The sequence below is a fragment of the Oncorhynchus mykiss genome, chromosome 12 (genome assembly GCF_057628025.1).
Source record: "Oncorhynchus mykiss isolate SJ-2025 chromosome 12, ASM5762802v1, whole genome shotgun sequence".
In the NCBI taxonomy this organism is placed as follows: Eukaryota; Metazoa; Chordata; class Actinopteri; order Salmoniformes; family Salmonidae; genus Oncorhynchus; species Oncorhynchus mykiss.
This window is the reverse complement of record NC_143033.1, coordinates 54,655,901-54,927,692: the sequence shown is the minus strand read 5'-3', so window position 1 is coordinate 54,927,692 and position 271,792 is coordinate 54,655,901. Positions and strand designations below refer to the sequence as shown.

The window sequence follows — 271,792 nt, the reverse complement described above, 5'->3', positions numbered from 1 at the left end:
TGTATAAATAACTGAAATATCACATTTACAGTGATTCGGAAAGTATTCAGACCCTTTCACTTTTTCCACATTTTGTTACATTACAGCCGTATTCTAAAATTTAATTTTTTAAAATTCTTCCCTCATCAATCTACACACAATACCCCATAATGAAAAAGCAAAAACAGGTTTTTAGAAATGTTTGCAAGAGGTCGAAGGAATAGTCCATAGAACTCAGAGACAGGATTGTGGCGAGCCATAGATCTGGGGAAGGGTACCAAAAAAGGTCCCCAAGAACACAGTGGCCTCCATCATTTTGAAATGGAAGAAGTTTGGAACCACCAAGACTCTTCCTAGAACTGGCCTCCCGGCCAAACTGAGAAATTGGGGGAGAAGGGCCTTGGTCAGGGAGGTGACCAAGAACCCTATGGTCACTGAGCTTTTTTAATCATAGCCCAAAAGTGGTTTATTAAATTCTTCCAACTTTTCATGACTTTGTCAATCAACTTGCTCTTAATAAATCAGAATAATTGTGTTGTGTTTCTGTATCGATATGGACTTCAGTTCTTTAATCCATGGTAATGTTGGAAGATTAGTGTACATAGATACATGTACAATTATAACAGGGAGAATAGGGTGTCAATTGCCTGCACTAACCATGGAACTGTGTGATGACACAGCCCAGTATGGCACCATGTGTCGTGTTTAAACGGCTTGGTCTGCGCTCCACTCCATAACAATTTAATTAGCCTACATGTCTTTTTTTATATTATCAACTGTTGCTAATGATCCTCGGCAACAACCACATGGTCGTGGCGGTGTTAAAGAGGAAGCAAATTAAGCTAAAGGAAACAATGGAATTAAATGGAATGATCATGTAGGCTATACCAACTGAAAGTAACTAACAGTAAATTGGCATTTGAATCGGTGTTGTTATTAGGCCCACTGACAGTCGATACTGACAGTGGTTAATATTTAACAAGTTAGAAATAGGATACAGAGAATGTCGGGTAGCCTATAATTAAGACATTAAGAGAGTGCCCATCCCAAGGCCGTTGATATGTTAATATGCTTCAGTTTGCTGCCATATGTCTGGTTTCACATCTGTCTCCAGGGATTATAAGGTTAAATATATCTAAAGCAAATGTCATTTATATTTACAATTCCCTCATCCAAATGGATTATTCATTTACGTAGCTCGTATCAATAGCTTTCATCAAGTTGTAAATTACAGTGCATGGAGAATGGTGTTATTTATATCTGAAAAAATGTAGTAAATGCTTTTTCCACTTGGAACCGATAGGTTCTCTAGACCAGGGTTTCCCAAACTCGGTCCTGGGGCCCCACCCTGGGTCCACATTTTGGTGTTTGCCCTAGCACCACACAGCTGGTTCAAATAACCAACTCGTCATCAAGCTTTGATTATTTGAATCAGCTGTGTAGTGCTAGGGCATAAACCAAAATGTCGACCCAGGGTGGGGCCCCAGGACCGAGTTTAGGAAACTCTGCGCTAGACCTTCTTCATAGTTTCCTCCCGCGTAAAGGCGGTGGTATTAAGTCAAGGTCAGAATACAACCTATTTGTAGACACACCTCCATCACACTTTCATTTAATTGCTTAAGTTTAAGGTCAGAATAGGCATAGAGAGAAAAGTGTAGAAAAAGGGAATTACGTTCCATTTATGTGCTCTTAACTCGGGCCAAAATTGGGCCCTAAGTGCAACTTGTTAAGATATTTTGTTTGCTATACAAAAAAAATGTAAGTGACTTTGAGGATTTGGCCATGCTTGCTGAATCATTCTGCCATAGGTACTACCAATCCCATTGTGTCACTAGCAGCGACTGTGGGGTATGCTGACTGTGGGGTAAGTAAATAAAGAAAACTAAGCCATATGTTTGGTCATTGTTTCTCAGGATCAATGGATGAAACACTTTTTGTCAATAAAATTACTTATATTTGAAATTTTGGTGTACTGCCCCTTTAAATTGCAGTCATTTTAACCACATAAATATGGCAGAGTTCATATTTACTTCAAAATTCTAAAAACGAAATAATAATACAATGAAATTATGGTAAATCAGCTTTTTAGTACTAATGTGGACTGCACAGTCGTGGCCAAAAGTTTTGACAAAAATACATTTTCACAAAGTCTGTTGTCTCAGTTTGTATGATGGCAATTTGCATATACTCCAGAATGTTATGAAGAGTGATCAGATGAATTGCAATTAATTGCAAAGTCCCTCTTTGCCATACAAATGAACTGAATCCCCAAAAAACATTTCCACTGCATTTCAGCCCTGCCACAAAAGGACCAGCTGACATCATGTCAGTGATTCTCTCATTAACACAGGTGTGAGTGTTGACGAGGACAAGGCTGAAGATCACTCTGTCATGCTGATTTAGTTCGAATAACAGACTGGAAAATTCAAAAGGAGGGTGGTGCTTGGAATCATTGTTCTTCCTCTGTCAATCATGGTTACCTGCAAGGAAACACATGCCGTCATCATTGCTTTGCACAAAAAGGGCTTTACTAGCAAGGATATTGCTGCCAGTAAGATTGCACCTAAATCAACTGTTTATCGGATCATCAAGAACTTCAAGTAGAGCGGTTCAATTGTTGTGAAGAAGGCTTCAGGGCGCCCATGAAAGTCCAGCAAGCGCCAGGACTGTCTCCTAAAGTTGATTCAGCTGCGGGATAGGGGCACCAACAGTACAGAGCTTTCTCAGGAATGGCAGCAGGCAGGTGTGAGTGCATCTGCACGTACAGTGAGGCAAAGACTTTTAGAGGATGGCCTGGTGTCAGGAAGGGCAGCAAAGAAGCCACTTCTCTCCAGGAAAAACATCAGGGACAGACTTATATTTTGCAAAAGATACAGGGATTGGACTGCTGAGGACTGGGGTAAAGTAATTTTCTCTGATGAATCCCCTTTCCGATTGTTTGGGGCATCCGGAAAAAAGCTTGTCCGGACAAGACAAGGTGAGCGCTACCATCAATCCTGTGTCATGCCAACAGTAAAGCATGTGGCATCTGTCAGGATGTGGCCCTGAAGTTAATTGACAGCATGCCAGGGCAGATTGCAGAGGTCTTGAAAAAGAAGGGTCAACACTGCAAATATTGACTCTTTGCATCAACTTCATGTAATTGTCAATAAAAGCCTTTGACACTTATGAAATGCTTGTAATTATACTTCAGTATTCCATAGTAACACCTGACAAAAATATCTAAAGACACTGAAGCAGCAAACTTTGTGGAAATTAATATTTGTGTCATTCTCAAAACTTTTGGCCACAAGTGTACTTTGGAGAAAAAAAGCTGCACATTATGTACATTAAAGGAAAAGTGTATATTTTCATTTGACAGAAAATGCAAATGAACTGTAATTGTGCTAAAATAATATTATGTACACGTCTAATTATATTTTGATAGGAATTAAGTTGATATTTTGCAATGATCATTGCTTTTTCCAATAGTTTCTTCTTGGGTCAGTTTGTAACCCATGCACAGAATGTCACGACTTCCACCGAAGTTGGCTCCCCTGCCTGTTCGGGCGGTGCTCGGCAGTTGTCGTCACCGGCCTACTAGCCGCCACCGATCCCTTTTTCGTTGTCTGTTTGTTTTGTCTTATTAGTTGCACCTGTCTATTTGTGTGCTTGACTGGTTTCCTTATTTATAGTACGTTTACCCGCCCTTGTTTCGTGCGGGATTACTCATATGTTACGTGTGTGTGTTTTTTTGGTGTTCGTGCTCTGGACCTGGTACCCTGTTGTGTTGTGTTGGTCCACATTTTCCGCGCCCTGTTTTGGTGGGCATTATTTTCTGTGCGATATTAAAAGTGCACGTCTTCCTGTGGAACTATATGCTCTCTGCGCCTGATTCTTCCTTCACGCACCAAGTTACCCGTGACAGAATCCTGCACCTGGAATGGAATCAGCAGGAGCAGCCGCACCTCCTCTCCCGTCGATGGAGGAGAGGGTCCTCCACCACACCAGCATTCTCCACCGTATCGGATCGGCCATGGATCTGATGATGGAGAGGATGGACCGATGGGAGAGGAGTGGCCTTCCCACCTCATCTCCAGCACCCCCTCCACCAGCACCTCCTACCCCTGCTACAGCATCTGGCTCCGGGGCTCTGCTTCTGGCGCTCCCTAGGGAGTATGATGGGACGGCGCCTGGGTGTCAGGGGTTCCTCCTCCAACTAGAACTATACCTGGCGACCGTCCGTCCTACTCCCTCCGGGGAGGAGAGAGTGAGCGTCCTCGTCTCCTATCTGACGGGATGAGCCCTGGAGTGGGCGAACGCAGTGTGGAATGGCCCAGACTCTGCGAGGGATCATTACCCTGAGTTCACCCGCCGATTCCGAGCAGTGTTCGATCACCCACCAGAGGGTCGTGCGGCGGGTGAACGGCTGTTCCACCTGCGACGGGAGACGAGGAGCGCGCAGGACTTTGCCCTGGAGTTCAGGACCTTGGCGCAGGAGCGGGGTGGAACGACGGGGCGTTGATAGGCAACTACCGCTGTAGCCTCAGGGAGGACATCCGCAGGGAGCTAATGTGTTGGGACACCACCCTCAGTTTGGATGAACTTATAGACATGTCCATTCGTCTTGACAACCTGCTGGCTGCCCGCGGGTGTCCGGAACAGACCCTGTTGTTTCCACCCCCCAGCCCTCCAGCTCCTATCCCAATGGAGTTAGGGGGGGCTGCATCGAGGGGGAACCGGAGGAGGAGTCTCCTCCTGCACCAGTTGTGGTCGGCGAGGACACACGGCCGACCGGTGCTGGAGGAGCTTGGGAAGGCAGGCGGAGCACTACTCGGTCACCCCAGGTGAGTCAGCACAAGACTCACCCAGAGCTTACTGTTGGTCATATCTTTGTGTTAACCTCTTTTCCTGGGTTTTCTCCCTCTCTACAGCATAAGGCGCTAGTTGATTCAGGCGCAGCTGGGAACTTCATGGATCGTGGGCTCGCGTTAAGGCTAGGGATTCCCCTGGTGTCGATAGACCTACCTTTCCCCGTGCACTCCTTAGATAGCCGACCATTAGGGTCAGGAGTGGTCAGGGAGGCCACGGTGCCACTGGACATGGTAACGCAGGGGGGTCATAAGGAGAGGATTAGTCTGTTCCTTATCGATTCACCTGCGTTTCCAGTGGTGTTGGGAATTCCCTGCCTAGCTCAGCACAACCCGGTGATTTCCTGGCGACAGAGGCTTCTTTGAGGGTGGTCAGAGGAGTGTTCAGGCAGGTGTATAGGAGTTGCCATGGTGCAACTACGGTGGAGAGTTCAGACCAGGTTTCCACCGTGCGCATTCCCTCTGAATATGCCGATTTGGCTATCGACCCAATTAACACCCCATCGTCGAGGGGACTGCGTGATAGACCTCCTTGAGAATGCTGCACTTCCTAGGAGTCACGTGTACCCATTGTCCCGGGAGGAGACAGTAGCTATGGAGACATATGTTGCTGAATCGCTGGGACAGGGGTACATTCGGCCCTTCGCATCACCCGTCTCCTCGAGCTTCTTTTTTGTGAAGAAGAACGAGGGAGGTCTGCATTGATTATCGAGGTCTAAATTCTATCACAGTGGGGTTTAGTTACCCACTACCTCTCATCGCTACGGCGGTGGAATCATTTCACGGGGCGCGCTTCTTCACAAAACTGGACCTGAGGAGTGGGTATAATCTGGTGCGTATCCGGGGAGGAGATGAGTGGAAAACCGCATTTAGTACTACATCTGGACCTGCTCGGGCAGGGAGTGGTAGTGTACATTGATGACATCTTGATCTATTCTGCCACACGCGCGGCGCACATGTCTCTGGTGCGTAAGGTACTTGGGCGACTGCTGGAGCATGAACCTGTATTGCAAGGCCGAGAAATGTGTGTTCTTCAAACAGGCCGTTTCCTTCCTGATGGAGTGTGACCGCGTTACAGCCGTGTGTAATTGGCCGACTCTGACCATGGTGAAAGAGGTGCAGCGGTTTTTAGGGTTTGCCAATTACTACCGGAGGTTTATCCAGGGTTTTGGTCAGGCCTCTGCGCCTGATTCTTCCCTCACGCACCAAGTTACCCGTGACACAGAATGTAAAATATGTTGGTAGTATGAGGGTTAAAGTGCATACAGAGCTAGTCGAACATGTGCATCACAGGGTCATATAAGCACATTCTACCTGGGAATACCTGAAACAGTTCAGACCAAAACGGAACAGATATCCAGAGATATACCATCAGTGGTGTAAAGTAGGTAAGTAAAAATACTTTAAAGTACTACTTAAGTCGTTTTTGGGGGTATTTGTACTTTACTTTACTATTTATATTTTTGACAACTTTTACTCCACTACTTTCCCAAAGAAAATAATGTACTTCCTACTCCACACATTTTACCTGACACCCAAAAGTACTTACATTTTAAATGCTAAGCAGGACAGGAAAATTGTCTAATTCACTCATTTAAAGAGAAAATCCCTGGTTATCCCTACAGCATCTGCATCTGATCTGTCAGACTCACTAAACACAAATGCTTTCTTTGTAAATTATGTCTGAGTGTTGGAGTGTGCCCCTGGCTATCCGTAAATTAAAAAAACGTCGTGCCGTCTGGTTTGCTTAATATAAGGAATTTGAAATGATTTATACTTTTACTTTTGACACTTAACTATATTTTTGCAGTTACATGTATTTTGATACTTAAGTATATTTAAAACCAAATACTTTTGAACTTTTACTCAAGAAGGACTTTACTGGTTGACTTTCACTTTTACTTGAGTCATTTTCTATTAAGGTACCTTTACTTTTACTCAAGTATGACAATTGGGTACTTTTTCCACCACTGTATACCATGCATATCACAGGGCTGAACTGTAGGTACAGATATACAGTACAGTAATACCTTACCTGTTCTTTGTTACTGCTGCCTCACAGGGAGGCAGTGTGTTTTGTCTCTGCAGAGAGTCAGTGACTGACAGGGTTATTATATCTACTGTTCTAATTAGCACTTCTTCTCTGAGCTCTCTGCTCCCCATATGCTCACAACGGGAAACCTCAGACACATCTTGAATGTCAAGATTCAGATTTCAGATCAAAACGCAACCAGGAGCTGGGAAAACACATGCAATTAGATATTCATAGGGCAGAGGCAACGTGAAACAGGAGAGATTTGTTGCACAAACATTGAACAATATCAGTAAACAGGATGATTGAATAACTCCAGGGACAATACAAGCAAGATACAGCACATTCCTTTACATGCCTTCAGAAAGTATTCACACCCCTTGACTTTATCCACATTTTGTTGTTACAGCCTGAATTTAAAATGGATTCCATTGAGTTTTTTTTGTCACTGGCCTACACACAATACCCCATAATGTCGAAAATGTTTACAAATTAATAGAAAATGAAAAGCTGAAATGTCTTGAGTAAATACATACTCAACCCTTTTGTTATGGCAAGCCTAAATAATTTCAGGAGAAAAAAATTTGCTTAACAAGTCACATTAAGTTGCATGGACTCACTGTGTGCAACAATAGTGTTTAACATGATTTTTGAATGAATACTTCCTCTCTCTACCCCACAGATATAATTATATGCAAGGTCTCTCAGTCTCTCAGTGGATTTCAAACACAGATTCAACCACAAAGAACAGGGAGGTTTTCTAATGCCTCGCAAAGAAGGGATCCTATTGGTAGATGGGTAAAAAATAAAACAAGCAGACATTGAATATCCCTTTGAGCATGGTGAAATTATGACACTTTGAATGGTACATCAATACACCAAGTCACTATAAAGATACAGGCGTCCTTCATAACTTGTTGACAGAGAGGAAGGAAACCGCTCAGGGATTTCACCGCCAATGGTGGCTTTAAAACAGTTACAGAGTTGAATGGCTGTGATAGGAGAAAACAGGATGGATAAACAACATTGTAGTTACTCCACAATACTAACCTAATTGACAGATTGACAAGAAGGAAGCCTGTACAACATAAAAAATATCCCAAAACTTGCATCCTGTTCGCAACAAGGCACTAAAGTAATACTGCAACAAATGTGGCAAAGCAATTCACTTCATGTCTTGATTACAAAGTGTTATAATTGAGGCAAATCCAATACAACACATTACTGAGTACCACTCTCCATATTTTCAAGCATATTGGCTGCATCATGTTATAGATATGCTTGTATTCGATAAGGACTGGGGGTTTTTTCAGGATACAAAATACATGGAATGGAGCTAAGCACAGGCAAACTCCTCAAGTAAAACCTGGTTCAGTCTGCTTTCCACCAAACACTGGGAGACGAATTCACCTTTCAGCAGGACAATAACCCAAAACACAGTTGGAGTTGCTGGGTGTTCCTGAGTGTCCAAGTGACAGTTTCTTGAAAATCGATGGCAAGACTTGAAAATGGTTATCTAGCAATGATCAACAACCAATTTGGCAGATCTTTAAGAATTTCAAAAGGAATAATGGCCAAATATTGTACAATCGAGGCGTCAAAACTCTTAGAGACTTACCCAGAACAACACAGCTGTAATAATTGCTAAAGGTGATTCTAACATGTATTGACTCAGGGGTGTGAATTCTTACGTGAATGAGATATTTTTGTATTTCATTTGTTAATGTTACACCCATATACACACATTACCCCATAATGACGAAGAAAAAACATGTTTTCAGCAATTTTCGTTAATTTATTAAGAGAGGGTTGATTGTTAATATTGAACCAATATTTACCTCAATCAAAGATTGAATGGGGATTTTCATAATTGAAAATAGCCTCAATTGTTAGGCTGTCCAGGTTGATCAAACCCAATAAACTCTGCACTAGTCAAGTCCCTGTTAGAGACGTGCCTTTTTGTCTTTGTGGACAGTCTTTACTATCTGTGAAGAGAGCAGGACAGGAGATAATAGAGGGCTATGCAGCCTTAGCACTGACTGACACCCTCGTGAATTACTGTTGACACGTGGAAATGAACAGCCATTTATTTTCTCACCGAAACAGCCATGTTTAAAACACCAATTTTAATACTGACGCTTTGATTGGTTGTTTTCAATGCTAGCCGATAGTACCCCCACCTTCCTCTCCCTCCTTCTCTCTTTTATTTGCTTTATCTTTAATTGAACAGACTTCATTTTCAAAGACACTCTTTCCTCATTTCCTCAGGATTTCTTGGTGAGTTTTTAGAGCGCATAGATCACCATTTCCAGATTTCAATATTTCAGGCTGAATATGAAAAGTGGGTGGAGTAATATCAACAGGGTGTATTGTCAGGCTGCTTGTTTGACAGAGTGGCTCCAGACTGAGATGCCAATGATTCAGGTACATTGGATGCTGCTCGATGCTGCTTGCTAGAGGAGTGTTGTGTAGGACTTACCCACTGTACGCCATCTGTGGGGTTTGTGTCCCAAACGGCACCCTATTCCCTATGTAGTGCACTACTTTTGACCAGTGGGAGCTGGTCAAAAGTAGTGCACTACACAGGGAATAGGGTGCCATTTGAGATGCAAACTGTGTGTCTACACCTTCATCTCCTCCACCTGCTGTCGTGCTGTCAGAGAAAGGCTGCAGCTCAGCTGGACACCCAGGCAGGGGGACACAAGCACCAGGGGAGACATTAAGTAAACAAGGTCAAAACAGAACACATACACATAACACGCACACACTCACACACACAAAAACACAGACATGCACACACACGCACAAACACACAAACACAGACATGCGCACCCCCCCCCCCCCCCCCCCCCCCCAGACACAGCTAATGTTTTATTAAGTTTTAACACTTTTAACAGTCCTGACCTCTGTGAGGCAGTTAAAGTTGAAGCCTCATTTGTTGAGCTGACAAATGTGTGTAAAGGTCACCAGGGATCTGTTCACCACAGAGGATTATATTCTGTTCTATTTAAGGACTGGTTTGTGACAAATAAATTCATTCCATCCACTGAAAAATAGAAAACAGGGAACAGGTCTCTGAAACTGTGAGAATTGGATTACCCATAGCCCTGCTGCCTGACTCTTGTTTTAGTCTTTTTAAAAATTGTATTATTACTATTTTCAAGTTTCAAATTTTGTCACATGCACAGGCTACAACAGGTGTAAAACAACACACAAGAAGTACGAGACAGGTTGAAGAAACAGGAGAGTGCAGGTATATACAGGTCAATGCCAGTACCTTATTCAATTTGAAAAGCTCAGCGGCGGCCGCTGACCGGCTGAATACCTGGGACGTGAGGTGGTTGGAGTGGTTGGAGTCAACAAAACATCATAACAGAAATATGATGCCAAGTTATCGAACTACCGGTAGTTTCTATGAAAAGATATATCAAGTGATCTGTGCATTTGAACAACAGCATAAAAACACCTATCTCACTTTTGCATTTCAAAAACCGAATGACAACTCCTGCACATGCTGCCACTGTTTTGAACAGATTACTATTTAAGAACGAGCATCCAGCTCAAGAAAGAACGAGTGCACCAGGGAGAATGCAACAAGCATGCACATGCAATAAGTGAAAACACATGATCTAACTGGGCATAGCTAGCTAACATAATGTCACAAAGCATGATGCCCTATTCAGTAAACGTTCATTCTGAAATAACTTCAAATGTATGACATTAGATATTAGCTTAGAAAGAGTTGAAATTGGCATGGGAGCTAACTAGCTAGCAAGTTAACAGCTAGCTATAGCTAACTAGCTGTTTATCAAAGGTAGAGAGCTAACTGATTAATATGACCAAAACATTTAACCAAGAATGTCTCAATGTTTCTCAGGATTACTGTAGCTGGCAAATTCATTTGGTCATGCTTTGGGATACACTCGGTTGTATGCTGTTTTAGTCCACACAACATGTTGCCCTTTCACCTACAATAGAACCTTGCAAACAACATCGGTGGGAAACAATCAAATTGGCCATGCTTTTTGCCTTACCAGATCCACAATAAAAAGGTTCTAGCCAGTATATCCCTCTGTCCTTTGACTCTTGTTGGATGTAGTCATCTGGTTTATCAGGCACCGTTTTCCATGACTGTTATGAATATTTATTTTCAAGTTAATTACTTTGCTTTTGGCGTTAGCTCAATCTGTACCTGATAGAGCACATATTGTCCCACGTGAGGAAGTAAGTATTTACCATATTTTATGAGCATTTAACACAACCATGAATTATATAATATATATAGAGATATTTTAAATACATACAATACCAGTCAAAAGTCTGGACACACCTGCTCATTCAAGGGTTTTTCTTTATTTTATTTTTTACTATTTTATACATTACAGAATAATAGGAAGACATCAACACTATGAAATAACACATATGGAATCATGTAGTAACCAAAAAAGTATTGAACAAAAAAAATCGAAATGTATTTTATTTTTGAGATTGAGATTCTTCCAAGTAGTCACCCTTTGCCTTGATGACAGCTTTGCACACTCTTGTCATTCTCTCAACCAGCTTCATGAGGCAGTCACATTGAATGCATTTCATTTAAAGTTCATTTGTGGAAATTCTTTCCTTCTTTCCAATCAGTTGTATTGCAGCTGCAAAAATCATCAAGCGCTATGATGAAACTGGCTCTCATGAAGACCGCCACAGGAATGGAAGACCCAGAGTTACAGTGCCTTGCGAAAGTATTCTGCCCCCTTGAACTTTGCGACCTTTTGCCACATTTCAGGCTTCAAACATAAAGATATAAAACTGTATTTTTTTGTGAAGAATCAACAACAAGTGGGACACAATCATGAAGTGGAACGACATTTATTGGATATTTCAAACTTTTTTAACAAATCAAAAACTGAAAAATTGGGCGTGCAAAATTATTCAGCCCCCTTAAGTTAATACTTTGTAGCGCCACCTTTTGCTGCGATTACAGCTGTAAGTCGCTTGGGGTATGTCTCTATCAGTTTTGCACATCGAGAGACTGAACATTTTTCCCATTCCTCCTTGCAAAACAGCTCGAGCTCAGTGAGGTTGGATGGAGAGCATTTGTGAACAGCAGTTTACAGTTCTTTCCACAGATTCTCGGTTGGATTCAGGTCTGGACTTTGACTTGGCCATTCTAACACCTGGATATGTTTATTTTTGTACCATTCCATTGTAGATTTTGCTATATTTGGCTCCATCCATCTTCCCATCAATTTTAACCATCTTCACTGTCTCTGCTGAAGAAAAGCAGGCCCAAACCATGATGCTGCCACCACCATGTTTGACAGTGGGGATGGTGTGTTCAGCTGTGTTGCTTTTACGCCAAACATAACATTTTGCATTGTTGCCAAAAAGTTCAATTTTGGTTTCATCTGACCAGAGCACCTTCTTCCACATGTTTGGTGTGTCTCCCAGGTGGCTTGTGGCAAACTTTAAACAACACTTTTTATGGATATCTTTAAGAAATGGCTTTCTTCTTGCCACTCTTCCATAAAGGCCAGATTTGTGCAATATACAACTGATTGTTGTCCTATGGACAGAGTCTCCCACCTCAGCTGTAGATCTCTGCAGTTCATCCAGAGTGATCATGGGCCTCTTGGCTGCATCTCTGATCAGTCTTCTCCTTGTATGAGCTGAAAGTTTAGAGGGACGGCCAGGTCTTGGTAGATTTGCAGTGGTCTGATACTCCTTCCATTTCAATATTATCGCTTGCACAGTGCTCCTTGGGATGTTTAAAGCTTGGGAAATCTTTTTGTATCCAAATCCGGCTTTAAACTTCTTCACAACAGTATCTCGGACCTGCCTGGTGTGTTCCTTGTTCTTCATGATGCTCTCTGCGCTTTTAACGGACCTCTGAGACTATCACAGTGCAGGTGCATTTATACGGAGACTTGATTACACACAGGTGGATTGTATTTATCATCATTAGTCATTTAGGTCAACATTGGATCATTCAGAGATCCTCACTGAACTTCTGGAGAGAGTTTGCTGCACTGAAAGTAAAGGGGCTGAATAATTTTGCACGCCCAATTTTTCAGTTTTTGATTTGTTAAAAAAGTTTGAAATATCCAATAAATGTCGTTCCACTTCATGATTGTGTCCCACTTGTTGTTGATTCTTCACAAAAAAATACAGTTTTATATATTTATGTTTGAAGCCTGAAATGTGGCAAAAGGTTGCAAAGTTCAAGGGGGCCGAATACTTTCGCAAGGCACTGTACCTCTTCTGCAGAGGATAAGTTCATTAGAAATTGCAGCCCAAATAAATGCTTCACAGAGTTCAAGTAACAGACACGTTTCAACGTCAACTGTTCAGAGGAGACTGCTTGAAATCATGCCTTCATGGTTGAAATGCTGCAAAGAAACCACTACTTTAGGACACCAATAAGAGGAAGATACTTGCTTGGGCCAAGAAAAACAAGTAATGGACATTAGACTGGTGGAATCTGTCCTTTGGTCCAAATTTGAGATTTTTTGTTCCAACCGCCATGTCTTTGTGAGATGCATAATAGGTGAACGGATGATCTCTGCATGTGTGGTTCCCATCGTGAATCATGGAGGAGGAGGTGTGATGGTGTGGGGGTGATTTGCTGGTGACAATGTTGGTGATGTATTTAGAATTCAAGGAACACTTAAACAGCATGGCTAACACAGCATGCTGCAGCGATACGCCATCCCATCTGGTTTGCACTTAGTGGGAATATAATTTGTTTTTCTACAAGACAATGACCCAACACACCTCCAGGCTGTGTAAAGGCTATTTGACCAAGAAGGAGAGTGATGGAGTTCTGCATCAGATGACCTGGCCTCCACAATCACCTGACCTCAACCCAATTGAGATGGTTTGAGATGAGTTGGAACGCAGAGTGAAGAAAAAGCAGCCAACAAGTGCTCAGTATATGTGGGAACTCCTTCAAGACTGTTGGAAAAGCATTCCAGGTGAAGCTGGTTGAGAGTGTGCAAAGCTGTCAAAGGGTGGCTACTTTGAAGAATCTAAAATAAATGTTTATATATAAAAAAAGTGTTTGGTTACATGTAGTAACCAAACACTTTTTTGGTTACTACATGATTTAATGTGTTATTTCTTAGTTTTGATGTCTTCACTTTTATTCTACAATGTAGAAAATAGTAAAAATATTGAATGAGTAGGTGTGTCCAAACTTTTGACTGGTACTGTAGGTGTTAATTCAGGACTTTTGATTGGGGAAGCAGTGAACCTTCACTGTTGGGACAATGTCAGTGATGCATTTCCTCATTAAGCTGGTGACGAAGGTGGTTGCTCGTCGATGCTATTGCCAGAGTCCCTGAACAAATTCCAGTCAGGGCTAGCAAAACTGTCCTGGAGAATGTCACAGGTACTTCCTGTTTGAGCTTCTGTTCACCCCTAGTGGTGAAGGAGATGTGTTGATAGTAGTTGGGTATCACGTGCCTTAGTGATGCGAAACTAAAATCACCGGCAACAAGAAAATGTTTTTTTGTACCTTTATTTAACCAGGCAAGTCAGTTAAGAACAAATTCCCTCCTCTAGCACTGAGATGCAGTGCCTTAGAATGCTGCGCCACTTGGGAGCCCTTAAAAAGCAGCCTAGAGATGCATGGTTTCCTGCTTGTTTATAGCCTCATCCAGTTTGTTAAATCCCAGCTTGTTGTTGGTGTCCTGAGGTGGAATATATACAGCAGTTTTGATAACAGATGAAAAATCTCTCGGTAGGGTAGAAGGGTCCGCATTTGACCGTCAGATATTCCAAGGTAGGTGAACAATAGGTTGAGACTTCTACTGCACTACAGTCTGCACACCATTTGTTGTTGATGAAGAGACATATTCCTGCCCCTCTGGATTTCCCCGAATCCAATATCCTTCGAGTTGGATAGCCATGGGGGGTATCTTTTCCAAAAGCCTGTTTCAGAAAAACAGGGAACATTGCAGTTAAGAGAGTCCCATTGATAGCAAATCCGTGATCAGAGGTCCCCCATTTTATGATAAAGTGACTAACAGTTGCCCATAGAATGGAGGGAAGTGGGGCCAGTTTTCCCTTCGCCTTAGTCTCACCAGGATGCCCGCTAAAAATCCTTCCTCACATCGGCCTCAAGATCAATATCATCCAGTCCTCTGGGACAGCGGGGGCTTTCATGCATGGCTTGATGTTATTTTTGTTGAATAGTGCATTAAATGCATTGAGTTCGTCTGATAGAGAGGCATTGTTGGAAAGATCTCAGCTAGGTCTTCCCTTGTAATCTGTAATAGACTGTTGCTCGTTTATCTTATTCTCAAGTGACTAATAGAGTGGCCCATAGAATGGAGGGAAGTGGGGCTAGTTTTCCCTTCGCCTTAGTCTCACCAGGATGCCCGCTCTCCTGAAAATGACTGAAGATGTCTGCCTTACTCATGTCATCCTCGAGAGCAAGATCACCCAGTTCTCTGGGGTGGCGGGGGCTCTCGGGCGTGGCTCGGTGCTCCTGCCTCTTTTATGCTCCTGCCTCTTTTTCGCTGGCATTTCCTTTTGAGTAGCCCAACAATTGGGTCGGAGGTGCACAAAGAGCCCAGGGCAGATGAGTAGAAGTCGAAGTTGAAGCTGGAATTGAGGTTAGTAACTGCCGAACTGATGTTCAAAGGTTCTTGCCGATCGTAAGAAATGATAGCGGATACATTCTGTGCCAATGAAGTAAAGATAAACGGCAAAAGTACAGTATGCCGCCATCTTTTATACCATTTAATGGTGTTAGAGTAGGATATCGAACAAGAGAATGATAGTCTGTTTGTCATTGTGGACACAGAGTTTTCTGACCTGTGAGTCCTCCTTCAGTCTTCTGGTCTCTCTTAATGGAGACTTGGCTGGGTCCCCTGAGGAAGCCTAAGGGTTGTGTGTAATTTAGGTTTGGCCTAGTTTATTTTGAGACATTTAAAGCAGGCTTTGTACAGTTCTTCACTGGTGTGCTTTGGGGACCCACCTTCAGTTTGGTACATGCAATATTCAAAGCATGGAGAATCATTTAATTATTTAGAAAATGTGTCTGGCGAGGACATGTAAATCCCTGTCTCGACGGCTGAAACATACTGTACCAAGTGCAGAGCCTGAGTGCAACAGAAACCTGTAATTGTGATTCCATCCATTCCCTATAGTGTCTGCCTGCCGGCCTGCCTGCTTGTGTCTGCCTGCCAACACTTTTTGCTTCTGTCAGAAACTAAATCTAAATCACACACCTCGGTTCTAAATCACACACCTCATTATATAGGACCTTTCTTGTAATGTATTGTTAATTGGAAGCTAGTTTTATGCAAATTTTGGTTTTCAACAGAATTTAAAGGAGCAAATGTTTCAGTTAGCTATTTTCAGGTTGGTAACTAAGGCTTATGTAATTACCAGTAATAGTCTATATTCATAGTGGTAATTCATCATTTGATCATAATGGCTCATTCCCCAGCTTAATTCCATTTAGCGTATGTGCACATTCAGTTAAAACAACTTCAATGTATCTCATTGCAAACAGACAGTGTAGACAGACAGAGTAGACTAAGTGCTAACAGTGAAACTGGGTCATGGGATAATCCCCTGGTCATGTCAATCATATTAAATAACTCCAAGTATGCTGACACACTGACTGCAGCCACTGATGACACATACTGCAAAATACACTAAGTGTTGCCTTCTGAATAATGAGTATCCAACACAGGATAAATCATATACAATGCTATGCTAAACCAATAAAACTTTGCAGTGGATTAAGAAACTGCATTCTGATTAATTGTATTCTTATGACAGGACAGGCAGGCCATCACAGGATAGCCATAGAATTGATGGGTAATTCCAATGGTAACAGAGTGATGCTGAGACTCAGAGTTTTTACTTTAAAATGTACTGTATCTAAAACAAAACTTATTGAAAAGTTAAACTATACAACCCTATGCACAAGGACAACTTTTAACAATTTACAAAACACAATTTACATGAAGAAGAACAGTGCATATGCAAAGTTTGGTAACATAATGATGGTTTGTGCTGTTGGTGCCATAATTCTGTTACCAAACTTTGCATCTGCACTGGGCTCGTGTGGTGGAGGAGATCTTCGTGTGCTATACTCCGCCTTGTCTCAGGGTAGTAAGTTGGTGGTCTGTTGATATCCCTCTGGTGGTGTGGGGTCTGTGCTTTGGCATAGTGGGTAGGGTTATATCCTGCCTGATTTTCCCTGTCCGGGTGTATCGTTGGACAGGGCCAGTGTCCCTCGACCCCCCGTGTCTCAGTTCCCAGTATCTATGCTGCAATAGTCTATGTGCCGGGGGGCTAGGGCCAATCTGTCCTATGTGGTGTAATTCTCCTGTCTTAGCTGGTGTGCTGTGTGATCTTAAGTATGCTCCCTCTAATTCTCTCTCTCTCTCTCTGAGGACCTGAGCCCTTGGACAATGCCTTAGGCATACCTGTCCTGGCGACTCCTGTCTGTCCCCGTCTCCAGTCCACCTGGTGGTGCTGCTGATCCAGTTTCTGTTGTTCTGCCTGCGGCTATTGAACTGGACCTGCTACCTTATTCCCAGACCTGCTGTTTCGACCCCCCCCCCCTCTCTCTCACACACACACACACACACACACACACACACACACACACACACACACACACACACACACATACACACACACACACACACACACACACACACACACACATACACACACACACACAAACACACACACCTGCTGTCTCGACCTCTGAATGCTCAACTATGAAAAGCCAACTGACATTTAATCCTGAGGTGCTGACTTGTTGCACTCTCTATAACCACTGTGATTGTTATTAGACCCTGCTGGTCATCTATGATTGTTTGAACATCTTGAAGAACAATCTAGCCTTAATGGCCATGTACTCTTATAATCTCTATCAGCACAGCCAGAAGAGGAATGGCCTCCCCTCAGAGCCTGGTTCCTCTCTAGGTTTCTTCATAGGTTCCTGCCTTTCTAGGGAGCTTTTCCTAGCCACTGTGCTTCTCCATCTGCATTGCTTGCTCTTTGGGGTTTTAGGCAGGGTTTCTGTATAAGCACTTTGTGACATCTGCTGATGTAAAAAGGGCTTTATAAATAAATGTGACTGAAATTTGATTGATTCTTCAAGTAAATGTGTTTTTGTAAAATTTTCTGTGGAAATTGTTAAATGTCATCCTTTTGTCAAACATTTTGAAGTGAAACATCAGAGTCTGAGCATTTCTCTGCTACCATGGAATTGCCCTTATATCACCAAGTAACAGAGAGACTAAGCAAACAGTGAAAGTCAAGCTTGTCGTAATATTTCTGTCCCTTATCAGGGAATCTTCTTTCCAATTCCCCACACTAATGAAGCTTTAATTGGGCCCTCATTCACTGGCCTATCAGCCAGATCATGCCACTGCCTGGCTATTAAACCTCATCTGGAGAGGCAACATTAACCAGGCGAATAGCTTTGTCCTCCTGACTGGCTGAACCAATAAGAAACAGAGGCTATCTGTTATAACTATCTCACCAAAGCAGGGGATGTTTTACATTCTTAGTAGATGTTCTTATCCAGAGTGACTTACAGGAGCAATTAGGGTTAAGTGCCTTGCTCAAGGGCACGTTGACAGATTGTTCACCTCATCAGCTCAGGAATCTGAACCAGCAACCTTTCTATTACTGGCCCAACGCTCTTAGTAACTCCTAGGCTATCTGCCAGATGGCAATAATATAACTTTCTGGGAAGATTAAATGGGGAAAAAGGCTCCAGGTTTATTTGAATAGCAAGAAAACCCCTGAAAGAGAAGAAGTCCTCTGACAGCAAGTTCAACGTACTGTCTCATCTACTGACTGGTTCCTTTGAGCCTCTAGCCTAAAGGGGAGAAAAACACTACTAAAGAGTATAGGAAGTGGACTAATCTCCCAAAGGACACTGTTATATGTTATTGAGCAAAATATCCTGCATTACTTGAGTATCCATGTAAATGCATCATTTTTATGCTGCATAAGGTAAAGTAAAAAGCTGAACTGCATATGTAAACAGGATCTATGTTTGAGAGGTTGGTGCAATTCTACAGTATTGGCACTTTCTGAATGATCCAACATGTCAGATGAGTGACTGACTGAGCTGCTTTGCTCATGGACTGAGATAGTCAAGGACGGGTGACTCTCTCCCTGCTCACCATCAATGGTCCATCTGTTTCCCACACACTGCATGACTAGACTGCTTCATCAGCCACAGGACATATACTGACAGCCACAAATATGTAGGCTAGATAGAGATAGGTAGATAGGACACAGAAACACTCACATGCAGACACATAGACACGCGCACGCACACACACACACACACACACACACACACGGACACACACACACACACACACACACACACACACACACACACACACACACACACACACACACACACACACAGTGGGGACTGGGTTGTCTGGCGTTTCATCTTGAAGCTGCGATGACTGACAGTGCGTGAGGTGGACTGGTGCATCCTAGGGGAAAGTGGTCAGCAGATAATGTGCAGACACTGTTAACACGACACCAAATGCCCAGTCTCCTCCGAATGGGACCGTGGGACTAGACCACTGTAGCAGGAAGAAATCAATACCATAAGAATTGTCATTTTAAACTCATACAATGCAGAGATGCTAGTTGTGGGTCCCAAGTAGGGTTGCAAAGCTACCGGTAATTTACCAAAGTTACCGGAATCTTCTGTAATTTTGGTAATTAACAGGTAATCTATGGCACTGTATGGTAACTTTGGTAATTTATACTTGAATAAATTGCTTACTTGAATTAAATAATATAAAGTATACATCTTTTGTATATACAGCACGTGACCATATTGTCCATGTGTTTTAGTGGATATGCCATATGGTTCAAGAGAAAATAGCAGAATTAATGAAAAAAAAGGATCTAATCAACAATGGCATTATTTTCAATTAACTCTGCAACTCTTCCAGCTATTGACTTTTTTCACAACAGCCACCAACAAAGACATATTGACATAGTAAAATAAATGAGTGAGTGCCGGTCTCACCAGAACACCAGCCCATCTATGCCTGCAGTTTTGGTAGCCCATGAAACAAAGGAATAGGGTCCGGTGTGAACAAGGGAACAGCTGAGTCAGAGTTGGATTTGAAGTCGAGAGGTTAGTAACTGTCAATCTGATTTCAAAAAGTGGAGGTCATATGTGATAAAAGTATGAACTTTCTGTACAAATAAAATGGAATTAAAACAATTTTATTTTATTGGTCATATACACATATTTAGCAGATGTTATTGCGGGTGTAGCAAAATGCTTGTGTTCCTAGCTTCAACAGCACAGAAGAATCTAACAATACAAACAAAACTAAAAGTAAAATAATGAAATTGAGAAATAAGTATTTAGTCAGCCACCAATTGTGCAAGTTCTCCCACTTAAAAAGATGAGAGAGGCCTGCAATTTTCATTATAGGTACACTTCAACTATGACAGACAAAATGAGAAAAAAAATCCAGAAAATAACATTGTAGGATTTTTTATGAATTTATTTGCAAATTACCTCCATCCCAGTCTCAAATCTCTGGAAGACTGAAACAGGTTTCCCTCAAGAATTTCCCTGTACTTAGCACCATCGATCATTTCTTAAATTCTGACCAGTTTCCCAGTCCCTGCCGATGAAAAACATCCCCACAGCATGTGGGCCCATTCCGATTCCGATCCCCAGTGGATCTGGGCCGATTCTGACTGAGACTCGGCCGATGTCATGTGGCCCGAGTCTGGGCTGCCTTAGGCAGTATTACTTATGGCTAGAATGCGGGGATTGCGCTCGGGCCGATTCCGGTGTGAGTTATCTGGCCCAAATATATTACTTGGGGCTCGGGCTGATTGGGGCTACTCTCTGCCAGATAATTACACGGGCTGCTTTATATAATTACCATTTCATTATTTATTTATTTCCCCATATTTTCTCATTGTTTCTGTGATCACAAAATACAATTAATTATTATTACAATTATTTAAGAGTGCTGTTTAAGTAGTATTTTAATATTTTGATACTTTGTGCAAGGCAATTGATAAGCATTAAAAACTTTGTGGATGGAGCCTCCCGAGTGGCTCTGCGGTCGAAGACACTACATTGCAGTGCGAACTACGTTGCTACAGATGCTTGCTTGATACCTGTGCCGGCTGCGACCGGGAGACCAATGAGGCAACGCACAATTTACCCATTGTCATCCGAGTTAGGGGAGGGTTCGGCCGGCTGGGATGTCCTTGTCCCATCTCGCTGTAGCGACTACTGTGGCGGGCCAGGCCATGCACGCTGACACAGTCACTAGGTGTATGGTGTTTCCTCCGACACAATTTATTTGGGGGTGGATGGGTATAATTTGTATGCATAAAATATCATGCCCTTCTGGGGGGGTTCTGGTAAGATGCCGGCAAAGTCGACTGAATTCCAGGTAGACGGAAACGACCTGATGTACTTGGGCTGATTCTTGGCAGTCATTCATTTTGATTCCAGGCTGAGTCCGACACCTGATTCAATCAGTTCCGGCCACCTGGAAGAGGGCCGCTTCTCATTGCTAGCTGGTTAATGATGACAGAAGTGAGTGCTACAGGGCAATGGTCATTTAGTTCAGTTATCTTTGCGTTCTTGGGTACAGGACAAATGGTGGACATCTTGAAGCAAGTGGAGACAGCAAACGGGATAGGGAGAGTATGTCCGTAAACACTCCAGCCAGCTGTTCTGCCCATGCTCTGAGGATACGGCTAGGAATGCTGTCTAGACCAGCAGCCCTGCGAGGGTTAACACGCTTAAATGTCTTACTCACGTCAGCCACAGTGGCACTGTGTTATCCTCAAAGCAGGCGAAGATGTTGTTTAGCTTGTCCGGGTGCAAGACGTCGGTGTCCGCGATGTACAGGTTTTCCCTTTGTACTGATGTTTGCCTGTTTGATTGCCTTCTGGAGGGAATAACTACACTGTTTAAAAATGTTTTTATTTTGATTATTTATTTTTTGATGGGTAGATCAGCTTTACAGTGCAGTTAGATTGTAGATTCCATCAATGTCATTGTCTGCATCATTTCCAACCCCCCATACAGTTGAAGTGAAGTTTACATACACTTAGGTTGGAGTCATTAACACTCGTTTTTCAACCACTCCACAAATTTCTTGTTAACAAACTATAGTTTTGGCAAGTCGGTTAGGACATCTACTTTGTGCATGACACAAGTCATTTTTCCAACAAATGTTTACAGACAGATCATTTTTTATTTATAATTCACTGTATCACAATTCCAGTGGGTCAGAGGTTTACATACACTAAGTTGACAGAAAATTATGTCATGGCTTTAGAAGCTTCTGATAGGCTAATGGACATAATTTAAGTCAATTGGAGGTGTACCTGTGGATGGATTTCAAGGCCTACCTTCAAATTCAGTGCCTCTTTGCATGACATCATGAGAAAATGAAAATAAATCAGCCAAGATCTCAGAAAAAAAATTGTAGACCTCCAATTTTGGTTCATCCTTGGGAGCATATTCCAAACGCCTGAAGGTACCACGTTCTTCTGTACAAACAATAGTACGCAAGTATAAACACCATGGGACCACGCAGCCGTCACACCGCTCAGGAAGGAGACATGTTCTGTCTCCTAGAGATGAACGTACTTGGGTGCAAAAAGTGAAAATCAATCCCAGAACAGCAAAGGACCTTGTGAAGATGCTGGAGGAAACAGGTACAAAAGTATCTATATCCATAGTAAAACGAGTCCTATATCGACATAACCTGAAAGGCCGCTCAGCCAGGAAGAAGCCACTGCTCCAAAACCGCCATAAAAATAAACAGACTACAGCTTGCAACTGCACATGGGGACAAAGATCGTACTTTTTGGAGAAATGTCCTCTGATCTGATGAAACAAAAATAGAACTGTTTGGCCGTAATGAGGAAAAGGGGGGAGCTTGCAAGCGAAGAACACCATTCCAACCATGAAGCACGGGGGTGGCAGCATCATGTTGTGGGGGTGCTTTGCTGCAGGAGGGACAGGTGCACTTCACAAAATAGATGGCATCATGAGGAAAGAAAATTATGTGGATATATTGAAGCAACATCTCAAGACCAAGTTAAAACTTGGTCCCAAGCATACTTCCAAAGTTGTGGCAAAACGACTTAAGGACAACAAAGTCAAGGTATTGGAGTGGCCATCACAAAGCCCTGACCTCAATCCTATAGAAAATTTGTGGGCAGAACTGAAAAAGTGTGTGCAAGCAAGGAAGCCTACAAACCTGACTCAGTTACACCATCTCTGTCAGGAGGAATGGGCCAAAATTCACCAAACTTATTGTGGGAAGCTTGTGGAAGGCTACCCGAAACATTTGACCCAAGTTAAAACATTTAAAGGCAATGCTACCAAATACTAATTGTGTGTACGTACATTTCTGACCCACTGGGAATATGATGAAAGAAATAAAAGCTGAAATAAATCATTCTCTCTACTATTATTCTGACATTTCACATTCTTAAAATAAAGTGGTGATCCAAACTGACCTAAGACAGGGAATGTTTACTACGATTAAATGTCAGGAATTGTAAAAAAAAACACACAATTTTTTTTTTCATGTATTTGGCTGAAAGGTGTATGTAAACTTCTGACTTCAACTGTATATTTTTTGTAAATATATACAGTACCAGTCAAAAGTTTGGACACACTTACTCATTCAAGGGTTTTTCTTTATTTTTATTATTTTCTATATTGAAGAATAATAGTGAAGACATCAAAACTATGAAACACATATGGAATGATGTAGTAACCAAAAAGGTGTTAAACATATCAAAATATATTTTATATTTGAGATTCTTCAACGTAACCACCCCTTGCCTTGATGACAGCTTTGGCATTCTCTCTTGGCATTCTCTCAACCAGCTTCACCTGGAATGCTTTTCCAACAGTCTTGAAGGAGTTCCCACATATGCTGAGCTCTTGTTGGCTGCTTTTCCTTCACTCTGCAGTCCGACTCATTCCAAACCATCTCAGCTGGGTTGAGGTCGGGTGATTGTGAAGGCCAGGTCATCTGATGCAGCACTCCATCACTCTCCTTCTTGGTCAAATAGCCCTTACACAGCCTGGGGATGTGTGGGTCACTGTCTTGTTGAAAAACAAATGATAGTCCCACTAAGCCCAAACCAGATAGAATGAGTAGGTGTTCTAAAATGCTTGACCGGTAGTCTATTTGCCATATATTTTTCAACTCTGCTGTGATGTTTCACAAAAGTTCTGAACCTTTCTATTCTCATAGTTTCTACAGATTATAAATTAAAGATAACATTTGTTTGCCAAAGGTTTTCGCTTGTTATGTTACCTTACTACAGCTACACTTATGTGACCGTTTGAGAGTAAACTACCATGGCTGTCGTTTCTCTTATTAGTAATTTGTTTGGAATGACTTCCTTATCTGTGGAAGTCTTGTTATCTCATTCCTGTTTAGCACAGATACTACAGTAACTCCACTGCTGAGGTAAACAAGACCGAAAACAAACCGACTACTGTTTCACAAGACGTTGTTAAGTGCACAAGCTACCGAGTAGTCATCGCAGTATAACGCTGTTACAGCATACTGTACCATTAACTGACAAGGACAGCAGCTGCAGGCAGGACAAATTGCAGGGAGGCAGTGATAACAATCTGGATACTGCCAAGGTAATAAGCTGTATACTATACAGCGACGGCCAAGGTAGACAGAATCCCATGCACATAGACTTTCCAGAAATGAAAGTAGTAAAGGTGCAGCAATAAAATGACCAAATGTGCCATTTCAGATCAATTACACTTCAGAGAAAATAAATCTAAATGAATGCATTGTACAACAATCATGTTTTTATTTCTAAGGCTGCTGGGTTAAAGACATAACCTTAATATATTGTTTCATGTTGATGAAAAGCTCTGCTGCAAAAAGGCCATGTTCTATCCTCATTTTTGGCCTTGTACAGCAAAGCCTCTGTGGGCTCCTGTTCATTTTATTTCTCACTGCTCAGGTCAATTATGCCCAAAATGGAGCTTGTAAAAGAGCCAGCTGTCCTGCTCTTTGTCATTATAATTTTGAACCAAGACCATGAGATTTGCATGGACATTAGGTTGGGGATGAAGCCCTGTGTGCTGTGCTGTCAGTGCCAAGACATCCTGTGGCCCACTGACCAGGCTTCACCTCAGCAGCAGCAGCAGCAGCAGGAGGAGCCATCAGTACTGACGGATGACTGGCAAGAAGGCCTTGGAGAAAAATACTGCACAGTGCCATTACCAGCCTCTGTCAAGGTGTTGTATTAGGGGGCTGAGAATGGCAAGGTGATGTACAGCTCCAGAAAGGGCATCTCAGGAAAACGGCACCATTTGTCAAAACAATAACAGGACACCTACCCAGCAAATAGGTTTCTAACTGTACTTGTTTGTTTTAGAGTGGGATGAGGGGCAAGAAACTGTATGTGAAACACACCACTACTATTCTAGTGTGTTTCATATTCTAAAGGGAAGGGTTGTCGCTTTTGATCTTATAAAAGAGGACAGATTTAGCAGCTTGCATCTGCTATGGATCATTTGATGTTCCAGCTAGCGGGAGAATTGTGCTCTTGGGTCGGCTGAGTATGTTTATACATGAGTCACAGAATGTTCTATAGACTGTAAACTGTGGTAGCTTACAATATAAATGATTAATGCCTCCATTTTTTTCTATTGTATAACAACACATACAGAGAGTTGCCCATAAAAACAACAATTAAGGCATGACTTTGCCCCTAAGCTCCCCACTACACATAAACTTGTTTGTTTCCTGCATACATTTTCTTATAGCTATTCAAAATCCTCACTGTCATGTTTATCACCACTATAACTGTACAATAGTACAAGAGTTCCTGGTGTAGCATTTTTATCACACAGGGCCATAGGGAAAGGCTAGCCGTCAACTGCTTAAACAACCAAGATAAAAACGAATTCTGGAGTCAGCGAGATCAGAAAGCCCAGCGTGTCGGCAATGATGTCTGTTGAGATGAGATCAGGATTACCAAATCTCCTGTCTGACACTTCACACTTCTGTCTGTTGCTGTCCTGCTGGGTCCAGTCATGAATAGAATAGAATAGAATAGGACAGGGCAGACACAGACAGACAGACAGACAGGCAGGCAGGCAGACAGACAGGACAGGACAGGACAGAAGAGGACGCTTGTTAGGGCCATGTGTTCCTGTAGGGATTTGATGGCATCCACTAGGGGAGTTATTCCCTGGTGAATCCAGGCCCGAGGCCATTCTGCTCTCTGTAGCCTTCTCTCTCTCGCTAGCCCTCTCTATATCCCTCTCCAGAAGCCATGACCTGCCTTTCAAGGTCAATTTCAACCATATGCTACACAGACCCAGACTGCAACAGACAGACACACTGGGGACATATGTGCCAGACTGCACTGGAAGGTGACGAGATTGCTGAAGACATATGCACTAAGAATGTGATCCCTATAACAATGTTTTTGTAATGTCTATCTTAAAACAGGGTAATCGAGACAATCATGCGAGAGCTAAGGTATACTGTTCAGAAAGTATTCACACCCCTTGACTTTTTCCATAAAATGTGTTAAATTGAGATGTTTTGTCACTGGCCTGGAATTATGTTTTTGGAAATTCTTACAAATGAATAAAACATGAAACCTGAAATGTCGTGAATCAATAAGTATTCAAACCCTTTGCTATGGCAAGCCTAAATAAGTTCAGGGGTAAAAATGTAATGAACAAGTCAAACAATAAGTTGCATGGACTCCCTCTGTGTGTAATAATAGGGTTTAACATGATTTTTGAATGACTACCTCATCTTTGTACCCCACATCTACAATTATCTATAAGGTCCCTCAGTCGAGCAGTGCATTTCAAACAAAGATTCAAGCACAAAGACCAGGGAGGTTTTCCAATGCCTCACAAAGAAGGGCACCTATTGGTAGATGGGTAAAAAAAAGGTCAAGCATACATTGCATATCCCTTTGAGCATGGTGAAGTTATTAATTTCACTCACTTGCCAAAGAGGAAGGAAACTGCTAAGGGATTTCACCATGAGGCTAACGGTGACTTTAAAACAGCTACAGCGTTTAATGGCTGTGATAGGAGAAAAACTGATGATGGATCAACAACATTGTAGTTACTCCACGATACTAACCTAATTGACAGAATGAAATTGAAACACGTACAGAATATTATTTTCCCCAAAACAGGCATCCTGTTTGCAATAAGGTACTTTAGTAAAACTGCAAAGAACGTGGTAAAGAAGTTTAAAAAATCCACCTGTTCGTCACTCAAAGTAACATAATAAAAACATACAAAGCATTATGTTTGGGGAAAATCCAACACACATGGTGGTGGATGCATCATGTTATGTGTATAAATGTTATCGGCAAGGACTAGGGAGTTTTTTTTATGGTAAAAAGAAACGGAACAGAGCTAAGCACAGGTAAAATCAAATCACCGGTCAAACCCGGGCCGACGCTGGTCCAATTGTGCGCCGCCCTATGGGACTCCCAATCATGGCCGGTTGTGATACAGCCTGGAATCAAACCAGGGTGTCTGTAGTTGTCACGACTTCCACCGAAGTCGGTTCCTCTCCTTGTTCGGGCGGTGTTCGTCGGTCGTTGTCACCGGTCTTCTAGCCATCGTTGATCCACTTTTCATTTTCCATTTGTTTTGTCTTGGGTTCCTGCACACCTGGTTTTCATTTCCCTCATTAATTGTTGTGTATTTAACCCTCTGTTCCCCCCATGTCTTTGTGTGGAATTGTTTGTTGTAAGTGCTTGTGCACATGTTGACTGGTGTGCGACGGGTTATGTACCCATGTGTTGTTATTTTTATGTGGTTGGTTTTGCCATTAAACTGCTCCGGCTATTACCTAGTTCTGCTCTCCTGTGTCTGACTTCCATGCCACCAGTTACGCACCCCTTTACAGTAGTGACGCCTCAAGCACTGAGATGCAGTGCCTTAGACCGCTGTGCCAATTAGGAGCATTTGAACGTAAACATTTACATTTCTTTAATCAAAATGAATTTTTGGGTAGAAATGCATTCTGGAACATGTGAACTTTCATGTGCCTTAATAACAAGTGTGTATGCCATCTGTAATTACACATAAAATTGTTACATTACAAGCCTAGTTGGTTTAGCCATGGAAAAAGTCAAGAACCTTCCCGCTAGCCATGATTGGCTGAGATAATGGATGGGCTGGACATGCTGAGAGACGAGTTCGGATTTGTCTGCAACGTAGCATGCTTCTGTCTATAATATGAGCTGCTCAGTATGTGTCGATAATCCTTGCTACCACTAACAACAAAGATCAGTGGGAAAAAGTTCTGCAGGACTTCTTTCTGGAGGATGATCATGCCATGCTGACTCTCTTTAAGTCTGAAAATGAATGAGACTATGAGGAAATCCCTGATTTAGGTAAAAACATTTTCATTGTACCAGAAATTGTAGCAATCAACAGTGTTTTTGTCATGGAAGAGTTTTGAAATTAATGGAATGCCCAGTGGAAGCAGAGTATGATAGCTAAGGAGATGGAGAGAATTCTCCTGTTTGATTTCAAATGCGGAAGGAGATGAAAAGAGAACACAGAAAGCTGTTGTATAAAACACCTGTCTCCAGGTTTACATCATGGCATCCGTGATAGAGAGGGAGAGGGAGAGGGAGATCCATGCATACCGGTAAGAGTCTAGCTCTTAGTTAAAGTGTACTGTTAGCTGGCTGGCTTGCTTGCTAACATTATGTGTATGATCTGTGTAGTAATATTATTCGTATCTCAGAAAGCAATTTGTATTGCTAGTTATAGCCTAATTTTAGCTAGCTAGCTAACATTGAACCTAGTTTGTTAGCTTTAGCTGCCTGCAGATCCATACTACAGCATTTCATGCATGGTGACTAGCTATAACAATCCGTTTGTGCTGTATGGGTTGGGATTATGGTTACATGTTTAAGCAAAAGACTCCACTTTGCCAGAGGATTACATGACCCATTCAGTTAGCCAGGTGTGTCTGGGGGTGATTACAGACATCTATTGTATTTCATGAACATCTGTACATGTCTAGATAACAGTGACCCATCCACTTAGCTAGATGTGGCTGGGGGACAGTTATAGCATTTCTTTCACATGACCCATGAATTTAGACAAGTGTGTCTGGGTAACCATCGTCTAATAATTATAAAATATTTAAACAATATTTTGATCTGGACAGTTCCTATTTTTTGACATTTATACTATGCAAATATGCAAGTAACCACTGTAGTGTTTACACCTTCTGTATCCTGTGCATGTGAAACATGTATTTAGATTTGATTTGAAATAGTGTGTGTTTACCATAGACTGCACCAAAGTCAGATTAGGATATAGGCCAAGGTGTAGATAAAGTGTGTTTTTACCTGGAGTTTTTCCTTATTGCGGCGGCAGGGTAGCCTAGTGGTTAGAGTGTTGGACTAATAACCGGAAGGTTGCAAGTTCAAACCTCTGAGCTGACAAGGTGTCGTTCTGCCCCTGAACAGGCAGTTAACCCACTGTTCCTAGGCCGTCATTGAAAATAAGAATTTGTTCTTAACTGACTTGCTTAGTTAAATAATAAATAAATTATTGTGGGCTACTACTTGAAGTCTTTGGTTGTTTACTACACTACTTTACCCACTCTGTTTAGCACATGGCCTCACATCTGAATCCTTGAAGAGATGGGTGGGGCTAAGGATGTGAACAATGCTGAATGGGTATAGTACAAAGAAGAGCTCTCCCGTAGGTGTACCAAAACATTCAAGGGCCATTTTCTCAAAGTGGGGTTACAAGTTTATCAACTTACAAAGAATAATTACTTTCCAATTGTTCCTCAACTGTAGTGTAATATATAAACACTTTTTTTTGCTCTGAGTATCTACTTTTATCCAATGTAAAAAAAAAACACAATTTCAAATTATGCTACATAAGACCGCATTGAGGTGGTCAATCACCTTTCAGCAGGACAATAACTTAAAAAACAAGGCCAAATATATACTGGTGTTTCTACCAAGACGACATTGAACATTCCTGATTGGCCTAGTTACAGTTTTGACTTAAATCTTCTTGGAAATCTATAGCAAGACTTAAAAACTCTTCAGGTGTACCATATTACATATTGGATCGTTAAAAGACACAATGTTTACACTACCTTGTAGTTTACCAATACAATGCGTGGATGGTGAAGTAGACATCCTTGCTATTCATATACCAAAAAATAGAAATTAACTTACCACAACCAATTTCAATATAAAGTTTTTTTAAAAAGCTAAGATTCTGCAACCATTGACAGATAAGTACTTGTCTATTTATCGAAAAAAAATGCCATTTCTTACCAGTTCCCTTTTTCCACATTTTGTTACGTTACAGTGTTATTCTAAAATTATTAAATTAAAAGTGTTTCTCATCAATCTACACACAATACCCCAAAATGAAAAAGTGAAAACAGGTTTTTAGAAATGTTTGCAAATGTTTTAAAAATAAAAAACAGAAACACCTTATTTATTCAGACTTTGCTATGAGACTCAAAATTGAGCTCAGGTGCATCCTGTTTCCATTGAGATGTTTCCGCAACTTGATTGGAGTCCACCTGTGGTAAATTCAATTGATTGGACATGATTTGGAAAGGCACACACATGTCTATATAATGTCCCACGGTTGACAGTGCATGTCAGAGCAAAAACCAAGCCATGAGGTTGAAGGAATTGTCCGTAGAGCTCCGAGACATGATTGTGTGGAGGCACAAGGGGAAAAGGGGAAACCAAAAATTCTGCAGCATTGAAGGTCCCCAAGAACACAGTGGCCTCCATCATTCTTAAATAGAAGACGTTTGGAACCACCACGACTTCCTAGAGCTGGTTGCCCGGCCAAACTGAGCCATCGGGGGAGAAGGGCCTTGGTCAGGGAGGTGACCAAGAACCCGATGGTCACTCTGACAGAGCTCCAGAGTTCCTCAGTGGAGATGGGCGAACCTTTCAGAAGGACAACAATCTCTCCAGAACTCCACCAATCAGGCCTTTATGGTAGAGTGGCCACTCCTCAATAAAAGGCACATGACAGCCCGCTTGGAGTTTGCCAAAAGGCAGCCAGAGGACACTCAGACCATGAGAAACAATATTCTCTGGTCTGATGAAATCAAGATTGAACTCTTTGGCTTGAATGCCAAGCGTCACGTCTGGAGGAAACCAGGCACTGTTCATCACCTGGCCAATACCATCCCTACGGTGAAGGATGGTGGTGGCAGCATCTTGCTGTGGTGATGTTTGTCTGCGGGAGGGACTGGGAGACTTGTCAGGATCAAGGGAAAGATGAACAGAGCAAAGTACAGAGAGATCCTTGATGAAAACCTGTTCCAGAGCGCTTCAACTAAGTACAGAGGAAAGGGTCTGAATACTTACACTTACACTACCGTTCAGAAGTTTGGGATCACATAGAAATGTGCTTGTTTTTGAAAGAAAAACACATTTTCGTCCATTAAAATAACATCAAATTGATCAGAAATACAGTGTAGACATTGTTAATGTTGTAAATTACTATTGTAGCTGGAAACGGCTGATTTTTTATGGACTATCTACATAGGCGTACAGAGGCCCATTATCAGCAACCATCACTCCTGTGCTCCAATGGTACGTTGTGTTAGCTTATCCAAGTTTATAATTTTCAAAGGCAAATGGATAATTAGAAAACCCTTTTTCAAATATGTTAGTACAGCTGAAAACTGTTGTTCTGATTAAAAAAGCAATAAAACTGGCCTTCTTTAGACTAGTTGAGTATCTGGAGCATCAGCATTTGTGGGTTCGATTACAGGCTCAAAACGGCCTGAAACTCGTCAGCCTATTATTGTTCTGAGAAATGAAGGCTATTCCATGCGAGAAATTGCCAAGAAACTGAAGATCTCGTACAACGCTGTGTACTACTCCCTTCACAGAACAGCACAAACAGAATAGAAAGAGGAGTGGGAGGCCCCGGTGCACAACTGAGCAAGAGGACAAGCACATTAGAGTGTCTAGTTTGAGAAACAGATGCCTCACAAGTCCTCAACTGGCAGCTTCATTAAATAGTACCCTCAAAACACCAGTCTCAACGTCAACAGTGAAGAGGAAAGTCCGGGATGCTGGCCTTCTAGGCAGAGTTGCAAAGAAAAGACATCTCAGTCTGGCCAATAAAAATAAAAGATTAAGATGGTCTAAAGAACACATACACTGGAAAGAGGAACTCTGCCCAGAAGGCCAGCATCCCGGAGTCGCCTCTTCGCTGTTGACGTTGAGACTGGGGGTTTGCGGGTACTATTTAATGAAGCTGCCAAGGTCAGTCCGGATTGATTAACCTTCATGTCTTAATGTAATGATGGACTGTCATTTCTCTTTGCTTATTTGAGCTGTTCTTGCCATAATATGGACTTGTTCTTTTACCAAGTAGAGCAATCTTCTGTATACCACCCCTACCTTCTCGCAACACAAATGATTGGCTCAAACGCATTAAGAAGGAAAGAAATCCAACTAATTAACTTTTAACAAGGAGCTTTTAACAAGGAATTTTTGGTTTCCCACACCTGTTATTTGGCATGCATTCCAGGTGACTACCTCATAAAGCTGGTTGAGAGAATGCCAAGAGGGTGCAAAGCTATCATCAAGGCAAAGGGTGGCTACTTTGAAGAATCTCAAAATTAAAATATATTTTGATTTGTTGAACACATAGTTTTGATGTCTTCACTATTATTCTACAATGTAGAAAATAATACAAATAAAGAAAAACCCCGGAATGAGTAGGTGTGTCCAAACCTTTGACTGGTACCATATGTAAATGAGATATTTCTATATTTAGTTTTTAATAAATGTGCAAACATTTCTAAAAACATGTTTTCACTTGGGGTATTGCGTGTAGATGTGTGAGAAAAAAATGAATGTCATGAATTTTGAATTCAGGCTGTAACACAACAAAATATGGAATAAGTCAAGGGGTATGAATACTTTCTGAAGGCATTGTACATGCTGGTATAAAATATTAAAGCACCAAATTTCCATGATGTCACTAACACCTCCTATAAAGCCCTGCCATTTCACTACCGACTCATCAGTCCCAATACCCCACAATTAGGTTCATCGGATACCCATAAAAGCAACCTTGGTAATATGCTTATTATTTTGTTCACCCTGTAATGTCCATCTGTAAACCAACAAACTTCTGTGACTTAAAAAAAATGCATAGTGGCATGCCATTAACCTAAAGACTAGAGGCAAAACACTAGAAATGCCAAGGATGATTGAAAGATTCCAGGGGAGAAAAGTATTTCTCTATTGAATGCAGCCTCTGTATGGTCTGATTGTGAGGGCTTTTGGAGAACTGAATGGAGAACCGAATGCGCTATAAATCCTTTAATCTGGTTGTTTACTCGCTGACTGAAATTAATTCAGGTTAAGCTTTTGCATTTGAAGATTTCATATGTTTCATTGTCCTTTAAAGATAAATATGGCTGTTGCTAGACAACATTGTTCTGTAGCTAGGTCCTGAAAATTCAAATTCTGCTTTCCATTCTGCAAATTCTCACTACAAATGTTTTGTCTGGTGTACAGCTTCCAGCTAACATTTTAATTGGAAAAATAATATCTAAGCATGGATGTGATGTAAAAGGTGATTTTATATCAATATTTTTTTGCACGTTACATAAAAAGACATTCACCTCTATCACCGCCTCTGCAGGAAAATTACTATTGAGCTAGTTTGCAGCTTGAGGTACGTCAATATTCAAATGATTGGATCTTTTTGAATGTGGGAACCTTTCCATTTCTCATTCTCATCATACTGAATTGACCGACTAAGTGCTGAAATCACTGCATTCACTGTACAGTATTCCCTTTACAAGTTATTATAGTTTTGTGTTTTTAGATTAGTTTTTATTTCTATTAGTTTTAAGATTTATATTTGAAATTCAATTGAGATTCAATTAGCTTTCAGATCTGATTTATTTCTTATTTAGTTTAAGTATATGTACACTGCTCAAAAAAATAAAGGGAACACTAAAATAACTGAATTAATGAAATATTCTTATTAAATACTTTTTCTTTACATAGTTGAATGTGCTGACAACAAAATCACACGAAAAATTATCAATGGAAATCAAATTTATCAACCCACGGAGGTCTGGATTTGGAGTCACACTCAAAATTAAAGTGGAAAACCACACTACAGGCTGATCCAACTTTGATGCAATGTCCTTAAAACAAGTAAAAATGAGGCTCAGTAGTGTGTGTGGCCTCCACGTGCCTGTATGACCTCCCTACAATGCCTGGGCATGCTCCTGATGAGGTGGCGGATGGTCACCTGAGGGATCTCCTCCCAGACTTGGACTAAAGCATCCGCCAACTCCTGGACAGTCTGTGGTGCAACGTGGCGTTGGTGGATGGAGTGAGACATGATGTCCCAGATGTGCTCAATTGGATTCAGGTCTGGGGAACGGGCGGGCCAGTCCATAGCATCAATGTCTTCCTCTTGCAGGAACTGCTGACACACTCCAGCCACATGAGGTCTAGCATTGTCTTGCATTAGGAGGAACCCAGGGCCAACCGCACCAGCATATGGTCTAACAAGGGGTCTGAGGATCTCATCTCGGTACCTAATGGCAGTCAGGCTACCTCTGGCGAGCACATGGAGGGCTGTGCGGCCCCCCAAATAAATGCCACCCAACACCATGACTGACCCACCGCCAAACCGGTCATGCTGGAGGATGTTGCAGGCAGCAGAATTTGCTGATGCCAAACGTCCTACACGGTGTTGGGCTGTAAGCACAACCCCCACCTGTGGACGTCGGGCCCTCATACCACCCTCATGGAGTCTGTTCCTGACAGTTTGAGCAGACACATGCACATTTGTGGCCTGCTGAAGGTCATTTTGCAGGGCTCTGGCAGTGCTCCTCCTGCTCCTCCTTGCACAAAGGCGGAGGTAGCGGTCCTGCTGCTGGGTTGTTGCCCTCCTACGTCCTCCTCCACATCTCCTGATGTACTGGCCTGTCTCCTGGTAGCGCCTACATGCTCTGGACACTACGCTGACAGACACAGCAAACCTTCTTGCCACAGCTCGCATTGATGTGCCATCCTGGATGAGCTGCACTACCTGAGCCACTTGTGTGGATTGTAGACTCCGTCTCATGCTACCACTAGAGTGAAAGCACCGCCAGCATTCAAAAGTGACCAAAACATCAGCCAGGAAGCATAGGAACTGAGAAGTGGTCTGTGGTCACCACCTGCAGAACCACTCCTTTATTGGGGGTGTCTTGCTAATTGCCTATAATTACCACCTGTTGTCTATACCATTTGCACAACAGCATGTGAAATGTATTGTCAATCAGTGTTGCTTCCTAAGTGGACAGTTTGATTTCACAGAAGTGTGATTGACTTGGAGTTACATTGTGTTGTTTAAGTGTCCCCTTTATTTTTTTGAGCAGTGTATATATATATATATATACACACAGTGGGGCAAAAAAAGTATTTAGTCTGCCAACAATTGTGCAAGTTCTCCCACTTAAAAAGATGAGAGGCGTGTAATTTTCATCATAGGTACACTCCAACTATGACAGACAAAATGAGAAAAGAAATCCAGAAAATCACATTGTAGGTTTTTAATAAATTAATTAGCTAATTATGGTGGAAAATAAGTATTTGGTCAATAACAAAAGTTTATCTCAATACTTTGTTATATACCCTTTGTTGGCAATGACAGAGGTCAAACGTTTTCTGTAAGTCTTCACAATGTTTTCACACACTGTTGCTGGTATTTTGGCCCATTCCTCCATGCAGATCTCCTTTAGAGCAGTGATGGTTTGGGGCTGTTGCCGGGCAACACAGACTTTCAACTCCCTCCTGCCAGATCTTACAACACCTACAGTAGATAGGTATTTTACATATCAGTTGACTACGTCATGGTCGCATTCCACTGCTAAGACGTTGCATGCATCAACCAATGGTTTTGTGCCACGTCATCGACTGTGCAGTCACTGACACATAAAATACTTATCCAGGCGTCGTAAGATCTGACCTGCACAGTAGATTAAGTGGCACACAACCATTGGTTGATGCACGCAACACCTAAGCAGTGGAACGAGACCAATATCTGTGGTGCTGTCCTTGGCGTTGGAGGCCCTTGAGGGCCCGGAGTGAGGACAGATAAAAACTGAGTGACTTTAGAAGACGCTAATTCACCCCTTATGAATAGTGTTGATGATATTAGGCTAGAAGCGATAGGTGGATAGCAGTCGGGACTCCGTGACTCGCAGAGAAGAGGTGTTACTGTGAATAATTGATTTATTATATTGAGTTATATACAGCACATAGAGTGTACACAGAAAGTATTCCGACCCTGTGACTCTTTCCCCATTTTGTTAAGTTACAGCATTATTCTAAAATGGATTAAATCATTTCCCCCCTCATCAATGTACACACAATACCCCAGAATGACAAAGTAAAAACAGATTTGTAGACATTTTTGCATATTTTCTTAAACATGAAAAACTGAATTATAACATTTACATAAGTATTCAGACGCTTTATTCAGTACCTTGTTGAAGCACCTTTGGCAGCGATTACAGCCTCATGTCTTCTTGGGTATGACGCTACAAGATTGGCACACCTGTAATTGGGGAGTTTCTCCACTTCTTCTCCACAGATCCTCTCAAGCTCTGTTAGGTTAGATGGGGAGTATCGCTGTACAAGCTATTTTCTGGTCTCTCCAGAGATGTTCGATCGGGTTCAAGTCTGGGCTCTGCCTGGGCCACTCAAGGACATTTAGAATCTTGTCCCGAAGCCACTCCTGTGTTGTCTTGTCTGTGTGCTTAGGGTCATTGTTGGAAGGTGAACCTTTGCCCCAGTCTAAGGTCCTGAGCACTCTGGATCAGGTTTTCATCAAGGATCTCTCTGTACTTTGCTCCATTTATCTTTCCCTTGATCCTGACTAGTCTCCCAGTCCCTGCTGCTGAAAAACATCCTCACAGCATGATGCTGCCACCACCATGTTTCACCATAGGGATGGTGCCAGGTTTCCTCCAGACATGACACTTGGCATGCACTTGGCCAAAGAGTTCAATCTTGGTTCCATCAGACCAGAGAAATCTTGTTTCTTATGGTCTGAGAGTCCTTTAGGTGCCTTTAGGAAAACTCAAAGCGGGCAATCATGTGCCTTTTACAAAGGAGTGGCCTCCGTCTGGCCACTCTACCATAAAGGCCTGATTGGTAGAGTGCTGCAGAGATGGTTGTCCTTCTGGAAGGTTCTCCCATCTCCACAGAGGAACTCTGGAGCTCTGTCAGAGTGACCATCGGGTTCTTGGTCACTTCCCTGACCAAGGCCCTTCTCCCCTGATTGCTCAGTTTGGCCGTGCGGCCAACTCTAGGAAGCGGTTGGTGGTTCCAAACTTCTTCCATTTAAGAATGATGGAGGCCACTGTGTTCTTGAGGACCTTCAATGCTGCAGACATTTTTTGGTACCCTTCCCCAGATCTGTACCTCGACACAATCATGTCTCGGAGCTCTACGGACAATTCCTTCGACCTCATGGCTTGGTTTTTGCTCTGACAGGAGCAAAGAAACGGAGAGGTACAGTCTATAATCAGTGCAGAGTGAAACATCTCTATTAATTCAGTGTGGACATGTGTGTGCCTTCATGACCAATCAATTGAATTTACCACAGGTGGACTCCAATCAAGTTGTGGAAACATCTCAAGGATGATCAATGTAAACAGGATGCACCTGATCTCAATTTCGAGTCGCAAAGCAAAGGGTCTGAATAGTTATGTACAGTGCCGTGCGAAAGTATTCGGCCCCCTTGAACTTTGCGACCTTTTGCCACATTTCAGGCTTCAAACATAAAGATATAAAACTGTATTTTTTTGTGAAGAATCAACAACAAGTGGGACACAATCATGAAGTGGAACAACATTTATTGGATATTTCAAACTTTTTTAACAAATCAAAAACTGAAAAATTGGGCGTGCAAAATTATTCAGCCCCTTTACTTTCAGTGCAGCAAACTCTCTCCAGAAGTTCAGTGAGGATCTCTGAATGATCCAATGTTGACCTAAATGACTAATGATGATAAATACAATCCACCTGTGTGTAATCAAGTCTCCGTATAAATGCACCTGCACTGTGATAGTCTCAGAGGTCCGTTAAAAGCGCAGAGAGAATCATGAAGAACAAGGAACACACCAGGCAGGTCCGAGATACTGTTGTGAAGAAGTTTAAAGCCGGATTTGGATACAAAAAGATTTCCCAAGCTTTAAACATCCCAAGGAGCACTGTGCAAGCGATAATATTGAAATGGAAGGAGTATCAGACCACTGCAAATCTACCAAGACCTGGCCGTCCCTCTAAACTTTCAGCTCATACAAGGAGAAGACTGATCAGAGATGCAGCCAAGAGGCCCATGATCACTCTGGATGAACTGCAGAGATCTACAGCTGAGGTGGGAGACTCTGTCCATAGGACAACAATCAGTCGTATATTGCACAAATCTGGCCTTTATGGAAGAGTGGCAAGAAGAAAGCCATTTCTTAAAGATATCCATAAAAAGTGTTGTTTAAAGTTTGCCACAAGCCACCTGGGAGACACACCAAACATGTGGAAGAAGGTGCTCTGGTCAGATGAAACCAAAATTGAACTTTTTGGCAACAATGCAAAATGTTATGTTTGGCGTAAAAGCAACACAGCTGAACACACCATCCCCACTGTCAAACATGGTGGTGGCAGCATCATGGTTTGGGCCTGCTTTTCTTCAGCAGGGACAGGGAAGATGGTTAAAATTGATGGGAAGATGGATGGAGCCAAATACAGGACCATTCTGGAAGAAAACCTGATGGAGTCTGCAAAAGACCTGAGACTGGGACGGAGATTTGTCTTCCAACAAGACAATGATCCAAAACATAAAGCAAAATCTCCAATGGAATGGCTCAAAAATAAACATATCCAGGTGTTAGAATGGCCAAGTCAAAGTCCAGACCTGAAACTAATCGAGAATCTGTGGAAAGAACTGAAAACTGCTGTTCACAAATGATCTCCATCCAACCTCACTGAGCTCGAGCTGTTTTGCAAGGAGGAATGGGAAAAAATGTCAGTCTCTCGATGTGCAAAACTGATAGAGACATACCCCAAGCGACTTACAGCTGTATTCGCAGCAAAAGGTGGCGCTACAAAGTATTAACTTAAGGGGGCTGAATAATTTTGCACGCCCAATTTTTCAGTTTTTGATTTGTTAAGAAAAGTTTGAAATATCCAATAAATGTCGTTCCACTTCATGATTGTGTCCCACTTGTTGTTGATTCTTCACAAAAAAATACAGTTTTATATCTTTATGTTTGAAGCCTGAAATGTGGCAAAAGGTCGCAAAGTTCAAGGGGGCAGAATACTTTCGCAAGGCACTGTAAATAAGGTATTTCAGTTTTTTATTTTGAATAAATTTGCAAACATTTCTAAAACTCTTTTCACTTCATCATTATGGGGTATTTTGTGTAGATTGATGAGGAACACTTTTAATTTAATCATTTTTAGAATAACGCTGTAACGTAACAAAATGTGGAAAAAGGGAACTGGTCTGAATACTTTCCCGAATGCACTGTGTACTTGATGGATAGGTGAATTCCTTTGCAATGGTTTGTAACCTGTATGGTTTGGTTTTAAATGATGCTGCAACTTATAGCTAATACTCCCTGTGGAATATGTTGGAGATTGAAGATGCCTGAGGTTGGCCTTGCCATTTCTTACATCTGTGGTCACACTCTAGTTGCGTCTCAAATGGTACCCTATTCCTTAAATAGCGTAGTAACACACTATATAGGTGCCATTTGGGATGCACACTCTAACTCTCACTGCAGTGCCAGCTTCTATCTCACCACTGTCCAGTCGATAGCTGTTAAACACAACCTCAGTGTACTGCCGAGCCAATCCCTGTTTATTCAGCTCAATGCAAACACATCATACATTCATGAACAGAGATATAGACTGACTAACGGTAAGGCGTTAGAATTACTACCAGAGCCGTGGAAAGGCTGGAATTGACTGTAACTGTTAGTGTATCTATCTGTGGCCATCATACATTTTTTACTCGGCCGCAGGGCCGTTCAAGGAGACTTTGAATTATTCAAGTGGCAGTTAACTTTTCCCTCTCAGATCGCCTCAACTACCCCTGCTGCTATGGGTGGAGTTGGAGCTGTGAACAAATTAATAGTCAGCAACAACAACATATTAACCAACAGGAACTTGTACAGCTCAGCATGTTCCTAAATATTTATGACTGTAGTTTTCTCACCAGAATTGTCTCAGAACAAGCAGGTTCTGGCATTTGATTCAACTCCCCAATCTGGTGTGAATGTTTGAAGAGCAACACAGGGAGTGTCGGTTGATTGAAAAGCCAGTCAACCAAACTCTGGCCAGCTGTGTTTAGGTCGACTGTCCTGCTGTCCCAAGCCAAAGAAACGGAGAGGTACAGTCTATAATCAGTGCAGAGTGAAACATCTCTATTAATTCAGTGTGGACTTTGTGTGTTGTTAAGTGTTCAGAGGCTGCTTATGTCTCATGAAAATGTTGTGTAGAGTGTATGTAGCAGAACATTATTATATGATAGCATTTTACCAGTGTGGAAATTACCACTGATTTTTAAAGCCTGCCAGCAACAGAATCCATGTTGCTACACTAACATCTGACTCGAGACAAACTAACACTTGAAATGTGTCCCATTATGAACTGAAGTACATTGTGGGGAGACAAGCTTTTGTAAGGATCCAGCACAGACACTGTCATTTAGCTACTGGCCTTCACAGAAGCTAGCAGTGCGCATGCCCCGCCCACCTAAGGATCTGTCTTTTCAGCCGTCTAGACTGTGTTTGAGGGTTGCAAAATCCACTTTTCACTTAAATCTCGCTGGATTGATTGCTTTTATTTTACTCCTGCGACTATTTCATACTCTTGCTTGTGCTTGTCGTCTTTAACCGTTAACGTTACGACAGCGGAAACTTTGTAACGACCTGTCAAACACACTCCGGTAATGGCTTAAATGGGCTCAACAGAATACATTGTGTTTCCGTTGAATCTATAAGTACGCTAAAGCTTCGTTGGGGATTTAACGCACCGTCAACACTTACATCACAAGAAGGAGAAGAGAGATAACTGTTCATTTTTTTGTGGAATTGAAAAAAGTAATAATTTAATACAGTTGAAATGTTTACAAATGTAGATGCACTGAAATGAAAGCAACTTCCAAAAAGGACTGAGTTTGGTAAGCCATGTGGTAGACAGGGCAAGTGTCTGGTGTTGCAGCCCTGTTCCACCCCTTTATGTTAATTTATTCATACATGCAAATACACCTGGCATATTTTCACACATGTGCACTTATCATTTTCTTTATTTTAACACAAAAATATAAAACAATACGGGATACAATAAGAAAATGTATATATGAATGCATTCTAAGAAAAATAAAGTTACATTTTACAATAAATGTAATGCTTGAATTCCCACCCTTGAACTCCATTCATTATTTGTCTGTGCAAGTAAAATGTTTTATTATACCATTTTTAAAAGTTTGGAGTATCTCCATCCATTGTCCAACTGTTGCATTTATAATTGTTTTTAAAACCTTTCAACAATTTTGATGACAGTTGCTACAGAAAGACATCCCTGCCGAGGGGAAACAATCAAGGAAACAATCAAGACACAATCAAAGGGGCCAAGCATGAACGATTATCACTCATCGGAATGATGATTCATGATGTGTGATTCATAGTAAATCAAAGATGACTGTGATAGAGGAACATCATACTGGAACATCACTGGATCCTGAGTTATGTTTTTCCCAAAAAAGGTTTTCATCATCAAGCACTGGCAAAGGGGGATAATTGTTAATCGATACAAAGCTACAAGTCGAATGTAAGCATAGTGTATGGATTCTCTAAGGGAGGGACATGATCACACCCAGTGGAGATTTTTACATGCAAATCTAGGTGGGGCAAAACTATTTATTTTTTGGGGGGATGCACTACACAACACTAAATAGTATATTAATTGCACTATAACGGTGACAAACGGTACCCACAAACTGTGGGTGCCTACATAAAGCTGTCCTAACAGCAGAGCCAACAGCAGTCCCAACACCTTACCACGGCTATACCTGGCTATCAGCAGAGACTTGTCTGGCAGCGAAACAGTTCATTCAGCCTCATTTACTGCCTTTAAAAAAACATAGCTGATATGACTGACTTGCTTCAACAAATGTGGTTTCTACTGACAATTGAGATGTACAAATTATGGCATAAGGGGCCGACAAGCCGATAAGAGGAAATCCGTATTTTCGATTAAGGCATTAATGAGCGAGCTAGGACGGATTCAGTCAATATAACTATCTGTTATGTACAGCGACAGAATTCAGAACATGGGTTGTTCTTTCAAGTCAGAACCGTAGGATAAATAAAGTGGGCATATAAGCAGACAATGAAAGCTCATACAATATTCAATGATTACATTTCTCTAAAACAAGTTATAGGCGACATGTGCACCACCAAGTCAGAACAGTAGGTGAAATTAAGAGGGGAAAATAGACCAAATTATTAGATTGAGGCACATGGGCCACTAACAGCTTACTACACAACATACACTTAGTATTACTTTCTTAACTACAGTAAACATATCTCCCTGGCATATTATATAATTTATGCAGCAGAATACAGAACATTCTTGGACTCACCTTGTTGTGCTGTGCTCGCTTGAACACGAAGGTGGCGCGGCAGTCCATCGTGGGCAAATTTTGTCATCAAACTTTGTCATCAAAGTCTGGCATTCTCTGGATTTATGGTGCTTTCAAGACAACTGGGAACCCTGAAAAAAATCAAGGTTGAATCATGATGACGTCAGTGATCTTCAGGTCATAACTCTAGAAAGATGCCCAAGTTTCAAACTTACAATTCTGAGTTGGATAACCGTTCAAAACACATTTTGCCAGTCTAAGCTATTTTTTTTCCCGAGGTCCTAGTTGTCTTGAACTCACTGAAGTCAGATTTCCCAGTTCTGAGTTAAGAGTCTTTTTGAGCAGAAATCATGCTGGATTGACAGCATGGCCAATATTGAATGTTTATCATTTTAAGCATGTCAAAGAGACCCTTTAAACCAGAATTGGGACCACACACCCACTCCACTGAATATCAGGCTAGTGATTGCTTTGACATACTTGCAGTTAGCCACTGATTCCTTCCAAACCACTCATTGTTGAATTTTCGATTTCCAACTTGTTGTGTAATGTTTATGTCCAATGACCACTATACATTTTATCTATCATTTTTCTATTTATTATTTATCTTCATATGACAAGCGTTAAAAAGGATTTGCCAGCAGATTGTTGACTTGATTCGTGATGATGACTGCTAGCTAAGATTTTGAAAGTATGATGTTGACATGGACAGTCCAATCAAAGCCACTGTAGATATCATTTTATTTGTGGCCAATGACCTTGAGCCTTCTTGGATGGGCTCTTCTAATTTAATTATATTGCAACACCCAAGGGGCTTGAATTTTCAAGCTCTATCCTTAGATCTGGCAGTGACGTAGTGTCCCCTTGAGTGACAGAACACTGAGCCAATCACGGAGCAACTAGAGAACATTACCAACCCCTACGCTCCGTATTTTCTGCTGGCTGCTCCACCGCCACAGAAACACAGAGCTAGGCTGAAACATCTGCATTTGAACTGCCTTACTCAAGAAAGCAAAAAATAGTACATTTTTGTATGAAGGCTTTATTAACTCATTGATTATTATTATTATTTATTTTTTTACATTGTCTGCAAACTGATCTGTGACAACTATTTATGCAAAAAAATAACATGCAAAATAGGAAACCCCCCCACAAAAATGTGGGGCTCAAAACAAACAAGGGTGTCGACACTGATCACAACATTGTGACATCAAACCTGGAGCACAAAAAGAAGAACAGAATGGTATGAAGAGTGGGTAGAACAGTGCATGAACCAAATCAAATTAAATCAAATTGTATTGGTCCCATACACATGGTTAGCAGATGTTGCGAGTGTAGTGAAATGGAAATGCTTGTGCTTCTAGTGCTTGTGCTTTTTATCTAACAAGTAATCAAACAATTCCATAACAACTACCTAATACACACAAATATAAGTAAAGGAATGGAATAAGAATACATACATACATATAAATATATGGATGATTAAAGACAGAGTGGCATAGTCAAGATGCAATAGATGGCATAAAATACAATATATACATATGAGATGAGTAATGTAGGGTATATAAACATTATTAAAGTGACTAGTGATCCGTTTATAAAAGTGGCCGATGATTTCAAGTCTGTATGTAGGCAGCAGCCTCTCTGTGTTAGTGATGGCTGTTTAAAAGTCTGATGGCCTTGAGATAGAAGCTGTTTTTCAGTCTCTCTGCCCCAGCTTTGATGCACCTGTACTGACCTCACCTTCTGGATGGTAAGCGAGTGAACAGGCAGTGGCTCGGGTGGTTGTTGTTCTTGATGATATTTTTCACAAGCCACATTTCTTCAGCCTCCTGAGATTGAAGAGGCGCTGTTATGCCTTGTTCACCACACTGTCTGTGTGGGTGGACCATTTCAGTTTGCCGTGATGTATACGCCGAGGAACTTAAAACTTTCCAACTTCTCCACTGCTGTCCCTTTGATGTGGATAGGGGGTGCTCCCTCTGCTGTTTCCTGAAGTCCACGATCATCTCCTTTGTTTTGTTGACGTTGAGTGAGAAGTAGTTTTTCTGACACCACACTCCGAGTGCCCTCGCCTCCTCCCTGTAGCCTGTCTCGTCATTGTTGGTAATCAAGCCTACTACTGTTGTGTCGTCTGCAAACCTGATGATTGAGTTGGGGGCGTGCACGGCCACGCATTCATGGGTGAACAGGGAGTACAAGAGGGGACTGAGCACGCCCCAGTGTTGAGGATCAACGAAGTGGAGATATTTTTTCCAACCTTCACCACCTGGGGGCGGCCCACCAGGAAGTCCAGGTCCCAATTGCACAGGGCCTAAAGCTTAATTATGAGCTTGGGGGGGTATTCCTCTTGTCCAGATGGGATATGGCAGTGTGCAGTGTGATGGCGATTGCATTGTCTGAGGACCTATTGGGGCGGTAAGCAGAGGGTAGTGCGAATGGCCCAGTACATCATTGGGGCCAAGCTTCCTGCCATCTAGGACCTATATAATAGGCGGTGTCAGAGGAAAGCCCAGAAAATTGTCAGAGACTCCAGTCACCCAAGTTATAGACTGTTTTCTCTGCTACCGCACGGCAAGCGGTACCTGAGCGCCAAGTCTTGCACCAAAAGGCTCCTCAACAGCTTCTACTCCCAAGCCATTAGACTGCTGAACAATTCATAAAAATTGCCACCGGACAATTTACATTGACCTTCCCCATGTTATTGTGTAACTTGTTACTATTACTTTTTATTTTAGCCTACTTGGTAAATATTGTTTTCTTCTTAAACTGCACTGTTGGTTATGGGCTTGTAAGTGAGCATTCCACTGTAAAGTCTACACTTGTTGTATTCGACCCATGTGGCAAATAAGATTTGATTTGATTTAGTCATTTAGTTCAGTTACGTTTGCATTCTTGGGCACAGAAACAATGGTGGCCATCTTGAAGCATGTGGGGACAGCAAGACTGGGATAGGGAGAGATTGATATCGTCTGTAAACACACCAGCCAGCTGGTCTGCGCATGCTCTGTGGACGCGGCTAGGGATGCAGCCTTGCGAGTGTTAACCAGTACAGGTGCATCAAAGTACAGGTGCACCAAATAGGATGAAAATACATCAGTGTCTTGTCTATGAAATAGGTAAATGGATCACTCTGTATACACAGCAATGATTTTCTTTAGGTAACTGGGTTTACCAATGGCTCTAGCGGTGTACAGATGTAGAATCTTAATTTGATCACCCTGTTGCACCCTACAATGCATGACATGTAAAACCTGTAGTGTATTTCAAGTTTAAAAGAGCTTCTGAAGTTTGTAATTTCCACTTTGAAATTTCAGACTTGATTTTCCCTTAGTAAAAATGTATGAACCCCTAAAAAAAATCATGCTGTAGCACACTGGCTCAAATTAAGATCCTACATCTGTATGCATGCCCAAAGCAGTGGCATTGAATATTGGATGTAATTGATCATATCTAAGAGAACATGCTGCTTTGGAGGAGAGATGGCACTATAAAGTACAAAGTAAGATGTTTACTTATAATCCCTTATCTAAAGGTTGGATTTAGGTTCCACTCGCCTTCATGGCCCAAACAGACAAAATAAATGCCATTCACTATGAGTAAGGGTGATTAGTTCCTGTCATGTTTGGAGAAAGGCTTTTAAGAACTCTTTGTTCAAAGTAATTTCAGTGCATTTACTCTTTGTCATGACTCATTTGTATCAAACAGTGCTGGTAATGTGTCACTGCACAAGTACAAATTCAGGTCTCATACTGAAGGCATACGTCAGCATATTGAATTCTATTGAAAAAAAAGGTGCCATTTAGAACCGAAAAGGGTTCTTTGGCTGTCCCCATAGGAGAACCCTTTGAAGAACCATTTTTGGTTCCAGGTAGAATCCTTTGAGGGTTCTCCATGGAACCCAAAAAGGTTCTACCTAGAAACAAAAAGGGTTGTCCTATCTGGAAATCCGTGAAGAACCCTTTTGGAGCCCTTTTTCTAAGAGTGTATATTTGTTCATCTGTAGCTTCACATCAAAGATTCATGACTGGGAACAAGCCTAGCAGTTCCTGAATAAAAATGTGTGGGTTACTCCAGGGAGTGCACAGTCTGTATTTTTTTCAATAATGTTTTATTTTCAAATAAATTGTCCCAAAAAATTATATCACACCAAATACAAACATACTCATACATACAACAACTTACAGATGCTCACTAACAAGGAGTACATCTCCTCTTCCCAGACTCGCATCCCTAGTGCCTGCACTTTTGTTTGCCACATGGCCTGAAACTGCACCATTTTGTTTCTCTCTTGTAGCCACTCACTTTCAATATTTAAATCATGAATCATTAGATTTTTCCATTGTGTTAAGGATGCCGGATTGATTGATTTCATTTTTTGTAAATGTTTTTTCAAGATGAGTGATGAGAAGAGAATCGTCCAACCCATCGGGTATCTCACAACACCCCTATATGCCATGCCTTGAAATATGCAGACAGACTGATTAAAAAATACTTTTACATTGTAATACTTCTGACAGGCAACTTTTTAGCTCCGCCCACAATTTCAGGACTTCATACCATTCCCAGAAAGCATGGATTATTGAACAATTATTAGTTTCAGACTTAACACATGACTCTGCACGCTGTGCTGTAGAATTAGTTAATTTTGTCTCTTGTATAATACAGTGCCTTGTGAAAGTATTCGCCCCCCTTGAACTTTGCGACCTTTTGCCACATTTCAGGCTTCAAACATAAAGATATAAAACTGTATTTTTTTGTGAATAATCAACACCAAGTGGGACACAATCATGAAGTGGAACGACATTTATTGGATATTTCAAACTTTTTTAACAAATCAAAAACTGAAAAATTGGGCGTGCAAAATTATTCAGCCCCTTTACTTTCAGTGCAGCAAACTCTCTCCAGAAGTTCAGTGAGGATCTCTGAATGATCCCATGTTGACCTAAATGACTAATGATGATAAATACAATCCACCTGTGTGTAATCAAGTCTCCGTATAAATGCACCTGCACTGTGATAGTCTCAGAGGTCCGTTAAAAGCGCAGAGAGCATCATGAAGAACAAGGAACACACCAGGCAGGTCCGAGATACTGTTGTGAAGAAGTTTAAAGCCGGATTTGGATACAAAAAGATTTCCCAAGCTTTAAACATCACAAGGAGCACTGTGCAAGCGATAATATTGAAATGGAAGGAGTATCAGACCACTGCAAATCTACCAAGACCTGGCCGTCCCTCTAAACTTTCAGCTCATACAAGGACAATGATCCAAAACATAAAGCAAAATCTACAATGGAATGGTTCAAAAATAAACATATCCAGGTGTTAGAATGGCCAAGTCAAAGTCCAGACCTGAATCCAATCGAGAATCTGTGGAAAGAACTGAAAACTGCTGTTCACAAATGCTCTCCATCCAACCTCACTGAGCTCGAGCTGTTTTGCAAGGAGGAATGGGAAAAAATGTCAGTCTCCCGATGTGCAAAACTGATAGAGACATACCCCAAGCGACTTACAGCTGTAATCGCAGCAAAAGGTGGCGCTACAAAGTATTAACTTAAGGGGGCTGAATAATTTTGCATGCCCAATTTTTCAGTTTTTGATTTGTTAAAAAAGTTTGAAATATCCAATAAATGTCGTTCCACTTCATGATTGTGTCCCACTTGGTGTTGATTCTTCACAAAAAAATACAGTTTTATATCTTCATGTTTGAAGCCTGAAATGTGGCAAAAGGTTGCAAAGTTCAAGGGGGCCGAATACTTTCGCAAGGCACTGTACATTCTATACATTAGTTTATACTGGATTAAGCATACATTTTTGTTAAATGTCATTTTGTTTGTTATGCTCCAACTTTCCCTCCATTTTGTGCTAACATCAGTTATTTTTTAAGTCTTGGTTCTAAGTCTTTCTGACAATCCATTACCACAGCCTCCTGTTACCATGGCTCTTATTCCTCCGACGGAGAAGGAAGTGTCAACAGCCATTGTGGAGATGAAGGGAACCTCTCCTCACTGATACTCCCCCATCCAGAGGCTTAAATTGCAGCAGCCAGCCAGCCCAGCCAACCAGCCAGCCAGTCTTACAGCCTCCACATTAATAGATTATCTGTCTCATTCCTCTTTGATGTTTTATATGTTATTTAGCTCTCCGGGGAGCTTTGGAGCTTCTTCTGCTTCACAACCAAGATGGAGGAGTGACAGCTCAACTGAGATTTACCTAGCGAGAAGCAGAGATAGTACATGATTATAACTGGGCTGATTTTGAACGCTCTGCACTATATTACAGTTTTATATGTGTATTGATTTTACACCCAGTGTTTTTTGTCCTTTGACAGGTGGGTTACCAGAGGGAGTCAGAATCTTTGTTTTTTTTTTTTAAATAGGAGGAGTAAAGAGTTTGTTTTTTGCAGAGGCTTTCTAACCTACTCCCTCTGTGGCGGAGGAGTAGGTTAGATGCAACATAGGCTACAAACTAAAGCCCAGAGTTCTCTGTGGTCAGGTGACATGATCAGGATAAAGATGCCCTAGTTATGATGAAAACAGAAAGCAAAGAATTACAGCCAAAGGCCTCTATGTGGCACCCTACTGACATTACAGTTCATTAGCTGGCACTGATCTGTTGGATTATCCTGTCTCCCCTGCCTCCATGCCCATCTCTCTCGCAGCAAAACAAAGTTGAAGACTCATTTGCTGGTCAATTATGACTCATTCTCCGTTCTGCCAAGTATGTTTAAGCTCTCAGCACATCAGAGTCCCATACCATTTCATCTATTTTCCAATTAAGAGGAAGCTGAAGGCTTCTGCACACTGCATTGTGAATCATTAAATAAATGTCATTGACGGCTATCATCTCCTGGAGTGGAGTTAATGAAACAGTCGAGTGCAGAGGTGTTGCTACACTAAGAGGATCAGCGATGGTAAAGCCTTTAAATGAACCCTGCTGGAACAAACACCAGTGACAAAAAGTCCCAAATATGAAACACACTTATTAAATACTGGAGTTGATTCTTGCCTGTTTAGGCAATGCAGCTACATAGCCGTTTTAGATATGCTTACAGCACATACGTAGGTCTTGAAACGTAAGTGGAGTTGAAATGTAGACTGAGTTGACGAGCCACGTTAATGACAATACAAACAGTTCTTCAGCTTCTCTCCTTGACAGGAAAATTAAGAAATGACATTCAAATCCGGACTGCTTTTGAACATGTGTGTGATAGGTAATAAATAACAAGCCACTGTAATAAACCCAAAAGGGGCTGCTCTATTGTTTGAACAGGGGCTACTAACGAGTCCCTTTCAAACGCCCTCTCTCCTCTCTCCCTGAGGTTTATTATGCACCACAGAGGCCAGTGATCACAACCCTGTTGGACCCACAATTCATCTGTGATGGGATATGTCTTATCTTCATTTCCATGCAGCCATAACAGTCAGCCAAGGCCCAGTTAAACCAGTCCTCATCACTTTGTTCTCCCTCCAATACAAGCACTGGGATAGGGGTTTATTCAGACTAAGCCTGTGTACAAGCTGTTTGTTCCAATCTGTCTCTCAGTGACTGTTATGCTATATTTCCCATTCTGTGGGAGAAACCCTGATGCATTGTGCTTGGTTTATAATACTGCTGTAAGTAAGAGAAACGGTACCCTCCTTCACAAACGGCATATTCTTTATGCCTCATTAAACACAATGATTTTCATCACAATTACCTTGAATTATGTGTACTTAAACTTTTTCCATGCAGAGTCATTGTCTGAGCAATGTTTATTTTTACTAATCTTATTATTTTCATTTCGTCTGATTGAATCCTAATAAAAAAAACAAATTAGTTTGACATCTAGGTTATACATTTCCTATGAAAAAGAAATAAAACAAAACAGACAAAGACAATGAAAACAAGGTTGCTATGGAGACCTTCCTCAAAGCATTTAGCCTTTTCCAACATGTTCTAGCAGGCGCAGCCAGTCAGTGACTCTGTATAGTTGTCTAATATTTGTGGGGCATATTATTCTGTTTTAATGTTACTCTTGAATGATAAATATACTGTAGATTTGTTCAAAATACACTCAAAAGAAACTAAGACTTACTTTGAAGTCCGAAGTGTAGGAATACAGGTGAAATCAATCATTGACACAGACATGGTGGTGTAGCAGGAAGATCAGAATGCTGTGAACCAAGAGATTGTGATTTCAAATCCCAGGTGAGGACATGTTGAATAATAATTACTGTATAAAAACATTTACACAATGTAATCATGTGTGTTGAACATGATAGTTGAAACACAAACTATTTTGAGACATTGTTTACAGGGCATCTCATGGGGAAAAGTAAATCCACATGTGAAAGGTTATGTGAAAAAATATCATCCCATGTGAAGTGTTCCAAAAACCACATGATTTTACATGGCAAAGGTTATGTGATCCCATGTGAAATATCATCACATATGAAGTGTTTCAAAACCACATGGTTTCACATGTGAAATACAATTTTGCATGTGCAAAACATGTTGAAATTTCACATGCGAAGTCATGATTTTCCACATGTGAAATCATGTGGTTTTTCCATAAGGGCTACCTAGTGAGGTTGCCGCTAATGGTTTGGTGTGAATAATATGGTGTCTATCATGACCGTGAAAATGTGGGCCCATGATAGCCCAGTGCGGTTGAGCTTTGTGTAATGTAAACCATTCGAGGTGGGAAGCACAGAGTTCTTCAGTTGAACTCTTTTATCATAATTCAATTAGGTTTGTGTAAACAATGGGAAGCGGAGCATGGTAGCAAAACAAACCCAGCTAGGCGTGACGTCAAGGGCATTTGTGGTCTCTTTTTTGTTCTCGGTGGCAAAATGTCAAGTGTTCTCACTCTGCTCAACTTATTTTGGGTCACATATTTCCTTATTCATTCAAGTTAAACTATGTTTATGTTATGGTTAGAATTATGTTTTAATACATGATGCTATAAACTACGCTTACGACAGCTTCCTCTTTGTCCCCTTTTCAACATAAAAAAATGTAAGCATGTCGATCACAATGCTGAAATTCAGTGGCGCAAGTGCTACCAGAGGTGCAAGTGCTACCTGTTTCTCATCCGGCCAGCCAATACGTCTCCTATTGAATGTAATGCATTTCGAAAGGATCACACCCATATGATGATTTACAACAAGCATCATCACATCACACACGACTCGAGAGAGAGACAGAGAGACATAGGTAGATTTCGAACAATTTAAGTGTGTGCCACTGAAGGAGCGATGGAGTCTGGGCTGCTGCTCCCATCAGATGGACCAATGACCCCCATTTCCAAGGTGTCATCCACTATGTCACTTTAATTTTCCCACCTGACCCTCCCGCCTGCCTGTCATACCTAGATCCGGATGAATTTCCATCTCTCCAAAGACATACAGAGCCCAGTCACTCATTGTGTCGCAGTTATTCAAGGAAAAGGCATTGACGAGTTTCCACACCCTGACTAGAGCCATGCTCGAAGCCCACTTTAGTTAAACATAATACAGATTACTATTCATGTTTAATATGCTCATTTGGTATTCATTGGTTTAGATAGCGGTTAAGATTAGGGTTATGGTAAAGGTTAGGGTTAGGGTAAAGGTAGGGATTAAGATTAGAGTTAGGGTTTAGGGTAGGGACGTCCCAGGGAATTCCAGACAGCATTAAACATGCTTGAATCTGTTTAGAATAGTTTTTTTGAAATATGCATAGACTTTCCCTTAGGCTATGATAAAGTTAGCACTTGCACACCTCCATGCTAACAATGTTTAACATTCGGCAGATGAAGGATAGATCTACCTTGATAATTTCCAATTAGAATTCACTTGAAAGAATTTGGCCCGTGCGACAAATGGGAGCATATTAAGTACCTCGGTAATGTGTATGTATATCCATTCTGAAAACTGTTCTGATATTGATTAGATCATACACGGGTGTAGTCCTGCCGTACTGCGGGAGAGCAGAGCTCCCTCACTCATTTCAATTAGAGAATACACAGAGCTGGTAAAAATATTTATGTAAAATGTAGTCTGAGTAAAGTATTTAATTGCCACAAAAATGTAAAGAAGACAATAGAATGACAAACTAAATCATTGTTTAGGGTATAGCAGCCTATATAGATGTTGGATCTTAATTTGACCCATTTCAGCTCAGAATGACACTATTCCTGTATTATGAGGATTTGAATAGCTGAATAAATATTTTGAATCGCCGCAAAGGGGCAGCTACTGCACGTCTGGTGTGAATTCTTGTGTGGATTATAATACATTTGTAATGGGCATTTGTATTTTTTGTGAGGGAAAAGTCTTTTTTTAACAATTGTTTTATTATATGTTCAAGGCAACAATTAGCAGAATAAATTATTGTGAAACATTAAAGCCACACAATAGAGGCTTTCAAACCCCAACAAGGATGAATTCAAATGCTGGCATCAAACTGAAAATATAGCCCACGCATAGCAAATTAGCAATGGAATTGGAAATCTCATTTACAGTGTGTAAGGGCAATCCACACCAAAGACCAAACCATAAATATATATTGACAAATTATACATAGCCTAACTACAAAAATGTGGGTGAGCATTCACACTGGAGGAACGTTTGTTGTACTACAGCTACACCTGTCAATCAACTGATGGCCCAAATCATGTAATTAACTCAGCCAGGGAAACACAGTAGCCTATTATAGTTTTTCACACCTGTCGTCATTATGTGACAATGGATTGGCTAAAGGGTAGCCTACAGAATGCATTGGAATATAATCAAATAACAAGGGGCCTATTGCTACAATCGATGGCACTAGAGTATCGCCAGCTGATGTCTCAATAAACCGTTAATACCTGCTGAATTCCCCCGCACAGCTGATCTTAATTGCAACCATTATAGTTCACGTCATTACCGCTGCCTAAAAGATGATGTCGATGTCGGTGATCGGTTTGCAACCAGTTTTGCAAGCAGTGGCGGTCGGTGCCGTTTAAGATGAGGGAGGACAATATATTTTTTAATAGGCATGGCGCCTTATTTCTATTACAGCATATTGGTTGACTGTCATTCATATTCCATTCACCCAGCTCAATGTAACATTGATAAGTTTAGGCTACTACATGATACTCAAATTGTCCCTATACCCATCATGAGGTTGCTACAACCTAGCCCATGAATGAAACTTTACAATGTAGGTGCACAGGTCGAGATAATATTTAGTAATCAAGGTGACAGACAGAGAGTATCTAGGGAGTAATCATTAGTCCAAAAGTTGTAAACAAGAATATCTATTGGACAAATTCAGGTATGTTTATCCCCGTTTCGTTCTGTTTGCTTCCGTTGAAGAAAAGTTTTTCAACAGAATCGGCAGAATAAATACACCCCTAATCACATACAAACACTGCAAATCAATTTATAACATTTTGACATGCGTCTTTCATGATTATTTTGTTGTAATTCTGTCTATCACTGTTCAAATAAACCTACCATTACAATTATAGACTGATCATTTCTTTGTCAGTGGCCAAACGTACAAAATCAGCAGGGGATCAAATACTTTATTCCCTCACTGTATGTGCGCCCTGAGGTGCTAAGATTATGTCTGGACCCCTGCAAAGTCTGAATTTTGCTCACAAAGTATGGACTACCAATCGCTGTCCATGGTTCTGAAATTGTGACATCTACGTGGCTGCCTATCAATACTCCACGCGCTCTCTTGAAAGTTTGTGCTGTGTAAAACCAGTCTATTAATGCCAAATAATCAGTCCACCGTCAAAACAGTAGCTTTTAGGTATCACGTTTCAGGAGAAGACCCAGATGCAGACACCTGGAGGGAGGTGGAGACAAGCACAAAGACAAGTTGAAACAGATCAGGGTGTGACAGTACCCCTCCCTCTAGGGGCACCACCTGGCGTCCTACCTGGGTGCCTACCTGGTTGACCGGGGTGCCTGCATTGGAAATCATCGATGAGGGCTGGGTCCAGGATGTCCCTAGAGGGAACCCAGCACCTCTCCTCCGGGCCATAACCCTCCCAGTTAACCAGGTACTGGAATCCCCTGCCCCGTGGTCGAACTTCACCGTGTACGCCGGTTGGCCGTCAATGAGACGGGGGAGAGGGGTGGGCCTGGAAACAGGAGACAAAGGGCTGTGAGACATGGGTTTGATCCTAGATGCATAAAACGTGGGATGTACACGGAGGGTATGGGGCAACAGAAGACGAACAGCAGATCTTGCAGACAGCCATACCCTCTGCCCGAGACGATACCAGAGAACCGGGATCCGGCGACGGTCCGCTTGTCGTCAACACCTGGAGGTGGTCTTGAGACGATCCGACCGGGCTCTCTTCCAGGTATAACGACAGTGGCGGACAAACATCTGGGTCGAGGGTATGTCAACCTTTTCCTCTTTCTCCGGGAAGAGCGGGGGCTGAAACCCAGGGAACACTCAAAGGGCGAGAGACCCGTGGCAGGGTAAGGAAGGGTGTTGCGGGCATATTCGACCCACACTAGTTGCTGGCTCCAGGTGATGGGGTTGGCGGAGACCAGGCAGTGAAGAGTCATTCCCAGGTCTTGGTTGGTTCGCTCCGACTGGCCATTGAACTGGGCGTGGAACCCGGAGGACAGGCTGGCTGACGACCCAATGATCCTTCCAGATCCAGTACGAGAGACCATGTCCATGTCTACTGGGAATCCATGGATCCGGAAGACGTGCTGCACCATGCTGCACCATGAGCTGGGCCGTCTTTTTGGCAGAGGGTAGCTAGGGGAGAGAAATAAAGTGGGCAACTTTGGAAAACCGGTCCACTAATGTCAGGATGGCGGTATTGCCATCAGACCGGGGAGACTGCAACAAAGTCCAGGGATAGGCAGAGGTTGAAGGAGACCAGCCGGTGCTTGCCGGGGAGTCTTGTTCTGTGCACAGATTGTGCATGCAGCGTCGAACGCGTAGACCATGGCCACCAAAAGCATCGTCGCACAAAGGCCAGGGTCCGACAGGAGGCCGGGTGGCAGCCAAGCTTGGAGTGGGCCCACTCCAGAACCGAGGATCGGACAGCGTCAGGAACAAACATCCGGTTATTTGGGTCCCCCCCCCTGGGGTTCGACTGAGAACGCTGCGCCTCACGAACCTGCTTCCCTATTCCCCAGCTGAGTGTCGTCACCAGGCACGAGGTGGCAAGGATGGTCTCAGGTTCCGGGGCTGTAGCAGCGGGGCTATAGCGGCGTGACAGCACATCTTGGATGTTACATTCTTGGATCCTGGTCAGTATGAGAGGGAGAAGTTGAAACGGGTGTAAAGCAGGGTCCACCTAGCTTGCATGGAATTGAGACGCTTGGAGGTGCGGAGATATTCCAGGTTCTCTGTTCATCTGTCTACACAACGAACAGATGTTCTGACCACTCCAGCCAGGGCTTCCAACTCCATCTTCACCACAAGAAGTTCACGATTCCCCACATCGTAGTTCCTCTCCGTGTTGAGGCGATGGGAGAAGAAGTCACAGGGATGTAACTTGAGGTACAGGGCAGAACGCTGGGACAGCCCCAATCCGACATCCGAAGCATCGGCCTCCACCACGAACTGTTGGGATGGGTCAGGCTGAACCAAGATGGGAGCTGTGGTGACCGGAACGCCCAGTCAGAAGCAGGTGACCCCGTGAATGGAGGGGGGAGCCAGGCTGCTGTAACCCCGGATAAAGCGGCAATAAAAGTTGGCGAATCCGAGGAAAAGTTGCAGTTGCACTCTGGACATAGGCTGGGGCTAATCCTCTCACCTTCCCGGGATCCATCTGTACACTCCCTGCAGCGATGATGTAACCCAGGAAGGGGATGGTGGAGAGATGGAATTTGCACTTCTCTGCCTTCACAAAAAGCTGGTTCTCCAGGAGACGTTGGAGAACCTGTCTAACGTGGAGCATATGTTCTTGGGCGGAGCGGGAGAGAACAAGAATGTCGTTGAGGTAGACGAAGACAAACCGGTTCAACATACCATGGAGAACATCATTCACCAGAGCCTGGAACACAGCAGGGGCTTTGGTAAGGCCAAATGGCATGACCAGATGCTCGTGGTGACCTCTGGCCGTATTGAAGGCAGTCTACCACTCGTCCCCTTCCTGTATCCACACCAGGTTGTAGGCATTCCATAGTTCCAGCTTGGAGTACATGGTGGCCTCCTGAAGCAGCTCGAAGGCTGAGAAGATGAATGGTAGCAGGTAGCGGTTCTTCACCGTGATGTCGTTGAGGCCCCGGTAGTCGATGCACGGGAGCAGGGTTTTGTCCTTCTTCTGTACAAAGAAGAACCCTGCGCCGGCGAGGTACACAGAAGGACGGATGAACACTGCAGCTAGGGAGTCCTCAATGTAGCCTTGGTCTCCGGACTCGACAGAGAGTACAGAGAGTACCGGGCGGAGTGGTGCCTGGGAGAACACAGTCATAGGGTCGGTGCAGTGGAAGAAAAGTTGCTGCTTGCTGAACACCTGGTACTCCGTGGGAATGGTGGGGAGGTCCGGTGCAACTTCCAAGCCCTCAGGAAGACATCCCGGGGCAGGCCACGCTGACTTCAGGCAATGAGCTTGGCAGAACAAGTTCCAGCTTATGATGGCACCAGCAGACCAGTCAATAAGGGGATTGTGTCGCTGGAGCCAAGATAATCCCAATACCACTGGAACCTGAGAAGACTTAATAAGCAGGAATTTGATCGTCTCGCTGTGGTTCCCTGACACACGTAGGTTGATGGGGTTGGTATTGTGTGTGACCCGGCCTATAGAGCACCCATCCAGCGCTCTAATGTCCTTGGGAATGGAGAGGGGCTGAGTGGGGATGCCCAGCTCGGACGCCAGGGTAGCGTCCATAAAATAGAGTCGATGAGTACCCGGAGAGATTTCGACTGGTTCCCCTATAACAAGATGGCATGAAAAGGGGTGCGAGTAAGGGGAGAGGAAAAGTTATTCGTATGGCCTCACAAGAGTACTCGCTCCTACCGGTGAGCCTGGTCTTAGTGGACACAAAATGACCAGTAGTCCCGCCATACTGTCAACTCTTCGTGTGAAGCCTGTATAGCCATTTGGCTGGGGACGGCCTAGATCTGCCTAGCTGCATTGGCTCGGGAAGATGTCAATTGGCAGACTTCAGAGTCTCTCGGGGGAACTCGGGTAGCCTCGGGTTCTCTCGGCAATGGAGCCGTTGGGGACTTCCGTGATGTCTCGGAGTTGAGGTGGAAGCCTTGGGCGGACGAGTGAAATTGACCCTCCTCTAACCCTTTGCTGAACAGATTCATTGTATATTACCTCTGTGAACTGTGTACCTTGCAGAGAATATTTAGGGTGTTTAGAGTTTTTAGGGTCCCTGTGGAATGCTTTGGAGACCTTGTAAAGTTCATGCCCCGACACATTGAGGCTGTTCTGAGGGCAAAAAAGAGGAGGGGTGCAACTCAATATTAGGAAGTGTTCGGATTGTATTCTCAGTGTATATTACACATTGGAATTCAGACTCCACTCTGTTGGGGCTATCCGTCTCATCACTTATAGGCTTGCCAGTGTTCACAGAAGGGAGGTTGCTCTCATGAGCTTGGTTTTCTGACAAAGGAGGTAGAGGAGAAGGAGGGCCAGCACTCTCACTAGAGGAACTGTCACTATTCTCAAGGGGAGGAAGAAGAGGGGGAGCAAGGCCTCTTTCATTGCTGGGCTCTGTCGGGACTGGAAGGCTGCTAGTGCTAGCTGCTGCATAAGTAGGCCTACTAGCTTCCACCTGTGATGGTGTTGGATCAGATTACGTTTTGTTTGCGACATATTGCGCCATACTTGGTCTTGTCTTTTAAAAAAAAATCCATCTTGAACAACGCACTTGCTCTCCATCCGTGTCCATCCTGATTCACCTAACTTTTTAAAAACTTGATAGCCAATTAAGTGAGGAGGCCAAGGCGGGCTTCCTCCGGCGCTGCTGAGAAATAGGCTAATTAGATGCATGAACATGCATTGTCTGTCTGACTCACCTACTAGCTATGTAGATTGGACAACACAAACACCTCGCTTGCTACATTTGGAAATGAAAAAGAATGGTTACTGTCTAAATGATTCATTGTTTTAAAAAAAAATCTAATGTAGACATCGGTGTGAGATGACCGGCGCATTGGCTGCGGAATTGGAGGATGCATTTTACACGTAGGACTATTCTACATCTGTCAGCACAAACTTTGATTGAGAAATGATGACATCGGTTCTTTTTTTTATGCGCTCCCTCACATTAAAAAAACTGCGCCACACCACTAGTCGTACATCAGACGCTTCTCTGAAAATAACACTTTGATTGCACTATTTAATTGTGAATGGGGGGAAACATGGAGTCGTTTACTTACATGGCAATACTTAATTGTGTCCATTTGTGAAAGAGTAAGATCATTGATGCAATTGGCTAAGGGAAGAATAAATCCTTTCCAGCACGGGCGTAGAACAGAGAGCATTATTGATTTCTATTATAATCAAAGGAACCTGTGTAGGGAATAGAGAATGAAGCCAATAAAAGAAGGGGTTGCCAGATCCACTCTGCCTACAGCACCTGCCACATCTGTCACTTTCAAACAACAGCCATTCAATCAGGCACGAGGCACAGCACTGTGCATACATATAAGGCAGGGAGCTGAGCTAATGTCCAGATGAGAAACCCTCATCATGATTACATGGAGCTGCAATGATTATTAAAACATATATCTTTCATGCATGTGGTCTTGGCAGAGACTGCTGGAGTTTGGATGAGGCATGAGATGGATAGGCCTTGTGTGCCCAATACTGGGCATTGGGCACACTATGACACAGATCTACAGTACCCGGTTTACTTTTGATTCAACTAAGGAATTGGAGCAAATGTCATGCCTCTGAGCAATGAAACATCCATAAACTCATGATGTTTGATGGAATATTTCATAGGTATTTCCTGCACCGAATGCATAAACCACTTCTGAAGACCGCATCTGCTTCCAAATGTAACAGTGCCATCTATGGATGTGCAGAGGTAACATCATTGTTTCACTCCTGGCAACAGTTCCCTTTTTCTTTAGCTCTCCAGGGAGTGCCAAAAACACCAGAGGGATATGGCGTCAAATTTATCTCTAATGTCAAGCAAGATGAAACATCATTGAGCAAGCAATCATTGAGTCAAGAGCGCAGAGGATGGGTCCTGTGAGCAGAGGATGGGCCCTGTGAGCAGAGGATGGGTCCCGCAAGCACACAGGCAGCGGGGGAACGCAAATTAAACTTGAGTTGCAAGTGTGACTTTGAGGAGCAGGACATCATTGCTGCATGCAAAATATACATTTCAGAGCAGGGATCATGGTAAACACACACCTAGTCTATCTTTGTGTATGTTTGTTGCGCATGAGAGAGTGAGCGATGGGTCTGTATATGCAAGTGTGTGTTTGTAGTGTAGGACATACAGTGCATAAGGAAAGTATTCAGAACCCTTACCCTTTTCCTACTTTTGTTACGTTACAGCCTTATTCTAAAATTGATAAAATGATTTACCTCGTACCATCCCTATGGTGAAGCATCGTGGTGGCAGCATCATGCTGTGGGGATGTTCTTCAGCGGCAGGAACTGGGAGACTAGTCAGTATCAAGGGAAAGATGAACGGAGCAATGCACAGACAGATCGTTAATGAAAACCTGCTCCAAAGCACTCAGGACATCAGACTGGGGTGAAGGTTCACTTTCTAACAGGACAACAAGCCTAAGCACACAGCCAAGACAACGCAGGAGTGGCATCGGGATAAGTCTCTGAATGTCTTTGAGTGGCCCAGCCAGAGCCCGGACTTGAACCCGATCGAACATCTCTGGAGAAACCTGAAAATAGCTGTGCAGCGATACTCCCCATGCAACCTGACAGAGCTTGAGAGGATCTACAGAGAAGAATGGGAGAAACTCCCCAAATATAGGTGTGCCAAGCTTGTAGCGTCATACCCAAGGAGACTTGAGGCTGTAAACGCTAAAGGTGCTTCAACAAAGCACGGAGTAAAGGGTCTGAATACTTACGTAAAAGTGATATTTTTAAATATATATTTTTTAATAAATTTGCTAAAAAAATCTAAATACCTGTTTTTGATTTGTCGTTATGGGGAATTGTGTTTTGATTGATAGGGGGGAAAACGATTTCATCCATTTTAGAATAAGACTGTAATGTAACAAAATGTGGAAAATGTCCAGGGGTCTGAATACTTTCCGAATGCACTGTACGTTTTGTGTACATGTATATGAGTTTACTCTGAGACTATATACTCTCTGTATTACATGCCTTTGTTTTGTTTGCACACTTTTCTTGTGTGTGATTTCGTGCAGTGTTTTGTGATATCCCTCTCTCTTTCGTCTCCTCAGATATGTGGGGCTCCCTAGACCAGTGTTTCGAGGTAGGGATGGACTACACTGTTCGTCTGAGCTTGCCCCTCTACTCTGCACTCAGTGATATCCGGTCCCCATACACACTCATCGACTCATTTAGAACCCCCCGCCCACATTGTTAAACACCTAGACACAAGTGAGACTTTTGAGTAAATCATGCACTGATGTCACTTGCATAGAAATGTTAGGTCACCTGGGAGATAAAGGTATGGCACTGCACTCCCAACCGTAATGTATGAATGCTTAAACATCCTTAAACATACCTGTATGCTCATTTATGTGTTTCTTAAGTAAAGGTCTACGGAAGGTTTCTGATGGCTCAATAATAATGACAAGTGGCGTGGATTGCATACCTCTGCTCAGTCCCACATAGTGACATCTGCCATTCCATATTGAGGCAAACATGCAACAGCTCTGTGCCATTTTATCTTTCCTTGATTTTTTAAAAATTAACCAGGCAAGTTAGTTAAGAACAAATTCTTATTTACAATGACAGCCTACCAGGGAACAGTGGGTTTTTACTGCTTTTGTCAGGGGCAGAACAACAGACAAATTTCTACTTTGTCAGCTCAGGGTTTTGAGCCAGCAACTTTTCAGTTACCGTCCCAACACTCTAACCGCTAGGCTACCTGCCGTCCCAAAGTGATTCCTTGAATAGTTTTTCGGTGCCTCCAACTAAAACCCCATTGGAGGAGAGGACCCAAGGTTCTTCCCCTCAGACCTCCAATGGACTTTGAGAAGGATGGGAGTAGATAGGAAGTGAGAAGGAGCTTAGATTATTTGGGACAAAGCTCATGTCATTGTTTTAGGAATCTTATGTTGAATGATATATTTGTTATCTGTTTGCACAAATATCTTTGTTCGACTTGTGCTCTTTCCAGATGGCTCTGAAACTCCCATTCTGATTTGACTCATGCAACACTGCCTGTACTCAATAAAACTTCCAATGCCAAATTAAAATAATTTCACACTGTAATTTGATAGACAATGGTAGTTCCCAATCAGACAATTACTATAAAAGAAATATGTTTTCCTCAGTTAAATATTTGGTTAATGCATGGCCTCAGTGCTCCTTTGAATGCTGTGTATACCATGATGACATGTTAACCTGAGTTTAGCTGGTTAATCATATTAATTTCAGTTTAATTCTATTATTATGTACCGTTAATGTAGCAGGTTCTCCCCTTCGTGTCTCCATACAATTCATAATCCCCATACGCTGTGTGTGGGCGCTCAAACTTAATAAATACCCTAAACATTGGATCCTTCCATTATATCAATTCCTGCACGTTCTCTTAATTAGCCAACTAGTCCTTCCTTTCTTTCAATGTTATCATTGTTATGCCATTATAATGTGTGTACCCATTATTCCCATCCATGGAGTCATTATATTTAGCTTTATTAAATGATGTCCAGGACATAGTGTATGATGAATGAACTTGTTCACAGATCACTGCACCTGTACATAGCCCATCTGTAAATAGCCCATCCAACTACCTCATCCCCATACTGTTATTTATTTTGCTCCTTTGCACCCCATTATCTCTACTTGCACATTTATCTTCTGCACATCTATCACTCCAGTTTTTAATTGCTATATTGTAATTATTTTGCCACTATGGCCTATTTATTGTCTTACCTCCCTTATCCTACCTCATTTGCACACACTGTATATATACTTTTTCTATTGCAATATTGACTGTGTTTGTTTATTCCATGTGTAACTCTGAGTTGTTGTTTGTGTCGCACTGCTTTGCTTTATCTTGGCCAGGTCGCAGTTGTAAACGAGAACTTGTTCTCATCTAGCCTACCTGGTTAAATAAAGGTGAAATTATTATAATTTTTTTAAAATGCCCATACCTTGATACATCAGTGTTCTGGTTCCTTATAACAAGCAAACACATACCAGACACTTTGTGGCAAAGTGAAGAAAAACAATTAGTTAGTGGTGGACTCTGGTGCTACTTAGCTATAGCCGACTGTCTGCTTTTCGTTTTACAGATTAACGTTGCTGGCTAACAAGTAATTAGCTAGATAGCTAATTTAAGCAAGTAGATTCCACTCAACTCAAGTTATAGTACAACGATTTCATTTATTTCGCAATTACATTGCTTATGTATCAAGTTGAGGCTGGGTTTCCCAAGTCGTTCGGTACTTACTGTTCAAATCGGCTCTGAAGCGCATCTGTCTGACATCATGCGACCAAGAAGAATGAACCAATCACATGACAAAACACTGGACTGGCCTAGGGCAAGCATTTGTTAATTCGTCCATCACTCCAGTGAAAGTGACCAATTTAAGGTTTTTAGACACGCACCCGCCTCTAAGCCCACCAAACTGAAATCTATTCGGAAAAAAAAGAGAAATTGAAACTCTAAGGTGCCAAGACTTGAGAGAGAGAGAGCAACTTGAGAAATTGAGAGTGAAAATTTGACAAAGACGTGATTATTATTGGTGGAAAATGTGATGCTTTCACTTTAATTTTGTACATTGAACCATGTTTCGTTGCTTACGTTTTTTATTCAGACATTTTTATTTTTGATCTGCGGCAATGATGTTCTGCTCGTCCAAACTCACACTTGTAAGCTATCACATTTATGCACTCTCGACTGGTCTGTGAGTTCGCAGGACCCATACTCTGCGCTCATACTCTTGACTCAGGGTTTGTTTGCTCAATGATGTTTCATCTTGCTCAACAGTGGATTTTGGAGTCCGTTTGACGCGTCAAATAGTAGGGTGCCTCCTCTGTAGTAGTGAAAAGCCATTCCTCAAATTATTATTTGTCCATTATCTGTTTATACATTTTACACTGCTTTGAAGGAGCAAACACAGGTCGCGTGCATGCATACTCCCTCTCCGGCCTCTAGGTCATCAGGCTGCTGATTATATGTTACCATCGCCTCGCGCACCTGTGCCGCATGACTCTCACCTGGACTCCATCACATCCTTGATTATCTTCCCTATATCTGTCACTCCCCTTGGTTCTTTCTTCAGGTGTCAAGTTCTACCACTTAAAAATATGAGAGAGGCCTGTAATTTTCATCAAGGTACACTTCAACTATGACAGACAAAATGAGAAAAAAAATCCACAAAAATCACATTGTAGGATTTTTTAATGAATTTATTTGCAAATTATGGTGGAAAATAAGTATTTGGTCACCTACAAACAAGCAAAATTCTGGCTCTCACAGACTTGTAACTTCTTTAAGAGGCTCCTCTGTCCTCCACTCGTTAACTGTATTAATGGCACCTGTTTGAACTTATCAGTATAAAAGACACCTGTCCACAACCTCAAACAGTCACACTCCAAACTCCACTATGGCCAAGACCAAAGAGCTGTCAAAGGACACCAGAAACAAAATTGTAGACCTGCACCAGGCTGGGAAGACTGAATCTGCAATAGGTAAGCAGCTTGGTTTGAAGAAATCAACTGTGGGAGCAATTATTAGGAAATGGAAGACATACAAGACCACTGATAATCTCCCTCAATCTGGGGATCCACGCAAGATCTCACTCCGTGGGGTCAAAATGATCACAAGAACGGTGAGCAAAAATCCCAGAACCACACGGGGGGACCTAGTGAATGACCCGCAGAGAGCTGGGACCAAAGTAACAAAGCCTACCATCAGTAACACACTACGCCGCCAGGGACTCAAATCCTGAAGTGCCAGACATGTCCCCCTGCTTAAGCCAGTACATGTCCAGGCCCGTTTGAAGTTTGCTAGAGAGCATTTGGATGATCCAGAAGAAGATTGGGAGAATGTCATATGGTCAGATGAAACCAAAATATAACTTTTTGGTAAACTCAACTCGTCGTGTTTGGAGGACAAAGAATGCTGAGTTGCATCCAAAGAACACCATACCTACTGTGAAGCATGGGGGTGGAAACATCATGCTTTGCTGCTGTTTTTCTGCAAAGGGACCAGGACAACTGATCCGTGTAAAGGACAGAATGAATGGGGCCATGTATCGTGAGATTTTGAGTGAAATCCTCCTTCCATCAGCAAGGGCATTGAAGATGAAACGTGGCTGGGCAACAAAGGAGTGGCTTCGTAAGAAGCATTTCAAGGTCCTGGAGTGGCCTAGCCAGTCTCCAGATCTGTGTTTAAAAAAAAAAGTTTTTGGAATGCCTGACGGCTTGAAAGATGTTTTAAACACTACTGAACTCTCGTGTATTTTCTGCACTATGCAATGATATGGGCAGCGACCATGTAACGCTTTTACAACATACAGAAGTGCACTGGTTATCGAGGTGGCAGGGTATTGACACATTATTTTGAATTGAAAGACAAGCTTTAAGTTTTCTTTACTGACCATAATTTTCACTTGTCTGTACCTCTTGCATGATGACGAGTTTCTCACACGACTGGCCTATCTAGGTGATGTTTTTTTTCACTTGATTGATCTGAATCTAGGATTACAGGGACACGCCGCAACTATATTCAATGTGCGGGACAAAATTGGGGCTATGATTAAGAAGTTGGAGCTCTTCTCTGTCTGCGTTAACAAGGACAACACACAGGTCTTTCCATCATTGTATGATTTTTTTGTGTGCAAATGTACTCAAGCTGACGGACAATTTCAAATGTGACATAGCGAAGCACCTGAGTGAGTTGGGTGCGCAATAACGCAGGTACTTTCCCGAAACAGATGACACAAACAACTGGATTTGTTATCCCTTTCATGTGGAAAACGATTTAAGCCTGAGACTCTCTCCAATACAACCCAACATTGCAAAGTTATGTGCATCCTTTCAAGCACACCCTTCTCATTAACCTGTGGTGATTTATTCACAATTTTCGATGAACAAATAAGGTTTTATATATAAGATGGTTAAATAAAGAGCACAATTATTGATTATTATTATAATATTTGTGCCCTGGTCCTACAAATGCTCTTTGTCACTTCCCATGAGCCGGATTGTGACAGAAACTTACACTCATTCTTATGTTTAATACATGTATTGTATAGTGTGTGTGGCAGGCTTACAAGGATGATGAAAAACAACATTTGAGAATGCGCTGACTGACCCTGGTGCTAGAGGGGGTAAGCAGCTGGAGGTTGAATGTTTGAAGGGGTACGGGACTCTAAAAGGTTTTTGGAACCACTGCCCGAGACCCACTCAAATTCACATACCACCCCAACAGATCCACAGATGATGCAATCTCAATCGTACTCAACACTGCCCTTTCCCACCTGGACAAAAGGGACACTTATGTGAGAATGCTGTTCATTGACCACAACAGTAGACGGTTAAATTATATTTTTGGCAGTGAGACGAGGCTATTCAGGCGAGAAAACAAACTCAACCAAATGTATAGCCCCGTTGGAAAAAATAAATGGACTGTTTGAAAACCAGGTTCAATGTTAGCTAGCTAACATTAGGCTATAACTAGCAAAGCAAATGGCTTCGAGATATGAATAATATGATACACATAATGTTAGCTAGCGAGCCAGCCAGCAAACATTAGCTAGCTAGTGTCTTTCAAGATTAGAAACGTTTCATTTCTGAAAATATAGCTAGCTAGACTATCTTACCAACATACATCATGGATGGACACTTCTCCCTGTCACGGATGCCATGGTTGCCTTAATCCGGAGACAGGTCTTTTTCTCCATACTCTAATTCCACTGATTTCAAAACTCGGTCCTCCAGAAAGTGGAGAGCAACACTTATGCAGCTCTACCATGCAATATATTTTAAAGCCGCGTTAGACAGGATTACCTACACATACTGACCAGCTGAAATATAGACAGAAGTGTGCTATATGTAAGACCAATCTGAACTCATCTCTCGACATGTCCAGCCCACTCATTATCTCAGCCAATCATAGCTAGCGGGAAGGTTGCTCCCTTTTCCTGTGGCTAAACCAACTAGGCTCGTAATTTAACAATTATGTTTGTATTTACAGATGGCGTACAAGTTTGTTATTGAGGCACATGAAAGTTCACATGTTCCAGAAGGCATTTCTGTCCAAAAATGCATTTTGATTTAAAAAAAATATGTTCAAATGGCTCTCCTGTGAAGTAGTGGCCCGCGACATACGCCTAGTTTCCTGAAGCGAGTCACATTTGGCAACTTTAGTTGTGAATGGCACAAACCTTAAAATTTGATTTGGTTTCTAAGACATTCTATTTGTCACATGCAACCTTACAGTGAAATGCCTACTTACAAGCCCTTAACCAACAATGCAGTTTGAAGAAAAATACAGAAAAAAAAGAAATAAAAGTAACAAATAATTAAACAGCAGCAGTAAAATAACAATAGCGAGGCTATATACAGGGGGTACCGGTACAGAGTCAATGTGTGGGGGCACCAGTTAGTTGAGGAATTTGAGGTAATATGTACATGTAGGTAGAGTTATCAAAGTGACTATGCATAGATAATAACAGAGAGTAACAGCAGCGTAAAAGAGGTGGCCATAGAGTCAGCCACCATCCTTAGTAGCTTTCCATCTAAATTGTCGACGCCAGTCAATATTGATCGATAACAATTTATACAGTACCAGTCAAAAGTTTGGACACACCTACTCATTCCAGTGTTTTTATTTATTTTTACTATTTTCTACAATATAAACTAATAGTGAAGACATCAAAACTGCAATGTCTTCTCCCGCTCTACCTCTCTGGTGCTCGAGGGCTGTTCCTGTCCTGTTTCATGTCCGTTATTTATTTATGTTATTTATGTTCTTCTTGTACCTGTTTCCTGTTTCCAGCATCGATCTTCACAAAAACTATAAATTAACACATTGCCGTGTTGACAGCTTTGCACACTCTTGGTATTCTCTCAACCAGCTTCATTAGGTAGTCACCTGGAATGCATTTCAATTAACAGGTGTGCCTTGTTAAAAGTTAATTTGTGGAATTTCTTTCCTTAATGCATTTGAGCCAATCAGCTGTGTTGTGACAAGGAAGGCGTGGTATACAGAAGATAGCCCTATTTGGTAAAAGACCAAGTCCATATTATGGCAAGAACAGCTCAAATAAGCAAAGAGAAATGACAGTCCAGATAAGTTCATTAGAGTTACCAGTCTCGGAAATTACAGCCCAAATAAATGCTTCACAGAGTTCAAGTAACAGACAAATTTCAACATCAACTTTTTAGAGGAGACAGCATGAATAATGCCTTCATGGTCAAATTGCTGCAAAGAAACCACTACTACAGGACACCAATAACAAGAAGAGACTTTCTTGGGTCAAGAAACACAAGCACTGGACAGTAGACTGGTGGAAATCTGTCCTTTGGTCAGATGAGTCCGAATTTGAGATTTTTGTCTTTGTGAGATGCCGAGTAGGTGAACAGATGATCTCTGCATGTGTGGTTCCCACCGTGAAGCATGGAGGAGGAGGTGATGGTGTGGGGGTGCTTTGCTGGTGACATTGTTGGTGATTTATTTAGAATTCAAGGCACACTTAACCAGCATAGCTACCACAGCATTCTGCTGCGATATGCCATCCCATCTGATTTGCACTTAGTGGGACTATCATTTGTTCTTCAACAGGACAATGACCCAACACACTTCCAGGCTGTGTAAGGGCTAATTGACCAAGAAGGAGAGTGATGGAGTGCTCCATCAGATGACCTGGCCTCCACAATGACCCAACCTTAACTCATTTGAGATGGTTTGGGATGAGTTGGACCACAGAGTGAAGGAAATTGCAGCCAACAAGTGCTCAGCATATGTGGGAACTCCTTCAAGACTGTTGGAAAAGCATTCCAGGTGAAGCTGGTTGAGAGAATGACAAAAGTGTGCAAAGCTGTCATCAAGGCAAAGAGTGGCTACTTTGAAGAATCTCAAATATAAAATATATTTTGATTTGTTTAACACTTTTTTAGTTACTACGTGATTCCATGTGTGTTATTTCATAGTTGTGATGTCTTCACTATTATTCTACAACGTAGAAAATAGTAAAAATAAAGAAAAACCCTTGAATGAGTAGATGTGTGTCCAAACTTTTGACTGGTACTGTATATGTTTTTTTAATGCATGCATACGATGGCTCACTACATTGTTGGCATATCCTTCTTCCTAAGTTTGCCCACTTTGCCAATTAAGTAATCATTAAAATAATTGGCAACATCAAATGGTTTTGTGATGAATAAGCTATCTGATTCATTGAAAGATGGAGTTGAATTTGTCTTTCTGCCACATAATTTCACTTAAAGTTCTCAAGTTTTTTTATATCATTGACCTTGGATTCATAATACAGTTTCTTCTTTTTTGTTGTTGAGCTTAGTCACATCATTTCTCAATTTGCAGTGTCAGCCAGTCAGATGAGCAGCCAAACTTATTAGCCACTCATTTTGCCCCATCTCTTTCAACCATACAGTTTTTCAATTCCTCATCAATCCATGGAGCCTTAACAGTTATAACAGGCAGTTTATTAACAGCTGAATTTCTATCAATAATTGGAAGAAGCAATTCCATAAATTCATCCATTGCATGTGTTAATCACATCAGACAAAAAATATATTTTTAACGTCATCCACATAAAAGTCACAGCAAAATCTGTTTTTTGAACTTTGGTTCTCCTAAATATAGACACTATTATGATCACTGCATCCAATGGGTACGGATACAGTTTTAGAAGTTCTACAGTATTAGTAAAAATGTGATCAATACATGTGGAATATTTTGTTCCTGTTGTGTTTGTAAACACCCTGGTAGGTTGATTAATAACCTGAACCAGATTAATGGCACCGGTTACATTGAGACTCTTCCTCTTTAGCAGACAGCGTGATGAAAACCAGTCAATATTCAGATCCCCAATAAAGTACACCTCTCTGTTTACATCACATACACTGTCAAGCATTTCACAAACATTATTTAGATATTGACTGTTAGCACCCGGTGGCCTATAGCAACACCCCACAATAGTAGGCTTTAGATGAGGCAGGTGAACCTGCAACCACAGCACTTGAATAACACTTCGCATGATATCTTCTCTAAGCATTAAAGGGATATGGCTCTGAATGCATATACTGAACAAAATATAAACGCAACATGTAAAATGTTGGTCCCATGTTTCATAAGCTGAAATAAAAGATCCCAGAAATGTTCTATATGCACAAAAAGCGTATTTCTCAATGTTGTGCACACATTTGTTTACATCCCTGTTAGTGAGCGTTTCTCCTTTGCCAAGATAATCCATCCACCTGACAATTGTGGTATATCAAGAAGCTGATTAAACAGCAGGATCATTACATAGTGCCGGGGACAATTTAAGTACGCTCTAAAATGTGCAGTTTTGTCACACAACACAATGTCTCAAGTTTTGAAGGAGCGTGCAATTGGCATGCTGACTGCAGGAATGTCCACCAGAGCTGTTGCCAGAGAAATAAACGTTCATTTGTATACCATAAACTGCTTCCAATGCCGTTTTAGAGAATTTGGCAGTACGTCCAACCGACCTCACAACCCAGCCCACGACCTCCACATCTGGCTACTTCACCTGCGGGATCGTCTGAGACTAGCCACCCGGACAGCTGATGAAACTGAGGAGTATTTCTGTCTGTAATAAAGCCCTTTTGTGGGGAAAACTCATTCTGTTTGGCTGGGCCTGGCTCCCAAGTGGGTAGGCCTGGCTCCCAAGTGGGTGGGCCTATACCCTTCCAGTCCTACCCATGGCTGCGCCCTTGCCCAGTCGTGAAATCCATAGATTAGGGCCTAATTAATTCATTTCAACTCCTTATATGAACTGCAACTCAGTAAAATCGTTGAAATTGTTGCATGTTGAGTTATATTTTTTTCAGTATATAGAGCAACACCTCCCCCACAAGCATTTCTGTCTCTTCTATAGATTTCATATCCTTGTATTGCTACTGCTGTATAATCGGGCGCACAATTGTCCCAGCGTCGTCCGGGTTTGGCCGGTGTAGGCCGTCATTGTAAATAAGAATTTGCTCTTAACTGACTTACCTATTAAATAAAGGATAAATAAAAAATGAAAAAAAATAAGAATCAAAGGAATTATCTAAGTGGGTCTAATATACTGTATGAATGTTATCTGATGAAGTTATTGATTTAATGAAATGTATTTCTAAGGCTACACACACACAAAACATTAAGGACTCTTTCCATGACATAGACTGAGCAGGTAAATCCAGGTGAAAGCTATGATACTTTATTGATGTCCCTTGTTAAATCCACTTCAATCAGTGTAGATGAAGGAAAGGAGACAGGTTGAAGAAGGATTTTATGCCTTGAGACAATTGAGACATGGATTGTGTATGTGTGCCATTCAGATGGTGAATGGGTAAGGCAAAATATTTAAGAGCCTTTGAACGGGGTCTGGTAGTAGGTGCTGGGCATATCGGTTTGTCTCAAAACTGCAATGCTGCTGGGTTTTTCACACTCAACAGTTTCTCATGTGTATCAAAAATGGTTCCCCACCCAAAAGACATCCTTCCAACTTAACACAACTGTGGGTAGCATTGGAGTCTACATGGGCCGTCATCCCTGTGGAACGCTTGACACCTTGTAGAGTCCATTCCCCAACTAATTGAGTCTGTTCTGAGGGCCAAAGAGGGGAGTGCAACTCAATATTAAGGTGTTCCTAATGTTTGGTTTACTCAGTGTATATTATTTTGGGCTATGTTCAGCCCTTTCCTGGGTAGCTTCTCAGACATAGACAGGCTTCACAGTAGGTATGGTGTTCTTTGGATGCAACTCAGCATTCTTTGTCCTCCAAACACGACGAGTTGAGTTTTTACCAAAAAGTTATATTTTGGTTTCATCTGACCATATGACATTCTCCCAATCTTCTTCTGGATCATCCAAATGCTCTCTAGCAAACTTCAGACGGGCCTGAACATGTACTGGCTTAAGCAGGGGGACACATCTGGCACTGTTGGATTTGAGTCCCTGGCGACGTAGTGTGTTACTGATGGTAGGCTTTGTTACTTTGGTCCCAGCTCTCTGCAGGTCCCCCTGTGTGGTTCTGGGATTTTTGCTCACCGTTCTTGTGATCATTTTGACCCCACGGGGTGAGATCTTGCGTGGAGCCCCAGATCGAGGGAGATTATCAGTGGTCTTGTATGTCTTCCATTTCCTAATAATTGCTCCCACAGTTGATTTCTTCAAACCAAGCTGCTTACCTATTGCAGATTCAGTCTTCCCAGCCTGGTGCAGGTCTACAATTTTGTTTCTGGTGTCCTTTGGCAGCTCTTTGTTCTTGGCCATAGTGGAGTTTGGAGTGTGACTGTTTGAGGTTCTGGACAGGTGTCTTTTATACTGATAACAAGTTCAGACAGGTGCCATTAATACAGGTAACGAGTGGAGGACAGAGGAGCCTCTTAAAGAAGAAGTGACAGGTCTGTGAGAGCCAGAAATGTTGCTTGTTTGTAGGTGACCAAATACTTATTTTCCACCATAATACTTATTTTCCACCATAATTTGCAAATAAATTCATAAAAAATCCTACAATGTGATTTTCTGGATTTAAAAAAAAAGTAATTTTGTCTGTCATAGTTGAAGTGTACCTATGATGAAAATTACAGGCCTCTCTCATCTTTTTAAGTGGTAGAACTTGCACAATTGGTGGCTGACTAAATACTTTTTTGCCCCACTGTATGTACACATTTTTACTGACAAATAAAATAAATCAATGCAAATTGTGCAGCGGCCAATTGATGAATGGGAAGCGATATCTGTTACAAAACACCAAAAAGTTTAATGACATTTGGAGATTGTCAAGCCAAGCCTTCAATACTGGGTAAGCCTACAAGGCAGGGACGGATGTATTTTCTTTTTGTGGAGATTGACATAGTCTATTTATTGTGGTGTTGAACACACAAACCATGACATTGAAGAGCCCAAAGTTGGTATGCTTTGTTTACTGGTTGTGTGGTGCATTGGAACAGAACCCTACCTGATCATTGTCTGCAGCCGGCGCTGATCATAGTGTAGACCTAATAGAATAGGCAGGGAGAGTGAGCTCGTCCGTTGTGGACTGCGAACCTGTAGCCCTGCGTGGTATTGATATCCACGACTATAAACACAAGGTCGCTACAGTTATTCTTATTTCTGGTTGTAAACATTATTTTGAGCTAATTCAAGGGGAGGGTCATGTGAAAATATTTTTTTTTACGTTGGGGAGGGGGGTGCATTTTGATAGACATTTTAGAAAATTCAACATCTACTATGTCTGCACAGCTTCCCACGCGACCACCTCAGCAAGAATGCTGTGATATAAAATCAGCTTTCCCAAGTCAAAGAAGGGGGATATGCTGTGAAGCCTGTACAAACAGATCCAACCATAGTTATACATCTGCATTAATTGATCATTTCAGGCACACAAAAATTACAAATACAAACATTGAAAAGTTTCACAAAAAAGTGCACTACCAGTACTTCAAATACACATGAGTAGTTTGCTACATTTTTTATTTATTTTACTAGGCAAGTCAGTTAAGAACAAATTATTATTTTCAATGTATAGGAACAGTGAGCTAACTGCCTGTTCAGGGGCAGAACAACAGATTTGTACCTTGTCAGCTCGGGGGTTTGTACTTGCAACCTTCCAGTCACTAGTCCAATGCTCTAACCAGTAGGCTACCTTGCAGCCCCATGCATTTCCATCAACAAATTGAAAGCATCATTTCTTTAAATTTAACTAGGCAAGTCAGTTAAGAACAAATTCTTATTTACAATAACAGTCTACCAGGGAACAGGGGGTTAACTGCCTTGTTTAGGTGCAGAACGACAGATTTTTTACCTTACCAGCTCAGGGATTTAATCCAGCAACCTTTCGGTTATTGGCCCAACGCTCTAACCACTAGGCTACCTGCCGCCCCATATCTCAGAACACTAAATAAAAGGAAGATTAATTCACTACCCATTGAACACTCATTTCCCTTTTCAAAAACATTACAGGATATGTAGACAGGCTCCCGGATCTCCTGTTCAACAAGGTCACCCTTGATCCAGTGCCATATGTGGGGAAGCTGTGCAAGTTATCCATCCCAGGACCCCTTTCTGCACAGTGTGAGAGACCTGAAAATGAGAAGTTCATACAGATGCGTATCTTAATTTGTTCATCCTGTTGTTGCAGGAAATGCAAACTTGTAGTGTAGATTTTAAAAGGCTTCTAAAGTTTGTAATTTCCGCTTTAACATTTAAGACTTGATTTGCCCGAAATAAAAATATATTAACCCCAACAAAATGTTTCTCCATTAAATAGAATCAACAAAACAATGAACATTTCCTGTTTCTGCAGGATTATTATCCTGCTGTAGCAAACTGGCTCAAATTAAGTTCCTACATCTGTAGCTGGAGCTGGTCTCCCATTTCAATCTTAGGGGTGACTGAACCCATGTGGGAGACTGAAGTCTGCTTGATTGAAGCGGGGTACATGTGTCCCCCTCCTTTCCCACTCTCCTCCCCATCAATCTTTGTAATTGGTTGCATTTCCTAATGCCTAAGTAAATAACTTGTATGTCATATAATAACACATTTTGTAATTGTATTGTTTTTTTCCCAAGCATTCGGATTGGAGATGAGTGTTACAAATTGTACAAATCAATGTGTCCTGCACACTGTAGGGCGGCCCGGTGCCTATATTAGGCTTATGGCTCTAATTATTTTTCAATGTCAAATGATGTCTCACCAATATTTCTCACCTTTATTTCTCATGAGTGTTCATGTTGATCCAAATTTTGGCTACGCTGGCCTATTGTAAATTATCAAATAAATATCTGACCAATACATACAATTCTGAACATATGGTCATTTATAATGATAATGCAGAGGCACCAAAATATTGTCCAGTACACTTATTGCATGCAGTTTTCCCTTATGTCTAAGCTTCGAAGGTGACTTTACTAATTATTGTGAAGAACTGTATCAGTGTAACTGTATTCTGTAATAGAAATGCCCCAAAAAATTGAAACGCAATTATGTATTACTGCTGTTTGTCTGATATCCAACAGTCCATGATTAGCTCTGTTGACAATGAGAGCATTTTGCAGAGAAAATGGGTTGAGGCATACTATTTAGGCTTGGAATGACATGTGACCTATTGTTTATCTTGTCATCAATGACATGTGGCCCACTGTTCACCTTGTTACCTGGAAATGAACACAAGGGCTTTCAAAGAGCTGTCAGTAAAAGCGAGCTCATGAATATAAGCTCCCCGCCCCCTCAGCCTGTTCTTTCAGACTTCCTGATAGAGATGAGAGAAAAGGTCACATTTCGTAAATTCTGAGCATTTTAACAGTGAACAAATATTATGGGTGATGTTCTGGTTATTCAAAGGCAATTTTTAGTTGGTAAATAGTATGACTGAACCTTTAAGGCAGGTTGCCAATTTTAGAAGAATGCAATGGGTGAGGTAGGAGGTAATACAGGGTGGCTGGTGGGAGGAGTTATAGGAGGAAGGGCTCGTTGTAATGGCTGGAATGGAATAAATGGAACGATGTCAAACACATCAAACATATGGAAACCACATGTTTGACTCTGTTACTTTCATTAATTCCCAGCCAAAACAATGAGCCTGTCCTCCTATAGCTCCTCCCACCAGCCTCCTATGGTGCAGGTGTCCCGGTTAGAGGACAAGGATTAGGGAGAGACTTGCGGATCCATTTAGGGAGGTTTAGCTTCCATTTATTTTCTCCAATCAATGATCATCCATTTAAATTATTTTATTGCTTTTTGTGTGGTTGGATATTGGGACACACAGACAAAGGAAGTGAAAGGGATACATGCCGGAGAATTCTTCCAAGGCATGGATTGTTTGGCACTGAACTAAAGACAAAGGAACTCAGGTATTTCATGAGGGAACTGGTTGCAGGTGTGCTCACAGGGGCCTGCAGTTAAAAGGACAGTTCACCAAAAAGTGCAGTTAAAGGGACAGTTAACTAAAAAATATGAGAGCCTTTTCTATAGCCGCCTCCAAAAGCAGTCTCTGCTGATTTTGCGTTTACTCCTCAAAGCTCTCCAACAGGACTGGTTTGATCTGGGTTATCCTTGACATCAGGCAAGAGAATCAGATGGGCCACTGGTCTGAGATAGGTTTAGAAGTTGGCCCAGAAGTGGTCAGCCAGGATTTGGCTATGGCACCAGCGTCGTCAACCAACGAGACCAATGTCAGCATAGTTTGAGGCAGAGAGCTGTCATACCGCCCCATGAGAAGCAAATTGGGAATGTTTGGGTCCGGGTCAGATAGGATGGTGATGAAGGGGTACTGCCGCCCCATGGAGCACCATGGGTGGTGGTTCTGGAGGAAGGTGGTGTGCCTGAATGGCAATTGGAGGAAGGGGGCACGGTTTGCCATCAGTCAGAAACAACACTATGAGGATCTGATCCCCTTGACACTCCTGTGCTCTTGCGGTTTCACCTCAACTAGCACAGTGAGGTGTACCTCCTTGCAAGTGTTGCGAGGCTTGTTGAGGGTGCAGTCCTTCGGGGAGTATTTCTGCCCACACCTCCAGGAGCAGCCTTTAACTGGGATCCACGCCCTAAACTTTTCCCGTGAGAGCTACTTGAACTCAGGACTAGGAAGTGTTCTTCCCCTTCACAATAAGGACAACAGAATCTAAACTTGGGCATTTTCTGTTTCGATTGTTGCTGTTTACCATGAGGACAGATATAACTGGCTTGTTCGTGTTCACGTTCACTGGTCAGGAACATGTTGGTGGTGCCCAGGCGCCATGGTTCTTTCCAGTTAATCACTCTCTTGTCCTGGTAGAGAACAGAGGCTTTATGAGAGTCTTTTTTCCCTTGCTTTCCACTGCAACCAGTCAGACAGGTTCTGGAAGGCATAGGTTTGGCCTACTCTATCCACCAAGATACCACGAGTCAAGCAGTTGTCAATAAACACTTCACGGTATGCAGGTGGCAGTTTACCCAGCAACATGGCCAAATAAGAACCACACATGAGCTCAGCACCCTGTTAAACTTCCAATGTCCGCAGCATGCCTATCAAGGATGGAGAGCGTGGATTCTTGAAAGAGTGTATCATCTTCTACCCTCACATGTGACACATTGAGGATGATGCCAATTTCACTCTGCATAAGCTGGCGGGCTGTCCATACTTGGCAGATGGGGAATTGAAAGTTGAGGTGTATGGCCTGGTGTCGTACATGTACTGACTTTGCTGATTGCTACTTTATTGAAGAAAATGTACTTACTCTGACTGTGATATGTGGTTGTCCCACCTAGCTATCTTAAAATAAATGCACTAACTAAGTCCCTCTGGATAAGAGCATCTGCCAAATCAACGTTAAATGTAAGTGCCAGTTTCTGTGCACTTAGCAGTTTCACACAATCCAGGAGCACTTGAAACTGCTCTGAGAGGTGACTATGGTTACCTAGGAAGCTGTCTAGGGCCATCTTCAAGAGGATTAAATCATTTTCTTTCCCACTTTAAAAGTAAGGCAGCTTAGGTCTGGGTATAACATAAGCGAAGGCGCTAAGGAGCTCCATCATGTTGACCCCATTGTCTGGTTGTGTTAGCGCAAGTGAGAGAAAGGGGTCAGGGTGCTCCACCCCTGCCAGTTGCTGAGTTGAAGAATGATAGCATGGCTGTGCTGGCCAAACAGAGCCAGGACCAGACTGGGTACCCTGAGGTCCTTCTGGTAGGCGTGGCCCAGAAGGTTGAGGTGGGTTTGGAACCCAGCTAGACAGGGAAGGCGGTCACCAATCTGGACCCCACTGGTTATCATTGGAGGCAGAACCCTGCTTGGAAGCACCGGCTGAAGTGGGGCTTGAGTGTAGACCCCACTGATGGTCAGCGGAGGCTGAGGTTGGTTGGAAACATGGTTAGGCAGCAAAGGCTGAGGTTGGTTCGGAGTCTTGCTGGGAGGTGAAGTCATAGATGGGGGTTGGATCCCACTAGTCTGTGGACGAGGAGGAGGAGGATTCGAACAGATGTTGCCATTTGTGCTCTACGTGGGAGTCAGGCTCAACAGTTTGTTGTTATCGCTCTAACATCCTGTATTTCTTTACAGTAATAGCTTAGGCCGCCAGAGTTGCCATCTGCTTTACAGCAGAAATGCTGTCGTATTTTTCACAGTACTATTTTCCTTACTGTAAAACATTACAGCATCCCTGTAAATGAAACGCTGTAATATGTTTTTACAGTAAGGAAAATAGTACTGTAAAATATATTACAGCTTCTCTGCTATAAAGTAAATTACAGTATTAAGCTGGCAACTCCGATGCCAGTATAATGCTGTACATTTACAGGGAAAAGTTTTACAGTGTAGATAGATATATTAAGGGAGAGAAAGAAAGAGAAAAGGGGGGGGGGGGCTGAGATGACATGCTCCTATGCTCAGGCTGGGCTTTATTAGAGAAGGACCAGGCATCACAAGACAATGTGTAAACAGGAAACAGCACAGACAGAGCTGGGGATAAAAATAAACCGAAAGTCTCGTCATCGCTGCTGGGCTGGTAAACCCACTCACACCCTCTCAAACCAAGGTTGGGTAAGATTATCTTGTAAAACGAGTACTGTAGAATCAAGTGCAGTATAGGCTTGTGTATGTTTGGGTGGGGCTAGTATTGAGATGTATTTGTTTAGAGTTCTCGATCTCTTGAAATTGGCTTGTTGGGTCTTACAGGAGCATCATTTACTTTATGTTTCACAGGGCTGGATTAGGGAGGTATTCGTACAATACTATGGGAGAAAGAAAGCAAAAATACAAGAGGGAAGAAGATATGAAGGAATCTACTGGTTGGAAACCAGCAAACAAAATGGGCTGGTGTTTGATGGTATAGTGTAAAATTAAGGTAGATAGCTATTTGCTGCAGTGTCAGGCCTTACTATCTGCAATACTGCATCACATACAGTCATATTTTGGAAAGGTTCAACAATGTCAAAGATGCAATATATATAATACAATAACACAAGCACACACTCAAGTTCAGTTTCTTTTACACTTTTACATCAAAATGCACAAAACCGCCAACTAAAACATCACATGCCTCAAGATGAATGTGCAATGAAATATAATCCTGCTGTTTTTGTCCATTCCAGTATTATCACGTACAAGCAATGTGTAACTTTGGCTTGGAAAGAGATACATGTCCCCGGGCAGTGCTTGATGACTATGAGAAGCTTTTCACACACTGAACACCCCACACAGGTTTGATAAATGTGCCCTTTTATTGTTGAAGCCAGTAAAATGGAGACTTCCTGCAGCCCTGGGTGTGTTCAGTGACAGCGGGTAATGTGATATCATTTTCACTGCTCCAGCAGCAACGCTGAATGGGCTGTGGTGTGGGAGGGAGCAGCAAAAATAAAGAAGACTGGTCATTTCCTCTCATCCATCTCTCACAGCAACTGCCTCCCATAATCCTCCAACTACTGTCTGTTGGTCTCATTATCATATGTCATTTGTAAGTATGATAATCAATGGGTTATAGAAATGGGATAATCATCACCAGCATCATCATCAGATGGTGTGGGTGGTACTGTACCATTGTCACCGTTGTTATCTTGGTTAGCATACATTAGCATAAGCATAGAATATCCTAGAATGATCTTCCAGTATAGCAGTGCTTTAGGAAAGCTTGGAACCATGCCTGGCACAATGAAAGGGTGCCTGTAAGCAATACATTTTCATTGACCAATACTATGGAGGTTCACTGGTGGCCCAGAGTTGCTGACACAAAGCGGAACATTTTACATGGCTTATGAAAGTGTGACTAATGCCTAAGGGATAATCTCACAGTCTGTTTGGGTCTGCAAGTGACTTCGGAGCCCCTGAATGCGCTTCTCCAATGGAAAGGTGCTTTTCACTCTGATTTTGGGGGCGAGTTGAAGAGAGAATTGCAAAGCCCAACCATACCGTGATCACCATCGTGACTACTCACAGGAAATCAACCTCCCATACAAACAGAGCTGAACGTCCGTCTTCGGCCACTCATTCCATCACAGAGAGCAGGTCACAAATGTATTGCAACGCTGTATGGATACATTGTGTTGTCATATTGCCAGGATGGCATATTTTCTAACCCAGCTTGTTAGCGGATGATTCTTATCCACCCTACTCCTGTTATGTGCAACTCCACACTACTCCTTTCTACTTGAATTAAGGCTATTTTACACCTCTCAACCATGGACATTCAGTCACTTAGATGTTTCATTGCATAAAAGAGAGCTGCTAAGCAACTGAAAATACACCTTCAGGTCCACTCTGGCCTTTAATGTAGTCCTTTTATGCTTTTTGAATCAGGTTTCAGTTTTCTCCTCTGAGCAATTTGTGTTCTGCCGTGAGATACGGATGTTCTTTATGGAACTTGACATTTTAATTGTGCTGCCTTGTCTTGTCCCCTCTACTTCGCCTCTCTATTACCCCACCCTAACTTGACAAAACTTTCCATGCAATTGATTTCCTGTTTTACATTTCAGTTGATCTAAAGGCATAGATGTTGATTTGAACTTTTTTATGATTGAACTTCGCCAAGTAAATTGACTGAGAAGTTTTCCTTCACCGCAGCAATCTTGGGGGGGGATACGCTGCAATATGTGACATTGCTGTAAGGCCAGGGAGGACTGTCATCTCCAATGAGATGTGTTACTGAAAGTTCTGGTTCAGTTTCACAGAGCATGTTAATGGCGGAACCCAGAACCAAACCTTGTGTGCCAGTCTGTCAGGAGAGACTAGGAGCATGTGGATCAGTCCCAGTGAAGCACCTATATTCATGAGTGCAGATTGACAAACATGACAGCAGCCGTTCTCTCCTCTGGGTAGAGGAGCGTCCAATCACGCCTTCATTTCCAGCCCAAGCTCCAGTCACTGGGCTGCACATGCTGAAGCAGACACCCCGTTTCTTTCAAGAATAGACTGATGCTGGACACTAACGCAAGCCCCAAAAAATAATTTGGTGCAATGTCTATGTTGAGAACCCTGTTGAGATTGTATCTGTCACAACTGAGTAAACGATCAAATGAATAAGAAATAGTATCCTACCCTTTATTCATCTGCTCTATCTGTGCCCTAGTCAGGTAACGATCCCTCATCCAATGCAATCCCACAACTCAGCCAAGCAGCATTTGTCTCGCTGTTGCCATAGAGACAGAGACATAGAGGCATGCCATCTTCAGATTGAGTTCCTTTTTCTCTTGTTATTTCAGTGATTTCATGTTATTTGAATGATAGGCTTAAAAAATTGTAATGTTTGTTTCAGATGTCTATTGTCTATTAACTGCTTTCACCAGGGCAGTTGTTGTCTCGAAAATGTGAGTTACAGTGTCACTAGTCTGGATAAAACAAAAGATACGTGAATGCTGAGGTGTACACTCTGAGCTCCCACACTGTAAAAAAAATCCTTTTGTTTTTATGGCAGCCTGTATGTTACTGTAAAAAAAAGTACAATATGTTATTGTAAATTCCAAAGAAACTTTTGTTAAACAGCACATTCTTGTACTGTTAAATCAAATTATGTGCTGTTAAACCAAAGTTTTTTTAAACATTTACGGTAACATACTGTACCTTTTATTACAGTAACTTACAGGTAACTGGCAGCCATTAAGTTACTGTAAAAACACTTTTTATTTGTATTTTTACAGTGCACCTCTCCTCCATCCTCTAAGAGACGACATAACACACATGAAAAGCCTCCTCTTTGATGTTTGTGCTGAGCATTTTTTTCTTAATCTTCATAGCTGACTGGCCGTCTGCTGTTATCCAGCTCGAACCAGAGCGAGAGAGCAGTTATTAGAACCCTCTCACCGTGGAGTCGTTTAAGTGATAGTGATAACACACATAAAACATTGCATTTAAGCCCAGTAGGCAGTAGAGACCAGACTGAATCTACTGCCTCTTCTCTGGAGAGTAGAGTTATCAGGCTGTTCTGTTTCAACACAATCACAACAGCAGTTATTGTCAGGAGGGACTGAGCACCATGATTCCAATTTGATTTACTTAAATTCATTACTGGCAGGCTACTACTAACTACAGTGGTACTACTTTCATTGTCACCAACATGTATACAGTAGGCCCTTGTAAGGGGTCGTAAGGGTTGATTGCCGGGTATAATTAAGCAATAATGACCTTGGGGGTTTGTGGTATATGGCCAATGTACTGTACCACTGCTAAGGGCATAGCTGCTGGAAGTAGTTTGGGGGTGGGGGTGCTGCGTTCTTTTCCTCTAAAATGCTATTTGGAGAACAGCTAAAATGAACAAAAATGTCCCCCAGACATTACCACCGCAATATTAGGTTTATATTAGGTTTGAAGGTCTGTGGAATGGCATGTACAATGTACTACTCAACCTCATCATACATAGGCTACATTGACTCATGTGGCCTACCTGTGGAACAGTGTCATACAGTGCAACATAAAATAGATGCATAATTCAAGACCGACTTCAAATACCGACATCAATGTGAAAGTTACGTGAGCATAAAACAGCTGACTGCAAATGCAAACTATGCCAGATAAATCCTACACATGCATTGAAATAAAAGGCAAACATCAAATAAAATGACTTAGGCCTACAATTGACAAGGACGCATAAAGACAAACAAACTCAACCAAGGAATGATGAAACATCTACACATTCAGTACCACTGAATGGACAGCTCCTCTGTACATGTAGGCATAGCAGAGCTCCCTGGGGTGTGGCTGAATGGACAGCATCTCTGTCTAGTTGCCAGAAAGAATTTGGCTATTCAGTTTGTGGGCCCAGTTGAATAGTCTACAATGCTTATGTGAAAATCAGAACTGGCACGCAGATCTTTAGAAATTTTAGGATCAATTGTAAATTGTCACTCATATGAAAAAGGTTGCAGGCCCCCTGCTATGGGCTATATGAAGTCACCCTTGTGGAAAGACGCATACATTGTACTATGACAGTGTCTAATTTTTGTATTTGCCTGTCTGCATTATTCACCAGGGAAGGGAAACATTCTGCGAATATTGAAGCATCGTATCAACAAGATGTTTCGGAGAATATTGAAACATTATATCAATGAACAAGACTGCTCCGAGAATATTAATCTTGCAACATAGTAGAAAACAGCCCTATATCCACACTATAGCTAAATAACTTAGCAATATTGAATGACGTTTTGCCAGAAAGATTGATCTAGTATGATATCACATTTGAATTCAGGAAGATGGACAAGCAAGACTGATTGAGTGAGAGGTGGACATGCACTATACCAGAGGCTGGTAGACTACAAGTAGGGATGTAGGCAGAGGATGATGATGTAGGCCTACAGCAAGAAGTTTAAAAAGTTAGCCCAACTATGTAATCATTCATTATTTGCATGATCTCGTTTATCATTCAGTCACTGCATGATAATGCACATTTGTTATAGCCTACATTTGTAATTGTACATGAAGCCAAAAACAAGACATGTATTTTGGGGAACTGCTCTAAATATCAAGTTGTTTAAATTGTAAATTTTATTTCACCTTTATTTAACTTGTTCAGTTGTCTATTTTCATACCAATAGGCCTACATGAGATCAACATTGCACTAACCTACTTGGCAAATAAATATTCTATGGCTAAAGGCTGTTCTTTCGCAAGATGCAAGGCGGAGTGCCTGGATACAGCCATTAACCGTGGTATATTAGCCATATATCATAAACCCCTGAGGTGCCTTATCGCTGTCATAAACTGGCAATCGACATCATTTAAAAAAGTGAAAAGTATTTTTTTTTTGTCATAGCCGTGGTAAACAGTATGATTTTCCACGGCTTTCAGCCAATCAGCATTCAGGGCTCAAACCACCCAGTTTATAATTTCTGATCTAACACGGCTATCAGTCAATCAGCATCCAGGTACCAAATTACCCGGTTTATAAGAAGCAATATAATGCACATACAGATATGCATGTACAGTCGATTAGCTATTATACATGATAACTTTCAATCTGGGCACTGAGAAATACCTTTAGACTCATATTATAGTTTGATACAGATACCCCTGGAACACAGGTAATATATACAGTTGACGTTGGCCAGCAACTTACATACACTGAGTGTACAAAACATTAGGGACATCTTCTTAATATGGAGTTGCACCCCCTTTTGCCCTCAGAACAGCCTCAATATATTGGGGCAAGGTGTCAAAAGCATTCCACAGGGATGCTGGTCCATGTTGTCCTTTGTGTGGTGGACTGGCTTGAGTGGCTTGACTAGAATACAGTATATATTGATACACGCGGGAAATTGTTGAGCGTGAAAAACCCTGCAGCGTTGCAGTTCTTGACACACTCAAACCAGTGCGCCTGGCGCCTACTACTTTACCCCGTTCAAAGGCACTTAAATATTTGTCTTGCCCATTCACCCTCGGATTGTGTGTGCCATTCAATCTCAATTGTCTCAAGGCTTAAAAATCCTTCTTTAACCTGTCTCCTCCCCTTCATCTACACTGATTGAAAGTGATTTAACAGGTGACATCAATAAAGGACCATAACTTTCACCTTGATTCACCTGGTCAGTCTATGTCATGGAAAGAGCGGGTGTTCCTAATGTTTTGTACAATCAGTGTACATTACTTGAACCCAATGCTTTAGCCTACCATGCAGTGTACATTTTTTCTCTGTTAACAAGTCATTTGGCACAATGCTCTGTAGCTCCAACAGCTATTGATTGTTGCTTGATAAAATGTAGAGAAATATTACCCTTGCCCCCTTTATTTTGGCTGGTGGATAAATATTTGACAGTACCCTGGCCTGCTACCAAATCAAATTGTATTTGTCAGACATATTTAGCAGATGTAATTGCATGTGTAGTAAAATGCTTGTGTTCCTAGATTCAACAGCGCACTATATCTAAAATTTCACAACAGTACACAAAAATCTCAAAGCAAAATAATGGAATGAAGAAATATATAAATATTAGTACGAGCAATGTCGGACTGGCTTGACTAGAATACAGTATATAGAGTGCTTTCGGAAAGTATTCAGGCCCCTTGACTTTTTCCACATTTAGTTACGTTACATCTTTATTATAACATTTATTAAATATACACTACCGTTCAAAAGTTTGGGATAACTTTGAAATGTCCTCGTATTTTAAAGAAAAGTGAATTTTTTGTTCGTTAAAATAACATCAAACTGATCAGAAATACAGTGTAGACATTGTTAATGTTGTAAATGACTATTGTAGCTGGAAACGGCAGATTTTTTTATGGAATATCTACATAGGCATATAGAAGCCCATTATCAGCAACCATCATCACTCTTGTGTTCCAATGGCATGTTGTGTTAGCTAATCCAAGTCTATAATTTTCAAAGGCTAATTCATCATTAGAAAACCCTTTTGCAATTGTGTTAGCACAGCTGAAAACTGTTGTTCTGATTAAAGAAGCAATAAAACTGGCCTTCTTCAGACTAGAAAAGTATCTGTAGCATCAGCATTTGTGGGTTCGATTACAGGTTAAAAACGGCCAGAAACAAAGACCTTTCTTCTGAAACTCGTCAGCCTATTCTTGTTCTGAGAATTGAAGGTTATTCCATGCGAGAAATTGCCAAAGAAATTGAAGATCTCGTACAATGCTGTGTACCCCCCCCCCCCCCCCCCCGATTTAATCAATTTTAGAATAAGGCTGTAACTTAACAAAATGTGGAAAACTTTCCAAATGCACAGTACATATGAAATCAGTAAAACAGTATGTAAACATGATTAAAGTGGCCAGTGTTCCATTACTAAAGAAGACCAGTGATATTCCAAGTCTATGTACATAGGGCAGCAGCCTTTAAGGTGCAGGGTTGAGTGAGCGGGTGGTAGCCAGCTAGTGACAGTGACTAAGTTCAGGGCAGGGCACTGGGTGGAGGCTAGCTAGTGATGGCTATTTAACAGTCGAATGACCTTGAGATAGAAGCTGTCTCTGTCCCAGCTTTGAGGCACCTTTACTGACATCACCTTCTGGATGATAGCAGGGTGAACAGGCCGTCACTCAGGTAGGATGTCCTTGATGATCTTTTTGGCCTTCTTGTGACATCGGGTGCTGTAGGCCCCACCCCGGTCAGTAATTCAACCATGTTTACTACAAGTTAAGATAGCTGGCCGCTAGACTAACTTAACAATCTAAAAATGTTTTTGCTGACATGGACTAATCGAGTGACTGCTGATGCACAACCAAATGTAAAAAATTGCACCTTGTGTATTCTATTATTCTAACTCAGTAAGTTGAGACCCCGACCGAGTTCCAACCCAAAAATGTTGTTTGAAAAATATGTATTTTTGTCTAATTGGTCTGCGGGCCTGCAAAAGTGGGGCCTGGGGCCACGGGCCGCATGCGCCAGTTGCACAATCACTGATCTAGACCATTTGAAGTGCTACGTGAAGGCAGCACGTTGTGATGACTAGCATGGCACGGCTGTGCTAAATTCATTCAATGCTTTGAGAGTTGAATTAATCTTGGTTATTAATTCAGTCTGAATTCTCCCTAACAATTACAATTGTTCGATTGAAACGCAAATATGTCTTTATTGTTTAAGTGTGTTGCCAGACAAATCCCCTGTAAGCTATAAAAACAAAGAGTGAGTCGCACACTCAATATACAGGTATATAACCTCCCAGTAATTTATAGGGTAGGAAAAACACCAACGTTCCAGCGTCACTGTGCCTTCTTCAAAGTGTGCCAAACAAATCCCCAACACAATGTTTCTGCTTTTCAAATCACAGTTAGGAAAGTAGAGGGAAGGGGACATTACTGAGAGACTGATGATGCTCCTCATTGAGAGTGTTGAAGGCAGGTAGCTCAGTATATAATCCTAAAGCTGAGTTCCAGTTCTGCCTAGTTTTGTCAACCTATTTGGGAGGAGAGTCACTGTGTCCTTCTTTATAAGCTGTCTTCACTGAATAGCACTTCATACTTGGAGAGGCAATCAGCACAGCCACAAGGAAGAAGAAATCAATAGCGGTTGCATACTGATGTGTTTCTTCAAGAACGTGCTTTAAATGCTGCCCTCACTCTGAGAGCACAGTTAGCTGGTACAGAGACGCTGCCAGTGGAGGAGAGGGAATTGAAGTCAATGATTAATGACTGGGTCTCACGTTAGTGTGGTCACATTGGTGTGTGTGTGTGTGTGTGTGTGTGTGTGTGTGTGTGTGTGTGTGTGTGTGTGTGTGTGTGTGTGTGTGTGTGTGTGTGTGTGTGTGTGTGTGTGTGTGTGTGCGTTTGGGCGTGTGTGTGTGTGCTTGTGTCTCTGTCCGCAGTAATTACCATTAGAGGAAGCAATTCACCTGAGACGGCGAGGGAGTCAAACTAACTTGTGTACGTGTACTGTATGTGAAAAGCAAACTCAAGTCACAGTGGCACAGCAATGTGCAGCTCCTAGCACGTGGGGTTCCTGCAATACTTAGTTAAGTGGAGACTTAAAGCCAAGCCACTGGTCATGAAGGGAGACTAGGTCAATTTATAAGAAGGATCATGAGATCATTAGAGAGAGTCAGTCTCAAAGGGTGGGTCTGATAGAGTGAGGGCCATATTGGTCCCTGATCTGAATACTGAACGACCTTCTGCTGCCTGCCTTTCAGACATGTTAGGGGATGCAGTCATCACTGTAGACTGTGCTGTACAACAGTGTACACCCTGATACCTTAATGAGGGATTTTGAGAAATGCGCTAGAAACTAGAAGATTACTCTTTAGCAACAAACGCATAATTTGACTGGTATGATTTAGACTTGATGACTTGGTGGTGACTGACTGAGTGAATTATTGTTTCTATGGTATTATGGGCAGGAACTGACTGACACCTAGTGGTGCTGGAAAGGACAGCACAGAGAATAAAGGGTGTGTGTATCTGGAAGAGTCAGGGGTAGGGTTGCAAAGGCAGGGTATATTACTGGAAACTTTTCAACTTTACCAGTAAATTACCAGAATTTTGGTAACTTTCAAGGGTTGTATATAATTTATCAAAAGAAATCTACTTGCACTTTTGAGTACTTCAGATTATCACAGGTGTCTGTAATGAACGTATAGCCCTCTGTGTGACCTTCTAAACTATAAAAAAAAATAAAATCAAATAAGATGATTTTTAAATAACAATAGAACGACAAATCTGTAAAACATTATCCTAAATATAAACCATCAACTTAGTGAATACCATTGCTGTTTAATATGAGGGGTTCAGCATGAAATATCCTTTATATTTTTGTTTACACTTTTATTTTACTATGTCAATATATCTTTGTTGTAAATGTTGTGGCCAAACAGGTTGCAGTTGTGAAAAAAGTCAATAGTTAGAAGAGTTGCAGAGTTGCCATCGTTGATTAGATACATTTTTTGTTCATTAATTATGCTATTTTCTCTTGAACCATGTGGCCTATCCACTAGAAATGAATGGACAATATGGACACAGGTATTTAAAAAATGGATACTATGTATGAATTGTTTAAGTTATTCAAGTATAAATTACCAAAGTTACCATAGATTGACATAGATTACCTGTTAATTACCAAAATTATAGAAGATTCCGGTAACTTTGGTAAATTACCGGCAGCTTTGCAATCCTAGTCTAGGGTGAAAATGTATTTTACAAAAAATATGAATATTCTTAATGTATCTACAATATGTTTGTAATTTCATCACAGAAGCAATGCCAACATGCCAAGTTAGTTTGATACATGCCAACAAATGAAAAACATGTTGACAGAATTTGCCAGTAAGGGTTATATAGTAAGGGCTGGTTGTTGTTTTCGCATTCCCCTTGAGTTTCTGCCAAAAATTATCGGCCGTATGTGTTTTCATAATTCCATGCTTTGAATATTCCAACAAACATGGTTTCAGAACAGTCATCAAAACCACAGAAAGCAAACAGTGACTTTAAGACGCGGGCTGCATCACATCCGGACATGAATGGGAGTCCCATAGGGCGCCGCACAATTGGCCCAGCGCCGTTTGGCAGGGGTAGGCTGTCATTGTAAAATAAGAATTTGTTCTGAACTAATTAGCCTAGTTAAGTCAAGGTTAAATAAAAATAAAATGAGGTAGAACTAGGGAAATTCCTTTAATTGCAAATCAATGTTATGGTCAAATGAGGGCGCTATTGGCTATGATAAATTATGCTTTTGACTCATTTTAAATAAATATACATCAGTGGTTGGCAAACTGCTATAGATAATAGAAAATATTAATGACAAATAATTTCACATATGGATACTATTGATGTAGTATTTCCCAACATACTATAGGGCCAATAGCCGCCACAACATTTATCATGCCAAAAAAAAGTTGTATGTCTTAAGATGGAGGTTAGTGAGACCGACGTGACTCAGGGTCAGCATCAGCGATAGGGTTGTTCTGGGAATAATATTTTATCAGCAAGGACAATTTCCTGGAAGCTCCTCGGAGATCCTCTGCAGTCAAATGAGGACACAGCGGAGCCTTTTCACCACAACCTCTTCCTCTCGCCCTCTCTCTCTCTCTCTACATTCAAAGGTTTTCTCTGTTCCTGAAGAGCTGGGAAAGTGACTTTTAGTGACTGGCAAGACAGTGACAGACAGTGATTATGTACAGGCCATAGACAGTGATTATGTACAGGCCATAGACAGTGATTATGTATAGGCCATAGGCAGTGATTATGTACAGGCCATAGACAGTGATTATGTACAGGCCATACACAGTGATTATGTACAAGCCATAGACAGTGATTATGTACAGGCCATAGACAGTGATTATGTACAGGCCGTAGACAGTGATAATGTACAGGCTATAGACAGTGATTATGTAAAGGCCATAGACAGTGATTATGTACAGGCCATAGACAGTGATTATGTACAGGCTATAGACAGTGATTATGTACAGGCCATAGACAGTGATTATGTACAGGCCATAGACAGTGATTATGTACAGGCCATAGACAGTGATTATGTACAGGCCATAGACAGTGATTATGTACAGGCCATAGACAGTGATTATGTACAGGCCATAGACAGTGATTATGTACAGGCCATAGACAGTGATTATGTACAGGCCATAGACAGTGATTATGTACAGGCCATAGACAGTGATTATGTACAGGCCATAGACAGTGATTATGTACAGGCCATAGACAGTGATTATGTACAGGCCATAGACAGTGATTATGTACAGGCCATAGACAGTGATTATGTACAGGCCATAGACAGTGATTATGTACAGGCCATAGACAGTGATTATGTACAGGCCATAGACAGTGATTATATACAGGCCATAGACAGTGATTATATACAGGCCATAGACAGTGATAATGTACAGGCCATAGACAGTGATTATATACAGGCCATAGACAGTGATTATATACAGGCCATAGACAGTGATTATATACAGGCCATAGACAGTGATTATGTACAGGCTATAGACAGTGATTATATACAGGCCATAGACAGTGATTATGTACAGGCCATAGACAGTGCGTTTGGAAAGTATTCATACTTGTACTTTTTCCAAATGTTGTCATGTTACAGCCGTATTATAAAATTGATTAAATTGTTTTTTTTTCATCATCAATCTACACACATTACCCCATAATGACAAAGCAAAAACAGGTTTTTAGAAAGTTTTGCAAATGTATAACCCCCAAATGTATAACGCTACAATCTTGGCAGACCTGTATTTGGGGAGTTTTTCCCGATCTTCTCTGCAGATCCTCCCAAGCTCTGTCAGGTTGGATGGGGAGCGTCGCATCACAGCTATTTTCAGGTCTCTCCAGAGATGTTTGATCGGGTTCAAGTCTGCGCTCTGGCTGGGCCACTCAAGGACAATCTTAGACTTGTCCCAAAGCCACTCCTGTGTTGTCTAGGCTGTGTGCTTAGGGTCATTGTCCTGTTGGAAGGTGAACCTTCAACCCAGTCTGAAGTCCTGAGCGCTCTGGAGCAGCTTTTCATCAAAATCTCTCTGTACTTTGCTCCGTTCATCTTTCCCTTGATCTTGACTAGTCTCCCAGTCCCTGCCGCTGACAAACATCCCCACAGCATGACGCTGCCATCACCATGCACCACCGTAGGGATGGTGCCAGGTTTCCTACAGACATAACACTTCAGGCCAAATAGTTCAATCAAGTTTTCTCATGGTCTGAGAGTCTTTAGGTGCTTTTTGGCAAACTCCAAGCTCATTTTACTGATGAGTGGCTTCTGTCTTGCCTCTCTACAATAAAGGCCTGATTGGTGGAATGCTGCAGAGATGGTTGTCCTTCTGGAAGGTTCTCCGATCTCCACAGAGGAACTCTGGAGCTCTGTCAGAGTGACAATCGGGGTCTTGGTCACCTCCCTGACCAAGGACCTTCTCCCCCAATTGCTCAGTTTGGCCGGTCAGCCAGCTCTAGGAAGAGTCTTGGTGGTTCCAAACTTCTTCTATTTAAGAATGATGGAGGCCACTGTGTTCTTAGGGACCTTCAATGTTGACGTTTTTTGTTGTTGCTACCCTTCCCCAGATCTTTGCCTCGTCTCGGAGCTCTAAGGACAATTATTTCGTACTGATGGCTTGGTTTTAGCTCTGACATGCACTGTCAACTGTGGGAGCTTATATAGACGGGTTTGTGCCTTTCCAAATCATGTCCAATCAATTGGATTCCAATAAAGTTGTAGAAACACCTCAAGGATGATAAATGGATGATCAATGGAAACAGGATGCACCGATGCATCAATATCGAGTCTCATAGCAAAGGGTCTGAATACTTACTGTTTTCTATTTGTAATACATTTGTTACATTTTCTAAAAAAAAGTTTTGGCTTTGTCATCAAGGGGTATTGTGTGTAGATTAGTAAGGAAAATGTTTTATTTAATCCATTTTAGAATAACGCTGTAATGTAACAAAATTTCGAGAAAAAAAGTCAGAACGCGTCTGAATACTTCCCGAATTCACCCTATTATTATTAGATAGTCAGCTTTTATGTTTGGGGGCTTGAAGAAAAAAACAATGTCCTCCCATCCAGCCCTTGAGAGAACACTAATGGAAGAAATGAGAGGGTCAAGTGACAGCCACACAAAGGGACAAAACTGGTCTGTTTGAAACTGAGATGGTATAGTTATGACTAACCCATAATAATGGGATGCAGTTTGGATAATGTTCAGTCAATGAAACATTTCTGTTGGCACAGCATTTTGGCGCTTTTCAATTCATCTGTATTGATGATCTCTTTTTTTCAGGCTCCATCCCTCTGGAACTTGATACAGTCCTTTACTTGGATGCTTTTGGCCCCTCGGATAACATGTATGCTGATTGATAGGACGGTACCAATGAAATTAGGTAAGTGGTGCCCATAGACTGTGATTGTATAAAGGACAGTTGACTGTTGTGTAAAAGTTTGACTTTGTGTAAAAAGGAAGTACAAAATGATGATTTACTCATAAGTGATCCAACACATTCTCTGACAATAAACATAACCCTCCCCCAAATATATTTTGTGTTCAGTTTGATTGAGTTATTTACAGTCCACTGATGGGGTTCAACATGAATCATATTGATATATCTTTATTTTTCAAGCTATGTAGCATAATGTATATTTTGTAAGATATTTCTAACTAAATAAATACCCATGCAGAAAAAAAGGGGAAAAAGGAGGAAGGGAAGCACTGCTAAGGTACACAATAGTAGGTGTTGGTAGACAGAAGGGGCTAAGGTACACAATAGTAGGTGTTGGTAGACAGAAGGGGCTAAGGTACACAATAGTAGGTGTTGGTAGACAGAAGGTGCTAAGGTACACAATAGTAGGTGTTGGTAGACAGAAGGTGCTAAGGTACACAATAGTAGGTGTTGGTAGACAGAAGGTGCTAAGGTACTCAATAGTAGGTGTTGGTAGACAGAAGGTGCTAAGGTACACAATAGTAGGTGTTGGTAGGCAGAAGGTGCTAAGGTACACAATAGTAGGTGTTGGTAGACAGAAGGTGCTAAGGTACACAATAGTAGGTGTTGGTAGACAGAAGGTGCTAAGGTACACAATAGTAGGTGTTGGTAGACAGAAGGTGCTAAGGTACACAATAGTAGGTGTTGGTAGACAGAAGGTGCTAAGGTACACAATAGTAGGTGTTGGTAGACAGAAGGTGCTAAGGTACACAATAGTAGGTGTTGGTAGACAGAAGGTGCTAAGGTACACAATAGTAGGTGTTGGTAGACAGAAGGGGCTAAGGTACACAATAGTAGGTGTTGGTAGACAGAAGGTGCTAAGGTACACAATAGTAGGTGTTGGTAGACAGAAGGTGCTAAGGTACACAATAGTAGGTGTTGGTAGACAGAAGGGGCTAAGGTACTCAATAGTAGGTGTTGGTAGACAGAAGGGGCTAAGGTACACAATAGTAGGTGTTGGTAGACAGAAGGTGCTAAGGTACACAAAAGTAGGTGTTGGTAGACAGAAGGTGCTAAGGTACACAATAGTAGGTGTTGGTAGACAGAAGGTGCTAAGGTACACAATAGTAGGTGTTGGTAGACAGAAGGTGCTAAGGTACACAATAGTAGGTGTTGGTAGACAGAAGGTGCTAAGGTACACAATAATAGTTGTTGGTGGACAGAAGGTGCTACGGTACACAATAGTAGGTGTTGGTAGACAGAAGGTGCTAAGGTACACAATAGTAGGTGTTGGTAGACAGAAGGTGCTAAGGTACACAATAGTAGGTGTTGGTAGACAGAAGGGGCTAAGGTACTCAATAGTAGGTGTTGGTAGACAGAAGGTGCTAAGGTACACAATAGTAGGTGTTGGTAGACAGAAGGTGCTAAGGTACACAATAGTAGGTGTTGGTAGACAGAAGGTGCTAAGGTACACAATAGTAGGTGTTGGTAGACAGAAGGTGCTAAGGTACACAATAGTAGGTGTTGGTAGACAGAAGGTGCTAAGGTACACAATAGTAGGTGTTGGTAGACAGAAGGTGCTAAGGTACACAATAGTAGGTTTTGGTAGACAGAAGGTGCTAAGGTACACAATAGTAGTTGTTGGTGGACAGAAGGTGCTAAGGTAAACAATAGTATGTGTTGGTAGACAGAAGGTGCTCTTTGGTAAAAGAGGTAAATTGTTAATCAAAAATAAATAGGACCAATGCACTCTTTATTTATTCATTAAAATGCCTTTATTTGTATGGCATGTTCAATGGAAACACAGTTTTTAAACGCCAACGCATTTCGGCTGCATACCCAATTTACAATTAAGCTGCCCATATCAACACACATTTAGTAGATGTGATTTCAGCTATAAAAGGGCTTTTTAATCCCACTTGTGGTCTGAAATGGACTGGTGTAAAGGGCCTTTTCCATCTCCGGCTCCCTGCCTCCCCATAATGGCTCTGTGTCTCTCAGAGCTCTGTGGCTTTCTCAGTGTTTACATGGAGCTGTATTTACACAGGCAGAACAGGACTGCCTGGGGCCCCGGTGGGCACTTTGTTTTACTGAAAAACCTCTATAGTACGCTTAGTTCATCCAGCACAGATACTCTACATGGACACAAATTAGATTAAAATAACACCCCTGTGTATAACATTTTAATGGGGGAGAAAACAAACATGGTTCAAATTATATGTACTGTGGCTGGGTCAGACAGTAGAGGATGAATATTTGATGAACTATGATACACTATATGTGTAGGATTATTGTACATATACAGTGCTTACGCGCGTGTGTGTGTGTGTGTGTGTGGTGTTATAATAACATGTGCCGAAGTACACGCCGTGTACAATATAAAGGAGAACATCTGCACATACTGTGTAGGGCTACAGTACAGAACTCAATGATGATCATGTTTTTGTGACACATTTCCAACAGCAGTGATCACTTAATAAGATAAGAATAGCACATTACAACTGTACAGTATGTCCCATGGCATGACACATCCATAATTATGTACTAAATGATGAATAAAGCATCGTATCTAGAGAACAGAAACTTTCTTGAGTGCTTCTAAGGCCTGTCCCCAGTTGTAGTCTATTAGCGTGCTCAATTTGGAAAGTGCTTGAGGATATCTTTGCACTTCTTACAGAGAACAGCATGGTTACTTTGCTTTGAACTACTCTCAGTATAGCTCTCCAGTGATTTTGGCCATGACCTCCCCTACATCAGGACAGATGAATGCAGTGGTCAACTAAACTACTGAATGTATTATTGTAACAGGTGTGATTCCAGGTCACACAGTACACAATAACATCACTCGATCGGTAGAGACAATAGAGTAATGGAGTGGTGAGAGAGAAGGCCACAAGATCCAGTGCTGACAGGTGAACTTTATTAACCCTACTCAGCATAAAGTTGTTCAAACTGTAAGAATGTGAATTTGAAAGGTGCCATGACTGAACAGAGCTATTTCCAAGCTGGAATCAAGGGAGTAAATAAATCAGACAAGTTCTGCTTATTAAATCATTCAACCCCTGGCAAATTCATGTCAACAATACTGTTAGATTAAGCAAAACTATTTAGAACAATAATCTGCACGTAGGTAATAATTTTCTAGACCACTGTATGTATGTGTATTTACAGTTGAAGTCGGAAGTTAACATACACCTTAGCCAAATACATTTAAACTCATTTTTTCACAATTCCTGACATTTAATCCAGGTAAAAATTCCCTGTCTTAGGTCAGTGACCACTGATTTAAGAATGTGAAATGTCAGAATAACAGTAGAGAGAATTATTTCTTTCAGTTTTTATTTCTTTCATCACATTCCCAGTGGGTCAGAAGTTAACATACACTCAATTAGTATTTGGTAGCATTGCCTTTAAATTGTTTAACTTGGGTCAAATGTTTTGGGGAGCCTTCGACAAGCTTCCCACAATAACTTGGGTGAATTTTAGCCCATGTTTGTACAGATGAACGTGGTACCTTCAGCCGTTTGGAAATTGCTCCAAAGGATGAACCAGCCTTGTGGAGGTACACCATTTTTTTCTGAGGTCTTGGCTGATTCCTTTTGATTTTCCCATGATGTCAAGCAAAGAGGCACTGAGTTTGAAGGTAGGCTTTGAAATACATCCACAAGTACACCTCCAATTGACTCAAATGATGTCAATTAGCCTATCAGAAGCTTCTAACGCCATGACATCATTTTCTGGAATCTTCCAAGCTGTTTAAAGGCACAGTCAACTTAGTGTATGTGAACTTCTGACCCACTGGAATTGTGATACAGTGAATTGTAAGTGAAATAATCTGTCTGTAAACAGTTGTTGGAAAAATGACTTGTGTCATGCACAAAGTAGATAATGTATATATAATGTATATACAGTCCTAACCGACTTGCCAAATATATCGTTTGTTAATAAGACATTTGTGGAGTGGTTGAAAAACGAGTGTTAATGACTCCAACCTAAGTGTATGTAAACTTCCGACTTCAACTGTATACAGTGTTCTATACAACACTGGCACTTCACCTTTATTTATGTCCTTACCGTCACGTCGACATTAAATATTAAGTGTTAAACATAAAACCATCAAGCTGCAAGCTTTGAAGAGTAATCCAGTTTCCCCCCATGGCGCCCTAGTTAAATCGGATAAGGTTTAAGAGTCCTAATAACTCTTTAAATTAGTGCTTAATGACTCCAGCATGCTGACAAGCTGCTACCAGGGGCCAGTCAGTGGCCTGCTAGGGACTGGTTAAGCCCGTAAGAGCGCTTGTTAGAGCACATAGGGACTAGGGATCCCATTCATTAATCAAACCAGCTATGGGCGATTGAACAATGAAATTCCAAATTTGATTAGCCACAAGGTTTGGATATCCAGGGTACCTAATTTGATTAAACAGAGCGGGGGAAGTGTTGCCTTCACAGACTTTCTGTATTTTTCTACTCCCTCCCTCATGCCTGTTTGTTACTTAATGTCAGGCCTCTTCACCATGCTGACACAGCATGTTCTGGAGGAGTAGAATTAGAAATTGGCAGGGAATAAGTAACTTGTCAAACTTAAATATTGAAGGCCAGAATTCTCAGTCTTTCGGTCCAAAGCAATTCAACTGAACAAAAATATAAACACAACATGCAGTGCAACAATTGCTGGTCCCATGTTTCATGAGCTGAAATGAAAGATCCCATACATTTTCCTTAAGCAATAAAAAGCTTATTTCTCTAAAATGTTGTGCTGGAGAAGTGTGCCAGTCTTCACAGATTAATCCTGGTTCCAACCGTACCGGGCAGATGGCAGACAGCGTGTATGGGGGTACCGTTTGCTGATGTCAACGTTGTGAACAGAGTGCCCCATGGTGGCGGTGGAGTTATGGTATGGGGAGGCATACGCTTCGGACAACGAACACAATTGCATTTTATCAATGGCAATTAGAATCATGCCATTCATCCACCGCCATCACCTCAAGTTTTAGCATAATAATGCATGGTCCGATGTCGCAAGGAACTGTACACAATTCATGGAAGCTGAAAATGTCCCAGATCTTCCATGGACTGCATACTCACCAGCTGTCAACCATTGAGCATGTTTGGGATAATCTGGATCGGCGTGTACGACATTGTGTTCCAGTTCCGGCCAATATCCAGCAACTTCGCATAGCCTTTGAAGAGGAGTGAGACAACATTCCACAGGCCACAATCAACAGCCTGATCAACCCTATGCGAAGGAGATGTGTCACGCTGCATGAGGCAAATGGTGGTCACACCAGATACTGACTGGTTTTCTGATCCGAGCCCCTACATTTTTTGAAAGGTATCTATGGACCAACAGATGCATGTCTGTATTCCCAGTCATGTTAAATCCATAGATTAGGACCAAATTAAGTCATTTAAGTTAACTGATGTCCTTATATGAACTGTAACTCAGTAAAATCTTTGAAATTGTTGCATGTCAAGGAGTTTATATTTTTGTTCAGTGTAATTACGAAGTGCTCTTCAATCCTGCCGATATCACTCTCTGACAGGTAGTTAGCTCTGAATGTTAACTCATTTATCTTTCTGTTTCATTAGAGGGCTATCTGATAGGAGCAATTCAACAATGTTTTAATCTTAGCAGGAGAAGACTGACTTCAACAACATTTTGTGGTAGAGACTCCTTGACAGTGAACAGTCAACCTTAATGGGTCTCAATCAAAACATCAAAGAGGCTCTCCATCTCTGTATGTCCCAATTATTTGTTGTCAACACAAGTATGCGGGCCACCATTTTACCTTAATTTGCTTGCGTTTTGCCTATGGTAGTTTGCTCTGCTGGCATTGCTCAGATGGGCTCTACGTCACGCTCTCTGACATCCCTCACCATTGACAGCTGACAAGTTTAAGCCGGCATGAAGTGTGGATTTCACTGTTTGTGTTATTGAAATCCTTGTGCGGTTCATCTCACAGAACTCTGGTGCCAGATTCTTACCCTGACAATAGATCACGTGACCTGCGCCAGTGTTCTGAACTGTTTCGCTGTTGGATTCAGTTGGAGGCTTGAGGGCACTGTATGAATGTTTTGGGATAGTCCTGTCACTCCCAGAGCCTGGGGGAGAGTGAAACATGAGACTGACACCTAATGACAGGCTTTCAATAGGGATGTGGACAAGAGGAGCTTATCACTGAGAGGATCAATACAACTTTCCCATGACATTGTCAGATCAGCTCATTCCAATGCTGACATCATTGACTATTAGCGTGGCATGGAAGACAATGGAAGACACTTAAAGGTTCATCTTCTCTGGACAAGCATCCTTCATGCTGCAAAGATGAAGTACCAGTCCACTAAGGCAGGATTGCCTTATAAACAATGAGTGGTCTCAATATTTCAACTTACTGTCAATCACTACAGTCTAGTGTCTAATCTACGCCACCCTTTCCACGCCAATAATCTGACTTGAGCTAGGCTACTTTAGCTAGGTTGGCAGTTGGCACCATACTGTATTTGAAATGGCTGTTGCTAGCAGGATGGACAGACTGACATTTGAATAACCTGCTGAATATTTCACGGGATCTTTTAGCCCAACTCTGAAACCCAGGGACAGTTGACAAAATTGCTAAATAGATGCTGGCAGACTAATGTTTTGTGATGCTTCCGGTATGGATTACATTAGCCTGTTCCTAGGAATGTCCGAGTGGACACATTCCACTGTAGTCATATGTTCAATTCAACTCTGGTCAGGTAGTTTTGGGATATCCAACCAACGAGGAACACAGGGCTAGAAAAGTACATGTCTACCTAGAGCTTGGAAACAAGATCAGGCAGCCAAAAAAAATAAAAAATTATGGAAATACCTCTTTAGTCCAGAATGCGGTGTCAGGATTTAGTAGGTTCCTAAACCAATTCATTGTTCCGACCTCTCAACCTGTAATTATTTCAACAGCCTGTCTCATGACATTTGTTTTCTTCTCTCGTTTCCCAGGTCACTGGGAACTGCTAATTTGACACACCTCTCCACACAGAGACAGGAGGAAGAGTTGCCAGTACACAACTACTACTGTAACTGTAATACGTTCTTATGACCACAGTGCCTCCAGCATGCCAGAGGTATTTGATATGGTTGACAACTTCAAATTAAGCAGTAATCATTTTTTCCCTGGATCATTACTAAATTCTGTGTTGAAGCATGCACAGCTAATAGGGCCAAACCTACTCTTAATTGCAGGGATTATGACCGTAAAGCCACAAAGTCTTTGCTCAATGCTGTCACTAACATGACAGTAGGGGTAAGAAGAAAAATAAACACCTCAATTACCCATTCTGAGAAATGTGGTAGAAAAGCTCGCTATTCTCTTACCCTCTAACCAGTTCATTATTATTTGGCTCACACCTCTTTCATAGCCCAAAGGACGGCCTCCTTCAAGCCAATAATCGAACACACTACTGTGCTTTTGAGCAACCAGTATGTAGACACAGTTACCAATTGATTTAAATTACTTGATTCAATTCGCCGTGGGTTGAATTGAAAAGGGGAACTAATGTCAGATAAGATGGCCTGAGATAAATGGATTTTGATTCGCTTTGAGCAAGATTAACATGTGATGCTTTCCCAGGCACTCACTTTTATAGTGCTAAACTGTAGTAAAGTCACTCCTGGCGAGAGGGCTGTCAGAGGCACAGCTGCTTAAAGAGAGCTAAATTATAAAGCTGTGTACTCTGAGCAAGGCACAGAACCATCCCCTTCCCATTAACCAACAGTGGCCCTGACCTCTTTAAATCTGCCCCAACATTCCCTTGACACCAGCCTGTCTGGGAGAAACACAGAGCCAGGGCCCTGCACTGCGATGACTCGCTGCTGCCACTGCTGCTGATTGGACGTGCTCTGTGTGGGTCAGAACATTTCCAGCTCTAAATCACGTAAGCGATGGGATAATTGCAGGCCTTTGGGCCGCCGCTCAACCCTCTAATACTCACGGGGCTCTGCTCAGGCGCCACTCATTGCACAAGCGTTCGCTGTGCTCGGCGGCGGAGAGAGCCACAGGCGAGGGGGATGCCCCTCGGCACTGTCAAGGTTAATCTTCTAAACACAGGGTGACAAAGCAATACTGTCGAATGAGGGGTGAGAGGAGCAAGAGAGCTACTAAAGTGGGAGAGGTATTTCTGACAGCTTTGTAAGAGTTCAGAACAATGTCACACTCCCTTGGGGGTGAACTCAAGTTTTTTTTGGCACAAAACTCAAAAGGTGTCTCTGACACAACAGTCCCCTGGAATATTAATGAACATAAAATTAGTTATTAGTAGTTTTTCATTGAATAAATGACAAGGTATTTGCATTGTTTCTGATAATATAAAAATTTGAAAATACTTTAAATTAACTCTATATTTCCAACATATAATAAGGGATAATAAATATTTGAGGAATCAGGGCAGTTGTTGAGGCAGACAGGAACTTGGCGCCATTGAGCCATAAATCACATAATGTACCCAGCTAGCACATTTGGTTCCTTGGAAGTTGTGGGAATGTACATTTTTGGTTACTGACCAGTTCCCTGACGTGTTTGAAGAATACACATGATCCCCCTCTTATCATTAAATTCAATAATAACAAAGTGCAAGGTCTCTCCCAGTTCAGACATATGTATCGACCCACTTTTAATCAGGGGACTCCTTGACAAACCATCTCTCCTGTCCTCCATCTGTAGAAAAACAAAGTAGAGTTGAAACACACAGCACTGATCACATTATCAATGGTTATTAGGTGAATTCCAGGAGAGACAAGTGATAGTATTCTGACCTATGACCAGATCAAATGTGACCCGATTCAGGAAACTAGGCCTATGTCGCAAGTCATGACTTCACAGGAGAAAATAATATTTATTTTTAAAATGCGTTTTTTTGCAGAAATGCCTTCTCAAACATCTGAACCTTCATGTGCCTTAATAACACATTTGTATGCATCTGTAAATCCGAGAAAAAAAAATCAATTACGAGCCTTGTTGGTTAAGCCACAGAAAAAGCCTGAAACCTTCCCACTAGCCATGATTGGCTGAGATAATGAGTTCGGATTGGTCTGCCATATAGGCAGGCTTCTGTCTATTTGAGCTCATCAGTCTGTGTTGGTAATCCTGTCGAACATGGCTTTAAAAAAAAATTATTGTGTAGTGGCGCTGCATACAGTAAGTGTTGCTCTCCACTTTCTGGAGGATCAAGTTTTGAAATCAGTGGAATTAGAGTATGATAGCTATAGAGATGGAGAAAACACCTGTCTCCGGATTACATCTTCAAACTAAGTGCAACCATGGCATGGCATTCCTGACAGGGAGACGTGTACTTCAAGCATGCTGATGTATACAGGTAAGATAGTCTAGCGATAGCTAGCTACATTTTCAGATATTACACATTTTCTATTTTGACAGAAAGTGGTTTCATTTTAAACCAAAGTGTATTATTAGCTAGCTAGCTAACATTAGCTGGCTGGCTCCCTAGCTATCATTATTTGTTTCCCAGAGCCGTTTGCTGTTCTAGTTAGAGTCTAAATTTAGCTAGCTATCATTGAACATGGTTGGTTAGCTCTCAGCACTGTGGCATTGTTGGCACTGTTCATTGTTGTTTAACTAGCTAATGTTAGCTGGTTGGCTCGTTAGCTAATGTTACGTGATGTGTGTAAACTTACACTTTGTTTACCTAGCTATGTACATTGTTTACCTAGCTAGCTATGTCTTAAGCTAAAGTGTACTGTTAGGTAGCTAACATTAGATGGCTGGCTCCCTAGCTGATCTTATTATTCATTTCCCAGAGCTGTTTGCTATTCTAGATAGGGCCTGGATGGTTAGCTCCCAGCACTTTTATTTATTTATTTCACCTTTATTTAACCAAGTAGGCCAGTTGAGAACAAGTTCTCATTTACAACTGCGACCTGGCCAAGATAAAGCAAAGCAATGAGACACAAACAACACAGAGTTACAGATGGGATAAACAAACGTATAGTAAATAACACAATTGAAAAATCTATATACAATGTGTGCAAATTTAGTAAGATTATGGAGGTAAGGCAATAAATAGGCCATAGTGGCAAAATAATTACAATTTAGCAATTAAACACAGGAGTGATAGAAGTGCAGAAGATGAATGTGCAAGTAGAGATACAGGGGTGCAAAGGAGCAAAAATAAACAACAACATGGGGATGAAGTAGTTGGGTGGGCTATTTACAGATGGGCTATGTACAGGTGCAATGATCGGTATGCTGCTCTGACAGCTGATGCTTAAAGTTAGTGAGGGAGATATAAGTCTCCAGCTTCAGTGATTTTTGCAATTCGTTCCAGTCATTGGCAGCAAAGAACTGGAAGGAAAGGCGGCCAAATAGGATTTGGCTTTGGGGATGATCAGTGAAATATACCTGCTGGAGCGCGTGCTAAGGGTGGGTGCTGCTATGGTGACCAGTGGGCTGAGATAAGGCGGGGCTTTACCTAGAAAATATTCATAGATGACCTGGAGCCAGTGGGTTTGTCAACGAATATGAAGCGAGGGCCAGCCAACAAGAGCATACAGGTCGCAGTGGTAGGTAGTATATGGGGCTTTGGTGACAAAACAGATGGTACTGTGATAGACTACATCAAATTTGCTGAGTAGAGTGTTGGAGGCTATTTTGTAAATGACATCGCCGAAGTCAAGGATCGGTAGGATAGTCAGTTTTACGAGGGTATGTTTGGCAGCATGAGTGAAGGATGCTTTGTTGGGAAATAGGAAGCCGATTCTAGATTTAATTTTGGATTGGAGATGCTTGGAAGGAGAGTTTACAGTCTAACCAGACACCTAGGTAGTTGTCCACATATTGTAAGTCAGAACCATCCAGAGTAGTGATGCTAGACGGGCGGGCAGGTGCGAGCAGCGATCAGTTGAAGAGCATGCATTTAGTTGTACTTGCATTTAAGAGCAGTTGGAGGCCATGGAAGGAGTGTTGTAAGCTTGTCTGGAGGTTTGTTAACACTGTGTCCAAAGAAGGGCCAGAAGTACACAGAATGGTGTCGTCTGCGTTGAGGTGGATCAGAGAATCACCAGCAGCAAGAGCGACATCATTGATGTATACAGAGAAAAGAGTCGGCCTGAAGTTGAACCCTCTGGCACCCTCATAGAAACTGCCAGAGGACCGGACAACAGGCCCTCCGATTTGACACACTGAACTCTATCTGAGAAGTAGTTGGTGAACCAGGCGAGGCAGTCATTTGAGAAACCAAGGCTGTTGAGTCTGTCGATAAGAATGTGGCGATTGACAGCATTGAAAGCCTTGGCCAGGTCGATGAAGATGGCTGCACAGTATTGTCTTTTATCGATGGCAGTTATGATATTGTTTAGGACCTTGAGCATGGCTGAGGTGCACCCATGACCTGCTCGGAAACCAGATTGCATAGCAGAGAAGGTACGGTGGGATTCAAAATGGTCGGTGATCTGTTTTTAACTTGGCTTTCGAAGACTTTAGAAAGGCAGGGTAGTATAGATATAGGTCTGTAACAGTTTGGGTCCAGAGTGTCTCCCCCTTTAACCTCTCTGGGATATGTGGGATGGTAGCGTCCAACCTCGCCAACAGCCAGTGAAAGCGCAGGGCGCCAAATTCAAAACAACAACAATCTTATAATCAAAATTCCTCAAGCATTTTACACCATTTTAAAGGTAAAATTCTCGTTAATCCAGTCACAGTGTTTGATTTCAAAAAGGCTTTACAGCGAAAGCACCACAAACAATTATGTTAGGTCACCACCAAGTCACAGAAAAACATAGCCATTTTTCCAGCCAAAGAGAGTCACAAAGCACAAATAGAGATAAAATTAATCACTAACCTTTGATGATCTTCATCAAATGACACTCATAGGACTTCATGTTACACAATACATCTATGTTTTGTTCGCTAAAGTGCATATTTATATAAGAAACTCTCATTTTACATTGGCGCGTTACGTTCAGTAGTTCTAAAACATGCGGTGATTGTGCAGAAATACTCTCAAATGTTGATGAAAATACAAGTGTTATGTATGGAATTAGAGATATACTTCTCCTTAATGAAACCGCTGTGTCAGATTTTTTTTAAACGTTACGGAAAAAGCAAACCATGCAATAATCTGAGTAAAGCGTTCAGACAACAAAGCAGCCAAAAAGATATCCGCCATATTGTGTAGTCAACATTAGTCAGAAATAGCATTATAAATATTCACTTACTTTTGATGATCTTCATCAGAATGCACTCCCAGGAATCCCAGTTCCACATTAAATGATTGATTTGTTCGATAAAGTTCATAATTTATGTCCAAAGAGCTTCTTTTGTTAGGGCGTTTGGTAAACAAACCCAAACGCTCGTTCAGGTCCAGCCGAACGTCGGACGAAAAGTTCAAAACGTTATATTACAGGTCGTAGAAACTTGTCAAACTAAGTATAGAATCAATCTTTAGGATGTTTTAACATAAATCTTCAATAATTTTCCAACTGGAGAATTCCTTTGTCTGTAGAAAAGCAATGGAACGAGAGCTAACTCTCTTGTGACCGCGCGATACGAGCCTGTGGCACTCTGCCAGACACCTGGCTCAATCCTCTCTCATTTGCCCCCACTTCACAGTAGAAGCCTTAAACACGGTTCTAAAGACTGTTGACATCTAGTGGAAGCCTTAGGAAGTGCAATATGACCCCATTTACACTGTATATTGGAATGGCAAAGAGTTGAAAAACTAAAAACCTAAAATTTCCCACTTGCTGGTTGAATTTTTCTCAGGTTTTCGCCGTCCATATGAGTTCTGTTATACTCACAGACATTCAAACAGTTTTAGAAACTTCAGAGTGTTTTCTATCCAATACTACTAATAATATGCATATATTAGCATCTGGGACAGAGTAGCAGGCAGTTTACTCTGGGAACCTTATTCATCCAAGCTGCTCAATATTGCCCCCCTGTCACCAAGAAGTTAACCTCTCTGGGATATGTGGGACGCCTGGCCAAAAGCAAGGGAAAATGCAGAGTGCCAAATTCAAGTAAATTACTATAAAAATCAAACTTTCATTAAATTACACATGAAAGATAGCAAATTAAAGTGACACTTGTTGTGAATCCAGCCAACATGTCAGATTTCAAAAAGCGTTTTCGGCGAAAGCAAACGATGCTATTATCTGAGGATAGCACCATAGTAAACAAAGAGAGAGAAGCATATTTCAACCCTGCAGGCATGACACAAAACGCAAAAATAAGAATATAATTCATGCCTTACCTTTGACGAGCTTCTTTTTTTGGCACTCCAATATGTACCATAAACATCACAAATGGTCCTTTTGTTCGATTATTTCCGTCGATATATATCCAAAATGTCAATTTATTTGGCGCGTTTGATCCAGAAAAATCCGGTTCCAACTTGCGCAACGTGACTACAAAATATCTCAAAAGTTACCTGTAAACTTTGCCAAAACATTTCAAACTACTATTGTAATACAACTTTAGGTATTTTTTTACGTAAATAATCAATAAAATTGAAGACGGGATGATCTGTGTTCAATACAGGAGGAAAAGAAACTGTAGCATGCTTTCTGGTCACTCTCCTCTATCTAACAGTACACTTCAAGTTACCATCGTTCAAGATGGCCGTACTTCTTCATTACATAAAGGAAAAACCTCAACCAATTTCTAAAGACTGGTGATATCCAGTGGAAGTGGTAGGAACTGCAAGAAGGTCCCTTAGAAATCTGTATTCCCAATGAAAACACATTGAAAAGAGAGTGACCTCAAAATAAAAAAATCTGAATGGTTTGTCCTCTGGGTTTCGCCTGGTAAATACGTTCTGTTATACTCACAGACAAGATTCAAACAGTTTTAGAAACTTCAGTGTATTTTCTATCCAAAGCTATTAATAATATGCATATCTTATCTTCTGGGGATGAGTAGCAGGCAGTTGAATTTGGGCATGCATTTCATCCGGACGTGAAAATACTGCTCCCTGTCACCAAGTAGTTAAAGAGGGATATGACCGCGGCAGCATTCCAATCTTTAGGGATCTCCGACGTTTCGAAAGAGATTTTGAACAGGCTTGTAATAGGGGTTGCAACAATTGTGGCGGAAGATTTTAGAAAGAGAGGGTCCAGATTGTCTAGCCCAGCTGATTTGTAGGGGTCGAGATTTTGCAGCTTTCAGAACATCAGCTATCTGGATTTGGGTGAAGGAGAAATGGGGGAGGCTTGGGCAAGTTGCTGTGGGGGGTGCAGAGCTGTTGACCGGGGTAGGGGTAGCCAGGTGGAAAGCATGGCCAGCCGTAGAAAAATGCTTATTGAAATTCTCAATTATCGTAGATTTATCGGTGGTGACAGTGCTTCCGAGCCTCAGTGCAGTGGGCAGCTGGGAGGAGGTGCTCTTTTTCTCCATGGACTTTACAGTGTCAAATAACTTTTTGGAGATTGTGCTACAGGATGCAAATTTCTATTTGAAAAAGCTAGCCTTTGCTTTCCTAACTGCCTGTGTATATTGGTTCCTAACTTCCCTGAAAAGTTGCATATCGTGGGGGCTATTCGATGCTAATGTAGTACGCCACAGGATGTTTTTGTGCTGGTCAAGGGCAGTCAAGTCTGGAGTTAACCAAGGGCTATATCTGTTCTTAGTTCTAAATGTTTTGAATGGGGCATGCTTATTTAAGATGTTGAGGAAAGCACTTTTAAAGAATAACCAGGCATCCTCGACTGACGGAATGAGGTCAATATCCTTCCAGGAAACCCAGGCCAGGTCAATTAGAAAGGCCTGCTCGCTGTAGTGTTTAAGGGAGTATTTGACAGTGATGAGGGGTGGTCATTTGACCGCAGACCCATTATGGATGCAAGCAATGAGTCAGTGATCGCTATGATCCTGGTTGAAGACAGCAGAGGTGTATTTATAGTGCAGGTTGGTCAGGATGATATCTATGAGGGTGCCCATGTTTACGGATTTGGGGTTGTACTTGGTAGGTTCCTTGAGATTGTGTGTGCGATTGAGGGCATCTTGCTTAGATTGTAGGACGGCCGGGGTGTTAAGCATATCCCAGTTTAGGTCAGTACAAACTCAGTACAAACTCTGAAGATAAATGGGGGGGGGGCGATTAATTCATATATGGTGTCCAGGGCACAGCTGGGGGCTAAGGGGGGTCTATAACAGGTGGAAACAGTGAGAGACTTGTTTCTGGAAAGGTGGATTTTTAAAAGTAGAAGCTCAAACTGTTTGGACACAGACCTGGATAGCATGACAGAACTCTGCAGGCTATCTCTGCAGTAGATTGCAACTCCACCCCCTTTACAGTTCTATCTTGGCGGAAAATGTGGTAGTTGGGGACTGTGGCATTGTTGGCACTGTTCATTGTTGTTTAACTAGCTAACGTTACGTGACGTGTGTGAACCTACACTTTGTTAACCTTGCTAGCTATATGTCTTAACCTAAAGTGTACTGTTAGCTAGCTAATGCTAGCTGACTGGCTCCCTAGCTGACTATTTGTTTCCCAGAGCCGTTTGCTGTTCTAGTTAGAGCCTAATGTCCGCTTGCTAATATTGAACATGGTTGATCAGCTCCCAGCATTGTGGCCTTTGTTGGCACTGTTCATTGTTGTTTAACTAGCTAATGCTAGCTGTCTGGCTCCCTAGCTGACATTATTTGTTTCCCAGAGCCGTTCGCTTTTCTAGTTAAAGCCTAATGTTAGCTAGCTAATATTGAACATGGTTGGTTATCTCACATCACTGTGGCATTGTTGGCACTTTTCATTGTTGTTTAACTAGCTAATGTTAGCTGGCTGGCTCATTCACTTAACGTTACGTGATGTGTGTACAACACACGTTGAATATGGCCGGTGTCAGTAAACGTCTGCAAAAAAGTGTTGTGAAATTGTTGCCAGCAGAGCTGGTTAGACTGTTTTCATGTTATCCAGAGGTAAACAAATCATCGGCCAGAGCGTCAAGTGTGCGCTCCAAGAGCGAAACGAGATGGGTGGGGCTATAGCTTAATATTAAGAGGGTGGGAACGATGCTGAATGGGTGTAGACAAAGAAGAGCTCTTCACTAGACAGCAAAACATTCAAAGGCGATTTTCAAATGTGAGTTCACAAGTTGATTATCTTTCAAAGCAGAATTACTTTCCCATTGTTCCTCAAATGTAGTGTATGATATACCATTTTGTAGCTTTGAGTCTCTACTTTTATCTAATGTAAAAAACACTATTTCCAATTTTGCTACATACAGTAATACTGAATCCAGGTGGTGAGTCACAAATATGACCAACCTGGGACTGGTGCCTGGCCAGACACTGATGGACAACAAATCCACCAGCTTTTGCAAGTAGACTGTGAATGGAATAAAATATCATCACTCAATAAACATATAGTAAAAATGTCTCTAGTTTGGAAGTAATTATACTAATAGAGTGATTGTAAGTACAGAATAGATTCAGGCCAGTAACCCTGACGCCATTACTATTGCCGCATTTGTTACAGGTCCAAGTTTTGGGACTGGTGCAGCGGATAATAGTTCTTGTAACACAAAAAAATGATGAAACAGGAGAATGTGGCTTCTCTTTCAAAGGTTCTCTCAATTATGACAACACACAGGTCCAGCATCGCATGTGCAGTTGAAGTCGGAAGTTTACATACGCCTTAGCCAAATACATTTAAACTCAGTTTTTCACAATCACAATTCCTGACATTTAATACTGGTAAAAAATTCCCCGTCTTAGGTCAGTCAGGATCACCACTTTATTTTAAGAATGTGAAATGTCAGAATAATAGTAGAGAGGATTATTTATTTCAGCTTTTATTTCTTTCATCACATTTCCAGTGGGTCAGAAGTTTACATACACTCAATTAGTATTTGGTAGCATTGCCTTTAAATGGTTCAACATGGGTCAAATATTTTAGGTAAGCTTCCACAAGCTTCCCACAATAAGTTTGGTGAATTTTGGCCCATTCCTCCTGACAGAGCTGGTGTAACTGAGTCAGGTTTATAGGCCTCCATGCTCGCACACGGTTTTTCAGTTCTGCCCACAAATTTTCTATAGGATGAGGTCAGGGCTTTGTGATGGCCACTCCAATACCTTGACTTTGTTGTCCTTAAGCCATTTTCCACAACTTTGGAAGTATGCTTGGTGTCATTGTCCATTTGGAAGACCCATTTGCGACCAAGCTTTAACTGATGTCTTGTGATGTTGCTTCAATATATCCACATAATTATTTTTCATCAGACCAGAGGACATTTCTCCAAAAAGTACAATCTTTGTCCCCATGTGCAGTAGCAAGCCGTAGTCTGGCTTTTTTTAAATCGTGGTTTTGGAGCAGTGACTTCTTCCTTGCTGAGCAGCCTTTCAGGTTATGTTGATATAGGACTAGTTTTACTGTGGATGTAGATACTTTTGCACCTGTTTCATCCAGCATCTTCACAAGGTCCTTTGCTGTTTTTCGCACCAATATATGTTCATCTCTAGGAGACAGAACGCGTCTCCTTTCTAAGCGGTATGATGGCTGTGTGGTCTCATGGTGTTTGTACTTGTGTACTATTGTTTGTACAGATTAACGTGATATCTTCAGGCATTTGGAAATTGCTCCCAAGGATGAACAAGACTTGTGGAGGTCTTCATTTTTTTTCTGGGGTCTTGGCTGATTTCTTTTGATTTTCCCATGATGGCAAGCAAAGAAGCACTGAGTTTGAAGGTAGGCCTTAAAATACATCCACAGGTACAGCTCCAATTGACTCAAATGATGTCAATTAGCCTATCAGAAGCTTCTAAAGCCATGACAACATTTTCTGGAATCTTCCAAGCTGTTTAAAGGCACAGTCAACTTAGTGTATGTAAACGTCTGACCTTACTGGAATTGTGAAACAGTGAATTGTAAGTGAAATAATCTGTCTGTAAACAATTGCTGGAAAAATGACTTGTGTCATGTACAAAGTAGATGTCCTAACCAATTTGCCCAAACTATACTTTGTTAACAAGAAATTTGTGGAGTGGTTGAAAAACAAGTTTTCATGACTCCAACCTAAGTGTATATAAACTTCCGACTTCAACTGTAGTCCCAGTGCGAAGCGAACATGTCTCACTGCCCCCTACTAGCCAACAGTAGTATAAAAGCGTCCTTGAGGACTGACATTTCAGTAAAAGCATTCTTTGCCAATACAAAGAAACACTTCATAAACACAAATGTGACCATACATTTTGTGTGCGTCACACACTCCCTGACAAAAAATTAAATGGCTCCTGACATAACCAAAACTCAAAATCTAAACCTCAAAATCTGAAAACGTATTTTTCATCAATAAACACATGTAGTGTATGTGTACAGCATGTAAGTGGGCCGCATGTAAGGTGCAAGTCAGTAAGGTGGAAGAATGTAGTAAGGTCTTTCCCATACTGGTAAGTAAGTCACACTGAATGTTACATCGAGTGTGTTAACTGTATGGTGTGATTGAGAGTGAGCGGTCTACTAGAGATAGAAGGCCAAAGCAAATGTTCACATATGAGACACTTGGTCAACCTTCAATGCAGTGTGCACATCAACTACAGGGGAGGTCCTGGGTCTCTCTTCCTGCTCATGTTCTAAATGCTCCTCGTGCTCATTCTCTGGCTCTGGTTCGTTTCGATCAGATAAGTGTTCGTTCTCAGCTTGTCTTTGTTCTTCCATTACAGGTACTCAGACTGTATCTCTTTGTATCATGGGAGGTATTGCAGGTACTTGGATTGGAGCTCTTTGTTCTGTCCTAGTCACTGGTCTCCTTAACCAATAACCTCCTGTCCATTCATTACCCGAGTCAGATGTATCCCTGTTGCAACATCTGTAGCAAGGTGCGGTTAAATCTCTCAGCTGGGTTAGCTTGGGGATGGTATGGTGAGGTTCGGGAATGGCCAATCCCTGACAGCTTCTGACAGCTTCTGGAGTGTACGGAACGGAACACCTCATTCTCATTCTCAATCTCCCAACCCTGATCATGATGCTGTTTTGAGGGGTATCCAAATCTAGTAAAATGATCAACCACCACCAGGATGTACTCATAACCTCCTCGGCTGGTCTCCAGATGTAAGTAATCAATACAGATGAACTCCACTGGTGAGCTAGACGTGATGCTACCCATAGGTGCTCGCACATGCATGGTGAGTTTCTTCTGCTTTATGCACGGACATTTCCTTGTGACATAGTTCTCGATTTCCTTCTTCATAAATGGCCAGTAGATCCTCTCTCTAGCAAGGTTGAGTACTCTTTCAGGTACCAACGTGCCCCATGTCATCATGGAGATGTTTAAGGGCTACCGGGTCTGTACTTTACAGGAAGGACAAGATGTTGTCTCTCATTGGTCCGTCTATATCGGAGCCCATTTTCCAGGTTCAATTTGCTCCACTCGTAGAACATCTTCCTTGTGACGCTGTTCACCACTTCTCTCATTTCATCAGCAAGTACTGTAGCAGTCTCCTTAAGCTGTACAATCTCTCCAATGGCTGGGTCTTTACGTTGGGCTTTCACCAGCTCGTCATGACCTATTATTGGCAGAAGTGCACTGGGCTGTTGACTGGAGTCTACAGAGGAGATGTGGAGGGCAGCGATCCAGGCCACATCCTTCCTCTGGGCCGCTTGGTTCCCTTCCCAAGTTGCACACACAACAAGTGTGCTCTGGTGTTCGCCTGTCCAGTCCACAGGTGTCCTGGAGGACAGCTTGGGGCCTTTGGTCTTTTCTCTGTGCGGCTGAACTTGTGGCATTCCAGATTTCACTTGGAGCAGCTCATAGAGTGGCTTGGCTATTCCAGAGAAGTCCTGGAAGTATGATCTGTAGTAGCTGAGGAAACCAATGATCCTCTTGATGTCGCCCACTGTCTGTGGCATCTTGATTTTCAGGGACAGCAATGCATCCAGGTCCTTAGGGTCAATCCTCACCCCTTCGGCCAGACACGAGGCACCCCACGTATCGGACCTCCCGGAAGAGGTTGCACTTCTCTGGCCGGGGTTTCACTCCATGATGTTGGAGAGCTTTGAGGACTTTGCAGATTTCATCCACATGCTCGTCAAAAGACTTTGTGTAGCAAAGGAAATCGTCCAGGTATGGAATATAGGATTTGTCCCTAAGGGAGCTCAGCACCTCTTCCATGCTCCTCTGCAATGCTGCGAGTGCGTTGGAGAGTCCAAATGGAATTCTCACCCATTCGTAGAGTCCCCAAGGGGTGATGAAGGCTGTGAGATGTCGGGAACCCTCTGCTATGAAACCTTGATGGTAGGCTTTACCCTGGTCTAAGATGCTGAACCAGGAGTAGCCACCAAGGGTGTCTATCAGGTCTTGGATTCTGGGTAATGGGTGCCTGTCAGGTACCATCTTCTGGTTTAACAGGTGGTAGTCAATACAGAGGCGCAACGTTACGGACGCACACAACAGGCGCGGAGTTGGAAAATATTGGAAGATATTGAATATACCCCTTAACTTATTGGAATAATGGCTTCGGGACTGGTGAGTACGCTCTCTGCACAGGAATGTCATCTTTGAGGTTGAGTGACATTTGCAGGCTTGGAATACACCCAAGGTCATTGCTGTCTCGAGCGAACGCTACCGATTCTTCATATAACGTCTTATTGGCTGTCTCTTGCTGCCTGTCGCCTAGGTGACTGTTGTCAACTGGCAGGTGCCACAGTGATGGGTTTCCATCAGCTGGTGGGGTGGTAAGACTGTTGGCCTCCACATTGAACCCTAATTTGCTTTATGAGTCTGTTTCAACCACCTTCTGGATGGGCTGAATACTGACCAGAGCTGTCTTTCGTGGCAGGTGGATGCTGAGCTTTGTGTTGTTGCCTACCAGCACTGCTACATATGGCCTCCTTGGGTCCTGGATTTCGAGCCAGCCTTCACCCATATCCAGTTGCTGTAGTGGCATACTCTTTTCATCTGGCTCAAACAACACTGGGGTGTCGGATTGGTCTATACTGAGCGGAACTCTACACTTAACCCAAGCTACCTGGCCAGTGGCCTGTTGGCCAACTCTCAGGCGTTCTTGCTGAACATTCGGTTTTATGGTCTGCATACAGCTCACAATGGTCTTTGCTTTGTCAATCTGGATAGAGATGGCCCACAGAGTAGGGTAATGAGGGTAGGTATGAGTCTCTCTGGTTGCCCTTGGACCAGTTCTTCAAGTACGTTGAAACCAAGCAATGGCCTCTCCAGTGGTAGACTACTCACTAGGAAAGGGATTTTGATTGACAGGCTGGGGTTCTCATTCCCAGGTAAGTTTACTGTTATGGCAACCCAACCATCGAAAGGGACAAGGTTTCCATTTACTGCATACACATCTAGCTCATCACCATTAATGATATCAATGAGTGGTCTAATATTAAGATCAGGTAGGTATTTGTCTTTCGAAATACTATCTATCATGCTGAGTTGAGCTCCTGTGTCAAGCAAAGCACTCACTGCTAAGCCATTCAAGTTACATTGGGTCAGGGCTCTTTCCCTTGCAACAATGTTCATTTTTAGCAGCTGATGGATCTAGTGAGGTAAAGTGGAGATCTTACTCAGCCTACGTATCTGTTGTACGCTGACTACTTCTGGTGTGATACAGAGAGGAGTATTGGTATTACTACATGGCTCTGTAATAAGCTCAGTTCTTTGGATACTATTAGCCTGGGACGGTTGTCGGGGCCCGGTCACTGGGCCCCTGCAGTGACCGGCTTCCGTTTCCCTGGCACTTTGGGTATATTTAGACAGCCCAAGGCCCTGTGACCTTCCTCACCGCAAAATAAGAAATGACTACAATTAGACGGACCCTGTTCGACACATTTTGGTACAGACATAAGGTTTCTCTCTTCCAGGCTGCATTGTTCTACTTGTAGAACATCGGCACAGATGATCTGATCGCCGTTGTGGTATTGACTGTTTAATTGAATGGATTATGCTGGTGAGTGCATCTATTTTGGCTGAATTGTATGCATGTGACGTGTGTTGACAAGGCATGGGGCCTAGCCTTCCTTGTCTCTCACTTTCCTCACTCATTATTCTCATCACATCTCAATATTGTCTCGTCACTGACATCGTTACCTGAGAGTAGGGGTTTTAGTTCTCTGCATTTACGCCCAAGTCCCTGGTGCACAGTGTGTAGGAAAATATCTTGAACAGTGGATGCACTGTATTTTATGCCTGCATCAGCTAATTAAGATGAGAACAAGTGTCACGAACGTTGTTGTAAGAATCGGACCAAAAGGCAGCGTGGTTTGGGTTCATCATCTTTATTACGTGAACCGGCAAAAAACAATAAAGAACAAAACAAACATGAAGCTATGCAGTGCTCAAGGCAACTATACACAAACAAGATCCCACAACAAACAGGTGGGAAAAACCTGCCTAAATATGATCCCCAATCAGAGACAACAATAGACAGCTGCCTCTGATTGGGAACCATACCAAGCCAACCTAGAAATAAAGAAACTAGAATGCACAACCTAGTCACACCAAAATAACCAAAATAGAGAATAAAAGATCTCTAAGGTCAGGGCCTGACAGTACCCCCCCCCCCCCCCCCCCCCCCTAAAGTTGCGGACTCCGGCCGCAAAACCTGACTCTATAGGGGAGGATTCGTTGTTTTAGTCCTATCACACGGTAGAGGAATTGTTGTGGTGTCTCTTGCTCATCTTGTCTAGCGTACATTAACTCCTGGAATAGTTCAGTACTGTTATTTTCTCTTAAGTGGGTCTGGAGGAACCCCTTGAACTCCGCTATTGTCATTTCTGAGCATGCCTCTGACATTTCCGAATCACTGAAGTCTTCTTTGATTCCTTACTCCATCTGCTTACACACGCTGTTGTAGGTGATGTCTGATGTGTAGTCACCGATTTGACCCCCCTGTATTTTGAAATCCCTATGGTGGAGGTAGGAGAGGTCTCTTAAGGAGATCACCTTCTCGTGTTTTGGGTGTGTCGTCAGCCCAGACTGCAGGCTTCTGCATAGCGTGTCACTGTACTGTGTTGTAGAGGGCGGTGTGGACATTGGCTGTGAGGTAGGTATGGTAAAATGTTGGAGAAGTGTCTTGCTAAGCTCCTCATAATTTGCGAGCACTCTATGTAAATCAGTATTTGGTGTCGTTTTGACTATGCTAGCTGTGACTGCATGAGCTATTTCAGTAAGTGGAGGGACTGTTAATGTGTCACATGGCTCAATATTATCACTTGGGTCGAACAGAGATGTTATATTATGAGTCTGCATAACAGTATCAACATTATCTTTCAAAACCAACAATTCAACCATGCCGCCATCCTCTGACTCAAGTAATGACTTACTGTACATAAAGGTGCCGATGTACTCAAAGCAACCTTCATGATCACCCTCTTCGAGCTCTGACTGGTCTTTGTCTTGCACTTGACCCATGGTATTGGCAATTTGAAAAACTTCCTTTGCTGACAGGCTGAGCAGGCTCTTCCTGATGTCCCACACCAGGCTCTTCTTCCCACTGTCAGACATTGTAACTTCTTCCTTTTCCTTATGAACGGTCAACACAGCCCAGAATCAAGAATCTGTCTCTGCTCACATCAGACTGCCCGCAACATGGATTTCAGCAGCAGATCCATCTTGGTCCCAGATGTTATCTATCACTGGATCAGCTCCCGCCCAACAGGTGGCGCCTATCAAGGACGAGCCCCCCAAAACTGGTTGCAGGTCCCAGATTTGGGACTGGTGCAGCAGATAATAGTTCCTGTAACACAGGATAAATGATGAAACAGGAGAACGTGGCTTCTCTTTCAAAGGTTCTCTCAATTATGAGAACACACGGGTCCAGGATCGTCAATAGTCCCAGTGTGAAGCGAACACATCTCACTGCCCACTACTGGCCAACAGTAGTATAAATGCCTCACAATGGCGAAACCTTGGAGGACTGACCATACATTGTGTGTGTCACACATTCAAATCAAGGCTGATTGCTTGCTGACACATATTTGTAGCACGTTAGTTAAAAAGACTGGTATTCAGGCTAGACAAGTAACATACTTCATTTAGTTTTGTCCTATACAAAATATAATTTTATGAGAACAGTCATGTTGTTTTTAGTACTAGTAAAGACGAAGCCCCTGAAATGCTAGGTAGCTAGTTAGTGCTAACTAACTTAGCCCTTTATAATGACTCCCAGTTCCATCACAGTAAAGCCAGATAGCCACCAGGGTCTAAGTTATCGAGGGCAAGTGTTAACCCAAACAAAATGTATATTTTCATAAAACTAGCTAGCTACCTAACTTGCAAATCTGGGTTAGTTATAAATATCTTTGTCCAAGTTTAAATGAATTGGCTAGGTAGCTAATGTTAGCTAGCATAGGGATCTTCTTAGCTAGCCAGTTAAACATTATCAATAGCAAGCTGGCTAACGTTACATCCTATCAAACCGTATGGTCGGGGGCAACTTTAGCTATGCAAATCTGCCTGTCTATGACGTTATATCAAATTACATATTAGGGAGAGGCTATGTATTTAGCTAATTACATCACAGTTTTATAGCTAGTTGGCAAATCATTAGTCACGGTCAGCATGTTGTATGTGTGTTGTATGTAATCCATTCCTGAGCAATATTGTTGAATGCATTAGAATGTGGCACCAACTTTATGGAAGCATATCTTCCCTCCTTTGCTTTTCAAGTATGTGTGTGTTGCGACTTGACAAAATGTTCACAAAGCAACTGGGGGTGGACCACACCTTGTTGTCTCTGGGCATGTAACTAATCAATACCCAACCCATCCATACCCGTCGTGACACACTCACTTCCAAATCTTATTTGGACTAGACAAAACTATCCTATTTACACTTTGTAGTACATTTTGATAGTATTGATGCCACTTATAACCAGATAAGTTGGTTCTAGGAGGAAGTTCCCTTTTAATAACACTGCTAGCACAGATAGGACAAATGGAAATTCATTTACTTAGGCATTAATCATGCAAACATAAATGTTTTCATTGTGGCACAGCATCAGTGAGAGTCGAACCTATGATTTTCTGTTCTTTATCCATGGAATTAGTCCACTGCGCCACCAGGATGGAGCTAGCATACCATGTTTTTTTTTTACTTTTACAAAGCTGTTCATTTTAGTCTATTCAAACAAACCCCTTTCAAAGGAAACAAGCACTCATTAAGATCAGGTGTGGCCAATTAGTGGGCGCAGCCAACACACCTGAACACACTTAAAAAGACAGAGGAAAGAAAGAGTTTTGTTGACTCTGAGAATGGAATGTATCAGTGGTGGCTGGTGGGAGGAGCTATAGAAGGACGAGCTCATTGTAATGGCTGGAGGGGAATTAATGGAATGGAGTTAAACATGCGGTTTCCATTTGTTTGATACGATTCCATTCCAGCCATTACAATGAGAGTCCTCCTATAGCTCCTCCCACTAGACTCCTCTGGAATGTATATGTTTTTAAATAACATTCTCAGATTGTTTTTCTGAATGTTAGTAAAAACAAATTGTGGTTTTAATGTTCTGGGAACATGACTTTAAATAGAATCATGAGGAAACCAGTATAGAAAACTTATGCTGAAATTCCCGCAGAAGAACATTGTTTCTTAATGTTCTCTGAACTATTTGAGAACATTCCCAATGTCAAACTAGTTGGAGAATATTCCTAGAACATTACCAAAATTGAAATGAAACGTAACCATGTTTGAACATTCTGTTAAATTAATGAAATGCCAAGAAAATAATTGTTTTTCTTTGTCAAGTTCCTTAAATGCGCTGAGAATGTAGGACAACCACGCTCTCACCAAGCTCTAAGAAACATATGGTTCTCAGAACGTGATGTGCTAGCTGGGTAATGATTTAAAGCCACATGAAACCATCCCTTATAGTGACACTGATTATTTAGTGATACGGAGGTGAACAGAAGGTACAGTTAATATTGACATTCCTGGAATAACCCCTCGGAAACATGTCTGCACAATCTGTTGCAAAGACAAGCCATTTTCAACTCACCTTACCTGAAATTACAACCCATTTTATTGGATTTATTTTCAAGTGCTCAAGTCGCTGTGTAGGCAGGGAGAACTCCCCTCATCCACTACATACCCATAATGCTATCCTTTGGTAGAGTTTTATAAGGCAATGGGTGTGATTACTTGTGATCTTAAGCAAATGGAATAACAGAAGAGACACGCACATACAGTACATTCCCTTCGCATTTAGCCCATTTATAGAGTCATTGTTTAGTGGATCTGTAACGTATTGGTATACGTGGGTGTGCAAGTACGGTAGTAGTCAAATGTATAACACTAATTGTACCAGCATGATGAGTCAACCAGAACAAAGAGATTCAAACAAGGTGTCACCTCACCGCTGTTCTATAACCCTCAGTTATATTCCATATCACATCCATCTTTATTTTTCAAGTAGCATGCCACAGTGCTTTCCATTATGAGTAAGATAAAGCGCAGGTCGAACATATCAGTTTATGAAATAACAGTTTCCTCACCGCTCATCACAACTTGCACCTCCATGATATCCAATCTTCATCGATATCAGGATTATGTGCTTTTTAATGGTATAGCTAGATATGGCTGCTATTTGCATAGTGTGTCCACACTGACAACACCAGCAACAATACATTGGCTTGTTTATCACATAGGAATAGAGCTCCAGAGAAGGCCCACACCTCATTAAAATAATGGGATGTCATTACATTTATTGTCAATATCCGCTTGTTATCACAGTGGCACGGTGTCAGGCTATTTGGGGAAAAAATGTCGCTCTCTATTTCACTCACTCACTCCTTCTCTCTATGTCTCTCTCTCTCCTTCCATCTTTCTCTCTCTCTTGCTCTCTCTCACAGATTAAGCAAAGCTCCCAGGATGCTGTGTGTGTGTGTCGTGTGGAGGTAATTACCTGCACAGACATGGCACAGAACAAAGCAATCAGGGAGGGGCCCTAAATACAGGGTCTAGACTTGGTGTCTCTATTTCTCTCGCTCCTTTTCTCTCCCTCTCTCTCTCCCGCCCCCACCCCACCACACCCTCTCTCATTTTATTGTTTGGCCCTGAAAACAACTTCAAACTCAATCAACAAAAATTAGAGTAAAAAGAAATTCACAAAAAACGCTTCGCATTGTGTTCTCTTCTTTTCCGAAGAAAACATGAGAGAAGATGAAATGCTCTTGGTAACCATCAGATTATTGTATTACATATAAAGACACATCTGTTTATACGCCGAGAAGCATGAACATATCTAGCTGGCATAATGCTGAGATCAGCTAACCAAACAACTTCCCCGTCCTCCCTTTTTAACGCGCACTACAGTCAAGTCGGCTCTAAAAAAAAACTAGCCAATAGTTCTGGATGTAGAGAAACACCAGACTTCCAACACAGCCTAGTCTCGCAAAGAGACAGTGGGTCTGAACTCCCGTAATAGCTTCCTTTGAAGACATTTAGATAGTGCTTGTAATCAGCCTAATTGATTGTAATAAGGCACCGGGGGCATATTGTTTTTCTGTGGGAGAGAGGCTTTGGGAATCAGATGTGTTTTGCCAGAGCTACAGTATAATTTAGTTAATGACACCCATTACTCCAAAGCCAAACAGTGTCACTCACTTAGGCCTCTTTAGGTCAGCCTGTGTAGACCATGTAATTTCACTCCAATATGTACAAACTAGGTGATTACAAGCAAATACTGTGTAAGTGCAACACAAACACTTACTACCAAGAACAGTCAAATACATGTTAGGTCTATCACTTTTATCAAAAGGCAAATATCGTCCTTGGCATCGATGACTACAAGTATAGATAACTGCCGGGACACGTGGCATGACTTTCACAGGTCAATCTTCTATGAATTATGAATTCAAAAATCGCATTGAAACCTTTAATTGTGGAGGTTAGGTTAGTCTCTCTCTCTCTCTCTCTCTCTCTCTCTCTCTCTCTCTCTCTCTCTCTCTCTCTCTCTCTCTCTCTCTCTCTCTCTCTTTGTTTGTGCATCTGGAGTTGATCAGCCCACTTCCTGGATAGTATTACAGTGAACAATTATGTTCAGATCAGGAGACAGCAGTACTTAAAAGGCCTGAAATTGCAGGGGGGAAACCAGTAGATGAAAAGGGGGCAGATGTGTCCTATCACCGTAATGAAATCAACCTGACTGTCCTTTAGAGGACTAACACAACACACTGTCACCACTCAGCTTTACCACAGACAGGAACGGTAATAATCACATTCACCACCAACACAAACAAACAGCCTCGCAGGCTGCCACAAAGGAAATGGATGAGACTGAACTAGCATTACATTTTATAACCTCTTCAATGCTCTGGAGAATTGAGGAGCAGTTTAGAACTGTGACAAGTAGGCCAAGCAAACTTAATGAGATGAATAATGCAACTATTTGGAGAGAAGATAGCATTCATCTTAAGCTACAACAGGAACATATACAAAGGTTCCCACAGCCTTGAAATCTTAACGCTCTCTGTATTGGGGTCCTATGTGAGGCCGTAAAAGCAAGGCATTGGTAATTGCAGAGCTGCCAATCAATTACAGCCCCAGTGTCCCCTGTTTCAAAGGCGCGCGCCGGGGCCCTGACATTTGAACTTGTGGGCGGAGGGTCCCGGCCAGGCCCCTGTGGGGGCCGGGTGGAGACGAAAGGGGGGCGGGGTACAGGGGGGACGGGGGCAGAGGGGCGTCCAGTCAACTGGGGCTGGTCCCACTGTGCCTGGCGTCTCTCTTTCTCATTAAACAGTGGAGAGTCAGAGGTGCACGTCTGCCCTGGCCAGGGGGCAGGAAGGATCGTATTAATACAGAGACGCTCTCTGTCCGGGTGTCAGATGACATGGTTTTGCACCTCATTTTGCGTCCCTTTAGTCTCTTTTATGATTGGTGCCTAAACCATTAAGATAAAATTGATGTTTTGTCTTCCTTATTTGCTGGAGTCATTTGTTTATTCTCTTAAGTGCTTTCTTTATGGTTCGGAACCACTCAGCACATGTCAAATCCCTACCTTTGGACTAAAGGAGAGCCCCCTCCTCCAACCATACAGTCTAAAAATTAGGGGTTCTTGGCACTGAAAATGACCCCCAAAAGGTTCTTCCAAGAACCCCATAGAGGAACTTCCTTAGTTGGTGGGGGTTCTTGCAGGAACCTAACTGCCCAACTGAGACATTTGGATTTGAAAGGACAGCAGGTGCAGGCACTTAACTGAAAAATGTAAAGATCTGAATTTAAGGTACCGTTTGTCCCTTGTATGATCTAAACTGATATTGTTTTATGATAACATCATCTATCTTTTCATATGTGTGCAAATCTTTCTAAAAACAGATATGAATCAACACAGATGTAAGAATATGTACTGTAGGCTATAAGAATATGTTGAAGGCTAGCTGTATAGCGTGTAGCGACTGAACTGCTCACTTTTGAGCCTGTGTCTGCAGGTATACAGACGAGGAGGCATACAAAGGCATGTCAATTGCTATTGGTACGTTATGTTATGCAGATCCCATTTACCATCCTCCTCCCTTACGTCTTCAATGAATATCCCATAGGCCTCTACATTATGGACAAGGTATGCGTATGAAAAGCATGATCAAAACAGTGTGCGTGTTTTGTTAATCATCTGTATAACTACTATTTTTTGGACTCACAGTTTTTTTTGGATTCATTTCACAGGAAACCTGTTTGATCACCACGCACTGCAAAATCATTCTGGCTATGGATACGGAGAACATCAACACATTAACATCAACATACCAGAGGATATACCCATTGGACTTGTGGCTCTGCTGGGAGTTTACCTCATATTTGAATTTTGAATTCTGCTTTGCAACTAAAATCACAATAAACACTGAGAACTAAAATATTGTGTTATTGTTGTTATTGTTATTATTGTTATGTGTATGATTATTAACAATAATAATAGGGGAGAGGGGGTCAGTTAAAAAATGTACCCCAAAAGGTTCTTCAAAATGTTCTTCAAGGATCCATTAAAAGGGGTTCTTCATTTAAAGGGTTCTTCAAAGAACATATAGGGGTTTGCCACAGTTTCAATTTCAAGAACCCTTAAAGGATACTCCAGGAACCTTTTCATTTTAGAGTGTGGGCCAGCTGAAAACCGATAAACAGACTAGGATACTAAGCTAGGATGTTGAGACGACATCTTCTGAGCAGTCAAGGGGTATGGTTGGTTTGTCTGCTGGGAAAGTTGTGGCCCTTCAAACCATCATACACCATCGACTTTTAACGATGCTATGATTTCTCTTTCAGAGATTCCTGCTTTGTTTTTTTGTTTTTTTTGTTTAGAGGTACATTTCCCTGAAATCTGGAAACTGCCTCACCAACATTCATCCTTGCTTGCCCATTTAAAAACAATTACACCATCTCAATACCACTACAAAATAACAAGCATCGCTTTATTTTGTTTTCTACCCCTGTCGTAAATGAAGAGCCGTCACACATCATCAAGACATTGTCTCTCAGGAATCAAAGGATGTTAGAGAGAGAGAGAGAGGCCCCTTGGTTTACTCCTCCCTCCCCCTGGCTGACACGGAAACTGGAGTCATGAACACAGTGAGTCATAAAACCTAATGGCTCCATCAGCCGGGACGCAGCGGCTGGGCTCTGATCGTGCCCTGATTACAGAGCATGGCAGATCTCCAGGCCTTTAATATGAGGGCTCCAGCCCAGGCCCAAGGAGCTAGCTAGGGGCCCCTACCCTCCACTCCTCAACAATGTTTTTTGTTTGGAATGGGAAACCTGCTTGGGTTGACTTGAGGCCTCTTGGCACTGGCATTTCCCTCCTATAGATCTTCACTCATTAATTTTAACATTGGACCATTGTCTCTGCAGACTCTGGTAGTGGTTGCCTATCAGTCATGAGTTGCCTGTAAGGCCTACACTCGCTGAGCTCTTTGCTGTAACACCTCGAACCGGTAATTGCGATGGGTAATGACTAGTCTGTAAAAGGGAAGAATGCACACCTTTTATATATGTTGGACAGTGATGTTTCAATAGATGTTCTATTTAAAGGCCCTAACATTCTGAACCCTGTACAATAGCTAATTTATGAAATGGTTGTAATGTCTGATAATGATGGGTTTGGAGCTGTTGGTGTGTGGTAAAGATATGGACCTTAATTGGTAGTGACTTACACAGTACCACAGTATTCAAATCAAATCAAATTTATTTATATAGCCCTTCGTACATCAGCTGATATCTCAAAGTGCTGTACATAAACCCAGCCTAAAACCCCAAACAGCAAGCAATGCAGGTGTAGAAGCACGGTGGCTAGGAAAAACTCCCTAGAAAGTCCAAAACCTAGGAAGAAACCTAGAGAGGAACCAGGCTATGTGGGGTGGCCAGTCCTCTTCTGGCTGTGCCGGGTGGAGATTATAACAGAACATGGCCAAGATGTTCAAATGTTCATAAATGACCAACATGGTCGAATAATAATAAGGCAGAACAGTTGAAACTGGAGCAGCAGCACAGCCAGGTGGACTGGGGACAGCAAGGAGTCATCATGTCAGGTAGTCCTGGGGCATGGTCCTAGGGCTCAGGTCCTCCGAGAGAGAGAAAGAGAGAAGGAGAGAATTAGAGAACGCACACTTAGATTCACACAGGACACCGAATAGGACAGGAGAAGTACTCCAGATATAACAAACTGACCCTAGCCCCCCGACACATAAACTACTGCAGCATAAATACTGGAGGCTGAGACAGGAGGGGTCAGGAGACACTGTGGCCCCATCCGAGGACACCCCCGGACAGGGCCAAACAGGAAGGATATAACCCCACCCACTTTGCCAAAGCACAGCCCCCACAACACTAGAGGGATATCTTCAACCACCAACTTACCATCCTGAGACAAGGCTGAGTATAGCCCACAAAGACCTCCGCCACGGCACAACCCAAGGGGGGGGGGGGGGGGGGGCGCCAACCCAGACAGGATGACCACATCAGTGACTCAGCCCACTCAGGTGACGCACCCCCTCCAGGGACGGCATGAGCGAGCCCCAGTAAAGCCAGTGACTCAGCCCCTGAATAGGGTTAGAGGCAGAGAATCCCAGTGGAAAGAGGGGAACCGGCCAGGCAGAGACAGCAAGGGCGGTTCGTTGCTCCAGAGCCTTTCCGTTCACCCTCCCACTCCTGGGCCAGACTACACTCAATCATATGACCCACTGAAGAGATGAGTCTTCAGTAGAGACTTAAAGGTTGAGACCGAGTTTGCGTCTCTGACATGGGTAGGCAGACCGTTCCATAAAAATGGAGCTCTATAGGAGAAAGCCCTGCCTCCAGCTGTTTGCTTAAAAATTCTAGGGACAATTAGGAGGCCTGCGTCTTGTGACCGTAGCGTACGTGTAGGTATGTACGGCAGGACCAAATCAGAGAGATAGGTAGGAGCAAGCCCATGTAATGCTTTGTAGGTTAGCAGTAAAACCTTGAAATCAGCCCTTGCTTTGACAGGAAGCCAGTGTAGAGAGGCTAGCACTGGAGTAATATGATCAAATTTTTTGGTTCTAGTCAGGATTCTAGCAGCCGTATTTAGCACTAACTGAAGTTTATTTAGTGCTTTATCCGGGTAGCCGGAAAGTAGAGCATTGCAGTAGTCTAACCTGGAAGTGACAAAAGCTGGATTAATTTTTCTGCATCATTTTTGGACAGAAAGTTTCTGATTTTTGCAATGTTACGTAGATGGAAAAAAGCTGTCCTTGAAATGGTCTTGATATGTTCTTCAAAAGAGAGATCAGGGTCCAGAGTAACGCCGAGGTTGTTAAGGTGCGTGAATGAGGACCCAAAAGCGAACTAACGTAAACAGGGCTTCTTTAATGACAAAACATACGTAGGCTCAGATGGACCGGCAGATTCCGACAGGACAGGACAAGGTTGCAGCAAACATGACGATAGTCTGGTTCAGGCATGAATAACACAAACAAGAATCCGACAAAGACAGGAACAAAAACAGAGAGAGATATAGAGGACTAATCAGAGGGAAAAAGGGAACAGGTGGGAAAAGGGGTGACGAGGTAGTTAGGAGGAGACAAGGAACAGCTGGGGGAAAGAGGGGGAGAAAAGGTAACCTAATAACGACCAGCAGAGGGAGACAGGGTGAAGGGAAAGGACAGAAACAAGACACAACATGACAATACATGACAGTACCCCCCCACTCACCGAGCGCCTCCTGGCGCACTCGAGGAGGAAACCTGGCGGCAACGGAGGAAATCATCGATCAGCGCACGGTCCAGCACGTCCCGAGAGGGAACCCAACTCCTCTCCTCAGGACCGTACCCCTCCCAATCTACTAGGTACTGATGACCACGGCCCCGAGGACGCATGTCCAAAATCCTACGGACCCTGTAGATGGGTGCGCCCTCGACAAGGATGGGGGGGGGGGGGGGAAGACGAGCGGGGGCGCGAAGAACGGGCTTGACACAGGAGACATGGAAGACCGGGTGGACGCGACGAAGATAACGCGGAAGAAGAAGTCGAACTGCGACAGGATTAATGATCTGAGCAATACGGAACGGACCAATGAACCGCGGGGTCAACTTGCGAGAAGCGGTCTTAAGGGGAAGGTTCTGAGTGGAGAGCCAAACTCTCTGACCGCGACAATATCTAGGACTCTTAGTTCTACGCTTATTAGCAGCCCTCACAGTCTGCGCCCTATAACGGCAAAGTGCAGACCTGACCCTCTTCCAGGTGCGCTCACAACGTTGGACAAAAGCCTGAGCGGAGGGGACGCTGGACTCGGCGAACTGAGATGAGAACAGCGGAGGCTGGTACCCGAGGCTACTCTGAAAAGGAGATAGCCCTGTCGCAGACGAAGGAAGCGAGTTGTGGGCGTATTCTGCCCAGGGGAGCTGTTCTGACCAAGACGCAGGGTTGCGAAAAGAAAGACTGCGTAAGATGCGACCAATAGTCTGATTGGCCCGTTCTGCTTGACCGTTAGACTGGGGGTGAAAGCCGGAAGAGAGACTGACGGAAGCCCCAATCAAACGGCAAAACTCCCTCCAAAATTGAGACGTGAATTGCGGACCTCTGTCCGAAACGACGTCTGACGGAAGGCCATGAATTCTGAAAACATTCTCGATGATGATTTGTGCCGTCTCTTTAGCAGAAGGAAGCTTAGCAAGGGGAATAAAATGAGCCGCCTTAGAGAACCTGTCGACAACCGTAAGAATAACAGTCTTCCCCGCTGACGAAGGCAGTCCGGTGACAAAATCTAAGGCGATGTGAGACCACGGTCGAGAGGGAATGGGAAGCGGCCTGAGACGGCCGGCAGGAGGGGAGTTACCGGACTTAGTCTGCGCGCAGACCGAACAAGCAGCCACGAAGCGACGCGTGTCATGCTCCCGGGTGGGCCACCAAAAACGCTGGCGAATGGAAGCAAGCGTACCCCGAACGCCAGGGTGGCCGGCTAACTTGGCAGAGTGAGCCCACTGAAGAACGGCCAGACGAGTAGGAACGGGAACGAAAAGAAGGTTCCTAGGACAAGCGCGCGGCGACGGAGTTTGAGTGAGTGCTTGCTTTACCTGCCTCTCAATTCCCCAGACAGTCAACCCGACAACACGCCCCTCAGGGAGAATCCCCTCGGGGTCAGTGGAGGCTACTGAAGAACTGAAGAGACGAGATAAAGCATCAGGCTTGGTGTTCTTAGAGCCTGGACGATAAGAAATCACGAACTCGAAACGAGCGAAAAACAGCGCCCAGCGCGCCTGACGCGCATTAAGTCGTTTGGCAGAACGGATGTACTCAAGGTTCCTATGGTCAGTCCAAACGACAAAAGGAACGGTCGCCCCCTCCAACCACTGTCGCCATTCGCCTAGGGCTAAGCGGATGGCGAGCAGTTCGCGGTTTCCCACATCATAGTTACGTTCCGACGGCGACAGGCGATGAGAAAAATACGCGCAAGGGTGGACCTTGTCGTCAGAGAGGGAGCGCTGAGAAAGAATGGCTCCCACGCCCACCTCTGACGCGTCAACCTCGACAACGAACTGTCTAGTGACGTCAGGTGTAACAAGGATAGGTGCGGATGTAAAACGATTCTTGAGGAGATCAAAAGCTCCCTGGGCGGAAACGGACCACTTAAAGCACGTCTTGACAGAAGTAAGGGCTGTGAGAGGGGCTGCCACCTGACCGAAATTACGGATGAAACGACGATAGAAGTTTGCGAAGCCGAGAAAGCGCTGCAGCTCGACGCGTGACCTAGGGACGGGCCAATCAATGACAGCTTGGACCTTAGCGGGATCCATCTTAATGCCTTCAGCGGAAATAACAGAACCGAGAAATGTGACGGAGGAGGCATGAAAAGAGCACTTCTCAGCCTTCACAAAAAGACAATTCTCTAAAAGGCGCTGGAGGACACGTCGAACGTGCTGAACATGAATCTGGAGTGACGGTGAAAAAATCAGGATATCGTCAAGGTAAACGAAAACAAAGATGTTCAGCATGTCTCTCAGGACATCATTGACTAATGCCTGAAAGACAGCTGGAGCGTTAGCGAGGCCGAAAGGAAGAACCCGGTATTCAAAGTGCCCTAACGGAGTGTTAAACGCCGTCTTCCACTCGTCCCCCTCCCTGATGCGCACGAGATGGTAAGCGTTACGAAGGTCCAGCTTAGTGAAAAACCTGGCTCCCTGCAGGATCTCGAAGGCTGAAGACATAAGAGGAAGCGGATAACGATTCTTCACTGTTATGTCATTCAGCCCTCGATAATCTATGCAGGGGCGCAGGGACCCGTCCTTCTTCTTAACAAAAAAAAACCCCGCTCCGGCGGGAGAGGAGGAGGGGACTATGGTACCGGCGGCAAGAGCTACAGACAAATAATCTTCGAGAGCCTTACGTTCGGGAGCCGACAGAGAGTATAGTCTACCCCGGGGGGGAGTGGTTCCCGGAAGGAGATCAATACTACAATCATACGACCGGTGTGGAGGAAGAGAAGTGGCCCTGGACCAACTGAACACCGTGCGCAGATCGTGATATTCCTCCGGCACCCCTGTCAAATCACCAGGCTCCTCCTGTGAAGAAGAGACAGAGGAAACAGGAGGGATAGCAGACATTAAACATTTCACATGACAAGAGACGTTCCAGGAGAGGATAGAATTACTAGACCAATTAATGGAAGGATTATGACAAACTAGCCAGGGATGGCCCAAAACAACAGGTGTAAAAGGTGAACGAAAAATTAAAAAAGAAATGGTTTCGCTATGATTAACAGAAACAGTGAGGGTTAAAGGTAGCGTCTCACGCTGAATCCTGGGGAGAGGACTACCATCCAGGGCGAACAAGGCCGTGGACTCCCTTAACTGTCTGAGAGGAATGTCATGTTCCCGAGCCCAGGTCTCGTCCATAAAACAGCCCTCCGCCCCAGAGTCTATTAAGGCACTGCAGGAAGCTGACGAACCGGTCCAGCGTAGATGGACCGACAAGGTAGTGCAGGATCTTGAAGGAGAGACAGGAGTAGTAGCGCTCACCAGTAGCCCTCCGCTTACTGATGAGCTCTGGCTTTTACTGGACATGAAGTGACAAAATGACCAGCAGAACCGCAATAGAGACAGAGGCGGTTGGTGATTCTCCGTTCCCTCTCCTTAGTCGAGATGCGGATACCTCCCAGCTGCATAGGCTCAGCACCCGAGCCGGCAGAGGAAGATGGTAGTGATGCGGAGAGGGGGGCAACGGAGAACGCGAGCTCCTTTCCACGAGCTCGGTGACGAAGATCAACCCGTCGCTCAATGCGAATAGCGAGTTCAATCAAGGAATCCACGCTGGAAGGAACCTCCCGGGAGAGAATCTCATCCTTTACCTCTGCGCGGAGACCCTCCAGAAAACGAGCGAGCAAAGCCGGCTCGTTCCAGCCACTGGAGGCAGCAAGAGTGCGAAACTCAATAGAGTAGTCTGTTATGGATCGATTACCTTGACATAGGGAAGACAGGACCCTGGAAGCCTCCTCCCCAAAAACAGATCGATCAAAAACCCGTATCATCTCCTCCTTAAAGTCCTGATACTGGTTAGTACACTCAGCCCTTGCCTCCCAGATTGCCGTGCCCCACTCACGAGCCCGTCCAGTAAGGAGAGATATGACGTAGGCGACACGAGCAGTGCTCCTGGAGTAAGTGTTGGGCTGGAGAGAAAACACAATATCACACTGGGTGAGGAACGAGCGGCATTCAGTGGGCTCCCCAGAGTAACACGGCGGGTTATTGATTCTGGGCTCCGGAGATTCGAAAGCCCTGGAAGTGGCCGGTGGATCGAGGCGGAGATGGTGAACCTGTTCTGTGAGGTTGGAGACTTGGGTGGCCAGGGTCTCAACGGCATGTCGAGCAGCAGACAATTCCTGCTCGTGTCTGCCTAGCATCGCTCCCTGGATCTCGACGGCTGAGTGGAGAGGATCCGAAGTCGCTGGGTCCATTCTTGGTCGGATTCTTCTGTTAAGGTGCGTGAATGAGGACCCAAAAGCGAACTAACGTAAACAGGGCTTCTTTAATGACAAAACATACGTAGGCTCAGATGGACCGGCAGATTCCGACAGGACAGGACAAGGTTGCAGCAAACATGACGATAGTCTGGTTCAGGCATGAATAACACAAACAAGAATCCGACAAAGACAGGAACAAAAACAGAGAGAGATATAGAGGACTAATCAGAGGGAAAAAGGGAACAGGTGGGAAAAGGGGTGACGAGGTAGTTAGGAGGAGACAAGGAACAGCTGGGGGAAAGAGGGGGAGAAAAGGTAACCTAATAACGACCAGCAGAGGGAGACAGGGTGAAGGGAAAGGACAGAAACAAGACACAACATGACAATACATGACAGAGGTCCTTCACAGTTTTATTTGAGACGACTGTACAACCATTAAGATTAATTGTCAGATTCAACAGAAGATCTCTTTGTTTCTTGGGACCTAGAACAAGCATCTCTGTTTTGTCCGAGTTTAAAAGTAGAAAGTTTGCAGCCATCCACTTCCTTATGTCTGAAACACATTCTTCTAGCAAGGGCAATTTTGGGGCTTCACCATGTTTAATTGAAATGTACAGCTGTGTGTCATCCGCATAGCAGTGAAAGTTAACATTATGTTTTCGAATGACATCCCCAAGAGGTAAAATATATAGTGAAAACAATAGTGGTCCTAAAACGGAACCTTGAGGAACACCGAAATTTACAGTTGATTTGTCAGAGGACAAACCATTCACAGAGACAAACTGATATCTTTCCGACAGATAAGATCTAAACCAGGCCAGAACTTGTCCGTGTAGACCAATCTCTCCAAAAGAATGTGGTGATCGATGGTATCAAAAGCAGCACTAAGGTCTAGGAGCACGAGGACAGATGCAGAGCCTCGGTCCGATGCCATTAAAATGTCATTTACCACCTTCACAAGTGCCGTCTCAGTGCTATGATGGGGTCTAAAACCAGACTGAAGCATTTCGTATACATTGTTTGTCTTCAGGAAGGCAGTGAGTTGTTGCGCAACAGCCTTTTCTAAAATTTTTGAGAGGAATGGAAGATTCGATATAGGCCGATAGTTTTTTATATTTTCTGGGTCAAGGTTTGGCTTCTTCAAGAGAGGCTTTATTACTGCCACTTTTAGTGAGTTTGGTACACATCCGGTGGATAGAGAGCCGTTTATTATGTTCAACATAGGAGGGCCAAGCACAGGAAGCAGCTCTTTCAGTAGTTTAGTTGGAATAGGGTCCAGTATGCAGCTTGAAGGTTTAGAGGCCATGATTATTTTCATAATTGTGTCAAGAGATATAGTACTAAAACACTTGAGCGTCTCTCTTGATCCTAGGTCCTGGCAGAGTTGTGCAGACTCAGGACAACTGAGCTTTGAAGGAATACGCAGATTTAAGGAGGAGTCCGTAATTTGCTTTCTAATAATCATAATCTTTTCCTCAAAGAAGTTCATGAATTTATCACTGCTAAAGTGAAAGTCATCCTCTCTTGGGGAATGCTGCTTTTTAGTTAGCTTTGCGACAGTATCAAAAAGGAATTTCGGATTGTTCTTATTTTCCTCAATTAAGTTAGAAAAATAGGATGATCGAGCAGCAGTAAGTGCTCTTCGGTACTGCACAGTACTGTCTTTCCAAGCTAGTCGGAAGACTTCCAGTTTGGTGTGGCGCCATTTCCGTTCCAATTTTCTGGAAGCTTGCTTCAGAGCTCGGGTATTTTCTGTGTACCAGGGAGCTAGTTTCTTATGAGAAATGTTTTTAGTTTTTAGGGGTGCAACTGCATCTAGGGTATTGCGCAAGGTTAAGTTGAGTTCCTCAGTTAAGTGGTTAACTGATTTTTGTCCTCTGGCGTCCTTGGGTAGACAGAGGGAATCTGGAAGGACATCAAGGAATCTTTGTGTTGTCTGTGAATTTATAGCACGACTTTTGATGATCCTTGGTTGGGGTCTGAGCAGATTATTTGTTGCAATTGCAAACGTAATAAAATGGTGGTCCGATAGTCCAGGATTATGAGGAAAAACATTAAGATCCACAACATTTATTCCATGGGACAAAACTAGGTCCAGCGTATGACTGTGACAGTGAGTGGGTCCAGAGACATGTTGGACAAAACCCACTGAGTCGATGATGGCTCCGAAAGGCTTTTGGAGTGGGTCTGTGGACTTTTCCATGTGAATATTAAAGTCACCAAAGATTAGAATATTATCCGCTATGACTACAAGGTCCGATAGGTCCGACTACAAGATAGTATTCTATTGTCAGGGAGAGTTCCAGAAATGATTTGAGGTGACGCTTGGCAGGAATACTATTTCCCTGAGAGAACAAGGTTGCCAAAATACTACATGAGAGCTTTTGCCACAAGTCCACTGAGAGTTACCTCTTTGTTGGCAATGTGCACTGTTTCTATATCACCTTTACAGCTATGAATAAGGCTAATTAAAAATATTTTAAAAACAGCTGATTGTTGCCCTGCAACCAGCAGCTGACTTAACTACAACAATGGAGCCAAGGCTAACAACAGATTACATCTTCAGATGTCATTAGCAAAGTGAGTATCCATTTTATTTTTTATTTTTTTACATTGCAGAATCATTCTTTGCCTGCTGAATAGCAGTCTCCTCTGCTTGCAGCTAATAGGAGCTGGAGCCATTCACCTATTGAAGGTAGTAATTTAGGTTCATTGCAGCTAAAGCTTTGTTTGAAAGACCAGGGCTCCTGAACATTAAGGTGTTAAGGAAAACAATGTGATGACAGCGATTGGCTTAACTGAGCGCCCTTCATTTAAACGTGCTCTGCGAGTTTGACGAGGTGCCTTTCTGGAGAGAGAGGGCTTCTACACAGGACTTGTTTTTCAGGCCAATATGCAGTATTATTGTCATGTATTATGCACCTTAAGTCAGGTAAATACATTTTCCGGTATGTGAGAATAAGAAGGATATACTGAAAATAAGTGATATCTGGGCAAATAATGTATTCATTGTCGGTATGTCACTTGTAACAACACTCTTTCCATGTTATTACCACTTTATGGAGTGTCAATGTAAAGTCCCCTCTTTTCCCCCATAGTTTCAAATATTAGTTCAGGGTTATATTTTGATCTATCAAAAATCATCACTTCTTAGCTTGCAAGATGTATGTTTCTGTGCAACGATAGCGACAGTAGAGTGAAGTATTTAAGTATTTTGGCACAGCAACAAACCTGCCAAGAGAGATGAACCTCCTAATAATATGGTACGTTCCTATTTGCACATCAGTGGAGGCTGGTGAGGGGAGGACGGGTCATAATAATGGCTGTAATGGTATCAAACACATTCCAGACATTATTATGAGCAGTCCTCCCCTCAGCAGCCTCCACTGTTTCACACGTTAAAAACTATACCAATCTTCCAACATTACACATGAGTTTATCTATTGAGAATCCTTTAAAGTATCAGTATGTACTTAGTGTGCTTTTGGGTCAGAGTGTCCATAAAGTGGGCCCAATGGCTGTGAGTGCAAGAGACCCAGTTTATTACACAGTCATTCATTTCACCACTTCAAAGTGCAGACTGTAATTACAATGCTCGAGGTGTGTCCAAACATACCAACAAAACCAGAAGCTGTTTTCTGGTGTTTTTCCTCCTCCACTTTTCAGGGAGATTGTTTCCCCCCCCCCCCTTTAAAAAAAAAAATCAAACCCAAAGAGATTATGTTAAAAGGAATGATTTTTCTGAGGACCGTAGGCTACCGACACTCAAGGGGATTCCTCCTGCTGAAAATCACCTTGGTCTATGTTCGGTTTGTACACGGCTTCAGTCACTCTTTTTCATTACTCGCATATCAGTTTCCACAGCATTATTGCATTGAGCTGACTATAGGCTACGTGTAGTTTACATGTCTCACTACCACTTAATCCTATGACAGGCTGTGTGTAGCAGGGCCCGGGACTGTGATCGACAAGGTGCCTGAGGGTGGGGGCGTGAGCAGAGCAAGTGGGGAGGTGGCTCCTGAGTGGAGCCGCAAAACTGCAACAGTTTCTCCCCTGAGGAGCGAGGCTTTCATCTGCCCGCTTACTGGCGCCTTCGCAAACCTCAGATTATCTGTGAAATCACCCTGTTTAATAACGCACAGCCTCATGGGAACGGCGCCCTCGCTCAGTCCCAGCCCTGTAGGCCCCCAGCGCATGCATGACTGCTCTTACCAGTCAAACTGGGCAGCTGAGTTTGGGATAGACCTTGTGATTCTCAAATAGTGGCTGTTTATTTCCCGCGGAACAATTTGCAAAGGTTTTTGTGTGGAAATGTAATGTTACATAATAAGAGAAACACATTTGATCATAGTTCATTTTTGTCAGGAATTTGATTAAAGTTTTTGTTTCATCACACTAACTTAGTTGGCTATTGGAATCAGGGCTGTGAATCTTGAAAACATAACCAAAGTGACATATTTTTTTTAGCACTGAGCAAATTCGGTAGTCTACTGTATTATCATAGGTACAACTGTTATAGGTAAAGTCATTTTAATTTCAACACAGCCTACTGTAGGGATCAATGATTTTTACAGAAACATTTAGCAGAAATCAGAAAGCCTGATGTAAAAAAAAACAAAAAAACAACACAAAATCTGCCTATGGTATGAATAAGTATTTTGGCAGTCTCAAAAATGTGCTTGAATAATGAAACAGTGATAAAATTGAAGTCAAAATGAAACAAGGCAATTCCATGGTGACAGAGTGATGCTGAGACTCAGATGTTTCACAAAAACCTATGATTGCAAAGTTAAAACAAACCATACAACTCTATGCAAAATGACCTCTTAACAATTTCCACAGAAAATTGCAGAAAAACACATCTACTTGAAGAACAGTGCAGATACAAATGATGGGACAAACAGCACAAACCGTCCTTCTGTTAACAAACGTTGCATCTGCACTGTTCTTCAAGTAAATGTGTTTTTGTCAAATGTTTATTGGACATTGCTAAAAGTAGTCATTGTGCATAGAGTTCTATGGTTTGTTTAACTCTGCAATCATTGGTTTTTGCTTGGAATACATTTGAAAGTGACAAATCTGAGTCTCAGAATCACTTTCCAATAGCTGTTTTTACTAGCAGATTAATTCAAGACTGCTCTAAAAATTGTCCACCAAAAAAATGTATGTGAGGGTATTCGCACTTCTTCAAAGGTCATGCATATTTGATGAAGAATAACTAGGCCTACTTTGTTTAAAGCTAGAATGCTTAATTGAAACAATAACAAAGCGTTTTAATAAAAACGCTGAGGGCTAGGCCTGGAGAAATGAAACCACACGTAATAGACAACGCTATGGATGCAAGGGCTGACCATCCATGATATCAAAATTATAGTTTTAACCATGTTTTGTGGCTATAACGTGTTTTTTCTTTACATTTACATTGTTTACAAACAGTAAAATAAGCTTATATTTTGGGATCTGATGGGCTACAACATTCTTCAATAATCAATAGTTATATATAATTAATTCAAAAGACTGAAAAAAATGGATTTAGCAACTAAGGATTCTAGTTTTAAAGATGCACCGTGTAGAAATCGCTCCACCATTTCCTGGATGCTAACATTCTAATAGTTCCCTTAATTTTAGTTTGTGACAAAACAAGCAAGCATAGTGTAGAGAGTCATTGTACCATCTAAACTACTGTGAAATACACTATATTTTCCATAACCAGAAATATTGTATTTTCAGCTGTTTGAAACTTAAGAACAAGAAACATAGAAATATCATACATAGAACATATCGCTTCCGCTTCTTAGACTTGCTTTCAATGAGAATGACAGATCTACAACTAAAATTTCTGTGTGGATTTGTTGGAGTCGCCCAAAAAGTGACATATTGCAGCTTTAAGAGAGCCTGATACAGACTAGGGCTGCAAGAAATCATTTTCCCACCAAATGTGTGTATCCTGAATTGAGGCACCAACAACGTTTTGCAATCAGGAAAAGGCATATCCCAATGGAGATTGTTAATTTGTGTTTATCTCTTCCATAATTATCTGCATGGGGCCTGTGTTTACATCTCTTGAGGTTAGGTTTGAAGTTATCCGTCACAGTAAATGCATGTGATATACTACATATATTTTGAACTCTTGTGTGAGAGACCAATCAATGACCAATCTCCTACATTTTGGCAGCGCTGCGATTGGCCGAAAGTTCCACTGGCGTCACGTGATTATTTTACTCACCCCCACACTTGACAGCTTGGGTCCTGATATCTGAACGCCACCTGTAGCTACGACTGTCAGTCAGTCTTGCCGAGTGCCATTGGGACATACTTAGGGGGAAATGTCTACCCATGTGAGTTTGAGGGATAGCAGTTCATCCGAGGAGGACAGCCGACCCGAGCGGGAGAGCACGATGGATGACCGCAAAACTCAAGTGACTACACATCATCATCCCTTCAGTGTAGAGGCTATAATGTCGGGTAGAAAGACTCACAGTGAGTTTACAAGCAAACCCGACAATGTCTCTGTGGTTACATTTTCAAAGACTCAGAACTCTCCGTACCTGTGCAGAGAGACATACAGCCCTCCCGAGGGAATCCGAAAGCACTTTATTCCACCATCGCCCGTAAAATCGGAGTCCTCCGAGCCGGATGACTGTGCTCCCTGGGTTATGAGCCCAAGATTCTCAGCGCAAACTCGTGAGTAACTTTTGGAGACTCACGTGAAAGAATTTCATTTAAATTAAGATATACAAATATGCTTATTTTAAGTAATTGGAACACATTTTGGAATATGTATACACGTGTACTTCTTACCTCACTATTTATCATAACTGATTTGTTATTTAGAGATTTAAAAAAATATATATATTTATCATATGGTATAATACAAATCAAATCGACCCATTTGAATTGGTTGGTATGTGCTGTCTCACAATATTGCATGGCTGTACATTCAATTTATTTGACAGGGTGTCAACTAAAAAGCCGTTTGCAAGTAATAACTTTTATGTATATGCCTAATTAATTAGGCTATATCTGAATGCTTGTGTAGAGAAAAAAGTACGATCATTTAAGTCTTGACGTTCAATTTATTAAACAATATGTGAAAAAGAAGTATTAGGAAAAACAGGCCTGGGTCTTTACAACATTAGTTGAGTTAATAAATGAGTTAATAAATGTCTTACTGTGGGTCTATCATGAAACATAATCTTTCAATTTGTACTCTTTATTTGGGATAATAAGATGTATTTCTATGTATCTTTATGGGCATATCAGGCAGGTCTTCAAACCCTTACATTGATTTGTGTGTTTTATTAGTATATCCACATACATGTTTGTTTATGTGGTTTGTGTGTAATTCAAATCAAATTGTGTTTGTCACCTTACAGTGAAATGCTTACTTACAAGCCCTTAACCAACAATGCGGTTCAAGAAATAGTTAAGAAAATATTTACTAAATAAAATAAAACAAGAATTCTATTAAAAGTAACACAATCAAATAACAATACCGAAGTTATATACGGGGAACCGAGTCAATGTGCGGGGAACAGGTTAGTCGAGGTCATTTGTACATGTAGGTAGTGGTAAAGTGACTATGCATAGATAATAAACAGTGAGTAGCATCAGTGTAAAACAAAGGGGGATCAATGTAAATTGTCCTTGTGGCCATTTGATTATGGCTTGGGGGTCGAAGTTGTTAAGGAGCAGTCTATGAAGTCTATGACTTGGGCCAGAGAGTCTATGACTTGGCGCAGAGAGTCTATGACTTGGCGCAGAGAGAACAGTCTATGACTTGACTGTAGTCTTTGACATTTTTTGGGCCTTCCTCTGACACCGCCTAGTATATAGGTAATGGATGGCAGGAAGCTCGGCCCCAGTGATGTACTGGGCCATACGCACTATCCTCTAGCGCCTTACGGTCAGATGCAGAGCAGTTGCCATACCAGGCGGTGATGTAACCGGTCAGGATGCACTTGATGGTGCAGTAGATGGAACTTTTTGAGGATCTGTGGACCCATGCCAAATCTTTTCAGTCTCCTGAGGGGGAAAAGGTGTTGTCGTGCCCTGTTCATGACTGTCTTGGTGTATTTGGACCATGATAGTTTGTTGGTGATGTGGACCCCAAAGAACTCTCGACCCGCTCCAGTACAGCCCTGTCGATGTGAATGGGGGTGTGTTTGGCCCTCCTTTTCCTGTAGTCCACAATCATCTCCTTTGTCTTGCCCACGTTGAGGGAGAGGTTGTTTTCCTGGGACCACACTGCCAGGTCTCTGACCTCCTCTCTATAGGCTGTCTCATCGTTGCCTGTGATCCGGCGTACCACTGTTGTGTCGTCAGCAAACTTAATGAGGGTGTTGGAGTCATGCTTGGCCACGCAGTCGTGGGTGAACAGGAAGTACAGGAGGGGACTAAGCACGCACTCCTGAGGGGCCCCTGTGTTGAGCATCAGCGTGGCAGATGTGTTGTTGCCTACCCTTACCACCTGGGCCCGGCCCGTCAGTAAGTCCACGATCCAGTTGCAGAGGGAGGTGTTTAGTCCCAGGGTCCTTCGCTTAGTGATGAGCTTTGTGGGCACTATGGTATTGAACGCTGAGCTGTAGTCAATGAACTGCATTTTCACATAGGTGTTCCTTTTGTCAAGTGGGAAAGGGCAGTGTGGAGTGCGATTGAAAGTACTTAAAATCATTCCAACAAATAACACTAATCTCCTCCATTGATATGTGTTCCCATTCCAATGTTTGACCATTTCCATTTTAAAGTCTAAATAGGTGACTGCGTCAGATATTAAATCTCTGCTCAAAATCAGTCTATTTTATGCAAAGAAGAAGTTAATTTCATGCATGGTCATTCACTTGTACAGTGCTTGGGTAAACTAGTAAGCCTACGTTTTAGAGTTTAAAATCGCTATCAGCCTCCAACCAAATAACTTTGGGCCCACTCAAACAGCTTCCTCTCTAACATTGTTAGTTTACGTATCAGAATGATACTACACATTTTCTATCAGAGTATTAGGGCTACCAGGATATTAAGTACATTTACTTTCTCACTCAAGTATCCATTTGTTACATTAAACCAGTATTGACTCTGATCCTGTCTGTCTGTCTGTCTGTCTGTCTGTCTGTCTGTCTGTCTGTCTGTCTGTCTGTCTGTCTGTCTGTCTGTCTGTCTGTCTGTCTGTCTCTGTCTCTGTCTCTGTCTCTCACTCTCTCTCTCCAGGGCAGGTGAGTCCTACCTGTCCGCTGAGAAAGCACAAGAACAATAGAAAGCCTCGTACTCCTTTCACCACCTCCCAGCTGCTGGCTCTGGAGCGTAAGTTTCGTCAGAAGCAGTACCTGTCCATCGCAGAGCGGGCCGAGTTCTCCAGCTCTCTGACGCTGACTGAGACTCAGGTCAAGATTTGGTTCCAGAACCGCCGGGCCAAGGCCAAGAGACTACAGGAAGCCGAGCTGGAGAAGCTCAAAATGGCTGCCAAACCTGTGCTGCATCCGGGCTTTACGTTACCCATGCCCCTGGGTGCCCAACTTCACACAGCTGTCTCCCTGTACGGACAGTCCTACCCCTACCACCGACCAATGCTGCCCCTTTCACCTATGGGACTGTACGCTACGCCGCTGGGATACAGCATGTATCACCTAACATGAAAATAGAGAGGAATATAACCTTGTTCTGTTGATATTAGTGTTGGACACTTGGACATCACTCTTTATAATGCTATCTTTTTCTCCTTGCTACAAAAAAAACACTGAAATGGAGATGATTTTCTTTCATAAACACACCTGAAAATACAGTGCCTCACTCACCAAAGAGCCTTAAAGACCTCAATGAATTGTTTTGCTGGTTTCTTATTTTTCTTCTGTGGATGGATAACAATTTGGCTATCCAGGCTAAGTCAACTAGTGGTTCTGTTTTACTTTATGTCATATATTCCAATGCAAATGTTCCCTTTATCCAATTGTCTCTGTGGTATTGATCAAATGTTGTTGTATTACTGTCATTACACTTGTCAGTATCTAACATAGAAGATTCAGCTTACGTCTGACTTCAGGTCTGCCTTGTTTCACCTCTCCTTGACAACAGACCGATAGGTTGGATTTTAGACCGCTTTCATTCCATACTGAAGGGTTGTCTTGTTTTTTTCAGAATCTCAACTCAAAGTCAACTCATTCAAAATTGTTGATATTTTGACACATTCCAAATGGTTATTTTTACATTAGATTTGACTTTAGCAACAAATTATATTCAGCACTTCTGTTTCATAAGACATGTGTAGTCTTAGTTTAATTTGTGTCTACTTATTTATTATACTTTCACTCGAAAAATGTTTATGCAGGAAATGAATTTATTGTGTGATTCATGTTTCGTATTTATAACATGTAGCTCAAATGTGGCAGAAGTTTCTGACCAAAATGTTATTTATACCTTTTATACTTTAATCTGAAGGTTCCAATGCAAAGGAGCTACAGTATGTAGTTTTCTAAATGTTTTTAATATCAGCAATGTATCTCATTTGCATGGACCAAAATTAAACAGGCTTTTAAAACGTGTTTGCTTTTTGAGATATCATGTAAGTAAGAATATGTTGTTTACGTGTCGACATCTTTGAAATTGAACATGACCTACATTTTGTCATGTGGTTGCATGGTTTCTAATGTTAATGTCAATATTTGACAACCCTCATGTAAGCACTAAAAAGTCAGCTATTCAGATAATTCCAGTTATTAGAACACTTTTGTAAACCATGTCAGTGAATGCCGTTTTAAAACAATGTTTGATGATATTTGCGAGGTTCTGCTCCCAGTAAGTAATATTATTGAATTCATTTCAAATGACATATTGTGTTTAATGTCAGTTGAAATGGAGAACTACAGAGTCCCAAACCATAGCATCTACACTATACCATCTCTCTCCTCTCCTCTCACCTCAGCCCTTCATGTTCTGAAAGCACTAAAGCACTAACTTCAGCAATAATCTGTGGAACGATAAGTAAAGCTGTACCTGTCTCATCAAACAATGCAGTGCGTCATACCTTTGGGTTATTTCAATGACAAAAGTTGTTGGAAGACTGCAATTTAAACTCGCCAGGTTTTAGATGGCAGTAGTAGGCCTATTACTTCCCCAGCAGCATTCTCTGGACTAATTGACCTTAATGTTATTGGTTTTAGTCAACTATACGGCTTCCACAGCACTTCCAATTGTGGGAAACACCATTGGTTTGGAGAGCCAGATTGGTCATGTTTTATGGTCCTCCTTCCTGCCTTGTTATATATCATTCATCAGGGGACTAATCCCATAAAGGTAGCTGCCTTTGTGGCAATTGTAAGAGCTGCTTACAATTTCCGTGTGACTTTGATGTAATGAGGAAATCATTTATAGGCAGCACTCTATTTATGAGCTTCCCTCTAATCAAAACAAGGCAGCGAGGCAAACCCTCAGCGCAGTCAAGCAATCAGTTTAATGAACAGCAGATTGGCAGAGATGTTCGAGGATCTGTTTGGAAATGTCAGGTTGGTGCTATATTACTTGTGAGTAGTTGTTTAGCTATTGAAACAATGCTCTATATTTGTACTAAATAAATCAAATTGTATTTGTCACATGCACTGAATACAACAGGTGTAGCCCTAACAGTGAAGCCCTTAACCAACAATGTGAAGAACGTATTTACTAAAATAAACTGAAGCAAAAAAATTTAAATAAGAAATACAAATTTAAAATAAGGGTTTAACCATTATTGTGATTTATTGTGATGCTGTGCTCTTTTGACACGTTGACCATCAATGTAACGTTAAACAACTCTCGAGGCAGAGGATGTGTGACATTTCAATGTTTGTGAACTTGTCATTCAACCAAGGAGAGTGTATACTTATACTTCCTCTAGTGGTGGTGTTGGATATGGCACCTTGGGTGGAGTTCATGACCAAGGTTCTCGGTAGGTGGTGCTATATGATTCCAATCTAAAAGGTCAATTGAGAATGGCAACAAACACACCCACCCACACGCACGTACTCACTCCCTCTCACAAACAAAACACACTTTGCATTTGCATGTAATGTATTTCATACTGTATATGTGTGTACAAATGGCGGACCGGTTGAATTCTTGAATATTCTGATTCTATTTTTTTTCTTCATAACATCACGTTAAGTCAGAAATAAGTATTTTTGAAGAACTTTTAGAAGTTAGTATTGGCCGTTGCCTTGTGTTTGTTTTCATAAAAACTTTATGAGCCCATGTCTTTCCTCTTGGTGAAGAACCTCAGGAAGCTGCAAGCCCAGCATTCGGGAAACATAAGGGTGTACTCTGTTTATTAGTCTGAGAGGCACTCTTCCACACAACAGAGCACACATTGTTCCAATGTATTTTTAATGTCATCTCTCTATCTCAGGGTCGGTTCCAGGCATAAGCCCTTTTTTTGAGGCAGGGGGAACTCAGTCGGGGGTCTCAACTTACTATTGAGAATAAGAAAAGTAGAATACACCACCTGCAATTTTGACATTTGGTTGTGTATCAGCAGTTTTTCTCTTGTTATGTCAGTCACTGACAGTCACTCAATTATCCATGTAAGCTAACAATTGTTAGATTGGTAGTTAGTCCAGCCAGCTACATTATCTAAACGTGTACTAATTATGGCTGAATACCTACCAGGTATTTAGGGCATGTGCCCAGGGCCCCAGACCTCCGGGAGGCCCCCTTTGGTTTTGTTAGTAATTTTCACTCAGATATCATATTAACATGGCATAAGTCATTACAAAATGTGTAGATTTGCAGGAAATATGCTTTAAAGCTATAAGAATGTCTCTCCGCACCATGGCAAAATGTACAGAAATGTAGAAAAATGTATTGAAAACTTCTACGTTTTCTCTACGCCCCATGGCAAAATGTGTAGAATTACAGGAAATTAACTTTAAAAAATAAATGTTTTCCTCCTCCATCAAGAGGGAGGGGGGCACTAAAATGATTTACTACGAGGTGGCCCCCCCCCCCCCAACAAAATCTTGCTTAGGGCCTCCAAAAGGATAGAGCCCTGCTCCATCTCATTGCATCGTAGAGGAGAGGAGCTGGAGAGAGGAACAGAGAGGATCAGAGCTAGCCTTTGTTTGAACATCACATTCTGATGACCAAACAATTGGGCCTGGAAACATGGAAAATGGATATAAAGAATCAATCCCTTGTGCTGCCATGCCCATGGATTTTTCCCTTCTGTGAGGGGATTTCATTGGTTCCACCACTAGGGACAGAGAGAGGCCGTCTGCTTAGCAAATAAGGGGCTTTGACCAACCAGATACACATTGATTTTCCACCAAGGGATTGTGTTGGCTTCTGGGAGTATTCTACATGGTACATTAGGGTTTCCCAAACTCGGTCCTCAGGACCCCAAAGGGTGCACATTTTGATTTAAATAATCAACTAATCTTCTAGCTTTGATGAATCAGCTGTGTAGTGTTAGGGCAAAAAACAAAATGTGCACCCCTTGGGGTCCCAGAACCGAGTTTGGGAAACGCTGTAGTACATCATGTAAAAGTGTGTATTGTCATGATATAATTAACTAGGCAAGGAACAAGACCTCCCATTACGCTACCAATTCATTAGTAGCATCCTTGTGGAAGCTGATGTGAGGAATCAAGTCGTCTCTATATTATGTTTGAAATGTGTACTGAAAAATAAGAGAGTATGTCAAAAAACATGTACACGCAATGTACTATTAAGCCTGTGAGACCTACTGTTGCAAAAATGCAACGCCGCCTAAATTGCATCCTAAACGTAAAAATGAATGTCAAACACTACATACTGTTTACAATTTTACATACAATTTTAGTATCTGAAAATTCTCGAGACCCCACCCATGTAATTAAGTCAATGTTTACATTTTTAAATTTGGGGCTATGGCAGTCAATTGAAAAACATTCTAGCAGCATTTCTGATTGTCTTCACAACTCACCATCTCATACTGTTAATGTGGGGCAGTCAATTGTGAATTAGTCTGACATACAGAAAGGTATCTTATCTTACCACTACTAATGAGATGGATGTGTTTGAAGCATTTTGTGTCAGAGCTTCTCAAAGTCAGGGGGCATGATCAACAGTGCACACCTCATCTCTGCTGCCACATCCAACCTGGATCGATACTTGGTTTTAATGTAGACGAGAGCACTGAATCTAGTTTTACACAGATATGAGCTGGTGATGGGTAGCCTACCATGAGTTTTATGGTGTTTTCAAGACAACTGGGAACTGAAACATACGAGGTCAAATCACGACCAGTCACGATCACGATCACGATCACGATCAGTGATCTTAAGGTCGAAAGGTCAGACCTCTAGAAAGAGACCCGAATTCCCGAGTTGGAATTCCAAGTTGGATGACCTTTCAAAAGATTTTTCCCAGTCGGAGCTTATTTCTTTCCAAGTTCCTAGTTGTCTTGAACGCACTGAATTCGGAAGTAAGAGATTTCCGAGTTCCGAGTTTGCCAGTTGTTTTGAATGCAGCATTAATGCTCAGAGGAAGATGGCATTCCATTTGAGTCAGGAAACAAAACTCCTCCATAGTGACCCGTGAATACGTTGTCTGCAGCATTCGGTCACATAACAGCTCGATCAACTGTTCGATTTCACTTACCGGCATGTCAACTTAGCCAGGATCACAGTCAAATGGATTGGGAAGTGGGTCCGTCCCAAAGTGCTCTTCCAAACATTGGAGGTGAGCAGTCATCACTCGTGTGGGACTTACTGATGCTGTTTTCTTTCTTTTTTTTTCATTACACAGAAAGTCATCCATTGGGAACGACAACAGTTCCTCTCTCAATTCGAAAACTTTTTCCAACCCTCCCCCTTAATAACCACCAAGCCTCGATGTGAAATAGAACATTGTCATGTTTAGATCCCATATCTCCACATAGTTTTGCATCAGGCGTGCGTGCAGTGGATGTGGTGTACAATCGAAGTTACCTGCTGCCATATCTCTCTCCGTATATCTGATTTCTGTGTTCAGTTCTTTTGCTGCCAGTTGCTCTCGGTGTATCATACAATGAATCCATATGGCACGTTCATTACTAGAGTGTAGCGGCCGGCCCGCCGTCCCGTGATAGATGGAGCCCATCTGAGCAAAAGCCCACCATTCGATACCATAAGGAATCAGCACACTAAACATCCGTTATGCCGTTTCATGATCGGGAATTGTGAGACAGAACAATATGTCCTCGTTAATACCCCCCCCCCCCCCACCCCCCGACATGTATAACAAACAAAAGTCAATGCATAGACATCTTGGTCCTCATAACTAACGTCCATTTGGAGAGCATAAGCCGGGGAGTTTTTGAGTCATTCAGTTAGTCACTCTTAATTGGTTGCAATAGCATAAATTCTTTGTTAACAGCGTTATCTGACAAAGGTATTGATGTGAGTTTCTGTGCCTCTGCCCCCCCACACATTGTTTTCAACATATCAATTGTGGCCCGTAGTATCAAAATCAATGCCGATTTTAGCATATACATCTTTGTGGGGCAAACATTCTGAAAATTGTGTGATGCATGCTAGCAAAGCCACTACACAACAGAACACAACACAACACCAAACAATACATTAATTGGACTAATACAGGGACAAACTGTTTGTGGGCACAAACTGTCCCAACAGCAGGGTCCAAACACCTTACCACAGCTACACATTGTCACACCCTGATCTGTTTCACCTGTGTTTGTGCTTGTCTCCACCCCCTCCAAGTGTCACCCCTCTTCCCCATTGTCCCCAGTGTATTTATACCTGTGTTCTCTGTTTGTCTGTTGGCAGTTAGTTTTTTTTCATGAAACCTACCAGCATGTGTCCCCTTGCTCCTGTCTGTTTTTGTCCCTGTTTTTCTAGTTTTTTCCGGGTTGGACCTTTCTGCCTGCCCTGACCCTGAGCTTGCCTGCCGTTCTATACCTTGTCACACCTCTCTGGATTATTGACCCCTGCCTGACCAAACCCTGAGACTGCCTGCCTGTCACGCCCTGACCTTAGAGCTTTTTAAGTCTCTATTTTGGTTTGGTCAGGGTGTGATTTGGGTGGGCATTCTATGTTCCTTTTTCTATGTTTTTGTATTTCTTTGTTTTGGCCGGGTATGGTCCTCAATCAGGGACAGCTGTCTATTTGTTGTCTCTGATTGGGAACCATACTTAGGTAGCTTTTTCCCACAGGGTTTTTGTGGGTAGTTAATTTCTGTTTAGTGTTTGCACCTTACAGACTGTTTCGATTATTCTCTTTGTTATTTTTGTTATAGTGTTCAGTTTTAATAAAGAAAGCATGAACACATACCACACTGCGCTTTGGTCCGATGATTCCTTATCTTCTGACGACGAATATCGTTACACTGCCGTTCTGGACCTTTGCACCCTTTCTGGATTACTGACCTCTGCCTGCCCTTGGCCTGTCGTTTGCCTGCCCCTGTACTAGAAATATACTTTTCTTACTTCAACACTGTCTGCATCTGGGTCATACCTGAAACCTGATGCACATGGTTATCAGCAGAGCCTTGTCTGGAAGCAAAACAGTTCATTCAGCCTAATTTACTACCTTTTAAAAAACATAGCTGATATGGCAGACTTTCTTAAGCAAATGTGTTTTCTACTGAGAATTGAGATGTACAAACTATGGCATAAGGGGAAGACTAGCGGATAAGAGACAATCCATAATTTCAATTAAGACATTTATGAGCGAGCTAGGACGGACGTAGTCAGTATACCTATTTGTTCAGCACTTTAACAAATGCACGCTACAGAATTCAGAATTCAGAATTCAGTCCGTTCTTACAATATTCTCCCTGTACACCAAGTCAGAACCGTAGGATAAATAAAATGGGCATATAAGCAGACAATGAAAGCTCTAACAATATTCAATGATGAAATTTCTCTAAAACAGGGTATAGGCTACAGGTTCACCACCAAATCAGAACAGTAGGCCAAATTATGAGGGGTAAAGGGGCCAAAGTATTAGGTTGAGGCACATGGGCTTCTAACAGCTTACTACACAACATCATCTTAGTATTACTTTCTTGGCTACAGTATACATATCTTCGTGGCATATTACATAATTTATGTAACAGCATACAATACATTTTTGGACTCACCTTGTTGTGCTGTGCTCACTTGAAAAGGAAGGTGGCGCAGCAGTCCTTCTTGTGGGTTCTAGAAAGAGGCCCGAAATCCTGACTTGGAATTCCGAGTTGGGTGACCATTCAAAATGATTTTCTGTATTTTCCCAGTCGGAACTAGTTTTATCCAAGTTTCCAGTTGTCTTGAACTCACTGAAGTCTGAGATTTCCCAGTTCTGAGTTTCCAGTTGTTTTGAAAGAGGCAGAAGTCATGCTGGATTGACAGCATGGCCAATGTATTCAAACTCTTCTGGCCCATGGCGTTATCCCCTTTTTAGTGATATCTAATTGGCAGTTACGGTTTTGTCTCATCGCTGCAACTCCCCTAGGGACTCGGCGAAGGTTGACCTTCTTGACCTGGAAGCCAGCCGCACCAATGTGTCGGAAGAAACACTGTCAAACTGACTAACGAAGTCAGCTTCTTAGGCACCTGGCCCGCCACAAGGAGTCGCTAGAGTATAACGAGAAAAGGATATCCTGGCCGGCCAAACCCTCCCCTAAACTGGATGACTCTGGGCCAATTGTGTGCCGCCTCATGGGTCTCCCGGTCACACCCAGCTGTAACACAGCCTGGGATCGAACTAGGGGCTGCAGTGGCACTTTAGCACCCATTGTTAAATTTGCAATTTCCAACTTGTTGTGTAATGTTTATGTCCGATACATTTTATCTATAAGTTCTCTTCATATGACAAGGATTGAAAAGGATTTGCCAGTAGATTGCTGACTTGATGCACGATGATAACTGCTTGTTTAGCTTTCTACCTAAGATTTTGAAAGTATGATCTTGATTTGATCAGTGCAATCAACGCTACAATAGATATAACGTGATTGGACGTCATTTTATCTGTGGCCAGATGACCTTGAGCCTTTTTTTTGGATAGGCACTTCTAATGTAAGTCTATGGCAGCATCCAAGGAGCTTGAATTTTCGAGCTCTACCCGTATACATTTTTTGGTGTGTCAGTATGATTTTGTGGCATCAGTAACCTCTGAAACATTAGAAACCTGTCCGCTCGTCTGAGACCGCACTTGTCCCCTACACAAGCATATGTTGTTAGCCACCCATGCAAGTGCAAATGTAGGTTCTTAATAATCTGAGCCAGTTTGCACCAGCATGAAAATAATCCTGCAGCAACAGAGAATGTGAATAATTATGTGGATTATAATTAATGGACATTTTTTTGTAGGGGTTGATACATTTTTTGTTAGGGAAAATCAAGTCTGAAACTTCAAAGTGGAAATTTCAAACTTTAGAAGTGTTACGGTGAGTGAATGAGGACCCAAAAGCGAACTAACTTAAACAGAGCTTCTTTAATAACCAAACTGTGGTAGGCTCAGATAGACCGGCAGATTCCGACAGGACAGGACAAGGTTACAGCAAACATGACGATAGTCTGGCTCAGGCATGAAACACAACAAACAAGAATCCGACAAGGACAGGAACAAAAACAGAGAGAGATATAGGGACCTAATCAGAGGGAAAAAGGGAACAGGTGGGAAACGGGGTGAATGGGTAGTTAGGAGGAGACAAGGAACAGCTGGGGGAAAGCGGGGGAGAAAAGGTAACCTAATAACGACCAGCAGAGGGAGACAGGGTGAAGGGAAAGGACAGAGACAAGACACAACATGACAGTACATGACAGTACCCCCCCACTCACCGAGCGCCTCCTGGCGCACTCGAGGAGGAAACCTGGCGGCAACGGAGGAAATCCTCGATCAGCGCACGGTCCAGCACGTCCCGAGAGGGAACCCAACTCCTCTCCTCAGGACCGTACCCCTCCCAATCTACGAGGTACTGGTGACCACGGCCCCGAGGACGCATGTCCAAAATTCTACGGACCCTGTAGATGGGTGCGCCCTCGACAAGGATGGGGGGGGGGGGGGAAGACGAGCGGGGGCGCGAAGGACGGGCTTGATGCAGGAGACATGGAAGACCGGGTGGACGCGACGAAGGTATCGCGGAAGAAGAAGTCGAACTGCGACAGGATTAATGACCCGAGAAATACGGAACGGACCAATGAACCGCGGGGTCAACTTGCGAGAAGCCGTCTTAAGGGGAAGGTTCTGAGTGGAGAGCCAAACTCTCTGACCGCGACAATATCTAGGACTCTTAGTTCTACGCTTATTAGCAGCCCTCACAGTCTGCGTCCTATAACGGCAAAGTGCAGACCTGACCCTCTTCCAGGTGCGCTCGCAACGTTGGACAAAAGCCTGAGCGGAGGGGACGCTGGACTCGGCGAACTGAGATGAGAACAGCGGAGGCTGGTACCCGAGGCTACTCTGAAAAGGAGATAGCCCGGTCGCAGACGAAGGAAGCGAGTTGTGGGCGTATTCTGCCCAGGGGAGCTGTTCTGACCAAGACGCAGGGTTACGAAAAGAAAGACTGCGTAAGATGCGACCAATAGTCTGATTGGCCCGTTCTGCTTGACCGTTAGACTGGGGGTGAAAGCCGGAAGAGAGACTGACGGAAGCCCCAATCAAACGGCAAAACTCCCTCCAAAATTGAGACGTGAATTGCGGACCTCTGTCCGAAACGACGTCCGACGGAAGGCCATGAATTCTGAAAACATTCTCGATGATGATTTGTGCCGACTCTTTAGCAGAAGGAAGCTTAGCAAGGGGAATGAAATGAGCCGCCTTAGAGAACCTATCGACAACCGTAAGAATAACAGTCTTCCCCGCTGACGAAGGCAGTCCGGTGACAAAATCTAAGGCGATGTGAGACCACGGTCGAGAGGGAATAGGAAGCGGCCTGAGACGGCCGGCAGGAGGAGAGTTACCGGACTTAGTCTGCGCGCAGACCGAACAAGCAGCCACGAAACGACGCGTGTCATGCTCCCGGGTGGGCCACCAAAAACGCTGGCGAATGGAAGCAAGCGTACCCCGAACGCCAGGGTGGCCGGCTAACTTGGCAGAGTGAGCCCACTGAAGAACGGCCAGACGAGTAGGAACGGGAACGAAAAGAAGGTTCCTAGGACAAGCGCGCGGCGACGGAGTGTGAGTGAGCGCTTGTTTTACCTGCCTCTCAATTCCCCAGACAGTCAACCCGACAACACGCCCCTCAGGGAGAATCCCCTCGGGGTCAGTGGAGGCTACTGAAGAACTGAAGAGACGAGACAAAGCATCAGGCTTGGTGTTCTTAGAGCCCGGACGATAAGAAATCACGAACTCGAAACGAGCGAAAAACAGCGCCCAACGCGCCTGACGCGCATTAAGTCGTTTGGCAGAACGGATGTACTCAAGGTTCCTATGGTCAGTCCAAACGACAAAAGGAACGGTCGCCCCCTCCAACCACTGTCGCCATTCGCCTAGGGCTAACCGGATGGCGAGCAGTTCGCGGTTACCCACATCATAGTTACGTTCCGACGGCGACAGGCGATGAGAAAAATACGCGCATGGGTGGACCTTGTCGTCAGAGAGGGAGCGCTGAGAAAGAATGGCTCCCACGCCCACCTCTGACGCGTCAACCTCGACAACGAACTGTCTAGAGACGTCAGGCGTAACAAGGATAGGAGCGGATGTAAAACGATTCTTGAGGAGATCAAAAGCTCCCTGGGCGGAAACGGACCACTTAAAGCACGTCTTGACAGAAGTAAGGGCTGTGAGAGGAGCTGCCACCTGACCGAAATTACGGATGAAACGACGATAGAAGTTCGCGAAGCCGAGAAAGCGCTGCAGCTCGACGCGTGACTTAGGGACGGGCCAATCAATGACAGCTTGGACCTTAGCGGGATCCATCTTAATGCCTTCAGCGGAAATAACAGAACCGAGAAATGTGACGGAGGAGGCATGAAAAGTGCACTTCTCAGCCTTCACAAAAAGACAATTCTCTAAAAGGCGCTGGAGGACACGTCGAACGTGCTGAACATGAATCTGGAGTGACGGTGAAAAAATCAGGATATCGTCAAGGTAAACGAAAACAAAGATGTTCAGCATGTCTCTCAGGACATCATTGACTAATGCCTGAAAGACAGCTGGAGCGTTAGCGAGGCCGAAAGGAAGAACCCGGTATTCAAAGTGCCCTAACGGAGTGTTAAACGCCGTCTTCCACTCGTCCCCCTCCCTGATGCGCACGAGATGGTAAGCGTTACGAAGGTCCAACTTAGTGAAAAACCTGGCTCCCTGCAGGATCTCGAAGGCTGAAGACATAAGAGGAAGCGGATAACGATTCTTCACTGTTATGTCATTCAGCCCTCGATAATCTATGCAGGGGCGCAGAGACCCGTCCTTCTTCTTGACAAAAAAAAACCCCGCTCCGGCGGGAGAGGAGGAGGGGACTATGGTACCGGCGTCAAGAGCTACAGACAAATAATCTTCGAGAGCCTTACGTTCGGGAGCCGACAGAGAGTATAGTCTACCCCGGGGGGGGGGTGGTTCCCGGAAGGAGATCAATACTACAATCATACGACCGGTGTGGAGGAAGAGAGGTGGCCCTGGACCGACTGAACACCGTGCGCAGATCGTGATATTCCTCCGGCACCCCTGTCAAATCACCAGGCTCCTCCTGTGAAGAAGAGACAGAGGAAACAGGAGGGATAGCAGACATTAAACATTTCACATGACAAGAGACGTTCCAGGAGAGGATAGAATTACTAGACCAATTAATGGAAGGATTATGACAAACTAGCCAGGGATGGCCCAAAACAACAGGTGTAAAAGGTGAACGAAAAATTAAAAAAGAAATGGTTTCACTATGATTACCAGAAACAGTGAGGGTTAAAGGTAGCGTCTCACGCTGAATCCTGGGGAGAGGACTACCATCCAGGGCGAACAAGGCCGTGGGCTCCTTTAACTGTCTGAGAGGAATGTCATGTTCCCGAGCCCAGGTCTCGTCCATAAAACAGCCCTCCGCCCCAGAGTCTATTAAGGCACTGCAGGAAGCTGACGAACCGGTCCAGCGTAGATGGACCGACAAGGTAGTGCAGGATCTTGAAGGAGAGACAGGAGTAGTAGCGCTCACCAGTAGCCCTCCGCTTACTGACGAGCTCTGGCCTTTTACTGGACATGAAGTGACAAAATGACCAGCGGAACCGCAATAGAGACAGAGGCGGTTGGTGATTCTCCGTTCCCTCTCCTTAGTCGAGATGCGGATACCTCCCAGCTGCATGGGCTCAGCACCCGAGCCGGCAGAGGAAGATGGTAGTGATGCGGAGAGGGGGGCGACGGAGAGCGCGAGCTCCTTTCCACGAGCTCGGTGACGAAGATCAACCCGTCGCTCAATGCGAATAGCGAGTTCAATCAAGGAATCCACGCTGGAAGGAACCTCCCGGGAGAGAATCTCATCCTTTACCTCTGCGCGGAGACCCTCCAGAAGACGAGCGAGCAAGGCCGGCTCGTTCCAGCCACTGGAGACAGCAAGAGTGCGAAACTCAATAGAGTAGTCTGTTATGGATCGATTGCCTTGACATAGGGAAGACAGGGCCCTGGAAGCCTCCTCCCCAAAAACAGATCGATCAAAAACCCGTATCATCTCCTCCTTAAAGTCCTGATACTGGTTAGTACACTCAGCCCTTGCCTCCCAGATTGCCGTGCCCCACTCACGAGCCCGTCCAATAAGGAGAGATATGACGTAGGCGACACGAGCAGTGCTCCTGGAGTAAGTGTTGGGCTGGAGAGAAAACACAATATCACACTGGGTGAGGAACGAGCGGCATTCAGTGGGCTCCCCAGAGTAACACGGCGGGTTATTGATTCTGGGCTCCGGAGATTCGAAAGCCCTGGAAGTGGCCGGTGGATCGAGGCGGAGATGGTGAACCTGTTCTGTGAGGTTGGAGACTTGGGTGGCCAGGGTCTCAACGGCATGTCGAGCAGCAGACACTTCCTGCTCGTGTCTGCCTAGCATCGCTCCCTGGATCCCGACGGCTGAGTGGAGAGGATCCGAATTCGCTGGGTCCATTCTTGGTCGGATTCTTCTGTTACGGTGAGTGAATGAGGACCCAAAAGCGAACTAACTTAAACAGAGCTTCTTTAATAACCAAACTGTGGTAGGCTCAGATAGACCGGCAGATTCCGACAGGACAGGACAAGGTTACAGCAAACATGACGATAGTCTGGCTCAGGCATGAAACACAACAAACAAGAATCCGACAAGGACAGGAACAAAAACAGAGAGAGATATAGGGACCTAATCAGAGGGAAAAAGGGAACAGGTGGGAAACGGGGTGAATGGGTAGTTAGGAGGAGACAAGGAACAGCTGGGGGAAAGCGGGGGAGAAAAGGTAACCTAATAACGACCAGCAGAGGGAGACAGGGTGAAGGGAAAGGACAGAGACAAGACACAACATGACAGTACATGACAAGAAGCCTTTTAAAAACTAAAATACACTACAAAAATTCACAGCAACAAAATAGTGATGAAATTAAGATTCTACATCTGTATATGACAAAACATTTTACCTGTCTTCTCTAAGATGTAATGATTATGAATAACAAAAGAAATTGAGAGACAAACATTCTGAGCCAGAGCTAGAGGTAGAGTTACCAAAACGCATCATTGGGCTTAAAGGTTTGCCAAACTGAGACATATGGCCACATTCCTATATTGATAGGAAGAGAGATTATTTCCCTTCCAAATAATGTAAATATGGACAACCAAATACTTCAGGAGTAACAAATATTAAATATCTTTTAAAAAAACATGGTGGTCAGAGTATTGCCATTGACATTAAATTAAACCCGAAAGGACAACCAAATATGACAAAAAATTATTAAATGTTCTCCATACATAGAAAACACACAAAATAGTTGATCCTTTCAAAAATGTGTTTTTGAAAGTAAAATACAAACATTTTGATAGATCAAGTTAATCAATTTAGCTGTTTGACAAAATATGACTTAATTTCAGATGTACAGTATATACAGTACCAGTCCAACGTTTGGACACACCTACTCATTCAAGGGTTTTTCTTTATTTGTTCTATTTTCCTACATAATAATAGTGAAGACATCAAAAACTATAAAATAACACATACTGTATGGAATCATGTAGTAACCAAAAAAGTGTTAAAAACATATTTTATATTTGAGATTCTTTAAAGTAGCCACCCTTTGCCTTGATGACAGCGTTGCACACTCTTGGCATTCTCTCAACCAGATTCATGAGGTAGTCACCTGGAATGCATTTCAATTACCAGGTACGTCTTGCTAAGTTAATTAGTGGAATTTCTTTAATTCTTAATGTGATGGAGCCAATCAGTTGTGTTGTGGCTACTTTGAAGAATCTCAAATATAAAACAAAGAAAAACCCTGGAATGAGTAGGTGTCCAAACTTTCAACTGGTTCTGTATATATTATCATAATGATTATTTTGATCCCTTTGGATGTGATTTGAATAGAATTTCACCGTTTTATTACCAAATAATACCATTGAGGTGCATTTTTGCAACGTTTCCATAAAATGATTCTACAAACTTGAAATTCTAAAAAAGTATTATTTTCATAATCAGAGGTCTATTATTGGTGAAGGGTATTAGATTATTTTCCTTACTTTGATCTATGCTAGGGTCTCACAGAGTTAAAGTATGATGGAATTCATGGAAAACACTCATTCACAGAGATGTAGGCTTGTCGTGGCTTACAGGGATGTTCTGTCGATGTGTCTCCAAGCAGCTTTTGAACCTTTGGTTCTCCCACTCATCCTCCCAGCCCCAGGCTCTTTAAATCAATGCATCTGCTACTGAAATTGTCTGGTTCTCCTGGGCACCCAAAAAACATAGACAAGGTCAGTCAGCTTGTCTCACACACAACCAAGAACCAGTGTGAGTGAAGACAGTCTATCAGTGTCAGCCCAGGAGTGCTGGGGAAAAGAACAGGCCAGTCGTGCTCTGAGTGGACAGACTTGTTCTGAACAGAACATATTCTAAACCCAACAGGACTCCTCTTATGTTCTCTTTTGTACAGTACATGGGCACTTACATAAAAAAAAGAAAGGTATATAAGGCCAAGCCCTGCACTTAACTTGTCTGTGTAAACAATGTCAGCACAGGGAGACATCGCTGCACAAAACATTTCATAAAATATTGGTTGTCTAGAACAGCTTTTGTTGAGAAAGGAGACAGTTTATCTGACAGGCTTGGCCAAACTCTGACTGAAGATGACTGTCTATTCAGACATCCATGACGCAGATGTGGTTTGGAGACTTTCAACAACAAACCAAAAAATATGCAGGCACCTCGAGCCTGATAATTCATTCAAACACTCCAGATTGAGTGTGACTTCATCACGATCCACATGGTTCAGTAAAGTTACTGGTATTACTGGTGTTGTGTCTTGATCATGAAAATAAGAATTTGTTCTTAACTGACTTGCCTAGTTAAATAAAGGTAAAATGTAATTCAAATCAATAAAAATCATGCAAATCACAGGAAAATGAGCTCATGATCTGTACAGACAGAGTGCATAGGGCTTAATTGGTGTAATATTGTAACATAATATACAATGAATCATATTTAATGTAGAGATGATTCAAGATGTCATGGCACTAAGCTTGGAGAGGGTTTTGAGAGGGGAACCATCTCAATGGTTGCTAGCTTTATTCAGTCTCGGCAGAATTGAAAACCAATGCAGATCTCCCTCTCTTTCTCTAGAGAAAATGAACAAATCCTTGTAATTATACCATGCTCTGGTATGTCAGGTTCCTATCGACATTCACTCACCACCTAAACCCCCTCAGTGCTCAATTAAACACACGCATGGGATTATACAATACATCTCACAGAGGCGGAATGCAATGGAACTTATTGTATAGCATTTCCTTACACATTTTACATTGACATTTTAGTCAGTTAGCATATGCTTTTACCCAGAGCGATTTACAGTTGGTACATTCTTAAGATAGCTAGGTGAGACAACCACATACCGCAGTTATAGAAAGTACATTTTTCCTCAATAAAGTAGCTATCAGCAAAGGCAGTGCTAGTAGGAAAAAGTGAAGTGCAAGAAAGGCAAGGGTTAGTCTTTGTTGTTTCTTATAGGCGGGGGGGGGGGGGGGGGGGGGGGGGTGAATGGGGGTTTGGTGCTGTGGGATTAATCAAGATACTTTGTGAAGAGGTGAAGAGGTTGAGAAGGCGAGCAGGGAAGCTCGTTCCACCATTGGGATTCAAGGACAGAGGAGACCTTTGACTGGGCTGAGCGGGAGCTGACCCCATCGTACAAGCATTTCACTACACCCACAATAACATCTGCTAAATATGTGTATGTGACCAATAAAATTAGATTTTATTTAGTGATGGGAGGGCCAAGAGACCGGAGGTGGCAGAACAGACTGCTCAGGTTGGGGTGTATGACTTGAGCATAGCCTGAGGGTAGGGAGGGGCAGTTCCCCTTGCTGCTGCGTAGGCAACCTAAATGTCAAACCTGATTTATTTGATGCCGTGACATTTAATTAGTTCTTTCTCCAAATAATTTGGCGGAAAGATTTGACATGAATTGATTCATTTCTAGGACACTGTCCATTTGAAATAGATTTACTAGAATTGTCAACAGAAGAACTACCTAACTAATGCACAGAGATAATGTTTACCAGCATTCAATATGAGGTGGTAATGGACCTTTGGGACATTGGTGGATGGAGAGGGAGGTGTGAAAGATACAGCAGAGGATGTGGACTGAGGGACTGGCTAATTGGCCACTTATGCTAACACGCCCACAAATACACCACTGATTTCACTGATGTGAAGGTCTAATACGAGGTGTCATCTACTGTATGGACTGGTGACAACATCTTCCATGGTGCCACGCTGCTAACGCAGCACACTGTGCAACGCTCAGGGAGATGTATGGTGGCGTAACACTGTTTGACCAGTAGATGGCAGAAGAACAACAAGAGTAAACAACGTGAAGGAGGCTCCAGCCAGCAGACATCAGAGAACCACTGAGTTTGTTAATCAAACATGAATAAAATGTTGCTTTTTCCAAAAACAGCAAATGAATGAATAATGAATCATCAATGAGTTGCAAATGAGATAAGATGATCCTTCGGACGAGGGCTTGCAGTCGTATCCATTACAAAGACTGATTACCTTCTTGGGAGCATGTACGCGTGAGGCTGGAATACTGTGCAAGATTTTGAAATGTAAATGACTGTATCTATAAATATGCAAATTAGGCTATGTTGAAAAATATACCAAGGCTTATTTCTACTTCTTAAACTCCCAATGTAACACCTGGGGAGCTAGACACACTCCTCGGCAGAAGGCACTTTCCCTCTGTAGCGTGACATGGATCAAAGTGCCATATGTGCTCTCAGGCAGAGCCCTTTCTCCAATCACTGATGTCACTCAAATGCAGTGTGACATTACGATGCAAGGTCAGGCCTGGCACTGCACACCATGCTGCAGAGAGAGGGCTTCTCACTTGCTGGGGGCTGCAAGTACAGCACTATAGGAGACTGATTAGCATTTAACAGACTGGTATTAAACAGGCTCACACACTGACATTACACACTGCTAGAGAATTGAACTGTTTGAATCTTTCTTGTTTTCGCAATATGCTTGAAATGCAACGATCACACGTGTTCCTGTATGTACTATGTCCACACAAATGTACTCGCCAGTATCAAAGCCACATCGAGAGCTTGAGACTGCAAAAATGTGATTATGAGATAATTGGCTTTAAAATTCTGACCCCCTCATTGGTTTAAATGGTGTCAGCAATTTTTATATTGTACTCTTTTGAACCTAACAGCATGATTTGTTGTATTTAGAGTAATATGTAGGTAGAGAACATTGAACCGAACAAGGCTATGTCAATAACTACATTTGGACAAAAATACAGCTACTGAAGAATCTTGTAGTCTCAAACTCTCGATCTGCTCCGAGAATCAGATTTTTTAGACCCATACAGTATGTATGTTTTTACGCGATTACCCTTCATAACACTCTTCCTCTTCCCCGAGCCATGCATTATTTCACATGGATTTACCCTGTCTCTCATTATACAGTGTTGGAGGTGAAGGGAGACCACAAAATATGAAAATGAATGCAAAAGGATGTATGCAGGATTTTCTGAATTTGCACATGAAAAGACCACAGGCCGCAACGTAATCCCTAACATAAAAATATCATACGGACTCAAACAGTAGGAATAGTTCTTCTGACTCTCGGTAGAGACAATAATAGAGGAAGAACTGCAGTTTGTCACATGCAATGTGGATTATGACTGCAGCGTTGGCCACGCGGCATGTGAACAAAGAAAGAGACCGTAGAAAGGTGGAGAACGTCCATGTAATCAAGCCGTAATATAATGGACAGCGGATTGACAGCACAAAAGCATTGATGACTGAGTTCTGGTGATGATTGAGCTCTTGAAGCCTCACCCACCTGTCGATATCTGAGTCACACAGCCTTTCTCGGAAGGCTGTGTATCGTGGGTCAGCATCGGATTCGATGCAAGTTCATATGTTGCATATTCATTTTTAATCAGACAGTTTGACTGAGACGAGAGTGGTATTGTTATTCTCGTTTGTGGCGTTGTTTTTCAGCCCACCCTGAGCTCTGACCAGATGCATTCAAGTTCATGTAAAATAACACTATTACCACATTGAAGATGCCAGCTTCCTAGTTTTACACCACATGGAATTAAACAATTTGCATAATGGAATAACATTAACTGAAATGTTTGATTCACAGTCTCCTGTAGGGGTTGTTTTTATTATCCATATAAATGACCTCTTACAAAGATCACATTTTCATTTACCAGACACTCTTATCCAGAAGGACTTACAGGAGCAACTACGGTTAAGTGTATTGCTCAAGGACACAATCAATAGATTTGTCACCTTATCAGCTCGGGATTCAAACCAGCAACCTTTCGGTCACTCGCCCCAACGCTCTTTCTTAACTGCTGGACTAACTGCTACCCTGCATTTTCACATGTGAAATGAACCTTTTGAGAATAATGTCTGGAGGGTGAAAATCCCAAAACATTATCTTTTACTCAGAGTATTATTTATATCACCTCCCCTGTCTGATATCTTAACTTTCTCTATGCCACAAAATTTAAAAGGTAGAAATGTCATGTTTTAGGTCATTAAAATGTACTTCTGTCGTTTCTCCTGATTGAACTTTTACATTCACTAATTCTCTGTTTGAGAGAACGAAAGGTTTTAGCTACATAGCACAACCCATATGGACATTTAGTCATGAGGAGCACGTAATAATGTCATTTTTTTCTCCGGCCACTAGGAGTGTCACCTCTTAATGTGCATTTTCTTGTTTGCTTATGGCCCTATACAGCACCCTGCATCCCACAGCTGGTTTACTTCTGAAGCTAATCAGGGTCTGTCCTGGTTGGTCCCTGGATGGGAGACAAGATGTAGCTGGAAGTTGTGAAAAATAAACATGTGGAAAAATGAAGACCAGATTTTTTTTCATGTATTTTTTTTGTAAGGGACATCTAACTCTTAAAGCAATGGACAGGCCTATGTAATGAAAGGAGCTTAGAGGTCATTGTTCCTTATGGTCTGTCACTGCCAAGAATAGCTGTTTACTCCTCTTCCTTAACTGCCAGGATAGAGTGGTTCTCATACAAGTACCTAGATCCATGATCCCAGGGACACAGTAGCTGTCTTCATCCCTAATGGCACCCTATTAGTGACTGTATACAGGATGTAGGATCTTAATTTGAGCCAGTTTGCTTAAGCCGGAAAATAATCCTACAGCAACAGCAAATGTGAATTATTATTTGGATTATAATTAAATGCAGAAATGTGTATGGGTTGATACATTTTTCGTAAAGGAAAATCAAGTCTGAAATTTCAAAGTGGAAATTACAACCTCAGAAGCCTTTTTAAACCTCAAATACACTACAAGTTTGACATTTTCTGCATTGCAGGACAGTTCTCCTGAATCAGGGTGATCAAATTAAGATCCTATATCTGTAGGGAATAGGGTGCCCTTTGAGATGCAACCATTGTCTGTCACATACCTCCCCTCCACTCTCAACACAGGAAGTAAGTCATTAAACGAGGAGGCAGGATAATTCTCCCTCCCGCATGACTGACCCAAGGAGTCAGGGTCCTACTTTAGGGGTCAATCCTGAGCTCACAATCAAGTCCTGCACTAATCTAGCTGTCAGATCTCATCGGCATGCCAGTGGTCTCACATGTTGGATTATCTACCATGACGGTGCTCCCTGCTCTGTGCCCCCATGCCTCCCCATCTGTCACATTGAGATTGTGTCCGTTTAGAGAGCAACCTTTTCCACTGTCATTATGTATAATGTATAATTAATAGCTGTGCTTGCTTTGCTCTATGGCAGTATTTAAGAGCTGTTTGCTCCCAGGCAGGTATTATTAATCTGGGGTGAGGCATTAGAATACATCTCTCATTGCCTGGCTGGCTTTATCCATGCAAATGTGAAGTCTTTGACATCACTTAAAGTGAAATAGCCAACACAACCTAAGATGTGCCCATCTCTTTGGAGAAACCGTCTCTGCTGTAATTGTGTCAAGTCAGGAGGGTAGCCAGAGGCAAACCTGTCACTTTAATTGGAAGGCAGGAATCCATAATTAACATAAATAACTTAGAGTTGCTTCCTGCTTCTTAGAATGGAAATGGGTCTCGAAATGAGAAATAAAGAGAAAGGAATACGTGAGGTATCAGTCGATGATGGATCATTTCAGTAGCTTATGATAGGGCGGAGTGGGGTAAGTTGAGCTAAAGGGTTAGTTGAGCCACCCCTTTTTTCTAGGAAACCCCAGACAAAATTATTAATGTTACCAAATATTTAGCAAGAGGTCATAATTTCAGTCTGTGAAGGAAGAACCAACACTGAAAAAGTGGTAAGCAAGTTAGGTACAAAAATATGATTTTGACCAAGTCAAATAAATGTATTGTGTTGCAGGTTTCATGACACTTGTATCTAAACCAAAGTAGATATTTTTAAGATTGTTTTGTACATCAGCTGGGGTCTGTATAAGCTACAATGTGCTCTCTCTGTAGCTGTGTGGGCTGATATAGACAAAATGTTTGCTTTGGGGAAGGTTGAGCCAATGGCCACCATACCCCATACAAATAATGATTACTGTCAGTTTTAAGCATAATATGCATAGTATTTTTGCAATGTGTCATGCATACGGACTTAACTGCATTGTTATTGTTACAGAGCAGACATCATCATGCCCCTTGTCTACAAATGCAAAAGAACAGCCAAGGAAGTGAGAGAAGGGAAGAAGTCCATTTGAGCAGCAGTAATGGATGAAGATATAGACTGAATGACACTGAAGCGGTACATTGACAAAGAAGAAAACGAACATGAACCTGTGTGAAAGAGAGGCTCTGGCAGAGTAGCAGTGACACACAAGGTCTGATGACAAAAGAAATCAGCGTGATGGCGTTCAATCAACGCGGGGATCTGATTGGATTTGTAAATAATCTTCATCGTAAGGGACTTTCATTTTTTTTTTTTTCACCCAACTTTAAACCTAAATCCAATGACACGGTGACATTTTTGGTTGATTTCATGTTGAATTCAGGTTAGTTGACAACTCAACCTGTGGAGGCACCACAGAGGACCACAAAACAACATCCCTGTCCCAGACAACTGGTAAAGAAATGGAAGGGTATGTGATATTGAACAGAGAGATCTATATCTGAATGTAGGCATATACAGTATATACCACACCCCCATTCCCTGAATGGCACCATCATAGGACACCCACTTACCCCAACGCTATTTTCAACATACCCAGGGTAAGTAGTTTCAAGAGAACACTTTTTTGGGGGACTGTGCTTTCAAAACTGTTATTTTTACATGAATTGATTATTTCCAGGGATACGCAATATCCTGAAATATATGTAGATATATTGTCACACCCTGTGTTCTGTTTAGTGTGTTTTGCACCTGACGGAGCTGTTTCGGTTGTTTCTTTTGTTCCTTGTTGTATTTAGTGTTCAGCTTATTAAAATAATGATGAACACTTACCACGCTGCATCTTGGTCCTCACCTTCTTCCACACAGTCGTTCCATATAGAATGTGTGACGCTGAATGTAAAAAAAAAAGAAAATGCCTCAACGTAGCACTTTCTCCCCTAAGGATGAACGGCCAGGGAAAAATTATTCCGTCCACTTTACCACACAAACTGCATGTCTTAATAATGATATGCTTTTTAAGTACGAGTGAGTCCCACGGGGTATTAGAGTACAGTAGCTAGATCAGCAAAGAATCTTACATCATAACTTTTTAATAGCACTACTGGGCCGAGAGAATACCAGAGGATATTAAACCCACCCACAACTGTAACAATAAAGTCATTAAAATCATTTTCGTTCTCGTTTTCAAAAATATTAAGAGGAAAGACCATCATGACTCTACATTATTTCATGCAGTGATCACTTTATAGTCATCGTTCAAGAGAGAGATAATTTCTGAGAGCACCAACTGCTTCTTAAATTTCCCACAAATGCTTAGACAGGCAGGCAGAGAGTAAATTGATCTGGTTTATGCAGATCAGAACTCCTGGCTCAGGAGGCAGGGGGAGACTCCTCCCTGAACCCATTACCAGATTGCAAACATGCAAGGCAGAAAGATTCAAGCATCGATGAGAAATGTCTGCAGTGGTGATTCGTGGCTATTAGAAAAAAAGTCTTCCAACACGTTTTTACCAAACTCAAAAATCAAGAGAAAAAACAAAAACATGAACAATCACACTATTGTCAAATATGACATGTGAGTGTGACAGGCTTGTGATGCTGTAAGGACACTGACCATAATAACAGTGTACTCCTAGTTGAAGAGCACACATTTTGTAAAACACACAGGGCCAATAGATTGACAGCAGTCACACACAGCATGATTTTAAAGCGTAAGCAGCCAATTCACTCAGACATAATAGGAATACAAAAACAGAACCATTAGGCCAAGCATTTCCCAATCAAAATATTACTTCTCATTTCAAACATCTTTGTCACGTTCAGAACACAAAGTAACTAGTGATCTAAAGTAAAAAAAAAAAAAACATTGTTTCACACACATACAGTTGAAGTCGGAAGTTTACATAGACATTTTTGAACCACTCCACAAATTTCTTGTTAACAAACTATAGTTTTCACAAGTGGGTTAGGACATCTACTTTGTGAATGACACAAGTAATTATTTTCCAACAATTGTTTACAGACACATTATTTCCCTTATAATTCACTGTATCACAATTCCAGTGAATCAAACGTTTACATACACTAACTTGACTGCGCCTTTAAACAGCTTGGAAAATTCCAGAAAATATTGTCATGTCTTTAGAAGCTTCCGGCTAATTGACATCATTTGAGTCAATTGGAGGTGTACCAGTGGATGTATTTCAAGGACTACCTTCAAACTCAGTGGCTTGACATCATGGGAAAATAAATCGAAATCAGCCAAGACCTTATAAAACAAATTGTAGACCTCCACAAGTCTGGTTCATCCTTGGGAGCAATTTCCAAATGCCTGAAGGTACCATGTCCATCTGTACAAACAATAGTATGCAAGTAGAAACACCATGGGACCACGCAGCTGTCATACCGCTCAGGAAGGAGACGCGTTCTGTCTCCTAGAGATGAACGTACTTTGGTGCGAAAAGTGAAAATCAATCCCAAAACAACAGCAAAGGACCTTGTGAAGATGCTGGAGGAAACAGATACAAAAGTATCTACAGTAAAACGAGTCCTACATCGACATAACCTGAAGGCCACTCAGCAAGGAAGAAGCCACTGCATCAAAACCGCCATAAAAAAAGCCAGACTACGGTTTGCAACTGCACATGGGGACTAAAATCGTACGTTTTGGAGAAATATCCTCTGGTCGGATGAAACAAAAATAAAGTTGTTTGTCCATAATGACCGTCGTTATGTTTGGAGGAAAAAGGGGGAGGCTTGCAAGCCGAAGAACACCATCCCAACCGTGACGCATGGGGGTGGCAGCATCATGTTGTGGGGGTGCTTTGAGCAGGGGGGACTGGTGCACTTCACAAAATAGATGGCATCATGAGGAAAGAAAATTATGTGGATATATTGAAGCAACATCTCAAGACATCAGTCAGGACAATGACCCCAAGCATAATTTCACATTGGTTTCAAAATGGCTTAAGGACAACAAAGTAAAGGTATTGGAGTGGCCATCACAAAGCCCTGCCCTCAATCCTATAGAACATTTGTGGGCAGAACTGCAAAAGCAAGTGCGAGCAAGGAGGCCTACAAACCTGACTCAGTTACACCAGCTCTGTCAGGAGGGATGGGCAAAAATTCACCCAACTTATTGTGGGAAGCTTGTGGAAGGCTACCCAAAACGTTTGACCCAAATGAAACAATTGAGAAGCATTGCTACCAAATACTAATTGAGTGTATGTAAACTTCTGACCCACTGGGAATGTGAAGAAAATAAATAAAACCTGAAATAAATCATTCTCTCTACTATTATTCTGACATTTCACATTCTTAAAATAAAGTGGTGATCCTAACTGTTCTTAAACAGGAAATTTTTACTAGGATTAAATTCTGATAAACTGAGTATTTGGGTAAGGTGTATATAAACTGCCGACTTCAACTATAAGATATCTTCAAAGAGATAGCTAACAGCAAGCGAGCTGCAATAACAGAAAAAACTGTTCCACTCAACAGATGATGATCTTTTGAATCCCAATTTCTTGCTGTTAATCTGAAAAGTTAATCTGAAAAGTGCAAAACTAACAAATTAGCAACAACATCCTCTTCGATAACACCTGCTGCAGCCGCTGCACAGTAGCCTACAACAAACGCTAGCTAGTTAGACCTTGGGAGAACTACAGCTTGTTGTTGCTCAGTGACCTGTTGTCCTTCGAGAAGACAAAAGATTCCATACTTTTGGTAAAAATGGTCGCACCCATTACAAGTCAAAATGTGAATTAGCTCTAATACAGTTGAATGGCAGATGCCTTATGTTAAGCTACTGAAGGCCTAGGCAATGGTTGACTTAGCTAGCTAGATTTACCTCTCCAGACCACCCCAAAAAATCCTGATTGGATATTTTTTTCTCATCAGCATTAACGCTTTCCTTTCCAACAAAAATTGAAGAGATTAATCAGAATTTCATTGAAAATAATCATATAAGTAGAATATTATTGAAATATTATTGAAAATGAATTCTAACTAAATGTATTTTTATAAACTACAACAATTATTGTATTAATCGTTAGGCCTTCTCTGAAGGTGTAGAAGGCCCTCACAATTTATTCCAGCCTACCTACCTGCCCCCTGGCAGTTGCAACGATAGCTGCAGACAGAGCAGTTAATTGATCTCCTCAGTTATAGGAGGAAGAGTAGCTTGTAGTTCCCAATGAACCTCAGGCTCACAACCTGGGGCAGTCAGCCTACAGCAAATCTCATGTGAGAGAGATTTGCTGTGTTGATAAATTAGACGAAATGGAAAGCTGAGGCATGGATGAGTCAGACAGAGCCGTGATCTGATGTTGCCATAAAAATGGCCTTTCTGATACCTTCTGCACCAAAGCCCTCCTCCCTCCACCAAGGTTATCACAACTGAACCGTCGGATGGAAAATGGGCCCTTTGTCAAAGCCTGCTTGAGAGCCAGCCTTCTCTAAGGAGTATAGACTCAAGTGACCTCTTAAGAGTTCCGGCCCAACTTTTTTCATGTTAATATTTACTTTTTGTTGACCGCCAAGCACTTTGGACATCAGATCGTCAGCTACTAAGCCCGATTTCCACTCAGCTGTTCTGGAGTCCTTGTTTACGGCGGACCCTATTCCCCTCTACGGACTACCCAAGAAGGTGACAAGGGCTACCGTCTTGTTTAGATTGAGATGTAGAGAAAATCATCCAACACTCGGTTTTATGAGCTCCGATCAACAGAATCCTTTTTGGGGGGGAACAATTTACTGTTTTTCCATAGCAACCCACAAAATAACACAACACAACACAAAAACAAAACACCCACGATACAACACATTCCCCAAGAAGATCAACATGTGATTTCAACATTTTGTCAAAAATGTTGTTTTTTTGTTTAACTTTTAATATACAAAATCCATGTGGCTAGATAGTGCAGTCCTCCAGTTTGTTATTGAGGGTGAATATGAGGCTATCCAATTGATAGCAATAAAAAAAAAATTGTAGCAATGAGACCTAGCTTACAAAACTTTCTCTGTTATTGATCACCAATATTTACATTTCACAACAGCCATAATTGTGGAGATGGATGGATATAAATTCCTAGACACAATGAAATGATAACACATACATTATCCCAAAAATGGTGTCAGTTTATCACAGGACCACAGCATTTGTGCTTGTTGCATCTACAACAGAGATGTGACATTTCTGCGTGCATTACATGCATTCTGGCATGAGTGTAGTAAATCCTATGAATTATCTTAAATAGCAGTAGTTTGTGTCTTAGGGTTTAGGAGCAGGTGTGAACATTTTCACATGTCCGTGACCAATGGTTCTCCTCAGTTTCTTCCTTTAGATCTGTTTCCCATTTTTTCCTTATAGGTTCTGAACCATCAGGTAGAGTTTCAATCAACCGTTGACATAACTTGGCCATCAACTTTTTTGGCGTAGCAGCATCTTTCAGTATTTTTTCTACACTAAATCCTTAAGGTTCATCCAGTTTCTGTTGAAGCAATTGAATAATATTTTTGAGTTGTAAGTATTTGAAGAAATCGGCCTTGGATAATCCAAATCTTTTTTGTAATTGATTGAATGACTGTAGAGATCTATTATAGCACACATGTTCAAATCCATGATGCCACTTTGGGAACCAGGACTTGAAGGCAGAGGTGTGGACTCGAGTCACATGACTTGGACTCGAGTCAGACTCGAGACACAAATATGATGACTTGCAACTCGACTTTGACTTTAACACCAATGACTCGTGACTTGACTTGGACACGAGCCGTATGATTCGACCTGACTAGATACCCTCCCCAAGCCCAAATAAAAATTATTCTATTTAAAAAAATGTGCAGCGCATCAACTCTTCATTTAACGGATTAAAGTTTGAATCGGACAGCAGCCAATCAAATTGTGCCAGCGGAGAAAAAGTTGCGCCTGGCTATGCAGAGGAAAGTTAGCAGGTGAATTCAGATTGAGCCATTGGAAAGATGATACCCCAAAGTATTATTTTCGAATATGCAGACTACGCTGTAGTCAACAAAAAACGGATTGCAACTTTTGCAAGAAAATAATAGATGGAGGCGCAACAACTTCCAACTTTGTTCGACATTTGAAGCTGCACAAAGAACGGTAAATCGTGGCTAATATAGCCGACAGCTACTGTATATATAACTTTGCTAGTATAGCATGTAGGCTAACATAATGAGCCTCCACACAGTCAGCCAGTGCGGGAACGTGATCATTGCACCCAAGATTGAGACCAGGCAAGATTGTGCTACAGCCCCGCTCAATATTTTATTTTATATGCTTACAGATTTTAACAATAACAGATTAACACAAGTGTCACAAGTGAACCACAACAGTCTCCAATCTCACAATTCATGGAGACCCGTGTAGGGCAGTACAGCATGAATCATCCACAGCAGAAAGCTTTCAACAATGCAATACTGTCCGACCTGGTTATCGATTGGAACTTGCCTCTGTCTATTGTGGAAAACAAGAGTTTTCGTCACTTTCTGATAGTGGATGAAAGTAAGTGCAGCCCAGTGTGTCATGGAACATTGATATCAAAAGTAGAGAACCTCGCTACAGAGAGATGTTCAAAACTGAAAACTCAGTTGAGCAACACAGACTATGTTTCAGTCACAGTGGACATTTGGTCTGACCGAAAGATGAGGGGGTTCCTTGGTGTCACTGTGCACTGTATGGAGAAGGATGGAGAGAGGACACAGCTCAAGTCCATTCTCTTGGCCTGTGACCGCTTCAAATAAACAGTGTTCTGCCCACACTCTCCAGCTGGTGGTGGGAGATGGCTTGAAAGAAACAAAAGTGATGACTCCTTCTCTTTCAAAGTTATCAAAAATCAGCTCACTGCTACATTCAAGCACAGCATTGAAAGAGGTGTTAGAGGCTGAATTTGGGGAAAGAGGCATCCCTGCGGCTGTCAACACAAGATGTAACTCAACACTGAGACAAGTGAAAGAAGTTATCCAGTGTGACCATCTAAAGTCATGTTCTAGAAAAGGCTGGGCACAAGGAGTTGTTGTTCACAGTACGGGAGTGGAATAAGTTGAAGGAGTTGGTGGACATCCTGAAGCCATTTGGAGAAGCAACAGATATGACACAGGGGGAGAAGATAGTCACAATCAGTTCTGTTGTTCCCTCGGTCCTGTCCCTGAATGGAGCAGCGGAAGCCTCAAGTGCATTTCCTGAGCAGCCTGGTCAGAAGTCTCCAGGTATTCCTGAACAAAAGATTTCTTGGAATCTTCATCAATGTGAAAATGGCCAGGACACAAGATGGAATCACTGCCCCCTTTTCGGATACAGTCTACCTCAAAGCAGCTACCTTGGATCCGGCTTTTTCTCTGATGTGGGTGGAGCACCATGTGCTGGTCAAGGAGGAGGTGGCAGAAAGAGTGAAAGATAAATATTATTGAGTTTAATGTAACTTTTTCTCATAATTTAATCCATTTGACTGCAACAATAATACTTGTTCAGTTTAACCCACTGCATCACCAATACTCTAATACCAGCCTTTTTGTTTCTGCTATGCTTTTACATGTTTTGCCAGAACTGATTCTGCAAGGTGCTACAGGGACTGAGCAAGCTGCGCCTCTTATTGATGAGGAAGAGCGAGCGGACCATAGTCTTGGACAAGAAGAAGGGCTGTTTGCAGCACACTGTTAGAGGCAGAAGAAAGCTGTTGGGACCACTCCAGCACTACAGCTAAGTTACTACCTTGACATATGTGAAGGACAGAATGCCCTCTTGTTCTGGGCAATGAACAGGAAGGCTCTTCCTTCACTGTCCGGTGTGGCCATTAGGGTCTTGGCAGTGCCTCCAGTGCTCCGGTGGAGCGTGTCTTCAGGCATGGTGGCATCATACTGCGGGCCTTATCGTGCACAAATGACTGACAGACTTTTATCGAATTTGGTCTTTTGCAAATGCAATGCATCATCGGGCCCTGAGATAAGAGAAAAAAAGAAACTGTATATGCATCACATACACACACGTAGTCTTCATGTTCAGGTTTTATCTCCCATCTTTGGGATCTGTATTTTGTTCTCAGACATTCAGGCCGGTGTTCAAATTGTAGTTCTACTTGAAGTTCAGTGTCAGTTGTTTTGATGTACCTTTCAATAAATGATTGTAACTTTATGGCAGGATTGTTTTAGGTGTCTAGAGTATATCTGGAGAGAGAGAGAGAGAGAGCACTACATTATTTTGTTTTTGTTGTCATATTGACATCTTTCTCATGGCTACCCTTGTATTTCCATGGAAATATACAGTCTATTTGGAAAGTAATAAATATATATTTTTTAATAGCATTCATGATTTGCGTACATTTAATATACTACTACTCTTGTTAAATATTAAATGGTATTACATTTGGTGAAGAGCACATTATGACTTGTTTAGGACTCGTAACTCAACGTTTAGGACCTGAGACTTGACTTGATGCTTGACGGTCTTGACTTGAGACTTGACTTTGGACTTTAGTGCTAAGACTTGAGACTTACAGTACTTGTGACTTGTAAAACAATTACTTGGTCCCACCTCTGTTTAAAGGTGTTGCTATTAAACACTGGAGGTAAAGTGGGGTTATTCCAAATGGGGTGACTGGTGATATTGGTTGTTTCCACCTCGTGAATGTATGTATATTTTCCCAAATACAAACAAATAGAGAGTCATTGAGAGTACACTTTAAACAAGACTTAGAAAACAAATATTCCATGCTTAACGTGGCTCTGCGACATGATGGATATCCAGTTTGTGCATTCTCCATGCTTCATCACAATTTGTATTTTTTATTTCATTTATTTAACTAGGAAAGTCAGTTAAAAACTAATTGTTATTTACAATGACGGCCTAGGAACAGTGGGTTAACTGCCTTTTTCAGGAGCAGAATGCCAGCTTTTTACCTTGTCAGCTCAGGGATTCAAACCAGCCAAACTTTAGGTTACTAGCCCAACACTCTAACCACTAGGCTACTTGCCGCCCACAATCAGACAATAGCTTCGGGCAAATCTACATTGGGAGGGATGTATTTCTTTGTCAACAACAACTGGTGTGCTGCTTCCAGTGTAAAATAAGTCTCAAGCTTTTGCTCACCTGACCTAGAATACTTCATGGTAAATTGCAGACCCTCTCACCTTCCGAGATATTTAATCTATTTTCATCACTTCTGTCAACATCCCATCACAAGCCAACACCACCAGGCTAAACAAACATGAAACCGGACACCCAGAAACGCATATCCATCCTTACAGATTAAGATTTTAACTTGAAAAATGTTCAAACGTTTTATCCAAGTTTTACCAACACGTCTCCTGTGCCACAAGAGGCGCTAAAACTATGGACCAATTTTATTTTACCCACAGAAATGCATCAAAGGCCCCAGAGTCGGGCGGCCCTATACGCTCACTCCTCAAGTTGCGCAGGGCGGCTCAAATTACTCAAGGGCCCCGCCTCCCCCTCGTGTCAATGTTTACAACTTCGATGGGAGGATGAAACGGAACTATCCATCTCGTCACGAAAAGAGAAGAAGAAAATTGTGAATAGCGGGAACAGCAGTCAGGTAAACTTGTGTTCTCTCCTCTCCAAGTTTGATGTCAGCAAATAACAGTAACGTTAAGTTGATGAGCTAGCTTGCAGCTCTAGTCTGTCTGTCTTGCTAACCTAGCTGGGCAGTGCATCCCCTGGTCTGTCTGTGTCTTGCTTTCTTGCCAGCCACTTCCAGGGCTGTGTTCTGTGACTTTGTGCCTGACAAAAGTGAGAGTGAAATACAACTATTTATTACTTTTGATAAACGCCAATGGGCAATGGTGTTTATAAACTGCAGCTCGGAAAAGATAACCACGTCGCGCTTGAACATGCATTCATATGTGTTCTTATGTGCGTGCACCAAATGGAACTCGCGCTTTCCAGCAGCAACCTCTGTGAGGACCGGTCCAGACAATATATGGGCGTGATGGCACTCCTCATAGGCACACATCATTTTAAAACAAGTCAACGATTATCTAGTCTCTCAGTCAAGGTTTAGATACAACTCTGGACTAATGCAAGATGGAAAGCAATGGATTGACATTGACTATTAATTTATATATTGAATTTAAAACGTTTAGCTGGGCATACTGGGCAATGTGGATGCACATCTCTCAGTAAATATTAACAATCAAGTTTTCAGCCAATCTGTAGTATTAATAGTATTTTATATTTGAAAATGTATAAAAGGAAATATGGGGGAGCCAGTTTGAATGGGCCTTACGCAGCTGATAAAATTAATAATAGTATTGTTATCTATAGTTTACAGGTTTGTCAGTAGAGGGGATGCTGGATCATCAGCCAGTACAAGCATATACTCAGTTGATCCACATCCAGCCTCAGCCAGTACTAACTCAGACCCAGTACAGCCGGCTTCAGCAAATACTAACACAGACCCAGTACTGGCAGCTTCAGCAAGTACTCAACACAGACCCAGGTGAAGTACAGGCAGCCTCATCAAGTTCTTGTCACACCCTGATCTGTTTCACCTGTCCTTGTGATTGTCTCCACCCCCCTCCAGGTGTCGCCCATCTTCCCCATTATCCCCTGTGTATTTATACCTGTGTTTTTGTTCTCAGCTCCTGCTTTTCCCAGTTTATCTTTTTCTCGCCATTCTGGTTTTGACCCTTGTCTGTCCTGACTCTGAGCCCGCCTGCCTGACCACTCTGCCTGCCCCTGACCCTGAACCTGCCTGCCTACGGCCTGTACCTTTGCCCTACCTCTGTATTGTTTGACCTCTGCCTACCCTGACCATGAGCCTGCCCCTGTTGGTATATTAAACCATTGTCTATTTGACATGTCTGCATCTGGGTCTTACCTTGATTCCTGATAGTACGAACTGACCATGGCTGACCCAGCAGACCCGGGCCAGCTGCACAATGCCATCTTCACCCAGGGAGCCACCATTGGTAGGCACAAGGAATTGCTTAGTGGTCATGTGGAGGGGGTCCAAACGTTGGCTGAATGCCGGGCATTGGACAGTTTGCTGGAGCAATTCCACGGGTTGTCTGGGAGGCCGCCTACCACGGTGGTAACCCCACAGCTCCTCAGCGACTCAGCTGCTAGCAGCGCCGTCTCAGCTGCCACTCCACCTTTTCGGGAGCCCTGCTTACCTCCTCCGGAACGCTTCAATGGAGAGCCGAGCACCTGTCAGGCATTCCTAGCTCAGTGTACCCTTGTCTTCAGGCTTCCGACCGCCTCCTTCCCCTCGGATTGCTCCAAGATAGCCCACCTCATGTCCAGCAGGGCTCTCACCTGAGCTACAACAGCCGGCCATATGCGCTAGTCTGGAGGGGTTTGTGGGAAAAGTGAGGAAGGATTATGATTCCCCGTTCTCCGGGCAAGAGGTCGCCCGGAAGCTAATCCAGCTTCGGCAGGACTACCGCAGTAATGCTGATTATGTGGTGGGCAGCGGAGAGTGCTTGGAATCAAGAGTCAATGTTCGATATGTCCCTGCATTGCGTCTCGAAGGAGGTCAAGGACGAGCTTGCAGCCCGAGAGTTACCTACGGAGCTCAATTCCCTCATCGCTTTGATCATCCTTATTGACAGGTGACTACGGGAACGACAGAGGGAGAGGAAATTGGATTTAGCTTGTATGTCCAGGGATCCCACCTTGTTTATGAGTCATCCCAGCAGCACCCGACGGTGTCGATGCTGAGAGAACCCGAGGCTTCCCAAACTGTCCAGAGGGCTGCCGAAGACGGCCGAGTCACTGCTTCCTGAGCCTACGCCACTTGGCAGAGCTGGGCTGTCGCCAGCAGAATGGCAATACAGGATCGACACAAAGAGTTGTCTGTATTGCTGGACTCTTGGTCATTTCGTGTCTGTTTGTCCTTTTAAAAAAATCAGGCTCACCGGTAGGAGCGAGTACTCTGGTGGGCCATATGGAGAACGTTCCTGCTTCCCTTGCTTGCACCCCTTTTCATGCCATTCTGTTGTGGGGAGCCCAGTCCAAATCTCTCCGGGTTCTCATTGACTCTGGGGCCGACGAGAGCTTTTTGGATGCATCCCTTGCATCTGAGCTGAACGTCCCCACTCAGCCCCTCTCCATTCCCATGGACGTTAGAGCGCTGGACGAGCGCTCTATAGGCCGAGTCACCCACAACCCCACTCCCATCAACCTACGTGTGTCAGGGAACCACAGCAAGGCTATCCAGTTCCTGCTCATCAGGTCCCCTCAGATTCCCATGGTATTGGGATTCTCCTGACTCAAGCGACACAATCCCCTCATTAAATGGTCTACTGGTGCCATCATGGGCTGGGGCCCGTTCTGCCACTCCCATTGCCTGAAGTCAGCACAACCTGCCACGGGATGTCTTCCTGGGGCCCCGGACGGTGCCCCGGACCTCTCTACCATCCCTGCGGAGTACCAGGACCTCTGGGCGATGTTCAGCACGGCCCGAGCCACTTCGCTCCTGCCGCACCAACCTTATGACTACGGGATTGACCATCTCCCTAGCACGACTCCGCCCCGGGGACGACTGTACTCTCTGTCGGGACCAGAGACCATGGCAATGGAGACCTACATTGGGGACTCCCTTGCTGAAGGATTTATCCATCCTTCTTCTCCTGCCAGCACAGGGTTCTTCTTTGTGGAGAAAAAGGACAAGACCCTGCACCCGTGCATCGACTACTGAGGTCTCAACGACAGAATGGTGAAGAACCGCTACTCGCTACCACTCATCTCCTCGGCCTTTGATCCACCCCAGGGGGCCACTGTGTTTTCCAAGCTGGATCTATGGAACGCCTACCACTTGGTGCGGACATGGCCAGCGGTCACTACGAGTATCTGGTCATGCCATTTGGCCTTACCAACGCCCCTGCTGTGTTCAAGGCTCTGGTCAATGATGTTCTCCTCGATATGTTGAACTGGTTCTTCTTTGTCTACCTAGATGACATCCTCATCTTCTCCCGTTCCACCCAAGAACATGTGCTCCAAGTCCAACAGGTTCTCCAATGACTTCTCGAGAACCAGCTGTTTGTAAAAGCAGAGAAGTGTGCGTTCCATCGTTCCACCATCCCCTTTCTAAGTTTCATCATCACCACAAGGATTGTGCAAATGGATCCCGAGCGTTTCTGTCCAATGATGTTCCCTTTTCTACAAAAGACTACTGTGAATATTGAGGTTTACAACAGGCTTGAATCTGTCCACTGTCATCTTAGATAAGCTGAATGAGCTGAACATTCCATTTGAAGATTGCAGAGGGCAAGCTTGTGATAATGGGGCCAACATGAAGGGCAAGCACCAAGGAGTACAAGCCAGACTGCTCAAAATAAATCCCAGAGCTGTGTTCATCCCATGTGGAGAACATACTCTAATCCTTATCATTGCAGATGCTTCCAAATCTTCAAAAGATGCAGTTGGGTTTTTTGGGCATGTGCAAAAGCTCTTCACCTTATTTTCAGCTGGCACACAAAGATGGAGTGTTTTGAAGAAACACGTGAACATAACCGTGGAGTCATGGAGTGACAAGATGGGAGAGTAGGCTCCAAAGTGCAATCAGGCTTCTGAGGTTCGGGAGGCATTACTGGAAGCCAGACAGACGATCAACGATCCTGTGGCCAAAGTGGAGACACGAGCACTTGCAGAGGAAGTTGTGTCCTACCGCTTCTTGATTTGCTGTGTCGTATGGTGTGAGATACTGACAATGACAAACAAGGTGAACAAGCACCTCCAGTCCGCCTCAATGCAGTTGGATATCGTAGTGAATTAAATCTCAAATGCAAAGGCCCCCCCCCCACACTACTGTCATGACGTTGGCCTGGAGGTAGGTTTATGACCGTCATAAATACCTCTTCCCCCCTTTTTCCTCTCTCTACCCTACTGATGTTACATTTGAAAACCCCTTGGTTAACATAGAGACTCTGGGAACATCAGAATGTGGGGGGAAATGAACTATATTCTGGTAATCCGACCAATTGAACATATGCAGTGGTACTTAATGAATATGATGTCAGTTCGGTTGTCATCTGAGACATTCTCATCAATGATAAGATGACAAACTCTACAGTGTAAAGTCTACACATCAGATTTATCGGATTCACATGGAATTGTTGTTCAATTTAAATGTTTGAATATAAAATTATTGGTGAAGTGATGAAATGTAATTTTAGCTTCCAAATGAGAGATTTGGGTTTTCATAAGGTTACGGCTCTGCTCAATCAGTGGCCCGCCCCTGTGAAGGGACATGGGTTACAAAACTGTTCAAACACGCCCTCCTCTCCCTTCCTATATAAATACTTGACTACAATATAACCTCCTGTTCCGAGGATGTGAGGACGACGGTCCGATGTCAGAATGGTTCAGATAATAACTACAGAACGAAGCCAACATCAGCGTGAGCTTTGGTTGTGAATGGTATGAACTTTGTACTCTTATTCACTACAGAAGTGATACCTCCTAGCCTTTGAGTTAGCAACAGCAGGTGCAAACGCAGGTTAGGAAGGAACAGACAGAGTATCCCGTTTACAACACAACAACATTAATCGTTAATACAACGTATCCAATTTACCAGCAGAGACATTCCTCAAAGGACAAAGGACTCGGTTGGGCAACACGGCCTTCCATCTACCACCAACCTACCGAAGCGCAGCTCAGAGTAAATATTTATTGCATTTTCTTTTTCCAAATGGGCGGTAATTTAGAATGCATAAGAATCTGTATTTACGATAGCACAGCTTCTCCCTGTGTCCCTCAGTCTTCCCGCTCTTTCACTCAAACCCAGACCCTTTTCTTTTGTGTAACCAGCTGTCATATCTGTTCCGCCCGCCAGGGACGTTTTCCTTTATGACGTAATTTGTAATCAAGTTATGATTTAATTATGTGTATGTGTAATTCTGTGTGATTAGTTAGGTATTTAGTAAATAAATAATTAAACCCAATTTTGTATTGCTGATTCAACTTGTTAGCCAGGGTTCGTGCAGATAACCAAGAATTTACAACTTTCAGATGAGACTGAATTAAGGTGACGATTAATATTGACTGCTATTGATATATAATATTACTAGGTCTTTAAGAGTTTATTCGGAAGATAACAGCTCTATAAATATTATTTTGTGGTGCCCCGACTCTCTAGTTAATTACATTTACATGATTAGCTCAATCAGGTAATATTAATTACAGAGAAATTATTTTATAGAATAGCATGTCATATCACTTAATCCGGCATAGCCAAAGACACAACACTACATACCGGGAAATTGGATTCTCTGAGGCCCAGACATAGGCCAAAATAATTTGTGAAGAAATTAATGTGGAGGCTGTTCTGCAAGAGAGGAGAATGAGAAACAACAAGAGGCATTTCAGCTACGAGGCTCCTGATGAACCAGTGACTGATGCACTGAAAAACTACTTCAGCATTGTGGTCGACTCTGCTGTGACATCCATGGATGAGAGATTTGAAACACTCAACCAGGTGAAAACCAAATATGGAATGCTGCTGAACGTCAGCACTGCCTCACAGATGTCCAGTGAATCTTTAAAGGCTCACGGCATGGAAGTTGAAAACACTCTAAACTTCAGAGATGACTGTGACATCAGTGGAATGGATCTGGCACACGAGATTCAGAATTTACCTGATCTGCCATCAGATAAGATGACTGCCTTTGAGCTGCTTTCCTTTCTCTGTGAGAAAAACCTGGAGGAACTCTATCATAACCTTTGGATAGCCCTAAGAACTGCAGTCACCCTAGCAGTAACAGTAGCATCGGCAGAGAGGAACTTTTCAAAATTAAAACTCATCAAAAGCTACCTGAGGTCTTCCATGTCACAGGAACGTTTGAGTGGTCTGGCCATCATGAGCATAAATCATGATGTAGGGAAACACATGTCCTATGATGACATCATTGATGATTTTGCCTCAAGAAAGTGCAGAAGAGGAATATCTCGATGGTAAGATTTGAATTCAAACATTGAAATGTTTACACACTTAGTAACATTTAAGATTGCATGGCAGGAGTGCATTTGTGTAAATGACTGCTTAACTATGTGATATACTATCTCAATTTCTTCCAGACAGTCCAGATAGACTGGTGCCCATGCTGACGCTGAAAATGCCCAGGCTGTAGAGGGAACCAAAGTTAATCACACAGCTGTATAGGTTTTATTGGACTATTTCAAGACATATAGCTGCAGCCATAGCCAATAGGCTTACAGTATGTTTACATTGCATAGACAAAGCTATTTGCATAATATTGTTGGGACTGAACTAATTACCAGGCAGCAGAGCCAAAGCTCAGTGTTATATTTTATATTTTCTACAATTTCTTATTCATGTTAATGTTAATATTCACTTATCTTAAGATTCTATACAATATATTCTATTCAATAAATATTATTTGTTTATACCTCATTCTATTCTGTATAGGTCTACTTATTCTTAGATCGACAGATGGAGCAGACTCATCCAATGACATCGAAGAGTTTATTACAGTAACCGTAAGTACGTACCCAAACCAAAACCCATGGATTACAGGGGGCATCCACGCTGGGCTAAAAGCCAAAACCACCACTTTCCAGGAAAGGGACACGGACATGAACACATATAAGAAATCTCGCTACGACCATCCGATGAATCATCAAACATGCAAAAGGACAAAATAGGATTAAGATGGAATCCTACTACAACGTCTCCTCCGATGCTCATCAAATGTGTCAGGGCTTGCAGACTATTATGGACTACAAAGGGAGACCCAGTCATGAGTTACCCAATGACAAAGACCTCCCTAGCAAAGTGAATGCCTTCTATGCTTGCTTTGAGGTAAACAACAATGAGCCATTCTGTTCTGTACGACTATGTGATCTCGCTCACCATGGCTGATGTGAGTAGGACCTTTAAACAGGTTAACACTCGGAAGGCCGCTGGGCTAGACGGAATACCAGGGTGCGTTCTCAGAGCATGCACAGACTAGCTGGCAAGTCTCTTCACAAACATTTTCAACATCTCCTAGGCCAATTCTGTAATCCCAACATGTTTCAAGCTGACCACCATTGTTCCTGTTCCCCACATACCTAAATGACTATCACCCCAAAGCACTCACATCTGTAATCATGAAGTGCTTTGAAAGGCTGGTCATGGCACACATCAACACTATAGTCCCAGACATCCTACACCCACTCCATTTCGCATTACGCCCTAACAGATTCACAGATGACTCAATCTTGCACTTCACACTGCTCTCTCCCACCTGGACAAGAGGAATACCTATGTGAGAATGTTGTTTATTGGCTACAGCTCTGCATTCAACACCATAGTCCCCTCAAAGTTCATCAACAAGCTCAGAAACCTGGGACCTCCTGGACTTCCAGACGGGCCACCAACAGACAGGCCGCCCACAGGACCTCTATTTCAGGCGGTGCCAAAGACTTCAGCCATCCAAGCCAATACTGTTCTCTCTGCTACAAGCTGTACCGGAGCATCGGGTCTTGGATCAACAGGCTCCGAGACAGCTTCTATCCCCAAGACTGATAAATTGTTAATCAAATGGCGACCCGCACTATCGGAGTTTATTTTGCACTCACTCCATGCACACTATCAGGACTCTATGTACATACTCACACACACTTACACTCACACAAACACACGTACACACAAACTTTCACAAATGCACACACACGCTTATCTTGTATGCGGCTGCTACTTTGCTTTTCAACTTCTATTACTATTATCTATCCTGATGTCCAGTCAATTTATCCTATACTTGTCACACCCTGATCTGTTTCACCTGTCTTTGTGCTTGTCTTGTCAAGCCTAGCAGCGTTTTTCCCGTACTCATATTTTTTCCCTAGTCCGTGCTTTCTAGTTTTCACGGTTATGACCATTCTGCCTGCCCTGACCCTGAGCCTGCCTGCCGTTCTGTACCTTGTGACACTGTCCTGGATTACTGACCTCTGCCTGCCCTGACCCTGCCTGCCGCTCTGTACCTTTCGGATTCTGCTCTGAATTACTGACCTCTGCCTGCCCTTGACCTTTCGTTTGCCAACCCCTTCTTTTTGTAATAAACTTTTGTTACTTTGAACTGTCTGGATCTGGGTCTTCTCCTGTGCCGTGATAATACTGTACCTGAATTTATATACCTACCTCGTACCCTTGATATGGTACTGGGACTCCCTGTACAGTATATACAGTGCATTCGGAAAGTATTCAGACCCCTTCACTTTTTCCACATTTTGATACATTAGACTTATTCTAAAAAGTATTTAATTATTTTTGTTCCTCATCAATCTACACACAATACCCAATAATGACAAAGCATAAACAGGTTTTTAGAAAGGTTTGCAAATGTATAAAAACAAAACAAAAATACCTTTTTACATACGTTTTCAGACCCTATGCTATGAGACTCAAAATTGAGCTCAGGTGCATCCTGTTTCCATTGATCATCCTTGAGATGTTCTACTACTTGATTGGAGTCCACCTGTAGTAAATTAAATTGATAGGACATGATTTGGAAAGGCACACACCTGTCTATATAAGGTCCCACAGTTGACAGTGCATGTCAGAGCAAAAACCAAGCTGTGACTTTGAAGGAATTGTCCGTAGAGCTCCGAGACAGGATTGTGTCGAGGCACAGATCTGGGGAAGGGTACCAAAAAATGTCTGCAGCATTGTCCCCAAGAACACAGTGGTCTCCATGATTCTTAAATAGAAGACGTTTGGAACCATCAAGACTATTCCTAGAGCTGGCCGCCGGGCCAAACTGAGTAATCGAGGGAGAAGGGTCTTGGTCATTGTCACTCTGACAGAGTTCCAGAGTTCCTCATTGGAGATGGGATAACCTTCCAGAAGGACAACCATCTCTGCAGCACTCCACCGATCAGGCCTTTATGGTAGTGACCAGATGGAAGCCACTCCTCAGTAAAAGGCACATGACAGCCCACTTGGAGTTTACCAAAAGGCACCTAAAGGACTCTCAGACCATGAGAAACAATATTCTCTAGTCTGATGAAACCAAGATTGAACTGCGTCAGGTCTGGAGGAAAACAGGCACCCCTCATCACCTGGCCAGTACCATCCCTACGGTGAAGCATGGTGGTGGCAGAATCATGCTGTGGGTATGTTTTTCAGCAGCAGGGACTGGGAGACTTGTCAGCATCAAGTGAAAGATGAACGGAGAAAAGTACAGAGAGATCCTTGATGAAAACCTGCTCCAGAGTGCTCAGAACCTCAGATTGGGGTGAAGGTTCACATTCCAACCGGACAACGACCCTAAGCACACAGCTAAGACCTCACAGCAGTGGCTTCGAGACAAGTCTCTGAATGTCCTATGGTGGCCCAGCCAGAGCCCGGACTTGAACCCATTTGATCATCTCTGGAGAGACCTGATAGCTGTGCAGCAACCCTGACCATCCAACTTGACAGAAGTTGAGAGGATCTGCAGAGAAGAAGGGGAGAAACTCCCCAAATACAGGTGAGCGAAGCTTCTAGCATCATACCCAAGAAGACTTTAGGCTGTAATCACTGCAAAAGGTGGTTCAACAAAATTCTGAGTAAAAGGGTCTGAATACTTATGTAAATGTGAAATTGAAGTTGACATTTTTTTATACATTTGCTACATTTTCTAAAAACTTGTTTTTGCTTTGTCATTGTGGGCTATTGTGTGTAGATTGTTGAGGGGGGAAAAAACTGTTAATCCATTTTAGAATAAGTCTGTAACGTAACAAAATGTGGAAAAAGTGAAGGTGTCTGATTTCTTTCCGAATGCACTGTAGCTTCATATTCCTCGTTTTTATTTTCTCATTTTAAGTCTGCATTGTTGGGAAAGGGCTTGTAAGTAAGCATTTGACCTTATTCGTAGAATGGACAGAATTTTTCAGCAAGTTGTTTTTTGTTGAGATGTGAAAGCACTCTGAGAGAGCATTGGGAGCTTCCAAAGTTACAAACAAAAATGGGAAATGCTAAAAAGTGAAAAAGGACTTTAAAATAACAACGTCAGGAAACATCAGCATCAACCTGACATCCTAGTGACCTCAAAGTAAACCGTACATTGCGGAGAGGCCTTGGGGGGGGGGGGGGGGGGGGGTGACAGACACAGAAAAGTGAGAAATGATAGTTTGAATAGTTTGACTTCTCTCTGATGCTGAAAGAAAATGCTTTGAGGACAGCACTGGCTGCTTGCTGTGTCATCAACAGAGCAGGCACGTGCACAGACAGAGGTCTACCTGTGCCTGAGCACCTGCCCCTTCGCCCTCCCACTAGCCAAGTGCCCTTTTGGGCGGTGGTATAATTATTAGGATTATTTTTTTCTTCTGAACCAACTGCTCCAAAGTCGTAGTGATGTCGCCAAGTACACCACCCCCACCCCTACCCCGTCCGATGGTCTGTCCTGTCTTGAGCTCACATGCACCCAGTTGTGCCTTTTCCCCAGTCTACCTTCTACGGAGTTTAAGCACGCGCAGCATCTAAACATGCATGGTTTGAAATGTAGTCACCGGTCGGGTGTGTGTAGCAAGCTACCTAGTTTAAATATCTACAGTGCTGCCACAACAACACAACACTTGATTAAGACTTAATAAAACTTGATTTACATCATAATCAATCGTCCGTCTGGTTGGCTGAAAGCCTACTTGCAGCAACATTTCATCATTTATTTCCCTATAGAATCATAACCGTGGGAAGGGTGCTGGAATTGGCCTATAATTTGCATAGCGACCTATAACTTAGCCACAGAGGATCAATAGCTTAACAATAACAAGGCATAGCCTACAGTCGGGAATGTGCAGCAAATCTGTCGGTGGACAGCATTCAGGCAAAACAGGCTATTGATGGATTCAAGACAAGGTTGCTTTTTTAAATCTCAGTTTGTCAGTGTGAAAGTAGCCTGCCATTTAGATAATTTGTGATGAGTGAGTGTGTTTTTGCAGAAATAATCTAAATCTAAATCTTAATAAAATCTCTACAGAGGCAGTTAGTATGCGATAAATATTGAGATATGAATTATGAAAGTGCCCTTTTTTCCTTTTGAGCACCTGCCCCCTGAAAGGTCTGTGCATGGCCCTGCAACAGAGGGGAACAGATTAATCTTGAGCACATGCTATGCCACCGGACTGATTATGTGTAGTGTCCAATGTTTCAGAATGATCAAGATGACTGTTTACCTTAGGTATCCTGCCACGGTCATCACACTGTCGATATTGGGACCTTTGGGCAATAAATAAAGCGAGAAATGCTGAATTCAGTGTTTCCATTACAGCATCATTAAATACCATTCAGTGACACTGATCGGGAATTCTCTCTTTGATCCTGAGAGTGTCCCCTAAGCCTCGCTTGTCCTGCCTGAAAACAGAATACAGAATTCAGTGGTCAGCAGGAAATAGATGGATGAGGGCAACACTTTGGGCTAACCTCAAGTGCCATTGATTCCTGCTATAATCGTTTTCTATTTCCTCGACCCTGGAAAATCACTATCGCCACTAAATCTCACAGCACTGCAGCAACTCTGCTCTCTAAATGCTCTTTGAACTCTCTCCCTAATTGCTCTGTAAATACTTGGCTCCATATCTCCATCTCTCCTCTAACTGGGTGATGGGCTATTGTTAATATACTACCAGGCACCCACATTATTAGAGTTATTCATACTGTCAAGGGCACAACTCTTATCTCGACCTGCTCAGTATTCTAAATAGTACCTCACTTGTGAAACAACCTGTTCTATTGGTGGCTGTTGCTCTCCATTTGGCCCAGGATGTTGAGCTTTGTATGCTGTGGTGAGCCTGTTGTTCACTATCTGCAGTTTGGAAGACTATATACCCCTATTGACCTCAGCAGCCCCTCACAGCCAGGGAGGTACTGCACTCTGCTGTTTTCTTCCTCTCTTATTTAACCAACCGGAGAGGCCATATCTCTGGCATGCAGCAGTTTGTGCTGGGAGCCCTGTCAAACTCTGTTCTCTGGCCCACTGGTGTCCGTTATCTTACATGGAACACACTGGCTTCATACAGATGTAGGCTCTTCATTTGATCACTCTTTTGTTGCTGAGAATTTTCCTGCACAACTATGTTTTTCCATATCTCTAAGGTATCCTATATATCAAAAGGATGGTTGTGTAAAAATATTTTACTGCGAAAGTGGTAAAATTGATAGATATTGTGACACACCCCTTTAACTCAAAAAGTCCAGAATATTGCCTGTCTTGAGGGGGGGGGGGGGGGGGGCAATAAGCTCATGTAACCCAATATTGCATGCTCTGATATTGCTAAAATGTGCAACACAAGTAGTCAGCTGTTTGCCCAACATACACAAATAAAGAGCATAAGGATATCATCATGCATTTAGGAAATATAGACCTGTAAACAACAGACACAATAGATAAAAATATAGACTAGGAAAATGTATGATTAACGTAAACTTCACTTTTTGGTAGCTGTTCAATAGACAACTTTCCAAGTCAAATGTGTTTTTTATTCAGTGCTGTGTGGTCCTGCCTGACAAAAAATACATACAGTGGCTCTAAGGAAAAATAAATTGTGTCCAAGGTTCCTTACAGGATGTTGTATCTTTAACTTAAAGTCTTGCAATTAAGTCAAAGAGAGAGATGGCGGCCTGAAGATGGCGGTGCAGAATGCCTCATCAGATATCGCAATATTCAACATCTATAAAACGGACTAAATTGTAGTACTACACTGATCTATTTACTAGTGGGGAATAACATTCAAGCTGGATAATAACTTTTAAAAGCTTATAAGGCTAGAGAAGTTTATTGATAAATATTACGAATGCATTCTAGGCCGAAACATGTCGGAGAGGAAGCAGGAAAAAAAATGAGAACCAAACTCAGAGAAAACTACGAGATTCCTCGATTCCTTTTCGTTAAAGCAGAGAAATATGAGTTCCTTGGATATGTCATCGCTGCCGGACATATACAGATGCATCCAGACAAGGTGAGAGCGGTAGTGGATTGACCTCAACCCACATCCAGAGTGCAGCTGCAACGTTTCCTGGTGGAACACCTCTGGACTGACCACAAGAACCTGGAATATCTCCACACTGCCAACTGCATCAACTCATGGGAAGGCTCATTGGGCCCTGTTATTCACCTGGTTCAATTTTACTCTCTCCGACAACGCTTTTGGTGGCCTTCCATGGTGCCGGATGTTTCCGCATTCATTGCTGCCTGCATGGTGTGTGCACAAAATATGACTCCGCGGCAAGCTCCTGGCCTGCCTTCTCCAACCACTCCCTGTTCTTCACCGCCCCGTTGCCATACATCTCTGGATTTTGTTACTGGGCTTCCCCCAGGTTTTCTAAAGCCACCCATTTTGCACCCTCATTGGGTCGTCGGCCAGCCTGTTCTCTGGTTTCCACTCCCAATCCAATGGTCAGTCAGAACGAGACAATCAAGACCTGGAGACGGCCCTTCGTTGCCTCATCTCTGCCAACCCCACCACCTGGAGCCAGCAACTCATGTGGGTGGAATACGCCTGCAACACCCTTCCCTGCTCGGCCACTGATCACCCTTCGAGTGTTCGTTGGGATATCAGGTCCCGCTCTTCCACAAGCAAGAGGAAAAAGTCAGCATACCCTTTGCCCAGATGTTCATCTGTCGCTATCGCCATACCTGGAAGAGAGTCCGGGCCTCTCTTTTGAAGACCACATCCAGGTATTGGCGACAAGCGGATCGCCACTGGACCCCTGCCCCCCGCTATCGGGTGGGGTCACTGTTACATCCTGATCGGTTTCACCTGTCATTGTGCTTGTCTCCACCCTACTCCAGATGTTGCCCATCTTCACCATTATCCCCTGTGTATTTATACCTTTGTTCTCTGTCTGTTGCCAGTTTGTCTTGTCTTGTCAGGTCTTAGCGGCGTGCTATCCCGTCTTCCTGCTATCTCAAGTTTCTGTTTCCTAGTTTCTCCAGTTCTGACCATTCTGCCTGCGCTGACCCTGAGCATGCCTGACTCTGACCCGATTACGAACTTCTGCCTGCCCTGACCCCGAGACTGCCTGCTGTTCTGTACCTTATTAACTCTGCCCTGGATTGCGGACCTCTGCCTGCCCTTGACCTGTCTTTTGCCTGCCCCCTTTTTCGGTCAATAAACATCTGTGATTCTAGCAGTCTGCATCTGGGTCTTATCCTTAGCTCTGATAGAAAGTGAGGTGAAAGAATTCCTTCTTAAAGCGTTTTTTATCCCAGGCGATATTGTCAACAAAATCCAACTTGAACGTGTACTCCATTTTGGACAGAGAGGACAGCAATACTAGCGCCCAAATCGTTGCCAAATTTGCTATCTTTAAAAGCCTGGGCACAAGACTCGCTGGCACAAAAATAGGAATGAATAATCAGTTCACAGAGGAAAATGCAGAACGGTGCCAGGTTTTGTAACCACTCTTCAAGGTGAATAGAATTAAAGGGAAACGTGTAGCTCTCATAGTCGATAAACTGTACATTAATAGTCAACTGTTCCCGAGACACCAAGTCTTCTCCATGGCTGTTCTAAATAATATAAAGATCCCATAGAGTCGTTGAATAATGGAACACCCAATTAACGTCCACGGTAGGGATTGTTGTAAAAAATTTAAAAAAGGGGGAAACAATCAAAAACAATCAATAACAACAATTGATAAAGAAATAAACTACAAACACACTAAACCATTCAAGATAGGGAATGTTGTAAAATAATTAGTATTTTACATTCTATTTAAAGTATTTATAAATAGATAAAAGACAGCATTAGAAGAAAGGCTAATTATTGAAATAATACATCTGCAAATATAAGTAACAGGAACAGAGGAGTACTGAAAAGCCTGAAATTAGGTAGGAATCAACATGGTAGAGATAAAAACACAGCAGACAGAGGACATAGAATGCACAGTATGTGGGTGTCATGTATTGTCATGTTGTGTCTTTCTGTCCTTTCCTTTCACCCTGTCTCCCTCTGCTGGTCGTATTAGGTTACCTTTTCTCCCCCGCTTTCCCCCAGCTGTTCCTTGTCTCCTCTTGACTACCTCGTCACCCCTTCTCCCACCTGTTCCCCTTTTCCCTCTGATTAGTCCCCTATATCTCTCTCTGTTTTTGTTCCTGTCCTTGTCGGATTCTTGTTTGTTGTGTTTCATGCCTGAGCCAGACTATCGTCATGTTTGCTGTAACCTTGTCCTGTCCTGTCGGAATCTGCCGGTCTATCTGAGCCTACCTATGTTTAGTTATTAAAGAAGCTCTGTTTAAGTTAGTTCGCTTTTGGGTCCTCATTCACTCACCGTAACAGAAGAATCCGACCAAGAATGGACCCAGCGACTTCGGATCCTCTCCACTCAGCCGTCGAGATCCAGGGAGCGATGCTAGGCAGACACGAGCAGGAATTGTCTGCTGCTCGACATGCCGTTGAGACCCTGGCCACCCAAGTCTCCAACCTCACAGAACAGGTTCACCATCTCCGCCTCGATCCACCGGCCACTTCCAGGGCTTTCGAATCTCCGGAGCCCAGAATCAATAACCCGCCGTGTTACTCTGGGGAGCCCACTGAATGCCGCTCGTTCCTCACCCAGTGTGATATTGTGTTTTCTCTCCAGCCCAACACTTACTCCAGGAGCACTGCTCGTGTCGCCTACGTCATATCTCTCCTTATTGGACGGGCTCGTGAGTGGGGCACGGCAATCTGGGAGGCAAGGGCTGAGTGTACTAACCAGTATCAGGACTTTAAGGAGGAGATGATACGGGTTTTTGATCGATCTGTTTTTGGGGAGGAGGCTTCCAGGGCCCTGTCTTCCCTATGTCAAGGTAATCGATCCATAACAGACTACTCTATTGAGTTTCGCACTCTTGCTGCCTCCAGTGGCTGGAACGAGCCGGCTTTGCTCGCTCGTTTTCTGGAGGGTCTCCGCGCAGAGGTAAAGGATGAGATTCTCTCCCGGGAGGTCCCTTCCAGCGTGGATTCCCTGATTGAACTCGCTATTCGCATTGAGCGACGGGTTGATCTTCGTCACCGAGCTCGTGGAAAGGAGCTCGCGTTCTCCGTTGCCCCCCTCTCCGCATCACTACCATCTTCCTCTGCCGGCTCGGGAGCTGAGCCTATGCAGCTGGGAGGTATCCGCATCTCGACTAAGGAGAGGGAACGGAGAATCACCAACCGCCTCTGTCTCTATTGCGGTTCTGCTGGTCATTTTGTCACTTCATGTCCAGTAAAAGCCAGAGCTCATCAGTAAGCGGAGGGCTACTGGTGAGCGCTACTACTCCTGTCTCTCCTTCAAGATCCTGCACTACCTTGTCGGTCCATCTACGCTGGACCGGTTCGTCAGCTTCCTGCAGTGCCTTAATAGACTCTGGGGCGGAGGGCTGTTTTATGGACGAGACCTGGGCTCGGGAACATGACATTCCTCTCAGACAGTTAAGGGAGTCCACGGCCTTGTTCGCCCTGGATGGTAGTCCCCTCCCCAGGATTCAGCGTGAGACGCTACCTTTAACCCTCACTGTTTCTGGTAATCATAGCGAAACCATTTCTTTTTTGATTTTTCGTTCACCTTTTACACCTGTTGTTTTGGGCCATCCCTGGCTAGTTTGTCATAATCCTTCCATTAATTGGTCTAGTAATTCTATCCTCTCCTGGAACGTCTCTTGTCATGTGAAATGTTTAATGTCTGCTATCCCTCCTGTTTCCTCTGTCTCTTCTTCACAGGAGGAGCCTGGTGATTTGACAGGGGTGCCGGAGGAATATCACGATCTGCGCACGGTGTTCAGTCGGTCCAGGGCCACCTCTCTTCCTCCACACCGGTCTAGTATTGATCTCCTTCCGGGAACCACTCCCCCCCGGGGTAGACTATACTCTCTGTCGGCTCCCGAACGTAAGGCTCTCGAGGATTATTTGTCTGTAGCTCTTGACGCCGGTACCATAGTCCCCTCCTCCTCTCCCGCCGGAGCGGGGTTTTTTTTTGTCAAGAAGAAGGACGGGTCTCTGCGCCACTGCATAGATTATCGAGGGCTGAATGACATAACAGTTAAGAATCGTTATCCGCTTCCTCTTATGTCTTCAGCCTTCGAGATCCTGCAGGGAGCCAGGTTTTTCACTAAGTTGGACCTTCGTAACGCTTACCATCTCGTGCGCATCAGGGAGGGGGACGAGTGGAAGACGGCGTTTAACACTCCGATAGGGCACTTTGAATACCGGGTTCTTCCTTTCGGCCTCGCTAACGCTCCAGCTGTCTTTCAGGCATTAGTCAATGATGTCCTGAGAGACATGCTGAACATCTTTGTTTTCGTTTACCTTGACGATATCCTGATTTTTTCACCGTCACTCCAGATTCATCTTCAGCACGTTCGACGTGTCCTCCAGCGCCTTTTAGAGAATTGTCTTTTTGTGAAGGCTGAGAAGTGCACTTTTCATGCCTCCTCCGTCACATTTCTCGGTTCTGTTATTTCCGCTGAAGGCATTAAGATGGATCCCGCTAAGGTCCAAGCTGTCATTGATTGGCCCGCCCCTAAGTCACGCGTCGAGCTGCAGCGCTTTCTCGGCTTCGCGAACTTCTATCGTCGTTTCATCCGTAATTTCGGTCAGGTGGCAGCTCCTCTCACAGCCCTTACTTCTGTCAAGACGTGCTTTAAGTGGTCCGTTTCCGCCCAGGGATCTTTTGATCTCCTCAAGAATCGTTTTACATCCGCTCCTATCCTTGTTACACCTGACGTCTCTAGACAGTTCGTTGTCGAGGTTGACGCGTCAGAGGTGGGCGTGGGAGCCATTCTTTCTCAGCGCTCCCTCTCTGACGACAAGGTCCACCCATGCGCGTATTTTTCTCATCGCCTGTCGCCTTCGGAACGTAACTATGATGTGGGAAACCGCGAACTGCTCGCCATCCGGTTAGCCCTAGGCGAATGGCGACAGTGGTTGGAGGGGGCGACCGTTCCTTTTGTCGTTTGGACTGACCATAGGAACCTTGAGTACATCCGTTCTGCCAAACGACTTAATGCGCGTCAGGCGCGTTGGGCGCTGTTTTTCGCTCGTTTCGAGTTCGTGATTTCTTATCGTCCGGGCTCTAAGAACACCAAGCCTGATGCTTTATCTCGTCTCTTCAGTTCTTCAGTAGCCTCCACTGACCCCGAGGGGATTCTCCCTGAGGGGCGTGTTGTCGGGTTGACTGTCTGGGGAATTGAGAGGCAGGTAAAGCAAGCGCTCACTCACACCCCGTCGCCGCGCGCTTGTCCTAGGAACCTTCTTTTCGTTCCCGTTCCTACTCGTCTGGCCGTTCTTCAGTGGGCTCACTCTGCCAAGTTAGCCGGCCACCCTGGCGTTCGGGGTACGCTTGCTTCCATTCGCCAGCGTTTTTGGTGGCCCACCCGGGAGCATGACACGCGTCGTTTCGTGGCTGCTTGTTCGGTCTGCGCGCAGACTAAGTCCGGTAACTCCCCTCCTGCCGGCCGTCTCAGGCCGCTTCCCATTCCCTCTCGACCGTGGTCTCACATCGCCTTAGATTTTGTCACCGGACTGCCTTCGTCAGCGGGGAAGACTGTTATTCTTACGGTTGTCGATAGGTTCTCTAAGGCGGCTCATTTCATTCCCCTTGCTAAGCTTCCTTCTGCTAAAGAGACGGCACAAATCATCATCGAGAATGTTTTCAGAATTCATGGCCTTCCGTCAGACGTCGTTTCGGACAGAGGTCCGCAATTCACGTCTCAATTTTGTAGGGAGTTTTGCCGTTTGATTGGGGCTTCCGTCAGTCTCTCTTCCGGCTTTCACCCCCAGTCTAACGGTCAAGCAGAACGGGCCAATCAGACTATTGGTCGCATCTTACGCAGTCTTTCTTTTCGCAACCCTGCGTCTTGGTCAGAACAGCTCCCCTGGGCAGAATACGCCCACAACTCGCTTCCTTCGTCTGCGAAGGAAGTAGCCTCGGGTAGCCAGCCTCCGCTGTTCTCATCTCAGTTCGCCGAGTCCAGCGTCCCCTCCGCTCAGGCTTTTGTCCAACGTTGCGAGCGCACCTGGAAGAGGGTCAGGTCTGCACTTTGCCGTTATAGGACGCAGACTGTGAGGGCTGCTAATAAGCGTAGAACTAAGAGTCCTAGATATTGTCGCGGTCAGAGAGTTTGGCTCTCCACTCAGAACCTCCCCCTTAAGACGGCTTCTCGCAAGTTGACCCCGCGGTTCATTGGTCCGTTCCGTATTTCTCGGGTCATTAATCCTGTCGCAGTTCGACTTCTTCTTCCGCGATACCTTCGTCGCGTCCACCCGGTCTTCCATGTCTCCTGTATTAAGCCCGTTCTTCGCGCCCCCGCTCGTCTTCCCCCCCCCCCCCCATCCTTGTCGAGGGCGCACCCATCTACAGGGTCCGCAGGATTTTGGACATGCGTCCTCGGGGCCGTGGTCACCAGTACCTCGTTGACTGGGAGGGGTACGGTCCTGAGGAGAGGAGTTGGGTTCCCTCTCGGGACGTGCTGGACCGTGCGCTGATCGAGGATTTCCTCCGTTGCCGCCAGGTTTCCTCCTCGAGTGCGCCAGGAGGCGCTCGGTGAGTGGGGGGGTACTGTCATGTATTGTCATGTTGTGTCTTTCTGTCCTTTCCTTTCACCCTGTCTCCCTCTGCTGGTCGTATTAGGTTACCTTTTCTCCCCCGCTTTCCCCCAGCTGTTCCTTGTCTCCTCTTGACTACCTCGTCACCCCTTCTCCCACCTGTTCCCCTTTTCCCTCTGATTAGTCCCCTATATCTCTCTCTGTTTTTGTTCCTGTCCTTGTCGGATTCTTGTTTGTTGTGTTTCATGCCTGAGCCAGACTATCGTCATGTTTGCTGTAACCTTGTCCTGTCCTGTCGGAATCTGCCGGTCTATCTGAGCCTACCTATGTTTAGTTATTAAAGAAGCTCTGTTTAAGTTAGTTCGCTTTTGGGTCCTCTTTCACTCACCGTAACAGTGGGTATGTGCGGGTGTATTGTGATGGAAGAGGTGTGTGTTTTTCTGTTTGGAAAAGTGTGGAGTTAAGTGAGTGAAAAAGGAAAATGGTTGAAAATACCAGAGCCCGTGTGTGTCTGTTAGCAGGAGTTTTGACAGAGAGAGCTTTCAATTTTGTGCAGATATGGGATATACATTTCAAAATAAATTAAAAACCTAGTTTATTTATTTATTTTCCTATCATGACGGAACGGTCCCCAACTCTATATCCTAGACACCCACCTGAGTGACCAACACACTAAGGAGATTATTTGTTTTATATGCAGCCAAGATAGAAAGATAAACGTGGTCAGAGACCCACTAAAGCAGCACCGCCCCCTCAAGATTCTGAGCCTGCCTGGCAGGGTTGGTCTTCCAAAGCCAAAGTCCCCGAATGGGTGAGCATAATATACAAGGGATTTCTCAGAGCTGCTAATGAGAATCTTGATGACCTTGTACCCAGCCGGTGGGAATTTTGGCGGGGTGCCCCCACCCAGATAATGGCATTGCTGGCAACACTGGCTGCAGTAACCCATGGGGAGGGGGTCACACACTCGGACAATCAGAGAGGGGGAAAATGATTGCGGCCCTGGTGGCACAAAATAATGAAAATGTCTGACTGCACAGAGATGCTTGGGAAAATGGTCACAAAGGGGGACCAGCGAGTGTGTGTTTCAGGGTAGGGCGGTGCATCTGAGCTCCATCGGCTAGGGCTTGACATTGGTTAATCAAATCTCCCCTCAATTATGCATGCCTTCTCAAAAAGCTACAACTGTATATGCATTCGCACATAAAGTCTTCTCTTGAGTTGGGCTCGGGGATGGAACAACTGTTGAACATCTGAGCTTGTGGTTGTTTGAGGGGGAAGGGTGGGGAGTGTGTGTGTGTGTGTGTGTGTGTGTGTGTGTGTGTGTGTGTGTGTGTGTGTGTGTGTGTGTGTGTGTGTTTTATATATGTTATTGGACCATAAACAAATTTGTCTCATTAATCTATATGGTCCAAATAATTATGATCCATGATTCTTTGAAAATATATATAATAATTTATCAAGCCCACAAGCAAAATACTTATTATAGTGGGTGATTATAATTAGGTTTTAAATACCTCAATAGACCTTAAAGGAAATCACACTACAAACTATCACCCTCGTGCACCTAAGGAAATCATGAATATCATTGATATATTGGAACTAGAGGATTTATGGAGGCTTAAATATCCTGACCTAGTGAGATATAAATGGCTGGGGCTCAATCAAGCTAGTCATCTTGACTACTTTCTTATATCATTCTTGCTGGCACAAAACCTTAAACCTCTATGGGATCGGTGTCCCCCACGTGAGACGGTTGACCTAACGTGCGCTAATGTGATTAGCATGACATTGTAAGTACAAGAAGATTTATCAGGAAACAGACATGTCTCATATGGCAGAAAACTTAAATTATTGTTAATCTAACTGCACAGTCTAATTTATAGTGGCTATTACAGTGAAAAAAATACCATGCTATTGTTTGAGGATAGTGCAAAACAACAAAAAACATTAATCAAGGCAACTGGTCTTATACATTCACCACTGAAAGTAAATAATGTACTTACATTCAGTAATCTTGCTCGGATTTATCATCGAGGGTCCCAGAGATAAAATGTAGTATAGTTTTGTTTGATAAAATACATTTTTAAATTAAAATGTAGGAACTGGGTTCTACAGTTTGAACCCCTGCTGTGTCTGTGCCCTTTTTATTATCTTTTACCAGATCTAATGTGTTATATTCTCCTACATTAACTTCACATTTACTCAAACTTCAAAGTGTTTCCTTTCAAATGGTATCAAGAATATGCATATCCTTGCTTCAGGTCCTGAGCTACAGGCAGTTAGATTTGGGTATGTCATTTTAGGAGGAAATTGAAAAAAAGGCTACGAGCCTTAAGAGGTTTTTAAAGTAATGATGGACTGTCGTTTCTTTTTGCTGATTTGAGCTGTTCTTGCCATAATATGGACTTGGTCTTTTACCAAATAGGGCTATTTTCTGTATACCAATCCTACCTTGTCACAACACAACTAATTGTCTCAAAACGCATCAAGAAGGAAAGAAATTCACAAATTAACTTTTAACAAGACACACCTGTTAATTGACATGCGTTCCAGCTGATTACCTCATGAAGTTGGTTGAGAGAATGCCAAGAAGTGCAAAGCTGTTATCAATTCAAAGGGTGGCTACTTTAAAAAATCTCAAATATAAAATATATTTTGATTTGTTTAACACTTTTTTGGTTACTACATGATTCCATATGTGTTATTTTATAGTTTTGATGTCTTCATTTCATTTTCTGCAATGTAGAAATAGTCAAAATAAAGAAAAACCCTTGAATGAGGTGGTGTCCAAACTTTTGACTGGTACTGTATTTCTTTATATTCCTTTGGATGTTAGGTAAGATGATAATTTGGCCGATATTAACTGAGGGTGGTTGACATTGATTACCGACTGGGGCACGCCCAGCAGGAGATGTGGAGAGTGACTGAACCTGTGAGGGCAACCTCAGGTTACTTATAGGTTAGTTAGAGTGTAGCTAGGTCATACAGTATACTATGACTAAGAAGTCTTGGTTGTGAAGGATTGCGCAACATTGCGCAGCTCTACACACATACACATTTGAAGATGATCCCTGGGCTTTGATGGCCAGGAAAAGGGTTGCAGGGGGTTGGAGCTGATCAAGCATGGTGCACAAAGACTACTATCTCACAGGAAATCTTCCTCACCGTAAACAATCACATACAGTAAGTGCTACCATCCTAAATTGCATTGCTTGCTATAAATAGCGTATGTCCTTATAGGTGTTGGGATTACTGCATGAGCCACCCCATTATGAAAGCTCATACTTCACATGGGAGTCCAATTCAGGTGTCACATGGCCTGGCCAGCCATGGTAGGTGGCAAAATAGTTACATATGAGGACAATATACAGCAGCAATTTCCAGACAGCATTTTGGCTGTGGAATGACCTTCTGGCACGAGGCAGTCCAGTTCAATGGTGTCTCTGTCTCTAGTAACTGCCTGCGGGGAGAACTGAGGTGGAGTGGGCCTATCAAGGATAGTTCTGGTAGATTCAGGGTGGCATTGACATTGGAGAGGTACATTACCTATGACATGCTAAGGCCCAATAAGTTGATGGCCTTTCTTGTCAATAAGTGTCAAGTTGTGTTGGTTCATTGTACCACAGTGGGAGCAAGTTGTAGAGCTAGGGAGAGGGTGTCAGAGTCCAGGGTTGGATTCTCTTTCCTTTCATTGGAGCCTCTCAGTTGCCTCAATGATCCTCAGAGGCTTGTGACTTGGAATACTTAGGATTGCCATGTCAGGCAGTCTGCTGCCTTTTTATATATCCAGACAAAGGTGTTTGATTGTACAGTGCTTTCGGAAAGTATTCAGACCCCTTGACTTTTTCCACATTTTGCTATGTTACGGCCTTATTCTAAAATTGATTAAAAACAATTGTTCGGCCTCCCGGGTGGCGCAGGGGTTAAGGGCGCTGTACTGCAGCGCCAGCTGTGCCATCAGAGACTCTGGGCTCGCGCCCAGGCTCTGTCGTATCCAGCCGCGACTGGGGCGACGCACAATTGGCCTAGCGTCGCCTGGGTTAGGGAGGGGTTGGCCGGTAGGGATGTCCTTGTCTCATCGCGCACCAGCGACTCCTGTGGCGGGCCAGGTGCACGGTTGCCAGGTGCACGGTGTTTCCTCCGACACATTGGTGCGGCTGACTTCCGGGTTGGATGCGCGCTGTGTTAAGAAGCAGTGCGGCTTGGTTGGGTTGTGTATCGGAGGACGCATGACTTTCAACCTTCGTCTCTCCCGAGCCCGTACGGGAATTGTAGCGATGAGACAAGATAGTAGCTACTAAAACAATTGGATACCACGAAATTGGGGAGAAAACGGGGTAAAAATTCAACAACAAAAAAACAAAAAAATAAATCCGTCATCAATCTACACACTATACCCCATAATGACAAAGCCCAAACTGTTTTTTAGGAACGTTTGCTAATTTATTACAAATAAAAAACTGATATCATATTTACATAAGTATTCAGACCCTTTACTCTACTTGTTGAAGCACCTTTGGCAACGATTACAGCATTGAGTCTTCTTGGGTAGGATGCTACAAGCTTGGCACACTTGTATTTAAAGAGTTTTTCCATCCTTCTCTGCAGATCCTCTCAAGCTCTGTCAGGTTAGATGGGGAGGGTCGCTGCACAAGTATTTTCAGGTCTCTCCAGAGACGTTCGATCGGGTTCAAGTCCGGGCTCTGGCTGGGCTGCTCAAGAACATTCAGAGACTTATCCCGAAGCCACTATTGCATTGTCTTGGATATGTGCTTAGGGTCGTTACCCTGTTGGATGGTGAACCTTCACTCCAGTCTGAGGTCCTGAGCCCTCTGGAGCAGGTTTTCTTCAAGGATCTCTCTGTACTTTGCTCCGTTCATCTTTGCCTCGATCCTGACAAGTCTCCCTGCTGCTGAATAACCTCCCCACGGCATGATGCTGCCACCACCTTGCTTCACCATAGGGATGGTGCCAGGTTTCCAATAGACGTGAACCTTGGCATTCAGGCCAAAGAGATAAATCTTGGTTTCATCAGACCAGATAATCTTTATTCTCATGGTCTGAAAGTTTTTAGGTGCCTTTTGGCAAACTCCAAGTTGGTTGTCATGCCTTTTACTGAGGAGTGACTTCCATCTGGGCACCATAAAGGCCTGATTGGTGGAGTGCTGCAGAGATGGTTGTCCTTCTGGAAGGTTCTCCCATCTCCACAGAGGAACTCTAGAGCTCTGTCAGAGTGACCATCGGGTTCTTGGTCACCATCCTGACCAAGGCCCTTCTCCCCCAATTGCTCAGTTTGGCCAGACGGCCAGCTCTATGAAGTGTCTTGGTGGTTCCAAACTTCTTCCATTTAAGAATGGTGAGGCCATTGTGTTCCCGGGGATCTTCAATGCTGCAGACATTTTTTTTGGTACCCTTCCCCAGATCTGTGCCACGACACAATCCTGTCTCAAAGCTCTATGGACATTTCCTTCGACCTCATGGCTTGGTTTTTGCTCTGACACGCAGTGTCAACTGTGGGACCTTATATAGAGAGGTGTGTGCCTTTCCAAATCATTTTACCACAGGTGGGCTCCAATCAAGTTGTAGAAACATTTCAAGGATGATAACTGGAAACAGGATGCACCTGAGCTCAATTTCGAGTCTCATAGCAATGGGTCTGGCAATATCAGAGCATGCAATATTGGGTTACATAAGCTTATGTGGCCCACACCCCCTCCAGCCAAACATTATTCTACACTTCGAGTTAAGGGGGTGTGTCACAAAATAAATGTAACCACTTTCGCAGTCAAATATTTGCTTATATGGGAGACCTTAAAAATATGGAAAAGCATGCTTGTGTTTTTTTTACCTATCTCAAAAACTAAAGCCCTTTTTGAGGATTGGCCACTAGCCTATAAGACTGTAGGTGTAAATCAGATTGAGCTTCTGAATGTGCAGAGTAGATTATGACAAGGACATTGGAAATGCATTGTGGGGAGCGTGTGAACAGCATTTAATTTAAAACCATTGTGAAAGTGGATTTGCAACGTTGTTTTTATTTTTATGGTGGGTTGAAGACAGTGGAGGCTGCTGAGGGGAGGACGACTCATAATAACGTCTGGAACATTGTCTCCAGCCATTACCACGAGCCTGTTCTACCCAATTAAGGTGCCACGAACCTCCTGTGGTTGAAGATGACACACTTGTATTCCCATTTCCCCTCTCCTCAGCACTTCTAGAAATGGTGTCTCAGCTCAGTTTTCTGCCGAGCTAGACCTTTATGCACACAAAGTGTGACATGATTACCATTCTTGGCTGGGAATAACAGTGCACCGTAATGCCCTAATTTCATGAAACCTGACAGTTATTTACTTGTAAATAACTGCTTGTAACCTCTTGAGACAGGAGATGACAAATACGATGACTAACAACACACAGCTAAGCAAACAATTGTATTACGCCAGCCATTCTGCAAATAAACTGTTGAACATTCCTCTTTTGCAAATCTGTAAATGTATGTGTTAGTGTTTACAGCTGAATGAGCTGAAAACATTTCCCAACAGGCTTAGTGTTGCTGTGGATATAACTACCTTGTATTACTGCCACTGCCTTAGGGGAGGAGAGAGGAGAGCAGTGAATCATGCCCTTTCCAAGAAGACAGGATGTGATGTGTTATGAATCTCCACGTAGCATGAGGCCTGCCCTACTGTGTGGGAAAACAAACAACGGGCCAGTGGTTTGACATAATCTCACCTCTAATTGAAAATAGTACAATGTGTGGCTCTCTTTTGTTATGACAGGTGAAATCAGGCTCTTGTTGAGCTCCGTCTACCCTCCCGCATTACTGAGTGTGGGAGTCCCGGGTACATGAACTAATCCCAGACAGATCATTTTAGTGAAATTTGTTCACTGTGTGACCTTCTAATTGCTTCAGCTACACTGTAGAGTTACTGTACAGTAGATACTGTACATAAGAGGTATTGTGTGTCACTGAAAACACTTCTCCAGGCTGTTTACTATGAATACGAGTGGCTTGTATTGATGTTTCTGAAAATTTGCATTCTGCAAATGAAAATAATATTTTTGATTCTGTAGATGTGAGCGGGAACTGATGCTCTGTTTATCAACCTGTCGTAAATGTGTGCCAAGGGTAATTTCTCACATGTAGAAGATCAACTTTTTTTGTGACTGAACTTTGTTTTTCAACCTCATTTAATCCTGTCTGTGCCCATCCAGTGTTGCCAATCCTCATCAGAGTCCTCATCAGAGATCATGCTGTCTAGAAAACACTTCATGTCAATCAATGGGGAGAGATTTATATTGCATTCTTTCCAACTGGCATAATATGCCAAAAGCATATAGTACAGTTAAGTCAACAGATACGATTTTTAACATTCATCTAATTTTGGCAAATCATCCCTGGCAATGTTGATGTGGAGAGGGTGTAATGTATTTCACAAGGATTTCCAAAATGTGCATTAGATCTCAGAAAGGATAACTCACTGACATTGTCAGATACAGATGTAGGATTTTAATTTGACCCGTATTGCCACAGGAATATAATCCTGAGGCAACAGGATTCTAAAGTTTTGTCCATAATGTTGCTTGATTGGTGTTTAGGCTATTAGCTGGCCAAAATTAGACTACATGAACATTGAAATAATGTTAACTGTGTGTAATTGAGGGTTTTCAGTGGATTTATGTAAACCATGAATCTCATCTCCGTTTCCTGTGGTGCAGGAAAATCCTCAGCAATAAAATAGTGATCCAATTAAGATCCTACATCTGTATGATGGTCATCTACCACAAACCATCATTTGCAGGTTACCATCATAGAAATTGCCTGGTCAAGCATACTGACCGCTGCACGTTCGTTTCTGGGACACCTCAGCTGCTGGCTCTTTTATCTCACCAGGACAAAACCATTAGAAAATCACCAATTCAGCCATTCTCTGTGCATTAGATAAGATGATTATAACCACTAGACGGATGATGGCAGTCATTGCTAATGAAGTCCCTCTCAGCTTTTACTGCTGGATTCTCATCACATCTGCTACTGCGGCAGGGAGAGGGATCAGAGAGAGGCAGGCTCTGGGGAGTGACTGAGTGAATGGGACATAGCCATTGTTGATGTGTACACAGTACCTCATTGGGTGATTAGGTAACCTGCAGTTCACTGTGTTTCTATTTAGACCATGTGTAAAGTGGCACATAGGACTGTGTCTATGATATATCCCTTCCCAGAATGAAGAAAGACTATCCGTTCTGGAGATAAACAATTACACAGTGAAAACCCAAGTCTGTAACATTACACTTTTGTTTCTTTATCTTCTCATCTTGTCAATTATTAATGAACTCGCTTAGTGTATTATTAGACTGATATCCAGTGCCTTTAGTGAGAGTCTTTCAGGGTCAAATAAAACATTATTAAATTGGCCAGTGCTCTGGCAAACTTCACTGCATGTGTTTGGCCTATATTCCAGACACCAGATGGGAAATACATTTGAGTCTGCAACACAGTGGGACCTTTTGAGCTCATTAATATTCCATAGGCCCATGTTTTTTTTAGCAAGGTACAAGTGCTCAATTGATCAGATGTAAGATAAAGAGGTATAAATAGATCGAATTAAAACACAACCTGAACCATCACCTCAAGCCTAACCCCAGCATCTAATCAACCTAAACCTAACAAACCTAAACCCAGCATCTAATCAACCTATCCCTAACAAACCTAACCCCAGCATCTAATCAACCTAACCCTAACAAACCCAACCCCAGCATCTAATCAACCTAACCCTAACAAACCTAACCCCAGCATCTAATCAACCTAACAAACCTAACCCCCAGCATCTAATCATTCTAACCCTAACAAACCCAACCCCAGCATCTAATCAACCTAACCCTAACAAACCTAACCCCAGCATCTAATCAACCTAACCCTAACAAACATAACCCCCAGCATCTAATAAACCTAACCCTAACAAACCTAACCCACAGCATCTAATCAACCTAACCCTAACAAACCTAACCCCCAGCATCTAATCAACCTAACCCTAACAAATCTAACCCCAGCATCTAATCAACCTAACCCTAACAAACCTAACCCCAGCATTTAATCAACCTTCCAATCTTCCCTCTTCCCATATTGTATTTAGAATGTCCTGTAGGAGCCCTAGGCACACCTTGTATGTGTGACCTAAGACCTCGTGTCCTGTACTCAAGTTACAACATGGGCAATATTTATTAGCAGTGGAGGGGGCAGAGAGGGTAAACAAGCTACATTTGCTCTGCCACACACAGCAACAAGCCCCAGAGAAACACACTAGCAAGCACACTGAAAATTACTTGCTGAAGATATAGTAGATTATACTGTAGGTCTGTTTTGGAAACAAGGCATTATGCAGAGCTAATCATAGGATTATTTCCTGGAGATATTTCCTTATGTGGATTGAGTCTACTGTACATACTGTATACTGAGTGTTGTCAGTCATAAAGCTCTGGGTTATTGTTCTCGCAAACAAATATAAACATATCAATGGGAAGTCAAGACAGCTTATAATTATTTGTTGCCTATTTTGACTTTAATGAGATAAGAGTTTATCTGCTGTTGCACTCTCCCTCTGGTGTGGATTTTGGGAACAAACGGCACAAGAGGCTCCGTCAATGACAGTCAGAAGAGCATTGTCACCACGATTATGGAACCCTGTAGAAATAGAATGACAGTCTAATCCTATGACGGGACCTTCCAAACAAAAAAAACTCTCGGAGCGTCATGACGTGGTGGTGTGGCAACGGCAGCGCATCTCTGGCTCTTTTGTCTGTGTCCAAGGCCACCCACCAGGTGAATCAGAGAGAGAAAAAAGAAAGTCAGGAAGAAAATAAACATCTTGGAGAGATAAGGAAAATTCCTGTGACCAAGGCTTCATAGCTCATTCCATAAATGTTTTAAATGAGGGTACTTTGGCCTGAAAACAATTGAAAAATGATTTTCACCTTGCCCCAATGGGTACACTCACGGCACTTTGACTGTTAAACACACGGCTGCCAGTCCTGACTTGAATGTGAACTGCCATTTACAGTATGGATTATGTTTCTATGATTGTCTGCGGCTATCAGTTTGCCTTTCACCAATTTCTAATTAGAATCACGAGAAAAACGTGGTCCTACCGTTTGGAAAGCAAATGCTTTCTGTCTGTCTGCTTTCTGTCTGTGGAAGCACCAAACAAAATTCTCACAACTTTTGAGTGATTCTGAGCGAACAACACTGTTTTTCTAAGTAGCTTATCTTGAGATATTTGCCATCACTGGTGAGTAGCCTATACTTCATCTTCTTCATTGGGTGAGTCAAGTTTATTTTGTAGCCTACTGTATCCTATACTATATATACAGTGCATTCTGAAAGTATTCAGACCCCTTCACTTTCTCCACATTTTGTTACGACTTCATGGTGAAATCCCTGAGTGGTTTCCTCACGCTTCGGCAGCTGAGTTAGGAAGGACGGCTAGTATCATTGTAGTGACTGAGTGTATTGATACACCATTCGAAGTGTATTTTTTTACCCATCTATATATAGGTGCCGTTCTTTGCGAGAAATTGGAAAACCTACCTGGTCTTTGTGGTTGAATCTGTGTTTGAAATTTACTGCTCAACTGAGGGACCTTAGATCATTGTATGAGCGGGGTACAGAGATGAGGGAGTCTTTCAAAAATCATGTTAAACACTATTATTGCACACAGATTGAGTCCATGCAATGTATTATGTGACTTCTTTTTTACTCCTGAACTTATTTATGCTTGCCATAACAAAGGGGTTGAATACTTATCGACTCAATGCATTTCAGCTTTTCATTTTTAATAGATTTCTACATCTCTACAAACAAAATCTCTGACATTATGAGGCTGTAGGCCAGTGACACAACATCTCAGTTTAATCCATTTTTAAATTCAAGCTGTAACACAACAACATTTCACTGAATTAAAAACCTCAAACCATCTATAATTTGTAAAACTTCATATACAAATATTTAAAGCATTTAATGAGCAAACTAAAAGATGTGCAACATGAAAATATTGTCTAATTTCAATTGTGTAATTTATTAACGGTCCCTAACTAGCCCTGGAAATAGGATATCCAAAGTCAAACCAATTTTGCCACGGTCGCACACCAGACGGCTAAAGCTAATAGTCAAAATAATTTGTCCTACTCTTCCCACCTGCAAAGAGACACAAGAGACACCCACAACAAACCACACCCCAAAATCAACTCACTTTTGAATTCAGTCATGGCCGCTAGCATTTCGTAATGAACCAAATTTGATGCCAAATCAAGAAGTGCAGTCACCCTTTTAATTTAATTTTGAGAAAAATAATCTCTATTGTTCTCTGCAAAATGTTTCATGTTGATTGCGTGAATCTGAAACTTGCATTGAATTAATTATGTTGTTAGATGTTTAAATGATCACTTTGACTATCTTTATTTCAGCAAAATAAAAGGCATTTCGGTGTCAATCATAGAGGTAAATGGAGGACTCTAGATGCAAATAACTCGTTGTAGTATAAACATTGCAATTGAGGGCTTCCATCATTTAAAAGTAGTCAACTGGGTGGGGATTCCTATGAGTCAGGTGATCAGCTAATGATCAAAGAGCAGTGTCTTCTTTAAATTTGTTTGCTGAAGGTTTGTAAACCAAAGTAATATCCAGGAGCCAATACCAATGGATATTGGTAATATCCAATACCAATACCAGGAGCACAGACCTATGGGACTCCCAATCACAGCGGGTTGTGATACAGCCAGGAATCGAACCAGAGTCTCTAGTGACGCCTCTAGCACCGAGATGCACTGCCTTAGACCCCTGTGCCACTCGGAAGACCAAACTATATTTTTATAACAGGACAGGTCCGAAGATCCAGACCCAGTGAGTTGAGACAATGACAAGTTAAATACCGAATTTCTTCAATTGTAAGACACTCAAGTAGAGTAAACTTGAGTACAATACATTAGAACACAATACAGTAGGGTACATTACAGTAGAGTACATTTGAATACAGTAGAGCAGGATACATTAAACATCAATGTTTTGGCCCAATGGATGTAAGTGTTTGGGCTTTTGGAGGGTTGGCTATAAAATCTCAATATTCCAATTTTTTTCCTGAAGTGTGTACTTGTCCACTACCCACACGGTGGTCCTCTGTAGCTCAATTGGCAGAGCATACTATACAATTGAGATAGCCTCAATGGCGCTGCCCATGTTGTCACAGACGCCATAATGGCATAGATACAAAAATGAGACCTCTCTCTATCTCTATGGTGTCAATTGTTTTGGTTATGACCGTTTCAGTTTGGACAATTTTGACCTATTTTAGCTTGAAATAATCCCCATAGCTAACATATGGCTGGCGATCTTTCATTTGGATAGATGTACATCCCAGCAAACATATATTTAAGTCTGAAAACCGTACTTCACATATTTCTTGATATATTAGGCGACAATTCTTAAAAATACATGAAGATCAGCCAACTTGTTCACTCATTTTCTCCAGAATGTTTGCAGCCAGACTACTCTCTGTGTGGCCATGCTGGAGAGGGGTGCAATCCACTCACCTGGTTATTATTTATTCTCAAACATTAAGTCTATGAGTCATGTTTTGGGACAGCCACCTCTCAATGGAAATGTGTGTATATGCAATAACTGTGTACTATATTAATTTAGCAATATGTTTGTTATTGCCTTGGAGTGAATTAGAATATATTTAAGTGATAATGCCCTCAAAGCCGGTGTTTGAAGGATATATTGGTTTGGGTGTTGTTAGGCCCTCTTTAGGATCAGACCCTTCATTTCAATGTTCATCTAAAATGACATACCCAAATCTAACTGCCTGTAGCTCAGGACCTGAAGCAAAGATATGCATATTCTTGATACAATCTGAAAGGAAACATTTCGAAGTTTGTGTAAATGTGAAATTATTGTAGGAGAATGTAACACATTAGATCTGGTAAACTGTGCAATATTTATTTATCTTGAAATGCAAGAGAAAGGCCACAATGTATTATTCCAGTTTAGGCACAATTTAGATTTTGGCCACTAAATGGCAGCAATGTGCAAAGTTTTAGACTGATCCAATAAACCATTGCATTGCTGTTCAAAATGTTGTATCAAGTCTGGTCCAAATGTGCCTAATTGGTTTATTGATATATTTTCAAGTACATAACTGTGCACTCTCCTCAAACAATGGCATAGTATTATTTCGCTGTAATAGCTGCTGTAAATTGGACAGATTAACAAGAATTTAAGCTTCTGCCCATATCAGATATGTTTATGTCCTGGGAAATGTTCTTGTTACTTACAATATCATGCTAATCACATTAGCGAACGTTAGCTAAACCGTCCTGCATGGGGGACACCGATCCTGTAGAGGATATCCTCCAAACACCTGCTTCGGGGGCATTATCACTTTTATACAACGGGTTACCAACATATTCAAATAATGATTGGCTGATTTGCTACCCAAGCCGGCTGCTTGTTCGTTCTATTGGTTTGGTTGCCAGAGACGCGATACAGTTGTTAAGTCTTTTTGTTCTGTATCTATGCATGTGAACCGGTTGTTCGTTCTAAATGTTCCATTGCCATTATGGCTGGCAATGTTCTTATTCCTTGCTTGCTAGCTAGCCAACTACGGCTAACTTACAGTTACGTCAAACAGTGCAGCCAGAAGAACAGCAAAGAAAGTGCATTTACGTTTGTTTAAGCTGTTTTTTAGTGACATTTATTTGGATACATCCATAACAATGCGCTAATGATGCGCGATATTGCCTGGCATAGAATATGTGCTCACTCGTCAGGACACTGTTGTTCATATGAGCTAGCCAACAACACAGCTAACACAATCACTTCAAACAGAAGCTGGAAAGATTGCAAACTAGCTGCATTTCATTTAGTTTCAACCTGTTATCTATTGACATTTCTTTATATATATCCATAAAATGATGCCAGCTGATTCATGATTTAGACTGTTTGAGAAAAGCTGTCTGTCTCGTCCAAACTCCCGACACGTTCATTACTATGGGACAGCTGAAGATCGAATTTCAATATTGAAACATGTCGGAGAGACACAGCCAGGTTTATACAAATCTACGCTGTTGAAAACCAAATGCTAGTCTAAAAGAACTGGGATATAATGTCTAGATGCTTTTTATAGTGGAGATCAAGTTTATAAATGACCTGGCTGGGCTGATGAGACAATGGATTGCGTAGTGAAATGGAACATAGTAAATAGGCATTTCAACATCATAGCTTTAGCTGGTGGTAACTTGTGGAATAAACACTGGCTGGAATGCGGTTTTAACCAATCAGCATCCAGAATTAGACCCACCAGTTGTGTAACATGTTGTAAATAAATGTCCTAAGTTTGTAGACTTAACTGTTTCGTTTTTTGGGGGTGGGACTGCCATTTGCACCACTTATATAGAATCATCCATAAATAGATACAGATGTAGGATCTTAATTTGATCACCCTGTTGTAGGAGAACTTTCCTGCAATCCAAGACATTTAAAACGGGTAGTGTATTTCATGTTTCAAAAGCCTTCTGAAGTTTTTAATTTCCACTTTGAAATTTCAGACTTGAGTTTCCCTTACAAACATTTAACAACCCCTACAGAAATGTCCATTCATTATAATCAACATAATAATTCACATTTCCTGTGGCTGCATGATTATTTTCCTGCTGTAGAAATACTTTGAAAACAGTAAACCTGTTAGATATACTGTGGTGACTTGGTACAGTACAGTTACAAAATGTCTGCAAGAAACTTAGTGACCTGCAATCACACCTGGTTGCCAGTAAACTATATATGTTGAGATTGCATGTCCTGGATTTTTTTTTTTTGGGGGGGGGGGGATCAAGTTAAAATATAATCAACATGCTGGGGAAGTCTGTTCATTTTCATGATACAAAGATGAATCATATCATGAAGCTTTATTTTCTCTGCATTCTACATACAGTAAGAAGTCTCATATACATTTCCCATGGTTATTTTCTGCATGCCCTCCATCAACATGTTTTAAGTACTAGGCTACATAATAAGTATAGATACTGTAGCAGTCTGTTGGTTGGAACATCACGTATCACAGGTAATGAGCGTTACCCAGCAGCCCTGCAGCACCGGATAGAATGCTTCCCGACTATCAAATGATGTCACATGATGTCAAGGAAAACATTGTCGTTGTCGTGTTGCCAATGGCAACATATCACTAGCAATATAATGCATGCATACAAATAATAATAATGCAAATTCAAATGAGTCGAGCAGTGCAAGTTAATTAAACATGTAAGGAATGAAAGTTGTCAAAACATGATAGATGTTTTTTGGGATGAGAGCGAGAGAGGGGGGGGGGGGGGGAGAGAAGGACAGGGAGAGGATAGATGATGTTTGCTGCTGTGCAGTCTGAAACCGAACTAGTGACATTAAAGTGCTCTGACCTGTGAGGGCAAATTTCCCATGCCTAAACATAGATGCTGTGATGCTGCGCAATGTGAGCACTACCAGGCCCAGGGCCGTGCCGTTCGATTGACCTCTCGCTGGTCCGGAGACCTCTCCTCCATCTTCCCCCAGAGCACGTTACCCTTTCCTGGCTGCCTGGCCCCCAGACATCCCCCTCCCTATCAGCAGGACGGCTGGGCTGCAGTGACCAGCCTGGCCAGTGATGCGTCCCTGATGGGGCTGATATATGAGGAGGGAGGCGGGGGAGTGAAGTATAGAGGTCTCGAGGTCAGTTAATTTCATATCGCTCATGTGCATAAGACACAACTCAGTGGGTACTTGATGTAACCTGGGACACTCAGATGTTCCATTTAACTTAAATCTCCTTTGTTTTTGCATGGATATGGGTAGTCAGGAGGAGAAACATCCTGATTTAAGATGTATTTATTTATTATTCCATAGTCTTCCGCAGCCCTTTGACATTTTATTAAGCTATTTATGTTTATCATTGTCATGTAATTACATCTATTTAATTTACGCCAAATGTAAAATTTAGCAGTTATAAATGTGAAGATCTGTAATCTGCAGTTTCAAGTTTTTAATTGCCTATCTGCCTCCTCAGAATAATCATTGTTCTGGATGGATGTAGATTTTTTGATCGGGGTTAGTGGAGAATGAGCGGTAGGCGCCGTTTCAGTATTGGAAAAACATACTTGACTAATCAAATACGGTCTATAAACTGCACTCCACACTATTCTACGGTATCTTAGTCACTTTTAAATTGTATTTACATATTGCATCACCCATTTCATATGTTTATATGGCCTAGTGGTTAGAGCATCGGACTTGTAACCGAAAGGTTTCAAGATCGAATCCCTGAGCTGACAAGGTAAAAAAAATGTCATTCTGCCCCTGAACAAGGCAGTTAACCAACCTACTGTTCCTGGACTGTCATTGAAAATAAGAATTTGTTCTTAACTGACTTACCTAGTTAAATAAAGGTTAAAACAAATTAAATATACTGCATTATATTCTATACTACACCACTGACTGTTGAACAGCCATCTACAACAATAATGACCATTGTTATGTTTGGAGGAAAAAGGGGGATGCTTGCAAGCCGAAGAACACCATCCCAACTGTGAAGCACAGGGGTGGCAGCATCATGTTGTGGGGGTGCTTTGCTGCAGGAGGGACTGGTGCACTTCACAAAATAAATGTCATCATGAGGAAGGAAAAGTACATTGATATATTGAAGCAAAATCTCAAGACATCAGTTACAACTTGGTCGCAAGTCTTCCAAATGGACAATGACCCCAAGCATACTTCCAAAGTTGTGGCAAAATGGCTTAAGGACAACAAAGTCAAGGTGTTGGAGTGACCATCACAAAGTCCTGTCCTCAATCCCATAGAACATTTATGGGCAGAACTGAAAAAGCATGTGCGAGCAAGGAGGCCTACAAACCTGACTCAGTTACACCAGCTCTGTGAGGAGGAATGGGTCAAAATTCAGCAAACTTATTGTGGGAAGCTTGTGGAAGGCTACCCAACACATTTGACCCAAGTTATACAATTTAAAGGCATTGCTACCAAATACTAATTGAGTGTATGTAAACTTCTGACCCACTGGGAATGTGATAAAAGAAATAAAAGCTGAAATAAATAATTCTCTCTACTATTATTCTGACATTTCACATTCTTAAAATAAAGTGGTGATCCTAACAGACCTAATACAGGGATTTTTTTTACAATTATTAAATGTCAGGAATGTAAATGTAATTGGCTAAGGTGTATGTAAACTTCCGACTTCAACTGTATATTTTGTGAAACTGTTAGATATTACTTGTTAGATATTACTGCACTGTCGGAGCTAGAAGCACAAGCATTTCGTTACACCCACAATAACATCTGCTGAAGATATGTATGTGACCAATATAATTTGATTTGATTTGGATTTGATTTGAAAAGGGCCTATACTGGGGAAAATGTTGGGTTGAATTTGGGTTGATGCTCTCAAGGAAAGATTGGAAAACATTTATTGTATTCTTCCTGCACAAAATATACAGTGTATTTTTGGGCAGGCCATAAACTACCACAAACAATGGCAGAAATTGAAAAACATGACATTCAGGGAGGATATACTGTCTTGGTGGAAGGTTTGAAAATAGTTCATTATATCCAGGCAGACACAACTTTTTGCCAAGCAGAGGAGACTTGGTGAGACTCGGAAGTCAACAGTCTTCATAATATTTCATAAAGATTTCATGATTGTTTATTAAATGGTCATTGTGGGGGATTTAAAAATCACTTTGCAAATAAGGTTATCTTCCCCATTCCAAAACAGTTATCATTGGGGTGTTTGGGTTATTACACAGCATATTGGGGCAGAGAGGGAAACTTGATTCATAGAGAAATTATAGCATAATCTCATATTCCCATAAATATATGCGGCAAAGTAGCTTGTGCTCTAGCTCACTTTGTCCCTGAAGCTCTGACAAAAATAGCAGAGTTACAAATAATTCCACCAATATTTTATATTAAATCTAGGCTTTACCTAACAATCAACATCTTAATTACTAGATAATAGTGGAAGGGATTATACAAAACGTATAGTGTAGTGAGTTAGGCTAACGAGACAAAAAGTTGCGTGGGTGTAGGTACTTTTGGTGTAGAGAAGGGAAAATAGTATTTTCAGTAATGGAAATACTTGCTGTAAAGTGCAAAATAGATGCATGGAGTAACCCAGTACAAACAGGGCTATTTGTTTATTTACCATGTCTCTCAAACAGCTTGGGGAATGGACTGACTGTAACGTCGTCAACCTGACACAACAAGCATTCAACGTATCGCTAGCTATGAGCTTTTGTTGCATGTTAGCTATAGGCTCAAAGGGTTAAAGATGATTATTATCTTCAAAAACCACGTTCCATTTCGCTCCTACCCTTCTAAAACCTCACACGCCCGTGGAGTTTCCTATGAGTAGTATTATTTTTGTAGGTAACAATCCTTTGCATGAGAGCGAATGCTACAAGCACCAACAAGACGCAACATTGACATTCAGATCTATTCAAACATCAGTTAGAACCTTTGCATTTGCAATGCTTTTCTATTCCCCCAACCCGAAAGGTATAGTACAGAAAGGTTGAATATTATTAGCTGTGTTCCTGCATGTCCTCAGTCTTCCCATAAGGCTGAGATGTTGAGAATTGTGATTCAGCCAAAGTACAATACTAATCCTCAAAAATACTCCTAGCGTCCTAAAACATTAGCATTCCTCACACTGGTCCACTTGGCAACCCTTGAGTGTATGTTGTCTGCCTCCATATTAATGACTTGAATACCAACATATTTCGCTGTAACAGTTTTTGGCAGAATAATTAGTAACCCTGGCAGAAACAGGTCCCTAAGGAGACCCCATCGCCCAAGACAACCTAGTATGATTATCAGAGATCCTTCCGTCATGTTATATGGGGAAACAATGTAACCCAAAGTGCAGCATGAGGTGACCTTGAAACTCCCTGGACATGAACATCACAGCACAGGATGTGATTCCACAAATACCCAGCCTGGACATTGATTCCTGCTAGCCATTGATTCCCGTAGGGGGAAGGGGTGGGGGGGGGGGGTATCGGTGTCCCAGCAGACTTTTTCACTGTGGCAGTTCGCTTAACTTCCCTTTCCATCACTCCCAGGCATGGCAAATACGATACAGCCTGACTGGGTGGGTGCTATCAGTGAGCCGTGTATCAGTTCCTTTTAAGAGCTCTGTTATGGAGTAGGTTAATTAAAAGCTACTGTGTTTTAGACCCCTGAATCTCAAATGGAGTTAGCTCCAGTCCAGCCCAATGTTGCTACTCAGCCCATCAGACAAGGAATGGATTTAGCATTGAATCCAATGGCAAAGGTGCATAAAGATGTCAGAATTCAAATATGATGTCATTGTTTTAGCAGTATCCACAGAGTTTTTCAACCACGGGGCGCGACATGGCGCCAAACCAACACAATCTACTTTTTTGTTTTTCTGGCGTCTTGGAGCGAAAATTGGGATCATGTATGCTGTGCTAATGCAGATACAAGAAAAGGATAACGAAGAGCAATGTACAATATGGCAAACTTAGCAAACCAGGCATTTGTGGTAAGTGCATGGAGGCCGCCATCTTTATGCACCTTAGCTATTGGAAATAAAACCTTTACAATTAAGCCACTTTGGACTTTCTTACTTACTCGAGGGCTCTGTTTGTAGATACTCAAGGTCAGGCTGATAGAATGAAGCTTGTTGTTATTATTTTATTATTCTTTTGGATCTTTTAACTCTGTGCTGAAATGTCTTCCTACTCTAATATTTATTTGTGAAAGTGGCGCCTACTCGCAACTTGGCAACAGTCTGTCGTAGTTCCCTGAAATGTTTACAGAACCGTCCCCTCTAATTTTAGAAGAGCAGAGATGGGGCTAATAGAAAGTGACACTATCTAGCCAGCTCTTGCTGGAGGACATTCCAAAGCCACGCACGAATCAGAGGCCCATGCTGACCACTTAAATTAAGATACATGATGATACGCAATCACGACCAGTTACAACATCACAAAGTAAACCAGCCTCATGCATTACACCCACAGAGTAGAGTGTTTCTGCTCCAACAGAAGGGCAACATTTCCACACAAATAACCTGCTGTATAGAGTACAGATGTAGGGTCTTAATTTGATACCCTGTTGCAGGATAACTTTTCTACAATGCAGGACATTTAAAACATGTAGTATAGTTTAGGCTTCAAAAGGCTTCTAAAATATGTAATGTCCACTTGATTTTCCCTTACAATTTTTTAAATAAACTCTTACAAAAAATGTCAACATAATAATTGACATTTCCTGTTGCTGCACAATTATTTTCCTGCTGTAGCAAACTGACTCAAATTAAGATCCTACATATGTACATTCATGTATGTATGTATTGGTGCAGAAATAGAAAGTTCCCTGGAAAACATCCTATAAAATTACTCATGTCTTTGTGTGTGAACACCCTATAAAATGACTCATGTCATTTTATAGGGTGTGTCAACACCCTATAAAATTACTCATGTCTATGTGTGTCAACACCCTATAAAATTACTCATGTCTATGTGTGTAAACACCCTATAAAATGACTCATGTCTATGTGTGTAAACACCCTATAAAATGACTCATGTCTATGTGTGTAAACACCCTATAAAATTACTAATATTAATGTGTATTATTCTCACTATACTTTCTGCTCCTCTGTGAGGTTGGGTCATACAGCATATTGATATTTTCAAGGGCACCTAGCTGTGGTTGCTTGGATGTATAAGACATAATGGATACTTGATTTAACAATCAACTTAGAATAGATTTTCTGTTGCCAAGTAGTCCGGACATGTGTACTTGTATGCATTATGGGGTTCAGTTGTTTTGATGTACAATATTTCTCTGCCCCTCCCTCCAGTTCTCACAGAACAGAATACCATACACTCTCAGAAAAAAAGGTACCAAATTGTGCTCAAATGGATAGTTTGTGCTCAAATGGATTTTGACAGTGAGGCCCTTTGTCAACTTTCCCAGTCAGATGAACTCATGGATATCCTTTTTATATATCTGTGTCCAGTATGGAAGTAAGAGGTAGTTTCACTAGCCAAGGCTTACTAGCGTTAGCGCAATTACTGGAAGTCAACAGGAACAGCTAGAATGCTAGTTGTTCCCACAGACAACCAGTCATTGCGCTACTGCTAGTTAGCAATTGCGCTAATGTTAGTTAGCAACTTCCTTCAAAATGCATGGATATACATAAAAAAAACACTTCCTCTGGCTAGGTATACTATCATTCGTCCATGGTCGAATGGATCTTTGGAAGTTTAGAAGTAGTTACTATTAGGATGCCAAATTCATGATATTTATAATGAACCTTTAACTTTGGACTTTTATACAGTATATGTTATTCATAATATACATTCCATATACTCTCCAAGCAGAAGATACTTCTCCTTTAAATGTTGATATTTGATTGCGTTCACAATTCAACATCCAGTTTGTATACAAATGAATGATTGATATGTTGGATTCACGTCTCTAACTCAACCAAAAATCTAGGTGAAAGAATAGTATTAAATCAAATCAAACTTTAAATGCACTTCAAAAAAGTTTGATTTGATTTCGTCCTATTTTTCAAACTCAGATTTTTTAATAACTTTAATTATTAATTAATAACTTCTAGATTGTATTTTAAATCATCTAATCATCCTTCAAATACAAGACATTATACCACAGCATTGTTGAATACTTGTTTCTGATTGGCTAGAAAGGAATTAAAGACTGTTATATGTGACATTTGGATGTCTCTGGGACGGGGCGGCAGGGTAGCCTAGTGGTCAAACCCCCGAGCTGACAAGGTACAAATCTGTCGTTCTGCCCCTGAACAGGCAGTTAACCCACCGTTCCCAGGCCGTCATTGAAAATAAGAATTTGTTCTTAACTGACTTGCCTGGTTAAATAAAGGTTAAATAAAAAAATAAATAAAAAAGATAGTGCCTTCAGAAAATTTTCAAACCTCCCCTTGACTTTTTCTACATTTTGTTGTGTTAGAGCCTGAATAAAGAAATCGATTACATTTAAATGTTGTGTCACTAGCCTACACATGATACCCCGTAATGTCCAAGTGGAATTATGTTTTTAGACATTCTTACAAATTAATAAGAAATTAAAAGCTGAAATATATCAAGTCAATAAGTATTCAACCCCTTTGTTATGACAAGCCTAAAAAATAGCTTCAGCCACATAATCATTTGGATGGACTCTATGTGCAATAACAGTGTTTAACATTCTTTTTTTATGACTACCTAATCTCTGTACCCCTCACATACAATTATCTGTAAGGTCCCTCAGTTGAGCAGGGAATTTCAAACACAGATTCAACCACAAAGATCAGGTAGGTTTTCCAATGCCTCGCAAAGAAGGGCACCTATTGGTAGATGGGTACAAATAAAATGAGTAGACACTGAAAATCCCTTTGAAGTGATTAATTACACTTTGGAATGTGTATAAATACACCCACAGTCAATACAAAGATACAGGCGTTTAATGGCAGTGATAGGAGAAAACTGAGGCTGGATCAACATTATAGTTATTCCACAATACTAACCTAAATGACAGAGTGAAAAAAATGAAGCCTGTACAATGACAGAGGGGGAAAAAGGAAGCCTGTACAGAATAAAAATATACCAAAACATGCATCCTGTTTGCAATGAAGTAAAACTGATTTAGATTACTGTCTACCACTTTGTCTACCACTTTGAAGATGCAAAATATTTTTTCTTGTGATCATTTCGACCCCAAAGGATGAGATCTTGCGTGGAGCCCCAGATCGAGAGAGATTATCAGTGGTCTTGTATGTCTTCCATTTCCTAATAATTGCTCCCACAGTTGATTTCTTCAAACCAAGCTGCTTACCTATTGCAGATTCAGTCTTTCCAGCCTGGTGCAGGTCTACAATTTTGTTTCTGGTGTCCTTTGACAGCTCTTTGGTCTTGGCCATAGTGGAGTTTGGAGTGTGACTGTTTGAGGTTCTGGACAGGTGTCTTTTATACTGATAACAAGTTCAAACAGGTGCCACTAATACAGGTAACGAGTGGAGGACAGAGGAGCCTCTTAAAGAAGAAGTTACAGGTCTGTGAGAGCCAGAAATCTTGTTTGTTTGTAGGTGACCAAATACTTACTTTCCACCATAATTTGCAAATAAATTCATAAAAAATCCTACAATGTGATTTTCTGGATTTTTTTCTCATTTTGTCTGTCATAGTTGAAGTGATGAAAATTGCAGGCCTCTCATCTTTTTAAGTGGAAGAACTTGCACAATTGGTGGCTGACTAAATACTTTTTTGCCCCACTGTATATATTTATACTGAGTTTAATTTATTTAACTAATTATGTGACTTCTGAAGGTAATTGGTTGCACCAGATCTTATTTAGGGGCTTCATAGCAAAGGGGGTGAATATATATGCACGCACCACTTTTCCGTTATTAATTCTTTTGAATTAAGTAATTTTTTTCCTTTCACCTCACCAATTGGTACTATTTTTTTATGTCCATTACATTAAATAAAAATAAAAATCAAGTTGAATTACAGGTTGAAATGAAACAAAATAGGAAAACGGCAAGGGGGTGAATACTTTTGCAAGGCACTGTACATGATACTCACATTTTCTCTATACCCATCATGAGGTTGCTACATCTTAGCCTATGAATAACAGTTTGTAACGTAGGTGCATAGATCGACAGTGATGTAAAATACTTAAGTGACAATACTTTATTAAAGTACTATTTAAGTTGTTTTTTGATATCTGTACTTTACCTGACTATTTATATTTTTTACAACTTTTACTTTAACTTCACTACATTCCCCCCAAAAATAATGTACTACTTACTCCATTCTTTTTCCCCGACACCCCAAAATACTTGTTACATTTTGAATGCTAAGCAGGACAGGAAAGAGTCCAATTCACGCACTTATAAAGAGAACATCCCTGGTCATCCCTACTGCCTCTGATCTGGCAGACTGACTAAACACATACTTCCTTTGTAAATTATGTGAGGCTTTCTGTAAACAATTATAATAACTACATAAGGAATTCACTATTACATTTGATAGTATATTTTTATATTTTTCATATTACAAAGTATATATATTTTTTTTAAAATTTTACCCCCTTTTACTCCCCAATTTCATGGTATCCAATTGTTTTAGTAGCTACTATTTTGTCTCATCGCTACAACTCCCGTACGGGCTCGGGAGAGACGAAGGTTGAAAGTCATGCGTCTTTCGATACACAACCCAACCAAGCCGCACTGCTTCTTAACACAGCGCCATCCAACCTGGAAGCCAATGTGTCAGAGGAAACACCGTGCACCTAGAAACCTTGGTTAGCGCGCACTGCACCCAGCCTGCCACAGGAGTCGCTGGTGCGCGATGAGACAAGGATTTCCCTACCGGCCAAACCCTCCCTAACCCGGGCAACGCTAGGCCAATTGTACGTCGCCCCACGGACCTCCCGGTTGCGGCTGGATACGACAGAGCCTGGTCGCGAACCCAGAGTCTCTGGAGGCACAGCTGGCGCTGCAGTACAGCGCCCTTAACCACTGCGCCACCCGGGAGGCCGCAAAGTATATTTTTGATATTACATTTACTGTTGATGTTTAAGTATATTTAAAAACAAATACTTTTCGAATTTTACTGAAGTAGTATTTTACCTGGTGACTTTCACTTTTACTTAAGTCATTTTCTGTTTACTTTTACTCAAGTATGACAATTCGGTACTTTTTCCACCATTGCAGGAGGAGAGAAAATGTTGACTAATCAAGGTGAGCCGTGACAGATTCAATACCACCTTGCACACTTTTACCTGCAACTAGCTGATCTAGTGTGTAATCATTAGTCCAACAGTTGCAAACAAGAGTTTATATTGGACAATTTCAGGTATGTTTATCCCTGTTTCTTTCATTTGCATCTGTTTAAGATTTTCTTTTTTTTACAGAATCGGCGGAATGAATACACCCCTGGTCACACACAAACACAGTTCACTTTCATTTCAGCCACATACAAACAGCATGATCACTTTTCTTGTTGTATAATTCCTTCTCACATCTACGCAATCTCCTCCTCTCACATTTTCACTTCGCTTGTGGACTTCAGTGCACAACAGATGTCTGTGACCAGGCGTAAAACCTTTCCAAGCCAAACCGTCATATCATAACCGCTAACTGTTACACACAACCTACATCGTTGTCACCATATTAGCTAACGTCATAGTCAACATAGCTACTATTAACTAACATGTTAGTAAACCCGCTACAATCATGCAGTGCATAGCCAGCTAGCTAAAATAGCATCCCTCTCTGTTTGAGACGGATGTTTGAGTAGGCTAAACTAGCTAGCTGCATTCGCTAACTAAGTAAGTGAAAATGAAATAAATATACAACTAAATATAGTTCGCTCTTTATCTCTCTCTCTCTCTTGTGTCTCCTTAATTTAAAAAAATGTAGTATTTGTTCAAAACTGTTCAACTATTGTCTTTCTCTCTCTTTGAATCAACTGCTCACCACCAATTAATGCACTGCAGTGCTAGCTAGCTGTAGTTTATGCTTTCAGTACTAGATTCATTCTCTGATCCTTTGATTGGGTGGACAACATGTCAGTTCATGCTGCAAGAGCTCTGATAGGTTGAAGCACGTCCTCTGGAAATTGTTGTAATTACTGTGTACGTTTATGGAAGTGGGGAGAACCATGAACCTCCTAGATTTTGTATTCTAAGTCAATGTACCCAGAGGAGACGGAAACTAGCTTGTCTACAGAGTGCTGTTAAGGCTACTGTAGACCTTCATTGCAAAATAGTGTGTTTTAATAAATTATTTGGTGATGTGAATATATTTAGTGTAGTTTTATCTAAAAAATAATAGCTTTTTAATGTTTCACTATTTTTATTTTTATGACATTCACTGAGGGCAATGGTCTTCCCTTTTCTTCTCTGAGGAGCCTCCACTGACAGACACACACACACACACACACACATTTTAAACCCCCTATGCTCCTTTGATACCCCTCTTCCAAAGTCAAAGATCTCTTCTTCTAACCCTGGTAGCCAAAATAGTGGGCAACTTGGCATTTTTATACATGACCCTAAGCATGATGTGATGTTTTAATTGCTTAATTAACTCAGGAACTACACCTGTGTGGAAACACCTGATTTCAATATACTTTGTATCCCTCATTTAGTCAAGTGTTTCCTTTATTTTGGCAGTTACTTGTAAATTCTGTTGATGCATGTTTCAACCACATGCTCCCTGTATGTATTCCTGGCTTCCCACCCACCTCAACTTCCTGTCATCCCTGTAAGAATGACTAAACTGGAAGTGACAGCAACCAATAATATTAGATAGGAAATCCAGTCTTTGTTGTCAACAATGCCTGTCCTTTAACTTTAACTAGTGATCACGGTCTTTGCATTCTAAGTAATCCACTCATTGGAGTTCATTGGACTGTTCTGTTTTGAACATCTACATCTGATGTACACAACTGAACAAGATCACATGGGGGTATATTAGATGATCACTGTGGACAGATGGGGGGAGACAAATGGACCATCATTTTTCTTTCATCATTATCTGACACATGCAAACACAGCCAGAGAGGACAATGCAGACCCTGGCATCTTGCCACAGAACCAGTGAAGTGAATGATACATAGGCTACACAGACAGAGCATCCAGTGTCGGAGAAAAAAAAAAGCGGGTGAATTTATTGAAACATTTAAATGGTGCCCAGGATGGATCCCTAGTACTTCTATAAATAGACAGAAGCCGTACATCTAAAAGCTAACTCATCATCACATAGGCCTACAATGCTTTAGGCTATATCCCCCATAACATGTATCTCCCTGGGCCTAGCACCCAGGCGGAATTCCATCACCTCTCCAATTGAAGGATACATTGCAACATAAAGTCAGTGGTTTTCTATGGTCAATGGTTGTTTCTCGCTTGCCATTGTGCCAGATATCATATTGACATTTCACAAATTAGATTCCGTGCCATTTGATTAGATGTGAAATGAACGCTTGTCGCCTTTGGCTGCCTGGATACAGTTGCCATTGACTAGAGGGCCAAAGTGTTCAGGAAAGGGGAACAATTGTGTAGTTGTGTGTTTTGTGTGTGTCATTGTACTGTGTGTGTGTGTGTGTGTGTGTGTGTGTGTGTGTGTGTGTGTGTGTGTGTGTGTGTGTGTGTGTGTGTGTGTGTGTGTGTGTGTGTGTGTGTGTGTGTGCTTCATGTTTACTGTAACAGGCAATATGTCTATTCTGATAAAGCATTCAACATATGGATCTGGATATGAAGGCACACGAATGCTGTAACATGCATCCGTTCAGCATATGGATACACGCATTGCATGAGAAATATATTCAAATTTAAGAAATCTCTTTTGCACCACATTGTAGGAGGAAATTAAAATGGATGAAAACAGCAGGCTAGATGGATAATATGTCACTGACTATGGGTGGTGACTTGCATAATACGATGTTGCATTATATAATATTGCATGTCTGGCTGTACAGCTTAAAATTATTTTTGAGTTTCTAAATATTATGGAGAGGGAGGCTCTTTTGATTTCATTTGTCACATTTAATCATCTCTGTTGCAAGTGACTGTCATATCTATCCGTTTCAAAATTCTAATGCCTGATGACCAAATTGTATACTACGTGTAGAGAGACTAAGCATTAGTTTCTAGACTCTAGACCTGTAATGAATACGATGGGAGACAGAGAGCTGGTTTCAAGCGCAGGGCGCAGCAGGTGTTTATTTGTAAAGGACCACAGGAGGAGGCAGGTAGCTGGGTCCAGGGGCAGGCAGAAGGTCATACACAGGGGGTCCAAAAAGGCAACAGTACAGGCAGGGAAAGGGCAAAAAGGCATCATTAGTGAGGATGGCCAAAACGATGATACACAGGAGGACTAATACGGGGGGAAACAGAGCTCCGAATAGAAATGTGTCTCAAAACAAACAATATCTCAGAAAGATGGGGTTCAAAGAACTGAACTAAATAGTGTGTGTAAATGACATACAGGTGTGTGAACAGGTGATCAGAATTCAGGTGATTGATATCTAGAGTGAGCTGCATTCAGTGGATCAAAATTGTGTTTGAGTTTGAGCTGGAAAGTGAGCTGTGTTCAGGGGATCTACATGTTTGAGAGAGGGTTGGAAGCACATGTTACAAGACCTCATCAGAAAATAACTTTTTTGGCTGATGCATCTAATCACTAGTTGATATAGTTCACTACTCCTTTCGACAACAACAATAAAACATCTCAAGAGTACATCATGAGGCTGGAGTAAGATCTTTCAGTTACAGAGGCCAAACTGACAAACAATTTACCTATAGAAATCAGGTCATTAAAACCACTATAAGGGCACAAGGCGAGACCCAGATCAGAAACGGGATGCAGATGGTTTGAGTCTTGATATTTATTAAACAATCCAAAAGGGGTAGGCAAGAGAATGGTCGTGGACAGTCAAAAGGTCAAAACCAGTTCAGAGTCCAGGAGGTACAGATTGGCAGGCAGGCTCGAAGTCAAGGCAGGCAAAATGGTCAGGCAGGCGGGTACGGAGTCCAGAAAACAGGCAAGGGTCAACAACCGGGAGGACTAGCAAAAGCGAATAGAAGCAGGAGTACGAGAAAAACTCTGGTTGACTTGAAAAACATACAAGACGAACTGGCACAGAGAGACTGGAAACACAGGGATATATTCACCAGGGATAATAAGAAACAATCACAAGACAGGTGAAACATATCAGGGTGTGACAACCACACAGTGAAATCATAATACATTTTAAAGTTAAACAAAAAATATATGTTAATCAATTTAAAAGAGTCTATTGACCCGTGCACCAATCTAAGTAACATAATTTTAAAAATCCCCATCAAAATCCGGCAGTTTAAGCTAGAGTTAGAAACAAACTAAGTGTGTTCTAGGCAGAGTATTGTATGACAAACCCATAGACCGTTTCGGCGACATGAAAGAGAGGAGGATGGCATTGGCGTTTCTCTATAAGTAGGGTGAGTCTAAATGTTTTTTCTACTTGCAAACACACACAGGTATCAGTACCATGGAGAGACATATCACATTTAGCTTACGTTGATTGGACTAAATAGTTATTGGTATATTTTAATTGTCACTGTATAAGATTAAGCAATGTTGAAGTTGAAATGGTCCTGGAAAAGTGGAGGCAGCTCGTGTTTTCTTTGGGACTTGCGGTAACTCCCCGAGGTTCTAAGTCAATAGTTGTTAAGCAGTATGATAATATCAGACTACTGTTTGTTACATGCAATGTGCTTTGTGGACAGATGTTGCTTTGTGATGAAACAAAAGTGTATTCTGCCACCCTGTTTTATTGTCTCGGCCTTAGGACTACAGTGCCTTGCGAAAGTATTTGGCCCCCTTGAACTTTGCGACCTTTTGCCACATTTCAGGCTTCAAACATAAATATATAAAACTGTATTTTTTTGTGAAGAATCAACAACAAGTGGGACACAATCATGAAGTGGAACGACATTTATTGGATATTTCAAACTTTTTTAACAAATCAAAAAGTGAAAAATTGGGCGTGCAAAATTATTCAGCCCCTTTACTTTCAGTGCAGCAAACTCTCTCCAGAAGTTCAGTGAGGATCTCTGAATGATCCAATGTTGACCTAAATGACTAATGATGATAAATACAATCCACCTGTGTGTAATCAAGTCTCCGTATAAATGCACCTGCACTGTGATAGTCTCAGAGGTCCGTTAAAAGCGCAGAGAGCATCATGAAGAACAAGGAACACACCAGGCAGGTCCGAGATACTGTTGTGAAGAAGTTTAAAGCCGGATTTGGATACAAAAAGATTACCCAAGCTTTAAACATCCCAAGGAGCACTGTGCAAGCGATAATATTGAAATGGAAGGAGTATCAGACCACTGCAAATCTACCAAGACCTGACCGTCACTCTAAACTTTCAGCTCATACAAGGAGAAGACTGATCAGAGATGCAGCCAAGAGGCCCATGATCACTCTGGATGAACTGCAGAGATCTACAGATGAGGTGGGAGACACTGTCCATAGGACAACAATCAGTCGTATATTGCACAAATCTGGCCTTTATGGAAGAGTGGCAAGAAGAAAGCCATTTCTTAAAGATATCCATAAAAAGTGTTGTTTAAAGTTTGCCACAAGCCACCTGGGAGACACACCAAACATGTGGAAGAAGGTGCTCTGGTCAGATAAAACCAAAATTGAACTTTTTGGCAACAATGCAAAACGTTATGTTTGGCGTAAAAGCAACACAGCTCATCACCCTTAACACACCATCCCCACTGTCAAACATGGTGGTGGCAGCATCATGGTTTGGGCCTGCTTTTCTTCAGCAGGGACAGGGAAGATGGTTCAAATTGATGGGAAGATGGATGGAGCCAAATACAGGACCATTCTGGAAGAAAACCTGATGGAGTCTGCAAAAGACCTGAGACTGGGAAGGAGATTTGTCTTCCAACAAGACAATGATCCAAAACATAAAGCAAAATCTACAATGGAATGGTTCAAAAATAAACATATCCAGGTGTTAGAATGGCCAAGTCAAAGTCTAGACCTGAATCCAATCGAGAATCTGTGGAAAGAACTGAAAACTGCTGTTCACAAATGCTCTCCATCCAACCTCACTGAGCTCGAGCTGTTTTGCAAGGAGGAATGGGAAAAAATGTCAGTCTCTCAATGTGCAAAACTGATAGAGACATACCCCAAGTGACTTACAGCTGTAATCGCAGCAAAAATTGGCGCTACAAAGTATTAACTTAAGGGGGCTGAATAATTTTGCACGCCCAATTTTTCAGTTTTTGATTTGTTAAAAAAGTTTGAAATATCCAATAAATGTTGTTCCACTTCATGATTGTGTCACACTTGTTGTTGATTCTTCACAAAAAAATACAGTTTTATATCTTTATGTTTGAAGCCTGAAATGTGGCAAAAGGTCGCAAAGTTCAAGGGGGCCGAATACTTTCGCAAGGCACTGTACATTTTCAGATATTATTATTGTCAGAAAGTTGTTTTCATTGCAAGTTAAAGAGTACTGTTAGCTAGCTTGTGAATGTTAGCTTTCTGGCTCGCTAGCTAACATTGCATGTATGATCTGTATAGTAATATTATTTGTATCTCAGAAACAATTTGCATTGCTAGTTATAGCCTGATGTTAGCTAGCTAGCTAACATTGAACCTAGTTGGTTAGATTTAGCTACCTGCAGAATCATACTATAGCATTTCATGGATGGTGGCTAGCTAAGACAATCCGTTTGTGCTGTATGTGTGGGATTATGGTTCATTGTCTAGCTAGCTAGCTACATGTCTAAGAGAAAGACTCCACTTTTCCAGATGATTACATGACCCATCCAGTTAGCCAGTTGTGTCTGAGGGGGATCACGGCCATCTATTGTATTTCATGAACATGTGTCCATGTCTAGACAATAGTGACCCATCCACTTAGCTAAATGTGGCTGGGGGACAGTTATAGCATTTATTTAACATGACCCATCAATTTAGACAAGTGTGTCTGGGTAACCATCGTCTAATAATTATAAAATATTTATACAAAGTGTCTGGACACTTTGTATTTTTGATATTGCTACTATAAAAATATGCATGTAACCATTTCGCTGAAACATTTATACCTTCTACATCCTGTGCATGTGTCAAATAAACTTAGATTTTATTTGATATAGTGTGTGTTTACCAGAGACGTTAATGTGAAGAACAACATGACCTGCACCAAAGTCAGATTAGGATATAGGCCAAGGACTAGATAAAGTGTATTTTTACCTAGAGTTTTTCCTTATTGTAGGCTACTACTTTTACCACCTTTTAGTCTTGAAATCTTAGGTTGTTTACTACACTACCTTACTCACTCTGTTTAGCAGATGGCTTCACATGGAAAACTTAAAGAGGTGGGTGGGGCTAAGGCTTAAGAGGATGTGAATGATGCTGAATAGGTGTAGACAAAGAAGAGCTCTCCAGTAGGTGTACCAAAACACTCAAGGGCCATTTTCTCAAAAGTGGGGTTACAAGTTTACCAACTTTCAAAGCATAATTACTTTCCATTGTTCCTCAGTTGTAGTGTATGCTATACCATTTTGTAGCTCTCTGCTTTTATCCAATAAAAAAAAACACCATGTCAAATGTTTCTACATAAGACCGAATCGAGGTGGTCGGTCACAAATGAGGTAGTCCCAGCCCTCCAGATTTATAGGGTAAGTATAAAACAGCCAATTTGACTCATGAGTTCTTTCCATTCCAAATAAAGTTGGAGAGCAGGCCATTTATTTTATTAACCCTCGAGTCTAAACCGTTTTCTATGATATCTATATACTAACCTAACATAAGGAATTAAAGTGAAGTTCCATTGATGGGTTGAGTACAGATGTAGGATCTTAATTTGAGCCAGATTGCTACAGCAGGAAAATAATCCTGCAGCAACAGGAAATGTGAATAATTATGTGGATTATAATTCATGGACATTTATATATGGGTTGATACAAAGGAGAATCAAGTCTGAAATTTCTAAGTGGAAATTACAAACTTCAGAATGATTATTAAACCTCAAATACATGTATTGCAATGCAGGAAGGTTCTCAAATTAAGTTCCTACATCTGAACCTCCATTCCTGATGCTTTCTTTTACTACATAAGTGAGCACTGAGCCTCAGTCTTCAGCCACTGTGAAGTGTGGATGCAGTGTGGATGCTGCTCTATCATCGCAGTGACTCCTCTGGACACATAGGGCCCTCTACTCATGCCAACATCAGTCACAGTCTGCCCAAGGGTCTGCACATCACTCACAATGAATTGTTTAAGTCCATAGACCAAATATAGTGAGAGAGCGGGAGTGCCAAAGGAAACACATGGCTGCCTTTGGAGGCAGTTTGGATCAGCCTCTGAGGTTTTGATGTACCATTTAGATGTTTTTCTCTGAACATTTCCAAGCTAGGTTTACATGCAAACATTCAAATATCATCCCATTCTTCCAAGAATGGAATGCAAGTAGTACAGTATAAATGTGGCACAGCCACACAGGACATTCATTTTGAAATCTTAATGATTTTGCATACAATAATATTAAGCTCACTATTAAACCTACTTTCACTGTCCGATGAAAATCTTGTAACTAAATGTTTGCCAATTTTTTAACTCCTCTCAATGTACTCTGAACCATTTATGACTCTAGGACCAAATGTATTAAAAATAGCTTCTGAAGTTTTATAATTGTATGTTCATTAATGGTAAAATATGTTTGTTTTTTTTTTCACCTGTCTTGTGCTTAAAACGTCAAATATATATTTGATTTGAACCTCATTCATTTCTCTTTTTCCTTCCCAAATGTTGATTATCGCTTTAATCTTCAAATCTCATGTTGGGACGGTTACAGTAAATTAACATAACCAAAAGCATAATAAATACATTGAATTTACCACAGGTGGACTCCAATCAGGTTGTAGAAACATCTCAAGGATGATCAATGGAAACAGGATGCACCTGAGGTGAATTTCGAGTCTCATAGCAAAAGGTCTGAATACTTATGTAGATCAAGTATTTCCTGTTTTAAATGTTTTATACATTTGCAAAAATTTCTAAAAAGCAGTTTTTTCTTTATCATTATGGGATATTGTGTGTAGATTGAGGAACGTTTTTTTTTTATTTAATATATTTTACAATTAGGCTGTAATGCAACAATGTGGAAAAAGTCAAGGGGTCTGATTACTTTTCCGAATGCACTGTAAATGGTATTGGCAAGACAGTTTGTGATACAATACATGCACACTGTAGACATTCTGATATGAACAATAAATTACGCCAGGGGTGTCAAACTCATTCTCTCTTCACCAAGGTACGGAGAGACGCACTTTAAATGTATTATATTTCCTCACCGCCAAAATTTGCAATCTATACATTTAGGAATTTTCAATGCTCCCTGACTGCAGTGGTGGAGAAAGTACCCAATTGTCATACTTGAGTAAAAGTAAAGATACCTTTAACAGAAAATTACTCAAGTAAAATTGAAAGTCAACCAGTAAAATCCAACTTGAGTAAAAGTATTTTGTTTAAAAAATACTTAAGTATCTATCAAAAGTAAATGTAATTGCTAAAATATACTTAAATATCAAAAGTAAAAGTGTGAAGCAAACCAGACGGCACCTTGTTTTTTATTCACGGATAGACACTCAGACATAATTTACAAACAAAGCATATATTTAGTAAGTCCGCTAGATCAGAGGCAGTAGTGATGACCAGGGATGTTCTCTTGATAAGTGTGTGAATTATACAACGTTCCTGTCCCACATAGCATTCAAAATGTAACAAATACATTTGGGTGTCAGGGACAATGTATGGAGATAAAAGTACATAATTTTCTTCAGGAATGTAGTGAAGTAAAATTATGGACTGTTTTTCTCTTTGCTTATTTGAGCTGTTCTTGCCATAATATGGACTTGATCTTTTACCAAATAGGGCTATCTTCTGTATACCACTCCTACCTTGTCACAACACAACTGATTGGCTCAAACACATTAAGAAGGAAATAAATTCCACAAATTTACATTTAACAAGCCACACCTGTTAATTGAGATGCATTCCAGGTAACTACCTCATGAAGCTGGTTGAGAGAATGCCAAGAGTGTGCAAAGCTGTCATCAAGGCAAAGGGTGGCTACTTTGAAGAATCTCAAATATAAAATATATTTTGATTTGTTTAACACTTTTTTGGTCACTAAAGGATTCCATATTTGTTATTTCATAGATGTGATGTCTTCAATATTATTCTACAATGTAGAAAATAGTCAAAATAAAGAAAACCCCTTGAATGAGTAGGCGTGTCCAAACTTTTTACTGGTACTGTATATATAAAGTGTTTTTACATAAACCACCCGCCGGCCATATTGAACGGGCTGTTTGTTTGACACCCCTGTAGTGGGAGCCCCTGTTGCCCCTGATGTTTGGTGGCCTGCAAGGGAGTGTCGTTACACTGGGAGAGATTGCTATGTACATTTAAGCATGAGAGGTAAAATAATAATGCATTCTGATTCATACAGTGTGGTATGTCCAGTATGCACGCCTATAGCTTCATTCTTAATGCATTCCAAAGTAGCAAAAATCACAACTTCTTCGCTGAAGAAAGCTCCAACACCTAATCACCCTCTTCTAATTAGCATTCAAATTAGGCATGTTGGAGTTTTATGGTGCTACTGCAACTCAACCTAGGTGAGTCATGAATCATAAGGAGACGTGTGAGCCTCTATATTTTCATGATCTGTGGCTCCCCACATACATCACAGTCTGCCAGGTGGGTTCCCCAGATTTATAGTCTAGGGGTTTCTGTACATTATTGTTTCTGTGGGGCACTTTCCTGCAGTGATATGCAGTTCGAGAACAACTCTTTACTGACTCGAGTTATGTTTAGTTTTTCTGAGTGACTCGTTCATTTTTGTAATTCGTTTGACCTGCTGGCCACAATAAGTCCTACAGCAGGATTGATACACGGCTCAACGGCTCCAGAGACGTGCTCCGACCAAAAAAGGTCTGTCATAAATGCGACAGAACCGATATCACTAATACTTGATCACATGGTGCACGAATGAATACAATTTATTGATTATTGAATGTTATGGACACAGCTTTGTAGAGCCAAAACATACACAGCCTCTGTTCTACAAACTCGAACTCGAGAACTAATCGTGTGGGGGCGGGGCTGCAGTTCAAGAACTATATTGTGCTTATCACCCTCATGGCAGTCAAGCAATGCATTTAGCCAAGAGTCGCTCTCAATCTAGCCCAGGTTGCAGCCTCAAGAAATCATGTTATTTGTATGCCTAGCAATCAACAAATGTACTTGTTTAAAGCACACATTTATAAGTCTCAGTCACAAATGACAGCTTCAATAATCCCCCAATGGTACAGGCTAAATTGGCATGGGGATGAGTAGACATGTCCCCCACAATATTCATAACAGGTTGATCTGTCCCCCCCAAAACATTATTTAAAATCAATATAAGTAATTCGGACGCACTGTGCCTCCTACGCTCAGCCACGCCGGCCTCGTTCCATTTCAGTATCTCTGGAATGGAATGCGGCCCTCTGGTGTGGTGCCCTTTCTCCCGATCTCCCCTCCTTGAAAAGAGAAATACGCCTTCTACCTCCTTTCACAACTTGAAGTCAGCGAGCAACATGCGTACAGCATTTTTTTGTACAAAACGTCAGTATTTAACTTCAAAATATCTGTGTCGCAAACAAAGTTCCAAATCAGAAGGGAAGATTAGGTTATGGTAGATAATGTCACGACTTCTACCGAAGTCGTTGCCTCTCCTTGTTCGGGCGGTGCTCGGCGGTCGACCTCACCGGTCTTCTAGCCATCATTGATCCATTTTTCATTTTCCATTGGTTTTGTCTTGTCTTCCCACACACCTGTTTTCAATCCCATTCATTACCTGTTGTGTATTTAACCCTCTGTTTCCCCTCATGTCTTTGTCAGAGATTGTTTATTGTCAGTGTTGTGTTTGTTGTATAGGTGCGCGGCGGGTCCTCGTACCCATGTTTGTTTATATTCTGTTCTTATTAGTGTTATGGAGCATGTTATGTGGACCTTCATTAAAAGACTCCATTTTACACTCTGTTTGACTCTCCTGCGCCTGACTTCCCTGCCACCTATACACACGACTCTGACAGATAATCAATGTTTGATTTGTTTTCTTGTATTTTGTATCACCAAAAAAATTGTTGCAAGCATTGCAATTGCATCTCAACTCACCCGTTGTAAAAAATATAATAAAGTTTGTCTTCGTGACCATTGAGTTACATTAAGCTGGCCCAATGAAACAAGCTAGTTAAAGTAGACTACTTCACTGAACTATGATGTTTAGCAGAATCGCTCAGAAGCTAAATGCTGTGCATATGCATGTACACTCTTCATATTGCATACATTGCACAGTGCATAACTAAGATATTTTGCAGAACCTTTCAGCAGCTAAATGCTGTGCATATGCATGGCACACTCTTCATATTGTTGTGCACGGTACAATTACTATGTCACGTTCGTCATAATAACTGGACCAAGATGCAGTGTGGTATGTTTCCATCCTTTTATTTGGAAGAGAAACTTAAAGAACAATAACGCAAATAAATGAAATGTGCCGCTCAGCGTAGTGCTCGCAGGCAACTATACCTAGACAAGATCCCACAAATCACAATGGGGAAATGGCTACCTAAATATGATCCCCAATCAGAGACAATGATAAACAGCTGCCTCTGATTGGGAACCATACAAGGCCAACATAGACATATAATTCCCCTAGATAACCCACCCTTAATCATACCCCGACCTAACCAACATAGAGAATAAACAGCTCACAAAAATGGAATGCTCCTACAGACACGTGGCGTGGTTTGCTATATAAAGGAGGTGGACAGGCATCGAGGCATTCAGTTACTGTTTGATTGAACGTTAGAATGGACCAAACGAGTGACATAAGCGACTTTAAGCGTGGTATGATCGTCAGTGCCAGGTGTGCCGGATCCAGTATCTCAGAAACGGCCGCCCTCCTGGACTTTTCACACGCAACAGTGTCTAGGGTTTACCATGAATGTTGCGACAAACAAAAAAACATCTAGTCAGGGGCAGTCCTGTAGGCGAAAACCCACTTGTTGATGAGAGAGGTCGAAGGAGAATGGCAAGAATTGTGCAAGCTAACAGGTGGGCCACAAACAGAAAAATAACGGCGCAATACAACAGTGGTGTGCAGAACTTAATCTTGGAACACACAACTCGTCGATCCTTGTGACGAATGGACTATTGCAGCAGATGACCACATCGGGTTCCATTCCTATCGTCTAAAAACAAGAAGAAGTGGCTCCAGTGGGCACACGATCACCCCCACTGGACAATTGAGGAGTGGAAAAACATAGCCTGGTCCGACGAATCCCGGTTCCTGATGCATCATGCTGATGGCAGAGTCAGGATTTGGAGTAAGCAGCATGAGTCCATGGACCCACCTGCCTGGTGACAACAATCCACACTGTTGGTGGTGTTGTACTGGTGTGGGGAATGTTTTCATGGCATGTTACATCCCTTGATACCATTTGAGCAAAGATAGAACCCCACAGCGTATATGAACATTGTTGCTGACCAAACCCAATTGAGCATCTTTGGGATGAGATGGAATGTGTTGTGAGCTCCATGTATGTGCTGCTGTCCAATCTGCACCATTGCGTCAGCATGGACCAACATTGTTTTAATTTAAACTTTTCCTAGTTAAATAAAGGCAACATCCCTGTGCAACATTTCTGACACATTGTAGAATCCATGCCCTGAATAATTCAGGCTGTTCTGGAAACAAAGTGGTCTCTGACCCGATACTAGATGGGTGTGCCCAATAAACTGAGCACTGTATTGGGTGATTGAAATTATGTTGAATTTTAGATTTGATTAGTCATACTTTATTTGACCTTGTTTCAATGTTGATAGTGAGAAAAAATAAGAAACCCACACACTGCTCTTGCTAGTATCACTGCTCTTTATTAAGTAAAATGATATGTTTGAATCAACGTCGCTGTTTAAACGTCATGCTATCAATCTAAATAAAGAGTTATATTGAAATAAAATGTGAAGCCACAGTCCAATGATTTCAGCCTGAACAGTGTCTGCTACATGAGGATTAAGGTACTTCAGTGAGAACAAGTCTCTCTACCTTTTATGTACCCTGCATAGCTTTGGAAACAAGCTGTTCATTTTAGCTGAGCTATCATGTCAACACAATTAGCAATTGATCAGCTTCCATACTTATTTGCGTAGACTACCTGAATAACGTTGAATAGTTTAAAGAAACTCTAACTTTTCTTACACAACTGTATGTGAAAGTCAATTCAGAGTGAGGTTGGCTTTATGTAGGCTACCTTGACATCTGATGAGGACCGGACCATGAGTTGTGTTACTGTTGGCTTGCTCCAAAATTTTGCGCTTCACTTGCACTTCCCCACTCAAATCTTTGCTCTTGTCATTGGATCACCAGACAGCATTCTGACTGATTTGTAGACTACTTTTCTCTGGTACTTTCCTCTGGTGCAGTTTTCCTCTGGTAGTAAGTTAAAATGCAAGATTAACTTCAAGCAAAACATTAGGAAATATAGCTGGCTGTATTCTTTCTAATTTACTTATGTATGGCTCCTAGCCAAATTGCATTGCACTTCTGTTGTCATCTAATGAAACAATAATCTACTGAATGTGTTGCACTAATGTATTTTGTGTGAAGAAAAACTATAGTTACACGACCCCGTATCACTCTATAGAAGCAAAAAAACACGATTGACTTTATACAATGCTCAAAAAAATAAAGGGAACACTTAAACAACACAATGTAACTCCAAGTCAATCACACTTCTGTAAAATCAAACTGTCCACTTAGGAAGCAACACTGATTGACAATAAATTGCACATGCTGTTGTGCAAATGGAATAGACAGCAGATGGAAATTATAGGCAAGACACCCCCAATAAAGGAGTAGTTCTGCAGGTGGTGACCACAGACCACTTCTCAGTTCCTATGCTTCCTGGCTGATGTTTTGGTCACTTTTGAATGCTGGCGGTGCTTTCACTCTAGTGGTAGCATGAGACGGAGTCTACAACCCACACAAGTGGCTCAGGTAGTGCAGCTCATCCAGGAGGGCACATCAATGCGAGCTGTGGCAAGAAGGTTTGCTGTGTCTGTCAGCGTAGTGTACAGAGCATGGAGGTGCTACCAGGAGACAGGCCAGTACATCAGGAGACGTGGAGGAGGCCGTAGGAGGGCAACAACCCAGCAGCAGGACCGCTACCTCCACCTTTGTGGAAGGAGGAGCAGGAGGAGCACTGCCAGAGCCCTGCAAAATGACCTCCAGCAGGCCACAAATGTGCATGTGTCTGCTCAAACGGTCAGAAACAGACTCCATGAGGGTGGTATAAGGGCCCGGCGTCCACAGGTGGGGGTTGTGCTTACACCCCAGCACGGTGCAGGACGTTTGGCATTTGCCAGAGAACACCAAGATTGGCAAATTCGCCACTGGCGCCCTGTGCTCTTCACAGATGAAAGCAGGTTCAAAACTGAGCACATGTGACAGACGTGACAGAGTCTGGAGACGCTGTGGAGAACGTTCTGCTGCCTGCAACATCCTCCAGCATGACCGGTTTGGGGGTGGGTCAGTCATGGTGTGGGGTGGCATTTCTTTGGGGGGCTGCACAGCCCGCCATGTGCTCGCCAGAGGTAGCCTGACTGTTATTAGGTACCGAGATGAGAACCTCAGACCCCTTGTGAGACCACATGCTGGTGCGGTTGGCCCTGGGTTCCTCCTAATGCAAGACAATGCTAGACCTCATGTGGCTGGAGTGTGTCAGCAGTTCCTGCAAGAGGAAGGCATTGATGCTATGGACTGGCCCGCCCGTTCCCCAGACCTGAATCCAATTAAGCACATCTGGGACATCATGTCTCGCTCCATCCACCAACGCCACGTTGCACCACAGACTGTCCAGGAGTTGGCGGATGCTTTAGTCCAGGTCTGGGAGGAGATCCCTCAGGAGACCATCCGCCACCTCATCAGGAGCATGCCCAGGCGTTGTCGGGAGGTCATACAGGCACGTGGAGGCCACACACACTACTGAGCCTACTTTTGACTTGTTTTAAGGATATTACATCAAAGTTGGATCAGCCTGTAGTGTGGTTTTCCACCTTAATTTTTAGTGTGACTCCAAATCCAGACCTCCATGGGTTAATACATTTGAATTCCAATGATAATTGTTGTGTGATTTTGTTGTCAGCACATTCAACTATGTAAAGAAAAAAGTATTTAATAAGAATATTTCATTCATTCAGATCTAGGATGTGTTATTTTAGTGTTCCCTTTATTTTTTTGAGCAGTGTATATAAAATGCAGGTCAAATGGTTTAAAATGCAGATTTCTGAAAGCCACTCAACACTGGGGCCACACAAAGGTGTGTGCTCAGCCCCCTTCTGTACTCCCTGTTCACCCATGACTGCACGGCCATGCATGCCTCCATCATCGAGTTTGCAGACGATATAACAGTAGTAGGCTTGATTACCAACAACGATGAGACAGCCTACAGGAAGGAGGTGAGGGCTCTCGGAGTGTGGTGTCAGGAAAATAACCTCTCACACAACATCCCAATGATCGGGACATCAGGAAACAGCAGAGGGAGCTCCCCCTTATCCACATCGATGGGATAGCAGTAGAGAAGGTGGACATTTTTAAGCATAATTTGCATACATATCACTTACAAACTGAATTGGTCCACCCACACAGAAAGTACAATTGAGAGCATCCTGTCGGGCTGTATCACTGTCTTGTATAGCAACTGCACTGCCCAAAACCGCAAGGTTCTCCAGAGGGTAGTGCGTTCTGCACAACGCAAATGGAATAATGTGTCCCTGAACAAAGGGGGGAGGGTTACATTTCAAAAGTAACAGTCAGTATCTGGTGCTGCCACCAGCTGCATTAAGTACTGCATTGCATCTCCTCATGGACTGCACCCGTTCTTGCTGTGAGATGTTATCCCACCCTTCCACCAAGGAAGAGTGGGCTAACTGCAAGATCCCAGACAATTCTGGGGGGAATGGTCCTAGCCCTCACCCTCAGATCCAACAGGTCCAAGGCGTACTCAATGGGATTGAGATCCGGGCTCTTCGCTGACCATGGCAGAACACTGGCATTCCTGTCTTGCAAGAAATCACACACAGAACGAGCAGTATGGCTGGTGGCTGTCATGCTGGAGGGTCATGTCAGGATGAGACTGCAGGAAGGGTACCACATGAGGGAGGAGGATGTCTTCCCTGTAATACACAATGTTGAGATTGCCTGCAATGACAACAAGCTCAGTCCGATGATGCTGTAACACACCGCCCCAGACCATGGCGGACCCTGCACCTCCAAATCAATGAAACAAAAATAGAAGTTTGGCCATGATAACTGTTTGAAGGAAAAAGGGGGATACTTGCAAGCTGAAGAACACCATCCCAACCGTGAAGCACGGGGGTGGCAGCATCATGTTGTGGGGGTGCTTTGCTGCAGGAGAGACTGTTGCACTTCACAAAATAGATGGCATCATGAAGAAAGAAAATTATGTGGATATATTGAAGCAACATTTCAAGACATCAGTCAGGAAGTTAAAGCTTGCTCACAAATGGGTCTTCCAAATGGACAATGATCCCAAGCATACTTCCAAAGTTATGGCAAAATGACTTAAGGACAACAAAGTCAAGGTATAGGAGTGGCCATCACAAAGCCCTGACTTCAATCATATGTAACATTTGTGGGCAGAACTGAGAAAGCGAGTGTGAGCAAGGAGGTCTACAAACCTGACTCAGTTACACCAGCTCTGTCAGGAGGAATGGCCCAAAATTCACCCAACTTATTGTGGGAAGCTTGTGGAAGGCTACCTGAAGTTCAACAATTTAAAGGCAATGCTACCAAATGCTAATTGAGTGTATGTACACTTCTGGCCCACTGGGAATGTGATGAAAGAAATAAAAGCTGAAGTAAATCATTCTCTCTACTATTATTCTGACATTTCACATTCTTGAAATAAAGTACTGATCCTAACTGACCTAAGACAGGGACTTTTTACTAGGATTAGATGTCAGGAATTGTATGTATATTCTTATTCCATTGCTTTTCTTTATTGTTTATTCTGTATTTGTTGTGGAATTGTTAAATATTGCTTATTAGATATTGCTGCACTGTCAACTAGAAACACACGCATTTTGCTACACTCGCAATCATATCTGCTAACCATGTGTCTGTGAGCAATATTTTGTATTTTTTTATTTGATTCGGCTAGCTAGGTGACTAATGCTAATGTTAGCTAGGTGACTAACAGTAGCTAGGCTAAGGGTTAGTGTTAAGGTTTGGGTTAAAGTTAGGCTAAGAAGTTAGGTTAAAATGTTAGGGGAAGTGTTAGCTAACCTGTTAAGTAGTTGCAAAGATGCTAATTAGGTCTAATGTTTATGTTGTCCATGATGAGATTCAACCACACAACCTTTGGGTTGCTAGATGTTCACGTTTTATGCTCACCCCGACCAACTACCCTCCTTTCATTTTTGCCTTAAGTAACTTTCTGTCTTATGTAACCATACCAAACGTAACATATACTCATTTGAGTATCCTGGATTAACTTTTTCAATGTTACATTTAGCCTATGAGACTAATCGTACAAATCCCGATTGTTAGTCAGTTGCCAGAGGTGAGACCCAAGTTGGTCCTTCTTTTTATTTGGTTGCCATGTTATCTGGCAACATTTTTATCCCTTGCTTGCTAGCTAGCCAATTACGGCTAACACAGTCATGTCAACATCTGCAGCAAAATTAACAGCAAACCCACTGGGCACACACTGTTTGAATCAATGCTGTTTCCCTGTAATTTTTATGATTGATCAGAAATACTGTGTAGTGTAGACATTGGTAATGTTGTAAATGACTATTGTAGCTGGAAACTGCATATATTTTTTTATGGAATAGCTACATAGGCGTACAGAGGCCCATTATCAGCAACAATCATTCTTGTGTTCTAAAGGTACATTGTGTTAGCTAATACAAGTTTATCATTTTAAACGGCTAATTGATCAATAGAAAACCCTTTTGCAATTATGTTAGCACAGCTGAAAACTGTTCTTCTTATTGAAGAAGCAATAAAATTGGCCACCTTTAGACTGGTTGTGTCATGCCTTGATCTGTTTCACCTGTCCTTGTGATTGTCTCCACCCCCCATCCAGGTGTCGCCCATCTTCCCCATTATACCCGATGTATTTATACCTGTGCTGTCTGTCTGTCGGTTGCCAGTTTGTCCTGTCAGCTCCTGTCTTTTTCCCTGCCTCTCTTTCTCTCGTCCTCCTGGTTTTTGACCCTTGCCTGCCCTGATCTTGTAACCGCCCGACTGACCACTCTGCCTGCCCTGGACCCTGAGCTTGGCTGCTGTCCTGTACCTTTGTCCCACCTCTGGTTCATTGACCTCTGCCTACCCTGAGCCTGCCTGCCTTCCGGTACCTTTGCTCCACCTCTGGATTACTGAACTCTGCCTGACCCTGAACCTACCTGTTGTTGCCTGCCCCTGGTGTTACAACAAACACTGTTACTTAACACGTTCTGCACTTGGGTCTTACCTTGATTTGTGATAAGTTGAGTATCTGGAGTATCAGTATTTGTGGGTTTGATTACAGGCTCAAAACGGCCAGAAACAGAGACCTTTCTTCTGAAACTCGACAGTCTATTCTTGTTCTGAGAAATGAAGGCTAATCGATGCAGGAATTTGCCAAGAAACTGAAACTGTCTCTAACCAGAATAGAAAGAGGAGGGGGAGGCCCTGGTGCACAACTGAGTAAGAGGACAAGTACATAGAGTGTCTAGTTTGAGAAACAGACGCCTCACAAGTCCTCAACTGGCAGCTTCATTCAATAGTACCCGCATATCACCAGTCTCAATGTCAAAAAGTGAAGAGGCGACTCCAGGATGCTGGCCTTCTAGGCAGAGTTGCAAAGAAAAAGCCATATCTCAGACTGGCCAATAAAAATAAAATATGAAGATGGGCAAAAGAACACAGACACTGGACAGAGGAAGATTGGAAAAAAGTATTATGGACAGACAAATCTAAGTTTGAGGTGTTTGGATCACAAAGAAGAACATTTGTGAGACGCAAAAAAAATGGAAAGATGCTGGAAGGAGTGCTTGATGCCGTCTGTCAAGCATGGTGTAGGCAATGTGATAGTCTGGGGGTGTTTTGGTGGTGGTAAAGTGGGAGATTTGTACAGGGTAAAAGGGATCTTAAAGAAAGAAGGGTATCACTCCATTTTGCAATGTTGAATTGTCATCTGTGCCCAGTGAGAAGTAGCTGCATTTGAATTCATTTAAGTTATTTTCTAATAACATTCATTTGGATTCATCTATAACAATGATCTGATGATGCGTGATTTTGCCCGGCATGAAAAAGTTTGCCTTCGTCAGGTGCTACGATGCTCAGAGATTCAGATTTCAGACAATACCTCATAATGACAAAGTGAAAAAAAAATGTTCAATACATTTTTGCAAATTTATTGAAAATGAAATACAGAAATATCTCATAAGCATTCACACCTCTCAGAATCACCTTGAATCAACATGTTCGTATCATGATTATATCTGTCCATTATGAGTAGATCGCTAAATATTTTGTTGCTAGCAAACATGCCAATATGACAACCAAATTCATCATTATCAGTTGCTGAAAACAGCTGGTCAAACTAGAAACACATGGGAGGATTTGACAGCATAGCGCCACTTGTATCATGACTGCAACATTGAAGGACCGGAGAAATTCATGTTCATCCCATCGCTCACCACGTTAAGGTCATCATTTGTCCCAGCAAAAACAAAATAATATAAGCTACCTAGCTAGCTAAGCTGTTCCTCGTTGGACCTGTGTTTACAATGTGTCCAATATCAGTTTGTGTGGTTGTTGGTTTAGCTTTCTGTAACTTTGTAGCAGGTACGGTCTGCATGTGCTTTGCTTTATACAGTGCCTTGCAAAAGTATTCACCCCCCTTGGCATTTTTCCTATTTTGTTGCATTACAACCTGTAATTTAAATTTATTTTTATTTGGATTTCATGTAATGGACATACACATAATAGACCAAATTGGTGGGTGAAATTTAAAAAATAATTTGTTTCAAAAAAGTTATTTTTTTTAAATTGGTGCATGAATATGCATTCACCCCATTTACTATGAAGCCTCAAAATAAGATCTGGTGCAACCAATTACCTTCAGAAGTCACACAATTAGTTAAATAAAGTCCACCTGTGTGCAATCTAAATCTCACATGATCTGTGTCACGAATATTACCGAAGGTGGCTCCCCTTCTTGTTCGGGTGGCGGTCGTTGCCGGTCTACTAGCTGCCACCGATCCTTTGTTCCGTGTTCGTTTGGTTTTGTCTAACTGTTTTCACCTGTTCATTGTTTGGTTGTTAGGGTGGTGTTATTTAAGTTTGTTTAGCCTGCTTCTGTTTGTGCGGGCTTGTTCTTCTGTATTTGTGAGAGGTGTTTTGTTGGGTTTTCTCGCTGTCCTGGTATTTTTTTTTACCTAAGGGTACTTATTGTAGTAATAGTTACGCCTGTGTTGGGTATAACTATTTAGTTCTTTTTTGATTTTGGACATTAAAGCGTGTTTTTTCCCGCATCCTTTGCTCTCTGCGCCTGACTCCACACCCATTCACTCATTGAGCATTACAATCTGTCACATGATCTCAGTATATATACACCTGTTCTGAAAGGCCCCAGAGTCTGCATGGGGCACCACCAAGCAAGTGGCACCATAAAGACCAAACAGGTCAGGGACAAAGTTGTAGAGAAGTACAGATCAGGGTTGGGTTATTAAAAAAATATATTTTAAACTTTGAACATCCCACAGAGCACCATTTAAATCCATTATTTAAAAAATGGAAAGAATATGGAACCACAACAAACCTGCCAAGAGAGTGCCGCCCACCAAAAATCATGGATCAAGCAAGGAGGGTATTAATCAGAGAAGCAACAACGAGACCAAAGATAACCCTGATGGAGTTGCAAAGCTCCACAGTGGAGCTTGGACTATCTGTCCATAGGACCACTTTAAGTCGTACACTCCACAGAGCTGGGCTTTACGGAAGAGTGGCCTGGAAAAAAGCCATTGCTTAAAGAAAGAAAATAAGCAAACACATTTGGTGTTCGCCAAAAGGCATGTCGGAGACTCCCCAAACATATGGAAGAAGGTCCTCTGGTCAGATGATCCAAGAATCAGAAGGCAGATGCCCTGTCCCCCCAACATGATGTCTCTAATGAGGAGAGGGACCCCGAGCCCATGCACCCCAGCTCACGCATTGTGGCCCCTTGAGATTTGGAGTATTGAGACCACGGTCCAACAAGCCCAGACCAGAGAACCTGACCCCGAAGGGGGACCCACTAACAGACTTTACGTTCAGCGATCAGCCCAGTCCCGAGTACTACAATGGGGAAACTCCTCTAAATTAACAGGGCATCCATGGGTTAATCGGACACTGGAGTTCCTGAGGCGGAAATTCTGGTGGCCCACCGTGATGGAGGATGCGAGATCCTTTGTTTCGGACCTGTTCCATCTGTGCCCAAAGAAATTCATGTCATGGTTCCTCCGGGCACCAGAGGGCGTCAGAGACCGTCCTAGAGACTTTGTTTGTTAGTTTCCTGTATGTCTCCCCCGTGTAGCTTTCAAATACTTGTGTTTGTTTTGGAGTTTCCTGTATTGTTCCGTTCTCAATTTTTTCCCAAGTAAATTCTTTACGTCTTCTCAAGCCGCTGTTTCCTGGTCTGGTTCATTCTCTGCTCTTGGGTTCAACATTACCACGTCACAATAAATCCTCTTAGATGTAGTCCCCTGTTTAGGGGACCTGCGTGGTTCTGGTACCAGTTCCGACTGACATTTTTGCATATAAATTGATCTGTGGACATCATATTGCATTGAGAAATAGCCCTGGTTCCCACGGACACAATAGTATATGTTCTGAGCCTGTGTGACGTAGGATGTGAAATCTGAAACCACTGGAAGCTGGGATGTCCCTCCTACCATTTCATTCGCTCTTCTGACTGTCCATCCACTCCTGGCTGAACCTTACATCATAGCCACTGAAAGCACAAGCCTGCAATCCTTACATCCCAGCGTAATAGGAGAGAGTGGTTTCATCACTGCAGCACTTCATTTTTATAACCATTAATCTAAAATAATTCAAAAAAATGTAAGCAAAAAACACTGATTGTCAGAGACAGACACTATTATTATGAAAGGTGTTGCTAACAAGTTCAGGAAGCCAAGCTAGAGCTCTGCGAGACGTTCACAGCGATGGGGGCAGACGTTTTGTCCAAGAGAGACCTTTATAAAATATGCACATTCTCGAACACTAAACATACAAATATGTATTTTACAGTTATAAGATTATATTTGTACTGTGTACTTGAGCTTGTGTCCTCAAAAGGGACTACACCTCAGCAAAGTATGACAATTTTTTCTCTGAAAGGTGAGATTTTAACCTTTTTTTGAGTATGCAGCATTACTAATTGTTTATGGCCCTCTCATGATAAGTCATTACTTTTTGGAATTATGTAGATTTAGATTTTTTTTTGATTACATTTAGTTACTTTTAACTGTTTTAAAGCACATTAGAAGAGCATGTGAGCCGTAAGAAGCTCATTATTGATCCAGTTTTAAATCTTATTTTTGACAGAAGTTATGTTGATTTACAGATTGACAAGTCATCAAATATGTAAAAAAACTCAAAAGACAGCTAAGGGCTAAACACATTTAGCAAAAGTCAGGTGAAAGTATAATTTCAGTTAATAGCGTAGAGATTTCAGCTGTCATGTGGAGTTTCACTCTGTGTAAATTCCTCATGGGTTATGAGAGAGAAAATCAAATTGGTCACATACACATGGTTAGCAGATGTTAATGCCAATGTAGCGAAATGCTTGTGCTTCTAGTTCCGACAGTGCAGAAATATTTAACAAGTAATCTAACAATTTCACAACAACTCCGTAATACACACAAATCTAAAGGGATGGAATAAGAATATGTACATATAAATATATGGATGAGCAATGGCCGAGCAGCATAGGCAAGATGCAATAGATGGTATAAGGTACAGATATACTGTACATATGAGATGAGTAATATAAGATATGTAAACATTGTTAAAGTGGTATTATTTAAAGTGACTAGTGATCCACTTATTAAAGTGGCCAATGATTTGTGTCTGTATGTAGGCAGCAGCCTCTCTGAGTAAGTGTTTGCTGTTTAACAGTCTGATGGCCTTGACATAGAAGCTGTTTTTCAGTCGCTCAGCCCCAGCTTTGATGCACCTATACTGACCTCGCCTTCTGGATAGTAGCGGGGTGAACATGCAGTGGCTCGGGTGGTTGTTGTCCTTGATGATTTTTTTGGACTTCCTGTGACATCGGTTGCTGCAGGTGTCCTGGATGGCAGATTGCAGGGCAGATTGAGTAGGAGGTTGACCTATTCATATTTAATGATGGTGGTGGATGTCTAGATGATTCGCTTTGCTGTGTCTACCACTACAGCTTAACTCTAGCCTGGTCTAAAGCATGCTGGACCTGTGCCAAAAACACAATCGTTCGTCTGAGGCAATACTACAACTCTCAACCAGTGGGATAGGCAGAAATCTGTGTTGCCAGGGCCAGCAAAAATGTAGGGGCGGCAAAATGTTGGCACACAAATCATAATTAAATTGTCATAAAAGCCTACCCTATATATACCCTACTGTAATCGATTGCACACAACAAACCACCGCAATTCAACGGCTCACTCACGAGACGTATGTGGCAGGGTCTACAGGCAATTACAGACTACAAAAAGAAAACCAGCCACGTCACGGACACCGACATCTTGCTTCCAGACAAACTAAACACCTTCTTTGCCCACTTTGAGGATAATACAGTGCCACTGACACGACCAGCTACCAAGGACTGCGGGGCCCACCTCTCCTTCTCTGTGGCTGACGTGAGTTAGACATTTACACATGTTAACCCTGGCAAGACTGCTGGCCCAGACAGCATCCTCATAGCATGCGCAGACCAGCAGGCTGGTGTGTTTACGGACATATTTAATCACTCCCTATCCCAGTCTGCTGTCCCCAGATGCTTCAAGATGGCCACCGCTGTTCCTGTACCCAAGAAAGCAAAGATAACTGAACTAAATGACTACCGCCCTGTAGCACTCACTTCTGTCATCATGAAGTACGTTGAGAGACTAGTCAAGGATCACATCACCTTCACCTTACCTGCCACCCTAGACCAACTTCAGTTTGCATACCGCTCCAACAGGTCCACAGACAATGCAATCGCCATCACACTGCCCTATCTCAATCTGGACAAGAGGAATACCTATGTAAGAATGCTGTTCATTGACTGCAGCTCAGCATTCAGCAACATAGTACCCTCCAAGCTCATCATTAAGCTTAAGGCCCTGGGTCTCAACCCCACCCTGTGAAATTGGGTCCTGGACTTTCTGACGGCCGCCCCCAGGTGGTAAAGGTAGGAAACAACATGTCCACTTCACTGATCCTCAACACTGGAGCCCCACAAGGGTGCGTGCTCAGCCCCCTCGTGTACTCCCTGTTCACCCATCCCTGTGTGGCCATGCATGTTTCCAACTCAATTATCAAGTTTGCAGATGACACAACAGTAGTGGGCTTGATTACCAAGAGATGGTGAGACAGTCTAAAGGGAGGAGGTGAGGGCACTCAGGGGGTGGTGTCAGGAAAACCTTCACTCAACATCAACAAAACAAAGGAGATGATCGTGGATTTCAGGAAACAGCAGAGGAAGCATCTTATACCATCTATTGCATCTTGCCTATGCTGCTCGGCCATCGCTCATCCATATATTTATATGTACATATTCTTATTCCATCCCCTTACGTTTGTGTGTATAAAGTAGTTGTTGTGGAATTGTTCGATTACTTGCTAGAATATTACTGCACTGTCGGAACTAGAAGCACAAGCATTTCGCTACACTCAAAATTAACATCTGCTAACCATGTGTATGTTGCCAATAAAATTTGATTTGATTTGATCTAAAGTGATTTTGCATTACATACCAAATAGTATTTTAGGGCTAAGTAAATCAATGACTCTTGCATTTATCATGCAACTCACATAGACCTACACATGATACACCTAAGGCCTATAGCTTAATTTATAGACTATGACACTAAAACATAATGCAGTAATATGACATTAATAATCACAATATGCCTCAGATCACTGGCTCAGAAACGAGGAGATTGTAGGCTAGGCAGCCACCAATGTAACTTTAAAACTAGGAAAGCTGAGAGGATCATATTGACTCAACAAATATTATTTGTTTTATATTATTTAATTTCTCTGCCATTTTTTTCTCTCAATTACGCTATGCAAAAGTATGTGGACACCCCTTGGATTCGGCTATTTCAGCCACACCTGTTGCTGACAGGTGTATTAAATCGAGCACATAGTCATGTAATCTCCATAAAAGGAAAATTGGCTGTAGAATGGCATTACTGAAGAGCTCAATGACTTTCAACGTGGCTATTCGTTGACAGCTTCATGAAATGGGTTTCCATGGCCGAGCAACCGCACACAAGCCTAAGATCACCATGTGCAATGCCAAGCGTCGGGTGGATTGGTGTAAAGCTCTCCGCCATTGGACTTTGGAGCAGTGGAAATACGTTCTCTGGAGAGATGAAACATTATTCACGATCTGGCAGTCCAATGGCCGAATCTCAGTTTGGCAGATGCCAGAAGAACGCTACCTACCCCCTACATTGGGGTATAGTGCCTACTGTAAAGTTTGGTGGACGAGGAACAATGGTCTGGGCCTGTTTTTTATGGTTTGGGTTAGGCCCCTTAGTTCCATTGAAGGTAAATCTTAATGCTACAGCATACAATGACATTCTATATGTTTATTTGCTTCCTACATAGTGGCAACAGTTTGGGGAATACCTTTTCCTGTTTCAGCATTACAATGCCCCCGTGCACAAAGCGAGGTCCATACAGAGATCGGTGTGGAAGAACTTGACTGACCTGCACAGTGCCCTGACCTCAACCACATTGAACACCTTTGGGATGAATTGGAACACCAACTGCGAGCCAGGCCTAATCACCCAACATACTGCCTGTTCACACACGACTGTGTGGCCACGCACGACTCCAACACCATTATCAAGTTCACTGACGACACAACGGTGGAAGGCCTGATCACAGGCAACAATGAGACACCATACAGCGAGGAGGTCAAAGAAACCACTACTAGGACACCAATAATAATAATAATAATAAGTGACTTTCTTGGGCCAAGAAACATGAGCAATGGACATTAGATCAGTGGAAATCCGTCGTCTGGATGATCTCTCGATGTGTGATTCCCACCTTGAATCATGGAAGAGGAGGTGTGATGGTGTGGGGGTGCTTTGCTGATAACAATGTCTGTGATTTATTTAGAATTCAAGGCACACTTAACCAGCATGGCTTCCCCAGCAAGGGCCATTTGACCAATAAGGAGAGTGATGGAGCGCCGCATCAGATGACCTGGCGTCCACATTCATCCGACCTCAACCCAATTGAGATGGTATGGGATGAGTTGGACCACAGAGTGAAGGAAAGCAGCCAAGTAATCAGCATATGTGGGAATTCCTTCAAGACTGTTGGAAAAGCATTCCTCATTAAGCTGGTTGAGCGAATGCCAAGAGTGTACAAAGGTGTCATCAAGGCAAAAGGGTGGTTACTTGGAAGAATCTAAAATCTAAAATCTATTTCGATTTGTTTAACACTTTCTTAGTTACTACATGATTCCATATGTGTTAATTCATAGTTTTGATGTAGAAAATAGTAAATGAAAAGAAAAACCCTTGAATGAATAGGTGTGTCCAAACTACAGTACCAGTCAGTCTGAGTTAGCCTTGTGTCTTTAACTTTTATTTCAATATTTGCTCTGTCTTTATGCACTCACATGCATTGTCACTCCAACACATACACAAACCCTCACTCCCTCATCTGCCGACTCAAACATAATATACACATACATTTATACTGACTGATACACACACACTCACAACACTCACAAACAAGCTGCAGCTGCTCTCTGTATCTTATATCCCGTTGCCTAGTCCCCTTACCACTATACATTTCTACCTGTTGCCTAGTCCCCTTACCACTATACATTTCTACCTCCATCACTCCAGTATCCCTGCATAAGTAAACATGGTATTGGAATTGACTTTTTAAATATTTTTTGTATATACAGTATGCTTTCTTTATTGTGTATTTCAGTGGAGGCTGCTGAGGGAAGGACTGCTCATTATAATGGCTGGAACGGATCAAATGGAATGGCAACCATGTGTTTGATGTACACTACCGTTCAAAGGTTTGGGGTAACTTAGAAATGTCCTTGTTTCTGAAAGCAAAGCACAGTTTTTGTCAATTAAAATAACATCAAATTGATCAGAAATACAGTGTAGACATTTTAATGTTGTAAATGACTATTGTAGCTGGAAACGGCTGATTTGTTTTTAATGGAATATCGGAAGTTAACATACACCTTAGCCAAACACATTCAAACTCAGTTTTTCACAATTCCTGACATTTAATAAAACATTTGTTGTTTTATGTCTGTTAGGATCACCACTTTATTTTAAGAATGTGAAATGTCAGAATAATAGTAGAGTGATTTATTTCAGCTTTCATTTCTTTCATCATATTCCCAGTGGGTCAGAAGTTTAGATACACACAATTAATATTTGCTAGCATTATCTTTAAATTGTTTAACTTGGGTCAAACGTTTTGGGTAGCATTCCACAAGCTACAAAAAGTTGGGTGAATATTTTCACATTCCTCCTGACGGAGCTGGTGTACCTGAGTCCGGTTTATAGGCCTCCTTGCTCGCACACGCTTTTTCAGTTCTGCCCACAAATGTTCTATAGGATTGAGGTCAGGGCTTTGTGATGGCCACTCCAATACCTTGATTTTGTTGTCCTTAAGCCATTTTGCCACAACTTTGGAAGTATGCTTGGGGTCATTGTCCATTTGGAAGACCCATTTGGAAACAAGCATTAACTTCCTGGCTGATGTCTTGAGATGTTGCTTCAATATATCCACAACGTTTTCCTTCTTCATGACGCCATCTATTTTGTGAAGTGCACCAGTCCCTCCTGCAGCAAAGCAAAGCAGAAAAGCCCAAAACATGATGCTGCTACCCCCGTGCTTCACGGTTGGGATGGTGTTCTTCAGCTTGCAAGACTCCCCCTTTTTCCTCCAAACATAACGATGGCCGTTATGTTAACGATGGCCGTAGTTGCAAACTGTAGCCTGGCTTTTTTATGACGGTTTTGGAGCAGTGGCTTCTTCCTTGCTGAGCGGCCTTTCAGGTTATGTCGATATAGAACTCGTTTTACTGTGGTTAAAGATACTTTTATACCTGTTTCCTCCAACATCTTCACAAGGCCCTTTGTTGTTGTTCTGGGATTGATTTGCACTTTTCACACCAAAGTACATTCATCTCTAGGAGACAGGACGCATCTCCTTCCTGAGCCGTATGACGGCTGCATGGTCCCATGGTGTTTATACTTGTTTGTACAGATGAACTTCAGCCATTTGGAAAATGCTCCCATGGATGAACCAGACTTGTGGAGGTATACCATTTTTTTCTGAGGCTTTGGCTGATTTCTTTTGATTTTCCCATGATGTCAAGCAAAAAGGCACTGAGTTTGAAGGTAGGCCTTGAAATACATCCACAGGTACACCTACAATTGACTCAAATGATGTCAATTAGCCTATCAGAAGCTTCTAACGCCATGACATCATTTTCTGGAATTTTCCAAGCTGTTTAATAACCTGTTACGGATGTTGGTTCCTGCACAGGAACCAAATCAGCGGAAATTTCAGAGCGCCACCTATAGTACTCGATAAAACTCAAACTTTCATTAAAACACACACACGCAAGATACTCAATTAAAGCTACACTCGTTGTGAATCTAGCCAACATGTCAGATTTGTAAAATGCTTTTCGGCGAAAGCATGAGAAGCTATTATCTGATAGCATGCACCCCCCAAAATACCTGAATGAGACCTAAACAAAAGATTTAGCGGTAGCCGGCGCTACACAAAACGCAGAAATAAAATATAAAACATTCATTACCTTTGACGAGCTTCTTTGTTGGCACTCCTATATGTCCCATAAACATCACAATTGGGGTCTTTTTCCCGATTAAATCCGTCAAAGTATGCCCAAAATGTCCATTTATGAAGGCCGTCTGATCCAAGGAAAATTCACCTTTACAAGACGCAACGTCACTTTTTAAAATTAAAAAAGATGCCTATAAACTTTTACAAATCACTTCAAACTACTTTTGTAAACCAACTTTAGGTCTTAATAAACGTTAATAATCGATAAAATTGATCACGGGGCGATCTGTATTCGATAGCAGCAAGTCTTGAAATCATCGTCCATTTTTTTCACTTTCATAATTTCCTGGGTGCACCCCAAGACAGGAAGTGCCTATACGTCATCCCACCAAGGATAAACTTGCAATTAAATTCCAGTATTGGCGACATCGTGTGGAAGCTGTAGGCGTTGTAAACTAGACTGGCGGATGAATATTTTTTTTGTGTTTTTGGTGAACAGTTTTCCCTGGGATTTTTACTCCTGAACACGTTCTGTTATAGCCACAGACATGATTTAACCAGTTTTAGAAACTTCAGAGTGTTTTCTATACACACATACTTATCATACATATCATATGCATATACTATATTTGTCACGTTCTTTCAAAATCGAACCCAGAAGCAGACCAGGACAAGGAGAGTAGGAAGAAGGTGAGTATTTATTTACAAGTGAATGTGAATGGGTAGATATATCCAGGTGGCGTAGCGGGCAGGGGTGGTGAGTTGATGGGAGTAAATAGGTGGATCCAATGGGGTAGCGGAATCCTCCGACGACCAGGCGGGAATGGGGTAAATGATCCGGGTGAGTAACTGAAGACAGAACAAACGGAGGTAAGTTTAAGGCAAGCAATACATAAAAAACAACAAAACAAATTCTATCCAACTTGAGGCTGATACTATGGCACAACATACTGTTCATGGCTAACGATCCGGCAGGGAATGGATGTCAGGTCAGAGCTTTTGAAGGGGAGAGGTGATGATCAGGACAGGTGTGCAGATTACTGATGGGATACAGGTGCGGGTGAACATCGATCTCCCAACAAGCTAATTCGCCCGGCAACCAGACAGGGTGCGTTCCAGGACACCGGAAACACACTCCAGGACAGAAACACAGGCAAACAGACTCAGGAAGCGGGATTCGTGACAATATTCCTGGCATGGGTAGCAGGACGTTGAAATGTTGCGCGATTTTTAACAAAAAGTTGCGAGAATTCGCATCATCCGTAACAGGCAAAGTCAAGTTTGTGTATGTAAACTTCTGACCCACTGAAATTGTGATACAGTGAATTATAAATTAAATAGTCTGTCTGTAAACAATTTTTGGAAAAATGACTTGTGTCATGCACAAAGTAGATGTCCTAACCGACTTGCCAAAACTATAGTTTGTTAACAAGATATTTGTGGATGTCTTATATGTTAGCTTAGCTGACAACTGTAGTGCTGATAAAAGAAGCAATACAACTGGCCTTCAGACTGGTTGAGTATCTGGAGCAACAGCCTTTATGGGTTCGATTACAGGCTCAAAATGGCCAGAAACAAGTAACTTTCTCCTGAAACTCGTCAGTCTATTATTGTTCTGAGAAATGAAGGCTCTTCCATGCAAAAAATTGCCAAGAAACTGAAGATCTGGTACACCGCTGTGTACTACTCCCTTCACAGAACAGCTAAAACGGTCTCTGACCAGAAGAGAGAGAGGAGTGGGAGGCCCCGGTGCACAACTGAGCCAGAGGACAAGTACATTAGTGTCTAGCTTGAGAAACAGACAACTCACAAGTCCTCAACTGGCAGCTTCATTAAATAGTACCCGCAAAACACCAGTCTCAATGTCAACAGTGAAGAGGCGACTACGGGATGCTGGCCTTCTAGACAAAGTTCCTCTGTCCAGTGTCTGTGTTATTTTGCCCATCATAATCTTTTTATTTTATTTGCCTGTCTGAGATATGGCCTTTTCTTTGCATCCCGGAGTCGCCTCTTCACTGTTGACGTTGAGGCTGGTGTTTTGTGGGTACTATTTATTTGAAGCTGCCAGTTTTGGAGCTGCCTTGCTCAAGAAAGCAAAAAAGAGACCATGATTATTATTTTTATATTGTTTGCAAACTGATATGTGATACGTATTAATGCCAAAATAACATACAAAACAGACAAAAAACATGTAGGACTCAGTACAGCGATATTCTTGATGAAAACCTGCTCCAGAGCGCTCAGGACCTCAGACTGGGACAAAGGTTCACCTTCAGGACAAAGACAGGACAAAAAAACAGTACAAAATCCCTAAGCACACAGCCAACAGAACGCAGGAGTGGCTTCGGGACAAATCTCTAAATGTCCTTGATTGGCCCAGCCAGAGCCCAGACTTGAACCCAATCTAACATCTCTGGAGAGACCTGAAAATATCTGTGAAGCGACACTTCCCACCCAACCTGACAGAACATGAGAGAATCTGCAGAGAACAATGGGAGAAACTCTCCAATCCAAGCTTTTAGCATCATGACCAAGATGACTCAATGCCGTAATTTCTGCCAAAGGGGCTTCAACAAAGTACTGAGTAAAGGGTCTGAATACTTATGTAAATGTAATGTTTCAGTATTTTTTTTATATATATTTGCAAGAAGTTCTTAATAACCTGTTTCCACTTGGGTATTGTGTGTAGATTGATGAGGAAAAAATGCATTTAATTAATTTTAGAATAAGGCTGTAACATAGGAAAATGTGGAAAAAGTCATTGGGTCTGAATGCTTTCCAACTGCACTGTATATCCATTTTCCTTTCTCACCCCTCGCTACTGCTTGCTTTTAATTCTATCTGATGGTGTATGCATGTTTAAGCCAGTGCTTGACTTGGACTGAAAAAGGTGTCAGCACTCAATTTGGGTGCCGAAACCATTTTATATTTAGGTGCAGGAACTCATCAATACTTTTGAACTAATATTCAATACCAGATGCAAGAACTCAAGCAGAAGAGAATTTGAGGTGCCGGTACACAGTTCTGTGTTTAGGTAAAAAAAATACAAACAATGTCCTGTTTGGATCACTGACAATTAGAGCTTTACATTTTTGGGCCCACCCAAGCCCACCGGTGCCTGCGGCCCTGTTCCCAACTCTCCTGCACACCTCAAGAGATCCTTTTTGCTTGGTACCTGGGGGTCTTCTTGGTGATTGTTCATTTTGCACAGCAGCACCATATAAATAGATTGAAAAGAATGGGCTTGGAACCTGTAATCCTGGCAATTTGACTGCTCAACTCATGGGTACACTCGCAATGGCTGCCTGGTATTGTGATGCAATCATTTCCATGGGTAATGTAGAATGTTCATTAAAATTATATTTACTGATGTGGCCATGCAATGGAATGCTTTGCTCCTATAGATGTGGTAAAGAGGTCAATGGAACACAGACCGTGGGGGATTGGCGCACATTCAACAAATTTGATCTAACAAAGTGGATATTCGTCAAATCCATCATGGTTGATTTATTGCAACAGTCCCACAATGTGGTTACTAAAGTCTGATTTGGATATATGTGTCTGTTTTCACTGCATAACATTTAGAAGTAGTCCCTTTTCAGGTTTAGAAAAAGTGACTGTGATATTTAGAATAGGGACATCTGTTGTGGTCGTGAAAGTAGTTTTTAACTGTGATGCAGTTGATGACGTGAACATGTATTGGGTTTGACATCCATACAAGCATTATACTCTGATTTTTATCTCAACATAGTGTGACATACACATATAATCAATAACCTATAAGTAGGCACATTTTGCTGGGTGGCAATTAGGAGAATTTGGATCTTTCCCCCACGGCATCTTTCCCCCACACGTTTCCATGGCATTTACATTGTTTTGGTCAAGTTCCATTGATCTCTTTACCACATCTATGGGTACACTCACAATGGCTGCCAGTCCACATACTGTAATATGCCATCATTGACTTGAATGTGGAAGTTCTGCTCATTTTTTTTCTATGGACAACACAGTGATGACATCACTTCTGTTAGGGTCAATGAGCCAGTTTGTTACAGAGTCTCATTAAAACTATGACAGTTTGATTATTTTCTGCGTGGCCAAACTAGTTGTATTGTAATGCCCTCTGGTTTGGTTGATTTAATCTTAATGGAACATAGCTGTGTTAAATTGTCTTTTTTGGCTAGTTCATTTTGGAACAGAAATCAAGTCTTTCTTATGCCTGTAGAGCCTATACCATATTAGCCCCATGAAATATGCTCTGTGTTCAAGTAGATTTAAAGGGGCAATCTTCAGTAGCTGCATCCATTTTTGGACGAATAAATTACTGATATGTACACATTGATTCTTGAAGAATATCATTTATAAATGCCTAATTAACTTAGGTCGACGGTCGTACCCCATCAGAACCTAAAAAATAAGCAGTGGTGGAAAAAGTACTCAATATTCATGCTTGAGTAAAAGTAAAGATACCTTAATAGAAAAAATGACTTTGGTGAAAGTCACCCAGTAAAATTCTACTTGAGTAAAAGTAAAGATACCTTAATAGAAAAAATGACTTCAGTGAAAGTCACCCAGTAAAATCCTACTTGAGTAAAAGTAAGAAAAGCATTAGGTTTTAAATATACTTAAGTATAAAAAGTAAATGTAATTGCTAAAAGTCTAATTAAAAGTATTTAAAAAAAGGTATACTTATATTAAGCAAACTAGACAGCCCGATTTTCTTGTTTTAAAAATGTACAGATAGCCAGGGGCACACACCAACACTCAGACGTAATTTACAAACAAAGCATTTGTGTTTAGTGAGTCTGCCAGATCCGATGCTGTAGGGATGACCAGGGATTTTCTCTTTAAGTGCGTGAATTAGACAATTTTCCAGTCCTGCTAAGCATTCAAAATGTAATAAGTACTTTTGGGTGTCAGGGGAACATGTATGGTTTAGAAAGTTCATTATTTCCTTTAGGAAGTAGTGAAGTAAAAGTTGTCAAAAATATAAATAGTAAAGTAGAGGGACCCCAAAAAATAAGTTTGTTAAGTTTTATGATGAAAACTATCATTTTGATATCATGGAATGTCCTTGCATCCAAAATCAAATCAAATCCAATCCAATTGTATTAGTCACATGCACAAAATGCAACCTTGCAGCTCTGTCTATGAATTTGAGAGTTGTTACATTTCTCCAGCCCCATCCCTCAGCTTTTTACCCGAAACAGTGGCTGAGACTGTTTCAACTGCAGATTTCCCATTTAAGCTAATTCAATTTGCTCTCTCTATATAGTATATATTGAATTCTTGTAATTCAGTTGATTTGAAGATATAATTCCCCCCTAATTCCTATAGGGATCTCCACATTAAAGGAATGTGAAAAAGAGGTCACAATTTAATTTAGCACACATATTATCAATTTGATTATCTGGTTAATATTAGTCTCTGTACTCTGAGTTTATGATTCATTAATGCGAATAAAGAAATGTAACTAACTACACTGAATTTCTATTTAATGCTAAAATTATCAGTGTACAATCATTAGTGTTGTTTGGACATGTGTTAGAAGAATGCCTGAGTGCATTTATCTTCATTTGAAGCTCTTGTCATTGACTAAAATAGAGTCATCAGTGTCAGCATACACAGGAAGCATCACAACCAGTGTTGGTAGTCAAACAAGCATACACAGCCATGACGTGGATCAAATGATCTATTTTCTCATCCGGAGGAGAGAAGAGTTGAAAGTCCTCAAGTATTGCAGATAGTGGGAAGTGAACCATAGCTGTGGGTTTAATCTGTTGCATCAACAGTCACCTGAGCCTACAGTCCTATTTAAAGCCACAGAGTACAACACAAATTCACTCACTCAACAGGACTCATCAATTGATGACAAAAGTGATAGTCAGAGACCGGGATAGGCGGTATGACTGAGCATTAGGAGAACGCAAGTGTGGCATTGAAATCAACAAATTATCATTTGGACTTTGACGTTCTGCAGAATTTCCACAAGTCATCTCCCAATGATTTATGCATGGGGATTTTACGATGTGAAGCATTCTGTTTATGTTTACCAGTGAAATTTGCAGATTTAGTGGTGTTCACCTTGATCAGACAACTGTGGAGATGCAGTTCTCAGAGATATCTTAATATATCGTTATCTCCTTTACAAGCACCAACTTTCCTTCCCCTCCTCTTTAAACTTCCTCTCCTCCTAACAGTCCTGTGGGTTGATCACCTGTCTGTGTCCTCTGTGCTGCTGGATCATATTGAGCTCCCACAATGCTGTACACTCTTAGAATATTTTTTCTCCAAAAGGGTTCTTCGGCTGTCCCCATAGGAGAACCCTTCTTGGTTCCAAGGAGAACCATTTTTAGTTCCACGTAGAACCCTTTTTGTCAACTCCCTCTGTGCATGCACACCACCAGCGCAGCTTCGCTGAGTAATGTGTGATGAGTAACATGTGTTGACAGGTCATCGATAGTGGCTAGTGTTTTTTAGCTTTTAGGGAGGCCTATATATAGCGGTGCCAATCTAAACTAACCCACATATTTCCATGGGGGTGACAGACATGCAGAATCATCTCACATCAGAGGCATGATGTGTGTGCTTCCTATTCACACTGTGAAGGTATTTTGACTTACAGTAGTTGCTGTATGGCTAGGATGCAAGTTAATCAACAAAAGCCACACACAAAAACATCACCAGTGTCACGCCCTGACCTTGGAGAACCGTTTCATTTCTCTATTTGGTTAGGTCAGGGTGTGATTTGGGGTGGGCATTCTTTGTCTATTTCTTTGTTTTTTCGCTAAGTATGGTTCCCAATCAGAGGCAGCTGTCTATCGTTGTCTCTGATTGGGGATCATACTTAGGCAGCCCTTTTTTCCACTTTCTGTTGTGGTATCTTGTTTTTGCTGTTATTTTTGTTGCCGAGCTGAGCAGCATGGTAAAACAAATTGCAGTACATTTGGGCTCTTCTATCGCATTTGCAATGATGTCCAAGGGGAAAAAACATTGATTGTTTTAAGTTCTTTGTTGTTTTTTGTCATTTAGCAGATGCTATTATCCAGAGCGAGTAGGGTTAAGTGTCTTGCTCAAGCGCACATCAACAGATTTTTCACCTAGTCGGCTCAGGGATTCAAACCAGTGACCTTTCGGTTACTGGCCCAACGCTCTTAACCACTAGCTTAACTGCCGCCATGTTGTTGTAATATCGCAAACAAATGTGGCTGATTCACCATTACGGATTCCAGCTTTAAGAGTTTTTCATTTTATTTCAAGCAGCACCCGACCCCTCCTTGCTGCTCTGACAAGCATGAATCTTTCAAGTTGGAGGATATTAGTGCAGATGGCAGCATGCAACAGTGTCAGGGACGGAACCCAGTGAGGACAAAGATAGTATATTATGGCCTGGCATCTGTTCCCTCAAAAAAAAAATCATAAAATCTGAAGACTGAAAAAGAGCACTATCATAACAACGCAAAGCCTGCCTGTTGGAGCTATTGGAAGTAGGGGTATTGGGGGTGCTGCAGAACCTCTTATAAATTTAAATAATTTTGTCAAAATTAGGCAAAAAAATGTATTAACAGTATATATTTCCCCAAAAATTATATTACTCCTGTCTGAACAGACATATATTCAAAATACTACACCAGAGAGCAAAATTTAGCTACAGGTGATCAATAACTTCTAAAAAAAATAGCTGTGGATTAGATTTTATCAGAAGCACTTGCACCAAATATAGAGCAGCTCATTGAATGTGGCCATAGATATGATCCACAGAAGGATTATGGAATCTCCAATACTCTTAAATGGTTCAGAGATCTGTCCATTTATTTGTATAGATGCTTTGGTGGATTTGTATAATAGCTCAATCCAGGAAATAAATACTCAACTAAAGCCATACTTTTTTAAGAGAGCCACCAAATATGCCCATTCCACCCAATCAAATGATTTTTCAGCATCTATTGTTACTGCCACTTTTGGAGCATTCAAGTTCTTAGTATTTTATTGTACCTTTTATTTAACTAGGAAAGTCAGTTAAGAACAAATTCTTATTTACAATGACAGCCTAGGAACAGTGGGTTAACTGCGTTGTTCAGGGGCAGAACGACAGATTTTAACCTTGTCAGCTTGGGGATTCCATCTAAAAATGGCAGATATTGTCAGAGGACATTCTGCTCTGTATTAACACTGTTTGATCTGAGTGAAATTAACTTTTGTATAACTGTTTCTATGCGAAAAGCCTGTAACGGCAGATTTCCTCCTCTTCGTCAACACAGCGTGGTAAGTGTCCATATCGTTTATTATAAAACAAACTGAACACTAAGAAATACAAAACAATAACTGTGAAAATGAACGAAAACCAAACCGAAACAGTCCCGTGTGGTGACAAACACAGAAACGGAAACAAACACCCACAAACCAACAGTGAAACCCAGGCTACCTAAGTATGATTTTCAATCAGAGACAACTAACGACACCTGCCTCTGATTGAGAACCACACTAGGCCGAAACAGAAACACAAAACAGACTGCCCACCCCAACTCACGCCCTGACCATACTAAATAAAGACAAAACAAAGGAAAATAAAGGTCAGAAAGTGACAAATACTAAGCAATGATTTTGTAATGTGCATTCAAGAGTGATACTGGGTGAACTGATCCACACAATAGATCATCATTTAAGTAGTATGATTGTATACAAACATAGTGACTGGGGAAGCACATTTTTCTCTAGAGCTACTGTGAGAATGAGTAACAGGCTTTAATCATTTGGGATCAAAGCATCTAGAAAATTCCACTGGGAATCTATCATTACCAGGAGATTTCTCATTTGTAGATTGATGGCTCCCAACAATCTACCTGGGGTAATGTTTCTACCCATATAAAAAAAATTCTGGTTCACTTCAGCCATGCTATCTCCATAGACAACGTTGGCAGGCGAATGGCCTTGCTGAAGAGCTCAGTGACTTTCAACGTGGCACCATCATAGGATGTCACCTTTCCAACAAGTCAGTTTGTCAAATATCTACCCTGCTAGAGCTGCCCCAGTTAACTGTAAGTTGTCAACTGTCATTGTAAAGTGGAAATGTCGAGGAGCAACAATGGCTCAGCCGTGAAGAGGTAGGCCACACAAGCTCACATAATGGGACCGTCGAGTGCTCAGAGATAGATGAGACACTTCTATAGTATACATAAATTATTTGTCCTGGCCCGCGTGTTTTTGTTTGTTTTTTAAGTCAAAGGAGAGGAATAGGTTATCGCTCTCAGGGTCAATAACAAGAGAAAAATAACATAAAAAGCACTTGCCAACACTGTGTTAATTGAGAATAAAGTTTGATTATTTAGGTATTAGGCATCATTATAATACATTAAAGGGCAAATTATGTTTAACTCCCCCATGTAATTATGCAATAAAATAAATGAAAACAGATGCAGGCTTATAACCCCTGGAGTAGCCTACAGTTCCATTATACTGCACGCAACCAGGTGGGGCGCACTGTCTTGACTAGAGGTCGACCGATTAATCGGAATGGCCGATTTAATTAGGGCCGATTTCAAGTTTTCATAACAATCGGAAACCGGTATTTTTGGGCGCCGATTTCCCGGAAAAAAAAAAATTCTTATTTATTTTATTTTTGTATTATTATTATATATTTTTAAATACCTTTATTTAACTAGGCAAGTCAGTTAAGAACACATTCTTATTTTCAATGACGGCCTAGGAACGGTGGGTTGACTGCCTCATTCAGGGGCAGAACAACAGATTTTCACTTTGTCAGCTCGGGGGATCCAATCTTGCAACCTTACAGTTAACTCATCCAACGCAATAACGACCTGCCTCTCTCTCGTTGCACTCCACAAGGAGACTGACTGCCTGTTACGTGAATGCAGTAAGCCAAGGTAAGTTGCTAGCTAGCATTGAACTTATCTTATAAAAAACAATCAATCATAATCACTAGTTAATTACACATGGTTGATGATATTACTAGATATTATCTAACGTGTTGCATATAATCTGACTGAGCATACAAGCATACAAGTATCTAAGTATCTGACTGAGCGGTGGTAGGCAGAAGCAGGCGCGTAAACATTCATTCAAACAGCACTTTCGTGCTTTGATATGTTCTCATGTTCTGAGCAAGGAACTGAAACGTTAGCTTTCTTACATAGCACAAATTGCACTTTTACTTTCTTCTCCAACATTTTGTTTTTGCATTATTTAAACAAGGCTAAATTGATTTTATTGATGTATTATATTAAGTTAAAATAAGTGTTCATTCAGTACGGTTGCAATTGTCATTATTACAAATAAATAAATAAAAATTGGCAGATTTAATCGGCATCAGAGTTTTTGGTCAATATAGTTGTCCAACAAATAGCTGGAAAAAATGATTAAATAAGTGCATAATTGTGGGCTTCGCGTACATAGCCTGCATTTTACTTTCTATGGGAGAATAAAAATAAAAGGATAATAGTCATTTATTTAAGCTTTATTTATGCAGATTTTTCATTGAGATAAAAGCTATTTTTCAAGAGAGACCTGGTCCAACAGCAGACAAAACAACTAATATACACTCGCACAACATTGAACAGAGCTATAGACACACATACAGTGGCGCAGCGGTCTAAGGCACTGCATCTCAGTACTAGAGGTGTCAATACAGACCCTTGTTCGATTCCAGGTTGTATCACAACCGGCTGTGATAGGGAGTCCTGTAGGGCCCAGCGTCGTCCGGGTTAGGGTTTGGCTGGGGTAGGCCATCATTGTAAATTTTGGCTGGGGTAGGCCATCATTGTAAATAAGAATTTACAATGACTTGCCTAGGAAAAATAAATACAGTATAACAATTACATATTATGTAAAGAAACAGAAATATCATAACTAAAAAACACCTGTCCTAAAGACAATTACACTCTTCTATGATATTTACATTGACCAAGCGTTTAAACTCCACCAAAGTGACTCAAAAATGTTTATATTCAGGAGAGAATTCCAGGACCACGGAGCTGAAAAACGAAAACTATTTCTACCATGACCTGTTGTAATTCTTGGTACTGTTAAAAGCAAATGAGAATGAGAACGTAATTTATATTTATTAACTGACCTGATTAAAAACGAACAGAGATAGTGGCATGTGCCCAATATGGCCTTATAAATCAGTGTATACCAGTGTATAAGCCTACGCAAGGTCAATGACGACCAGCCAACGGCGCTGTAGAGATCACAATGATGTGTTAGACATTTTTGATTGGCAATGAACCTGAGGGCCACATGATTTACTGAATCAAGTGCTCTCAGGGTAGTGGTTGAGGCCTGCATATATATACAGTGCCTTGCGAAAGTATTCGGCCCCCTTGAACTTTGCGACCTTTTGCCACATTTCAGGCTTCAAACATAAAGATATAAAACTGTATTTTTTTGTGAAGAATCAACAACAAGTGGGACACAATCATGAAGTGGAACGACATTTATTGGATATTTCAAACTTTTTTAACAAATCAAAAACTGAAAAATTGGGCGAAATGCTTACTTACAAGCCCTAATCAACAATGCAGTTGAAAAAAAGACCTACAAAAAATAAGAATTAGAAATAAAAGTAACAAATAATTAAAGAGCAGCAGTAAAATAACAATAGCGAGGCTATATACAGTACAGAGGGTCAATGTCAATGTGTGGGGGCACCGGTTAGTCGAGGTAATTGAGGTAGTATATAGAGTTATTAAAGTGACTCTCATAGATAATAACAGAGAGTAGGAGCCGTGTAAAAGGGGGGCAATGCAAATCGTCTGGATAGCCATTTGATTAGATGTTCAGGAGTCTTATGGCTTGGGGGAAGAAGTTGTTTAGAAGCTCCGGTTCCGCTTAACACGCGGTAGCAGAGAGAACAGTCTATGACTAGGGGGGCTAAGGGCTACTGGGCCATACGCACTACCCTCTGTAGTGCCTTGCGGTCGGAGGCCGAGCAGTTGCCATAACAGACAACGATGCAACCAAATCAAATCAAAAAATGTTTGTCACGTGCGCCGAATACAGGCCCTAACCAACTGTGTAGCGTAAAAGAGGGGTTGGGGGGGCACACAATGCAAACAGTCTGGGTAGCGATTTGATTACCTGTTCAGGAGTCTGGCTTAGGGGTAAAACCTGTTGAGAAACCTTTTTGTCCTAGACTTGGCACTCCGGTACCGCTTGCCATGCGGTAGTAGAGTGAACAGTCTATGACTGGGGTGGCGGGGGTCTTTGACCATTTTTAGGGCCTTCCTCTGACACCGCCTGGTGTAGAGGTCCTGGATGGCAGGTAGCTCAGCCCCATTGATGTACTGGGCCGTACGCACTACCCTCTGTAGTGCCTTTCGGTCATAGGCCGAGCAGTTGCTGTACCAGGCAGTGATGCAAGCGGTCAGGATGCTCTCGATGTTGCAGCTGTAGATCCTTTCGAGGATTTGAGGACCCATGCCAAATCTTTTTAGTTTCCTGAGGGGGAATAGGCTTTGTCATGCCCCCTTCACAACTGTCTTGGAGTGTTTGGACCATTCTAGTTTGTTGGTGATGTGGACACCAAGGAAGTTGAAGCTCTCAATCTGCTCCACTACAGCCCCGTTGATGAGAATAGGGGCGTGCTCGGTCCTCCTTTTCCTGTAGTCCACAATCATCTACTTAGTTTTGGTTACGTTGAGGGATAGGTTGTTATTCTGGCACCACCCGGCCAGGTCTCTGACCTCCTCCCTATAGGCTGTCTCGTCATAGTCGGTGATCAGGCCTACCACTGTTGTGTTGTCTGCAAACTTAATGATGGTGTTGTGGTCGTGCCTGACCACGCAGTCGTGGGTGAACAGGGAGTACAGGAGGGGACTGAGCACGCACCCCTGAGGGGCTCCAGTGTTGAGGATCAGCGTGGCAGATGTGTTGCTACGTACCCTTACAACCTGGGGGCGGCCCGTCAGGAAGTCCAGGATCCAGTTGCAGAGGGAGGTGTTTAGTCCCAGGATCCTTAGCTTTGAGGGTACTATGGTGTTGAAAGCTGAGCTGTAGTCAATGAATAGCATTCTCACATAGGTGTTCCTTTTGTCCAGGTGGGAAAGGGCAGTATGGAGTGCAATAGAGATTGCATCATCTGTGGATCTGTTTGGGCGGAATGCAAATTGGAGTGGGTCTAGTGTTTCTGGGATAATGTTGTTGATGTGAGCCATGACCAGCCTTTCAAAGCACTTCATGGCTAAGGACAAGAGTGCTACGGGTCTGTAGTCATTTAGGCAGGTTGCCTTCGTATTCTTGGGCACAGGGACTATGGTGGTCCACTTGAAACATGTTGGTATTACAGACGCAATCAGAGACATGCTAAAAATGTCACCTGCCAGTTGTTCAGCACATCACCGGAGCAGATGTCCTGGTAATCCGTCTGGCCCCGCAACCTAGTGAATGTTGACCTGTGCAGAATTTTCACTTTTGGATAAATAGCGTGCCCAGTTTCAACTTCCTACTACTCATGCCAAGAATATAAGATATATAAGTATATAAACTATAAGATATGCATATAATTGGAGTATGTCCTGTGCGTTCTGCTTGTTGAAGAAAAATGTTTGTCTAATCCGAGGTGATTGATTGCTCCTGATATCCAGAAGCTCTTTTTTGACGTAAGATACAGTGGCAGAAGCATTATGTACAAAACAAGTTAAAAATAACGCTAAAAGAAAACACATAATAGCACAATTGGTTGGACACCCGTAAAACTGCTGCCATTTCACACGTCAGAATGCTCTCAATGGTGCAGCTTTAGAACCTTTTGAGGATCTGAGGAACCATGGCAAATCTTTTCAGTCCATGTCCCAGCTCTCTTGAGAGAATGTACTGAATCTGTCATCCCAGCTGTGTGTTGGAGACCTAGGTTCTGGTGAGCATTGATTCCTGGGCTCATTGTACATGATTGGCTGCAGTCCACCTCTTCCGTGCAGAGTACTTGCGGGCCGTGGTGGTGGCAGTGGTGTTGCTTAATGGTCATCCCAGTTATGTGTTGGAGATCTAGATCCTCGTCAGTAGGAGTATTGATGCCTAGGCTGGCCTTACATTATAGGCTGCAGTCCACCTCTTCCATGCAGAGCACCGCAGAGCCATTGTGGTGGTGGTGGCAGAGGTGTTGCATGCTAGTCATCCCAATTTATAATCAATGATAGTAGTTGCACCTTCAGATGTCTCTTGTTTATTTCTATTTTGTTCAGCTCTGGCACAAGGCTGTGGACAAATGCCTCATCCTCCGAGGTAGCAGCAGAAGGGATTGGCTTCCTGACAAACGCAATTAGCTCTTCATCCACATCTGATGGTTGACCTTCTGTTTTCTTTTTCTTGGCTGCCAGTCTTGAGCCGTGTCTGTAGTGGTTGGTCTTGACTGTAGTTCATGTCGTCCTCTGTGTCATCAGCCTCCACAGGTTGGGGCTGAGGCAAATCAGCATTTTAAAGGCTGAGGTTGCCTCTTGAGCTGAAAATAGGTCAACATATAAATGAAAAGTTGAGAAACCTCAGCTCAGACTCACTTAATCATATTTCTCAAATCTGAACTACAAAGTCTAACACTGCTGGTTTTCATCATTCCTCCGTAATAAGGGACCGATTCATAACCTATAGGCCTATATAATCACTAAATCAGAAATGGGACACCAGTTGACATTAACCAATCAAGTAGTTACTTAGCAGGTAGCAAATAAGGCCAGCAATACTGCAAGACCTTGAGGTTTGTAATTCAGTGCAATCAATTCAAATGTATATTATAACTTACCTTTTTGGCTGGATGGTATCAAGAATGATAATATTTTCATGTATTTCCATTCTTTCTGATTGGTTCCTGCAGGACAGCCAGGTTGGGCCTTCCGTAGATGCCTTAAAAAAGTGTTACAGGCGGACTTCCATCTTGTTTTGCACAATTCAACATCTTTGAAGAGTAAGTAGAATTGATAGTTAACCAATAACAAAACGTTTATTTTGTCAATACATGTACTTGGCATTTGGAGACTATTTGCAGCCTGGCCTTTACCTATCTTCTTGGATTCGAGACAATGTCGCAGTGAGGCCATAGAGAGGAGGATGTTGGGGACCCATCTGCTACGACCCACTGAGGAAACCTGGAGACAAACTTCAAGATTTTAAGGAAAAATTGAACTTTCCCAATTGTTTGGGATCGGTTAATGGAAAATGTTTTATGATCACCAAACCACAACTCAGGGAGACATTTTTTTTAAATTATAAAAGGAACCTTCTTCATGGTGCTACTCGCTCTCGTTGATGCCAAAAACTTCTTTACAGTTATTAAAATGGGGTATTTTGGGAGAAAGAATGACGGCGGAGTTGTTGCCAACTCCCACTTGGAAGGGAAATGGCGTCAAAAACCATGCAGGTGCCCCAAGATGTATTTCTGCCTGGGGGTGAAGATTTGGGAAATACACAATGGTGGGGAATACCATACACAATGGTGGGGGATGCTACCTTCCCACTAAAGCCCCTACCTGATGAGGCTATAAGCCGGGCACAACATCAGCTAGAATGACAGTGGAGAAGGCATTCAGGATCCGTGCGGACAGATGGAGGAACCTCTACAAGACAAATAAACCTACTGCCAAGCAGGGTGATACCCTAGTGGTTGGAATGTGCATCCTCCATAACTTCCTCACAAATATTTGTGATGTGTAGATGTGGCTACAGCAGAGTGGAGCAGTGATGAGGCAAGGCATGAGAGACATAGCCATCCAGGCCAACAGAGCAGGTCAGGAGGCAGTTTTTGTCAGGGAAAGGTTTATGGAGTATTTCACCTCTGTGGCATGCAGCATTGACTTCCAGGACAGAATGGTTGTATGTAAGCCTACTTAGACGCACTGTGTGAGTGTGTGTAGTTAAAAAAATAATTTTATCTGACTGTTTATCAACATTGATGTCAAGATCTTTTGTAGAATTAACGTACCAAGGCGCAGCGTATAGTATAGTATAGTTCCACATGTTTAATAAATTAAAACAAAACAATACAGAACGTGAAGTCAAATGCAGTGCTCTCTGGCAACTACACACAAACAAACAAGATGCAACAAATACCAAGTGGGAAAAGGCTGCCTAAATATAATCCCCAATCAGAGACAACGATAAACAGCTGCCTCTGATTGGGAATACTACCAGGCCAACATAGATATATAATAACCTAGATAACCCACCCTAGTCACACCCTGACCTAACCAGCATAGAGAATAAAAGGCTCTCTATGGGCTGTGGAGCTGAGTGGTGATCTGAGAGCAGAAGACCAAGAGAGACATTGATACAACAACACACATCTAGGAGCTTTAACTCCACCAAGTAAGGGACGTGATTCTTCCTGTGTTCCCCTTTACACTACTCTTTCTCTCTCTCTCTCTGGGCCGTTTTGCCATGCCACTGAAAGCCACTATTGTCGGCAGTGGATAATCTGCCTTTGCAATCTGTACCATTGGCCAACGTATAATCGCTGGATAATAAAGTGGACGAACTAAAAGCACGTACAGTATATCCTACAAACGAGACATTAAAAACTGTAATATCTTATGTTTCACAGAGTCGTGGTTGAACGACGACATAAATAACATACAGCTGGCGGGTTATACACTGTACTGGCAGGATAGAACAGCAGCCTCTGGTAAGACAAAGGTGGTGGTCTATGTATATTTGTAAACAACAGCTGGTGCACGACATCTTAGTTAGACTCTTGGTTTTGCTCACCTGAGGTAGAGTATATCATGATGAGCTGTCGATCACACTATCTAATTAGAAAATGTTAATGTATATTCTTCATAGCTGTCTATTTACCACCTCAAATCGATGCTGGCACCAAGACCACACTCAATAACCTGTATACGGCCATAAGAAAACAGGAAACGCTCATCCAGAGGCGGCACTCCTAGTGGCTGGGGACGTTAATGCAGGGAAACTTAAATCCATTTTACTTCATTTCTACCAGCATTTTAAATGTGCAACCACAGGGGGAAAAAAACTCTAGACCACCTTTACTCCACACAGAGTTGCATACAAAGCTCTCCCTCGCCCTCCAATTGGCAAATCTGACAATAATTATATCCTGATTCCTGCTTACAAGCACAAATTAAAGCAGGAAGCACCAGTGACTCGGTCAATAAAAAAGTGGTCAGATGAATCAGACGCTTAGCTAGAGGACTGTTTTGATACCAAAGACTGGAATATGTTCCCGGGATTCTTCCGACGGCATTGAGGAGTACACCACATCAGTCACTGGCTTTATCAATAAGTGCATCGAGGACGTTGTCCTCACAGTGACTGGACGAACATACTAGAGGTCGACCGATTATGAATTTTCAATACCGGTACTGATTATTGGAGGACCAAAAAAAGCAGATACCGATTAATCGGACAATTTTTAATTATTTTTTTTATTCGATTTTTATTATTTACTTATTTTAATAAAAAAATATATATACACTGCTCAAAAAAATAAAGGAAACACTTAAACAACACAATGTAACTCCAAGTCAATCACACTTCTGTGAAATCAAACTGTCCACTTAGGAAGCAACACTGATAGACAATAAATGTAATATGCTGTTGTGCAAATGGAATAGACAACAGGTGGAAATTATAGGCATTTAGCAAGACACCCCCAATAAAGGAGTGGTTCTGCAGGTGGTGACCACAGACCACTTCTCAGTTCCTATGCTTCCTGGCTGATATTTTGGTCACTTTTGAATGCTGGCGGTGGTACTCTAGTGGTAGCATGAGACGGAGTCTACAACCTACACAAGTGGCTCAGGTAGTGCAACTCATCCAGGATGGCACATCAATGTGAGCTGTGGCAAGAAGGTTTGCTGTGTCTGTCAGTGTCCAGAGCATGGAGGCGCTACCAGGAGACAGGCCAGTACATCAGGAGACGTAGAGGAGGCCGTAGGAGGGCAACAACCCAGCAGCAGGACCGCTACCTCCGCCTTTGTGCAAGTAGGAGCAGGAGGAGACTGCCAGAGCCCTGCAAAATGACCTTCAGCAGGCCACAAATGTGCATGTGTCTGCTCAAACGGTGAGAAACAGACTCCATGAGGGTGGTATGACGTCCACAGGTGGGGGTGTGCTTACAGCCCAACACCGTGTAGGACATTTGCCATTTGGCAGAGAACACCAAGATTCGCAAATTCGCCACTGGCGCCCTGTGCTCTTCAGAGATGAAAGCAGGTTCACACTGAGCACATGTGACAGACGTGACAGAGTCTGGAGACGCCGTGGAGAACGTTCTGCTGCCTGCAACATCCTCCAGCATGACCGGTTTGGTGGTGGGTCAGTCATGGTGTGGGGTGGCATTTCTTTGGGGGGCCGCACAGCCCTCCATGTGCTCTCCAGAGGTAGCCTGACTGCCATTAGGTACCGAGATGAGATCCTCAGACCCCTTGTGAGACCATATGCTGGTGCGGTTGGCCCTGGGTTCCTCCTAATGCAAGACAATGCTAGACCTCATGTGGCTGGAGTGTGTCAGCGGTTCCTGTAAGAGGAAGGGATTGATGCTATGGACTGGCCCGCCCGTTCCCCAGACCTGAATCCAATTTAGCACATCTGGGACATCATGTCTCGCTCCATCCACCAACAGACTGTCCAGGTCCATAGACTGTCAGCGGATGCTTTAGTCCAGGTCTGGGAGGAGATCCCTCAGGAGACCATCCGCCACCTCATCAGGAGCATGCCCAGGCGTTGTAGGGAGGTCATACAGGCACGTGGAGGCCACACACACTACTGATCCTCATTTTGACTTATTTTAAGGACATTACATCAAAGACTGATCAGCCTGTAGTGTGGTTTTCCACTTTAATTTAACTCCAAATCCAGACCTCCATGGGTTGATAAATGTCATTGATAATATTTGTGTGATTTTGTTGTCAGCACATTCAACTATGTAAAGAAAAAAGTATTTAATAAGAATATTTCATTCATTCAGATCTAGGATGTGTTATTTTAGTGTTTTAGTTATTTTAGTGTTTGAGAAGTGTATATATTTGTAGTAATGGCAATTACAACAATACTGAATGAACAATTAAAACTTTTATTTTAACTTAATCAATTAAGTCTCAAATAAATAATGAAACATGTTCAATTCGGTTTAAATAATGCAAAAACAAAGTGTTGGAGAAGAAAAAGTGCAATATGTGCCATGTAAAAAAAGCTAACGTTTAAGTTCCTTGCTCAGAACATGAGAACATAAGAAAGCTGGTGGTTTCTTTTAACATCAGTATTCAATATTCCCAGGTAAGACGTTTAGGTTATAGTTATTATAGGACTATTTTTTTCTCTATACCATTTGAATTTCATATACCCTTGACTATTGGATGTTCTAATAGGTACTTTAGTATTGCCAGCCTAATCTCGGGAGTTGATAGGTTTGAAGCCATGAACAGCGCAATGCTTGAAGCATTTGTCGTGGAAGATTCAGAATTTGTTGGTAACATATGTAAGATGTTTTATATTCATCAAATGTGTGTAAATTACTTCTCATCAAGAATGTTATTTTTGTATAATACTGTGGCAGGGTTGCAGTATCTGTTCTATGTCAAGACTAAGTTGCATGGGCCGCAGAGAGGGGAGAGGTCAAAGTATCATCATGTGTAAACATATATTTTGCTCCACTGTGTGTGTGCCAGTTCACTCCCTAGTTTTCCCATCGGAGATGGCAGTGTCTGGAATCATTCTCCTCTCCGTGAGCTTGTCCAGGATTGGTTGTATTTAGAATTGGTTGTATCTAAATGACAATTTGATATATGCCTGTTGATATGGAGGATTGGTTTATGGTTCTGGGGTTTGAGTAAGGAGACAAAGCTGAACGATTTATTATGTCTATGCTGTCTGACTATGTGTGTTCTTTGCTATTAAAGGATCTCGGTTGCAATGCAGAAGGGGCTCTCAGTAAATTCATTGAGAGACACTGAATTTATCTGAGAGTCACAGGATTGTGATAGAGCTCATATAATTAAAGATGGACTTTTATAACTAACTCTGACTTGTGCGTGTGGTTTGCTCCCATGATTTGGTAAATAGAGGAAATTTCCACGACACATTGCGAAGAGCTGCTTTCAAACACAGTAAAGTGCTGTTTGAATGAATGCTTACGAGCCTGCTGCTGCCTACCACCGCTCAGTCAGACCGCTCTATCAAATCATAGACTTAGTTATAATATAATAACACACAGAAATACGAGCCTTAGATCATTAATATGGTCAAATCCGGAAACTATCATTTTGAAAACAAAACGTTTATTCTTTCAGTGAAATACGGAACCGTATTTTCTCTAACGGGTGGCATCCATAAATATTGCTGTTACATTGCACAACCTTCAATGTTATGTCATAATTCTGTACAATTCGGGCAAATTAATTATGGTATTTGTTAGGAAGAAATGGTCTTCATTGTTTGCAGGCAATATTAACTAAATATGCAGGTTTAAAAATATATACTTGTGTATTGATTTTAAAGAAAGGCATTGATGTTTATGGTTAGGTACACATTGGTGCAATGACAGTGCTTTTTTCGCGAATGCGCTTGTTAAATCACTCGTTTGGTGAAGTAGGCTGTGATTCAATGATAAATTAACAAGCACCGCATCGATTAAATGCAACGCAGGACAAGCTAGATTAACTAGTAATATCATCAACCATGTGTAGTTAACTAGTGATTATGTTAAGATTGATTGTTTTTTATAAGATACGTTTAATGGTAGCTAGCATCTTACCTTGGCTCCTTGCTGCACTCGCATAACAGGTAGTCAGCCTGCCACACAGTCTCCTCGTGGAGAGCAATGTAAACGGCCATGATCGGTGTCCAAAAATGCAGATTACCGATTTGTTATGAAAACTTGAAATCGGCCTGAATTAATCATCCATTCCGATTAATCGGTCAACCTTTAGTACATACCCCAACCAGAAGCCATGGATTACAGGCAACATTCAAACTGAGCTACAGGGTAGAGCTGCTGCTTTCAAGGTGCGGGACTCTAACCCGGAAGCTTAAAGGAAATCATGCTATGCCCTCCAACAAAACATCAAGCAGGCAAAGCGTCAATACGGGACTAAGATCAAATCATACTAAACTGTCTCCGACGCTTGTAGGATGTGGCAGGGCTTGCTATGGCAGACTACAAAGGGAAGCACAGCCGAGAGCTACCCAGTGACACAAGCCTACCAGACGAGCTAAATAACTTCTATGCTTGCTTCGAGGCAAGTAACACAAACATGCATGAGAGCATCAGCTGTTCCGGACGACTGTGATCACGCTCTCCGCAGCCGACGTGAGTAAGACCTTTAAACAGGTCAACATTCACAAGGCCGCATGGCCAGACGGATTACCAGGATGTGTGCTCCGAGCATGCGCTGACCAACTGGCAAGTGTCTTCACTGACATTTTCAACCTCTCCCTGTCTGAGTCTGTAATACCAACATGTTTCAAGCAGACCACCATAGTCCCTGTACCCAAGAACACTAAGGTAACCTGCCTAAATGACTACCGACCCATAGCACTCACATCTGTAACCATGAAGTGCTTTGAAAGGCTGGTCATGGCCCAACATTATTCCAGAAACCCTAGACCCACTCCAACGTACCATACCACCCCAACAGATCCACAACCTCTATTGCACTCCACACTGCCCTTTCACACCTGGACAAAAGGAACACCTATGTGAGAATGCTATTCATTGACTACAGTTCAGCGTTCAACACCATAGTGCCTTCAAAGCTCATCACTAAGCTAAGGACCCTGGGACTAAACACCTCCGTCTGGAACTGGATCCTGGACTTCCTGATGGTCCGCCCCCCAGGTGGTAAGGGTAGGTAACAACACATCCGCCACGTTGATCCTCAACATCAGCTCAGTCCCCTCCTGTACTCCCTGTTCACTCATGACTGCACGGTCAGGCACGACTCTAACGTCATCAATAAGTTTGCCGATAACAGTGGTAGGCCTGATCACCGACAATGATGAGACAGCCTATAGGGAGGAGGTCAGAGACCTGACCGTGTGGTGCAAGGACAACAACCTTTCCCTCAACGTGATCAAGACAAAGGAGATGATTGTGGACTACAGAAAAAGGAGGACTGAGCACGGCCCCATTCTCATCGACGGGCTGTAGTGGAGCAGATTGAGAGCTTCAAGTTCCTTGGCGTCCACATCACCAACAAATTAACATGGTCCAAGCACACCAAGACAGTCATGAAGAGGGCACGACAAAACCTATTCCCCCTCAGGAGACTGAAAAGATTTGGCATGGGTCCACAGATCCTCAAAAATGTCTACAGCTGCACCAATCGAGAGCATCCTGACCGCTTGCATTACTGCCTGGTGTGGCAACTGCTCAGCTTCCGATGGCAAGGCAATACAGAGGGTGGTGCGTACGGCCCAGTACATCACTGGGGCCAAACTTCCTGCCATCCAGAGCCTCTATACCAGGCGGTGTTAGAGGAAGGCCCTAAAAATTATCAAAGACTCCAGCCACCCTAGTCATAGACTGTCCTCTCACATACAGCACGGCAAACGGTACAGGTGCGCCAATTATAGGTCCAAGAGGCTTCTAAACAGCTTCTACCCCCAAGCCTTAAGACTCCTGAACAGGTAATCAAATGGCTACCCAGACTATTTGCATTGCAGTGTGTCACTTTTGCAATGCCTTCCGAGTGGCACAGTGTTAGGTGCGTCCCTACAGACTCGGGTTCGATTCAGGGCTGTATCACAGCCCATAGGGCAGCGCACAAACAGCCCAGCGTCGTCTGGGTTAGGGGAGGGTTTGGCCGGGGGAGGCTTTACAAGTAGGCCATCGTTATAAATAAGAATTTGTTCTTAACTGACTTACCTAGTTAAATGAAGGTTAAATAAAAAATACCTGAGGGAGTAAGGGGAGGCTCAGTCTAGGAAATCGTACAGTCGACTATGGGAAACGGGGTCCAATCCATGTTAACCTATGAATTGAAAATCAAAGTGAAATAGAATGTGAGCTCTTAAGATAAGGTTTTAGAAATACAGTATGCTTGACACCATGACAACTGATTCATGTACCCCCCCTCCCCCCTCACCTCCTTCTGGTGCCCCCTCTTACTCCTCCACTGGCCCTGCCTCCTACTCCAACCAGCCACCGGCTGCACACCTGCTTCCAGGTCCACCACAGCTACTCTGAGGTAGCCGACTCTTCTTTCCCCGTCATGGCTCCTCCACGACCCTCTCCTTCATGTTCCCCACCCTTGTATGTTTTCCATTCCTTATCCCATAATACATACTGCATGCCAGCCTGCCTCATTGCCTTGGCGACGTAAAGGACTTGTAAAGACTGTAAAATAATGTTGGCCTAGTGGAATGGATGTACAGAATAAATGTAAGTTGTAAAAGCCAATTATTGTTATTATATGCCTTTTTCTTATATTATGTAAAGCCAGATCCATTTTGATGACAATATCCCCAAGACGAATGTTGTAAATAATATTGAATGAGACAAGGTATTCCCCTAACCTTGTTCTTTGATTAGAGTTATCATGTTATTAATATTATTACTTGTTTATGTCTTTCCTTATCATATGTAAGACTAAATGGTATTTGGAATTTGTTTTGGTGCAGATGTGAGTGTAATACACTTCAGTCTGATCAAGGAACATTCTATAGAATCATTTTAAAATACCATCTGTCATTAAAACAGCTGTAACCTGTTCACAGTAAAAGGTATTTCAAAGTTTCTCTATCTTCATTTGAAAGTTGTGTAAATGGCAGTTGTTTGGGGAAAAAAATGTGATCTTTGTATAAGATACACATTTTCACAGGTGTTAATTCTTGACTGACTATAATTTAATTTATGGGGTGCTATTGTATGTCGTATCATTTGAAAGGGCTGTTTCAACTTTCTAAATATGTATCATGTTTTCATTTTTGGTTTTACACCAGCAAATTATACAATCAAATCCTCCGTCAGTCTTTACAGGAACGCGAGGAGGGATGTATTTAGTGCTAACTAAGGAATAAGCTCAGATACAGCACTGTAGATAATGTCATAATCAAGTTCATAAACAAGTTTGTCACAGAACGTATAGACTATCATATCCATGGAGCCTTGCAACCCGAACCATATTTACGTCATAGGAACACCATGACTCAGTCATGTCATTGCAGAAGAAGAATGATTGCATCTTTTCATAATTATCTTATCTCATTAAAAAAGGATCAAAATGAGTGAAGACTGTTGCAGTCCCAAGTTCAATCATTTGTTTTTGGTTTAGAGATACTTTAGGGGAAATTGTTGATTTTATAGTTCCAGACTCCCTACTGTTTGTGTGCATGACGTGTATTTAGTGGAGAGTATGCAGGGTGAAGATATTCCGTTTCACAAATATATGCGAGTGCTGTAGCCTACAGTTCTGACTGACCTCTTCCCTCCAGCGACATGTCAAAGCCAAAGGATTGGTTGTGCAATAGTAGTGACGCTATGTTTTTTATTTTTTTTAATTTAAGTGCATGTCATGGAGGACATTTTCATTCTGTGGTCGGAGGATTCTCCTCTTAGGCTCTGTGCCAGGGACGGCAGGGAGGAGTCCCTGTGTGGCCACTGGGGAAATTAAACTCCTCCGTCTTTCTCATTCTGGGGATCAAACAGTTCCTTTTATTGGGAGGATACACTTCTCTTCTCTATTACGCCACAGTGATTTAGGGAAGAAAAGAAGAGGAAAATCAAAGGGGAAGCATCATGCCTAAAGAGTACATTGTAAAGCCAGTGCATTCCTGTCTGCTATAGGGATAAGTCGTTATTTCAATGTCAAACTTAAAACGCTCTGATAGTTCTAACGTATACATATTTGTTCAATAAGATATGGATCAGTGATTTTCTACATCAATGTTTTTGAGGTAGATTTCGCCCATGATGACCTTAGTTTTGTTCTTACTTTTTTTGTATTTTTTTGAATCATGAATCAATTTAAATCATGTATAACATAATACAATACCTATAATATATTTTACTTTGTCAGGTCACATGCAGGAAACATGCACATGCAGGCCCAAAAACATTGCATATTACAATAAGCGAGTGATGCATTTTCTATATATTAGTAAATATATTCTAGAGATGCTCTAAATCATTCAAATCATTCACGGCACCAGAGTCAATGGATCTAGGAGTACATAACTGGAGGGGGTTAGGAGTGAGGGATAGTATGTGTCTAATGTGATAAGGAAACCTGTTAAGTTATTACCTAATCAAAGGAAACACTGAATAATCAATGCATATCAGTGGTATTGAAATATAAATTCTTTCCCCATTGGGACAAGTGCCAAGGATATTAGTCATTCATCATTTTGATATTCCGAAGAAGACATCAAATTGGATCTAATGAACAGAACCATAATTTATTTTCTTACGTTCCACTGTTTCGACCAGCAAGATAAAGTTCTGAATCGGTTTGAGGTGTAAAGTACTTAAGTAAAAATAAAAGTAAAGTACTATTTAATTCGTTTTTTTTGGGGGGGGGGGTATCTGTACTATTTATATTTTGTGACAACTTTTACTCCACAATATTCCTAAAGAAAATTATGTCTGAATGTTGGAGTGTGCCCCTGGCTATCCGTAAATAAACATTTAAAAAAGAAACTCGTGCTGTGTGGTTTGCTTAAAATAAGGATTTTGAAATTATTTATACTTAAGAATATTTCAAATAAAATACTGTTAGAGTTTTACTCAAGTAGTATTTTACTAGGTGACTTTCACTTTTAATTGAGTCATTTTCTATTAAGTTTAAGTATTAAGTCTTTTACTTTTACTCAAGTATGTCAATTGGGTACCTTTTCCACCACTGTTTATATCGTTCCTTTTCTGTAACTTTTTAAACCTCTGAAATCATTTATTTTTATTTTACCTCCACATTTAATTACTTCACCAATGGATAGAGCAGCTTGCTATGGAGCGGGCAAGATATCTACATGCATTGGACAGACAGGTGTAGTGTAGTGCTCTCAAGTGTAGGGCTCTTGAGTGGTGCAGGGGTTTAAGGCACTGCATCTCAGTGCTAGAGGTGTCACTACAGACCCTGGTTCAATCCCAGGCTGTACACAACCAGCTGTGATTGGGAGTCCCAGAGGGTGGTGAACAATTGGCTCAGTGTCATCCAGGTTAGGGTTTCGTAAATTTAAAAAAATGTGTTCTTAACTGACTTGCCTAGTAAAATATTTCTTTATAGAACCTAAATTGGCGGGGGATTTATTTTCCTTTAGTTTGTCTGATATGAGGCAAATCTAGCACCCAGTCAGTAACCACTCCCATGGATGCATTTCAGAACCCATTATAAAACCCCACCCGTTTCATTTTGGTTGTCAGTGGCTCATTTGTTAGTTCCCTTTTTATGTTGAGTGACGATTTTGGGTTTCTTATTGGGAAATGTAACCCTCGATTTAAAAAGAATTGGACGTCATGATGTGGCACCAGAAACCTAGAATTGTGAATACAAATGATATGGTTGAAGTGTTTCCATTATCCAGTTAGGCAAATTGAGCATTAATACATTTGCCACAGCCTGCATGCCCTGCTCACTTATTTGTTTCATGTCTCAGGTAGCCTGCGAAAGCCAGCATGCATGCACCAAAAAAATAAGTTGATTCAATGTACACATTTTAAGTCAAGCAGCTGCAATAGGATTGTGAGTTTGCCCAACATTTGGGCATATAAGTAGCTGAACCAACATACATTCTCAAATGTAATTGTATTTTCCCTCAGCTTTTAATTTTAGGTGGAGTGAACATGCAATTCAACTTGAGAATTTATTTTGCCTTATTTGCATATGCCCCAATGAAAATTTAAACGGTATGGGGTGGTTTTTCAGACAGAGTTTAATATAAATAAGGACCAGGCTAATTCTACTTAAATTCATC

The 271,792-nt window shown here is 42.3% G+C and overlaps 1 protein-coding gene, 2 long non-coding RNA genes and 1 pseudogene across 3 annotated transcripts; 2 read left to right on the top strand and 2 right to left on the bottom strand.

The window, feature by feature from the left end:
• Positions 1-39,402: 39,402 nt before the first annotated feature.
• Positions 39,403-245,292, bottom strand: LOC149979214 (uncharacterized). Its single transcript, XR_016485115.1, has 3 exons — positions 244,926-245,292; positions 42,605-42,735; positions 39,403-41,742 (listed from the first exon to the last, which is right to left on the bottom strand). It is a non-coding gene; the product is annotated as an uncharacterized LOC149979214 (long non-coding RNA).
• On the top strand, positions 135,673-140,010 carry msx2b (muscle segment homeobox 2b). The gene is made up of 2 exons (XM_021624158.3): positions 135,673-136,162; positions 138,683-140,010. The coding sequence occupies exons 1-2, from the start codon at positions 135,805-135,807 to the stop codon at positions 139,105-139,107; spliced, it is 783 nt and encodes a 260-aa protein (XP_021479833.1). The 5' UTR covers positions 135,673-135,804; the 3' UTR covers positions 139,108-140,010.
• On the top strand, positions 167,387-171,974 carry LOC149979215 (zinc finger BED domain-containing protein 4-like; annotated as a pseudogene).
• Positions 245,293-245,592: 300 nt separating the features above from the next.
• On the bottom strand, positions 245,593-245,991 carry LOC149979213 (uncharacterized). The gene is made up of 2 exons (XR_016484762.1): positions 245,864-245,991; positions 245,593-245,761 (listed from the first exon to the last, which is right to left on the bottom strand). It is a non-coding gene; the product is annotated as an uncharacterized LOC149979213 (long non-coding RNA).
• Positions 245,992-271,792: the final 25,801 nt, after the last annotated feature.

Excerpts from the sequence above, each read along its gene's own strand:
- msx2b (XM_021624158.3), top strand. The coding sequence starts at position 135,805 with ATGTCTACCCATGTGAGTTTGAGGGATAGCAGTTCATCCGAGGAGGAC. Across the intron at positions 136,163-138,682 it reads AAGATTCTCAGCGCAAACTC|GGCAGGTGAGTCCTACCTGT; the intron begins GTGAGTAACTTT and ends CTCTCTCTCCAG.